Source organism: Mirounga angustirostris, unplaced genomic scaffold (genome assembly GCF_029215605.1).
Source record: "Mirounga angustirostris isolate CCGP_5_RB_7025 unplaced genomic scaffold, mMirAng1.0.hap1 SCAF_7, whole genome shotgun sequence".
Lineage (NCBI taxonomy): Eukaryota > Metazoa > Chordata > Mammalia > Carnivora > Phocidae > Mirounga > Mirounga angustirostris.
In genome coordinates, this window is record NW_026991715.1 from 72,465,263 (window position 1) to 72,753,620 (window position 288,358).

The 288,358-nt window shown below is 38.4% G+C and overlaps 2 protein-coding genes, 2 long non-coding RNA genes and 1 pseudogene across 19 annotated transcripts in view; 1 reads left to right on the forward strand and 4 right to left on the reverse strand.

The window, feature by feature from the left end:
• The window catches only part of LOC135365399 (uncharacterized), a 12,391-nt gene extending 1,298 nt beyond the window's left edge, over positions 1-11,093 (reverse strand). Inside the window, exons 1-3 of the long non-coding RNA XR_010413136.1 lie at positions 9,371-11,093; positions 2,726-2,850; positions 1-971 (exon numbers count right to left, since the gene is read on the reverse strand). The exon at positions 1-971 is cut by the window's left edge and continues 1,298 nt beyond it. This is a non-coding gene — a long non-coding RNA (uncharacterized LOC135365399). The remainder of the gene's footprint in view (positions 972-2,725; positions 2,851-9,370) is intronic.
• A 23,931-nt stretch (positions 11,094-35,024) lies between these two features.
• LOC123860012 (uncharacterized) lies at positions 35,025-199,124 on the reverse strand. Of its 12 annotated transcripts, XR_010413144.1 has the most exons (12): positions 195,447-196,161; positions 184,926-185,037; positions 177,187-177,239; positions 169,177-169,297; positions 168,093-168,195; positions 167,016-167,106; positions 121,908-121,975; positions 113,280-113,387; positions 108,250-108,359; positions 103,762-103,893; positions 44,892-47,525; positions 35,025-37,521 (listed from the first exon to the last, which is right to left on the reverse strand). It is a non-coding gene; the product is annotated as an uncharacterized LOC123860012 (long non-coding RNA). The 12 variants fall into 12 exon arrangements; XR_010413141.1 differs by lacking the exons at positions 108,250-108,359; positions 113,280-113,387; positions 167,016-167,106 and adding an exon at positions 198,670-199,124 and having other exon boundaries at positions 195,447-195,671; XR_010413138.1 differs by lacking the exons at positions 108,250-108,359; positions 113,280-113,387; positions 167,016-167,106 and adding an exon at positions 196,207-196,689 and having other exon boundaries at positions 195,447-195,671.
• LOC123835282 (ATP synthase subunit d, mitochondrial-like) lies at positions 157,955-159,861 on the reverse strand (annotated as a pseudogene).
• A 486-nt stretch (positions 199,125-199,610) lies between the features above and the next one.
• On the forward strand, positions 199,611-209,491 carry NR2F1 (nuclear receptor subfamily 2 group F member 1). The gene is made up of 3 exons (XM_045898572.3): positions 199,611-200,392; positions 202,818-203,345; positions 208,437-209,491. The coding sequence occupies exons 1-3, from the start codon at positions 199,930-199,932 to the stop codon at positions 208,715-208,717; spliced, it is 1,272 nt and encodes a 423-aa protein (XP_045754528.1). The 5' UTR covers positions 199,611-199,929; the 3' UTR covers positions 208,718-209,491.
• Positions 209,492-234,242: 24,751 nt separating this feature from the next.
• ARB2A (ARB2 cotranscriptional regulator A) overlaps positions 234,243-288,358 on the reverse strand; it is a 405,614-nt gene continuing 351,498 nt past the window's right edge. For 3 of the 5 annotated variants that reach the window (XM_054512892.2, XM_045898586.3, XM_064596382.1), the window contains one exon: positions 234,243-236,076. In XM_054512892.2, coding sequence (XP_054368867.1) covers positions 235,934-236,076 — 143 coding nt within the window. In that variant the 3' untranslated portion in view covers positions 234,243-235,933. Of the gene's footprint in view, positions 236,077-259,563; positions 274,231-288,358 lie in introns of those variants that run through there. The other 2 variants (XM_054512868.2, XM_054512880.2) reach the window with 2 other exon arrangements.

Here is a 288,358-nt window from a genome sequence, read left to right on the forward strand (position 1 = left end):
TGCAGACTCATTTTCCCAGCATTCTGTTGTTTCAGCTGAACCGTTCGTGCCACAATATTTTTATAGGCTCTGAGGCTGAAAAACATTCCCTTCCAGGCAGGATATATGAACCTCTTAGTTTTCTGACGCAAAAGTAGAATTTCAGATTATCCTCGTGCAAAAGAAAACCACTCTGCTTGTGCTGGCAGGTGAATGGGAGAGTGGAGACTCGAACGAGGGTATGAAATATAGGTAGTGCTTCTCTGGTGCCTTCTGTCACAGCATATGCACCACAGCTGCTGATATGCTCCGCTGAGATTAAGTCAGTGTTTCCCACCTGGGGGCGGGGGGGTTTCTACAAGAGACACAAGTCACAGACAGGAGCCGCGTGCCCCCATTTGGTGGCCCCCCTAATTGTAAGGACCATATTTCGCAGGAAGCATGGTGGATCAGAAGAGCTGGAGGTCTGCAACCAAAGACCCAGGCTTGAATCCCAGTTCTGCTGCCTGTGCGGCCATAGGCAAGCGACGTTGGCTCACGCAGCCATGGCCAAGTGTGCAGTCTCGGACTGGTTTCTTACCATCTCTGTGCCTCGATGCCCTGTCCTAGAGAGTGGGAGTATCAGAGGTCTTCTCTTACAGGCCAAGAGAGGTAGAGCACTTAGAACAGAGCCAGCACGGAAGACAGCTGTTTCAGATGGTTCAGAAAATGCAAGCTTGAGAAAGCCCTCCAGGAAAAGATGAAGAAGGGGGAAGGAAGAAACAAAGACCAGAACAAAGAGAGGAAAAAACGGGCAAACGCGGCTGCCCTTGCCTTTGAAAATGCTTGGCCGTACTGGCTTCTGTGGAGTCTGCTCTTAATGCCTCTGCTGCCGAACGGGAGCTGCCGGGCAGGGTGACAGGGGCCCCCAGGAACTGACACCTGCTGTGGCTACACAGTTGTTTCTTCAATCACTTCACCATACAATGACTTGAGAGCTTCCCAACAGAGAACTTTTTTGTAGACATCGATATGGAGAAAAGGCGGAAAGAGAATTGAGACTGAATGCTAACAAAAAATAATTTTTAAACATTTAAAATTAACCAGTGGCAACAGAAAGAGTGTCCTAATTTCCATTAGCTTCCAGAAAGTTCTCCTGTAAGAACAATCCAGGAACAAGTCCTTACACATAAATGCCGTATTAGTGTGTGACTGGAGGAGCTATCTATGCTCAGAGTCTGAAAGCTTCTCTTAAGTGGCTAAGATCTGTCTCGCTAGGGTTTGAAGGTAAGGGAGAACTGGGGAAAACCCAGAAAAATAACAAACTCACTAAGGCTCTCTGACCTCATCCTTGAGCTGGATACACACCACCTACAGCTGAGTCTGCCAAAGCAGTGGGCTTTCAGGGCAGTGGCCAAAGGCTGCTACAATCTAAAAAGGACCCTGGATCTCCCTGACGTTTGCAACAGTCTGAAAATATGGAGAGAAGGAGAAACGTGGGTACAGAACTCCTCCCATGAAGACTACCACATATAATTGGAGTACATTATTTGACAAACTTACGGCAGGGAATAGTTGATGTCTAATATCCAAGCTGAGAAGGCTGCAGCCTCTTAAAGTAGTCAGATGACTAGGTTTGGGCCAATGGGGTCTAAGCAGAGCCTCCAAATCATGCCCATAAAAAAGAAGAGAAGTGGCCTCTCCCTCCCCCGTCCCTTTTTCTCCTTCCCAATGGATGGAGCGTGGATATGGTAGGAAGCCATCCTGGACCATGAATATGAACATCCTGCCGTAGGAATGGCACAGCAACAAGCTAGAGGGAGTCTGAACCCCTAACACTGTGGGGATACCATACCAGCCCTGGACTGCTTACATGCTCAACTTTTATGTGGCAAACTTGTTACTTGCAGTCTCTGTGGCCCTAGCTTCATCTGTGTTCTAACTAAAACAGTTTCACTTGGTGTGGGAAGGTGGGGTAAGATCACAGGAGATGTCCATGAGTTATAATAACTGGGCATAAACTTCCTTCAAAGGAGGGAGGGTGCCAATAATGCAGGGTTTTGCTTTGCTTTTCCGAAGGAGAGTGAATTGCCACGAACAATAAGGAGGATGCTGAGCTTGTGCAACATCCTCTTTTTCAGTTCTTCCCACAGGCAGTGCCCAGCCTAGTCTTCATATAAATGTGACTAAATATTTACAAAATATTGATTTGAAGGCAGAGGCCCTCGGTGCACATCTCAGTCTCCTCTTGCCTTCCAGGCGAAGTTTTTTCGAGATGTGAGATGTTTGTGAAAGCACTTAGCAGAGTGCTCGCCAAGTATTTGGGGCTCAGTAAATGTTAGTTTCCTTTCTTCTTGACAGCTGCCTCCTTTTTTTCATAACATACATGGGGTTTCTAATAGGGGACCTCAGTCTGTACTCAAAAATGCCTCAGAAGTTTCCTACCTAAAATTACCTATCCTATGAAAGATATAAATGCAGCCCAAGCCACCTGTGAATTACTGAAAGGCCAAGTAAAAATGTTTGCTCCAATTTACAAAGTATGAATGAGGCTTTCTGAAAATTTTGTTTGAGAACCAGTGGGTGAAAGGTTAACCCCATGCCAGGAGATGAAATTATTAATTAAGGACTCCTAATTTAATTATTTTACATTATTCTCCCAAAGTTTCTCTCCTCCCTGTACTGAAAGGAATGGTCTGGGTCAATGAGCCCAAAAGCCCAAACTGTGAGAAAAAAAGAAAATATGACATAGGAAAGTGTCTCTCACCCATTTTGAAAACCGTCCTGCTGTAGCTTCATTGGTTCATCCCTCCATCTTCTAGTCACGGCTTCCACGATTCATCCACCAGACCTTCATGAACACTTCCTGGGAGCCAGGTCCTGTGCCAGGCTCTGAGGATACAAGACAAGGCCCTTGAAGAGCTACAAGCCACTGGGGGTTCAGACCAGGAGCAGGAACTGAGTACAGCACAGGTGGAATGGCAGACAGCGACTTCCGCCTCCACAGAGACGGGTTCACCATTCTGGCTGGGCCTGGAAGACTTAGAAGGACTTGGTGAAGGACAAAAACATTCTTGGCACTGACTGATTACAGACCAATTTAGAGCAGCACAGACATTGAAGAGGACTGGTGAGAGAGAGACAAGTTAGATTATTATAACCGAGTGGTCAAGAATAAAGGCCTCAGTTAAGGAGGCGGTAAAAAGGATGTCAAAGACACAGGATGTAATGACCATTAGATGTAAAAATAAAGAGCGAGGAGGTGACTCCACCATTCTTGGTGTGCTATGTTAGGTAGATGGGGTCCAAATAAAACAAGACAAGTAACAGAAGATATAAAACAAATTTAGAAGAGAAGACACCGAGTTCAGTTTTGAGATGGTAAGTTTGCAGTTCTGCAGGTCACATCCAGAAGGAGATGGCAGGGAAGCTGTTAGAAGGAAGAGTTCAGGCTGCAGGTTTGGATTGGGAGGTCTCCCCCACAGTCCGGCTGGCTGAGACAACGGGAGGAGATGAGAGATACAAGGAGAAGTTATGCAGAAATAAGAGGTAAGGACCAGAGACAGAACCATCAATATTCTAACATCGAACCAATGGAAAAGGAATGAAGAAAAGACTCAGGAAGAGAACACAAAAATGGGGAATCCAAAAAGTAGAGAGTAATCAGTGGTCTCACAAACTGCAAAGAGGTCCCTGAGAAGAAGAACTGAAAATGGGCCAGTAGACTTGGCCACTAGGAAGACCCTGGTGACCTATGAGAGCAGGTCTAGAGGAGCCATGGAAGGCAAACCCTGACTATAGGGGGAGGAGGAAGGAGTGGGCATGAAGCCAATTTGGCAAGACTGAATTACTCCTTCAAGAAATGTGGTGGTAACTTGAAGGAGGGAAATTGAGTAACAGCATGATATAAGGTTGTGTCAAAAGAAAATAAAATGAAAGAGGAAGATTTAAACAAGTCAGCAGGTGGACCAGAGCAGAATGAGGGGACGATGATGTGAGCAGAAAGGAACTGAAGGAAGGAGATCTGGAGCAGGCAAGAATGGAGGGGGTGTCAGGCCCTCATCTGACTTCTGTCTTTTAGCAGACATGAGCCTTGTGTTCCACAGCTCTTCTTTAGGCAGACTGCTATTTGTAACAATAATAACAAAAAACTAACGTAGGTTGGATCCTAGGTGCCCAGCATACCGGATTGCAAGGTACCACCTCATGAAATCTAGAAAGTCTAGTTGCCTTCTAACTCTAGGAGATTATGACTCTGACTTGAGAAGCCAACACCATTTCCCACCTATACCTATACCCATCTCTCCTTAGCATCATTTGTCACCTTGCCCCTCAGCTCACCCTCTACTCTTCACTCTGGTCTAGTAGGTCAAACACAGGCTCTGAGTTTAAATCCAGATTTCGCCACTTACTCCTTGTGTGATTATAGGCAAGTTATATAATGTCACCGTCCCTCAGATTCCTGATATGTAAAATAGAGATGTTGGCATGCCTCAAAGCTCGACCTTAGTTTTCATGGCAATTCACTAATAACTATAAAAACACCTTTATTTCCTAAACTCCTACAGGAGGAACAACCATGTTTTTGTGATTCAGGAATTCCTTACTTCTCCTATTGAAACGATTGTTTCTATACCATAAATTTTTGCAAAAGCAAAAAAATAGTCGGCTCCCTCTCTCAATACATGACTCTGGCCCATTTTTAGAAAAAGCTCAACAATTGTTGTGGTAGACTTAATAGGGGTTCGCCATATATTCAGATCCTATACCCTAGAACTTGGGAATATTATTTTATATGGCAAAAAGAGACTTTGGAGATGCCATTAAATTAAGGAGCTCAAGATAGTGATACTAGCCTGGATTATCCAGGTGGGCCCAGAACATAATCACAAGTGTTCTCATAAGAAGAAGGCAGTAGAGATCTGGTCACAGAAGACAGAAAGGCTGTGTAACAGAAGCAGAGGGAAGCTGAGTCGAGAAAAAAGATGCTAGCCAGTGTCTTGGAAGAAGGAGGAAGGGGCCATGAGCCAAGGAATGCAACTCCCAAGGGCTGGAAAAGGCAAGGAAACAGATTCTCCCAGAGAGCATGGCCCTGCTGCCATCCTGACTTTAATGCAATAAGACTAATTTTGGACTTCTGACCTCCAGAACTGTAAGAAAATAAATTTGTATTGTTTTAAGTCACCAAGTTTGTGGTCATTTGCTACAGCAACAACAGGAAACTCATACAACTGTTTTCTTCTTGCCGATACTTAGAAGGCAAGTTATCAAGCCCTCTGCTTTCAAAAGTAGAAGGCATCAGTCAAGTTACTGATCCTCTTTTATTTCTAGACCATGAAAATGGATCCTCTGAGAGAACCTACCAATAGTTTACCCCAATCAGAGCAGCCTCTCAGTCTCTGTGGTGGAGGACTGTCCATCCTCCTCTAAACAAGAACCGAAGAGGAGATTCATATGTGGTAGGGAGAACTGTTTTATGTTCTGATCAGGCGAAATTAAAATAATCAGTTCAAATTTTACCTACAATATAAAGGGAATCAGACTAAATTAAGATTCCACTTTTTATTTGCCCAAGAAGCAGGGAAATTCAAGTTTATTTTTAAGTACTAATAAAATCTGCAGTGTAAGGAAGTAGTTTCCAAACACAACCCATAAAATAAGGATGTATTTAAAATGCTGTTATTAGATACATGCCATCCCCACAAACTTCCCCTCATGCATCCTGGCAGCCAATCACACTCTGAAGCAAAAGAAAGAGATGGCTTTATGAACAGTTTTTTTCTTGTGACATTTTGGTGAACAATAAGATCAGGACACCAATAAAAACCTGCTCCGTGAAAGAAAAAAAAAAAAAAAGCATTTAATTTTTATCAGGTGGGCCTAAGAAAACTCATGAAAAATGTACTTCTTCCAGGAGGGTGTCTGGGTGCCTTAAAGATAGGGCCAGAACACAAAAGCCTGGAGATCTCTGTTTTTTACAGTTTACCTTCTTCTTGAGCGGTAAGGAAATGGCATTTTGTGGGTTGTCCTAAGGTGTGGTTCATGTGCCTGGATAAATGCCTATCTCTGTTTGTTCCTGATCTCACTTGGAAGAAAGATAAAACTTGGTTTTCCTGTATCGTCATTCAGCATCCCAGAGACTTTTAATGAAATTTCATTTTAAACATTACTCACATAATTCTCTCTAGCTGGAAATTTACCATGCAAATTTACCAAGGATATTTGACTCATAAGGAACATCTAGGTCTTATTCTCAATTTGATATATCAAACAAATTGAGCCCCTACTGTGTGCAAAAAAAATAAGCTAGATGTTGAAATTAGGAATGAAGCACAACAGTGAATAAGTCGCCTGTCCTGAGTGAGCTTAAAGCAACCTTTTCTATTTTTTTTTAAAGATTTTATTTATTTATTTGAGAGAGAGAATGAGAGAGAGAGAGAGCATGAGAGGGGCGAGGGTCAGAGGGAGAAGCAGACTCCCCGCTGAGCAGGGAGCCTGATGTGGGACTCAATCCTGGGACTCCAGGATCATGACCTGAGCCAAAGGCAGTCGCTTAACCAACTGAGCCACCCAGGTGCCCCAACCTTTTCTATTTTTTAAAAAAGATTTTATCCATTTACTTGAGAGAGAGCACACGAACAGTGGGGGAGGGGCAGAGGCAGAGGAAGGAAAGAGACTCCCTGCTGAGCCCGACTTGGGGCTCAACCCCAGGACCCCAAGATCACGACCTGAGCTGAAGGCAGACACAACCTTTTCTAAAATATAGAAGGAAGTGAGTAGTCAAGAATATTCGATTCAAACTTCAGTTTTCCATTGGTGCTTTATGGGTTGTACTGTGTGTCTGTTGTGTCACTTTGTTAGTCTCTACTCCCCATCCTTCTAGTAAGAGCTGTGATACCAATTTAGGAGATTCCATTTTTCAGGCTCTTCATACATCTGAAACTCCCAGGTATTCCATATTTCAATTGTTCCAGACCTACTCCACTCCAATACCATAAAGAATTGAGGGCTAGCTTATATTTTTGAAGTGTGTTGAAAAGGGGTTTTTAATTCTTTGAGATCACAGTTCAAGTTATATATATCAAAAATAGAAATCAAATATATACATGCTGGCCTCGAATGTAGTAAGAATTACCCTAGAACAAGTGTTTTTTTTAAAAAAAATACAAATAAAAATTATAAAGTAAACAGCCTTTTCCTGGGGGCACCAATAAACCAGACGAATCAAATTCTAGTAGCATTAGTCTGGCCCGGTGGTTAAGAGCCACATTCTCAATTCCAAAATCCAGCAACAATCCCATTGAGAGTCTTCATGAAAAGCTAGGCTATCCTTTCTGGACACTGACACACAGAAATACAGCTGGCTTTTCTTCTGTTTGCTTTAACTGGATTCCAGGTTTTCTTCAGTATTTCTTTCTCCTGGTGGGTCTGCATCAACTCTGCTTCAGTTTTTAGCGTTCTTGTGTAACTTGTTCTCCTTTTTTTCCTTATGTGCATCTCCCTAGCCTCACTAGAAGGCAGCCCTCTTTCTCCTTTCTCATTTGGCTTGTCCCTTTTGACTCACAGGTAGTCTGGGACAAAGCCAGGTCTGGATACTAGCTCTGGGCCTCCAGTACACCTGCTTGTCTGATAACCAAATAGATCTCCTGCCTTTAAAAAAGATTGCCAGTTCAGATGTCATCTTTCTTGGTTCTTTAAATTTAAATTTTATATTTTAATTAATTTACAGATAATATTGCTAAATTATCAGGCTTCTATGGTGGTAAAAGAACCAAGGTTAAGGTTTCTATTTTATTTTATTTCTCACCAATTGCTCCCAGCAAAAGAAGAGAAATATGTCAAGATTTTAAGACCTTATGAATTGCTGTGTGAACAATGTTGTGTACTATAAGAAAAAGAAAACTTTGTGAAAACATTTTTAAAACACCAAATGAAATTAAACTTAACAAAGAGAGGAAATAAAGCAAGGGTTAGTAAGTTTAGTCACCTATTATTCCTAAGGTTTTACATACTGATACACATTTTTGGAGTGGCATGACCAGGTATTATAAATCTAAATACATATAAAACAACCTTTGGTTAAGTTTAGTCCTAGGTATTTTATTTTTTGGTGCAACTGTAAATGGAATTGTTTCCTTAATTTCTCCTTCTGCTACTTCATTATTAGTACATAGGCACGCTACCATGTCTGGGTATTAATTTTGTATCCTGCAACTGTACTGAATTAATTTATTGCTTCTAATAGTTTTTTGATGGAGTCTTTAGGATTTTCTATGTATGTTATCATGTCATCTGCAAATAGCGACAGTTTATGGTAGCTACACTTGGGGTGAGCAGAGTATAATATAAACTTGTCGAATTTCTATGTTGTACACCTGAAACTAATATAACATTGCATGTCCACTATACATACATACATACATACATACATACATACATAAAACAACCCTTGGGAAAATTGCATTAAAGAGAAGCATTAAAGTGAAATTAGATTTAGTAAATTTTGTGACAAAGAAAAATATATATTTACTGGTCATTTTTTATACTCTTTTCAATAATTGAAGTTATATATAAATATTCTTTTTGGTAATAATTGAGAAGTTATAGGGGCTACTGGGTGGCTCAGTCAGTTAAGCGTCTGCCTTCAGCTCAGGTCATGATCCCAGGGTCCTGGGATCAAGTCCTGCATCGGGCTCCGTGCTCGATGCATGGCTTCTGCTCCTCCCTCTCCCTCTGCCGCTCCTACTCGTGCTCTCTCTGTCTCTCTGTCTCTCTCTGTCTCTCAAATAAATAAAATCTTTAAAAAAATAAAATAAATGAAATTATATATAAATATTATTTTTGGTAATAATTGAGGCAGGAGACCCCCAACATTGCTTTCATTTGACCAAATGAGAAGTCTAATTTGGATCTCTGTTTTAAGAAATAGGTATTATTTTTATTTGCCTATGGTCTCTGTAACTCCCTCTTTGTATATCCGGTCTTCTGAACATTTTATTCATCTCTAGAAAGAAAGCTGTGGAATGCTCAAGAGCTAAAAGAGAACACAAATTTGAGTGGGACATTAACCATGTACAGCATAGAAGGGGGTAGAGTACCAAGCCATGTGATGTTGTGTGTGGATTAGTACACCGCTTAATAAGCTTGATCATCTTTTAAAATCGTTTTGTCGGGGGCTCCACTAACTAGCACGAAAGGAGCTCTAGAAAATCTTTCGTATACAGGAGGCGTATGACTCAGTTTTAGAGCCTCCTAAATCACAGATATTAACACTGCAAAATAATAGAATTTAGGAAGCTAATGAGGCATCCTGGGATCGTGGCCTTCTGACAAATACCCAAAACATACTGGATCCAGAGAGATAAACAAGTGAGGTTGTAATTCTCACCCCACCCAGTGTATCCCACTCTACCTGAGTCAACAAAAAACGGAGAGATAACACGGATAGCACAGGGTAGGATATCTGTGTGCGTCGCTGCAGAATGCATTTCTTTCCTTTTCCTGTTGATGTTGTCAGTTATGAAATGCTGAGTTGGAATGTTCTTATGTTGAAGACCTGTTCAGCGTTTTCTCTTTTTCCTCACATTTCTGTTAGCCTTTTCCTTTAATTATCTCGCCTTTGTTATTCTTGGCAAGGCTGCCCTTTCCATAATGGTGTGTTTACCTTCCAAACAGTCCCTACTTCCTCCTTATCTTTGTGAGCGTATTAAAACTTCCAGCTCCAACGGCTCACTTCCCCTCTTCGGCATATCCTCACCTTCACAGCTCACTTCTCTTTCATTCTTTTCAACCCTTCTTTCAACTCCCACCCCAGCCCTCTCACCCCTTTGGAATAACAAGTTATTTCCTCTTTCATTTCCTCTTGCAGAAGATGTTTTTGGACCCATTCCCGAATGTCTTTGGCATGAAACCCATGCCGCTCTGTGTTTCCACTGGGCACATTTCCAGAGGTGTTTCATCGGCCTGGAGCCCTTGGCCTTCACACCAAGTTAGGCCCAGCTCTGTCAATCATGTCTGTCACCATCGGGCAGTCCCGGCCAGCCACCACGGTGGTTAACAGGACTGGCGGGTCTTGCTCCCACTGGCAACAGGCTCTTGTTTCCGCATCCTTTTCAAAAAGTCTGTTTGAGGTAGGAGACTCTGGACTTCTTTTCTTGCAGCAAGTGAAAAGGCAAAGAGGTGGAGGGAGGGAGTGCTAAGTCAGCAATCCTGGCAGAGCTGAGACATGCTTCGGAGTCTATGCAGCAAGTCTATTATCCACCTGCTTTTCAGTCTTTACAGGTCAACGCAGAGGTAAGCTTGACAGCAGCATCCAAGCTGGAGGAAAAACCTGTGAAACAAGAACTCTACCTAAAATTAAATGTTTTCCATTTTAAGGTGAAAAAAGTTGAGCAGAGGAGAGTCATACTAATTTGTCCCTTAATGGGGAATGGAGTGTTATTCCAAGTAATGAGGCTATTAAACAGCCTAGAAACTTTACTATTCATTTCTTGAGAGTGTATTGAAGTGAACAGTTTCGTAGCACATTTTGATGCTTGTTCTGAATACTTAGGTACCACTAATATGATAATTTAAGAGCTAGAGGACACTGTCTTGAGAAGGTTTTTCTCAGGCCCTGAGACAAAAGACAAGAAGCTGTGATGGTGTCCTGGGTCCTGTAACCCTAAGCAGTCTCCTCGACATTTGATACCTTGTGCTCTGGCAATCAAGTGAGTAAACACGTGTGAGAACACACTTTCGAACTAATGGCATTGGAATCTGGTACCCATAAACAGACGCACTGAAAGTGAGAAAATAAGTAATTCCCCTTGGTTCGAAGCATTCTAGATTCAAAATCCAAACCTGGTCTTTTTTATGAAGCTTGATTGGTTTGGTTTGGTTTGGTTTGGTTTGGTGCAAAGGGCCAAGGACAGAGACAGAATAGAAGAGTCTGTGAATTTTAATCTAACTTTTAAATGCTGTTTAGTAGGGCGCCTGGGTGGCTCAGATGGTTAAGCGTCTGCCTTCGGCTCAGGTCATGATCCCAGGATCCTGGGATCGAGTCCCACATCGGGCTCCGGGCTCAGTGGGGAGCCTGCTTCTCCCTCTGACCCTCTCCCCTCTCATGCTGTTTCTCTCTTGCTCGCTCTCTAAAAAATAAATAAAATCTTTAAAAAAAAAAATGCTGTTTAGTAAATAAGGCCATCAACTGGGCCAAGGTATAAACATTTTCTAAGTCACTCAAGTACAGTGTTGTTGGTACAATTAAAAATGCAAAGTCAAAGAGACTTCCAATCAAAACGGTATTTGCCAAGCTGTTCTATTACAGCATCTCCCTTCAATCTTAGGAATGTACTGATGAGGGCTCAGAAAAGATCACATTGCTTGTAAGGCCTGTGCTCAGGACACAAATAAATCTGCAGGAGAGGAAGGAGGAAGGGGGGATGTTTGTAGATCAGGAGGCACTAGTAAGTGCTTATTTCAAGGATGACTCAGTGTCCATTAAAATCCACCTCACAGCCCTGGAGCTGAAGAGGAGACCAGACCCCACACGTGGGACTGGAGAGCAAAGCCCAGAACAATCCACTTGCCCTCTCCACTAACAATGTCCAGTCTGCAGAGTTCACTCCTTGTGTGAGGATGAACAAAAAGGGGGTGGGGGGGGGGGGAAATACTGCTGAACAAAGGAAAAAGAGCAGCTTCCACAAGACCCAAAGAAAGAGCAAGCTGGGTTTGAGTTTATCACTTGCTGGCTGCCTGAACTTGGACAAGGTACTTAAAACTCTCTAATCTTCAGTTTTTATGAGAATTAAATAATGTATAAAAAGCAAAAAATGTTGCATCTAAGATATAGTAAGTACTCAATAAATGCTGATTAGTATAATGATTATGATGACCAGATATTAAGATGCACTATCAAGTTATCATTCACTCATTCAGCAGATATTACTGAATGCCTATTCTGTTCTGACACTGAAGCCATACCATGTTTCCTTTCTTATTATCATGCTACTTGCATTCTAGCATAATTAATGATTAAAATAGTTCTGCTCCAAGAATGATAAGCTAAGTGGAAAGCAATATGGTAATATTATCAATTGAGTATGGGAGAAAGGGTCATGGGAATCTCAAAATCAGAGTCAAAAATCAGAGTTTAACTACACAAACTGTATTACAAACTGGATTTAATATAAGCCTATGTAATTCAACTTTTACAGCCAATATTTAAGAACAAAATTACTATTGTATCTGCAAACATAAGTGCAACAGTCTCTGAACATAGACCCCACATCAATTGTTTAATGTGGAATTTGGGACATTGAAGGAAATTAATTCCTTAAGATTTGCTATTAAAAAAGTAGACCATCAATACAACAATATCAGTTCTAACTTACTAGCAATCCTGATGTTCTGTAAGTCACTATATCAGACATTATCTAATTTTACCCTGAGTGTCTTTGCCATTTCATTTAATGTTATCACATTAGTCCTTTTATAATAATTCAGCTAAAATTGATCTATATGGATTTTCTTAGAGAAAATCACAATATGAACATAATTTTAAGCTGACTTTTAGAATATGGCTTAAATTCATTGATCTCTTTTGTCCGTGTTGGGGCTGAAGAAGTAAGTTATCATACATTTGCCTCAAAGTAAACCCATTCTTCAAGTTGCTTAAAATGTTATGTTACCATTTCTGTTCCTTGCTAATTTAACAGATCTAGTTGAATTTTGTTCCAAAAAAAATCCTTGAAGATGTTTATTTTGTTCTATGTATACGGATTCCTCAAGCAGATCGCCATCCTAATAAAGTATGCTCGAATCTTGCAATCAAACTGTTCTTAAGGTAAGCCTGCTAAAACAATCTCAAGCTGTCATTCAGACTACTTCATCTGATAGGAAAAATTGGGGATTTTACCTAATTGTGAACATTGAACTTACATGATTTTGTGTGTCCCCTGAGAAGTTCTGACTACATAGGTATTCAATGAAACATAGCAGAGTATATAACAATTTCTAAGCCGTACGTTGCATCAGATACTAAAATAGAATCATCTTTTGTTTCTAAGATGATCTGTCTATCCTTATTTAGAGAAGCTAAAAAAGAAAAATAACTTTTTGCCCCATACTAAGTACCTTTAAAGTCATGAAATGCAAAGCCCCCTTGGACCATCTCCTATCTTTCTAGCTCTCTCTCTCTCTCTGCCAGTAAAGACTTTTAAAAAATGGAAAGGAATATCTTTATGTTCTTCCTAACTGTTCCCCACTGCCTCCTTCTTTTTGATGGGTAGGTTGGTGCTACCGTCAGCAGTCCAATTCTCTATCAGCACATTTTAAACTGCACTAAAAAAAAAAAAAGAAGAAGAAGAAGAAAAAGGAGAGAGTAGGTATATCAGAATCCAGAGAGCTGACCACACTGGCTTCAACTTTGCTAATTGAAACATGACTCCCTGGAGCCACCGGTCCACAACTTTTATCTCCATAATTGTGTCCGTAGAGTTTGAAGAAAGAAAAATAGCTGGAGAAGAAATACCAAATACTCAGATACAAGTAGCTGACCACAAAAGGTTTCTACAATGTTACCAGCCAGCATCTTACTCATGTATGGAGTAGTGGGCAAAAATAGTCTTTGGGAGGTGCCTGGGTGGCTCAGTTGCTTAAGGGTCCAATGCTTGATTTCAGCTCAGGTCATGATCTCATGGATTGTGGGATCGAGCCCCACGTCGGGTTCCAAGCTCAGCGAGGAGTCTGCTTGAAATTCTCTCTCTCTCCCTCTGCCCCTCCTCACCCCCACCTCTCTAAAATAAACAAATGAAATATTTTTTAAAAAGTAGTCTTTGGAAGCAAACAGTCCTGCGTTATAATCATGGCTCTGTACCTGGACAAGTTGCTTAGCTTCTCTGAGCCTGTCTCCTTATCCACAGAAAACAGATCATAATAACTCGCTATTTCTGTTGTTATATAAATGAAACTAAAATAAAATATGTGAAGTATTTAGAATGGTAACTGACCCCATAATAAGTACTCAGTAAGTATTAGCTTTTAGTATCAGTCCCATCATCATTATTTCTTTTAATAGTCTCTCTTGTGCATTCCTTGTTTCCCTCTATCATGTCAATCATTTCAATGAACATGTTTAAGTACATACCATGTGCCAGAGAAGCACTGTAGAGGGATTTGTGATACAAAGAATAACTGAAATGTGGAGATTCTGTACACAGGAGCTCACAATCCAGAAGATGGGACAGAGATGTAAACACATTAGCAGCCTACCGGCTAGTGAACTCATGACACTTTTCTGCCCTTTTTTCTGTGTATGTCTGCATTTGCTAACAAAATACATACCCCTCATCGTCAAGGCTCATGTCTTAGTCTTCTCAATAGCCCTAGCAGCTAATCTGGCCCATGATTACATCTTTGTTCAAAACATGTTTGCAGAACAAACAAATGAATAAATGAATGCCTTGCATTCAGAGCAAAGAGAGCTTACTTCACCTAGAGATGGGGTGGCCTCACCAAGGAGATCTCATTTGAGCTGGCTTTTAAAGAATAAACTGAAATTCAATATGTGAAAAGGGCTGACGTGTGAAAGAGCTTTCTGGGGGAAAAGGAACCATATAAAAATTCAATTATAAATTCTTTGAGGGTTAGAGTTCTAGTTTTAAATTCTCTTATAACAGTACACAAGACCTTGAAGAGTGCCTGAACAAGAAAAGTTATCCTTAGACATATCAGCAACAATTAATATTTGTTGCACACTTAAACATGCTGGTACTGTACTAAATGCCTTACAGTATTAACTCATTTCATCTGCAAAACACTCCTATGAAGTAGGTATTCATTCTACTTAGGAACAGAGAGGTTAAGTGAATTGCTCAAGGTCACACAGCCAGGGACTAGCAGAGCCAGCTTTCAAACCTGGACAGTCTGGATTGAGAGCTTAGAGTCTCTCTCACCTCTGTATTTGATTCACTCCATCATTCAATAAATACTGATCACTGATTTTGTGCCAGGCACTGTTCTGAGCACTAAAGCAGTGCTTACCATTGTGAAATTCGCATTCTAGTATGAGAAGAAAAACAATAAACTAAACAAGTAAATAATATAAAATACGAGATGATAGTGCTATGGAATAATATGAAGGAGAGAAGGGGAGTAAGGGGTGTCAGATAAGGAGAGGTGTTCAGTTTTAACTACAAAACTGGCCTGTTGTGGGATCACAGGCCAATGTGGCTGAAGCCGAACAAGCAAGGAAAGAAGAGGACAGAGCATGCAGAGTCTTCTAAGCACTGACTGATACTCAGTAGGGAAAACATTATTCAGTGGTTGATTTTGTTTGCATCACTACTCACCCAACCTTCTTCCCCAGCCTGAGCCAAGCAATGGAACAGAGTTTTACAACTGGCCACACCATCCATTCTGTTCTTTAGACCCAAGGAGAATGAGTCCACTTTGTGGTTCTTACAGACCTATCCCATCTTCTTTGGATCCCTTTCCGCATACAATAAAATAGAACCATGGACAGAATTATTACTGACATAGAAAAAGTCTCTGGACCCTTATATAAGATTGCTGAGTTTAATAGACCAGAAGATTAGGGGCAGAGTAGGAAAGGAATGCCTACTTTAAAATAGCTGCTCTGAACTTGTAACCATTTTTTGATGACAATTTTCATGACTTTATCTTACCTCCTACCCAGTGCTTGTGGGTAGTAAGGTTTATTTAGTTAAAACGGCTTTTTTTTTTTCAGATATTTTACAAATGTTTCAAATAAATACCAATTTTTTGGCTCCTAAAATTAGATTATTTTGTTTTATCTCAATTTCTAATTGGTAATTTGATACCAGAGTCCCATTTTGGGTGAAAATATTCTCCAAGGAAGAACCCCATTCACTGCTCAAACAAAACCACAAAGAGTAAATGTGACAGGGAAACTTCATAATAAGATAAAAGCAGATGTGAGTAATCAAGAAATTAATAATCTTAAAATCTATAATCTTAATAATTGTTATTTATAGGAAATCTGAAATCATTGATTCAATGAAATTTTTAATTATTTTTATTTAGGTAAAATTTACATACAATGAAATCCACAGACCTTAAGTGTGTCATTCAGTAAGTAAATGTAAACATTCACATAACCAACAACCTTTAAGTATAGATAAAGAAAATTTCCATCTTCCCATAAAGTTTCTCACATATCTTACTGATCAACCCCTCCAAACTCTAAGACAACCACTGTTTTAATTTCAAAATCTCACTATAGATTAGTTGTACCATTTCTTGACTTTCACACAGATGGAATCATACGGTATGAACTCATTTGAGTCTTGCTTCTTTCCTCAACATATTGAAATTCATTCATAGTGCTTACTAGCCTTAGCTCATCATGTTTATTGCAAAGTCATATTCCGTTGTATGAATATGCCACAGTCTGTTTACTCCTTCCCTTGTTGATGGACACTGGGTCATTTCCAACTTTTTTAAAGACTTATTTATTTGAGAGAGAGAGAGAGAGAGAAAGAGTGAGAGCACACACGTGGCGGGGAGGGGCAGAGGGAGAGAATCTCAAGCAGAGTCCCCGTTGAGCACAGAGCCCTACTCAGAGCTCCATCCGAGGACCCATGAGATCATAACCTAAGCCAAAACCAAGAGTCAGACACTCAACCAACTGAGCCACCCAGCGCCCCAAGGATCATTTCCAATATGAGGCTATGCTGAATAAAGCTGCTATGAACATTCTTGTAGAATTCTTTTGTGGACAAATGTTTTCATTTCTCTAGGCTAAAAACACTGGAATGTAATTGTGCAGTTATAGGAGTTATTTATGAACATTTCACTTCATAAAAAAGTACCAGACAGCTTCTGCAACTCATGCCATTTTCTACTCCCACCAGTAATGCATGGGAGATCTAATTTCTACATATTTTCGCCAATATTTGGTGTGTTGAGTTTTTTGGGTTTTTTTAAGAAAAGACATTCTGGTCATTCTGAAAGGCTACCTTATTGTGGTTTTAATTTGCATTTCCCTGATGAGAAATGATTCTGAGCTCATTTTCAGGTGCTTATTGGCCATTTGCCTGTCTTCTTTTTGAAGGGCCTGATCTAGCTAGTCTTTTGCCCATATTTATAGAATTGCTTGTCTTTTTTTATTGATATGAAAAAGTCCTTTACATCTTCTTGGTTAATTTGGCAGTATATTTTTAAAAATAATTTATTTCAGTCTGTCGCATGCCTTTTCTATTCTTAATGGTGTTTTCTGATTATCAAAAGTTTTTAATTTTGATGAAGTCTATTTTAATCATTTAAAATTTTTTTGTGTTTCATTCTTTTTGCATTCTCTCTAAGAAGTCTTTGCTTGTCCCAAGTTCACAGTGATATTCTAAGTTTTCTTCTAGAAATTTTATACTTCTATCCTTAAGTTTATACACCATCTCAAATTAATTTGTATGTAATATGATGAAGAGGTCAAGATTCATTTTTTCTCCATACTTTTATCCACTTGTTCCAGCACCATTTGTTGTAAGTATTTTCCATTTCCACACTGAACAGCAGTGGCATCTTGGTCAAAAATCAACTGACCATATATATGTGTACCTATTTCTAGACCTTTCTGTTGAAATACTTTTCTATCCTTATGCCATAATATATTGTCTTGATTACTGTAGTTTTATGGTAAGTGTTGAAATCAGGTAGTTTAATTCCTTTAACTTTGTTCTTTTTCAAAATTTTTCTGGCTCTTCTAGGCTCTTTTTACTTCCATACCAATTATAGAATTGGCTGCTTTCTCAAAAAAAGCTATTGTAACTTTGATTGGAATTGTGTTGACCCTATCTATAAATTTGGGCAGAAGTGACATTTCAACAATACTGAGTCTCCTTTCCATGAACAAGGCATAATTCTCCTTTATTTAGGTTTCCTTTAATTACTGTCAGCACTGTTTTGAAGTTTTCAGTATAGACATCTAGAACATCTTTTGCTAAATTTATGCCTATTCATGTTGTTTCCTTAAATTTTATTTTCAAATTTTTTGTTCCTATAATATAGAAATACAAATAATTGTATCTATTGGCCTTGTGTCCTATGACTTTACAACTGCACTTATTAGTTCTACTAGTTTTTCTATTAGTTTCTGAAGATTATCTATACAGATACAGATGCTATAATAGCATCTCCAGACAGAAAACAATTTGACTTTTTTCTTTTCAATATTTATGTCTTTCAATCCCTTTTATTTAATTCATTTTCATTTTATTTCTTTGCTTCTTTTTTAGTTTTATTGTAGTAGCTAAGACCTCCAACATAATGTTAAATGGAACTTGTAAAAGTGGACATCCAGAAGAGTGAACATTCTTGCCTTGATCCTCATCTCAGGGTAGACCTGTTCAGTTTCTCATCATTAAATGTTGATGTTAGCTGCAGGGTTTCCTTTTCTTTCTTTCTTCTTTCTTTCTTTCTTTTTTTCTTTCTTTTTTTCTTTCTTTTTCTTTCTTTCTTTCTTTCTTTCTTTCTTCTTTCTTTCTTCTTTCTTTCCTTCCTTTCTTTCTCTCTTTTTTCATTTTTTCTTTCTTTTGAAGGTACTGTTCATCACATTGAGGAAGTTTTCTTCCGTGCTTTCTGCATTTTTTCTAGTATGCATCTGTTGAAAATGAAGTCTCGCAAATTCCATTCATCTAAAAATGTCATTATTTCAGTACAATTTTCAAAGGATATTTTCCCTACATATTGAATTCAAGGCTGACAGGTTACTTTGTTTTCTGAACTTTAACAGTATTTCATTGTCTTCTGATCTCCATTCTTTCTGATGAGAAATCAGTCATCATTCCTATCATTGTTCCCCATCATGTAATGCTTTTTCTTCTTTCCTTCCCTCCTCCCTCTCTTCCTTCCTTTCTACCTTCCTTCCTTGTCTTCTTCCCTTCCTTCCTCCCTCCCCCTGATCACTCTCTCTTTATTTCCTCAATATTTTCTCTTTACCACTGGTTTACAGCAAGTTTATTATGCGTCTAAGTATAGTTTTGTTTTGTTTTGTTTTGTTTTTTTATCATGCTTGAATTGGATCTATAAATGGATGCTTTTCTCCTAGTTGAAAAATTTAGGACCATTATTTCTTCAAATGGCTTTTCTGCCCCATTCTCTTAAGTCATTCCCTTAATTCTCTTAGTTCAGTGTGTCTTATACTATTGGCTATTTTCCCACAGATCATTGAGGCTCCATTCTCCCCCTGCCCATCTTTTCTTCTTTGTATTCTTAAGCTGAAACAATTTCTATCGATTTTCCTTGAAGCTTACTGACTCTTCTACATTGTCCAATATACTGTTACACCCACTTAGTGAAGTTTTTTATTTCATATATTTTATTTTTCAGTGCTAAAATTTCATTTGGTTCTTTCTCATATTTTCATTTCATGTTGAGATTCCTTTTCTTTTTTTTTCCCCAAGATTTTATTTATTTGAGAGAGAGTGCACAAGCAAGGGGAGCGGCAGGCAAAGGGAAAAACAGGCTCCCCTCTGAGCAAGGAGCCCAATGCGGGACTCGATCATGACCCGAGCCAAAGGCAGACACCCAACTGACTGAGCCACCCAGGCCTCCCGAGATTCCTTTTCTGTCCATTCATTTGATCACCTTGTCCTTTAAATCCTTGAAAACATTTCTGATAGCTTTTATAAAATCTTTGTCATTAATTCCAACATCTTTACTATTTTAGGGTTTGTTTCTGTTGATTTTTATTGTGCATTATAGTTTATTGCTTTTTCACATATGTAATATTTTTATATGTTGGATATTTTGAATAATACATTGTAAGGAATTTGTCTCCCTTTAAAGTATGCGGAGTATAACTGTGGCAGTTAGATAATTTACTGGGAGATTCTCTTAGTCCAGTCAGACTTGATTTTAGGCTTTGTCAGTGTATTCTCTAATTGAGGATGTGGCCCTTAGTCTAAGCTCTGGTCCTAATCCCTAAAGCATGGCCTTTTGGAGGTTTTAACCGAATGTCAGACGACTTTGGCTAGGCTAGAACTTCAGTATCTTTTAGCACTGCACAAACTGTGGGAGCTCCATTCAGCCTTCTGACCCACTAGCCTCACTTTGCTAGGCCTTACAGATTCTTACCCCATACATGTATAGCCAAACTCTTGGCAAAGAACCTAAGGAGAATGTACCTACAGACTTCTGGGGCTCAACCCTTCCAACATCCTCCTCTCTGGGACCCTGGACTGCATATTCCAGCCACCTTAGCAGACATGAACTCTGATCTTTGCCTTCTTAGAGCAAGATTCATACTCTCCACTTGGGCTTCACCTCCCTGAACCACAGTCTGAAAGGGGCCACCAACCAGAAAGTTGGGTTCAACATGAAACTTACCTTTTATCTTTTCTTCCAAGGATCATAGCCTTGTGCTGCCTATTTCCAATGCCTGAAAAACTCTATCTTCATATAGTTTGTTCAGTTTCATAATTATTTACTGTAGGAGGTTAACTCTAATACCAGTTACTCTAATATATCCAGAAAAAGAAGTCTGATTTACTAATAATTCATCAATTTATTATCTTGTGCCAAAGTTAATTCCTTCAGCCTCAGTTTCATCATCTCATGAAATTATGGGTTGCCTCTAAGAAGTCTACCTCCTCTAAGATCCTAAGATTCAGTAAAGTCTTGCTTCACAAGTTAGAGAATATCTTGGGTCACAGCCTCATTTCTTACACATGTGCAAATGGATTTAATTAGTGCCAGCATTTGGACTGCCACTTTGACCTTTGCCAGTCAACACTGGTGTGGTGTGATTTTTTTCCAAAGGCTGAAAAAAAATAAACCATTTCCTTAGAGGCATTATAGTCAGCAACACTCTTACAAATCTCCGACATCATTGTGCTAGGGTAGAAATAAAAATTGTCCCAATTTTTCCCATTTAAAATGAAAAGTTGACACCAATTTAATAGAGAATTGTATAGGCTAATGACTAGAATATTGGGAATGTACCTGGAATTTCTTGAGTGAAAAGGCCCCAGAAATATAAAAGAAAATTTTCCATACTCGAGAACTATAATACTTCACATATGTGCCATGGGGTAGAATGAAGAGGAAAAAGTGGGAAATGGTTAATAATCTGGCATACTTTCAAATGTTCCAAGAAAACACACACACACACCTATTTTATATGCCTTTCATGAAATGATAGAATAAACTTACTATAAGCTACCCAACAAATATCCATTTCCCTAATTTCCCTTTTTTCTTTTCTTCCTTTCCTTACAGATACTGATAGTTACATATAAAAGTATATTTAAAGGGTTTTTAGGCAAAAATAATTTTGTACCTATAAAGCCCTTTATTTAAAAGCTTTAAACTTTCTTTTGTCTAAGAGCACTTGAAGGTTGTCTTGATAAACATTATATGTGGAAAACAATTTTTTTCTTGCATTAAGCATTTTTAATAAAATATTTTTAAACTTCATGTAGTCATTTCAGATGATCTAAAAGAACCCCAGGGACAATAAAAGAAGAGCACATCTGTTATCCTCTCTGTTAATATAAGTGTCTGATTGTTTCATGTCCCACAAGGCATATCCACACATAAAACATGACAGGGAGAATGAGTAGTAATGACTAGAGCGCAATGACTGGATTTGTGAACATCCCACACAATGACCATCAGTCCACTTATGAGATGATGTGCGAACAATACCAAAAATGAGCAATGGCAACCATTGTACCACACATGACTATTAAACAACAGAGAGGGATATGTGAACACTGAATACTTGTTGGATACAAGGCATTTACTAACTCTGCTCCTAGGACTCCCAAGGCCTCAGATCCCACTTTACAGCACATTTTTTCTCTTTCTCTGTCTACAGGATGAGAATACCAATTTCAGGGCAACTCTTGACCTTGGGAGAGAATTTTTAGGTGTGCAGTTTTTTGAGATGGTGATATTTTGAGATTGACTTTACATATACAGGTAAAGGAACATTTGCTCCATTCTGTATACAAACAGTGCTCACATTGCACAACAGTGGGGAACCATAAAAGTGCCCATGCAAACTGAAACCATGCAAATCATTTAAATAACCAATAGGGAAAATCATGATTGCTCTGTGACCTCTAAAAATTTTTGTCAAAACAAAAAATCATCTCTTACTATCAGCTATAAATATAGGGATAAATGAAAAACAATAGAAAAAATTAGTTTGTTTTATACATTCTAATATAAAACACTTCATTGAAAATTAAAGTTTTTATCTTTGTAAAAATCTTATCAAAAGTAGATTAAACAGTGCTTTCCCTCTTCTTATGGTATAACAGGATATGGAGCATATATCTTTTCTGTCTTATTGAATATCATACTCTTTCTTAAGATTGGGTCAGCTTTTAATATTTTGTTCCTTGTGATTTAAACATCATGTAATATCTTCAAGAGTACTTTAATGTGAGTTTTTCTGTTTTGGGGCTTGAGGCTTTTTGCCAATGTCACTTCCTCTAGGACACCTTCATCTTTTTCTTCATAACCAGTTTCCAATTTCACTTCCAGAGTCATTATTTTTTTGTTTCTTTGCTGCACTTTCATCTTTGTTGGCCAATTCCTGTTTCAATGATGTATACATGTAAAATGTCACATGGGTTCATCACTTAGGAGACAAGTTCACAACACCACTATGCACTTTGCTGTCTGTGCATAAACTGAATAATCGATGCACACTCACCAATCACCAACAGGCACTGAACAAGGTGATGTGATTGGTTACTGATCATGATGCGCATATGCTTTTAACGTCATGATTTTGGGACTGAATGGGTAGTGTTTCACCAAGTGGCAAAATTTAATATTATTCAATACAGAATTCCCTTTAAAGTACCTGTCTAGAGGGCACCTGGGTGGCCCAGTTGGTTGAGCGTCTGCCGTCAGCTCAGGTCATGATCCCAGAGTCCTGGGATCAGCCCAAAACAGGCTCCCTGCTCAGCAGGGAACCTGCTTCTCCTTCTCCCGCTCCCTCTGCTTGTGTGCTCTATCTCTCTCTCTCCCTCTCTATCAAATAAATAAATTAAAAATCTAAAGAAGATAAAATAAAATAAAAATAAAGTACCTGTCTGGAGCTTGTGTCTGAATTCAAGAGGCTTATATAATGCTAGAATGTGGTGGTATAGTAGAGTAAGTGAATTTCTGGTCTGAATTTCTGGAAAGCTTTTCTCAACAACACCATACAATAAGCTACCATCTTCCTGCCTGAAACTTGCTCTCATAGAGCCACAATGTCTTCACCTCCTCATCTTGACTACACAGATCTTCAGGTGCCCTGGTTCTTTGGGCACATCTAGCAGCTTTCTGTAATCTAGAAAAACATTCTGTGGATCTACAAGCTAGGCTAGGATGCTCAGGGTCTCTTCAGGAGTCTCAAATTCAGATATCCCATTCAAAAGATGTTCTGTTCTCTCACTATCAATGAAAAATCAAAACAAAACAGAGTCTTGTTCCCTTTCTGAACCCTGCCTGAAAGAGGACACAGGCTTCTTCGTGGCTTTCCAAACCAATCTGGGTATTCTTCCAATGCTCTCAACTCTGTACTGGGACTCAATCCAAGAATTCTCCTCTCAGGATTCACAAACATCCCTTTAGCTTCAGCCTGATTACCTTCTCTTTTATATATAGTCCCTCCCCTTCCAGCAAACATTACAAGAGTGGGTGGATTCTGACTACTATGTCTAGCACAAGGGGTTCTACTACAATGACCCCTTCTCAAGCAGCAGATGCTTCAAGAATGCAGCTTGAGTGGGAGAAGGGCCATGGGATAAAAAGAAATAGGGAAAAAATGAGCTAATGTACTCCTTAAATTTTATTCTATAGCAAAATAAAAAGAAACACAGTGTGGTATGGTAGTTATGAACTTAAGCAAAGGTCTGACTGCTCCCTGAGTCTAAAGCCAGGCTTTTCCCCATATATATTACTTTATTTCTTTGAGCCTCAGTTTCATCATCTGTAACACTGAGATAATAATAGTACAGACCTCGAGATTTTTGTGAAAATTAAACTTTGTCATAAAAAAGCATTTAGCATAGTGCCTGGCAGATAGCAACTGTTCAGTAAATGGTAGCTCTTGTTACTCAGGGAGACGGCCACCAGTGGATGATGGTAACTCACATTTTTGAGGCTACATATCCCCCCAAATACCCTTTAAATTATGCCAATTATATGCCACCTATGTGATTGCCACAGGTTTGCAAAAGACAGTTGTCCCACAATTCTGCTTTAAGCTAAAGAACTAAACTTTGTTTAGAATTTTCTTTACACAAAATTAAAGGAAGGGGATTTGCTGCTTTTCAAGAAGGATTCTGCAATTACACATTGCATGCATCCTGTGGTCTAGGATGGAGTAATAAATCATATGAATTTCAGTGAAAAGCATTTTCTTTATCATCAACAGAGTCAAACATTTAGAAGGCTGCCAACAGAGCGAATCATGCTAAGTCCTATTAGCTAATCTATGCCATTAATTCCTTTGAACTAATAGATTGAGAGTAAAGAGTCAAGAATCACCAAAATTCAGATTTTTCCCTCCTTTACTTTGATGATTATTATGTCTGTGGCCCTGAGAAACACTCATAACTGCCACTGCCTTCCATCGTTTCCATTTTGTGTCTGGAACTGCTTCCCAGAACTCTGTGTGTGTGTGTGTGTGTACATGGAAGGAGAAATAAATGGTTTTGAAATGATCGAATAGGATATAATTTATTGAAGCATGAAACAGGGTATCGACAGCTTTCCTTAGTTTTCCTTACAAGTGCCACACATCTGGATACAAAACAAAATCAAGAAAATAAATAAATGATCAGCATCTCCTCAGCAATTGCACCCACTGAGAAAAGTAACAACTGTTAAAGCTGAACACAGGGGTAACACAGTTAAAGAGGTACTAAGTAGGGACAAGCCCAGCAAATAAATCATAGACTCCAATCTATCCTGGGATGGGAAGAACCATCCTCTCAGCTCCTGCCTATTATTTCCAACTCTGTACATCTGTTTCTCTACCAGCTTGACCTCTCTGTCCCTTCTTATGGTAGCACCTCAATTTTGCCTTGGGGAACTACCACTCCCACAAGGCATGAAGCCTTGGGTGAAGAAAGCATCTCCCTCCATCGTTAGCTAAAAACACTCAGACTCTCTCTTCTGTAGGAATTCAATCTTGAGCAGGAGAGTGTCCCAGAGAGCTCCTCGCCCCCTCTGCCATGTGAGCACACAGCAAGAAAATGGCTGCCTATCAACCAAGAAACCGGCCCTCACCAGACACCAAATCTGCCAATCTTGGACTTCCCAGCCTCTAGAACTGTGAGAAATAAATGTTTGTTATTTAAACCAGGCAGTCTATGGTATTTTTGCTATAGCAGGCTGAAATGAAAATGCAGAAAGTTCTTAACCTAATATTACATTTCCTTGCCAAAAACACTTGGGTTTTTCTCCACATTAAAACAAACAAAAGTGTAGGCCAGTATTTAACTAACTTTTAAAACTACAACAGCTCCCCAACCCTGCTGAGTGAGAAGTGAGATGCCATACCAACATACTTTTTTCCTGACAGGCATAATGCTACCCCTTTTAATGCAGAGACCTCAGACCCTCATTCAGAATTGTCCCCTAGTGCAAATGACCATTCTTACATCAATCTGGAATTCAGCAATCAAATTCCATATTAGTTACCTCTATATACTTGCCATTATTTTAGGCACTCTGTTGCATATAATAATAATAGAAGGTAACGTTTGCTTGTAACATTGTAGTGATCCCACCAAATTTCAGGACTGGTATCTATTATTTTCCTGGGAAGACCACATCTTTCTCTTTCTCTGAGCTCAGAACCCCCTTGGATCACCAGCTTTTTCAGTGTCTTCCCATTCTTTGTCAAAGAAACAACAAGACATAGAAATGGCAAAGGCAAAAAAATAGTAATAATAATAGTGAATAACGAATCACAAAAGAAAGGAACCATGATGCAGAAGAACTGACTCGAACCCACTTGCTGTCCAAGGATATCTTGAATTATAGTGACCAATGTGTTTATTCTGAGACTCACATTTACCTATGTGATCACTTATTTCCTCATCCCTTTTGACTGACTTCAGGTAGTCCCCACTTTTTGGATACAGAAAACCCTGTATCTGAGATGGGTAAAAGTCACAAAAAGATAGGAAGTCCACAGTCTTGTTACTCAAAGTGGGTCCTGGACCAACAGCATTAGCATCACCTGAGATCTATTAGAAATGCAGAAACTCAGGCTCCATCTCAGACCTACTAAATCAAAATCTGCATTCCAACAAGATCCGCTGGCTAATTCCTCCACACATTAAAGCTTGAAAAGCTCTGGTCGATAGTGTTTGATCATTTGAAAGAGTTTTCAAAGCTACCTGGAGTTCCTGGTTGTAATTTCTAGAATATGAGAGAATTTATAATGCATGTGCACGTCTTCCTTGTGGTAGAGCACGACGCCCTTCTGATTTGTGACTGAAGTAAGAAGACATCTTATAAGATCTGTCTCTACTGATATGAATTGCCCCACAGTGAAATCTTTCAACTATATACGCATCCACTGAAAGAGAAGAATTTATGTGCATATCAAATTTAAAATAGTTACATTTATTTTAATAACACTTAACATGAACATGAATTATGCAACCACATTAAGGAAAGAATAAGAAAAATAAAACCAGTTCCTATAAAATAACTTTGTCCCCCAAATGTGCCCAAAGCAAAATCTTGGCCCAACATGACTTTTCTTTGTCTCTTTTCCAAAATATTCCATTAAACAGATTTAACTTTGTCTTTCAGGCAAACTGCCCTTGCCAAAGAATGATTCTGTGGTATACTTAAATCCATATGGCTCATTCCAATACAAAATGACCATGAAAAATGAAGGGAAAGAGCACAGATTTCTTCTAAAGAATTTATCTGAGATGCCAAAATAGACTACAGTGAGCCTATTGCAAGGGTTAAACTTACGTTCCATGTCCTCCCAAAAATCTAATGAAATTTGGGCCTTCTGGGAAGGATGGAGAAAATTTTATAGAAAATGAAGACTCTAAGGAAAACAATCTCCACAGGTAGTTCGAGACGAATGAGAACCTAGCTATAGCATTCAGGATTTAGGTTAAAAATATGGAAAAGTTTCCTGACAATTAAGATTATTAAATGCATAAATTATCATTATATGGGAAGCTAAGAGGACACAATCTTAATAGAGCTTGCCTCCTTGAAATCATGGAGTTGATTTATTCTCACTGAGGTTCTTCTAATAATGATAATAATTTGTTGTTGCTTTTATTACTATTACTATTATTATTACCATTATTATTATTACATCAGTGCCAATTGAGCAACAGCAACACAGCAGGCATGGTGCTTTGTATTTTGCATGCATTGTAGGTGCTATATTCTTTTTTGCTTTTATAAAATATTTTTTGAAGTATAATTGACATATAACATGTACCAGTTTCAGTCATACAACTGTAGGTGCTATTATTATACCCATTTTACAGCTGAAAAGAACTGAATGTTTCTGGTTAAATGCCTTACCCGAGGTCACAAAGGCAGTGTGTGGTAGGACCAGGGTTCCTACCCAGGCAGCTTCCCTCGCGAGTCAGCACCCTGACCCGCTCTACGATACCACTCTGCCTCCTAATACCCATACGTCATGACAAGTCAGACTGGGACCCCAAAGTTCGGTTAACTTGGTTTGCTCTGACAAATGGACTTAAAGGGAAACTGTAATCAATATTGGGAAAGGCACTAAGGAATAGTAAGATAACATCCAGTTAACCAGGTGGTTAAAGTAGCAAATTTGTTCCTTGTCTGTTCAATGTGTCATCATAATATAAATACAGTGGATGTAATGTTTCTAGTATCTACCTAGATCACATAAGATTACATATGGAAGGCCCAGCCTTTGAGCAGTACATCAGAGGTACTCGACAAATGTCAGTTCTTTCCTTTGCCCCCTCCTTAATCACATGGCTCTTACATATTTTATTTTACTTCTCAAATGGAGAGTGGAAAGGCATGGTCCCTTTAGAAAAAACCATGTGATAGCCCACTGTGAAGGAAACAGATTGGCGTTAGGAGTGACAGGGCAAGAATGGAGCTATTTATAAGGTGTCCCCATATTGTAAAAGGCAGCTCAATTCCACAAGAGAAAAGGAAGGTGAGCATATATCAAGACTTAATATAAGATAGCATAAAAGACCAGAGAGGTATGCAAAAATTTGACATCTATTATAAAACCACCTTGTGCAGGAAGAAATCATGAATTGTTTGAAAACACCAAATGCCTGAACTTTACTGAACTATTACCGAACTGACCAAAAGCAATGGAAATACCAAACTGACCAAAAGCCATGAAAATGACCCAAGTGTTCACAGGAAGGTCCAAATAGGCTGAGTAAAGACGGTTCAGATAACATTTTACTTTTGTCAGAAGGTACATTATTTGTCCTTAAAGGTTTCAAAATGGATTCCTTGGTTATAGGAGAAATTACCAATTTATGTACAAATTTTCAAATTATATTTTATCTTATACAAGTCTTACTGTAATAAGTGAGATGCCCTGTTTTTCTCACTGACCCATATTAGAAGCAAGTCTAATGTCTATGCCTCTATGCTCTAGTAAATCAGAAGGCAAACAATCTAAAAAGAACGAGAAGTTCTCTCTAGCAAGGTATCTTTCACATTTTTGAAACTCACGTCCTCTTTTGATCTGTATCAAAATCTCATGCCTTCTTTTAAGGTTCTTTAAAATTCACAACAAAATGAATATTGTTATTCTCATTGAGTCAAAGCAGTAGAACAAAGTGATGCTTTGTTTTCAAACCACATGGGCCCTGCCTCCAGTATGATATTGGAGGTGGCCGTGAAGGGGGGCAACATGCCCCTGCTCACTTCTGCTTGAAGATTCATTGCTCTCATCCTCATCTTCAAATACTGCTGGCTTTTACATCAGACAAATATTCTCACTGACCAAATCTCAAAGTTCCAATCTGGCTCACTTTCACTGAATACCCGTGGTCTTAAAAGAAGCCTAATTAAAGTGCTAAACGAAATACGTAAACTCTGAAATAATTAAATCTTAGCGACTGCATTTGCAACCTTTGCAAGGTTTCTGTTAATCATTCTAACTCTTGCGAAGCTTTTCTAACATCACTCATATTTTATACATATTGCTGGAACATTTTATAGGTCATCATTTCCTGTCACTATCTGGATTTAGGCCTTTCCCGCCCCCTCCCCGGGATCACACTCAACACATTCATGCCTCTTGTGGGTTACTATCATTTGTTTACCTGGAATGAGAAGGCAGTATGGAATGGGGGAAGGGTCCAAAGGCCTCTGACAGATACACGTACATTCAAATCCTGAATCTGCTGCTGACTATCCAGGTGATCTTGAGCATGTTCCTTAACATCTCTAAGCCTCAATTTTCACATCTGCAAAATGAGTTTAATAATTTCCATCTCTCAGGACTATTGTGAGAATTAAAGTATATATTTAAAGCTCCCTTGCACCGTACCCAGCACAGGGCAGGTACTTACTATATTTTTTTTAGTATCTATCAAGCTTATGGAAAAAAAAAATTTGTTATTAGCATTATGATTTTTAGTACTGAATGATATTGAATATTCCTTTAAGAAAAACAAATGAGTTTGGGTTTTTAAAATGAAAAGTACTATATGTCTAGATTTAATGAAACTTGATCTTTACTATCATAATAGTGATCATTTTGAATGAAATTGAAATATTGTTACCTAGGCAATACCCAAAAACTAATTCCCCAAGACAGAGTGAAAAGAGATGAAAAAATTGCTTCAATAATTACCAATTTGTTTCTAAATGCTAGTTTTCTTGTCACATTATATAAATTAACCATAGTGTGCCTGCCACCAGCATATCAAATTTTTGCATTTTCTAATACACCAACTAAAATTAATTTAAAATAGTTATCTATGATTATCAAGACACCACCAGCTTCATAAACTCGGACCTTTTTCACTATATCTCCTCTGCTCACGTGGTGTGGTCTCTCATTGGTAGTGGGGGAACCTAATTCTCCTAGCATGGATCCTTCCCTTCTTATCCTCACCCATAGGCAGTATGCTCTGCTCAAGAGCAAGGCAGGAAATGCCCACTGAAGGAGCAGGGCCCTGCAATTCCTGCTTACCACACCATAAGGTAGTGGAAACACACAAAGCATTACGAAGTAGAATCTAACTGTATATTATATATAAAATATAATCTGAGATCAAGAAGTTAAAGATGCAATGAAAAAAAAAATAATAAAGCAGAGAAAAGGCCTACAGAGTGATAGACAGTGGGGAGATGATCAAGGAAAGCCTTTCTGGGGAGGCAGAACTTGAATGGAGATGTGAAAGGCATGATGTAGTGAGAAAAATTTAAGTGACAATTTCTTATCAACCCAGATAAACTTTGTTTAAGTCTACGTTTACATACTGCCAAGTGTCCAGAAGAAAAATGACAAATTCAATCATCTTAATAGTTTACAAATAGGAAATTAACCATTGTATGGCCAAAAAAAATCATATACCTAAGAGATAATATCATATGGGTAAAGTATTCTAACATTTGATTAAATACAATGGGGAAATAAATATCAGCAGTTTCCCTTAGGAGTTAAATAAAGTTTGACATATGTGAAAGTTCCTGGCATAGTACCTACCCAATACAATTGCCTAATAGAAAATATTTGAATGCCAGCCCAAAATATCTTCAACCTGCTATTCTATGTCTAATGTATTAATTTATTTGATTAATCTTATAGCTACCTAATTTCTTTAATATTCTGGTAAGAACCTATCCATATTCTTCTGCTCTGAAAAGAAAAGAACTCTCAGTTTTCACATTTTAGTATAAGCCAGTAACAGATAGGCAATTTCTTATGAATGTTCATGGAACCAGAAATGTGCTGGATGCTTTGAACTCGATCTCAGCTCAGTGATGCATCCAAAATAAAAATCTAAGTATAAAATAATAATGGTAGCTTTTACTGTAGGTCTGGAGTTAGTAGCATAGTAGAATTGCATTGCATAATATGCAGCAGACCTACTTCTTTAAAAATCTTCTTAACATTCCCTAAAGTTACTCATAAAGGCAGCCTTTCCTTCTCTCCACCAATTCCCCCAAACTACTCCCCAGTCTTATCCCTGTGCTAATTCTCTTCACCTCTTTACTTTTCTCTCCCCTCTTTCACACGCTTTAGAAGAGAACAAAAAGGAAAAATTGCAGAACTGTACTGAGCTTCCTTGTCTGAAATCCTTGGGGCTTAGATACATTCTAAACTCAGAACTTTTCAGATTTTAAGGTTGGTATAATGCATATACTGCAATTTATATTAAGGGAATGGAGAAGTACCCTAAAATCAAACACATTAATATTTTAGCACTGATATACATGAATATTCATATTAAGTGGGATAAATAAATATCATACATAAGACTATTCAAGCTCAGGGCAAGTTTAGGACCAAATGGATTTGCCAGAAAAGAAGAGAGCTTTTTGTTTTCAGAGCTTTGGTGATTCCAAAATTGCACAAGAAATTACTAATCTATACTTCAAAACTACTATTTTTTTTTTCAAAAAAAATAATATTTTTCTTTTATTCCTAGCACATTTAATTTTATTAATAGTCAACTAAGGGTATTAAGAATGATGGAATTGTGTTGGCAGAGGATGGGTGATTCACTGAGCACCCACTCTGTGCTGAGCACTATTCTGGGCTCTGTACCTGCTGAACAAAGCAGATGAAAGTCCTGCTTTCATGCAGCTTGCTTATGTTTTGGGAAAGGCAGGGGGTAGGGACAGATAATAAACAAACAAGCAAAAGAAAATATAATCTGAGATCCAGAAGTTAAAGTTGCAATGAAAAAAAATAATAAAGCAGAGAAAAGGCCTACAAAGTGATATAGAGTGGGGATATGATCAAGGAAAGCCTTTCTGGGGAGGCAGAACTTGAATGGAGATGTGAAAGGCATCATGTAGTGAGCCTTGTGACTTTCTGGAAGAAGACTACTCCAGGCTGAGGGGATGATAAATACAAAATTAGGGGTCAGTCGGCGGGGGAGAGGGTAGGGTGCTTTTTGAGGAAGCCAGGGTGGTAGAATGACCTGAGGGATCAGGAGAGACAAAGGAAGTGAGGTCAGAAGGAAAAATAGTATTTAGGCATGGTTCTTAAAATTCAAGAATGAGGGGATGGGACAGGTGATTGGAACCATCATTGACAGCAGATGACAGGAGGAAGACAGCCAGACAAGGTTGGTGAGTGAGAGGTACGAGCCCAGCAGGGAAGATAATGAGGTGAGCAAGGGGCTGCCACACTGCCAAAAGGCTTTGCCAAGGCTCTAAGCAAGCATGGTGGGGCAATGCCAGAAGGCAGGGGAACAGGCAGCAGAGGGCAGAGCCCCTTTCTTGAGAAGAACAGTGGGAGAGAGGGAACAGACACACTCATGGAGTTGTCAATCAAGGGGAAGCCCTGGCTATAGGACAGGGAAGAATCCATTGCCCAAAGGGGAGATCTCAAGCAAAACAGTTCTGGCAGCCTGGGGTTAGCTGAGTTAGCTGAGTTAGCTGAATACTTACTGTCCTCCTAAACAGAGCTGGAATCAGCTCTGCTGGCTAGGGCAGGACCCAGGCAGGTGGGAAGTGGGATCATTACAAACCTCCCCTCCTGCTTCTGAATTCATGGGTAAAGTTTCTTAATATTTTCCTTTTCCATATACCTAAACAGTCCTAAAACAGTCTTAGATGCCTGGAAAGATCAGAAAAAGTGCTCTGCATTTACTTATGAACAATGGTACTGGTTACAAGGGAAGGAAACAGCTGTGGTTTAGCAGGAAGGATAGATCTTTGGAAAGAGTATGCTAGTCCATAATAGATGAAAATGGAGGAAAAAAGACTTGCCAGCCCAGAGGAAGAATGATGCCCCCATGACCATTGTTAGTCGTGATAGAAAGCAACCATGACAATGATCATCATTAACTTAGCACTTACTGAATTACCCCTATTTGCCAGGCACAGTGCTAGGCACTTTATATATGCCTTCCAAACCTCACAGCCATGGAAGTATTAGAAGAATGGATAGGTGGTGCTATTCTTGGTGTTTTTATTGGCTGCTGGCACCCTGGGTATAGATGTAATTAAGAAATAAGACCCAAAGATCACACCAATGTTGATTAAAATGTCCACTTTAATCCTGAAAAACAGAACTAGAAAACTTGACATGTATTTGCTGTCAAATGGGCTTCTTAATTTATCTTCCCAAAAGGAAGGCTTCCTCCTCAAGTGTAAGACCTATTTCTGTAAGCTTAGTCCAAAGCAGAAAAAGAAGAAATGGAAGAGACAGAGAGTGAGGTCATGCAAACACCCACTCAACAAAAGATTCTTTGTCCCAATGGGAAAAGTGAGAAAGGGAGAGGATGAAAGAGTTTCTCCCTTCTATCCTAAGAAGGGCAAATTACCTCCTTTGTATGGAAGAGTGAGGAATAATAATCATTTTGGTCTTATTATCCACACTTTACAGACTAGCCAACTACAGTTCTAAAGTGCAAGTAACTAGCCCAGGTCATAAAGCTAGGAGGTAAAAGAGAAGTCAGTATTTGAATTCAGGTTAGTCTGACTCAGAAGTGCTAACTCTTTATACTATGTCATCTAAGAAATTAACTTATAGAAAAAAAAAATCCTAAAATCTGTATGGAACCACAAAAGACCCCGAACAGCCAAAGTAATCCTGAGAAAGAACAAAGCTGGAGGCATCACATGTCCTGACTTCAAACTATATTACAAAGCTATAGTAATCAGAACAGTATGGTACTGGCATTAAAAACAGATACAGATCGATGGGATAGAATCAAGATCCCAGAAATAAATCCATACATATATGGTCAACTAATATTTGACTAGAGAGCCAAGAATATTAAATGGAGAAAAGAGTTTCTTCAATGATGGTGCTGGGAAAATTTGATATTCACATGTAAAAGGATGAAACTAGACCCCTATCTTATACCACTCACAAAGAACTTGAAATGGATTAAAGACTTAAATGCAAGACCCAAACCATAAAACTCCTAAAAAAAACAACATAGGAAAAAAGCTTCTTGACGTTGGTCTTGGCAATGATTTTTTGGATAGGACACCTACAACACAAGCAACAGAATCAAAAATAAGTAAGTTGGACTATATCAAACTAAATAGCTTCTGCAAAGCAAAAAAAAAAAAAAAAGAATCAACAAAATGAACTGGCAACCTACAGAATGGAAGAAGATATGTGCAAACCACACATCTGATAAGGGGCTTATATCTAAAATAATTAAGGAATTCATACAACTAAATAGAAACAAAACAAAACAAATAATCCAATTTAAAAATGAGCAGAGGATCTCATTAGACATCTTCCAAAGAAGATACGCAGATGTCAACAGGCACATGAAAAGATGCTCAACATCACTGTTAGGAAAATGCAGATCAAAACCACAATGAGATATTACCTTACACCTCTGAGAATGACTATCATCAAAAATATAAGAGATAATAAGTGTTAGTGAGGATTTTGAGAAAAGGGAACCCGTGTACACTGTTGGTGGGAATGTAAATTGGTGCAGCCACTGTGAAAAACAGTATGGACATTCCTCAAAAAATTAAAAACAGAACTACCATATGATCCAGCAATTCCACTTCTGGGTATGTAGTCAAAGGAAATGAAATCACTATCCCAAAGAAATATCTGTACCCTAACGTTCATAGCAGCTTTACTTACAGTAGCTAAGACATGGAAACAATCTAAGTGTCTATCAAGAGATGGATAAAGGAAATGCGTATATATATCATAACATTTATATATATATAAATATATATAATGAATATATATATATAATGAAATATCATTTGGCCATTTTAAAAAAGAGGAATATCTTGCCATTTAACAATGTGGATGGACCTTGAGGGCATTATTCCAAGTGAATTCAGTCAAAGACAAATACTCTTTGATCTCACTTATATATGGAATCCAAAAAAAAAAAAAAAAAGACTGAACTCTTGGAAACCAAGAACAGACTGGTGGTTGCCAGGGGTAGGGGATGAGGGGTGAGGGATTAGAGTATAGATGGTCAAAAGGCACAAACTTCCAGTTATAATATAAATAAATTCTGGGGATATAATGTATAGCATGGTGACATAGTTAACAATACTATACATTTGAAAGTTACTAAAAGTTCTCATCACAAGAAAAAAATTCTATTACTACATGAAGTGAAGGATTTTTTTTAAAGATTTTATTTATTTATTTGACAGAGAGAGACACAGCGAGAGAGGGAACAGAAGCAGGGGGAGTGGGAGAGGGAGAAGTAGGCTTTCCGCCAAGCAGGGAGCCCGATGTGGGACTCGATCCCAGGACCCTGGGACCATAACCTGAGCCGAAGGCAGACGCTTAATGACTGAGCCACCCAGGTGCCCTGAAGTGAAGGATGTAAACTAAACTTGTTGTGGTAACCATTTCGCAATATACACATAAATTAAATCATTATGTTGTACACCTTAAACTTACACAATGTTATTATTTGAGTATATCTCAATAAAACTGAGAAAAACACCAAATTTTAAAAGGAGACTCACTTATATTTTTAATTCTTACAAAGGTAATAAGGGATCACTGTACAGAATACATACAAATTAAGAAAAAGAAAATTAAGAACACCCATAATCACCCATAGCCTTTGTAAATATTTTGGTATAGAGCTTTCCTGCCTTTATATGAGATGTCCTATCTGAAATCAGGCTTGAACCAGGTTATTACCGGAAAATTTCTGAGGGAGTTGAAGGTCAAGAACTGTCAGGGAGACAAGGTTCAGGACTCAGAGAAAAAACCTAGTAAGTAGTTCCTGCAGACTCCTGAGACACACCAATCTTCAACAGCTGTCTACCAGAAGTCAGCTGTCGCTTCAGCAAAGCCAGAATCCGATTCCCTCCTGTGTTTGCTCCACCTGTGTATCTGACTGAGGTCCCCCCTTCCTTCTGGCACCTGAAGTCGGAAAGCTGCCTCATCTATCATAGTCCTTTTTGTTTCCAAGCTCTCATACCTGTGCTCTTGCTCTTTGGCCATTCTTCCTCAGCTCCCCAGGTGACTGGTTGCTGGCAATTGCCTAGTTTTGGACTACTTCCTCATTTGGACATCTGGAATTGGAGGCTCCCCTTGTCTTAATGTCTACCTGGCTTCCAGCTCACTGCTTGCTCTTATCCTCATTTTTTTTGGCACTCCCATGGATAGTTCTAATACCTGGCTTTCAGAACTAGGACATTCCCATTCCAGCCTGCTGATCTCTCAAAACCAGGTTTTACCCAGAGTCCAACCCATCCTTGCATCTACCATCAATCCAGACTTTTATCCAGATCTGGATTTCATAGTCCCAATGCCCATTCAACATCCACAATCAACAGCTATCAATGTCCCCAGATAGACACCAGTCTTTTCCATTTCTACCAATAGCCTGATTAGAAACAAAGGACTGAAGACATTTCCAAACCTATATACCTTGTACAATAATTTGTTCTTATTGAGAAGTGGCATCTGTTGCCTATCACCAAGAGGTGAAGTCAGACCATTGCTGCCCAGGGCATCTTAGTATTTGAGTTGCCAAGGAAAACACAATGCAGTCAGGTACCCGATGGAGCAACATTTTAGTCACACGAAGAAGAGACAGAGCAAGCTCAGCTTCATCGGTCCCTCATGGCCATGGTTATTGTGTCTATAAACATGTTGTCATTTCTCTTCAAATAACAGTATAAATATATCTCATTAAGTGTAACATTTTTATAAGATATGGATTTAAAGAATGCTTTTTTTCTGAATTCATTTTCAGCACCAACTCTGCATGACATAGATTCTCTTAAAGTTACCTGAAGCCATACCTTTCCCTCTTCCTGAAAATAAACCACCAACTTGGCTTAAGACCATAACTCGAGTGTTTTAGACTGTCATTTACAAGACAATAAACACCAAATGGAATAAATCTTAGCAAACAAATTAGAATGATCAGAAATAGAATGATTATATTAGAGTCAAATAAATCAATTAAATTAGAATTACTGATTTGGAAAATAAGCTATAAAAAAATGTTCAAACCAGTGCCTTCATTTAGAACTTGACTAAAATGTCTACAACTTTTCTAGAAAGAACTTAAAGAACCAGTCCCTAAGCCCACACCATGACTATGTTCAATGTGATTGTGAGGGCAATGAAGAACTCTTCTCTTGACAGGTAGCAGATAGGTAGCCAATGCACATATAAACTGCCCTCCTCCTTCTGAGACATGTTTCCATCCTGACAGCAAGGAAGATAAACATGGGTTTCAATCCAAGTGGAGGAGGGGATGAGTCTTGAATTCCCTCACTGTCCAAATGTTCAGATTCATGTGGCTTCGGGATGTGTACCAAAGTTTTTAAGAAACTTGGAAAAGATCATCAAACCACTGGAATGTACTTCATCTTAAATTCACCTTTTGAAATCACTTCTTGTAACTTCACTAAATAGGAACATCTTCAAACCTGCTAAATACAAGCACGTATAATTAGGTAAGCACCAGATTTGTTCAGAATGGAGCAGAATAAATGAATAGTATGATTTTACCGAGTTAGCACATTGCTTGTTAAAGCCTTCGTCCCTGAAACATCACCAGCAGTGTAACCATCTCCAGCATCAAAGTGTTAGTTAGCAAGAAGCTAAAAACACAAGTTTCTGAAACCACTGAAGAATCAAGGATTTTTGAAAACTAACAGATTAACTTGTCCTCAGGCACTATTGAACCAAGTTGAAGAAGGACCTCAAGGAATATGTTTATCACTACTGCAGTGTTCTTTTTAAGCCACACCCCCCTGACCCAAGAGACCGGCAAAGTGGGGCCCTAGAAAATCATATGGTCTTCCAGGCCAGGAAAGTGGTCCTTGTCCCATTATCTAACACCAAAAGCACCATATTCACCCACATAGTAGGGACTGATATACAAGAGTTTCTTTATGGGGCAAAGAGAGAGAGAGAGAGAAAGATTCATTTTTGTGGGTTTTTTTTCCACTTCAAATGTGTGGGATTTTATAGCACAGTGCTAGACCAGCTCAATACCTGATTGAAATAACCCAAGAGAAGGATACAGAGGGAAGGCTGAATTCAGAATGCTCTGTGAGAGTACATCTGTTTTATATGAGACACACAATCTGTCTCATTCCAACCTGCATTTCTGGGTCACTTGAGACATTTAAACTGCACTTATAATTAACAGCTATTTTTAAACAGTGAAAAAATAGAGCACTGGTAAGGTACAAAAGCATTAAAATTGCCCCAGTTTCGCTTTTGAATAGGACACACCACTGCAATATGCTTCAAGATCAAAGAGAGCTCAGAAAAAGAGAGAGCAAGAGAGAGAAAGAGAGAGACAGCCCGATCAGTGGGGATAAATTGTTCCCATTATGATGGCGTAAGAATAGGGTTCTTTCAATTGAAACAATTTAATAACCACATTCATTACATTGGTGTCCACTTGGTTTTATCTGAGCAGTTTTTGCATAACTGGGGAGCAAGTTCAATTGAGCTTATTCTCTAGAAATTAAGATGTGCAGGGTTTGACATTCAGAAATTAAGCACTAATAGCCGGCCAAGCAGTTGTCTTGAGATTCCCTCTGGATGTAGTGAGATCTGCCTACCACTAATTATGTCAAATGCAAATGCATTCTCTAAAAGCCTGCCCCAAATTTTCATTAGCTCATTTTAAAGCAGTTAAGGTTATATTAGGGTGATGATGGGATAGCAGAGTCTCTTCCTTGGAATATGTTTACAGAATCACTTTGTAAAGCATCACTTGCATAGTGTAAGTATAGCATTGCCATCTGTACACTTGCTTTTCCCTCAGCTATCAACAGAGGAAATCTTTCAGAGCACTTTTCTAATATTCTGTGAGATCAAGACAATCAAACAGAATCATGACAAACACTTGGAAGCGCTGATTTTGATGAACAAGGGGATCATTGATTTCGGAGGGAAAAAAAATGACTAATTTTCCAGGGTTCACTTCAACGGTGGATAGCTCTCTACTAGGAAAAGGGCTGGACTTTTTGCCAACTAGCTTTCCTGAGAATGGTTACATTTGCCAGTTCTCAACCGCACTATGGGGCATAACATGTCATTTGAAGCGTAGTTTATCCTAACGAGCTGTTTAAAAAGATATTAGGACTGGAACTGCAGAAAGGCATACAGAGGAAAACCCAAGGTTTACAGATTATGTATGAGATATACATAATCCATTCCTGTCTGCTACCCTCACTAGGAGCTAAATCGTGTACGGGAACATTTAAAAGACATCTCCCAGTGAACACTAAACCCTTCTTTGTTTTCTTGCTGCTGCCAAACAAGGGAGAGAAGAGAAGTGTTGAAACATACAATTGGGTGGCAACTTCATAATAGCTGCACTTCTTCTTTCCTTCTTTTTTCCAGAAGACAAAGTGTAAAAACTAAGAAGTTGCCCTTACCTCTACAAAAGCTTTTAAATAACGGCTTTTCCAGGAGCAACTGCACTTCTCTCACTAGACCATTTCCCCAGATGGGATGTGCAATATAAAACCACCATACATTGGCTTATTGAGGAAAGGAGATAGACTTGTACAAATCACTGGAAAGATAAATAAGCTATAGAGATCAATAAATAAAAGCCAGGCGGAAAAAAAATCAAACTCCGGCATTCCAGACCAATTAAGATGTTATTTACTGCCCATGTGATTGTAACTTCGATACTCTCCTTCCTTGTTTTCACACCATAGGCATTTGTTTTGCTGAGAGAAAGATATATAACTGATGTGTAAATAGAAAATGATATAGATAGATTTTATGTCCCATAAAACTGTTAATCTGTGCTCCACATTAAATATAAAGTACATGTTTTATTTAGACACTGCACTGGTATAATTAAAATAAAGTATGCTAGCTTTATTTTTTCTGTAAGTCACTTCCAACCATAGAGATCAAATAACAGTACAACAGCAGCATGAAATGTGGTTATAATAGCCTGAGACCACATTTCCTGAAACTAAAACATGGGAGATAATAGTGTGAAGGTACAAATTAAATGCAAATAAAACAGATTCCCTATAGTGGCTAATCCCTGTATTGGGTTTCAATGGGGAAATTTCACTCTATTGTTTAACTTCTTTGTACAGTAATCATTGACATGTTATCAGTTACATTTTGAGATGTCACTGATGGAAACTATCAGTGAAGGATTTAAGAAGACTACCTGCCCACCTTTCAAAAAGAGAATGGAAGTGCCTGGAAAAAATTAAACAAAAATATACTGCCCAGACTGCTTGTGGGACGCTTATGGCAGTTGGCAAACACTCACTGACTTGTTTCCTAATTGATGTACATTTTTGTGGCAACCTACTTTAATTTGCCAGCAGAAGTTCTTTTTGATTTCAGAGGTGTGTCAGCATATCTTAGCAAGATCCCTTTTTTTGAGGGTGACTGCTCTAAAAACATCTCACATTTTAACACAAGGGGACTTAACAGAGTCCCCTTGTGTCACAATTTCTGGTTTTCCTATGTTGTCATAGGCCCATATGGCATGGAGATCAAGAGTGGCTGGTGTGATATAGATGTTTTCAAAGTCGAAAACTATGATTTAAAATGAACTTAGCAGAATCACCCTTTCTCTCAGCTCAGTTTCACATGGACCCTGCCACTAGTGTTTAAAATGGTCATTGAGCAATTGGCTTCTTGGGATTTTCAACTGAACTGACATGAGTAGCTGTTTGACGAGATGCAGTCTTATTCTAGAGCTTTTGGTGAACAATCTCTTTCTAGTCTTTTATAAAATGGCATATGTCTTATAATTCTATAATTGACAGGTCTCAACTTTCAGGAAAGCTTTGGGTATGTTACATTCTACACTGTTATACTCTGTGACTCCTCACTTCCAAAAACTACCAGAGAATACCAAAAAGTCTCTGCAGTCCCTTCCTCACTTTGAAGACTTCTATTTCTGAAAGAATAAAGAGCCACATTGACACAAGTTAACCCAAACTTCATCCTTTCCTCCTTCTCCTCCAAAATTAGGGGCACACAGCCCTGGGGGCACACAAGATGATGCACTGAGGTGCAAAGAAACCATTAGAAGATTTGTTTTTATTTATTTATATACTAAAAAGAAATGAAGCTTTACTAATAGTATATATACTATTAATATAGATAATGGATGGTTTAGAAGGAAATGTACATATACTGGGGTACATAATTGAAATTTTCAAACTATTTTCATGCATGATTTTAAAAGTTTGGAGACTCCTAGGAATTGCAATTAACTCTCCAAATATTGGTACGGGAAAGAACTCTCAGAGACTCCATGTGGTAGGCAGATTAATGCCATCAACCCACACACCCCACTTAAAGATGTCCAAGTCCCATTCTCCAGAACCTGTAAATATTATACCTTGCATGGCAAAAGAGATTTTGAAGATGTGTTTTAGGATATGGACCTTGAGGTGGAGAGATTATCCTGGATTATCTAGGTGGGCCCAATCTAATCACATGATTCCTCAAAGGTACAGAACATTTTCCAGCTGCAGTCAGTGAAAGAGAAAGGTGGCAATGGAAAAGAGTCAGATTGTTGCCATGTGAGGAGGATTCGACTCACCACTGCTAGTTTTGAAGATGGAGGAAGAGGCCATGCGTCAAGGAAGGCAGGCAGTCTCTAGAAGTTGGAAAAGGCAAGGGAAAGGATACTCCCCTAGAGCCTCCAGAAGGAATGCAGCTTTGTCAACAAGTGACTTTAGCCCAGTGAGACCTCTGAACTACAGAACTGTATGCCAATAAACTTGTATTACTTCAAGCCACTAAAGTTGTGGTAATTTGTTATGGCAGCAACAGGAAACTTCTCTACTCCATCAGCCCTAACTAATTTTGAATGCTGGAGTATCAAGACAGATCTAAGTACTACATCAAACGGATTCAAGCTGCCATCATTTAAACATTTTGGGTCAACATCTCCTGAATTTGCCTCACTAGAGGAACAAATAACAGTGAAGTAAGTATGACATGAGAAGCTGATGAAATATTACTTGCAAAAATGGGAATAGAAGAGGAACAAGCTCTTTGGTCAAGAAGAGGTGAGAGTTTTCAGATATGATCTTTCCCATTATCTGAACATTATCTATAGTGCCATCAAATACCAAAAAAGAGTAAAAAAGCTGACCTTGGAATAAGTTGCATTTTCCCCCAAACCTAGGGCAGTTAGAGAATTTTAAAACTCATTCTTCAATATTTAAACTTCAAAAGGTAAAATTTCCAGGAATGACAGTATCGTGCTGGAAACATTAATGTGCCAGCATGAAATAATATCATTCTGTAGGAGGTAATAAAGGTATGAATTATGTCAAATTGTATTTGGCTCATAGATGTTACTGTGCTTCTTACGGGCAGATACAGCTAACAGGCACAAGAACACCTGCTTGTCTCCCTTAGAAAATTGAAGTCCATGTGCACAAACATCAGTCTATGAAATTAGGGGACCATTTGTTGCAAAATGAAAATGTGCCCTGTTACAGATACACCTCCTAGGAATGTGGAGTATCTCTTGTTACAGCAGAACATAATTTTTCTCCTGGTCTTGCTCACTATAGAAAGAACCATTAAACCATTTACATTACAAGTGGTGGCTTCTACTCCTGTTAGGTAATATAATATGCTGAATGAACTTGCTGCTATGCTATATAGTGCTCTATTATGGGCTCTCACCATTAATTGGTTTGGGGTCATTGGCTATCTCAGTTAATGTGAGGAATCTACTGTTCTTTAAGTAAAATGTTCAATAGCATCTCGTATTGAAATGGGCCAGATTCAAATGATATGCGTCATTATGCATGTGCCAATGTACAAGTATATATGGGTTTTCCTGCATTTGTATTTAGGGTAAGAAAACAGAGTCCATTTTTTAAAGTTTAAAGAAAGTATTTACAGGGGCCATTTTGTACCAGAGTTGTTGAAAAGTCTGAGGAAACGTGGCATGAGGAAAATACAAAATCTGTAGGCCTCATGATGATGTAACTCTTTTGGAGCTAACGCACTAAGGGGGGAAAGCTGCCTTTCTCTTCTTCGCCCCCGGCTGCAGATGCATATGGATAACACTGCAAACAGAACCATCACTTCTGCTACAACCTGGGTAATAATGTGCTCAGTTAATCTACACAACATAGAGTCATCCTCTCAAAAAGTAATTCACTTCTTTAAAAACTGGAAGGAAAATAAATATGGTGCAGTAAAATTGTTGAGTAGAGGAATCTATCTGGACATTTCACAAAACATTTCATTATGCTGACAATTCCCAGAAGTACTCTCAAGAGTGCTTTAAGCTGAGGATTACTGCACTGGAGCTGATGGACTTTTTTTGTAGCCCCTTTAAAAGGCAGTGAACCGTTTTTCTATTTTATTTAAATAATGCCCCTTAAAATGGATTTTTAGAGGTATAATAACTCCTTAAGAGTCAGTTATGCTAAACAGTTTCTCTTGATAGAAATGTTGTAAAACTCGTTAACTGCACAATTTCAGATGCCGGCTTGGTGAACACTAACTGACATGTGAATGACCAGAGTTTGTAAAATAAATTGCAATAGTTGTTGTATCACACAGCTAGCATTGCACAAGCTGGAGGCCACAAGGGGCTCCAACCTGACAGAAAATTACTTCAAGATGAATGAAAAGTGCTTGTTTCTCTTTATTAGTTTTTAGAGAACAATGAAAATGTTGAACTGTTTACAGAGGGCTGATTAAATGTGGTCAGTGGGGCCATGTCCCTACTGCTAACTGTTGGCCTCCTTCTCCCGTTGGCCCCCAAACTACACACACACCACCCACTCCAAGCACCCAACCCCCACCCTTAGCTCCCTGCCACATGCATCTTCTTAGAGGCTATTATGGCTGCACATCTGTGTGTGAAATGTGCTCATTCTGACATTCCACTGCTGCTCAGAGCTGCAGAGGCCTTTGTTAGGTAAAACACTATTGTCAAGTCTAACAAGTAGGTCATGCAATTTGCTGGACACTGCAGCAGAGAATAGCCCAGGATGAATTGCTTTGGCCTCAAATAATGCTCAGTTCCATATTGGAATACATATGTATTCTTTTCATTGGGCAGTACTATCAAAAGTCATAACATATTTTTAAGGCTTTGATTTAAATATATATATATATATATATATGTTGCTAGGGTTAGACAACCACAAAATAGCCTATTTGTTATATTTACTCAGGATAACTACTGTCTTATGGCTAAAGGCAAAAGGCATGAAGTGCTTTAATTGCTCATTTGTGGTTTAAATCCCATTTATGTTTTACCAGAAAGCACAGTGAGAGGAAAGGCACTAGCTACCATTTTAGCTGACTATTTGGTGTACTTAAAGTGGGTGGTCAAAAACCATGGCATTTAGGAGGATGTTGTGGAGAATGATTCTCACTTTATATTTCCTCAAAGTAAACAGCGCTTGATGGAAAGAAATATGAGAACTCATTAATAAGCATATGCCAAGCAGGAAGAGAAAAGTCCTTTTACCAGACCAAGCTAAATGAATCAGATCCAGAAGATGTTCTAGTAAACTAAAAAATTAAGGAAAAGCAAATCACTGTCACTCAGCTCAACAAACAGCCTTCCATGGCCCATCTCCTTCCTCACTCCTAACCTCACCCTTACACACGCACACACACACATGGGCACGCGCACGTTAGGGAAATAAGCAGTAATAGGAAGCAGTTCAAACGCTATTTGTGGCATTCTGACACAATACATTGCACACACCCCTAATGTGCAAGCAGGATTCTCTTTCCCTCTGTGCAGAATATGCATTCTGAGCCTATTATGTGTATAAACAATGGCATATGTAATTACCTTTCTAGGGTGGCAATTATTCCTCGGAATCAACAACGAGAGTTAAAGCATGTTCCCCCAAAAGACATTTGGGGATCAATTCTGGGTCAATTACGTCAGGCTTTGATTTATCACATGGTGTCAGGCCATGTTAAAAAAAGAAAGTTAAAAAAAAAAAGACATTATGAGATAAAGGCTAAAGGTTTGACTCAAATTGGTTTGTTTCCAACTTTGCTTTCTCCCAATTGCTCTTCCCTCCCCCTTTCTCAAAACAACTGTGATTTGCTGGGTTTTATCTGTTAGACAGTTTGCTGTTTGGGAATACTAAATGAAATGAATCTGGACTACATCCAGATTTGATCTGCCCCCATACCACCAGGCACTGGAAATTTCTCCTGGGATGCAGCAGAGGGGAGAGGTTAATAGTTCAGGCTTTAGAATCTAAGAGATCTGGATTTAGATCCCCATGACTTAAGCAAGATACATACATATCTCTACAGTAGATAATACCTACTTCAAATGGTTGCTGTGAGGTTTAAATGAGATAATTAAGTGAGAGGATATGTGTAAAACACTTAGCTCAGCGGCTGGCATGTCGTGAATACCCAGTGACTAGAGTGATTGCTCTTCTAGTGGTAGACAAGCCAGAGGAGGAGAAGCAGAACAGCCCCTCCAAGGGCCCACCCCTATGGAGCTGGCCAAGGGCCAGGGGAAGCAGAGTGGATGTTAGTACAAATCACAGGGCTAAACTGATGCATCCAAGACACCCATTAAGAAGCCCAGTGGACTAGACTGAATATAATAAATCCGGATAATGTGGACTTACTCTCACTAGATTGACTGTAAACTGATGAAGGTGCTACTCTGTTAGCAAGACCCCTCTGTCTTTTATAGAGCCTTAAGAACCACAGAAAAAAGCTACTTTACATGTTTTGAACACCAAGTGTTTACTCAACACATACCTACTATGCACCATAGTAGGTGCATAGTAGGTATGTGTTGAGTAAACTGTGCTAGGTCCAGGAACATAGAGATGGTCCCTCCAAAAAATTTCCCAGAACAGGAAATAAATGTCTACAATTTAGTACAATATAGTTTTGGAACTCAGATTAACGAATATCCAGTATCACCATCAGGAGTTTGGGGGCAGCACGATTCATCCTATTAAGGATGGATCATATAATTAAAGTCATTGGTCAAATTAGAACGATTCTTTACCAAGCAGCAAAATAAAGGTTTTTGGAAATTACGTAAAAACGGAAGGTATGAGAATTCTCATCAAATTCTTTAGGGAGCAATATAATGTCCCATTCAAAGAACACTTTAAATCCATTTTATATGGAGCAACATAAGAGGGAAACAGCACTTCACAACTCATTTCTCAAATGATGCACAGTGCTATTGGCAGTATTATTGGCAGCTTAATTAAGAAGTCTGTTGATGATATTTAAAAAAAAAAAAAGCTGGCACATTTTCCATTCAGATGGACACTACTCAAGACAAAGACGTGTCTATCGTTGCTTCATACATACTAAAATGTGTTACAAACACTACATAATATGTCTAGTATCTATAGTCATTTTAGTGTCTTAACACTGGAAAAATCATGACTTATACCCAGATCAGAAATAAGTTTTTTAAAAAAACCGTACAGTAATTTTGGAGCATAGAGGACAACACATGAATACTGAAATAGCCAAATTTTCCGACAGAGTCATTGCCTGGGTCCGTTTTGCTCCTATCTCTGCCCTATCTTGGCTTCATGAACAATATTCCCAAGTTTGATCCAAATCTTCCCCTTCCCCATGCTAATAACTCACACAGGATGTCAGGCTCACAAAAGGTAGAGGCCTATAGAGACAAAAGATGTAATTCACCTACCCACTCTGCAAGAAATGTACAAACACAATATGTTTTTTCAACAGACAATCTACACCTAGGAGGGAAAAAAGAATTTAATTCAATTAATTCCAACTCTAATGTGTTAATATCTCTAAAGTCTACCAAATATTTACAGAATCAATAAAATAAATCCTACCTATCGACATCCAAAAAAAATGGAATTAAGATGTCCTGAGTTGCCCACATTAGATTGTTTTGTTTTGTTTTATATTAAAGGGATTTAAAATACTTGCAGAATACACTTATGCATTCATTTGTTTTCTATCTTAGAAACACACTTAATTAAGAGCAGAAGAAAAAAAAGGGCCCTGAAACTAATTGTAAATCCATTGAAGGCAGGAAACACAACTTACTTGTCTCCCTCATTTTCCCTCCCCTATTTTGTGCAGTGATTCACCCATAGTAAGTACTCAATTAAGTTGAAAAGGCAATGCATGTTTCAATTCACATTAATGTGGAGGGGTTGCATAGGTTTAAGGAACAGCTGAGACAAAAGGGATAGGTTCAATCTTCCCTGATTTCTGGCTAGTGAGGCACACTGTCTTGAAAACTTTGCTGAAGCTTGTATAACACTGGCATCATTAACTGTCGGCCACTGTGGCATTCTTAATGTCTTGATTTGTTTGCCTTTTTGCTGATGATAAGATGATTCTCCAACGGTTGTCTTTCCAACAAGAAAATGTGAAAGGTGCTGTGAAGCAGGTATTCAGTGAAGCAGGTATTCAGTCTACCCCTGTCCTACAGACAGTACATCTGTGAACAAAATGGAAACAAATTATTAATCCAAGCCTTTCTAAGAACAACTTTTCAGAAGTACAACAGTTGGTCTCCCGCTGATCACTAAAATTATTTAGCTCAACCTTTCAATACAACCAGGATCTTTTATGGTAATAATGTTGGTTCAAGTTTTGTTTCCCTACCTTAAATAATGACTTTGAAATCCATGCCACCCCAGGTGCAGATCCAAGCCCAATAAAATCAGAAACACCACGTGTCTGTACATTTTGAAAACAAAGTTTCCCTATCCAGGTAAGGAATCTGTATTTTCTTTCCTCAGCTCCATAGACAGGAATAAAACCCCTCCCGAAGTTCCAAGCCCTAACCCTTCATAAAGAGTAAAGTCCATGCCTGTATCCCATCCTGGCGGCGCAAAGCTGCTGGCTGGGAATCACCAGCTGCAGACAGCCTCCTGTAGTGAAGCAATCTGGCCAGGCAGGAGCACTCTTCAGTCAGCAAAGGCTCTGAACTAACCAGGTGACTAAAAGAGGGACGCATAATCACTTCAAACATCACCTCCAGCAACTGAAGCCCGGTGAGAGCAACACAGACAGATACAGGTAGGCCCCACCTGAGGCTTTTCAGTCATACTCATGTACATGTACACTACTAATACTATCTTAGAACAGGAAAGAAAAGCATCTTGGCAAAAAACATTTCTATTCATTCACATGCTCAAGGGCTCTTTCTCTCTGAAATGTCTCACTGCAGACCCACGGCTGTTGAGATTTAAAGCCAACAAACTCACAAGTAAGCTTGGCCTTAACACACTTATTTACTAATTTACTTTATTTATTTGGGTTTTTAAAAAACAGGCCAAAAGTGTATGTGTTTAAAACGCCCTTCAGCTCTGAGTTCTCAGTGGCTTGGCCTACCTATTGCTGTGGGAATGGGGTTGGTTATTTAAGGAGAGGGAACTTTGTTCTCTGTGAGTGGGCAAGTTTCCTAGGCTCTCTCTTTTGCCACCCCACCCCCTCCTTGCCTGTCTCAGGGGATCAGGGATCCTCACCCTGCTGAGGCCCAGCTTGGAAAGAAAGAACGCAGGAGCTTCAACTAATCTTGAATCTTGAATCTTGTTTGCCCAGCCTCTTCTATCCCACCCATGTCTGTGAGCCCAGGTCTAGTGTGAGTGTTGGAAGATGCCTATAGCAGGGGACCCTGGAAGTGTACTGAACTGGAGTAGGACTTTTCCTTCCCATGGAGCACTGAGCAGTAGAGGTGGTGAGGGGTGAGGGAGCCATGCTGCTGAATTCTGGTTGGCATTCCCCCCTTGTGCAAGATGGGGAGGCTGCGGATGGGGCAGCCTCTGCTTGGTTTGGTTGTGAGATAAACCTGGAGAAGCGGCACAGTTATCCCATTGAATTATTTGAGCAAAACACTGCTGTAAGTAACTTTTGTTGTTGTCTTTTGTCAAAGACAATTGCTTTGGTTTAAAAAAAAATACAACACCCTTCAGCTCATGAACAAAAATGTCATACTACACAAGCATTTAAAATCGACCTGGAATCATTTTAGGTTCTTCCTTCTCTATGCATTATATTAAACTTGTCACCGATGCCTCTTCTTAATTTGAAATGTCTTTTGCAGCCCCCTTTTCTTCTGAATTCCTACTAAATCCTCCCCACCCCTTTGACAAGGCCTGTCCTCCTCAGCCTGGACTATGACAGGCTCCTAGCTATACCTACATCTCCTACGCTGTAGTCTCCAAGTGATGCTCCCTCCATAGGCCTCCACTTCAGCCATTCATGCCAAGATCTGTCTGAGGTAGGGCCCTTGAAGGATCGACTTAAGAGGCTCAGCACATCTGTGACCTTCAGTACATCTTCATCAGGCAGGCAAAAGAGAAGCAACCTCAGCCCACCACATACCAGGAATGGTATTCCTTTCTTGGCCACAAATGCACTGAATCACACTGAGTTTAATCTGCACAGCTTTATCATCATTCCTCCATTTCCCTACTAACTCCACACATGTTGGCCCAACCTCCGGAACTGGCTTTTGCCCTGACTAGGTTTCCTTTCTCCTTCAAGACCTTGTGCCTTGCCCTGAACTTCAATCTGCTTGACTAGGGCCCTGATACTACCCTTCCCCAGATTCTATTCCAGAACTCCAGCTGCCGGCTGGAATCCAGCTATGATGAGATTGCCCAACTTCCATGACACCACCATTCCTGACGCAATCTCACCTGCTATCTATATTCTAGTTAACCAGATCTCCTGATGAATTGGATCTCCTCAGATCCAACACCTCCTCTTGTTTACTAAGGACTAGACTGCTGGCTAACCCTAGTGCTGCCAGGCTCCCAGTCCCTAATAACACCTAGTCTTGACTTCTCTTGTTCCCTGGCAACCTATGTTGCTGAGATCCTATGTAGGAACCCCATATTCCCAGCCTAGACAAATTCTACTTAAGAGGCTAGTTTTTGTAATATCTACAATGTCTTTATAATATAACTTATTTATTCATTCATTCAATTAGTCAGCAATTTATTAATTTATCCTCCCTTCATTCCATAAAAATTTAAAGAGGTTAACATTAACTTAGTTAAAAAAAAAAAAAAAAATCTTACCTGACTACCTACAACTTAACCCCTGCCTGATTTTTGAAGTATCCCACTTTCCTATTCCACCTCATTCCCTAGTCTCCAAAAGGAAGTCTCTGCTTCTGGCACATAGGTTCACTGGTCTCTAAGCTCATTATGAATCTTTGTTCACCCCCTCTTTTCTGCCTTCTTAATTAGTTCCTTTAAACCTTTGGCACCTCACTTGTGACATGATCTAGAAAGCCTTCCCCAAGAAACAAATCCACAGTGACTTATCCCTTATCTGGATTCTTCTGGAATAATCAATAACACATAGTTCAAGTACTTCGGTTTTCACTAAATATTTCCTATACATTAGCTCCCCAGACAATTAGTTCTTTGAGAACTGGGATAAAGGCCATGTCCTGTATTTGTTATAGTGCCTTCTAGAGCAAAGTTCCACTTCTGCTTCTCCCCACCCTTACTCCACTCCCCAAACCCATGCTCATGAAGGAAAAGAGGAAAGGAGACTGAATCAAGTTACTGGAATCAACTAAACCTCTTAATAGGGGCTGGAGCGGGTGCCTGGGTGGCTCAGTTGGTTAAGCGACTGCCTCCGGCTCAGGTCATGATCTTGGAGTCCCGGGATCGAGTCCTGCATCGGGCTCCCTTCTCGGCAGGGAGTCTGCTTCTCCCTCTGACCCTCCTCCCTCTCATGCTCTCTGTCTCTCATTCTCTCTGTCTCAAATAAATAAATAAAATCTTTAAAAAAAAAATAGGGGCTGGAGCTTTGGGTGTATGGAGAAAAAAGGTTAAAGTTTTGACTTCTGTAGGCTGTGACCTCTTTGGAGTTCATCTCTTGGGATTCTCTCTCTTTAGATTGTTTCTCTCTACTTCCACGTGGCCAGTGAGGTAAAACAGGTCTAGAACTGCCTCCCACTTGGGAGATGCTTCCCAATAACCTTTCCCCAAGATAAGGCTTAGGGCGAACTAATTAGACCAGCTCCAACTTCAACTTTTTCTTTTTTTTGTTTTTCTCCTGCCTCAACCAGCCACTAGTAAAGTAGGACCTAAAGAGTTGGACCCAGGAAAAAGGACCAAGGACATCTATCTGTGTGCAAGACACAATATTTCCAAGCAGCTCCATGTGGACAGCTGAGTTCATCAGAGACTGCATTAGGGTTGGGGGTTGGGCAGCACCTAGGTAACAAGAGTATATGTATATGTACTTGAGGTCTATCCTGTGCTTATCTCCTCCTGTGGACCCAGAAGATACCGAAGTAAGGATCTGTGGGTCGTTCTCAAAAAATATTCCCAATCCTTGTTAATTAATTTTTCTATAGTAAATATCTAAACTTTATCAGTATAGACCAAGAAGGGGCATCTGGCTGGCTCAATCAGTAGGGCATGCATGATCTCAGGGTGGTGAGTTTGAGTCCCATGCTGGCCTGGAACCTACTTTAAAAGAATAAATTTTAAAAAATTAAAAATAAAAAAAAAGAATTGACCAAGAATTCTAAGAAACTCTGAAGTTCAGAGTCAGGATTGTTTATGATTTATGTATTGAGTACATGCTTCACTAACTTTAGAGTAATTTTATTTCTATAAAGCCATCTCTCTATGAACTCATCTCTTACAATATAGATCTCTTGAGTTTGAGATCTTTTTGAGTGAGGATGCAAGCAAGACAAATCCCAAGGGTTTTGCAAGGCTTTCTGCCAAAGATTAAAGCCAGCGGACCTCTTGTATTATGAAATTTTGAATTAGCACTTGTAGATGACCAGAGCCCACTGAAGAATCATGTAATAGTCATGATATCTCATAGATTATATTTAAATAATTGAAATATATCATACACATACTATATACATGTGTTTGTGTGTGTGTATATATATGTGTATATGTGTATTTGTGTGTGTGTATATCTATATGTGTATATACACACATATATATAACCTTGATATACTACTTGAAAAGAAATCTATAATGGATGTAGTTATATCCCAAAGTCATGAGATCATTCATCACTTGTCTAAGTCTGTGGTCAAAACTCCATTTTGAAACAATGTTGTTAATTAGCATGTGATGCAGAGACTGCCAACTGTCCCTAATATCTCATCCTCCTCTTTTTTCCTTTATTAATAGAACCCCTGAATTTTGAGAAGTACATGGCCACAAAAATATATTTTCAGACCTTCCTGGCAGATAGGTATAGCTAGGAGGATGTTTGAAGTGCAACATCTAGGAAATGCCTTTACAAAGAATGATTATAAGGGCCTCTGGGTGGCTCAGATGGTTAAGCAACTGCCTTCAGCTCAGATCATGATCCCAGGGTTTTGGGATTAAGCCCTGTGTCAGGCTCCCCACTCAGTGGGGAGTCGGCTTCTCCCTCTGCCCCTCCAAACTGCCCCTGCTTGTGCACACGCACGCGTTCTCTCTCTCTCAAATAAGTAAATAAAATCTTTTTTAAAAAGACAAGAATGGGGCGCCTGGGTGGCTCAGTTGGTTAAGCGACTGCCTTCGGCTCAGGTCATGATCCTGGAGTCCCTGGATCGAGTCCCGCATCGGGCTCCCTGCTCGGCAGGGAGTCTGCTTCTCCCTCTGACCCTCCTCCCTCTCATGCTCTCTGTCTCTCATTCTCTCTCTCTCAAATAAATAAATAAAAAATCTTTAAAAAAAAAAAAAAAAAAGACAAGAATGATTATGTACTTTGGACATGTGAACGAAGCCAACACCCAGGAAGAGCTGAGTAATAAGATAGAAGTTTATTTTTCCCTTACTCAACAGTATAAGCAAAAGCAGCCCGGGGTTGATATGGTATCTGCATGATGTCAGGGAGCTCCCCCTAGCTTGTTTGAGCCACTATATTTTGGAATCTCTTAACCAAAACATAAGCTAGGCTGCTGTGGCAAATATAGCACTGTAATTCTAGCTCTGCCACTTACTACCTATCAAAACTTGGACAAATTATTTAAACTCTATGAATTTGTTTCTGTCTATACCTACCTCATAGGTTGTTAGCAACATGAGACTGTCTTTTTTTTTTTTTTTTTTTTTTTTGCTACCCACTATATCCCCAGCTTCTAGCACAGTGTCTGCACATAGAAAGAATTCAATAAAAATTAATTATTATTTCTGTTCCTGTTGATATGCCAACTCTAGACACATAATGCCATACCTTAACAACTAACCATTAGGTACTTCCAATAAAGATCTGAATAATGCAACTAATCAACATGGTGTGCATTAGAGTGATCACATTTTCTGACCCAAATCTTGGAAAACCTAGTCTGACAAAAGGTTTTTTCTTACTTGTGAATTTACTTATATGAAAATTCTTATACGTTAAACCATTGGTTGTCAACTTAATAACTGACTTTACTTTTAAAAATTATCTGCTTAAGGGGCACCTGGGTGGCTCAATCGCTAGGCGTCTGCCTTCAGCTTGGGTCATGATCCCAGGGTCCTGGGATCGAGCCCCAAGTTGGGCTCCCTGCTCAGCAAGGGGTCTGCTTCTCCCTCTCCCACTCCCACTTCCTCTGCTTGTGTTCCTGCTCTTACTATCTCTCTCTCTGTCAAATAAATAAATAAATAAAATGTTTTTAAAAAATTATCTGCTTAAATTGGGCATCCCTGGAAAGTCAAAGGCACATAGCCCCAACATTAATGGTTCTGTTCCCTCTAGTTTTTATTACAAGGTTCCACTGTGCATGAATATGACGGGGGGTGGGGCAGAACAACCCTGATTTTTATAACACATTTAGGGTTGTGAATTTGTATTGCAGTATTTCAGAATCTCAAGAAAAATCATTCTTATGTTTTCCCAAAGGAAGATGGGCACTTCTTGCTTCTGCAAAAATAGCATGGATGGTACAGGTAAAATAAAGCTGTAAACAATACCTAATATTGCCCCCATTCCCACTTATAAAGAAAGAATAAACTCAGGGGGAAAAAATAGCATGGATGAGAGCGTTTTCAGTAAAACACATTTTTTTTCTATTGAAGAGCACTTAATAAACACACACACCTGGCTGCTTTCACTTCTCCACGAGTGCCACCCATTTGCCAGTCATCGGAGTAATTCAGTCTGATCTGTTAAGGTGATGGATTTTGACAAACTGTGTAAGCCTGTCATTAAGGGGAGGATAGATTACAGTCTCTACGCAGGACATTATAGTGCTTACATTTCTCATCCATACAGCCTATGAAACATACAGGGGAACGCAAGATGAAAATAAAATTGAACATGGGCATAACTGCTACTCTCTCCAGTGAATGATAAGAGCTGGTGACCAATCCACACTTTCTACCATATATATATATATATAGAGAGAGAGAGAGAGAGAGAGTTCTATTTCTTTCTGACTGATATAAAGACCTCTCACAAAGGACACAAAGATTATACACAAAACTGACTATTCAGTAATTTAAGTCTAACTTCAGGCCTGTGCTTCCACTTTTAAAATATTATTCTTTCCTCTTTCGCCTTACCTATATATTATCCTTTTGCATAATTTTTTACTCATGCACTTAAAATCCTCATCTAGAATGGGGATTATATCAATAGTGAAATTTGTTAGTTAGGTGAATTGAAGAAGACGAGTCTGAATTAATAAAAAGTGTAAAGTATGGGCTGTTGTCCAAAAGATCATGATAATAGCAACAGCTGATGTTTTGAGAGTTGACTACATGAAAATCAGGAGGCTGAACACTTTACATGTGTTATCTCATTGAGTCCTCATAAAAGCCCTAGAGCAGGTATTATCATCCCATTTTTACAAATGAGAAAATAAAACCTGAGAGATATTAAGTAATTTGCCTAAGTCCATGTAGCTAATGAGTTACAGAAATACTTTCAAATCTGAGTTTGCCAGACTTCAAAGCTCATGTTCTTTATCACCACATCAAACTGCTGGGTGTTTCCTTCAATCAATAATAATAATGATAAAGCAATATTTCAGATTAGCTTAACAAAACTAAAGTGTGGAAGAATACTGCTTTAGTGAAAAAATGAGAAGTGTTTGAAATTAGCTCACCAATTATTTTAGGAAGTTATTACCTGCCATTTATGGAGTATGTACTTCACACCAGACACTTTCTATACATTTAATCTAATCCTCACAGCAGCCCCAAGAATTAGGTAAACTATCTCCCTTTTACACATGATGGAAAAGATACTCAGAAAAGCCAAGTAATTTGCCCAAGGTCACATAGATAGAAAGTGGCACCGTCCTTGCACTATGCCTTTTCCCACACGACCTCATTACCTTTCTTGCAAGGCCTTTCTCTAGAGTGCTTGAAAAGCTCGCTTTATAAAACAATAGTGCCATCCCCCTTTAAGTGTACTTAATACTATTTATTAGCTCAGCAAAGCTTTAATTCAGAGACAATGCAAAAGTAAACTTTAACCCAGCCCTGCTCTCATTATCATAAACTCCAAATTTAGTGAGGTCCACATTAATGGGTTTTACTGTATATAGAAAAGAGTTTAATAGTCACTTAGCCCTCCTCTATCTCCATTAACAAAGGTAAAAGGCCACACAAAGGTAAAGGAAGGAAGAACAGGGACCTTAAAACTAAAACAGATAAGAAGTGTCTGTAATTTGTACTTCAGCAAAAAATCATAATACATATGTCAGTAAAACAATACAGTACATACATATGCCAACATGTAACAACAAATTCAACTCTACAATTTTAAGTGCCCTATTCATCAATTAAAGAAAATTAATCCTAATCAGATGTTCATATTAAGGAATATAGCCATAGCAAATCGGCAATAATAATTAAAAGTCCATTTCAAATCTCTTTGGTGAGCTGGGAAATGATCTAACATAGCCAGGCTGCCCTAGTCCTTTCTGCAGCATTGTATAAATGTGCACATTAAGTGAAAATTCCTGGATGTTTAATATGGTCATCTTTGCTACTCACACTACACTTGTTTCTAATGAAGATATGCTGCCATGTGCACCATGAATGGGGAAAATGTACAAGTTGTGACAGTTAAGCACATGTCTGCTCTGAGAGCCAAGTCCTTAATACACAGAATTTTCCCACCTAGGTCATCACAGTGTTAGAAAGATTCCAAACAAATCCTACCCGCTTTGGACAGAGCTACTTGAAGCAGGCAGGATCCCATAGCTCTCTCTGGTTGCATCATGTTTTGTTTTGTTTTGTTTTTTCTTTTCTTTAGGTCAGCTTGTAAACGAACTGTTACATGGCTCTCTCAAGGCAAAAGAAATAGCCTTGGGATAGAAGCAAAACAATCCAGAGGAGAGACAGCCCCCCTAGTCTTTCAGGCCCGATGCACTGTGAGGTGGGTGGTGGAACCCAATTTAAGATCATTGGTAGTTTGGTTAGACTCAGGAGGCCACGTGCTTCCTGGTGATAGTCAAGGGTAAAGGGGGTCAGTGTGCTGAGCCATTTTGAAGGATAGGTTTGCGTCTTGGACACCCAGAGTGAACTAATCTCCCATTGCTACACTACATGAAGTATAAAAGTATAAACTTTCTACCACAGGAATGGAAATTAACATAAATATCTGAGACTGCCATAATTCTGATAATCCTCTATCTTGCGTTGCTTGGTTGGTTCGCAAAACAGGCTCACCAAAGTATTACCTCAGGATTCAGTCTTTTACCTTCACTTTCAATTCTCCTGGCCAGAGCATTGTAACCATGATTATTTCTTTTACAATCTATTTCAATTTCAAGTCACTAGAAGGCATTACTGGAGAGAATATGGAGTCTCATTCTCTGAACTTTTCAAAGTCAGAGCAAGAAAACAACATCCTTCCTGGATAACTCTGAGCTCTCTCAAAATCCTCCCCATTCTGAGTCTCTGATCACTACTAATCAATTAAATCTTATGAGACAGCCAGCAATTCCAGTTCTAAGAATCTTTCCTATGGAAATATTAGCACAAGTTCACAAAAATAAAAACAGTACCATGTTCACTGCAACACTATTTATAATCTCAGAAGTGTGAAAGGATCTAAATGGCCAGCAGTTGAGGAATGGTTTATTAAAGACCACTTAAACTACAGAACACTGTGCAGCCATTAAAAATAATAATACAGGTTTCCATTTACTGCTATAAAAATGTGTTAGTGGAAAAAGGAAGGTATAGAACAAAATGTATAGTGTGTTACTATTTTTGGAAAAAAATACAACTGTGTATGTATACAAATAAATGTGTACAGAGAAAGACTATATGAAACAAAAACATCTGTTTTAGAGAGCTATAGGTATAAATATATAGCTATGTATATTTCTGTTACATGACATTCAGGTAAAAATATTTCTAGTATATACTTATACATACATTTGCATATGCATAGAAAAATCAGAAGAATTCATCAGCTTGGGCTGCTAATAACAAAATATCATAGACTGTGTGACTGAAACAACAGACATATATTTCTCACAGTTGTGGAAGCTGGGAAGTCCAAGATCAAGGTGCTGACAGATTGAGTTCTTAGTAAGCGCTGCTTCCTGGCTTATAGACAGCAACTTTTTTCCTGTCCTCAAAGGTACAGAAACAGAAAGAGAGAGGCCAAGCCTCTGGAAAATGAAATTGGGAAAGAAGACTAACTTTCTATTTGTACACTGTTTATTTATTTAGGTTTCCAAGCAATTCCCTTCAAATTGAGACTCTCTTCTTCTCCTGGGTTGTAATCAAATTAAGAAGTAATACAAAAATAAAACAAATGAGAGGCTAGAATATATCCATCATTACTGATTGAGACCAGGGTAGAGGGGGTAAAAGCCAAACAAGCCTACCTGTCCTCACTACAGAATTAGTCCATCTCCACAGTGCTGGGCTGGGGTGGGCTCCCAGCCTCAGGTAGAATGTAGGCTCCTGGTAGGGAGGCCCTTCTCCAAATAGAAGGAAGGTGGCAGTAGGCTAAGCTGGACCACTTATTTCAAATTTATCAATTAGGTAAGTCACTCTCTCCTTCTAGGGCAGAATGAAGAGTACAGTCTTTGAGAAAGTAGTACCTATGGTGGCTAAACCTAGACTACAACAGGTTAAAGAGTGAAAGAGTGAATGGTGAGAAAGCAAAGAGAAGAAAGAAGTCAACAAGAAAGAAAGAAAATAGAGTAGGGAATACAGGGAAGGATTTTTCTTTCTTTTTTTTTAAGGAAGAGGCCAACAAAATGTCAAATGTAGAAAGTGGAAGAGGCAAAATCATTTACAGCAAGAGTCTAAGCACAGTGACAGTATTATGGACACAAGCGAGGTGAATTCTTACTGAGACGTGAATAAAAGGGAAGGAACAGGAAAAGTCACAGTGATTTGAGGCAGAGATAAAGGAAGGGAAGTTGAGTTCACAGCATGGTACCAGTTTTGTGAAAGGGTAAAAAGAATCTAGGGCTAACGCCAGGCAACAAAACTTAAACTTGCAAGGTGCCACAGGGCCTGGTTGTGCTAAAGTACTGACAAAACTTAGCAGAACCAAGACCCACTTGTAAATGTTCTATCATACTGTGAAACTTCTGAGAAATTGTGATTTATTATTTATAAGACATTGCTATCTAAGCAATATATAAATATAGATAGATACTCTCTATATCATTCAACATTGTTCATCATAACATTAGTTGATTCACATGCTCCCTTGTCTCTGGGAACCCTAAGGAATAAAGTTTTTCCTAAATAACTGGTTTTAAGCTTGACTGGCCCTGTGCAATTTTTCATCGCAATTCTGGCTACCATTACAACCATATTTTCCAAATCCCAATGCAGTATAAAGTAAAATCAAACAGAAAGAAGAAGAAATTGGTGGAAAATTCATAATCTAGAAGTCTGGCTCCATACTTTTGACTGATAGAAACTAAAAGCTCTGTACTGGAGATGCTTCTATATTCCCACTGATCTGTTTTCATGCCATGGTATCAATGGCCATAGAAGTTCTGGCAAACTGATTCTTCTGGTAAACTGATTTCTGTGAGCTAATAAAAGAAGGAAAGCTGTGTATCTTTCAAACAGTCCCCAAAGTTATTTTTTTTTTAATCAGGGTTTAAAGCTATGTTCCGAGTCTCCATTCCTCTGTGTGATTTAGCTTTACAACAAGTGCCCCCTCTTAACAGTTTTTGAGGTCATTCGGGTTTTGCCAAATGTGTGCTGCAGCCCCCCGCGTGGGCTCCTCTACTGCTATTAAAGTCATACTGCATGGGGTTCAGTGTGGGAGCTGCCGCCAGAAAGGATCCCCAAGGCTGATTATCAGGCAAATCAGCGTCAAGTCCAGTATCTCCACAGAGGGCTTCCAGTTCTGCTTCTGCAGTGTCGCTTCCCTGTCCCCAGGATAAAGTGAGCCATCTTCACTGCTGACACTAGACGCAACTGAGATTGGATCTTCTGACAGAGATTAGTGGGCAGCAGTGAATCTTTCACTTGGGGTAGAAATAGGATTTTATCTAAGAAAATAACCATACATAATTGGGCTTCTGTCACCTTAAATTTTAATGGTGAAAGTAATATGGAGGCTTCTGGGACTTTAAATTATGGCTTTCAGAAGCTTCACACTGAATCTTCCAATTATTCTCTATAAGTACTTTCTCAAAGCATGTGCCACCATGACATTGATATCACAACTCAAATCTAAATTCAAAACTGACTGCAAGGCTATGAGCTATGTGCTGGTGTGCCGGCGGCCTCATTTTCTCTTTGAACATCTGACAAGGTGAATCAGCAGGCACTCTCCCAGAGCCCAGCCAGCTGTTTGCCAAATAGTCAAATACCCTGGCATGCAGAAGATGTCCCCATATCACAATTAGTGAAGACCCCCTATATTTCCCATTAGTTTCCGGCTCACCTACATCCTTTCACACAGGCCCAACTGACTCACTCAGCAAAGTGTCCACTCTTGCTCGCTTGCTCACCTCTCGGGTTCTGCCACTCCAGCAACTGGATCCAGTGTGTGTTGCAGAATGGCAGCCAGTTCAAACAAAACCATGGGGGAGAGTTTTCAAGCCTGTGCTTCCTTGCAGCGGATCTGAAATAGGGGCTGAGCTGATATTTGTGGTGGTAGGCAGATAAAAAGCAAAGAGGTGCACGTATTTTTACTTAAAATGCATTCCATTTGGCTGAAGTAAAAATGGGACTGGGAAGACAATAAGGGAAAAGTGAAAAGGCTTTCCTCTTTTATACTAATGTCTTAACTTCCTTGTTATATACCTATTTTGATCATTTTAATATTTTTATCTTCATATGAAAAGAAGTGGAAATGAATATTTAATTATTTGTAGGTTTAGCTTTAGACTCCTTCAATTAGTTTTAAATGAGTCCCCTATCTCAGCAAAGGCAAAGTCGAATTTACAACTGTAAATAACTAAATCCAGCTGCACTAATGAATCCACAATGAAAGACAACCCTTATTTCATATTTTAAAGGTCCTGAAGCAATCTTCCTCAGCTGGATGACTTAGAACAAAGGCCATGGACAGCACATGGGAGTTCAGAAGCAGAAAGGGACAAAGATGCCACAAGACAAGAGCCCTACCCAAATGGCTAGTCAAATTTCCTGAAGCTGGACACCAAACCCCAGGATTCCAGCTGGGTAAGGGGATCCTGGTTCCTTCCAGAAAAGTTGGGTCTTTATTCGTTCATTTCCTGTGATGTGTTTACACTTGGACAGAAGGGGCACAGCAGGGATGCTTTCAGGGCACATTTGCAGGGAAGCCAATCTCACAGGAATCCTGACTGCCAGATGTCAAACCAGTGTGTGCTGCTGAGCATGTTCTAAGCAGGATGCACAGGCACCAAATCATGGTCTGAGGAAACTGCTAGCCCAATCTAGGGCCTTTCCTGAGATGCAGGGAAAGCCTGGTAGAAACTTATGTCATTTAAAAAGTAGTAATAATTTTAAAAGCTGATACGACAGTAAAAATTACCTAAGAACAAGACAGGCTGATGAAATCCAGTTCTTCCAGTCACAGATACTCATTCCATCAACCCAAATCATCATAAGGTAAATCATAGCAAAACACTCCAAAACTCTGAGAACCATGGGTGGCAAAGGTGAGGAGGCCCACGTGTGAAGTGACCATAACAAAGATGGTGACTCTCATCTCCTGAAAACAAGCTTGGACGCCTGGGTGGCTCAGTCGGTTAAGCACCTGCCTTCGGCTCAGGTCATGATCCCAGGGTCTTGGGATCTGGCCCCAAAGTCAGCTTCCTGCTCAGTGGGGAGTCTGCTTCTCCCTCTGCCCCTTCCCCTGCTTGTACTCTTTCTCTCTCTCTCAAATAAATAAAATCTCAAAAGAAAGAAAGAGAGGGAGAGAGAGACAAAGAAAGAAAGAAAGAAAGAAAGAAAGAAAGAAAGAAAGAAAGAAAGAAAGAAAGAAAGAAAGAAAGAAAGAAAGGAAGGAAGGAAGGAAGGAAGGAAGAAAGAAAGAAAAAGGAAGAAAAAGGAAGAAAGAAAGAAAAAAAGAAAAACAAGCTCAAACATTGCTTTGCACTATGATCAGGACTATGATGCCCAAGTGAGAACTCTTCTAAGACAATGACCATAGACAGAAAAACAAAATATTTTCAAATCCACATTAATTTTAAAGTCCAAAACAGTGCAATTACAAATCTTGTCTGACTTGAATATTCAAGGCTCATGGAATGTTTCAAACATAAAACAGTTCTTCATAAATGATTCACCCAAACATTTACTGTGCTCCTGTTATATGCCAATACTACAGTTTTGATTAAAGAATAATCCTCATACTATTGGATTTCTCTGAAGAATTTAGTATCATGGCTCACCCCTTCATCTTAAAGTTCCTTCACTTCTGTAAAAGTTCTCTCCCTCTTAAAGATGTAGATCTCGGGGTGCCTGGGTGGCTCAGTCCATTAAGCGGCTGCCTTCAGCTCAGTCATAATCCTGGGGTCTTGGGATTGAGCCCCACATCCGGCTCCCTGCTCAGCGGAGAGCCTGTTTCTCCCTCTTCCTCTGCCTGCCACTCTGCCTACTTGTGCTCTCTCTCTCCCTCTCTGTGTCAAATAAATAAATAAAATCTTAAAAATAAATAAATAAATAAATAAAGACGTAGATCTCTCAGGCCACTGTCCCTTTTTTCTAATTCCTCTTCCTCAGCACTGTCCTCATTTCACTCTAAATCAACAAGGGGTGAAGGGTAGTATATCAAAGTCACCTGGGAGACATTTTTCGTTTTCTCAAGTTATATGATGCTTTCTACCCCCATTTGAGAATCTTCACCTATAGGAACCTATTCACTGTTTCTAGCTGGGATAAATCACATGTCTTAAGAGTTTGGGGATAAAAAAAAGGCTGAAGATCTCTGTACTAAACACTTTCTAAACACATCCTCTTGATCTTACCTACTTCTGTGACTTCAACTACCTATCACCTATATGTTGATGATTTCAAAAATAACATTTTAAGTTCAGACCCACATATACAAATGCTTAATGGACTTCTGTTTCCAAATGATCTGCTAACTCAAACTCAGCGCAACATATTATCTTTTTTTCTCTTACCTTTCTTAATAGTATCCATTCAGCGGAACTTCACACTCCCTATTCGCACCCCACATACATCAAATCTGTCACCAGGTCCTTTCTCTTCCAGAACACATCTTAAATCTGTCTACCACGTGCCATGTCCCACCTGGCCCTCTGCAGCAGCCTCCTCACTCCTCCCAGCTGCAGCCTCTCTAGTTCAAATTATTCTCCACATACTCCTGGTTCATACTTATTAAAGTAGGTAATCCTGGAATGCAGCACTCATGATATACCAGATGATTTTTGATAGCACACAATGTTTTAAGTATTTATAAATTTTAAGTTTTAGAAAAGTAAAAGTAACACATCAAACTGGGGTTCTAATATTAAGTTTGCTTTTAAAATTAATTCTGGTATAAAAATCAGACAATTTAAATAAAAATCTAGTTCAGGGAGTATGCAGGTATTTTTAAAGAGATAAAAGTGGTACATTAATCAATGAAGTTTGGGAAGTCAGGTCCTACAAAATAGATCTGAACTTCTCAACATGATGTTGCAAATGCTGTATGTCCTCTTCGTCTTCAGCCACTGCCTCTTCCCACATTCCCTGCACTATTCAGACCCTCTGTATATCAGCTTTGCTGCATAGCAAAACACTCCAAACCTAGTGGCTAAAACAGCATTTTATTTAGTTCATAATTATACAAATAAGCTGGGTCATTCTGTCTGGGCTGACGACAGATTTCCCGTGGATTCTCCCATGTGTCTGTGGTCAAATGATGAATCAGCTAGATGGTCCAAGATGAACTCACTCACATCTCTAGTGGTTAGGAGATGTCAGCCAGAGCCTCCATTTCCTGCAGGTGGCCACTTTATCCTCCAGCAAGATAACCTGGACTCAATCACAATATGGTCTCAGGCTTCCAAGCACAGAATCCCTAGCGCACAAGCACTTTTCAAGTCTCTACTGGTTTCACATTTGCTAATGTCCATCAGCCAAAGTAAGTCATGTGGTCAACCAAATGCAATGATGGGGAAACAGACTTCAGATCTTAATGGAAGAAACTTCAATATCACATTGCCAGGAGTTGGATGCAGAAAAGGGAAGAATTCGTGACCATTGTTACCATCTACCACTCTTGTCATATCCCAAACATGCCAGGCATATTCACACATGTGCTCATGTATTCCCATCACCTGAAATGAACTATCAACCTCCTGCTGTCTTTCTGGCAAATTTTTATTTCTTGTCCTTCAAGGTTCTGCCCAAATACAGCATTTACTGACATCTTTCCTCAAATTAATTATTCCCTCCTATGCTCCCGTGATCCCTTGCATATGTCTCTATTATAGCATTCAGTGAATTGTGTTATCATGTTATAATGTCTCCCTAAATTGACAGTCTTTGTACCACTAGCACAGTGACTGGCAAAGAATAGGCATTCAATAAGTGTTCACTAAATTGAATTTAACTGAATAAATTCAAAACAAAAATTAAAATCTCCTTCAAATAAGCCTACATTTAAACAACTTAAGGTGCAACTATACAAAAATGGCCTTATGAGTTGGTAGGACTAATTAGATCCACCTCATCTAATTTGAAGGGCACCAGGGCAATGCTCCCAGTCAGAAGTATTCTTGTTGTGCAACTGGCACAAAGCCTGACCTTTCAGCATAGATTATTCTAGGTCTTAAAATGTTGTGCTATAGTGCAAACAACGTAGGCTTTGGAGTCTGAAACACTAGGACTCAAAACCTAGCTACTTGTGTGATCCTGACAATTTACTTATTACATTTCTCTGCACCACTCTTTTATATCCAGTGTTGCAATAAATTATGTAAAGCACCTAGCACAGTGCCTACCATATACCCAACACACATCAAACCCTAGGGTCTCCTATAAGAAAAGTAAATCACCTGGGAGGAGGTAAGCTCAAGCCTCTTTCATTAACATCTGAGGAGAGTGGGAGAGAGAGAAAAAGAGTGTGAAAGTAAGTAAGGGGTAGTCAATAATTTCACAGTGTTACTGAAAGCCAGAACTGTGGCTAGTATTAGACAGTTATATCACTTTTCAAGGACCCAATCAAGGACTAACAGTTTCCCACTCCCCAAGTTATATAATGACTATCTCTGGTGATACAGGAATATGCAATCAACATTTATACATCTACTTAGGCAAGATTACTGGGGGGAAAAGCTAAGGAAGAAAAGAGGTTTCTCAAAATGATGCTACCCTAGTCTTTTAATGGATAGTCTCTCACTCTTTTCGTTATTACATTTAAAAGGAGTAGTTACAGTAAACAAGTTTTTTTCTCCCTAAGGATATAATTTTTTAAGTGAAAAAAATGAAAAGCACATGACAAACACACAATTCTAAGCTTCAAATTGTATCACTTCTGAAGGAAATGTTACCACTGAAACCAATATAAAGTGAGTTTTAGACACACTGAAGTCGTTTCAAAGTAAAGCCAAATTTAACACATTTTAATAAAATCTTTAAACTTCCAAAATCCACGTAGGAACTTGACTCCTATAAGATGTCTCCACAGTTACCCTTCCTGAGGATGTTCTCATATCTCAGGGGCAGCTCTGAAACACTTACATACTTACTATTCACTAAATCAATCTACATTTGTTGATACCTAGCCCTGTAAATGAATCTCCATCATTTCCCCTGCAATCTTTCATTACTAGCTACACTGCAAACTTCCTGATACCCATGATTCTACTTTCTGTATTTTCCTAATCCACTTCTCCCCACTCCCAGCACCCTGATTGTACTCAACAAATGTTAATTTATGACTGACAAGAAAATGTACAAGCATTTGCTGATAGTAAATTCGTTGGTCATTCAAGTTCAGATCAAGACCTCTAGAGACCTTAAAGACTAAAAAATTATGGTACCCCCCATCCACCTGGAAATCAAAATGGAAATAATACTAAACCATAAAGCACAAAATTTACATATAATGTGCAAAATTACATATATGTTCAAATTAAAATAGCTTCTGCTGGCAATATTTTAGGTAAGCTCATCAAAGGTTGAACAACTCTCTCATTCTCCCTCCCCTCCCCACTATGAGGGGAGCCTATGTGTGGGAGGGAGGATGATATGGGGGCGGGGGGGACAAACAGGAGCAAGCTTGTATCTCTAATTTCCTCGTGCTTGGTCTCCTGTAGAATACTCCAATTCTTGGTGCAATTCATAAAACTATATCAGAACATTAATTATGGTAAATATGCTACAGAATGTAGAAAGAGGAATCAAATGTTGGCCTAAATTCATATGCATATTCACTGTTCTCTTGTAAGTGCCCAAAGTCTATTGCAGGTGTGTAGCAGGACAACTTAACATAATATGAATAGAAACAACCTAACATATTGCCTTGCCTGCTGTTACGACTGTATTGTGGTTGTGTATAGAAAAGAAGGTACGATAAATGATTGTCAGCACAGCTCTCAGAAGCATAAGTTTTTGCATTTTATTTCATTAGACTTCAACATTTGATAAAAGCAACAAGCACCAAATTATATTTGGATAAACCTTCCATAAATAATGTTTTCACAGCAGTCACAGAGTCTAGAATGCAGATGCTAATTACAGAGCCAAATCAAAACTACCATAGTTGCAATTAAAACTAAAATATTTTCACTTATGATTCTCATATTCATAGTAACAGATATTGGTTAATATTTCCATTAAATTTGAATACTCTATGCTTAGATATAATTATTTCAACTAATCTGTTTCCACTTTTATATTTTAAAAATCTTAGTGTATTCTGTATGGGTTGAATATGTAATTTGATTATTTTAATGTACCCAGGTAGACCTTCTGCCTTTTGATGAAAAATGTTTGGATACCTAAGAACATGGTATAGAGAAATAAGGAAATTCTTGTAATTATAAAGGTCCTTTACATACAGGTACTTTAAAACACTAAGTTTTTAAGACCTATGCTGATAATGAAGTATAAGAATGTACATTTAGGAAAGCAACTGGATAATTCAGTTAATTGTTATGTGATCAGATCTCATTGGTTCTAAGATGTAGTCCAATTAAAAAAAAAAATGTCCCTTGGTGACTTTGACCTAGGAGTAGAAAGTGTATTACATCCATTAAATAGGAAGCCAAGGATTACTTGAACAAATAATATTACAGGTCTGTAGAATGACTGATGGTCTTTGCAAAGGTCCAGACTGGTTTCATCTTTCTTGAGATTTTATCACTGATTTGTTCCTAGTCATGTGCAGTTACTAAGGCCAGCAGAGGTAACAAGTGTTTGACATATGATAGTTGGGCCACTTTTGTCAGACTGCATTTATTTTAAGCTATACTCATACTTGGTACTCTTATGTGTATATGTTCTTGGGCTTCAGTTTTTTCTTTTTTCCAGCAATGGGTCAAACAAATATTATAACACTACCCTCTAAAGCTCTGCAAAAATAATGTATCTGCTTCCTTGCAAGGGATGCCTTTACATTGCAGATAAAATAAGTGACTATAGAGCAAGCAGCTAATGTAAAGACTTACTCTTTGTTCATTGCCTTATTTGCACAGCTTACAACATATCCCTTACCTTTTAGCATATATTATCCATCTCAATTCAATCCATCCTTTACAACTGCAGCAAGCCATGGAAGTTCTCGGTTAGTTGAAAGGAAATTTCAAGGGAGGAGGGGTGTGGAAAAACACATTTAATTTATGCTACTGAAAAGGGACTGTTCTAAATGGTTTCTGCGCACTTTTGCATCTTCTTACACACTACAAATCAGCTCAGATATCTTAATCAGTGGCTAGAAACATATCCTTATCAGTAACATATTCATGAAAGATGGTATGTGAGCTGCAAAATGTTTGGCAGAGAATGAGGAATAAAAAAGAAAGAAAGAATATGGTAAATAGTTGATGGGATAGCTTTGTGTTTCAACCCTATTCATTTTGGAAATTTTCTATCATCTGTTTGTTCTATTTAGAAGGATAATAGACAAACCAAAAGAATGTCAGCTTTCTATGGATTTGATTTCACCTATACATCAATACACTTACTGTACAATGATCCAGATGGAAGCATATCTACACACAGTGGTGAATATAAGAATATAGATACATTTTCGTGTCTCCTAAATTTCCTATTCATGATATTACCTTATGCAAAGTTCAGCACTTTTCTGTTTTGACAATCTAAGCACTGTCTAAACATTATTTCACAAAAGCAAGAGTAGTTCTTGACAATTAATTTCTGCAGTCAATGGTCTTCACAAACCGGGCAACTCCCCTTGGAACTTAGGAGCCACAACAGCAGACTGCGTGCGTGAAAGAGCAAGACAATTCATTAGCCGATTCTGCAGCAACTCAAAGTGGCGGGGGATGTCAGCCCCTGCTCTGGCGCTTCAATACTAATGAGAGTCATTGCATATTCATAACCCCAAATACAGTCAGCTTCTTGTAAAAACTTTTGTCACCCAGGCTTCATGGCAAGAGCAAAGCACTGCACAATTCGTGTCACGGCACTTCCGCCAAGTGAGTGCAAGAGCAAGATTGATTGTTTTGCAACGTAGCCTGACGGCGAACTAAAAGATGCTGCCCCAAGGGTCCTAAAATTCTGCTTAGTTTGATTGCAAAGCCCCAAATAATCAAAGAAACAAAAAGGAAGCAGTGGTGGTGAATGTATATGTCTATATATACAAATACCCACATATACACCATACACAAAAAATATATAAAAGAATACTTCAAACAAGAAATTTGGCTTATTGAGTGTTCAGAGTAATTATCTGTTAGGAATGTAAAACCACTCCCATCAAGTCCTACCATGTTGAAAGAAGAATGGTGTGCCCCAGTAAACTTGTTCTTGAGTTGCAGAAACACCATGGCATATCTTAATAGAAACAGATTTCTAAAACTATCTGAAGTTTCCCGTCATTATCGATACCAAAGCTTAGTGAACTGAACCTGTCAGCTCTGCCAAATGTAGAGCAACCTGGAATCCAATTCCTCAGGCAGCTTTTTAAGTTGTTGTCAGTGCCTCCCTTGTTTTATCATCATCATCATTATGATTAGTTCCCAGAAGTGAGCCATTCAGTGTGCTTGCCAGGAAATCCTAAGGGGCCAGCACAACACCATTTGACCCCAAAATACCTGTCTGTTTGGGGTAGCTACCAGCATCCCCTGGAGTCAGAGAAAGGAAATGTATATTTCAGCACCCGCTTTGAAAAAGCCTTGAGCATTTTTTTTCACTTGTAATGATGTCTTCAGCCAGAATGCCAGCACACTTCCACATTTTTTCTGACAGGAATGCAGTCTATAAACTACACATAAAAATTAAATAAAACAGGCCAGTGAAAGAAAAGTTTCTAAATTTGATCACACTTGAGTTGTTAAAAGTTATTTCCAGATGCATCCTGTGTATAAATATCTGCATAGCTAAAGACAAATCAGGAATATTGGGAAAATGGTAGGGGATAGATGATGAGGTGTTGTGGGGGAAGGGGCTCACCCAACTGGTTTACATCTCAGGCACAGACACACAAGCTTCGAAAATAGAAGGATTTGTGTTTATGATTGATTAGGTAACTGATTATCCACAGATATTTTAAGTGTTGAGACATTAAATTGTCAGCTCTATCAGTTTGATTGCAGTAAAACATGAAAACATTGACTTTTGTCTAGTTAGAGAAATTTATTTTTCCCAGAATGACAATCCTTTAAGTAGAAGCCAGGCAGCTTGCCAGCTTTCCATGTCATACACTGAAGTTTGCAAATGCAACCCATATTTTCAAGTGTTTTTCAAGGTTCAATGAATGGTGCATTGGTCTTTTGCAAATAGTCTTGTAATAAACAGATTCCTGCAGTATGCTTCACTCTTTAAGCTTGAGAAAAGTATTTATTCATTTTGAAATAAAAAAAAAAAAAACTGTAGCTTTGCATTCATGTTACCAGTGCTCTTCAGATATTCAAAGTATCTCTCAAAAATAAAATAAACCTCTTTGGACCACCATGCTGTGAACAAGTTTGATTAATATGTTTTATAAGCCTGAAATAAATGCTCATCATAACTGTCAGTTAGCTGACAGCCTTCAAAAGTCTTTGTTCCCAGAATGAGTAATTTGTCTGATCTTTAAGATACCATATTCCAGCTGAAAAGGAAGATATAACAATCAAGTAAATTCTACTAAAATTTGATTGCTCTTAAATCAGCCTTATATTCTGGGTCCTTGCATGTACTATATGTGTGCATACTATTTTACAAAATAAAAATACATCTTATTTGTTATTATTACTTGTCAGAATACCTGTGCTTTTTCATTGGGCAGAATTTTGTGTCCAGTGTTTAAAATCTAGTCCATTATAAGAATCGAAAATGTCAGATACAGTCAATCCTTTTGTTTTTTTAATTTTTCATTAAAATTCAACTTAGTTAATAGTGTATTATTAGTTTCAGAGTAGAATTTAGTGATTCATCAGTTGCATATAACACCCAGTGCTCATTACATCAAGTGCCCTCCTTAATGCCCATCACCCAATTACCCCAACCCCTACCCACCTCCCCTCCAGCAACCCTCAGTTTGTTTCCCATAGTTAAGAGTCTCTTGGGGTGCCTGGGTGGCCCAGGCAGTTAAGCGGCTGCCGTCAGCTCGGGTCATGATCCCAGGGTCCTGGGATCAAGCTCCACATCGGGCTCCCTGCTCAGCGGGGAGCCTGCTTCTCCCTCTCCCTTTCCTGCCACTCCCCCTGCTTGTGCACATTCTCTCTCTGTCAAATAAATAAATAAATAAAATCTTTAAAAAAAAAAAAAAAAGAATCTCTTATGGTTTGCTTCCCTTTTTTTTTTTTTTTTTTTTTAAGATTTTTTATTTATTTGACAGAGAGACACAGCGAGAGAGGAAACACAAGCAGGGGGAGTGGGGGAGGGAGAAGCAGGCTTCCTGTGGAGCAGGGAGCCCGATGCGGGGCTTGATCCCAGGACCCTGGGATCATGACCTGAGCCGAAGGCAGATGCTTAACAGCTGAGCCACCCAGGCGCCCCGTCCCTCTCTGTTTTTATCTTATTTTTCCTTTCCTTCCCCTATGTTCATCTGTTGTTTCTTAAATTCCACAAATGAGTGGAATCATATGGTATTTGTCTTTCTCTGACTGATTTCACTTAGCATAATACCCTCTAGTTCTAACCATGTCATTGCAAATGGCAGGATTTCATTCTTTTTGATGACTGGGTAATATTCCATTGTATATATAGACCACATCTTTTTTATCCACTCATCTGTTGATGGATATCTGGCCTTTTTACACATTTTGGCTATTGTGGACATTGCTGCTATAGACATTGGGGTGCATATGCCCCTTTGAATCACTATTTTTGTATCCTTTGGGTAAATACCTAGTAGTGCAATTGCTGAATTGTACGATAGTTCTATTTTCAACTTTTTGAGGAACCTCCATACTGTTTTCCAGAGTGCCTGCATCAGTTTGCATTCTCACCAACAGTGCGAGACGGTTCCCATTTCTCTGCATCCTTACCAACATCTGTTGTTTCCTGAGTTGTTCATTTTAGCCATTTTGACTGGTGTGAGGTGGTATCTCATTGTGGTTTTGATCTGTATTTCCCTGATGCTAAGGGATATTGAGCATTTTTTTCATGTGTCCGTTAGCCATTTGTATGTCTTCTTTGGAGAAATGTCTGTTCATGTCTTCTGCCCATTCCTTGACAGTCAATCCTTTTAATAAAATATGTGACTGGGAAATCAATACTAGGCATGATGATTTAAATGGAAACACCAATCAAAAGACAGATGCAGCCATTAATTCTACTGAAATACCAACATTTCTATATTTGTTGCATATTTTCTAAGGATTACAATGATTATTAAAATACAGAATGTTCTAAAGGCCAGCAGACCATTGGCCCCTCCATGTTTGAATTCTGCAGACAGCAATAGATAATATCTGGAACAGAGGGTACCTGCGCAGCTATCCAAGTCTACACCAATTAGATTAACACTTCTTCCTGACTCTTAGCCAACCACCTCATGTTCTGGAGCACTAGATTTGACTGCTCTCCTTATCATATCTTAGAGAGTAATAACTATTCTAAGTGGTCATTAAATTATCTCTTCTCCTCCTTTATTCCAACCACCACTGATGTTTCACTCCTTTTCTGTGACAGAACTTCAGGAAGCACCCTGTTTATACACTGCCTACATAGTTCCTGTTGTCAACATGCTTTCCTCCTTGATTTAATCGTACCTACTTTCATACCGTGCCCACAAAGATTAAAACTACAGACCATTTTACATTTAGCATCTTTTTTTAATTTTTCCTAATCTCTAAGAAAGGATCATTTTTATAACAATTGTGCTTTTACTCCTCTATCACCTTTGTCCATAAGAAGTCGTTTTTCATTTTGTTATTTTCCGAATTGCCCAAAAGCCACAGGTTCTGTACTTATTATGATCGGGATAAGCATTATTACTCTTCTTAATTTTGATATATCCATTATTAAACTTTTAATGAAGTTTATTTTCATTCTTTATCTGCTCTCTATGCCATAGCTACCCCTTATAATTTCTAATATACTACGGAAGTTTTGAAACTTTGATCTTTCTGGCTTACATAAAAATTTCCTCACTTTTGTTATATCTCATAATTATTTTATTATTTATTGGTTGCCAGGAACATTTATTCTGATGAAGAGGATGTTCAGGCTATAAGCAAATATTGCCTTCCTGTGACTAAGCTTGGGATGGGTGACTGGTCTTACATCTATCTTTTCTTTTTGATTTCATGACACTCAATAAAGAGGCCTCTTCTTTTAAATGCCTGATGTTCACACTTAATTCAGGTAAATTAAGATGATTGGGCTGGAGAAAATTCAGATGAGCTTCATCCTGGCTTTTTGTCTGGTTTAACTCCTTTTCTTCATGACTTAGCTGAGATTTTATCTCTCCCAGGAAGCCTTCTCAAACTCCCAAAGTAGGGTTAGATGTCTCCCCTGTTTGCTCACTCATGTTTTATCATTTAATACACAGTATTTAAATTATCTATATATTTATTTATCTCTCCAACTAGACGGCAATCTCCTTGAAGATGTTGTGTAAGACTCATTGTATCCTCAATGGTGGCCTCATGCCTGGCACATGGTAAGTACTAAATAATTTGTTTAGCATAAATTAATAAATAATCAGATCAGGCTTTTAAAAATCAGAAAGAGAACTGTAGTCTTTAAAAAAAAAAAGGAGGAGAGGAATTTAGATTGTAGAGCTTTTCTCATCTGCTACCACATACTCATACACACTGACATGCCGGATCACTGATGTTTTGTATAATTTCAACTGCCCTCCCACTCTTAGGTTTACATTTTCAGGGCTATCAGAAACTTTGATGAGAAAAGAGAACGTGCATTTTTTTCCCAAAGATCTGTTCATGTAAGGCAGAGTTTAGTATAATCTCTTACATAAATCAATTTTGCTTCCAGGCCATGGAGCACTAAGACGATGAAGGTAAGATGACAGCTCAACTGGACAATTTCTTCATTAACTTTTTAGGATCAAATATCCTCATCTTTGCCATTATCCTCTCCAAAGAACTGAGATATTTCTGGCCTCTGGTCTGAATTTTAAGAAAAGAAACTTAGAATGCTGCTAAGCTTTCTTTCAAGACCTTACCCAGACAGAACAGCCAATGTAGCCCTCCAACAAAGTGAAAAAGGAGAGACCTTTAAGGCAACTGGTACACCATGGCAGATTTCAAGAATGCCTATGATCCCAGCAGTATGAATACCTGAGAGAGAAACTGGTGTCGTGGAAATTGGTTATAACAATTTAAATTTTCAGCATTTTCTTAGCCAATATCTGAACCATCAGCTATAAAATGATTTCCAATAAGATCACGGCTGCTGAACTTTATATTTTAAACAACCTGGTTCTTTTAGAATATAGAAAGCAAAATTGTTAAACTCACAAAGCATTTTCTTTTATATAAAGAATAGCATCACACTTGGAGATAAATCTGGGTTCCAGTAATGACAATGCAACTTGCTATGTGACCTTGGAGTAATAATTTAAAACCTTCTGAGCCTCAGCTTCCTCTGTTGTGAGGATTAAATAAATAACAATGCAGTGTGCTTTAACATTGCCCACCATGCTGTTAGTGCTCAATAAACAGTAGTGATAGTTTTTGTAAGGTTCTTCATAACAGGGGTTAGCAAACTAGAGCCTGCAGGACAAATCTGCTCACCACCTGTTTTTATAAATAAAGTTTTATTGGAACACAGCCACAATCCTATGCTTATATATTGCCTATAAGTACTTCTGCACTATAATGACAAGAGTTAAGTACAAGAAGATTAATGACAGAGTTACAGCAGAAACCATATATCCCACAAAACCTAAAATATTTACTATCTGGCCCTTTACAGAAAAAGTTTGCTGGCCCCTACCTATAACAGAGATTTCACTACTACTTCTAAAATAAAACATCATCTCCTTGATACTAATAAACCAAATAAGCCTCCTTGGCTTTCTGTTCATAGAGTCCAAAATCACCCGACAAGATAGACCAAAATTGTTTTCATAGGGTGAAAAAAATTTTAAGAGCATTTTAAGGGTTTTCAGTATACTTAAAACTGTTATTAAATGCAGTATATTCAGTTTCACAAAGAAAATGACTAATCTCATTGCACTTCCTCTTCATCTATCCTCAATAGTGATGTGCCATGGCTAAAAATAATAATAGAGACAGCTAAGCAAAATAATATGCGCCTGGGTGATTCAGTTGGTTAACGTCCAACTCCTGATTTTGGCTCAGGTCATGATCTCAGAGTCATGAGATCAAGCCCCCTGTCTGGCTCCATGCTGGGGTGGAGCCTGCTTAAGATTCTCTCTCTCCCTCTCCTTCTATCCCTTCCCCCAGCTCTCACAAAATTCAACTCTTTATAACAACCTGCTAGCTTAAGTATACTACTTGCATAGCTCAATTCTAGGCTTACTCAAATAGACAGGAAGGCAGATATATTAGTCTGGGATCTCCAGAAAAATAGAACCACTAAATGAGAGAGAAAAAAGATTTAAAATAATGAATTGGCTCATGTGATTATAGAGGCTGAAAGGTGCCAAGATCTGCAGTCAGCAAGCTGTAGACTCAGGACAGTCAACAGTGTAGTTCCAGTCCAAGTCCAAAGGCCTAAGAACCAGAAGGGCCAATGGTATAAGTTCTAGTCTGAAAACCAGCAGGTTTGAGACCCAAAAAGACAGAGCCTATTTCTCAGATCCAGTCTCAAAAGGAAAAGATCTATGTGCCAGCTTAAGCATTCAGGCAGAAGGAGCTCCTTCTTACACACTTTTTTGTTCTATTCATATCTTCAACTGATTACATGAGGCCCACCTAAATTAGGGAGAGCAATCGTTTTTTCTTATTCAGGTATAATTACCATACAGTATTACACTAATTTCAGGTGTACACTATAGTGATTCAACAATTCTATACATTATTCAATGCTCATCAAGATAAGTGTGCTCTTAATCCTCTTTTTCTACCTCACCCATACCTCCACCCACCTCCCCTCTGACAAACACATGTGTTCTATGTATTTTGGAGTCTGTTTTGTCTTTTTTTTCTTTGTTTATTCCTTTTTGTTTCTTAAATTCCACATGAGTGAAATCATATGGTGTTTGTCTTTCTCTGACTTATTTAGTTATACCCTCTAGATCCATTCATGTTGCTACAAATGGCAAGATTTAACTTTATGGCTAATATTCCATCATATATACACATATCATGTCTTCTTTATACATTCATCTGTCGATGAATACGGAGTTGCTGCTCTATATTGGTTATTGTAAACACTGCTGCAATAAACATAGGGTGCATGTATCTTTTCAAATTAGTGTTTTAATATTCTTTGGGTAAATACCTGGTAGTGGGATTACTGGATCATATGGTAATCTTATTTTTAATTTTTTGAGGAACCTCCATACTGTTTTCCACAATATTTGTACCAGCTTGCATTCCCACCAACAGTGCATGAGGGTTCCTTTTTCTCCACAACTTCACCAACACTTGTTCTTTCTTGTTTCTGATTTTAGCCTTTTTTTTTTTTTGACAGAGAGAGAGAGCACAAGCAGGGGGAGCAACAGAAGGACAGAGAGAAGCAGGCCCCCCGCTAAGCAGGGAGCCTGATGCAAGGCTAGATCCTAGGACCCTGGGATCATGACCTGAGCCAAAGACAGACGCTTAACTGACTGAGCCACCTGGTTTTGACTTGCATTTCCCTGATGATTAGTGATGTTGAGCATCTTTTCACACATCTGTTGGCCATCTGTATGTCTTCTTTGGAGAAACATCTGTTCATATGTTCTGCCCTGTTTTTTGTTTTTTTTTTTATGATCTATTTATTTGAGAGAGACAGGACAAATGGGGAGAGGAGCAAAGGGAGAGGAAGAGAGAATCTCAAGCTGACTCCCCACTGAGAGCGCGAAGCCCGACTCAAGCCTCAATCCCATGACCCTGAGATCATGACCTGAGCCAAAATCAAGAGTCAGCTGCTTAAATGACTGAGCCCCAAGGCACCTTCTGCCCATTTTTAATTGGATTATTTGGTTTTGGGGTGTTACGTTATATAAGTTCTTTAAATATTTTAGATACTAACCCTTTATTTGATATGACATTTATAAATATCTTCCCCCATTCAGTAGGTTCTCTTTTAGTTTGGTTGTTTCCTTTGTTCTGCCAAAGCTTATTATTTCGATGTGGTCCCAACAGTTTATTTTTGTTTTTTCCTCTTGCATCAGGAGACGTAACTAGAAAAGTGTTGCCGCAGCCAATGTCAGAGAAATTACTGCCTGGCTCTCTTCTAGGATTTTACAGTTTCAGGTCTTATACTTAGGTCTTTAATTCATTTTGAGTTTATTTTTTGTGTATGGTGTAAGAAAGTGGTCCAGTTTCATTCTTTTGTGTGTAGCTGTCCAGTTTTCTCAATACCATTTGTTGAAGAGACTTTTTCCCATTGCATATTCTTGCCTCCTTTGTCATAGATTGATTATATAACCATGGGTTTGTCTCTGGACTATTCTGTTCCATTGATCTAGGTAGGTGTCTATTTTTGTGCCGGTACCACACTGGGTTTTTTTTAAGATTTTATTTATTTGAGAGAGTGCGTGCATGTGTACAAGCAGGGGGCAGGGGCAGAAGGAGAGGGAGAAGCAGACTCCCCACTGAGTGGGGAGCCTGACAAGATACTTGATCCCAGGACCCCGAGATCATGACCTGAGCCAAAGGCAGATGCTTAACTGACTGAACCACCCCGGTGCCCCACCATACTGTTTTGATTACTGCAGCTGTCTAGTATATCTTGAAATCTGGAATTGTGGTCCCTCCAACTTTGTTTCTCTTTCTCAAGATTGCTTTGGCTATTCAGGGTCTTTTGTGGTTCCATACAAATTTTAGAATTATTTGGTCTAGTTCTGTGAAAAAATGTTGGTATTTTGATAGAGATTGCATTAACTCTGTAGATTGCTTTGGGTAGCATGGACATTTTCACAATATTGGTTCTTCCAATCCCTGAGAATGGAATATCTTTCCATTTGTTTGTGTCATCTTCAATTTCTTTCATCAATATTTTATAGTTTTCAGAGTTGAGATGTTTCACCTCCTCAGTTAAATTTATTCCTAGGTATTTTATCATTTTTGGTGCAATTGTAACTGGGATTGTTTTCTTAATTTCTCTTTCTGCTAATTCATTATTAGTGTATAGAAATGGAAAAGATTTATATGTACTAATTTGTATTCTACTACTTTACTGAGTTCATTTATCATTTCTAGGAGTTTTTTGGTGGAGTCTTTAGGGTTTTCTATAATAGTATCATGTCATCTGCAAATAGTGACAGTTTTACTTCTTCCTTACCAATCTACATGCCTTTTATTACTTTTTTCTTTTCTGATTGCTGTGGCTAGGACTTCCAGTTGACTGTGTTGAATAAAAGTGGTGCAAGTAGATATCCTTGTCCTGTTCCTGACCTTAGAGGAAAGCTCTTTATTCACCACTGAGTATAATGTTAGTTGTGAGTTTTCATATATGGCCTTTATTATGTTGACATATGTTCCCTCCAAACCTACTTTGTTGGGAGCTTTTATCATGAAGGATGTTGTACTTTGTCAAGTGCTTTTTCTGCTCCTATTGATATGATCATAAGGTTTCTATCCTTTCTTTTATTGATGTAATGTATCACATTGATTGATTTGTGAATACTGAATTATGCCTTTATTTCTGGAATAAATCCCACTTGATTGCAGTGAATGATTTTTTAATGCATTGTTGCATTTTGTTTGCTCATATTTTGATTTTTGCATCCATGTTCATCAGAGATACTAGCCTGAGTTTTGTTTTGTTTTGCAGTGTCTATCTGGTTTTGGTATCACGGTAACGCTGGCCTCACAGAAGAAATTTGGAAGCTTTCCTTCCTCTTTCACTGTTGGTAATAGTTTGAGAAGGACAGGCATTAACTCTCCTTTAAATGTTTGAATGAGGGGGCGCCTGGGTGGCTCAGTCATTAAGCGTCTGCCTTTGGTTCAGGTCATGATCCCAGGGTTCTGGGATCAAGCCCCACATCGGATCGGGCTCCCTGCTCAGCGGGAAGCCTGCTTCTCCCTCTCCCACTCCCCCTGCTTGTGTTCCCTCTCTCACTGTCTAGTCCTGTCAAATAAATAAAATCTTTAAAAAAAAAAAAATGTTTGAATGAATTCACCCACGTAGCCATCTGATCCTGGACTTTTATTTGCTGAGAGTTTTTTGATTACTGATTCAATTCCACTGCTAATAATCGGTGTGTTCAAATTTTCTATTTTTTCCTGATTCAGTTTTGGAAGGTAGTATTACTAGGAATTCATCCTTTTCTTCTAGGTTGTCCAATTTGTTGGCATATAATTATTCTTAACATTCTCTTATAATCCTTTTTATTTTTTGTGGCGTCAGTTGTTATTTGTCCTCCTTCACTTCTGATATTATTTACTTGAGTCCTCTCTTTTTTGATGAGTCTGGCTAACAGTTCATCAATTTTGTTATTCTTTAAAAACAAAAAAACAAAAAACAACAATCTTCTTTACCCAGCCTAACAATTCAAATGTTAATGTTAATCTCATCCAAAATAACCTTCACAGACACACCCAGAATAATGTTTGACAAAATATCTGGGTACCTTGTGACCCACTCAAGTTGACACATAAAATTAACCATCGCAGCAGGCAGGCAGCTGAGAACAAACACTTCTATCAAGTAGAAAATATAGGAATGATTCTCATATACACAAATATATTCTGTAAAAACTTTTTTATTGCTGCTACATAAATGGATACAAAAATTAGGATTTAAAAAGCTACTTATATAAAATATCTAAGGGAGCAATTCTACACACTAGAAAACTAGGATTCAATATAAGAATTAGTACTTCCTGAAACTACAATATGTAAACAAGCATATTCATGACAAGACAGTAAAATTTACCCAGGGCTTCTTGAAAATAATGGGTTATTGTAAAACTAGATAACCCTCATTTCTTGTAAGCATCATAAAATAAACCACACCAAAAGCTCTCATTAAATCTGAACAGAGTCTATATTTAACAAAATATTCTCTTTCTTTCACCTAACACTCCAAATATGTGGTATAATTGTTAAGACCTAGTTACAGCCACAACATAGATCACCTTACCTTTCTCCTTTGTTACTTAACTCAGTAGGAAATGTGTTTTAACCTTATAAAATACTAACACCAAACCATTCATTAACTATCTTTTCCTAATGGTCACATCCTAATGTGTTTATTAAACCTAACATTTCTTCACTTTTACTTGAGAGATAATAAAAAGGTACTATGATTATTGAAATTAATCAATTACAGACAATTTATTATAAATCTCACCACTTTATAACAATTTTATTGTAAATCTTACACAAGAGCAAGTGTTTCTACAGAATTACAGTATTTTCTGCTCTACTGTTTTGAATCCAGCAGAGTAAACACAACCTAAGGAATTCTATTTCGAGAGGCCTGCTGGCATTACTGGTTATTGTTTTGCATAAACAAAGAGATACCTATTGGAGCTGTGTACTAAGACCAAACATCAAATTGCTGGAGTGGGAGGCACCTAAAGGAAACAACTTTTTAAAGACCCTTCTCTGTTCATCAACAAAAATAAATAAAAGACAAAATATCATGTCTGTATTTCTGGGAGATTAGTGGTCCAACCTGGAATTTCAGCAGATAGTTCTGATAAACCATTAAAAGTGTCTTGAGTAGACTAGTAACCTCAAAAAACTTGCTTTGCAACATATCAAGATCTGTGAAGTTGGAGCACCTGGGTGGCTCAGTCAGTTGAGTGTCTGACTCTTGGTTTCAGTTCAGGTCATGATCTCAGGGTCATGAGATCCAGGCCTGTATCAGGCTCCATGCTCAGCAGGGAGTCTGCTTGAGTTTCTCTTTCCCTCTTCCTGTGTCCCTCCCCCGCCTCTCTCTAAAATAAATAAATAAAATCTTTTTTTTTTAATTTTATTATGTTATGTTTGTCACCATACAATACATCATTGGTTTTTGATGTGGTGATCCATGATCCATTGTTTTCGTATAATACCCAGTGCTCCATGCAGTACGTGCCCTCCTTAATACCCATCACCGGGCTAACCAATCCCTCCTTCCCCCTACCCTCTAAAACCCTGTTTGTTTCTCAGAGTCCATAGTCTCTCATGGTTCATCTCTCCCTCCAATTCCCCCTCCCCATTTTTCCCTTCCTTCTCCTAATGTCCTCCATGCTATTCCTTATGTTCCACAAATAAGTGAAACCATATGATAATTGACTTTCTCTGCTTGACTTATTTTACTTAGCATAATCTCCTCCAGCTCCATCCATGTTGATGTAAAAGTTGGGTATTCATCTTTTCTGATGGCTGAGTAATATTCCATTGTATATATGGACCACATCTTCTTTATCCATTCATCTGTTAAAGGGCATCTCGGCTCTTTCCACAGTTTGGCTATTGCGGACATTGCTGCTATGAACATTGGGGTGCATATGGCCCTTCTTTTCACTACATCTGTGTCTTTGGGGTAAATACCCAGGAGTGCAATTGCTGGGTCATAGGGTAGCTCTATTTTTAAATTTTTGAGGCACCTCCACACTGTTTTCCAAAGTGGCTGTACCAACTTGCATTCCCACCAACAGTGTAAGAGGGTTCCCCTTTCTCCACAACCTCTCCAACATTTGTTGTTTCTTTCCCTGTCCATTTTTGCCATTCTAACTGGTGTAAGGTGGTATCTCAATGTGGTTTTTATTTGGATTTCCCTGATGGCTAATGATGATGAACATTTTTTCATGTGTCTGTTAGCCAAATAAATAAAATATTTTAAACACATTCTAAACATAAATGCTCATTTTATATAACTCTTGTCTGGAATTTTAAGTTAGGAATGGAGGAACATACACATCCTAAACTTTTTAATTTCTGAATTTAGCAAAACCCAAAACACATTTGGTTAAAGTTTATTTTAATCCATTTCTCAAAATTTATATGCTCCAGGTATACTTCAAAAGCAATTTATTTCATGTGTTTCTCATTTACACTTTGCTCATCAAAAGTTTATTTTTTGTAAGAGCTGGTTCTTCTTCTCTAAGATGCCTTATGAGGTTTAGTTTTATAACACTTCAAACCACTCTTATTTTGAAGAGAGAAAGTTGCTCGGAAACCCTGTACTTCAAAATTACTAATTTGGCTCAAACAAAGTCTTCAGCTGGCAAAATATTTCCAAACTCTCGACAAACTTTTAACATTTTTTATAACTCCACAGCTCCAGATATAGCTACAATGTAACTGAATGGGATATATCACCACCATCTATGCAGCATTTCCAAAATTGTGTTCTCAAGAGGTGTAAAGAGGTGTTCATGGATAGAAAATGGTTAGGAATGTTAGTCAAATAACTGTTGGAAATGTTGAGTTAAACAAAATCAAACAGGTTTCTTTACTAAGATTTTCCAGAACCTTTATGTACATAATGAATATTTAAGAGAGAAATATAGGAAGCAATGTTTCCCAAATTTATTTAACAATGGAACTCTTTTAACAAACCTCTTAACATACTGTAGGACATTAATGTTCTGTAAAACAATTTGTAAAGCTCATCTTTGAGATTTCTAACACTAGGGAAGTGACTGCAATTACGATATTCTACCTGTATCTGTCACTAGTGAATGTAATAATCTAGCAAATATTTTCAGGAAGATGATAGTCCAGTTATTTAAAAAATACTCCTAGTTGGACAACAACACATGAAAAGATGCTCATCATCACTTATCAGGGAAATGCAAGTCAAAACCACAATGAGATACCACCACCCACCTGTCAGAATGGCTAAAATCAACAACATAAGAAACAACAGGTGTTGGCAAGGATATGGAGAAAGAGGAACACCCATGCACTGTTGGTAGGAATGCAATCTGGGGCAGCCACTGTGGAAAACAGTATGAAAGTTTCTCAAGAAGCTGCAAACATAACTACCTTATGATCCAGCAACTGCACTACTGGGTATTTACCCAAAGAATACAAGAACACGAACTCAAATGGATAAATGCACCCCTGTGTTTATAGCAGCATTATTTACAATATGAAAGAAGCCCAACTGTCCATCAATTGATGAATGGACAAAGAAGATATGGTATATACATATACAATGGAGTATTATTCAGCCATAAAGAATGCAATCTTGACATTTGCAATGACATGAATGGAGCTAGAAAATATAATGCTAAGCAAAATAGGTCAGTCAGAGAAAGATAAATGCCATATGATTTCACTCATATGTGGAATTTAAGAAACAAAACAAACAAGCAAAGGGAAAAAAATGAGAGCGAGGAATCAAGAAACAGACTCTTAATTATAGAAAACTGATGGTTACCAGAGGGGAGGTGGGTGGAAGGATAGGTAGTTGATGTACTTGTCCTGATAAGCACAGGATGATGTCTGGAAGTATTGAATCATGATATTATATACACCTGAAACTAATATAAAACTATATATTAACTACCTGGAATTAAAATAAAATAGTAACTTAAAATAATTAAAATAAAAACTTAAAATTAAAAAAATACAAATACAAACAAGAAAAAAAATACTCCTAGTTAAGACAGAATCACCAATTACTCCATTTTAACAAAATAGGAACAAATTGGAAATCTGAGTTGATTAACATAATGATGACAACCTGGCAACCTTATTAAAAAGACTACCTTAAATTTAATTCACAGAAGTTTTTTAGATATTTGAAGAAAACTGACAGCATAGAATTCTTGGTGAATTAAAAGTGTAATATATAGTTATTTATGATTATGACTACAACAAATTTTACTTCTAAATTGGCTTCTCCCTACAATGAGATGTCACCTCCAATGAGGAATACAAACATTTCAGAATCATACTTCCCTTTTCCCTTCCAAGCACACGGGATTATGCTCAGCCAATACAAAGTAATTTAAATATTAACTTAATCAATACATAATTTTGACATGATTAAGCACACTTGAGGGCTTATGGCTGAAGTTTCTGAAGGGGAAGACTTTATTGACATGTATTTACACAATTGAAAGGTTATTTTACTGTGTCTCAAAAATCACATAATGCATTCCAAAGATCCCTGGAAATTAATTTAAAATTACCTAGTGTTTTATATAATGCATACCACTTCTTGTCTTCAATTATAAAGATAACTAAAAACTGTTTCTATTAAAAAATATACTGCTTTAAAGCAATTAATTATACTACAGTGTGGAATACATTAAAACTTTATTAATATTCATAGATATTTTTATCAAAAGTACAAAAAAAGATAATAACATAGTTACTTTTGAAGAACATTAACAAAACAGTTTGACAAGGACTTTGACTTCCACCCATGAAGGAAAACTGCTATGGAAATTGCCCTATAATTGTAAATATTAGAAAACTGAATAAAATATATAAAACAAGTTTTCAGACAGTGGGTAACACATAGCATAGAACTACAATTACTGAGAGAAGGAAAACAAACTAGTTGAGCCTTCCAGTTGCCCTTACTACCTGGAAGCATTTTCCAGGCTTAAGAGCAAAGACAGGGAATACAAACAGGGCCTTAAGCAATTAGCTTAAGAGATAGACAGAAAGGCATCTGGGTAATCTGACATAGCTAGAATCTGTGGGGCAGGAGGTAGCTAAACAGAAAGAGAGCTCTGAAGATGTGTAGAGGATCTCCCCAAATCTTTGCCTGAATACTGATCTGCATAGGCATAAAGTCGAACACCCCAAGGCAAAGGAAAGAAACACCAAAAAACAACACATCAAACAATTCCTACAGTCATACTTAGCTAAGAATAGTTCATAAAGGCCAGAGTGGAGATACAACTTAACACATGAAGTATCAGTAGAGTCTGCATTGAGACTAACTTAGCAAATTCAAGTTAGTGAGACTAACAGCTAGCCTAAAGGCTTCTCTAGAAACTGTAACAAAGTTCAAAAGCAAACTACTAAAGTATAAAACTGATCCCAAGTAATTTAATTGCATGCCAGAATAAAATCCAACATTCTTTAAAGAATATAACAAAATCCAGCACCCAGCATCATAAAATACATTATGTCTGGTATCTGATCAATAAGATTAAAGAAGTAGGAAAATATGGCCCATAACCAGATAAAAAGTAATCCATAGAAACATAAAGAAGAAAAAAAAATCAACAGAATGACAGAGATGGTGGCATTAGCAGAAAGGTAGATTAAAACAACTATCGTATGTTCCTTAAGTTCAAGAAGGTAGTGAAAAACATGAACATATCAAAGAAAGATAGAAGGTATTTTTAAAAAGACTCAAATTCTAGAAATGAAAGATAGAATCTGAAATGAAAATTATACTGGGTGGGATAAATCACCAAATAAAGATCACCGAAAAACAAAAACAAAACAACAAAAAAAAACCCGTGAACTTGAAGACAGCAAACCATCCCAAATGAAGCACAAACAGAAAAAGACCTCACAAAATGCATGGAGATTCAGTTACCTGTAGGAAAATATCATGTAGACTAATATACATGTAACTGTAGTCCCAGGGGGAATTAAGATAAGAGAAAAATATTTTTTTAATAATCACCATAAATTTTCTAAATTTGGTGAAAAATATAAATCCATAGATAAAGAAAACTCATGAAATCCTGAGTAGAATAAACCTAAAGAAAACCACAAGTGACATCACAAACCACAACATAATCAGGCTGTCAGAAACAAGAAATAAAGAGAGAGTCTGTAAAGCAGCCAGAGAGAGAGAGAGAGAGAGAAAAGACATTTTGTGCAGGAGAATAAAGGTAAGAATGATGGAGAACTTCTCATCAAAAACTAAGCAAGCCACAAGACAATGGAGTGACAACTTTAAAGTACTGAAAATAAAAACAAACCCAAAAATGAATTCTGTACCCAGAAGAAATATCTTCAAAAAATGAGGGCAAAATAAAGACCCTTTGTAGACAGGTAAATACTGCCTGAAATCAATGCTAGCAAACTGGCACTATAAGAAATGCTAAAGGGGCGCCTGGGTGGCTCAGTTGGTTAAGCAACTGCCTTCGGCTCAGGTCATGATCCTGGAGTCCCTGGATCGAGTCCCGCATCGGGCTCCCTGCTCGGCAGGGAGTCTGCTTCTCCCTCTGATCCTCCCCCATCTCATGCTCTCTCTCTCTGTCTCATTCTCTCTCAAATAAATAAATAAAATCTTAAAAAAAAAAAAAAAGAAATGCTAAAGTAAGCCTTTCATCCTGAAGAAATGATACCAGAGGGAAATGTAATTTTACAAAAAGGGATTGGAAGTATCAGAAATGTAAATGTGTAAGTAAAAATAATAGACAGTTTTTCACATTTTTTAATCTCCTTCAAAGATAACTGATATTTAAGTCAAAACAATTACAATGTATAATAGGATTTATAAAATATGAATAAGTTAAATATATGACAATAGCACTGTTGTAAAGTTCTTACCCAAATGTGAAGTGGTATAATATTACTTATGGGTGGACTCTGATGCGTGAAAGAGATATATTTTAAACCCACAGTAATCACTAGAATTTTAAAGCAAAGAGGTAGATAGCTAATAAATAAACAAAACAGAGGATGAGATAAATAGAAAAAAATATTGAGATGATATACTTACAACCACATCAATAATTAAATTAGAGGTTGCCAGACTGGGTTTAAATTAAGGAAGAAAAAAAAATAGAAAATCTACTTGAAATACAAAGACACACATAGTTCAAAAGTAAAAAGTGCAATAGATATACCATATAAGCACTAGCCAAAAGAAAGCTGGAGAGTCTGTATTGATATCAAATAGGGTAGACCTCAGATCAAGGCATATGACCAAGGATAAAAGTAAACATTTCATAATGATAAAGGATTCCTGCATCAAGAACACAAAACAATATTAAAGATGTACATACCTAATAACTGGGCACGTAAATACATGAAGCAAAATTAATAGACTTGAAAAAATTAGACAACTTTGCAATTATAGCTAGAGATTTTAATGCCCCTCTCACAGTAAGTGGATAGAATACACAGAAAATCACTAAGGCTATCAATACTATCAACCAACTTGACTTAATTGACATGTATAGAACCAACAACACTACAACTAACAATAGCAAAATATACACTCTTTTGAAGTAATTATGAAATACTCACCAAAACATCTCATAAACTGGGCCATAAAAAAGGTTTCAATAAATTTAAAATAATTAATATGCAAAGTAAGTTCTCCGCACTCAACAGAATTAAAATTACAAATCGATAACAATAAAATATTTGGAACACCTTCCACTTTAAGAAAAAGAAAAATAAAGAGCAAATTAAATTGAAAATTAGCAGAAGGAAGAAAATAATAAAGAGTAGAAAGCAGTAAAATAGAAGAAGTTCTAACAATAAAGAAAACCTGATAAAATAAAAAGCTGGGTCTTCAAAAGATTGATAAAAATGATAAACTAGTTAGACTAGTCAAGGAAAAAAGAGAAGATACAAATTACCAATAACAGAAATAGAAAAGGGTTAATCACCATGGATATTATAGACATTAAAATAGTAAGAAAAAATCATAAATTATTTTATGCCACTAAGTTTGACAAATCAGATGAAACGGACAGATTCCCTGAAAGATACAAATTACCAAAACTTAGTACTCCTACATCTTTTAAAACCTTGCCAAAAAGAATATCCCAGGTCCATGTGGCCTCAATGATGAGTTCTATCAAACATTTAACATAGAAATGTTATCAACTCTCCACAAACTCTTCCAGAAAATGGAAGCAAAGGCAACACTTCCCAACTCATTCTAAAAATCCAAGCAATGATATTGCAAGAAAACCAAAAACCAATATCCATCATGAATAAGAAATGCAAAACTCCTGGGCGCCTGGGTGGCTCAGTTGGTTAAGCGACTGCCTTCGGCTCAGGTCATGATCCTGGAGTCCTGGGATCGAGTCCCGCATCGGGCTCCCTGCTCAGCAGGGAGTCTGCTTCTCCCTCTGACCCTCCTCCCTGTCATGCTCTCTGTCTCTCATTCTATCTCTCTCAAATAAATAAATAAAATCTTAAAAAAAAAAAAAGAAATGCAAAACTCCTTAACAGAATTTTAGCAGAGTGAATCCCACAATATATAAAAAGGATAATACCTAATGATCAAATGGAATTTGTCTGAAAAAGCAAGGTTGGTTTAACATTCAAAATCAGTCAATGTAATTCATCAATCATATTAACTAAAAAAAAAACACATAGGAAAAAAAGAGAATCTCAAAAAATATAGAAAAAGCATGTTTCAGAAATGTAAAATTTAACTTTTGAAAAATCAATGTAATTCACCATATGACAATATACATGTGATCATCTCAAAAGATGAAAAAAGAGGGCCGCCTGGGTGGCTCAGTTGGTTAAGCGACTGCCTTCGGCTCAGGTCATGATCCTGGAGTCCCTGGATCGAGTCCCGCATCGGGCTCCCTGCTCGGCAGGGAGCCTGCTTCTGCCTCTGACCCTCCCCCCTCTCATGTGCTCTCTCTCTCTCATTCTCTCTGTCTCAAATAAATAAATAAAATCTTAAAAAAAAAAAAAAGATGAAAAAAGAAACATTTGACAAAATACAATACCCATTTATAATAAGTTCTCAGCAAACTAGAAATAAAAAGGAACTTCCTCAACTGGTAACAGACATCTAGAAAAAAATCTACTACTAAAGTCATACATATGAGAAAAAGACTGGGATTCAAAGTCAATATGCAAAAATCAACTTTATTTCTACATACCACAAACAATTGGTGACTGAAATTCAAAAAGCAATACCGCTTAACAGCAGCAACAAAACAGGTGCCTGGGTGGCTCAGCTGGTTAAAGTTAAGCGTCTGCCTTCGGCTCAGTTCATAATCCCAGGGTCCTGGGATCAAGTCCTGTGTCAGGCTCCTTGCTCAGTGGGGAGTCTGCTTCTCTCTCTCTCTCTCTCTCTCTCTCTCTCTGCCTCCCCCCACTTGTGCTCACGCTCTCTCTTTCTTGCGCTCTCTCTCTCAAATAAATAAAATCTTAAAAAAAAAACTGGAAATAATTGGGAATAAATGTAACAAAATGTGTGCAAGATCTGTACAGTGAAAACCATAAAACACTCTTGATAAAAATTAAAGATCTACACATATGAAGAGATATACCATGTTTATGAAGAAGATCCAATTCTCCCCAAACTAATCTATAGATTTGATACAATTCTACTGAAAATCCAAGTAAGCCTTTTTATAATAACTGGCATGCTTATTCTAAAATGTATATGAAAAGAGGCGCCTGGCTGACTCAGTCAGTAGAGCATGCGACTCTTGATCTCCGGGTTGTGGGCTGAAGGTAGAGATTATTTTGTTTTTTCTTTGTTGTTGTTGCTGTTTGAGATTACTTTTTAAAAATTTTTTTAATTAAAATTTATATGAAAATACAGAACACCTACTACAGCTAAAAGAATCTTGAAAAAAGAAAAAAAGAAAAAAGAAAAATCAGAGGACTTAGACTATCTTACTTCAAGACTTACATTTAAGCTGTCATAACCAAGATGGTCTAATACTGACTAAAAGAAAGATCAATGGTACAGAATATAAGTTAGAATATATCTATGATCAGCCAATTTTCAACAAATGCATCAAATTAATGCAATGAGGAAAGAGTGGTCTCTTTAACAAAGACAGCTGAAACAACTACATATTCACATGTAAAAAAGATGTAACTCTACCCTTACACCTCACACTTTATATAAAAATTAATCCAAAATGGATTGCAGACATAAATGTTAAGAGCAAAAACTATAAAATTTCTTAAAGAAAACATATGAGAAAATCTTTGTGACCCTCGGTTAAATTCTTGTGATAAGACACAAAAGATATGAACTATAAAAAAAGAAAATCAGCAAATTGGCTTTTATCAGAAGTAAAAATTAAAAAAAAAGTAAAAACTTTTGCTTTTCAAAATACCGTTAAGAAAATGGGACAAAATATTTGCAAAAGATTAATCTGATAAAGGATTTTAATCCATAATACTTAAGAGCTCTTATAATTTGGGGCGCCTGGGTGGCTCAGTCGTTAAGTGTCTGCCTTTGGCTCAGGTCATGATCTCAGGATTCTGAGATCGAGCCCCGCATAGAGCCCCGCATCGGGCTCCCTGCTCAGCAGCGAAGCCTGCTTCTCCCTCTCCCAATCCCCCTGCTTGTGTTCCCTCTCTCGCTGTGTCTCTCTCTTTCAAATAAATAAATAAAATCTTTAAAAAAAAAATTCAAAAATAAGGTAAGAACTCAATTTTCTAAAATAGACCAAAGATTTTAAAGACCCTTCTCAATATATACAAATGGAAAAAAAGCACATGAAAAGATGCTCAACATCCTTAATAATTAGGAAAATGCAAATTAAAGCCACAATGAGATGTAACTAGATACAACATATCCACTAGAGTGACTAGAATTAAAACACTGATAACACTAAATGATAACAAGACTGTTAGGTGAACTTTCATACATCGTTAGTGGGAATGTAAAATGATACAATCACTTTGGAAAACAGTTTGAATTACATCTTTAAAATTGGTGAACTTTATATAATTTATACCTCAATAAAGTTGAATTTTAAAAATCAACTCGACAAAATATTTTTAAATAAGTAAAATAAAATTCTGATAATATCTTGTAGTTTAATAGTTTTTAAATACTAGCTAATTTTTTCCCCTATTTTTAGATTCTTCCTCCATTCAAGTAGTAGCTAGGCTCACCTTGCCTCAAGAAAAGCAGTGACAGCAGAAAGTAGAGATAAGGAGCCTTTTTGAATTTCAAAATCCTGGGCCTTGAGAATAAGTAGGAAGGATTCAAAACATACGCTTACCAAGTCAGGCAGGTGAGTAATACAAAACGAAAAAGGGAATGTGGGGATTGGAATGAGCAAACCCTGTTAAGGAGCCACTATACAGCTCCAACTGATTTTTACCATATAGAAATGTGGGTCCAGTGTTGCCAGATCATTCTTTCCACCCCACCCCCCAAAAATCTGGAAATTCAGATTTTTATGTGAATTTGCCCAATTTTTGAAATACTTCCTAAGTAAAATGCACTTCTGTGGGTCAAATTCAGCCCATGTATTTGTAATATCTGGCACAGAAAACAGATTTAGAGCACTCTAAAAACAAAGAAAAATAAGACTTCCTCACCCTCTAGACTTGATGCAAATTCCCTAAATGGGGAAAAGAAAAGTCAAAGGAACGATGGATTTAGACAATTGCTCTTACAAGAGAACAGAGGCAATCTGTGGCCTACTTCCTAGGTACAGACTCAGGAAGGTAGGAAGATCCCACAGAACTGAAAGGGATAATGTAACAGGCAAACAAGATACTATCCTCAGAATTTCCCAGACCCCACTCAGGCCCAGCAAAGATTAGACAAGGAGCAGTCTCACAGAATTCTCCGTATCTTAGTGGAGTTTGGGGATCACAGAAAGATTACAATGTTATCAGTAGCATGGAAATTCTAAGAAGAGTTGCTTTACCAGCTAATACCTTGTGGATGAGAATGAGGAATGAGCAGCAACCTATGATGACCCATAACTTCAGAAATAAAATGAAAGGATGAGCATTTCTACAAATGCCACCACTGTGAAAAGATGAAGATGTCTAGTAGGACCCACCACTCCCATCCAAGAATTAGGAGAGGTAAGAGAAATAGAAAAAGTAAGAGACCCCTAATTAAGAATAAAATTTTAGGGCGCCTGGGTGGCTCAGATGGTTAAGCGTCTGCCTTCGGCTCAGGTCATGATCCTAGGGTCCTGGGATCGAGTCCCGCATAGGGCTCCCTGCTCCTTGGGAGGCTGCTTCTCTCTCTCTCTCTCTCTCTTTCTCTCTCTCTCTCTCTGCCTCTCATGAATAAATAAATAAAATCTTTAAAAAAATAAAAAAAAAGAATAAAATTTTAGTCACCTGAACAGAAGTTCAAAATAGAAACTGAGTTTCCAAAAAAATAACAAAAAGTATATCCCTTGAACATCTGACATTGTAGACAGATGTACTTCTACCCTCTGTTGTAAGCAGGAAGGTTATCAAGGGAAGGGGGAAGCATTTTCTTTTCTTTCTTTGGAAGAATTACACCAAATAAATATTGGATTTGGTAATATGCCCTAAAGACAGGCTATCAGAGCATAAGACTTCAAATCACTTATTACTCAAGAGACTACAGAACTAAGCTCTTCAGATGACCTCTGGAACAATTTCACTAGATAGACTGAATTATCAAACACATTTATTAACTTTCCCAAACTCGTTTTGCAAATAATACACTATCTTAGGGCAAGTGTAAATGATTGGTAACACTAAACAAAATGAGTAAAATGTACTCATTCTCCAACTATTTAACTAAATACAATAATAGTACCTCCAGAATCCATTTTTTACACTGGGAAAAGTGTTTATCTGAGGGAGGCATTAACAAGGCGGAAGCAGAGAGGCTGTCAATGTGTGAGTGTGTGTTTAAAAAATTGTATTTCTAATTTTTCTAAAATGACCACATACACAGTCCTTTAATTTCCAGAAAATAATTAGAAAGTATGTGTTTTAAAATATAAGACAAGGCTTTTAATTACCTCTTCAATATCTTGTTTAGAAATTTAACAGCAGATTGTCTGATTAAACATGATTAATACCCAGATCTACACTGTTGCAATTAATCCTAGCAATTCAGGCAAAGAGCCTATTTTAGTGTGAATATTCAGATAGCCAAGTAGTTATGGCAGCTGTGGCACAACAGAACCTCTGAGCTTCAATATTCTTCTCTATAAAATGGGGACAAATACCTGCACAGCCTAACATTTGCAACAGCATCCAGCACGGTGTCCAGTATTTAGTAAGCCCACAAAAATATTTGCTCAATTAGCTACCACTGACTTCACTTCTACTGGCCTCTAGAAGAACAAATCAATGAAATCTTTCTAGGAAAATAGTCATCTATCCCATCATGGTACTGTAGTACTCTTCCAAAGGTAAAACAGACCTTCAGTAATGTCACTCAGTGTAAGCTGTCCCTGAACAATCACCTCCATGTTTACTGTAGTGTTTATATTAATAAATGCAACTGGGTAAGTGCCTAAGAATTCTCCTGATACCCTGCAGCTCTGCTCTCATTTGAAAAAATATTCCTGGCATGAAGTGAGTTGACCTTGCCTCCCTGATCTCAACCCTCTAAGTGTGATGAAGTCATCACTCCTAGAATAAAATTCACAAATTTTTCTGTGGTCTATAAGCCTTTTCATTATTTGCCTCTGCCTAACTCTTAACCTCATTTCCTACCACTCTCCTCATCCATGCACTGCACTTCTTGCTGACCCTTGAAGACACCAAACCTAAGTCTATGCACTTGTCTCATCCTACTACCAGGTGCATACTGCCGTAAAACTCATATAGCTTGTTCCCTCACATCATTCAGATTTCTGTTTAAATATCACCTCCAGAAAGAAAATTTCCTTAATAACCCTTTCCAAAGTAGAATAGTCCATTATTCTCTATCCCCTTAACTTGCTTTTTTTTCCTCCCCACAGCAAATCAAAAATATACTTATCTGTTTTAATGTAAGCTTGATAAGAATTGAGACTTCATCTCATTAACTGTTACACATCAAGAGCCTAGAACATGCCTGGCATAAAGTGACACTGAATTATCATGGACAGTGAATCTGTTTAGTTAACTAAGTGGGAATATTTGAATATTCAAGAAAGGTTTCAAATAAATAACAATGGAATGAGGAATACAAAGACCAGTAATGGTTATGGTGGCCATGTGAACCTAGAATACCTGTGGAAAGAAAAGGTAAAAGTCTGGAGGAACTGGATTAGCACCGGAATTAGAGAGTTTTTTAGTAGCTTGAGGATGATCGGCAGGATGGATGCAAAAGGAAGCCAAGCTGCAGTTGGTTGAGGCCTGAGCTGAAAGGAGAAAAATATATATTTTTTTTAATCTCGCCTATTCTCCCTCATCTTCCTTCTCTAATGTTTATTCTCTTTACCTCCTCTTTTGCTTTCTTTGTCATGAACTGTTTTTTCACTTGTAGATTATACTCAAAGAGTTTTTTCCTGTGAATCAGTAGTCTCAGCAGAAGAAAATCTCTCTAATGAGAAACTATTAAGAATATATTTGATATTCCTTTAAATGCCAAGGAGAACACCAACATCATTATCAGCAGTATCACACTCATCATGAAGGCAATAGACTGAAACAGAGAATCATAAAGCCATTCCCTTTAACAAAGTCTTACATCAAGAATTGAATGCTTTATGTCTTCATCTGTTTAATTTTCTTCTCTTCCTTCTCCAGAATATATCTTTAAAATACAATCAACATGCATTGCTTATTAACTTTATTCAGGTATAATTGATATATAAAAAATTGCACATATTTAATGTATGCACTGTGATGGGTTTGGACATATGCATGCACCCCTAATACCATCGCCACTATCAAGGTACTATAAACATATCTATTATCTGCAAAACTTTCCTAGTATTTCTCTTGTGTCTTTGATTTTGTTCTGTCCTAAGAACACTTAACATGAGATCCATCCTCTTAACATATTTTAAAGTTCAACTATCATATTGTTAACTATAGGCACCATGCTTTATAAAAAACAATCAACATCTTTGACTTTTATCCTCACACTCCATTAAAAAACTCATGACCTATCCACTAAAGTATATTTGCTAAAATCCTAAGCCTGACATTACCTTTTTTTAAGTTGATCCTGGTGCCTATTAATGGAAACAGAAAGAAGAAGAAAGAAGAAAGAAAGAAGGAAGAAGGAAGAAGAAGAAGAAGAAGAAAAAGAAGAGAGAGAGAGAGAGAGAGAGAAAGAAAGAAAGAAAGAGAAGAAAAGAAGAAAAGAAAAGAAAAGAAAATTGACAAAACAGTACCAGCAGGCCTATAAATGATTGTATATCCCCACCCCTCACCAAATGACACTGGCATTCAACTGGACTTTTTGAAGAATAAACTCTAACACCTTAGCAGCAGCCAACATAATAACATCTATTAATTTTAAAGACCTCTCAAAATTTCTTATCCCAGAAGGTCAACTTACTCATTTGGAAACCTCCCATAAGTGGTTACAGGTAGAACATGATCTCTGTAATTCAAACTGAGTCTTAAGAAAGTAAACTGTACATTGGGGAGGGTATGTGTTATGGTGAGCACTGTGAATTGTGTAAGACTGTTGAATCACAGACCTGTACCTCTGAAACAAATAATACATTATATGTTTGAAAATAAAAAAGACAGTAGGAAGGGAAAAATGAAGGGGGGGAAATCGGAGGGGGAGACAAACCATGAGAGACTATGGACTCTGAGAAACAAACTGAGGGTTCTCCGGTGGGAGAGGGGGGTGGGAGGATGGGTTAGCCTGGTGATGGGTATTAAAGAGGGCATGTATTGAATGGAGCACTGGGTATCATACGCAAACAACGAATCATGGAACACTACATCAAAAACTAATGATGTAATGTATGGTGATTAACATAACATAATAAAATAAAATTTAAAAAAAAGAAAGTAAACTGTAAATCAAAATTTTAGGAGAAATTCATAATGAAGTTCATGCTTTGCCCATTAATCCTAGAGAGCAAAGAAAAATCCAAGCAAGGAGAAATGGGCTTATTTCTCTTAATATCAGGAATATTCACAAATGACAAAGCATTAAGATTTATAAACTACATGATGACCTACTTACAGCTAATCAATATATTCAATAACAAACAAGATGTCAAGTCATAAATGATTTATTTCATTATTTTGGTAACTATGCTTAAATTAACTTCAATTATAACCGTAATTTCAAGACTTAAGAGAAAAAAAAGTTAATTCTACAAATTAAAAATCAAATGCCTAGAGTATTACTCTCCTCTACATCTTTCCCTATTTCATCTTTCCAACTCCCCACACCCACACACCCTGTCTCTGTCACTGTACATTCAAGTCTAGAATACTATTAAATCTGATAGAGTTTGTATAAAATATGTGTAGCTAGCAGTGTGGCTTTATTAATTGCTTTTGTGAGTTTCAAGACTGAAGGATGTTATTACCAATGCAAAAGGGTGACCATTTCTGTATATGTCTCTCCCCAGCCCTTACCAAAGCTGTGCCTTCACTGACATGTATTCAGTAGAGAAAATGACAAGTGCAGAATATGACAACCGTTTGTATTTGTCTGTATTAATACCACAACATATTTACCAACCATGAAGGGAAAGGTCCAAATTTACTTTATTTAGCAGCCTAATCTAGCTTAAAACAAAATACATGTCCTTAAAGCATTTCTATTCTGAAATAACTCATTACTATAAAAGGTAAGTATTTACAGGACAGAAATCTAGAACAATAGTAAGAGCAGCAAATATTCATTTTCATTTTCACTAAGTTGGTGTTACTGAAATGCAAAAATGCTATCGGTGTAGTAAAATAAACATGAAAAGGTGCTCAACGTACAAAGAAAACATGAAAATTCCCACTGACAACAATGAAAACAAAAATTGTATTTTCTCTTTTCCTTTCACATGCCCTTTTTGTTAGCTTGAGAGCTTATGATGTTATCTGTACACTGTCATAAAAATAATATTGGTTGCAGTGTGCCTAGATAGAGGTTTAAAAAATAACTAAGAAAATTATATTTCTTTGTGTCCCATAAAAGATACATCATACAGGACCCAGTTCTCGTTTCCCTATGTTACAAGCTGTGGTAAATGCAGCTAAACAAGAGAAAAATACCTAAATAACCCTCAGAAGTAGCATACACAGCAGACATTATATCTTTGTTGAAATCTCAAATCTTACATTATCTAAAGATTTAAAACTGAATTTAGTAAAATTCTAAACTCATATTGTGCTTATGCTTTTTGTAAGTGGCTATATATTCCTAGTAACATATTTGTATCTGATGTTACCCATATAAGTAAAAACAGAGAGTCATTTTAGGGATTAATAGAAAAACAGACATCTGCGTGGAACATTTCCCTCATTAGATATTATCATGTTAGCATATTTTTCCTATTTCTGATTTTACTACAAAATAAAATGAGCTGATTTTTACCCTTAAGATTCTCTCTGTATATTGCCAATAATGCAAATACTTTAATTGCACAATAGAAGAATCTCATTTTCCTCTAAAAATTGCTATAGAAATTAGCCCCAAAGAGACTTTATAACATATAAAAATCAAAAAATGACTAAGTCAAATTGGCATGCCAGCTACCACTTACACCAAATGTTACTTTAAACATTACTTTTAAATTAAAAGCTATCTTCAGGAAATCCCCGGCGAGATCACATGGGTCATTAAAATGTTATCTGGCCTCTTCCTAAATTAGTGCCAAACTGAATCAATTAGGCAAAAATCAATTAGCGAAAAACTATACATTAATCAACTGACTTAACAACTAGCCAAACTGTATATTCAAAAAGCAATTCACTCTTTTGTCAGAGGTTATATTTGGGGATAGTGGGAGTATAAATTGACACTTTTCTAGAAAGCAACTTAGGTTAATATATATCAAATGTTAATGTTAATTTTCTTTGACCAATAATTCTACTTCTAAGAATTATCCTAAAGAAATAATAAGAAATGCATATAAAGTTTATATATATAAAGATGTACATTCTAAATTTACTTATTGGTAGGCGCCCGGCTAGCTCAGTCAGTAGAGCATGAGACTCTTAAATTTACTTACTGGAGCAGGAAAAAAATGCAAACTTCAAAAAGAACTTAGTTAAAAAAATGAATACTGTGCAGCCATTTAAATCACAATTGTGAATAAAATGTAATGACCTAATAAAATTCTCAGCACATACATAGAAAGTACACCAAAATATTTACAGTGATTTCTTCTAGCTGGTACAATTATAGGCTATTTTTATATATCCTTTTTACATTTTTAGAAGCTAATATTGCTATTCAGGAATATTTGGGAGTGCAGTCAGTAAAGCATGCAACTCTTGATCTTGGGATCATGAGTTCAAGCCCCACATCAGGCATACAACTTACTGAAGAAAAAAAAAAGAATATTTGAATATTCTACATTGAACTATTATAAACAAATGGTTTTTGTTAAAAGCCACTTCACTGAGTGACAGTCATAAAATATTTCACGTAAATGGTGAAGAAAGGACTCCTGGTCCTAAGTAGATGATTGTCATAGCTGGTTTCACTGGAAGCACTAAGGACAGAGATACCCTTCCCCTGTTAATATCTATTAACTATCAAAATAGTAGAGCATTCATGCTAACAATTTGTATTTCCATCTAGGGGTAAATTTATTTAACAACAAATTTCTCAGTACAGGTAATTAATACAACAAAACACTGCATTTCTCAGTAGAGGCAGTTAGTACAACAAAACTGAGAAAGGGATAGGAACCAGATTTATTGAGTATGTAAAAGACAAGAAGCTAAACCCTTTACATATTCCATTTAATCCATATGACATTATAAAGTAGGTATTATTATCCCCGTTTTCAAAGGAGGGAACTGAACCTAAGAAGTTAGGCAATTTATCTAAGTTTACAAAGCTACTTACTGATACTGGAACTTGAACCCAGCTTTTCCATATGCCAGAACCCCTAATGATATCAGCAAAAGAAATGAAATAACTGTAATGATGGGATTGTTCATCTTGCATAAGATAATAGTCTTGAAAATATTTCAACTATAAGGCACTAAATAATTTTGGAAAAGGCAACTGCTAATTTACTGAAAATTACTAGTTTTTAACAGATTCTACACAGTCAAGAGAAAGGCACATAAACATTTTAACTAGTGTTCAACAAGATAATACCTAATATTAACTGTTTCTGAAAATAAGAGATGTTTAATAAATATTTGAGGTACTGAACCAAACTAACCTGAGAATGGCTGACTATATATATTATATATATAATATTTCCCTGTCACTTTCCAAAAGATACATGAACACACTCTCACTCAAGATATAAAAAATAAAGCTTACTAAATTATAATATTACATATAATTAATATGTTAGACAACTGTTAATCATTAGGTAGAAAAGATGTGTGTATGTCAGAGGTTGCAGGGGTGGGGATAGTTACATATACATGGAGAAAGAAATCCCACATACAGGATGGTAGTCCCTAGTAAAATCAACACCATATTGATTAAGGATCTAGAAGTGGATGAAATAATTAAGAAAATTTCCATTTAACTCTTAAAATCCAACAATTAAAAATTTTAATCTGAAAGCTACTTTCCTTTACATAAAGCATTCCAGTGATTTCTGTAATTTTCCTATTTAGATAAAGCTATTTGAAATAATAGCTCCTGGGGCACCTGGGTGGCTCAGTCTTTAAGCGTCTGCCTTTGGCTCAGGTCATGATCCCAGGGTCCTGGGATCGAGCCCCGCATCGGGCTCCCTGCTCCATGGGAAGTCTGCTTCTCCCTCTCCCACTCCCCCTGCTTGTGTTCCCTCTTTCACTGTCAAATAAATAAATAAAATCTTAAAAAAAATAAAATAATAGCTCCTAATAATTTAAATAATCTGTTAAAATGCTGCTAACCAAGTCAGAGTTAAATGGCTATGGTTTTGATTCACAAACATATGCTCTGAATAATTTTTGCCTATTCTTACCAATATATAAAATCTACACCATCTATACCATTAAGATCACTAAACCAAGTTAAGGCTCATGTATCCTGTAAATTTCCAAAGGTCAAACTTTTTGTTGCTGATGAATGCACCGAAGGTCAACTTTACATATGCATTTGAAATAGACAAAGCAATTTAAACTGCTACAGACAATCAAGGAGCAAAGTGGGACTAAAGCACACCAACTATGTATACTTTATATACATATATGTTCAACAGCGCTACAGTAGACTCTTAAAGATTGAATGTGTGTGCACACACACACCCCAAAAATTACCCCTCTGAAGATACAAAGGAATTAAGGGTATCTAGTAGAAGAACAGATTCTGAATGTGTTGATATTTCTCAAAACTGTGTTCAAATTTAAACCCTGGCACAGCATGGATAAGTGACTCATGGATAATCAAGAAATTAATTAGCACCACACCCAAGATTATATGCTTTATGTCTTCTTCATAATCATAAATTATACAATTTAAGTGAATAAACAGAAAAATATGGACCAAAATTGTAGTATTAATTAATATCACCTAAGATTATTAACCAAGATAGAATTATAATTAAGATGGAAATGATTAATAAAATCTGTTGAATTAAACTTTTAAAATTAGCCTCATCTACTGTTTTCATAATTATATTTTTCAGGCAATTTTTATGTAAAATTGTCAATCTTGTCATATTTAAAACTTGTATAAGATTGTGCTCACTTCGGCAGCACGTATACTAAAACTTGTATAAGATTTGTAAATATATGTCAATTTTTAACCAGTTCAGAAAGAAAAAAAGGTTGAAAAAAAAAAAAGAATCACATAGTAATTTCTGAAAATGTTTAAATAATTTGTCGCAGTTAGTCAGGTGTTAAGGTAACTCATCTTACATTCAGACCAAGCAGAGTGCCTGTGACACTACAAGTAGTCAGTTACAACTGAGGTTTCATCCTTCAGCAAGCTGTATCAAATTATTTTTTATTAAGATTTACCACCCTGAACATTGAGTGCATGTATGCCTAGGCCCATTTTTCTGGTAAGAGGACTAATATCTTTTTTTTTTTTTTAAGATTTATTTATTTGACAGAGACACAGCGAGAGAGGGAACACAAGCAGGGGGAGCGGGAGAGGGAGAAGCAGGCTTCCCGCCAGAGCAGGGACCCTGATGCGGGGCTCGATCCTAGGACCCTGAGATCATGACCTGAGCCGAAGGCAGACGCTTAACGACTGAGCCACCCAGGTGCCCCGAGGACTAATATCTTTAATCACAGACTCAAGTGACTATATGGCACCAAAAAAAGTTAAAAGCTACAGATTGAAACAAAATAGGGAATTGTTAAATGTAAGCTGTGTCTCTCAAACACACAGTAGAGAGCTGAGGTACCTCTAAGAACAGTTCAGAAGAAAGAGGTCAACTCTGGAAGAAAAGGGGGGTTTTTTGGTTGCATTTTATTTGTCTTGTTTACTGCTTTTGTTGTTTTGCCTGTTAACCAAAAGTAGATTACTACAATTCTTCATCTAATTCAACTGCCACAAATGCAGCTACTGGTAGGTATACTACAGCACACCTTAGAAAGGAACACTATGGTTATCATTAAGTTAAATGTACCTACCATAAGTGAACAAATATGGGGGTACATACTAGATAATTCTCTTTGGAATCCAGACATTAGCTTATTAAATACTCTGTTTTATTAATTCCTGTAATCCTTGCTTACTCTCTAACTCAGTAAAATAGTGGCTAAATCTTATGTGATAAAGTAAGCTAGATTTCACATTAATTTTCCTTTATACACCACTTAAAATCTTCTTTTGGGGAGCCTAGGTGGCTCAGTCGGTTAATCAACTCTTGGTTTCAGCTCAAGTCATAATCTCATGGGTTGTGAGATCAAGCCCTGTGTTGGGCTCTGCACTCAACAAGGAGTCTGCTTGAAGTCTCTCCCTCTGCCCCTCCCCCACTCTCTCTCTCTCTCTCTCTCTCTCTCTCTCTCAAATAAATAAATCTTGGGGCACTTGGGTGGCTCAGTTGTTAAGCATCTGCCTTCGGCTCATGTCATGATCCCAGGGTCCTGGAATCGAGCCCCACATCGGGCTCCCTGCTCAGCGGGAAGTCTGCTTCTCCCTCTCCCACTCCCCCTGCTTGTGTTCCCTCTCTGACTGTGTCTCTCTCTGTTAAATAAATAAATAAAATCTTTAAAAAATAAAAAAATAATAAAATAAATAAATCTTTTTTAAAAAATCTTCTAATATTGAGTATACCTATTTTATAGGTAAACACCACACAGCCCTGCCCCACCAAGCTCACTGTACATGCTCATCCTCATGTGAAATGTAACTTAGACGCTCCAATTCCATAATGTTACATTAAGAAAAAGCCAAGTTTCAGATTTTACACTGCCTGATTACTAAGACCACATTAGCTCACTACTAGTGGATTACTCACCGTATCAACTATTCATATTAAATCTTTGGATGCAATGAAATTTAACAATGCTATTTTTATGTTGTGCAAAAAAAAAAATCATTCAGTCTGTTTTCCCTTTTTGATTACAGTTCATTTAAGGAAAAAATGTTGCTGTATGGCTTGACAATGTTTTATGTGTCTTCGGCTGATAGAACACACAAAACGTTTGAATAGGCCCATTTATTTGAGCAGACGTATTAAATAATACTTTAAATGTGAACATGCATGTCATAAATTTTGTAGTCTCTTTAAAGTAGGATAAATCTGGTATTTAAAATAGTCTTTGTTCAAAGCCATTTTTTTTCTAACAGTCATAAAGGGACTCTGATTTGTGCTGCATGAACAATGCCAGCATCATCATTTTAATGTTATCCATATGGGCTTCTAATAATAGATAAGAGTCTACATTTGTATTATATGTCTTAGAGACATTTAAAATCTAGATAAGGAAAGGCTGATTTCATTGGCCCCATAGTTAAAGGAAAGCAGACCCTAATTAAAAGAATTCTGTTCTGAATTAACTAGTTTGACATGTGCTAATTGACAGTTCCTGTGAAATGGTTCTAATTAAAGTCAATATGTCTTTTTCAATTAAAAGGAAATTAAGAATATACTAATATACATTAACAACTTAATCTGCCTTCAATATCCCATACATCAGCTGCTTTTTCCCCCCTAACGTTATTGAAGAACCATCTGACATGAATCATCTACTGTTTGCTTATGGTATCTCATTATTACTTCACACGAGCACAGCAGTAGTATATGTCCCCTTGAGGAAGAGAGTAACCTGCACATGCTTTAATTTTCAGAGCTCCCAACTTTTAATTCATTAAAAATAAACCCAACTTTTTAGAATTTAGAAAATGGACATTCTTATTAAGAATTTTTGCTAACTAAAAACAAAGACAAGTGTTCTCAATTAGTTGGTCTTTTTACTATAGGCCTTAAAGGTAATTGCATTCTGCTGGAAAGAAGGCTGGACTATGTTTTCATCATTTGGCTTGATTCAAAGCAAAGCTTGATTTGAGCAACATATAGAAAACATCCTTCAAATTTGTTCTGTTTCCCAAGTGAAATTTTGGGGAAATCTCAGGTGGGAATAGTTTTCATTGTATATACAAAAAGAAAATAGAAAGCAAGATTGTTTAAATGCCAGCACTAACAGAAGGCCCATCATAGTCACTGAAAATATAACATTAGCAAAGCTGTTTATAGCAACATAATTAAATATTCAAATATGCATTACAAAGTTATGGTGTTAACAATTTTAATGCTAGCAAAAGTAATATTAAACTCAAGCACCAATACTAATGTACACAGCATTAAAATCACATGGAAAACTATGCAAAAGATTAAAACTATTTTCTTTTGTAGATGATTATAATTTATACATTTTAATTATAATTAAAAATATTCTAAAGTTTTAATACTATCAAGATACTATATGCAGTCCTTTCATATGATACAGCTGATGTTCTGATGGGAGTTCCATCACAACCCCCTTTTAAACCCCCAGTTTAAAACTGAACCATAAAATGTGGCTACTTAGAGAAATAGGAAATTATTTTACTTAATTTCACTAACACTAATTTATGTATTTTTAATACAAAACAAAAAAAGGTAAACAAGTCATTTTCACTTTTCCACTTTTATTCACTTATATTTTAAAAACATTAAATTTGCTATCACTTGTAGCATTCTGAGTATGTGTGGGAGTGATGGAGACACAGTCAGCCCGCCAGTCAATGCAAGATCTCTCATTGAAAGCATTTTTCCCAAATGTACTCTATTATTCTTTTCCAAGTAGTACCAAAAACTTTAATGGGGACTCTAAAATCAGGTGAAGTCTCATAAATTTCCAGAATGAGTAAATGCATATTAACCCATGTTCAAAAAAGCACCTCTATGTGATTATAAATATATTCAGACTCAATAGTCAAAACACAGTGGTCTTTATCACCATTTGGAGCCCCTAGTTTGATTTTCAATCCCAGGATCTTGCTCCTCGAGCTGGCATTGACAAAATGCTGCAGTAACAGCATGTACTCAGCTTTCTGAAATGGGAGGGAAGCCAATGCAGCAAGTTTTCTGCCCAACTAAAGAGCATTGTCTATAGCAGGCCTACACAACATAAGGCCTACAGGCTACACACAGCCATGAAGCAATTGTTCATGACCCACCTACAGATTTGAGAAGGGGATCAAGTAGAAAGACAGAAAATATGGCAGCCATGTCCGGAACAAGACATACAGCTGTTCCACAGATCCCACCTCTTAGTTTACATGTTATAATACCCTGTATATAAACCCATGATAAAAATCAATGTGACTGGTCAACGCTAACAACAAAGGCATTCACCGTACCCATGCTAGACTAATATAAAAACTTCCTAACAGGCAGAAACTATATAGAACTAAAACTAGGAAAAACCTGTAGCATTCATCTGACAGCTTATTTTCTTTTAGTCAATAAATATTTATTGATGATCCTCATAGTTCATACTTTCTATAAGAACTTCTTTTCATCTCTTTCTCTTGTTCTTGTCATTTACTTACCCATGGGTGACCATAAAACTTAATGTGTGAACTGGAACACTTTTAAAAATGAACACAGCGGGGAGTAGTATCATGGATGATGACAGAGTAGGAAGCTCTAGAATCAGTCCCTCCACCAAAACAACTATCGAGCTGGTAAAAACAAAAACAAAAACAAAAAACAAAAACCTGTTAGAAACAACTATTTCAGAACTCTGGAGTCTAGTTGAACATTGTAGCATCCAGGGGAGTACTTGATGAAGAAAGAGACTAAGTTCTAGTGAATTTCAGCATTACACATAGCGGCTACAATCCACAAGCCCTGCCAAAAGTAACCATGGGGACAACAACCTAAATTCCTGATGCAGCTTTCCAACATTAGGGCAGACACTAGAGACCTTCTCCTCTAAAAACTAAAGTTCTGTGTTTTGATCTACATGGCAGTTCACTGTGGGGCCAAGACAGAGGCCTGGCCACTGGTTCAACCCAGCAGGTTGCTTTGCTTGCACCACTGAAGGAAGTCACAGAGACATAATACCCTTTTAAATTTTTTTACCCTCACTGGATCCAGGTATATAAGGAAATCTCTGTCAGGTCACTGGCTGACCACAGAGGTAACAGAATATAGACTTCAGTGACCACACATGACAAGAAATACAGTCTGCAAACACAACACAAACAATAAACAAATGAATGACTGCAGCCTTCATCAAGTAACAATAGCAAACCTTGGTGTAGAGGGAAGAATTTGATTTCGAGAATTACATTACAATATTCAAAATGTCCAGATATCAAGAAAATTATAAAGCACATAAGTGGAAAAATATTACTCATTCATAGGGAAAAAAAACTGACAGAAACCATCCTAAAAAAGCCCAGACACTGAACTTAGTAGGCAAATACTTTAATTTACTACCTTAAATATGCTCAATGAGCTGAAGAAAGCCATGGACAAAGAACCAAAGTAAATTAGGAAAAGTATGCACAAACAAATAAGGAATATCAACAAAGAGAAATCATTAAAAAATCAAAGTAGAAATTATGGGGCTAAAAAGTACAAAAGATAAAACAAAAATTTCAATGAGAGGCATTCAACAGCAAATATAAACAAGCAAAAGAGAGAATCTTCACATCTGAAAACAGAGCAATTATAATTGCCCAGTCTGGGGAGAAAAATAAAAACAAAGCAAAATGAACAGGGCCTAAGATGGGACACCATCAACATACCAATATATGCATTATGGGAGTCCCAGGAGAAGAGAAAGAAAAAGAAGCAGAAAAAAATTTTTTGAAGAAATATTATCCAAAAGCATCCCAAATTTGATGAAAGATATGAATATACACATCCAAGAAGGTCAACAAACTCTAAGGAGGACAAAGAAATCTACACCACATTATTATCAAATTGTGGAAGGACAAAGAATCGTGAAAGCAACAAGAGAAAAGCAATTCATCATATACAAGGCATCCTCAAGAAAGATTAATGCCCTATTTCTTATCAGAAACAATGAAGGCCAAATGATAGGAGGACAATATATTTAAAGAACTGAAAGGAAAAAAATGCAACCAAGAATTCTGTATTCAGCAAAACAATGCTTCAAAAATGAAAAAAAATTACATTCCCAGATAAACAAAAGCTAAAGGAATTCAATACTAGTAGATGTTCTCTATAAGTAATGCTAATGGAAGTACTTCAAGCTGAAATGAAAGGATATTAGACAGTAACTCAAAGCCATACAAAGAAATAAAGATCACTGATAAAGTTAACCACATAGGTAAATATAAAACCTAGTATTATTGCATTTTTGGTAAATAACTCTTTTTATTTCCTTATCATTTAAAAGACATGCACAAAATAATAATTATAAATCTATGTTAATGGGCACACAATGCATAAAGATGCAACTGTGACAATAACAACATAAAGGAGAGGATAAAGCTAGAAATACATGCAACTGAAGTTAAGCTGGTATCAATTCAAACGAAATTTTTATAAATTTAGGATGCTAATTATAATCCCCATGGTAGCCACTAAGAAAATAACTAAAAATATACATAAAAAGAAATGAATACACCTGAAGCCAATGTAACACTGTGTGTCAACTATACTCAAATAAAAAAAAAGTTAATGAAGAGGGAATCAAAATGGTATACTAGAAAAAAAAAATAAAACACAAAAGGCAGCAGTGAGGAATTGAGGAACAAAAAAAAGGACATGACACATAGAAAACAAACAGCACAATGGCAGAAATGTCTTTTATATCGAATAATCACTATAAAAGTAAATGGGCTAAACTCATCAATTAAAAGACAGCTATTCAGCATTATCAACAATAGCCAAACTATGTAAAGAGCCCAAATGTCCATCAATTGATGAATGGATAAAGAAGATGTGGTATATATACACAATGGAATATTACTCAGCCATCAAAGAGAGTGAGATCTTGCCATTCACAACAACATGTATAGAACTAGAGTGTATTATGCTAAGCGAAATAAGTCAGAGAAAAAGAAATACCATATGATTTCACTCATATGTGGAATTTAAGAAACAAAATAGATGAACATATGGGAGGGGGGATAAAGAAAAAAGAGAGGAGACAAACCATAAGAGACCCTTAAAGATAGAAAACAAACAGGGGTGATGGAGGGAGGTGGGGGGATGGGCTAGATGGGCACTTGATATGATGAGCACTGGGTGTTTCATATAAGTGATGAATAACTGAATTCTACTCCTGAAACCAACACTGCACTATATGTTAACTAGAATTTAAATGAAAATTTGAAAAAATAAAATAAAAGACAACTATTGGTAGAATGAATTAAAAAAAAATGATACAACTATAAACTGCGTATAAGAGACTCATTTTACACCCAAAAACACAAGTTGAAACTGAAAGGAAGGAAAAAGGTATTACATGCAAATAGTAACAAAAAGGGAGCCCAGTTCACAATATTAATATGAGCAAATGGATTTTACATCAAAAACTGTTACAAGAGACAAAGATATTTTAGAGTGATAAAGAATAACTCATCACAAAGATATAACAATTATAAACATCTATGGTGAAGATGTGGAGGAAAAAAAACCCTCGTGCACTGTTCATGGAAATGCAAACTGGTGCAGCGACTATGGAAAACAGTTTGGAGATTCCTCAATAAATTAAAATTAAAGAATTGAAGGGAGAAAGACAGTATATAATAATAGTTGGAAACTTCAACAGCCTACTTCAATAATGGATAGAACACATAGACAGAAAATTAATAAGGAAAGAGAGGACCTGAATAATACTATAAACCCAACTAGACTTTACAGACATGTGCAAAACACTCTATCCAACAATGGCAGAATATCTATTCTTCTCAACTGCACTGGAACATTCTCTAGAATAAACCATATGTTATGCCATAAGACAATTCAAATTTAAAAAAATATTAAAATCATTCAAAGTATCTTCTCTGACCACAATGGAATGAAGCTAGAAATCAATACCAGAAGGAAAACTGGAAAACTCAAACACCTGGAAACTAAGCAACATACTCTTAAGCAACCAGTAGATCAAGTAAGGAATCACTAGGAGACACAAAAAATACTTTGAGATAAATGAAAATAAAAATACAACATACCAAAACATATAGGGAGCAGCAAAAGAAGTGTTCTGTGGGAAATTTATGGCTGTAAACACCTCCATTTAAAAAAGATCTCATGTCCACAACCCAACTTCACACCTTAAGGAACTAGAAAAAGAACAACAAATGAAACCCTAACTGAGAGGAGGAAAGAAATAATAAAACTCATAGCCAAGAGAAACAAAATAGAGAAGAGAAAAGCAACAGAGAGAATCATTAAACCAAAGGTCAGCTTTTTGGGAAAAAAAAAAAAAAAATCAACAAAAATGAGAAACCTTTAGCTATACTAAGAAAAAAAATGCAAATAACTGAAATAAGAGATGAAAGCAGGGACATACATTTACTTTTTCAATATTGTTTTGGCTACTGGAAGTCTCTTGCAGTTTCATACATATTTGAGGAACTGTAGATCAATTTTGTAGAAATTTAAAGGACTATAAGAAAATACTATGAACAATTTTACACCAACAAATTAGACAATCTAGATGAAATGGATGAATTCCTAGGAAAACACAAATTACCAAGACTAACTCAAGAAGTAAAAAATCTTAACAGACCAATAACAAGAGATTAAATCAGTTAATAAAAATAGCCTACCAAAAGAGAAGTCAGAACCATCTGGTTCAGTAGAATTCAACTGAATTCTATCAATCCCTAAAAGAAGAATTAACAACATTCCTTCTTAGACTCTTCCAAAAAAACAAAGAAACTCTAATACTTTTCATAAGGTCTGCATTAACCTGACACCAAAGCCAGACAAAGATACCATAAGAAAACTATAGACCAATATCTCTTATGAATATTTACAAAATTCCTCAACAAAATACTAGCAAACAAGCTCTGAGAGTACATTTTAAAAATTATACACCATCGGAGTACCTGGTTGGCTCAGTCAGTTAAGCGTCCAACTCTTGATCTCAGTACAGGTCTTGATATTGGGGTCATGAGTTCAAGCCCCATGTTGGGCTCCATGCTGCGCATGAAGCCTACTTAAAAAAAAAAAAACAAAAAACAAACCTTACCATCACCAAGCAGGATATAAATCAGGAATGCAATGGCAGTTCAACATATGAAAATCAATGTAATGCATACCACACTAACAGAATTTAAAAAAACAAACTACATAATCATTCAATACATGCCCAAAAAAGCATCTGAGAAAATTCTAAATGCTCTCATGATAAAAATGCCCAAAAACTAGGATAAAAGGGAATTTCTTCAACACAGTAAGGGGAATTTATGAAAAACCCATAGTTAATATCATACTTTCTAATGAAAGAATGAAAGCTTTCCCCCTAAGATCAAGATACAGGACAAAAATGCATGCTTTGACCTATTCAACATTGTATTGGACATTCTAGCCACAGCAATTAGTCAAGAAAAAGAAATAAGATGCATCCAAATTGATAAAGCCTTTTAGAGGTAGAACGAAGTAAAACTATTTCTACTTGCAAATGGCATGATTCTATATATACAAAATCCCACAGAATCTACACACACACACACACACACACATACACAAACCTACTAGAGCTAATAAATGAATTCAGTAAAGTTGCAGGGTACAAGACCAACACAATTAGTTGTGTTTCTACATGGCAGCAATGAACAATCTGGAAATTAAGAAAACAATTTCATTTACAATAGCATTCAAAAGAATAAAATACTGGGGAATAAAGCATTGCTGAAAGAAATTAAAGAAGCCCTAAATAAATGGAAATACATCCCATGTTCATGAACTGGAAGACTCAATATGGTTAAGATAACAATACTCCACAAAGAGAACTAAATTCCTCAAATTTATATGGAACTACAAGGGATTCTGAGTAGCCAAAACAATATTCAAAAAGTAAAATGCAGCTGAAAAACTCACATTTCCCAATTTCAAAATGTACCACAAAGCTACCCTAACCAAAAGAGTGTGGTATTGACCTAAGGATAGAAATAGAGACCAACAGAATAGAACTGAGAATCTAGAAATAAACTCAATCATCCATAACCAATTGATTTTTGACAAGACCATTCAACAGGGAAATAACAGTTTTCAACAAATGATGCAGGGATAAATGGATAACCACAAACAAATAATGAAGTTGGACCCATACCTCACTTCTTATACAAAAATTAACTCAAATAAATGGCCTAAATATAAGAGCTAAAACTATAAAATTACCAGAAGAAAAAAACAGAGGTAATATTCATAACCTGAGATTTGGCAATAGATTCATAGATTTGACACCAAAAGCATGAGCAGTAAAAGTGAAAGACAAGTTGGCTTTCATAAAAATTATAATCTTCTTTTGTTCATTAAAGAAAATTATCAAGAATGCCAAGGAACAATCTAAAGAATGGAAAAAAATTCTGCAAATCATTTATCTCATAAAGGATTAATAATGAGAATATATAAAGAACCCTTATAATTCAACACATAAACAAACCCAAATAAAAAATGGGCAAGAGACCTGCATAGTTTCTCCAAAGAAGATATAAAAACAGCCAATAAGCACATGAAAAGATTTTCAGTATCTCTAGTCATTGAATACATGATGAAAAAACACTTCATATCCACTTAAGATAGCTTCAAAGACTAAATTAATAAAAATAACAACTGTTGGCAAGGATGTAGAGAAATAGGACTCCTTGTACATTATTGGTAGGAATGCAAAATGGTTCAGCTGCTATGGAAAACAAGTTGGCTATTCCTCAAAAAATTAAACACAGAATAATCATATGATTTAGAAATTCTGCTCCTAAGTATATACCTAAAAAAAATGAAAACATATGTCCACACAGAAACTTGTACACGAAGGTTTATAGTAGCATTATTCACTATAGCCAAAGGATTAAAATAGCCCACATGCCAATCAGTGGATAAATGGATAAACAAATTGGGGTATGTATGCATTGTGTGTATATATACTCAGCCATTATAAGGAACAAAGAACTGACACATTCTACAACTTGGATGAACCTCAAAAACATTACACTAAGTGAAAGAAAGCAGACACAAAAGGTCATATATTGTATGGTCTACTTAAATAACTTCTTATAAGTTTTGGTGTAGTTTTCTTTGATCCTTTCAAACACCATGCATTTTTCAAGTAGTGATACTGTAATCTACAGTCTCCACAGGGTTTCATATAGGAGGCTTTTCTCAGTACTTTAGTCTCTTCTATTTCAATCTCTTTTCTAATGCTTCATTTTTGTCTTATTAAGAAAAAGAAAAGTACAATTATACATCCAAACCTAGCATTAAACTACAATTATTTTAAAGTGAGAAAATAAAGCCAAGTGCATAAGGAAAATGCAAACAGGGTGAGAACCTCTCCAAAATTCTAAGATGGGATCCTTAAAAGTACACAGTTTCTGTAATGAAATGTAAATGTTTATAGACTTTTCATCAAGAGACAGGAGAACTTAGGCTTGGTCAAGACCATTTAAGATAAGAGACGTTAAGAATCCTAATACTTACTTTTCATTCTATTTGGGAGAAAAAAATGTATTCCCAAAGTTTTTAATCTTTAATATATAAATATTTGTACCATATAAAATTTTGTAATAAGGTATAATTGCATGTATAAATATGGCTATTGCTGGACATCTAATTTTTAAGAGAACATAAATTTATTTCAAAATGGGCGCCTGGGTGGCTCAGTCGTTAAGCGTCTGCCTTCGGCTCAGGTCATGATCCCAGGGTCCTGGGATCGAGTCCCACATCGGGCTCCCTGCTCTGCGGGAAGCCTGCTCCTCCCTCTCCCACTCCCCCTGCTTGTGTTCCTGCTCTCGCTGTGTCTCTCTCTGTCAAAAAAATAAATAAAATCTTTAAAAAAAAAAAAAAAAAAAAAAATTTATTTCAAAATGTTATTTACTCAACTAGTTATGAATTACTTTGGAAATGCTCTCCTCAAACAAATTTTCTGAATTTATTTTACAACTTTAAAACCAAGTAAATAATTACAATAAGATATCACCTCACACCTGTCAGAATGGCTAAAAAAAAAAAAAAAAACACAAATAACAACAGTTATTGGCGAGGATGTGGAGAAAAAGGAACCCTCTTGCACTGTTGGTGGGAATGCAAACTAGTGCAGCCACTCTGGAAAACAATATGGAGGTTCCTCAAAAAATTAAAAACAGAACTACCCTATGATCCAGCAATACTACTAGGTATTTACCCAAAGGATACAAACATACTAATTCAAAGGGATACATGCACCCTGATGTTTAGAGCAGCATTATCTACAATAGCCAAATTATCAAAACAGCCCAATCAATGAATGGATAAAGAAGATACGGTGTATACACACACACACACACACACACACACACTAGAATATTACTCAGCCACAATAAAGAATGAAATCTTGCCATTTGCAACATGGATGGAGCCAGAGAGTATTATGGTAAGTGAAATAAGTCAGTTACAGAAAGACAAATACCGTATGATTTCACAATGATTTCACGGAATTTAAGAAACAAAACAAACAAGCAAAAGAGGGAAAAAAAGAGTGAGAAAAAGGCAAACCAAGAAACAAACTCAACTGTAGAGCATTGATGGTTACCAAAAGGGAGGTGGGTGAGGGAATGGGTTAAATTGGTGATGGGGATTAAGGAGTGCACTTGTTGTGATGAGCACCAGGTGATATATAGAAGTATTGAATCACTATATTGTACACCTGAAACTACGATACACTGTATGCTAACTAACTGAAATTTAAATAAAAACGTTAAAAAAAAAGTAAAGAATGTTTTGGGATACTATAAACCAAATACAGCATACATTTCTCAAAATTGTTACAGAAGATTAATAATATTATTGCTAACAACATGACTATGATCTGAACATAAAGAAATTCAGTATCCTCATGCTGGAAAAAATTATTTCTCCTAGACTAAATATCTCTTTTCTAAATATCATTATTAGGTATCTTGAAAGTTAATAAAATCAAAGTGAAACACACAAAAAGAAACTCTGAATTCCTTTATTCATTTATAGACAGTAATATGAAATAAACACAAAACCCACATTTCATTTTGTGTTTATGTAAATAATTAGCAAAGCATTCTGTTTATGTCTTACTGTGATCAAGCAGGCTTGTCTGTGAAAAAAAAGAAACTGCTGTGTTGTCAATGCTAGCTAAACCCACCCTATAAATTCTAGAGTCCAGGAAAATATACTTTTGCAAGAAGTCTATTCAATCAGAAATCAGAACTGGGAATATGGAATGTCTTGGCCCTTATAGGAAAAAGTCCCATTTTTGTAAAAATTGTTGTTATTCAAGCACTTCTGCTACTATTCCCTTCTTTCTCTGCTATGTCTCCCTACCTTGACTATATAGAAGTAGTAAGGCATCCTCTTAATATATGCATTATGTTTAAAAGATAAACATGTTGGGGCACCTGGGTGGCTCACTGGGTTAAACGTGTGCCTTCAGCTCAGGTCATGATCCCAGAATCCTGGGACAGAGCCCTGCGTCAGGGTCTCTGCTCAGTGGGGAGTCTGCTTCTCCCTCTGCCTCTGACCCTTCCCCTCCCCCTAAATAAAATCTTTAAAAAATAATAAAATAAAACAAAAGATAAACATGTTTGCTACATTCATTTGTTCATGAATTGAAAACAGAAATATAAGGTTTTTATTTTTTATTTTTTTAAAGATTTTTATTTATTTAAGAGAGAGAGAGAGAGCAGACATAAGCAGGGGGAGTGGCAGAGGGAGAGGGAGAAGCAGGCTCCGCACTGAGCAGGGAGCCTGATGTGGGGCTCGATCCTAGGACCCTGGGAACATGACCTGAGCTGAAGGCAGATGCTTAACCCACTGAGCCACCTAGGCACCCTTATAAGGTTTTTTTAATGTCCTTCTGGTTTTGCCATATAAAATAATTGCTCCCACGCACTCTTAATTTACATACCATGACTTTTGTGATACTTTTCTTTTTGTATTGAGTATTCATCTTAGGCATCTCAAAGCACAGCAACTTTTCTCCTGATTCTGATCCCTTTATAAGGATTCAAGATCCCTAGATGCATGATAAAGAGACAGTCAATTCCCTGCCAGAAAAAGGATATGCAATATGCATGTACATAGGTCACTTTCTAAGTGTTTGCTTTAGTTAGCTTCCTCTTTACTGTAAATACACATAGCTTCATTAAATGGTGCCAATTTTCAGTAAGGCAGCTTACATACAGAAAAAATTACGAGAAGAAACCCAATGACTGAAATATTCTGTCCAAATTAGTGTACTTCTAAAATGTAGCCCTTTCCTAAATTTTTGTAATACATTCAGTACTTTTTTTAAAGATAAAATCCTTCCACATGCCTCAGTGATTCATAGTAGTCATTACCACAGACTGTGATAGATACCAAGTAACTCAAAACCCAGTTTTCTGGTTGAGTTTCTATTAATGCGATGTGTAGGACATATATGAAAAATGCTGAAGCAGGAAACAACATGGATAGCAATGGAGATATTATGCTATCTGTTTAGGTTGCTGTGTGAAACCTTCCCATTCTCATCACCAGAGCTGTAGTTAAAACTCTGGCTGCCTGAAACGAAATATAAGGTTGTGTCCTCTTCACAGAGCTGTCAGTTTTTCAACTAGCCAGTTTATAGGTTCTGAGAAAAGACATGCTCCTGTTTTAAACATGTGAATGAAAGAAACTGCTTTGGCAAATTTAATTAGATGGAAAATGGAGCTTTTTTTTTTCTTAATTCCACACCACTGTGGGAGAGTGACAACTACAGGACCTTGGATAAAAACTTGTTTCGTATTTGTGAATTGATGTGTGTTTTATTGTCACCACATACAAATTCATATACAAATGTATATACTATACTCAAGTACATTTAATATAATACATATTTATAAATCTAAGTTGATAAAACTTTGACACAGATGATATCATAAATGTGTGAAGAAAATGAAAGCAAATGCCATAGACTGAGATTTAAAAAAAAGTTAAAATTCTTATTAGCTCTCTCACATTCCTCATGTTTTCACTAAACATGTTAGTAAATGTATACACTGTATGATTTCATATAATTTGAATCAAGGGTCAGTTAGAAAACATTGCACTTTTAAATTTGCTGATCAATGCACAGGTTTATATACTGTGTGCCATTTTTCCACTGGATTTTCTAAGTGTTCTCTTAAAAAAGAACTGAAAAAGTATTATGATTCAAAGTTTCTTTACAAGTAAGTCTTATAACAAAAAAGAAAACCGTAATGATAATATCCTTTAGGATACCCTGAAAGTTAACTTTCCTTGGAACCACTTAAAGTAGTCTAAAGAAAGATTTAATAGTCTTTCTTGCATTATTTTTCACTCTGGTTAAAACATTATAAATAATATGAGTTAAAAGCTAACAAAAACAAGTAGGAATGAAATTACTATTATTTTTATCACTTAAGGAACTCAAAAATAGTTGAAACAATTTTTCCAATACTTTTGCAAAATTCTTACCTCTAGTCAAAGTTCTAAGTAAATATGTCATCCCCAAAGGAGAATTTGAAAGCTACAAACCTCTTTAAGCGATCTGAAGATTTAACTATGACTTGTACATTTCTAAGCTGTTTACTGGTATTAATATTGCTTCTATATTTTAATTTGCAAAAATGAACAGCAAAAGACCTAGGTGAAATGTATGAACTAGAAAAGTTCCTCTTTGGCATGCCAATATCTGATACAGTTTTAATGAAACACCTGCACCGCAAATAAAGGAATATAAAAGAAAGCAACAGGGAGGACACAAGTTAGAGGGCAGCACAAGTGAAACAAAGACATAAAATCAAACAGGAATGAATGTCATTGGATAAAGGCTCTTCAACAACTTAAAAAATACCCTGAACCAAGAATCTGCACTTGAGTACAAATTATACTTAGGTATTTTTTTCTATTTTATTAGAAAGAATTTATATTCACCATAATGTTGTGTAAAAAGCCTCATGACTGTATTTATTGCCCTTTTGAAAAAAGCACTAAGATTAGTTGACCTGGATTCTCAACACAGATTTTTCTTTGATTTAGAGGAAGATGAAAAAAGAGGAAAACAGTAAGAGAGAGAAGAGAAAAAGAGAATGTACTAAAAAACACCTATAATAACTATTACAGAAGATTAATAATCTTTTCAAGCGAGAGAAAGGGGGGGGAACAGTTTGGTAGGAAATGCCATAATTTCAGTCACAAAGTATGTCTTAAAAACTTGTTTCTTATTTGTGAATGTGTGCGTATATTCCTTCAGCCAGTTAGTTACAAAAAAGGGATGACAGACAGGAGTGATAGGAAATAAATGCTGTCAATCTACTTCTGGGAACATGACAAAGTGAATTTCTCCTGCTCCAAACACAAAGACATGGTGGAAAAAATACAACCAAAAAAATGAATACATAGCTTAGAAATATCCAGGCTCCCAAAACAGAGAGAACTCAAAGCCAGAGTTACAAGAGTCAAAGCTGAGAGCATGACAACTTAGAGAAGTACAGAGTTGAAATGGTGTAAGAGCCAGTAGCTGAGGTGTTAAGGTCCATATGTAGGGACAGAATACATAGTTTGGGGCCCACATAAGTAAGGGAGAATGAAATAACTGGGATACCCGAGTAAAAAGTTTAGATAATCAAAAGACTGCTTACGCTATAAAAAAAGAGTGTTAAAAACAAAAACAAAATCTCTGCTCACAAGCCCAGAAGAGAAGCAAGGAAGCTGTCTCTCTGCCAAAAGCTCTATGTAGGAAAAAAGTTTCCCATGAAAGAGCAAAACCTGAAGAGAGGTTTAAGGTCTGAATTTACATTACATGCATGGTATGGTAATCCCATGCCAGATAAAAAAAAACAGATCCTAATAAAGATTTTTTACATACTATTATGGTATGATCTCCAGGAAATATTAAATGAAAAAAGCTGGGTGCTGAATAGTGTGAATAGTATGCATGTATTTATCTAAGAGGGGAAATAGAAATACCTAGACACACACATTTGGTTCCATTTTTTTTAAAAAGATAGATATCAATCAAAAGATCCCTAAATTATTCGTCTGTGGAAAAGAAAAAAAGAAGGTGAAGGAAGGATAGAAGCCAGACTTATCCAAATTTATCTTATTTTCTAGATTTTTAATATGAAATTGTAAATATCTGACATAATTATAAAACAAAATTGAATCAAGAATTTTAAAAGTGCAACTATAGACCTGAGAAACAAACAGGGTTTTAGAGGGGAGGGGGGAGGGGGGATTGGTTAGCCCGGTGATGGGTATTAAAGAGGGCACATACTGCATGGAGCACTGGGTGTTATACGAAGACAATGGATCGTGGATCACTACATCAAAAACTAATGATGTATTGTATGGTGACTTACATAACATAATAAAATTTAAAAAAAAAAAAGAATTTTAAAAGTGCTCCCAAAAGTTTGAAAATAAAATCAAACTAATCCATGTATCAAGTCGATGGGTTTAACAAACACACAGAAAACAATTATTTCAAGTGACTTAAAAACAGAGTAATTTGATTACAAATCATCAGTGAGATATACAACAAGGACCAAAAGAACTGCAAAGAAGTTGTAAACTATTTCAGTAACCATATTATTAGTAATGGCATTGGTGTTGGTATACTGATATTAATATACAAAGAGCAATTAATTATATTAAGGTCATGAGGAACCAACATTTTCAGCATAAAAGAAAAAAACCACAAATACAAAACCAAGAAAAGTTAAAAACCCTTGTAATCCCAAATTTGAAATGGAAATATCAGGATATACTCATGAAGTATTTTCCTTTAAAAAAGTTTGTATTTCCTACCTGTTCATATTTCCACTAAAAAGGCCTAGAAACATGACAAGTCCAGGCCACTGAGCACCCACCCCATCATCTAAACTGTGGTCTCTAAATATAATTTTTGCACTAAAAGAAAATAGGGTAGAAACTGATCCCAGTTCTAGGGTACAAAACAGACAATATGAACCAAAAATACTTTACTGTACCAGAAAACAAGAAAGTTATCAAAAGCTGATGGTGGTGTGTCAAAAGGGCTCAGAAGCTAACTTAGAGATGGCAAAAGATGGGACAATTTTAGGAAAAAGATAGTATCAGCGGGTTAAAATATTAAATGTGTTAAAAATCCGTACGTTCATAGCAATAAATAAAAATGAATGTTCATAATTGCCTTTGCAGGATGCCAGAGAACCAACTTAGTATTCTGAAAACTACTAAATAAAAGGAAAAAAACGATGCATTTTTCCTGTCTTTTCTTTATTAATTGTACCTCAGAAAAACTAAATAGTTGATGAGGGCAATTATATATGAAAAAGAAAGTTAGGTTTTACAACTCTGAATGGCACGATGAATCTGGGCAATGATCATCAACAGGTGCTAAAATCATTAGACAGGGGGTAATTTAACAATGTACAGACCAGGCTGACAATACCTGAAACTACTGATCAATCTTAACATTCACACACAAAAAGAGCAACCACATGTTATATGCCTCCTGGTGTGATACAAAAGAAAGTATACAATACCACCTATGAAATATTCTTGCCAAAAAAAAAAAAAAAAAATCAAGCCTGTGTAAGCCTCTAGATCTAAGTACTGGTTTATAGGGAATTGACACAGAGTAACACATTTAATAACACGTCAGATGCAATTAGCAAAATCCTGAAGGTAGGTGTACAAAAAGGAGTTAATAGAGCAAGATTCAAACTGCTATCCTTTGAAAAGTCTGTTTGCAAGACTGGCCTTTGGCTGGTGTCTGGAATTTTTATTTCAGCAGGGTTCCCACCAATCCCAGAACAGATAAGACTGCTCAATGTGCCTAACCTGTTTGTACAGTGGACAATGTGGTTTATACTTGACATCTGCTCTCCTTCTACAAGTCTAGAATTTTGGTACATGCCAGGCAGAAGATGCCTACATAACCAGCCTCCAGTAAAAAGCCCGGGCACTGAGTGTCTAATGAGCTTTCCTTTTAAATATTTCACATAGTTGTCACAACTCATTCCTGAGGGAATTAAGTACAACCTGTGTAACTGAACTAGGAAAAGACTCATGCCTGGTTTCCTTCCTCCAGACTTTGCCCCATTTGCCTTTCCCCTTTACTGATACTGCTCTGTATCCTTTTGCTATAATAAATCACAGCATAGAGTACAACTACATGCTGAATCCTATGAGCCTAGTAGTGAATCAATGAGCCTGGGGGTGGTCTTCAAAATCCCCAACACAAGGGGAAAATTTACAGATTAATAACCTGATTTGTTCAATAAAGTGCACAAGAAAAAAAAAGTGTAAAAATCTATTAAGAAATTTAATAATAAATGTTTAATTACAGTATTTTGTTTCAGTTCTTGTGACTAAAGATGGAAAACACTAACTGAAAATTTTAATTTATGATTCAAAAAACATAAAACTTAAAAAGAAATTTAAATTAACTTCCAAATAATTATACAAGTCTATGGTATTTATACCCTTTAAGTCATTCAAATTTAAAACTGCACTAAGACTTTTGGGACACTCTGTATAAATAACCAAAATCTGACTCAAGAAGAATATTGAAAACCTGGATATATTCATAAACATCAAAAAATTAAATCGGTAAATATCTATCCACAAGAAAGCATCAGGCTAAGTCTGTTGTTTATAGACAAGTATAACCAAATCTTAAAAAAACAGATAACCCTTATATTAAATAAGATATTCCAGGGGCGCCCAGGTAGCTCAGTCGTTAAGCATCTGCCTTCAGCTCAGGTCATGATCCCAGGGTCCTGGGATCGAGCCCCGCATCGGGCTCCCTGCTCTGCGGGAGGCCTGCTTCTCCCTCTCCCACTCCCCCTGCTTGTGTTCCCTCTCTTGCTGTGTCTCTCTCTGTCATATAAATAAATAAAACCTTAAAAAAATAAAAATAAATAAGATATTCCAGAGAATAGAAAAAATAGAGAAAGTTCTTTTTATAAAGAGCTCATTTTATAAAGTGAGTATAATCTTATGCTCAAAATCACAAAAACTGTATAATAAAACACAATAGGACATTCAAATATACTAACATCAATAAAAGAAATTCTACACAAAATATTAGCAAATTTAATCAATTTAATAATGCTGTGTGTCTATATATATCATCTACAGATCTACGTATGTACACACAAATACTTACATGTATCTACACAAACTACATCATGATCAAGTAAGGCTTATCCCAAGAACTCAATGATCAATTAATGTAATTTGCCACATCAACATATAAAAGAAAACTCATATGATCTTTTAGAAAGATACAGGAAAAAAATTCAATGTCTATTCATCACCTTTTATAAGAATCTCTTAGCAAGTTAAGAGTACAAGGAAATTTCCCTCACCTGATATTTAATGGGATAATTTTAAAAGCATTTACTTTAAAGTTAGAAACAAGGTAAGAATGTTTGTTACTACATACTGCTTATATTCAACCTTTCCTAAGTATAGGAAATGCTAACCAACTTTAAAAGTATTAAAAGAATAAGGACTGAAAAAAAAATAGTCATTATTTTCAGATAACATTATTATGTAAAAGATCTCAGGGATTCTACAAATTGCCAAAACTAATAAAGATAGTTCAACAGGGTTATTGGATACAAGATCAAAATCTAAATATTTAATACCATTCCTATGTACAAACAATAACCAAGTAGAAATGTAATAGAAGATCTCATTAGCAACAGAAACAAAATCATAATGTACCTAAGAGTATGTCTAACAAAATCAGAGTAAGACCCCTATAAAGGAAATTATAAAACTTTATTGTCAGGCATAAATGGAAACACAAATGAATGAGAATATACTATGCTGGTAGACAGGAAGACTAAGTTTCATGAAAATGTCTATTTGCACTAAATTAACTTTATTAATTCAATTCCAAAAGAAATCCCATGAGGGTTGTTAACAGTACTTGACAATAGGACCCTATAATTCACATGTGAGAGAAGATACTGAAAATAGAACAATTTTCAAGAAGATGGACAAGGTGGCAAGACTTACCTGAAACAGCCTTCATCATATTATAAAGCTCTTACAATTCAGATGATATAAGATAAACAAGGATAAACAAATCAACCACACAGAATAGAGAACCCAGAAACAGATGAAATATATATGGCTATCTGATGAATGAAAAAGCTGACAATACAAATCACTGGGAAAAGGAAAAACTATTTTAAAAAATGATCCTGAGAAAATTAGTTACACATATGGGGAAAAATCAGATCACTGGCTCACAAAATAAATCCCAGATGATTTTAAAAACTTAAATCTAGAAAGCAAAATTATAACACTTTTAGGGAAAAAAATACGAAATTAGTCATATGGCATCAACTAAGGAAAAGCTTGTTTAGACAAGACACAAAAAAAGTACAAGCATTAAGGTGAAAGGCTGAAACTTTTTACACAGTGAGTTTTAAAACTTCTATATATCAAGACCACATAACAAAGTAAAAAGATAAGATACAAAATGGGACAAATTTATAATGCATACAACCAAAAATGAATTATTATAAAGAACTTCTAAATCAAAAGGAAAACAACAACAAAAAGGAAATAAAAATAGGCAATTCACAGAAAAGAAATTCCAAATGGCCAATAAACATATGAAAGGTTGCTCATCCTCACTAAATGTTAGGTAAATGCAAATTAAAACAAAATAACATTTGATACTATAGTCTATATAGTCTGTAGTCTAAGTATCAGCAAGTATGTAAAGATAAGGAAATCTTACATACTGCTGGTTGAGGCATAAACTGATATAGGTACTTTAGGGAATGATTTAGCCACACAGTGTAAAGTTGATAATGATTGCAACCAAGAAATGCATACCCTAAAAAAACTTTCACACGTATTTGTAAAGAAACATGCATAAAAGTGATCATTGCAGCATTATTTTAACAATTAAAAACTGGAAATGGTCTAAATGTCCATAAATCCGTGTGTCACTATAGACAAATCTCAAAAACATAATAGTGAAAAAAATAAGCTCCCTCGGGACGCCTGGGTGGCTCAGTCAGCTGAGCATCTGCCTCTGGCTGAGGTCATGATCATGATCCCTGGGTCCTGGGATCTAGTCCCGCACAGGGCTCCTTGCTCAGCGGGAAGCCTGCTTCTCCCTCAGCCTGCCGCTCCCCCTGCTTGTGCTCTGACAAATAAATAAATAAAAATCTTTTTAAAAAATAAATAAATAAGCTCCAGAATATGAATAGTATAATATCATTCGTATGAAGTTTAAAACATGCAAACAATGGTTTATATGAAAACTTTTCACAATGATAAAGATGTTCTGTATCTGCACCATCCAATACAGTAGCCTGAGCTACATATGGATATTAAACAGTTGTAATGTGGCTAGTGTTCCTAAGGAACTGAGTGTATTTTATTTTAATTAATTTAAATTTAAGACTCAAATGTGGTTGGTGGCTACCATATTGGCAGAGCAGGTCTATATGATTTATGGATACATACATACATAGAAATATAAAAACTTAGAGGAAGAATACACACCAACTTCAGGATAATGGTTACTTACTTCTGGAGAAGTAAGGTGGGTGGGAATGGAATGTGAAGGGATTCAACAGTCTCTGGGATCTTTCATTTCTTTAAAACAAAAAAAACATATAAATCAAATATGTCAAAACACTTTGTTAAAATTGACTAATACTTTTTCTAATATTTCCTATTTCAAATGTTTCATTTTCATTTCTTTGAAGTATTTATTAAATTTTTAAATAACTTTTTGAAAGTAAACAGTGTTTAAATCTTTATCATTCCTATAGACCTAAACCCAGGTGATCAACTCTCATACAAATAGTCTCAATGAATATATATATATATACACATATATATGTATATAAACATTGAGAAAAGCAGACAACACAGCAAAAACTGTGACACAATATACTTGCATAGTTTCTAACTTGATTTTTACAAGCAATTTTCAAAGGTCCAAATGAAATTTCAAAAATGTGTTATTTTATTTAGATTCTAAATATACCAAATGGAAATGACCATGTGTTTATCGTACAGATTAATTAGAAGTATTAAAAGTATATTAAATAAAATAGTGAAAATAGCACTGGACCAGGGTCCAGGCAATTCATATTAACTTTCTAATACCAGTTTGTATTAACTTTCTGTGTTCTATTCACCAAGTTTGCTCATTTGTACAGGATGACCCATAGAATCTCTGCATTCACTGTCAATTTTTTTAAGATGGGAACTTTTCAAGTTTCATTTATTCTTTTACATACATACTTAATAAGTTGTTTAGAATAATCACTCCTTTGTATCAAAGTGTCAAAAACCTGCACACCTGAAATCCAAATTCCCTTAATTGCTGTCTCATTGTCCATCAGATAGACAGAAAAATAGAGGATTAAATATATGATCAGCTAGTCAGTGGTGCATGGCTCTCAAAAAACCTCATTTTTGAAAGCTGAAAGCTCTTCTAATAGGTTGTTAATTTTCTTGTGGATAATACAAGATCCTGAACAGAATATGTGATTCACTATATAAACTGCATCTTTGCTCACATAAATGTTTTTAATTCACAAAAATGTAAAACTTATGCGTAGTTCTAGTGAATATTTATGCCTCCTTTTACAAAAATACTGAGCATCCTTAGAAAGAAAGGCAAATACAACTACTCACATGTGTAACATTAACCTGAGATCCCAATTTGTCCAGTGATCTACCCATGTTATCATGCATCCAAGGAATGTGGAAGAATTGGGTCTCCTTTGCTATTCACGCACACAACTTTTAGTTACATCACAAAGTGTGTTACAGAAACACCCAGAGCAAAGAAGAGAAGTTTAACTGTTTACGATCTGTTCTGACTAAGCAGCATGACTATTATTAAATGGTGAGGCTTTGAGGTTAAGTTATTTTGGCTGGTGGTACAAAAGGCAAGAAATGGTGGTAATTATCTCTTACTTTTTAATTTATTTTGTGGCAAAATTATTAAGACATTTCTTAGTTCTATTACCTTTCATAAAATACGTACAGAACTTAACAAATACTCCTGAAATTAACTTCCCAACCTTGCTGGGGGGTGGGCAGTATTCTTACTGAACATTAAGTGAATGGTTTGGCCACACTGTGTAAAGTTGATAATGATTACAACCAAGAAATGTACACCCTAAAAATAGCATAGGGGAAAATTCAAGCTTGGAGTACAAGGACTGGACATTAGGGAACAGAATGCCCCCTACTCAAAGAGGGGGGAAAAAAGCATTTTATGGTTCTTTAATCCTAACTATAATAGTTAACCCTCATGGAGACCACCATAAACCCGGAGTTAATAGATAAGATTATGGTGTATTTGAATATAAAATTACAATGTAGTTTGAAACACTCAACTTCCTTTCATATTCTATTATATATTCAAAGCAAGGATAACACTGCTGGTTGTTAAATACAGGGCTACTTAAAGGAACACTTTTTTTAAGTCCAAGGATTGAAAGAGAAGAGAGAAAACGTATTTTCAGCTTGATATTTCTAGTAACATCTAATACTAAATATTCTATACCAAGTACTGAACATGAAAAAATTTGTTACTTTTTGATAACTCTAAATTAAAAATTGCCAAACAAGATGGGAGAAAAATGAACAGAAGGGCACTATCTTCATATTTAAAATATAGAACTCAAAGACATACATTTTTCTTCTCCCAGCTTGCAACCTACCAAGTAATTTTTACCTCTGGTACCCATTAAAAAATGAAATTTATTTGGGAGTTCTAGGAGTAATGAAGTGAGAGGTATTGTCATAAAGTCTGGCCAATTTGCCTGCAAATTTAGGAAACACTGATAGCATATAAACTTGAAATTATTTGTAAATTACCTGCCACTCACTCATCAGTAAGAACTTAAATGTTATTAAAATACCTCTTTTATTCCATTTAAGCTCAAGAAATATTTTAGTTGGAGCTTCTTGCGACTGACATATTGAATTAAACATGGAAGCAGATCTACTAACATTATGCAACAGTATAACTAACAATCAAAAATGCTAAATAATTAATTTTAAGGAATCTTAAGCTTGGATTTAAGCTGTGATTAAAAAAATAAATATTTTATAAAACTAAAAATCTTTTTTAATTTTTTAAATTTCTTATAAGTTCTGAATTCAAACAACAGTATGATTAGCTCATGTAACAAAGCAAAACTGACAAATTTAAAGTAAAACTAATGGGTTCTCTTTATAAAGTTAAATTTCAAAAAGTAAAAACATTAATGAAAAAATAATATAAATTCTTTTTTTTTTTTATTATGTTATGTTAGTCACCATACAATACCATCATTAGTTTTTGATGTGGTGATCCACGATCCATTGTTTTCGTATAACACCCACTGCTCCATGTAATACGTGCCCTCCTTAATACCCATCACCGGGCTAACCCATTCCCCCACCCCCCTCCCCTCTAAAACCCTGTTTGTTTCTCAGAGTCCATAGTCTCTCATGGTTCATCCCTCCTTCCGATTCCGCCCCCCCTCATTTTTCCATTCCTTCTCCTCATGTACTCAATAATATAAATTCTTAATGCTTGCATTAATATCTTAGAAAAAGAATTTTTGGCTATCTTTCCAAAGTTGTATTTTCTTACATTTCAAGACAAAGAAACACTGTGTACAAGAAAGTGACATGTGTAAAGAGAGAATAATTTAGCATATGGATTTATTCCACCAACTGCAAGCATATGAAACCATGGGGTTTTACTCTTATGGTCCAATTTTTATATTTAACATAACTTTTAAAAACTATTTTATACGTCTGCCTTCAGCTCAGGTCATGATCCCAGGTCCTGGGATCGAGCCCCACATCGGGCTCCCCGCTCCGCAGGAAGCCTGCTTCTCCCTCTCACATTCCCCTTGCTTGTGTTCCCTCTCTCACTGCCTCTCTCTCTGTCAAATAAATAAATAAAATCTTTAAAAAAAAAACTATTTTATATAATTCCTTATTACATCAAAATTGTTTATACCTTGCCAGTGGAAAATTACTTCCATCTATAATTTTATCAAAGTCTGTGCTATGTAAGATAAATGTAATAATGTTATTGATTACATAGGGTAATTTCCCACTTCTTTTTATCACTCAAATATAAATTTATTACTTTCTCTATTTCTCTCAACTGTTGTCTCTTCTCACAAAACTACATACCTCTCCTTAGTACTTACAAGTATTTTAATTTAATTCTGAAATTATTTGGTTAATGTTCATGTTCTCCACTAGAATTTACTCCTGATTTATTCTCAGCATCTACCATACTGTCTGACTTAGGGCAAGCGATCAATAAATATGTCTTAATAAATGAACAGTAGTAAGAACAAAATACTGATTGTTTCTTTCACTTTTAGAAAATCTCTCCTGTTTTCTATTGGTCCTCAAAAAATTGGTGACTGACTGTATACATCACACCAGAAGACAGTCCTCAAATTGCAGCTGTACATCTAAGAAATACACCATTTTTATCTCTTTTGTATACCAATTTGTCTCTTTAATGTATAAATTTAAGGTAATAAACTGAAAACAGAATGCATCCTTAATAATACCTACATCCAGGGAAGATTTTGAGGATTTGTTGAAATGGTTCATAATGTGAATAGAAACCAATAGTTATGCAAACAACAAACTGACAGCCAACTTTTCATAATGCATTCAAATATTGGAGCCAGGACAATTAACTTGTACCTGGCACAGAAAAACAACACAAAAATGAATGAATGAGTAAAGTTTTCTCCCTAAAAGGAATTATCACTTCACATGCCTGTTGCAGTACTTTGGTTCATGAAGACACTACATATACATATATATATATGCATTACATGTAAATATACTGCACACAACTACATAGACACTCAAATTATCTTCATACATGGTATACAGATAAACAAAAAGATTAAAAAGTAGGATTACAAGACTCTAGAGCTGAAATCAATTTCAAATATAAGAATATATATGACCTAAAATCTATGTCCTATATTAAACTTCCCTCTAATCCTGTACAGACAACAGACAAAGTAGTATGCCTTTCTGGAGTATCCCACCCTACCTAATAAGTATTATGATTATTATCTCTCATATGAATGTAGTAAACAGAAATAACAATTTAATTTTTCCTTTTTCCTTTTTTTTTTTAAAGATTTTCTATTTATTTATTTGACAGAGAGACTGAGACAGCATAAGCAGGGGAGCAGTAGAAGGAGAGGGAGAAGCAGACTCCCCCCGAGCAGGGAGCCCGATGTGGGGCTCGATCCCGGGACCCTGGGATCATGACCTGAGCTGAAGGCAGACACTGAACCATCTGAGCCACCCACACGCCTCTCCTTTTTCCTTTATAACCCTTCTCATTCTATATCTAACAGCACTTTACAATTTAAAGGCATTTTCACATAAATTCTCACTTAAGCTAGATAGTAACCCTCTAAGTTATATGGGTAAGTAGTATTCGCCCTATTTTACACATGAGGACACTGAGGGCAAAAGAAGTTAAATGAATTGTCACAGACACAAAACTAGTAAGTAGAAAAACCAGGACCATAGCCCAGATGTTCTGACTCCATCTTTCCACTGCACCACAAACAGTAATATAAAGTTAGAGACACTTGACACGCATAGCCACAATACTAAGTATTAAACCAGCAGTATCCCTCTGTGAAGTTTAGAAACTAGAACAGAATAATCTGAGCACGTCACATCATCAAAGAGATCTCACCATTTTATTCAGAATTATTTCACTATACAATGCACTAGTTAACAAAAAACTCACTAGAATAGCACCTATCTACCAAACTAGAAAAAGAAACCATCATATCATTTGTTTATAAAACAACAGGAATGTTTTCCTGAATCTCTCACTGATAGAATGCAATCTTTTCAATTAATTTACATTATCATTTTATATTTTTTTCCATGAAGTGTATTTAGACTGTCTTATTTTTCTTCTCCCTAAAACTCTATAGACTTTTTTTAAAAAACGTCTAAAGGTCTAAGATGGAATAAGTAATTGCTTGATACATTCTTGCTAACTCTTTAAAGTGTTGTACAGCTGCTAATGTATGTTTGCGCTGGCATTGCAGAGTGGAGCCTGGGGAATACAAAATCTGATTTCAGAGAAACCAGAGCTTACTTCAAAGAAAACAGCAACTCTCCAGCTGATAAGATTTTTCCTGAAAGAAAACAACCACCAAGTAAGAAACACACTAGTGCTATCTCCTGTTAGTCTTCTACAATCTTTCTCAAGCCTCTTTTTCCCATTTATTTGATTACACACTTCCATTTCACATTTTCTCTTGTGATGGTTTAATTTTTGTTAGCTTATTTGTTTAATGTAGGTTTCAGAGTATAATCTCCATTGTTTCAAAGTACACTGAATTAGATATTTAAGACAAAAAAAAAAAAAAAGAGCTAAGTAACTCCAGAATATCCTCAAAAATCACATCAGAAAGGGAAACAAATTTAAGAAATATGAAGTAGGTATTTTTCTTATAGATTTAGAATGTTACTGGGCAAAAATAATTAGATAATTTGTTTCATATACTCATGCCATAAAACTTACATGTCATAACTAATCAAGTTTATATTCTTCTTTTTAGAAGAGATGAATGAAATAAACAAACTGGTAACCAAGACTATTCCATATTCTGGGAAACACCAGATTAAACCAGGAAGAATTAAACCATGTGAGTAACCTATTACATAACTGTTTCTGTAGTTTACATACCCAAATAAATTTGAATTAGGGGAAAAAAAAGAAAAGAAACATTCATTCAAAGGACTTCTACAATGTATTACAGGCATAAAGTGATCTCTAAAATTTGGGCTCATGGTAACAAGAGTTCTGCAAAATTGCATTTATGAAAATATTAGTAATGTGATGCCAAACTAGTAATAAATAGACCTAGTGTCTCCAGACCTGAGGTTGCGTGGAAACAGAAGAAAGAGCACTGACCTGTTCCTTTCCAATATATTACTAAACTAATGGCTTTACAATTAGTAATATAGAATACTATAATCCTGGCTTTGTATTTGTATGAAAACTTACAGTTCAAAACATTTTCACCAGGATGATTTCATTCAACCCTCCCAATAACCCTCAAAACCCCATTTTACAGATGAGAAGAAAAGAGACTAAAAAGACAAGGATTTTCCAAAGATCATGTAATGATGAGGGGCGCACAACCCAGGACGCTGCAGTTTATACCAGCACAGACAGAAACGGAGATAGTGTGGCCTAGAGAGCTCACTAAAGAACAGACTGCACTCTCTCTGTTCTGCGGCAGAGGGTTGGAAATGGTCTCTTCTGCTCTGACTCTCGGAAGAGACGCAGAAAGCTGCCAAGGAAAGCCACCAGAGAACAAAAGCCCCCAAAAAACTGGTTTTCACTGAACCCATCCCCCCCCGACAGGGGGCAGGGCAACTCCGCCCAAACAGGGTTGCCTGAGTAACAGCGGCAGGCCCCTCCCCCAGAAGACAGGCTGGGAGAACAAGAGGCAGACAACCCTAAGGTCCCTATAAAACAGGTGCATCTTGCTTGGGTTGTGGTCAATAATTTAGACTCTGTACACTCCCTCAACCATCCCTCAACAAAATGACTAGGAGGAGGTACCCCCAAAACAGGGAAGACTCAGAGACTGTGACTTCTGCCACAGATTTACAAATGGATACAGATATAACCAAGATGTCGTAAATGGACTTCAGGGTAACAGTTATGAAGATGATAGCTAGAATGGAGAGATCAATTAATGGCAACATAGATGCTCTAAGGGCAGAAAAGAAAGCTGAACTGGCAGAACTTAAAAATGCTATCAATGAGATCCAATCTAATCTAGATACCCTAACAGCTAGGGTAAATGAGGCAGAAGAATGAATTAGTGATCTAGAAGACCAATTGATAGAAAAGAAGGAAAAAGAGGAGGCCTGGGAGAGACTGCTCAGAATGGATGAAAACAGAATTAGAGAACTAAGTGACGCCATGAAAGGTCCAATGTCAGAATTATTGGGATCCCTGGGGGGAGGGGGGAGAGAGGGGTCTAGAAGATATATTTTAGGAAATCGTAGCTGAGAACTTCCCTAATCTGGGGAATGAAACAAACATTCGTGTCCTAGAGGCAGAGAGGACCCCTCCCAAGATAAAGGAAAACAGACCAATGCCCCAGCATGTAATAGTAAAACTCGCAAATCTTAGAACCAAGGAAACCATTTTAAGGGCAGTAGGGGAATAGGTTCCTTACGTACAGAGGGAGAAACATCAGAATAACATCAGACCTATCTACAGAGACCTGGCAAGCCAGGAAGGACTAGCAAGACATATTCAGCGTACAAAATGAGAAGAACATGCAGCCAAGAATACTTTATCTGGCAAGGCTGCCATTTAGAATGGATGGAGAGATGCAGAGTTTCCAAGACAGGCAGAAACTAAAAGAATATGTGACCACTAAGCCAGCCCTGCAAGAAATATTAGGGGGGGGGGGTCTATAAAAAGAGAAAGACCCCAAGAGTGATATAGAACAGAAATGTACAGAGACAATCTATAGAAACAAGGACTTCACAGGCAACATGATGACAATAAATTCATATCTTTCAATAATCACTCTCAACGTGAATGGCCTAAATGCTCCCATAAAACAGCACAGGGTTGCAGATTGGATAAAAAGATAGGACCTATCCGTATGCTGTCCACAAGACACTCATTTTGAACCTAAAGATACATCCAGACTGAAAGTGAAGGGATGGAGATCCATCTTCCATGTCAACGGACATCAAAAGAAAGCTGGGGTAGCAATTCTTATATCAGACAATTTAGATTTTAAGCTAAAGACTGTAGTTAGAGACACAGAAGGACACTATATCATTCTTAAAGGGTATATCCAACAAGAAGATATAACAGTTGTAAATATCTATGCCCCCAACATGGGAGCAGCCATCTACATTAGCCAACTGTTAAGCAAAATAAAGAGACATATTGATAACAATACGTTAATTGTAGGAGACCTCAATACTCCACTCTCAGCAATGGACAGATCATCTAAGCAGAAAATCAACAAAGAAACAAGAGCTTTGAATGACAAACTGGACCAGATGGACCTCATAGATATATACAGAACATTCCACCCTAAAACAACAGAATACTCATTCTTCTCGAGCGCACATGGAACTTTCTCCAGAATAGACCACATACTGGGTCACAAATCAGGTCTCAACCAATACCAAAAGATTGAGATTATTCCCTGCATATTCTCAGACCATAATGCTTTAAAACTGGAACTCAATCACAAGAAAAAATGTGGAAGAAATTCAAACACTTGCAAGCTAAAGACCACTCTGCTCAAGAATGTTTGGGACAACCAAGAATCAAAGAAGAACTTAAACAATTCATGGAAACCAATGAGAATGAAAACACATCAGTCCAAAACCTATGGGATACTGCAAAGGTGGTCCTAAGGGGGAAATATGTACCCATCCAAACCTCACTCAAAAAAAAACAGAAAAATCCCAAATTCACCAACTAACTTTACACCTTAAAGAACTAGAGAAAAAGCAACAAATGATGCCTGAGCCACGCATTAGAAGAGAAATAATTAAGATTAGAGCAGAGATCAATGAATTAGAAACCAGAAACACAGTAGATCAGATCAACAAAACTAGAAGCTGGTTCTTTGAAAGAATTAATAAGATTGATAAACCACTGGCCAGACTTATCAAGAAGAAAAGAGAAAGGACCCAAATTAATAAAATTATAAATGAAAGGGGAGAGATCACGACTAACACCAAGGAAATAGAAACAATTAGAAATTATTATCAACAACTATATGACAATAAATTAAGTAACCTGGAAGAAATGGATGCCTTCCTAGAAACCTATGAACTGCCAAGACTGAAACAGGAAGAAACTGACAACCTGAATAGGCCAATAACCAGTAACGAGATTGAAGCAGTGATCAAAAACCTCCCAAAAAAGGAGAGTCCAGGGCCTTATGGATTGATTCCCTAGGGAATTCTACCAAACATTCAAAGAAGAAATAATACCTATTCTCATGAAGCTGTTTCAGAAAATAGAAACAGAAGGAAAGCTTCCAGACTCATTCCATGAGGCCAGCATTACCTTAATCCCCAAATCAGGCAAAGGCCCCATCAAAAAGAAGAATTTATGACAGATATCCCTGAAGAATATGGATTCCAAAATTCTCAACAAAATCCTACCTAATAGGATCCAACAATACATTAAAAGGATGATCCACCACAACCAAGTGGGATTTATCCCCGGGATGCAAGGGTGGTTCAACATTTGCAAATCAATCAATGTGACAGAACACATTAATAAGAGGAGAGAGAAGAACCATATGGTCCTCTCATGTGATGCAGAAAAAGCATTTGACAAAATACAGCATCTTTTCTGATTAAAACTCTTCAGAGTATAGGGATAGAGGGAACATTCCTCAATTTCATAAAATCCATCTGTGAAAAACCCACAGCGAATATCATCCTCAATGGGGAAAAGACAAGAGCCTTTCTCTTAAGATCAGGAACATGACAAGGATGCCCGCCCACTCTTGCCACTATTGTTCAACATAGTACTAGAAGTCCTAGCAACAGCAATCAGACAACATGAAGAAATAAAAGGTATTCAAATTGGCAAAGAAGAAGTCAAACTCTCTTTCTTCGCAGATGACATGATACTTTATGTGGAAAATCCAAAAGACTCCACCCCCAAATTACTAGAACTCATACAGCAATTCAGTAATGTGGCAGGATATAAAGTCAATGCACAGAAATCAGTTTTTTTCTTATACAATAACAATGCAACTGTAGAAAGAAAAATTAGAGAATCATTTCCATTTACAATAGCACCAAAAACCATATGATAACTCGGAATAAATCTAATCAAGGAAGTAAAGGATCTATACTCTAGGAACTACAGAACACTCATGAAAGAAATTGAAGAAGACACAAAAAGATGGAAAAACATTCTATGCTCATGGATCGGAATAAACATTGTTAAAATGTCTATGCTGACCAGAGCAATCTATACCTTAAACACCATCCCGATCAAAATTCCAATGACATTTTTCAACGTGCTGGAACAAACAACCCTAAAATTTGTATGGAATCAGAAAAGACCCCGAATTGCCAAGGAAATGTTGAAAAAGAAGTACAAAGCTGGGGGCACCACGTTGCCTGATTTCAAGCTATATTACAAAGCAGTGATCACCAAGACAGCATGGTACTGGCACAAAAACAGACGTATAGACCAATGGAACAGAATAGAGAGCCCAGATATGGACCCTCAACTCTATGGTCAAATAATCAACAAAGCAGGAAAAAATATGCAGTGGCAAAAAGACAGTCTCTTCAATAAATGGTGCTGGGAAAATTGGACAGCTAAATACAGAAGAATGAAACTTGACCATTCTCTAACACCATACACAAAGATAAACTCAAAATGGATGAAAGACCTCAATGTGAGACAGGAATCCATCAAAATCCTAGAGGAGAACATAGGCAGTAACCTCTTCCATATTGGCCATAGCAACTTCTTTCAAGATACATCTCCAAAGGCAAGTGAAACAAAAGCAAAAATGAACTTTTGGGACTTCATCAAGATAAAAAGCTTCTGCACAGCAAAGGAAACAGTCAACAAAACAAAGAGGCAACCCACGGAATGGGAGAAGATATTTGCAAATGACACTACAGACAAAGGGCTGATATCTAAGATCTATAAAGAATTTCTCAAACTCAACACCCAAAAAACAAATAATCAAATCAAAAAATGGGCAAAAGAAATGAACAGACACTTCTCCAAAGAAGACATACAAATGGCTAACAGACACATGAAAAAATGTTCATCATCATTAGCCAACAGGGAAATTCAAATCAAAACCACCTTGAGATACCACCTTACACCAGTTAGAATGGCAAAAATGGACAGGGAAAGAAACAACAAATGTTGGAGAGGTTGTGGAGAAAGGGGAACCCTCTTACACTGTTGGTGGGAATGCAAGTTGGTACAGCCACTTTGGAAAACAGTGTGGAGGTGCCTCAAAAATTTAAAAATAGAGCTACCCTATGACCCAGCAATTGCACTACTGGGTATTTACCCCAAAGACACAGATATAGTGAAAAGAAGGGCCATATGCACCCCAGTGTTCATAGCAGCAATGTCTACGATAGCCAAACTGTGGAAAGAGCTGAGATGCCCTTCAACAAATGAATGGATAAAGAAGATGTGGTCCATATATACAATGAAATATTACTCAGCCATCAGAAAGGATGAATACCCAACTTTTACATCAACATGGATGAGACTGGAGGACATTATGCTAAGTGAAATAACTCAAGCAGAGAAAGTCAATTATCATATGGTTTCACTAATTATTTGTGGAACATAAGGAATAGCATGGAGGACATTAGGAGAAGGAAGGGAAAAATGAAGGGCAGGGGGAATTGGAAGGAGAGATGAACTATGAGAGACTATGGACTCTGAGAAACAAACACGGTTTTAGAGGGGAAGGGGGTGGGGGGATGGGTTAGCCCAGTAATGGGTATTAAGGAGGGCAAGTATTGCATGGATCACTGGGTGTTATACAAAAACAATGAATCATGGAACACTACATCAAAAACTAATGATGTACTGTATGGTGACCAACATAACATTATAAAATTAAATTGAATTTAAAAAAATAAATAAAATGGGAACCATTATATCTATAACACAGTTTTTCATATACACTTCAAATATTTAGTATCAATTACATGACAGGCAAAATTAAATGGTATGTATGTTATAAGTACTTGGGACACTATATAAAAAGGAAAACAAAACATCCACACAAAAATATAGGGTACTACTAGCAATAAAGAAACTAGTCTGGACCTAAAGGGGATCAATGTCAAAGCTGACAATTTATCCCTCAATATTATGCTTCTTTGGGCCTCCCACAAGATACATCTGAGAAATCACTATACAGGCTGGTGCAGGAATCTATTAAAGTAGATTTAAAGTAGATTAAAACAGTTTAGCAGACTATTAAAAACTGTAAATTAAACAAACAAACAAAAAAACACTAGTTAAATGACCTTTTTCTCAGGGATAAAGATCTAAAGTCAACACATAAAAATCTGCATACAGTCAAAATCCTTTTGCACAATGCACACTGAAGACCAACCTACTTCCTGTCCCAGCCAGTTATCTTTTTTCTTTAGTTGAATACCAGATGAATTAGTTGGTTTGCATTTCGTATTATATTAAAATACATATATATGTATATACACATGTATACATATATGTTTATGTGTATGTATATATAAAGATATATATATATCCCTAAATCCTAGAAACACCCTCAGCCTAGCGTCCCTAAACCCTAGAAACACCCTCGGCCTAGCACCTATGAAGGAGCTGAAACCAACAGGAACTTCTAGAAGATTTACATCTCACATTCACTCCCAGCACAGATTCATTGAATGGAATAATTTAATTTATTTCTTTGGCCAAATCTCAAGGTAAATGTATAATGTGAGTCTGCTATGTAAGTCATTACAATGGAAAATTTGAAGATACATATCCGCACTAACATTCACACATGTGGAAATAAAGATATACTCAAAAAACTGCCCACGCTTTATGATGCTGAGAGGACACTTAATTTCTATTTTGACACTGTATATTTTAGTAATAACTTACTTGTTAGTCTATTTATCATACCCATTAAAGAATATGAAAGTAGGGGCCCCTGGGTGGCTCAGTCGGTTAAGCATCTGCCTTTGGCTCAGGTCATGATCCCCAGGTCCTGGGATCAGGCCCCACATTGGGCTCCCTGCTCAGTGGGGAGTCTACTTCTGCCTCTTGCCCTACCCCCACTCATGCTTGTGTGCTCTCTCTCTCTGAAATGAATAAAATCTTTTTAAAAAATAATATGAAAGTATACATAAGTGTGTATTAAAATTTTCAAAGGAAGACCCTCTGAAACAATGCTTTCTGTGTAGATATGCAACTTAGAACCCCATTTCTGTTGCTATTGCCCAATAATTCTTAATGATTGACATAAAGGAAAATATCCAACTTGACTACAAGAAATGTGTGGTCTTTTACAAAAAAAAGGATTCTACAACTGCTACTAAATACTTTGTTCAACAGAACACTTAAAATACAATATAGTATTTGAAAAATTAGACTAAAATAACATTTAGGAAGTCAGGGCACCTGGGTGGCTTAGTTGGTTAAGCATCTGCCTTCAACTCAGGTCATGATCCTGGGGTCCTGGGATCGAGCCCCTCATCAGGCTCCCTGATCAGCGGGGAGTATGCCTCTCCCTCTCCCTTTGCCCCTCCCCCCCCACTTGTACTCTCTCATTCTCTCTCTCTCAAATAAATAAAATCTTTAAATTAACATTTAAGAAGTCTAAACTAACAATTTCTAGAATATTACTCATGAGAGATGACTATGTATAAGTTGACATTTCTCCTAGAAGAGGTTTTAAAAACCCTCTCTATTTATAGAAAGACAAATTGAGCATTACTGTATCTAAAGTCTCAATGTTAAGAATCATAGGGTTTTTAAGAGACAAATTCACATTCACTATTATTTATAGTCATATATAGATCCTATTAAACTCGTGAATCACATAGAAAAGATGTGGTCTCCCTATTTAAAAACTGAACTGTATATATAAATATTATTATAACAGTTTATACATGCTCAAAAACTACAGGTTGTTTAGAAAGAAATAAAATTTCCTCGGGGCACCTGGGTGGCTCAGCTGGTTAAGCGACTGCCTTCGGCTCAGGTCATGATCCTGGAGTCCCGGGATCAAGTCCCACATCGGGCTCCCCGCTCAGCAGGGAGTCTGCTTCTCCCTCTGACCCTCCCCCCTCTCATGCTCTCTGTCTCCCATTCTCTCTCTCAGATAAATAAATAAAACCTTTAAAAAAAAAAAAAGAAAGAAAGAAAGAAAGAAAGAAAATTTCCTAAAGCAATCCTATATTGAAGGGAGGAGGCTCACCAAAGTTACTGGTAACTACAGTGATGCTGATAGGGGCCAAATGCCAACACATATATGCTAAAAGAAAGATGAAGACATCAAGAAGTCTAAAAAAGATTAACACTTAGAACTGACTCAGTAACACTTAGATTATAGAAAAAGTGAAGAATTTGGCAATTATCTTAACTGACACCGAGACTGCACCAAAAAAACTTAAAATCCTCTTTTTTTCCCCTTAATAATTAATTCACTTCTAAGTACCTACAACTGTCTACTTCTCTTTTCCTGGTGAGTCAAGGCCAAAGTGATCATAGGTGAATTATTTAATCAAATGATGACTCATTTTCAATAAGAAATTAATTCATGTTATAGAGATTTTGAGGATACAGGAATCCTAGCTCTGAATTTAGAAACACTTTGTTAAAACTCTAACTTCACTTTTATTTATGTAGATATGTTAATATAAAATATAAAAAGTAGGAGCACCTGGGTGGCTCAGTTGGTTAAGTGTCTGCCTTCAGCTCAGGTCATGATCCCAGGGTCCTGGGTTCGAGTCTCACATCAGGCTCCCTACTCAGTGGGGAGTCTGCTTCTCCCTCTCCCTCTGCCCCCTCTGCTTGTGCTCTCTCTCTCAAATAAATAAAATCTTGAATATATATATATATATATATATATATATATATATATATATATATATATATAAAATAAATTGTGATTTTGTAGAAAGAAGGGAAAAATTATTTTCCTTCCTTATTTTGTACAAATATTCACAACTTTCATACTTAGCCAAATCAGTAGGTAAGCTTTATAGTAGGCTCTGAAGTTTACAAAGTGCTTTCACATAAACTGGCTCATTATGTCCTTACATTAGCCTTATATCCACTTCACAAATTAAAAACTGAGACTCAAATCATTGATTTGGCCAAAAATAAATCACAGAACTCATAACCGCCAGAATGAAATCCAGATTCCAATATCTTTACCTTTTTTTAAGTGTTACCAACTATGCTCACTATGTTTTCCATTAGATCTTAGGCATTATACATCTTATAGCTGAAAGTTTGGGCCCTTTTACAAACTTCTATTTCCCCACCTCCAAGCCTCTGGCACTCTCAGTTTCTAGGAGTTTGAAGTTTGGGTTGTTTTTTTTTTAATTCCATGTGTAAGTTTAATTCCATGCACTGTCTTTCTTTGTCCAGCTTATTTCAGATAGCATAATGCCTTGAAGTTCCATGTCACAAATCGAAGGATTTCCTTATTTCTTATGATTGAATAATATTCCATTGTATGTATGTCCACTGATGGACACCAAAAAATAATAATTAAAAAATTAAAAAGCTGTGCTAAAGAAGAAATGGCCTGGACAGAGTCAAAAGCAAGGGGGGATGCCAGCTGTGTATCATGTAGATAATATCCTTACTCTAAATTCTGTATCAAAACTTGCTTCTGGTCCAAAATGGCAACATAAGTGGACCCTGAACTCATCAACTCCCAAGGACTCAGCTAATCTCCAGCTATACATAAGGCAACTCACTCTGAAAGATAGCCAAAAACTAGCTGAAAAGTACAGAGTTAGCAAGCAAGAAAATACCCACATGGAAATGGGTCTTGGCACACCCCAACTATTTGGAACAACAAAGAACAAATAAGGTGGATTAGACAATCAGAAAGATTTGAGAAACCAAGAGCTTGAGCCGAATGGTAAGGTTCCTTTCTTACACAAGACCAGTCTGTCAAGACTGGGAGAGGGGGTTGTTTTATTAAATGCTGCAATCCAATAAAGAAAATCAAGGAAACTGAAGAAAAAGGACTATGTTCCATTCAAGCAAACAAAAAAATAAGATAAAACTCAGAAAAAAAGAGGTTAATGAAACAGAGATAAGTTATCCACCCAAGAAAGATTTCAAAATAATGGTCATAAAGATCCTCACCAAGGTCCTGAAAATAATGCATGAACAAAATGAGAATTTCAACAAAGAGATAGAAAATATAAGAAAGTATTCAATCAATGTGATACACCACATTAACAAAAGAAAGGATAAGAACAATATGATCCTCTCAATAGATGCAGAAAAGACATCTGTCAAAATACAGCATCCTTTCTTGATAAAAACCCTCAAGAAAGTAGGGATAGAAGGAACATACCTCAACATCATAAAGGCCATATACAAAAGACCCACAGCTAATATCATAGGGAAAAATTGAGAGCTTTCCCCTAAGGTCAGTAACAAGATAGGGATGTCCCTCTCACCACTCTTGTTCAACATAGTACTAGAAGTCCTAGCCTCAGCAGTCAGCAAACAGAAAGAAAAAAAAGGTATCAATCAGCAAGGAAGAAGTCAAACTTTAACTCCTTGCAGATGACATGATACTTTACATAGAAAACTTGAAAGATGGGGCACCTGGGTGGCTCAGTTTAGCGTCCAACTCTGGATTTCGGTTCAGGTCATTATCTCAGGGTCATGAGATTGAACCCTGCATCGGGCTCCATGCTGGGCGTGAAGCCTGCTTGGGATTCTCTCTCTCCTTCTCCCTCTACCACTCCCCCATTCTCTTGAAAGAAAGAAAGAAAGAAAGAAAGAACAAAAGAAAGAAAGAAAGAAAAAACAAAACAAAACCTGAAAGACTGCACCAAAAATCTGCTAGAACTGATACATGAATTCAGCAAAGTCACAGGATATAAAATCAATGTATAAAAATCTGCTGCAGGGCGCCTGGGTGGCTCAGTTGGTTAAGCGACTGCCTTCGGCTCAGGTCATGATCCTGGAGTCCCTGGATCGAGTCCCACATCGGGCTCCCTGCTCGGCAGGGAGTCTGCTTCTCCCTCTGGCCCTCCCCCCTCTCATGTGCTCTCTCTCATTCTCTCGGTCTCAAATAAATAAATAAAATCTTTAAAAAAAAAATCTGCTGCATTCCTATACACCAATAATGAAGCAGCAGAAAGAGAAATCAAGGAATCAATCCCATTTGCAATTACACCAAAACTAAAAGGCAGCCTATGAAATGGGAAAAGATAATGGCAAATGACATATCTGATAAAGAGTTAGTGGGGTGCCTGGGTGGCTCAGTTGGTTAAGTGACTGCCTTTGGCTCAGGTTATGATCCTGGAGTCCCGGGATCGAGTCCCGCATCGGGCTCCCTGCTCGGCGGGGAGTCTGCTTCTTCCTCTACCCTCCCCCCTCTCATGCTCTCTCTCTCTCTCATTCTCTCTCTAATAAATAAATAAAACCTTAAAAAAAAAAAGAGTTAGTATCCAAAATCTATAAAGAATTTATCAAACTCAAGACCCAAAAAAACAAACAATCCAGTTAAGAAATGGGCAGAAGACATGAATAGACATTTTTCCAAAGATGACATCCAGATGGCCAATAGAACATGAAAAAATGCTCAACATCACTCATTATCAGGGAAATACAAATCAAAACCACCTCACACGGGTCAGAATGGTTAAAATGAAGAATACAAGAAACAACAGGTGTTGGTGAGGATGCTGAGAAAGGGGAAACATCTTGCACTGTTGGTAGTAATGCAAACTGGTGCAGACACTCTGGAAAACAGTATGGAGGTTCTTCAAAAAGTTAAAAAGAGAACTACCCTATGACCCAACAATTCCACTACTAGGTATTTACCCAAAGGATACAAAAAATACAGATTTGAAGGGGTATATGCACCCCAATATTTATAGCAGCATTATCAACAAGAGCCAAACTATGGAAAGAGCCCAAGTGTCCCTCGACTGATGAATGGATAAAGAAGATGTTGTATATATATATATATATACAATGCAGTATTACTAGCCATCAAAAAGAATTAAATCTTGCCATTTGCAACAATGTGACTGGAACTAGAGGATATTATGCTAAGTGAAATAAGTCAGTCAGAGAAAGACGAATACCATATATTCCACTAATACGTGGAATTTAAGAAACAAAACAGATGAACACAGGGGAAGAGAAGGAAAAATAAGATAAAAACAGAGAGAGAGGCAAACCATAAGAGACTCTTAACTATGGAGAACAAACTGAGGGTTGCTGGAGGGGAGGTAGTGGGAGGATGGGCAAAATAGGTGACGGGCATAAAGGAGGACACTTGTGATGAGCACTGGATGTTATATGTAAGTGATGAATCACTAAATTCTACTCCTGAAACCAAGACTACACTATATATTAAATAACATAAATTAAAATAAAAACTTGAGAAAAAAAAGAAGATATAAGAAAGTATTAAACAGATTATCACAAAGCTGAAAAATACAATAACTAAACTGAAAAATTCAATACAGGAGTTCAACATCAAACTAGATAAAGTAGAAGAAAGAATCCATGAACTCAAGGATGGGGTATTCACATTCATCCAATTAGAGGAGCAAAAGGGAAAAAATGAAAAACAGTAAGAAAGCTTAAGGGACTTGACGCCATGAAGTAGACCAAATACACAAACTAACTTTACACCTCAAGGAACGAGGAAAAGAACAAACTAAGTCCAAGGTTAGTAGGAGAAAGAAATAACAAAGATCAGACGGGAAATAAATGAAAGAGGGACTAAAAAGAAAATAGAAAAGATCAGTGAAACCAAGAGCTAATTTCTTGAAAAGATATACAAAATAGACAGATCTTTAGCTAGATTTACCAAGAAAAAAGAGGGCTCAAACAAATAAAATTAGAAAGAGAAGACATTACAACTCATTCCACACAAATACAAAAGATCCTAAGAGACTACTATATATAATTATATGCTAACAAATTGAAAAACCTAGAAGAGATGAATAAACTCCTAGAAACATACAGCTGACCAAGAACGAATCACAAAGGAACAGAAAATCTGAAGAGACCAATTACTAGTAAGGGGATTGATTCAGTCATCAAAAACAACAACAAATAAAGTCCAGAACCAGATACCTTCACTGGCAAATTCTAAGTAGGGCACTGGATGTCATACGCAACTGATGAATCACTAAATTCTACCTCTGAAATTAATAATACACCATATGTTAATTAACTTGAATTTAAATAAATTTTTTTTAAAAAAAGATAAATGGCTTTGTTTCACTGTTCTACAAGGAAAAAATAAATCAGACTTTATGACACACACTGTAAAGTCCCATTTTTCCCATGCCTATTGCTCCGTAGTACAATAAAATAATGAAAGCCTGGGTATCACTGTTTATGATCCAAACTGCATGCATTAATCCAGCATCTTTAGTTTCCACTAGGAGTTACTCTAAATTTCCTAATAAAATGTTTTTGCTTTTCCATTTATCTAGGTGATTTCTTTATAACTGCTACTATCACACAAAAGTTCATTCATAGTTAAAATGGTCTATGGCTTATACTTTGTGTTTGGGAATGATTATTTTGTCATTGTTTCACTGTCCCTTGCTCCACTTTTTTTCTACCTTAAGAAAATCCAGTGGTGAGGCACACCTGGCAGGCTCAGTCAGAAGAGCATGTGACTCTTGATGTCTGGTTCATGAGTTCAAACCCCACAGTGGGTGTAGAGATTACTTAAAACAAATAAATAAAATTTTAAAAATATGTATCCAGTGCCTACATCTTTATTAACAAACCCAAGAATGAAAATATATCAAAATCGACCAAAACAGAACTTGTAGCCCTGAAGTAGTATACAAACATGAGAAAACAAACTAGTAATGCAGATAAGTATGATAGCCAAAAAACTGAAGAAGGCTCTTCAAGCTAAGCTTTAATGCCAGAGAAAGTAAATCTAACATTCACTTTGGTTTTTGTATTCCTGGAATGCATTCCTACTCTGAGGAAGAATAAAAACAGTGATAAATCTAAAGCAAAGCAAAAAGTTTTGAAGAAGATGAATTATATCTTTTTTCTTCATAATACAGAGCAAATACCACTCAACAGCATAACATATAACAGAAAAAGATCTCATTAATTAAAATATCTCACTAGTATTTAAAGACTGCTCTGGTGGTTTAGGTGGAACAGATATACAGTGCCTTTTTAAAAAGCCTACAATTGCCCCAAGTTTTTCTGCCAGTGTTTTTCATCGTCTTTGTTAGTCTGATATACTTACTCTTTTTCTAAAATGTAATTTGCAATTGATTTTGCAAGTATTTATCATAATATATTCAATTTGTGGACCTCTGTCCCTAAAAAGAAAATTCTAAATTTATTTTATATAAAATATGAAATGATTTGGTTGTTTCATTTATATACTTAGCTTCAATAAAATTCCTTGTATTTTCATAAACTTCAGACAGCAGGACACACACAGAAGAGTGTGAAAAAGAGAACAGGATTTTGTAATAGAATCCTGCCTGACCAACTCTCAGTAGTCTTTTGGCAAAAGGCCTCGTGCGAACTATTTCCAAGACCTCAGACGAAGGCAGCCAAAGGTTCCACACAAGAATAGGCCCAAAGTGGTTATAACCTTTCACATTTGACCTTTTATCCAGGTGCCTCACACTTTGTGAACTTAAAATCTTATGAGAGAATGCTTAGTCGTCCTGTTTACAAACAGCCTATTTATTCTACAGGAACAGTTTGGCAGGACATATCCAGGTCAACTGACCTTGAGTTGTCACAGAAACCATGGGTCTCACACTCCTTAATTAAGCCAAACAGCAACATTGTGACAGGATGAAAACAGTGCTGAACTGTGTAGCAATCATCAATTATTTAACTCACTTTTATGTTGTACACTTCAAAGTAGTAACATACAAAATGTGAAAACAATCATACATAAACTACAAGAGGTATAAATCATGCCTACATGGAAGAGAGAAAAAGCATACATTTTCAACCTGAATGTTAAGTTATTCTCAACTATTACACTGCAAAATTTGTAAGTACACAACAAAAATCACACAATCTTTTAGTTATTTATGTGTTTTCAAAACTCCAGTCTGTCTTAGTCAGGCTTTACCTTTATATTAGGCATTTGCCTAAAGAAATTACTTGGTTAGGGGCACCTGGGTGGCTCAATCGGTTAAGCATCTGACTCTTGATTTGGGCTCAGGTCATGATCTCAGGGTCATGAGATCAAGCTCTGCAATGGGCTCCATGCTCAGCGCAGTCTGGTTGAGATTCTCTCCCTCTCCCTTTACCCCTCCCCCAGCCACAGCTCGTGCTCTCTTTAAATAAATAAAATCTTAAAAAAAAAAAATTACTTGATTAATTTTCTCCACAGGCAGTCCAAGATGGTAGCAAAGAAAGATCCTGAACTCACCTCCTCCCACAGACAGACCAAATTTACAGCTACATTTGGAACAATTCCCTCTGAAAAGGACTTGAAAAGTAGTTTAACAGCTCCTTCACAACAAATGGTAAAAGAGCCACATAGAATTGGCTAAAAAGGTAAAGACACAGTCTCACCAAACCCCTCCTCCACCAAGCTGGTGACCCACAGTCAGGAGAGATCTCACAAATCCTGAGCTTCTCCCTGAGGAGTAAGGGGTTCATCACTCTCCATATAAGGCACCCCAACCTTGAGACCTACAAGAGAGGGATAAGCCTCCAAAATGTCTGCCTTTGAAAACCAATAGGGCTCACATCCAGGAGACCCAAAGAGCCAGCCAAATCTCAGGGAACTGAGATTCTGCTCTAAAAGGGCTTATGGACAGACCTACTCCCCATGGGGACCAGTAAAAAGCAGCAATTTGAAAAGTGTCTAGACTCTATGTGAAGGAGATTCATTTGCTAATCTTAAAGTGTCTGTCAGAGGAGGAGAGGCCCATTGGGACTATCTCCAGGGACAAAGGTGCTGCAAGTTAGACGGAGAGCACAAAAATGGTAATTCTAACTTGCTAATGCCAGTGAGTACATCCCAGTCCAGTGCTTCCTGCTGCCCTGCAAAAGCCAGTGGGTGCATGCTGGCCCTACGTTCTCCCAATGCCTTGCTAAAGCCAGCAGACATATGCAGTACACACAGGGGACACTCCATGATCACCTGGCTCTGGTGGCCAGGATGGGTTACATTTCTGGGCTCCATGGGACTGAAATAGAGACAGTTTTGGCATGCTACCACCCCCAGGACACTGCACAGACAGAATGAAACACACCCCAGTCCTCATGTGAAAAAGGCCTATTTACCTTTCCTGGGGCTTCAGCCTGAGGGGCAGACTTCAGGTTTGCCACATATTTAGAGGCTACCAAGCAGCTTAGGGAACATACGCAGGGGGATGCCATCCTCACACTCTCCTTCAGCCTTGATATAGCTCCAAAGTACCTCCTGAAAAGGAGCTTACATATTCGTCTGAAGTCCCAATTTTTGCAACGGTCACCCAGAGGTCACCTCCAGATCACCTTATCTGGAAGCCAGCAAGGTTTAACTTCCACAGAACAGTATATATTTGCATACTTTAAAAGCTGCTGCCTGAGGGTCTGGTTTCCAGTCAGCCTGAAAACAGGTGCTGACTGAGATCCCTCCCTTTGGAACACTGACAGGTCTTGGCACACCTTGACCTATCAAGTAAAAATCAAGCTGCTTAGATAATCACAAAGGTCTAAAAGACAACCAGAGCTACAGCAAGGTTAAAAGATAAGGTTTATCTCCAACACGAGGCCACTCCTTCCAGACTAGAAGAGATAGCTGTTTTGCCTAATACACAGAAACAAATCCAGAGTGTTTCCCAGAGGAAACAGAGGATTATCTATCAAATGAAAGAACACGATAAAACCTCAGGGAAAAACCTTAATGAAACAGAGATAAGTAATATATATGATAAAGAATTCAAAGTAATAATCACAAAGATGCTCAACTAAAGGGAAATAGATGAACAGGGTGAGAACATCCACAAAGAAATACAAAATATAAGAAAGTACCAAAAAGAAGTCACAGAGCTGCAGAATATAATAAATGAACCAAAAAATGTAACAGCAGACTAGATCAGAGCAGAAATGATCACTGAGCTTGAAGACAGGCAGTGGAACTCACCCATACAAAGCAACAGAAAGATGATTTTTAAAAGTAAAGGTAGTTTAAAGGACCAATAGGACAATATCACATGTAATAACATTAACTTTATAGGAGTCCCAGAAGGGAAGGAGAGAGAGAAAAAGGCAGAAAATTTATTTGAAGAAATAATGGCTGAAAATTTCCCTGTGCCAGGGGAAGGAAACCAATATTCAGATCCAGGAAGCCCAGAAAGTTCCAAATGACAGGAACCAAAAAATATCCACACCGAAATGTCATAAAACTGTCAATAATTAAAGAGAGAGAATCTTAAAAGCAGCACAAGAAAACAACTTGTCACATACAAGGGAATCCTCATAAGACTATCAGCAGGTTTTTGAGAGAAATTTTGCAGGCCAGAGGGAGTGACATGATATATTCAAAGTACTAAAAGGAAAAAAAAACTTGCAACCAAGAATACTTTACCCAGCAAGCCTTTCATTCAGAATAGAAAAAGAGATAAAGAGTATTCTAGATGAAAAAAAGCTAAAAACTTCATCACCACTAGACCAGCCTTACAAGAAATACTTCTTTAAGCCAGAAAGAAAGGGCATTAATCCAGTATTAAGACTATGAAAGTATAAACCTCACTGGTAAGTAAATATATAGTAAAGGTAGTAGATTACTTACTTATAAAGCTAGTATCAAGGTTAAAAAATGAAAATAATAAAAATAAGTGTAACTACAATTATCAGTTAAAGGTGGGTGGGAGATAAGTAACTGGGTGATGGGCATAAGGAGGGCACTTGATGTAATGAGCACTGGGTGTTATATGTAACTGATGAATCACTAAATTCTACCCCTGAAACCAATAATACCCTATTTGTTAACTAAACTGGATTTAAAATTTTTTTAAAAATAAAGATATAAAATGTGACATTGAAAACATAAAATGGGGGGGGGGTGGTAAATATAGACTTTTAAAATGCATTCAAACCTAAGCTGCCATCGGGGTGCCTGGGTGGCTCAGTTGGTTAAATCCAACTCCATCTCAACTCAGGTCTTGATTTCATGGTCATGAGATCAAGCCCTGCACTGGGCTCCTTGCTAGGCATGCAGCCAACTTTAAAAACAAAAACAAAACAAAGCAAAACAAAATAAAACAAAAACCTAAGCTGCTATCAATTTAAAGTGTGTTGTGCTGTTATATATATATAAGCTGTTATATGTGAGCCTCATGGTAACCAAAAATCAAAAGTATATATACAAAAGATAGTCAGAAAGGAATCTAAACAAAACACTAAAGTAAGTCATCAAACCACAAGGAAAGACTGCAAAAGAATAAGAAAGGAAAATTAAAAATAACCAAAAAACAATTAACAAACTGGCAATAAGTACATACCTATAAATAATTATTTTAAATGTAAATGAACTAAATTCTCATATCAAAAGACAGAGTGGTTGAATGAATAAAAAACAAGACCAATCTATACACTGCCTACAAAAGACTCACTTCAGATGTAAGGACACACACAGACTGTAAGTGAAGGAATGAAAAAAGAAGTTCCACACAAACAGAAATGAAAAAAAAAGCTGGAGTAGCTATATCAGATAAAATAGACTTTAAAACAAAGACTATAGAAAAGGAAATATAAGGGCATTACATAATGATAAAGGGGTTAATCCCACAAGAGGATATAATATTTGTAAATATGCACCTAAAAAAGGAGCACCTAAATATACAAAGCAAAAATTAACAGACCTAAAGGGACATAATAACAGCAATACAATAATAGTAGGGGACTTTAATACCCCACTTACATGAATAGATTGCTCATTAAAACAGAAAATTAGTAAGGAATATCAACACATTAGATCAGATGGACTTAATATATATATAATATTCCATGCAAAAACAGCAGAATACACATTCTTCTCAAATGCACATAAATAATCTCCAGGATAGATCATATGATCTCATATAAACAATCTAACTTTACACCTATAGGAACTAGAAAAATCTCATACAAACAATCTAACTTTATACCTAAAAGAACTAGAAAAAGAATGAATGAAGCCCAAAGTTGGAAGAAAACAAACAACAAGCATCCAAAATGAAATAAATGAAATAGAGACTGAAAAGACAATGGAAAAGACCAGTGAAATTAAGAGCTGCTTCTTCAAAATGATAAACAAAATGACAAACCTTTAGCAGATTCACCAAGAAAAAAAAAAGAGAAATGGCTCAATAAAATCAGACATGAAAGAGAAATTACAATGATACCACAGAAATACAAAAGATCATAAGAAAACTACTATGAACAGTTATATGCAAACAAACTGTACAACTGAAAAGAAATGTATAGGGGTGCCTGGGTGGCTCAGTCATTAAGCATCTGCCTTCGGCTCAGGTTATGATCCCAGAGTCCTGGGATCGAGCTCCACAGGGAATCTGCTTCTCCCTCTGCCTGCCGCTTCCTCTTGCTTGTGTTTCCTGTCTTGCTGTCCCTTTCTCTGTCAAATAAATAAATAAAATCTTTAAAAAAAATAAAAATTTTAAAATTTTAAAAAAGAAATGTATAAATTTCAAGAAACATACACTCTTCCAAGATTTATGATTTAGAAATAAAAATGTAAATAGACCAATCACTACTAAGCATACTGAATAAATAATCAAAACTTCCCAAAAAATAAAAGTCCAGGACCAGACAGCTTCACTGGTAAATTCTAGGAAACACGTAAAGAAGATTTAATACCTATCCTTTTAAAACTCTTCCAAAAAATTAAAGAGGAGGGAACATTTCCAAACTCATTTCACAAGGCCAGCATTACCCTGATAACAAAACCAGACAAGGACACCACAAAAAAATATTGCAGGCTAATATCCCTGATCAATACAGATGCAAAAATCTTAAACAAAATATTAACAAACCAAGTTGAAAAATACATTAAAAGAATGATACACCATGATCAACTGGAATTTTTTCCAAGGATGCAAGGATATATCAACATCTGCAAATCAATCAGTATGATACACCACATTAACAAATTGAAGGATAAAAATCACATGATAATCTCAAGAGATGCAGAAAAAAAAATTTGACAAAATTCAACATCCATTTATGATTTAAAAAAAAAAACTCTCAACAAAGTGAGTATAGAGTAAATGTACCTCAACATAATAAAGGCCATATATTTAAAGTCCACAGCTAACATTATATACTTTTTCTCTAACATCAAGAACAAGACAAGGATACCCACTCTCTCCACTTTTATTCAAGATAATATTAGAAATCCTAGCCACAGCAATAAGGCAAGAAAAACAAATAAGAAGCATCCAAATTAAAAAGGAAGAAGTAAAACTGTCACTATTCACAGAAAACATGACTTTAAATATATAAAAACTGTTGGAACTAATCAGCAAATTCAGTAAAGCTACAGGGGACAAAATCAACATACAAATATCTGCTGCATACACTAATAACAAACTCTCAGAAAGAGAAATTAAGAAAACAATTACTTTACAATTACATTAAAAAGAATAATACCTGGGAATAAATTTAACCAAGGAAGTGAAAGCCCTATACACTGAAAACTCCAAAACACTGATGAAAGAAATTAAAGAAGACACAAATAAGTGGAAAGATATTCATGCTCATGGACTGAAAGAGTTAATACTGTTAAAATGTCCATATTACCCCAAAACAATCTACAGATTCAATGCAATTCCTATCAAAATCCCAATGGTAAATAATCAATCAACAAACAATCCTAAAATTTGTAGTGAACCAACCAGAAAAGACCGTGAATCCCAATAGCAATCAATCAATGAACAATGCTAAAATTTATATGAAACCCCAAAACACCCCAAAAAACCAAAGCAATCTTAAGAAAGAACAAAGCTGCAGGCATCACAAGCCCTGATTCCAAACTATATTACAAAGTTATAGAAATCAGAACAGTATGGTAATGGCATAAAAACAGACACATAGGGATGCCTAGGTGGCTCAGTCGGTTAAGTGTCTGCCTTCGGCTCGGGTCATGATCCCAGGGCCCTGGGATGGAGTCCAACATCAGGTTCCTTGCTCAGCAGGGAGCCTGTTTCTCCCTCTGCCTGCCACTCCCCTTGATTGTGCTTGCTCTCTCTCTGACAAATAAATAAAATAAAATCTTAAAAAAAAACAGACACATAGATGAACAGAACAAAGAACCCAGAAATAAACCCACATATACATGGTCAATGGTCAATTAATCTTCAACAAAGGAACCAAGAATATACAAAGGGTAAAAGATAGACTCTTCAGTAAATGGTGCTGGGAAAATTGGACAGCCACGTGCAAAAATATAAAAATAGACTACTATCTTACATCACTCACAAAAATTAACTTGAAATGGATTAAAGACTTAAATGTAAGGCCTGAAACCATAAAACTCCCAGCCTACCAATACTGAAAATCTTTGGCCATAGGCTGGCCTTTATGGGGATTTGCTGACCAGGTGTTCATTACCTTGAATGACGAGAACAACTCAAGCTGTGATTTTGGTTGAAATGGTCCTAGGTTCTTTGGTAAAAGTAAATGCAAATCCTTTCTATAGAAAGGTAGCTTTATGGGTGCCTGGGTGGCTCAGTTGGTTAAGCGACTGCCTTCGGCTCAGGTCATGATCCTGGAGTCCCTGGATCGAGTCCCGCATCGGGCTCCCTGCTCGGCAGGGAGTCTGCTTCTCCCTCTGACCCTCCCCCCTCTCATGTGCTCTCTCTCTCATTCTCTCTCTCAAATAAATAAATAAATAAACCTTTAAAAAAAAAAAAAAGAAAAGAAAGGTAGCTTTACTCTAAGCCACCAGGACTGTCCAAATAATTTTGCAAGGGCAATGAGAAAGATAACCAAGAAAACAAGGGAAACAAAGCACCAGGGGACAAAAGCCTACATAAATGAAAAACAACAGCAAGAGACCATTAAGACTTTAAATATTAGAATTACTAGATACAAATTATAAAACTATGCTTACTACATTTCAAAGTAAATGAATGGCATGCTTAAAAATATTTGCAGGTATAGGAAACTACAAGAAGGGAAAAAGCAGATTAGGAAAAGAACCAAATGGAATTTCTAAAAAGGAAAATGAGTGTTTAAAATTCAATATTCACAAATCATATATCTGATGAGATTATCATCAAAAAAATAAGTAAATAATACACAGCATAAAAACAAATAACCTGGTTTAAAAATGGGCAAAGGATTTAAATAGACATTTTTCCAAATGGCTAACAGGTATATAAAAATACTCATCATCACTAACTGGAAAAAGCAAATCCAAACCATAAAGAAATATCATCTCATACCTGTCAAGATGGCTATTATCAAAAAGATGACAAATAAGTTTTGGCAAGGGTATGGAGAAAAGAGAATATATATTGAAAAATAAATTGATACAGGTATTATGGAAAAAGTATGGAGGTTCCTCAAGAATCAAAAACAGAACTACCACCTGTGGGGTGCCTGACTAGCTTAGATGGTAGAGCATATAACTCCTATTAGGGGTAAAGTTCACTTAAAAAAAAAAAAAAAAAGAACTAGCATTGATCCAACAATCCTACATCTGGGTATATACCCAAAGGAAATAAAATCATTATCTCAAAGAGATATCTGGACCCCCATCTTCACTGCAGCATTATTCACAAAAGCCAAGATATAGAAACAACCTAAGTGTCCATCACAGATAAATGGATTAAAAAGTGTGGTATGTATATACCAGGGAATATTATTTAGCCATCAAAAAGGAAGGAAACTCTGTCATTTGCAACAATATGGATAAACCTGAAGGACACTGTGCTAAGTAAAACAAGTCAGACAGAGAAAGACAAATAAGTCAGACAGAGAAAGACAAATACAATATAATCTCATTGTTACATGGAATCTAAAAAAGTCCAACTCATAGACTAGAGAGTAGAACTGTGGTTGCCAGGGGTGGGGGGTAGGAGAAATGGAGAGCTGTTGATCATGGGATATGAACTTTCAGTTATAAGATTAATAAATTCTGGAAATCTAATGTACACTATTAGAGTTAATGATACTGTATTGTATGTCCACAATAGCCAACCTGTGGAAGGAGCCAAGATGTCCTTCAACAGATGAATGAATAAAGAAGATGTGGTTCATATATACAATGGAATATTACTCAGCCATCAGAAAGGATGAATACCTACCATTTACATTGACATGGATGGAACTGGAGGGTATTATGCTAACTGAAATAAGTCAATTTGAGAAAGATAATTATCATATGGTTTCACTCATATGTGGAATATAAGAAATAGTGCAGAGGATCATAGGGGAAGGGAGGGAAACTGAATGGGAAGAAATCAGAGAGGGAAACAAACCATGAGAGACTCTTGATTCCAGGAAACAAACTGAGGGTTGCAGAAGGGGAGGTGGGTGGGGGGATGAGGTAACTGGGTGATGGGCATTAAGGGAGCATGTGATGTGTTGAGTACTGGGTGTTATATGCAACTAATGAATCATTGAACACTACATCAAAAACTAATGATGTACTATATGTTGGCTAGTTGAATTGAAATAAATAAATATAAAAAATAATATACAATACATATAACACAATATATAATATATATAATAAATATAACAGAAAATATCACAGATATTATAATACATATAATACCTATAATATATATTATATATACTATATATACTATATATAATATATAATACAATATATGTAATATATAATATACAATACATATACAATATACAAATAATACAATAATAACAATATTGTATACACGAGATCTGCTATGCTAAGAAAGTAGAGTATTTTTTAAAGATTTTATTTATTTGTCAGAAAGAGCACAAGCAGGGGAAGCTGCAGGCAGAGGGAAGAGCAGGCTCCCCACAGAGCAAGCAGCCTGATGTGGGGCTTGATCCCAGGACCTTAGGATCATGACCTGAGCCAAAGGCAGATGCTTAACTGACTGAGCCACTCAGGATCCTGCTAAGAGAGTAGATCTTAAGTGTTCTCAACTACAAAAGAAAACTACCTAGGGTGATGGATATCTTAATTAACTTGGCTGTGGTAATCATTTCACAATGTAGGAGTATATTAAATCTTCATGTTGTATTCTTTAAAAAGTAAATTTTAAGCACTACATCAAAAACTAATCATGTACTATACAGTGGCTACTGGACATAAAAAAAAAAAAAACAAAAAAAACCCTCTGCCTTTGGCTCAGGTCATGATCCCAGGGTGCTGGGATGGAGCCCCACATCGGGCTCCCTGCTCAGCAGGGAGTCTGCTTCTCCCTCTCCTTCTGCCCCTCCCCCTGCTCATGCTCTCTAAATAAATAAATAAATAAGTAAAATCTTTTAAAAAATAAAATAATAAAATAAAAAAGTAAATTTTTTAAAACTATGATTTTCCCAGGTTTCAGTATCAAAAAACAAAACAAAAGAAAAACTATGATTTGCCATTAAGAAATTATTGCAATGGAGGGGTTCCTGGGTGGCTCAGTCAGTTGAGCCCCCAACTCTTGATTTATGCTCAGGTCATGATGTCAGGGTCATGAGATCAATCCCTGCATCAGGCTCCCTGCTCAGCGGTGAGTCTGCTTGAGATTCTCTCTTTCCCTATCCCTCCGCCCCTCCCCCCTACTCTCACTCTCTCTTTCTCTCTCAAATAAATCTTAAAAAAATTATTGTGATGTATAATACACTTCAGAAAAATTGTTTAGAAGCTAATGTGTATACACAGACATACAATCTGACCCTGGTGAAACAAATATTCATAACTGAAACAATGGCCATAAATGAGTAATCATTATATTCTTCTGCTATGGGCTAAATACTTGGGTCCCTTCAAAGTTCATATGTTTAAATCCTAATCTTAATTTGATGGTATTTAGAGGTAGAGCCTTTGGGAGGTAATTAAGTCTCGGGGGTGAAACTCATGAATGGGATTAGTGTCCTTACTAGAAAAGACATGACAGAAATGATCTCTCTCCCCACCATGTGAGGATATAGCAAGAAGGTAACCAACTGCAAATCAGGAACAAGATCCTCACCAGACAACTGAATCTGTCAGCACCTTCATCTAGGTCTTCCCAGACTTTAGAACTGTGAAATGTTTGTCATTTAAGTCACCCAGTTTATAGGATTCTGTTATAGCAGTCAGAACTGACCTGAACATCTTGAAAAAGCTAATTACTTACAGGAAGTAAGATACAAATACATGAAATTGTGCTATGCTTTCTTACAGAGATATAGGTAAAAAATCTATGCACAAACAAAGCAAATGAAGAAATGTTTGCCAAATCCTTTGGGAAAATGACAAATTTCTAAGCAACGAGGGTATGACCAATTCATACATCACATAATACTATTATTATTTTAAGATTTATTTATTTAAGAGAGAGAGAGGGGTGCGTGGGGTGGATCAAGCAAGGATCGAGCCCCGCATCAGGCTCCTTGCTCGGCAGGGAGCCTACTTCTCCCTCTCCCTTGCCACGCCCCCTAGCTTGTGCTCCCTCTCTTGCTCTCCCTCTGTCAAATAAATAAATCTTGAAAAAAAGAGAGTGAAATCTGGGGGAGGGGCAAAGGGAGAGGGAGAGAATCTCAGACTCCCTGCTGAGCGCAGAACATGACATGGGGCTCCATCTCACCACCCCGAGACCCAACCTGAGCTGAAACCAAGAGTCAGATGCTTAAATGACTGAGCCACCCAGGTGCCCCCACATAATACTACTATTAAGGCATTAGTAACATTTTGTTCTCTTTTGGTGGTGCATAAATGGTGCATGTTTCAATTGATGGTATTTTAGATTTATAAAAACGGTACTTGAAGAGATCAACAAAATTTCCAGAACTGATCAAAAACACCAATTCACATAATCAAGAAGCCAAAAATTCCCAAGCAGTATAAATAAAAAGAAATCCACATTTAAAGACATCACATGATTACTTAAATCTAAAAGGAAAAAGTAAGACCTTAAAAGCAACCACAGTGGAAGGGGAAAAAAAGGAGGTTACCTTCAAAAGAAGGTCAGATGCCAGGTTTGTGAAGTAGAAAGCTCAAGAGTGTTGCAATGGCAACTCTCCCCGGATTGATTCATATATTCAACACAAACCCTACCAAAACTTCAGCAGCCTTTTGACAGAAATTGGTAAGATAATCCTAAAATTTATACAGAATTGCAAATTACATAAAATTGCAAAATTTGTATAGAATTCATAGAGAGGGACGCCTGGATGTCTCAGTTGGTCTGTCCCTCTGCCTGCTTCTCCCTCTGCCTCTGCCTGCCACCCTGCCTGCTTGTGCTCCCTCTCTCTCAAATAACTAAATAAAATCTCAGAAAAAAAATAAAAGTTTTAGCTCTAACATTTAGCTCTATTTTTTTTAAAGATTTTATTTATTCATTTAAGAGAGATACAGAGACAGAGACAGAGAGAGCACAGCAGGAGGAGGAGTAGAGGGAGAGGGAGAAGCAGACTCCCCACTGAGCTGGGAGCCCAACATGGGGCTCAATCCCAGGACCTGGAGATCATGACCTGAGCAGAAAGCAGACACCCAACCATCTGAGCCACCCAGGCACCCTGCCCCGTGCTCTGATCTATTTTCTGTTAATTTTTGTATATAGTATGAGATAAAGGTCTAACTTCATCTTTTGGCATATGGATATCTAGTTTTCCTAGTACCACTCATTAAAAAGGCTATCCTTTCCCTCTGAATTTCCTTTACACCTTTGTTGAAAATCAGTTCACCATAAGTATAAACATTTATTTCTGTACTCTCACTTCTATTCTAGTGATCTACATGTCTATCCTTTGCCAGCACCATATCATGTTGATAAAAACTGAAGTAGTTTTATATTAAATTTTGAAACTGGAAAGTATAAGTTGTCCAGCTTTGCTTTTTTTTTGTCAAAATTGCTTTGGTATTCTCTATGAATTCTTTTTTTTTTAAAGATTTTATTTATTTATTTGTCAGAAAGAGAGAGGACACACAAGCAGGGGGAGCAGCAGGCTCCCTGCTGAGCAAGAAGCCCGATGTGTGGCTCAATCCCAGGACCCTGGGATCATGACTTGAGCCAAAGGCAGACACTCAACTGAGGCCACACAGGCGCCCCTTAGAGCTAAAACTTTTAAAGGAAAACACAGTTGATTACCTTCAAGATGCTAGGTTAGGCAAAAATTTCTTAGATATAACACCAAAAAAAATCTGATAAACCAGACTTCACCAAAATTCAAGTCTTTTGTACTTCAAAAGACACCATTAAGAAAATTAAAAGACAAGCAACAGAGTGGGAGAAAATACTGCAAAATTTTATAAGGGACCTATATACAAAATAGTCAAAGAATCCTTTATATATGAGGAAACAAATAATCCAATCTCAAAAATGGGTAAAATTTTCAAAAATAAATTCCCATCAAAGAATATATATGAATGGCTAATAAGTATATAGAAAGATGTTCAATATCACTGGTTTAGGAAATGCAAATTAAAACTACAATAAGAAGCAATTTCACACCCACTAGGTGTCTATGATAATTTTTTTTTAATAGATGATAATAGGGATGTCTGGCTGGCTCAGTCAGTAGAGATGCTCTTGATCTTGGGGTAATGAGTTTGAGCCCTGTGCTGAGTAGAGATTACTTAAAAAAAAGAAAAAAGAAAAAGAAAATAGATGATAACAAATGTTGGCTAGGATGTGGAGAAACAGGCATCCTCACACTACTGGTAGGAATATAAAATGATGCAAACACTTTGGACAAAAGTCTAGAAGTCTCCTGTAAAAAGTTAAAAATAAATTTGCCAAATGACTGGGCAATTCTACTCTTAGGTATCTACCCAAAAGAAATGAAAACATACGCAAAGATTTACACATGAATTCTTTTAGCAGCATTATTCATATTCATAGTCAAAACCTGAAAAAAACTAAATGTCCAACAACTGATGAATGGAGAGACAAAATGTGGTATATCCATATAGTGGAATACTATTCATCAACAGAAAGAATAAATTACTAGTACATGCTTCAACATACATGAACCTCAAAAATATTTTGCTAAGTGAAAGAATGCCTCCACAAGAAATCACATATTCTATGACTGATTTATATGAAATTTCCAGAAAAGGAAAATCTACGGAGACAGAAAAAATAGATTAATGTTGTCCGGGATAAGGGGGGCAGAATGAGGATTAACAGTTAATGGACATGAGGTTTCTTATTAGGGTGACAGAAATGTTCTAAAACTAATCAGTGGTGATGGCTACACAAAACTAAATTTACTAAAAAAAAATCACCAAATTATATACTTGAAATGGACGAATTACATGATAAACAAAGTATGCCTCAAAGCTATAGATATACATACATATATATACACATACATACATATATATGAAAGTCAAATCAATAAATAACATCACAAAAACAACAGTGAAAACCAGAAAACAGTGGAATGAGATCTTAAACATAATGACCAAAATTACTGCTAATCCTGAATTTTATACCCAGCAAAATATGGTTAAAGAATTAACAAAATAAAACAACTTTGTCAAAACAATAAAACAGAGTGTGTCATCAACAGTCTCTAGACGAAATGGTCAAGAATAAACTACTAGGAGCAGGAATGTATTCCAGATATAAGATCTAACATGGAAGAAGCAACAGCAAATACACTGCCAAATAGGTATTTGTACACAAATATAAAATATAAAAAATAGTAACATTAAAGTCTCAGGGATTAAAAAGTATACAAAGCACAATAACAATGTGTCAGGAGGGGAAGAAATGGGGTTAAAAAGTTGTGAAATCTTTATATTATCCAAAAGGAGGTTAAAGGTACTGATTAATTTTAGGCTATGATCATTATGTTTATTATTATTTCTAGAATCAATAAATGAACAGAAACAGACTGTAGAACTTCTAAATTAGAGGAAAAATTGAAAAATTTTAAATTATCAATTGTATTACTCAGGAACATCCAGAGAAACAGAACTAAAACCAACAGAATGGATGTATATGTTGATTCATGAAATTATGGAGGCTGACAAGTCTCAAGAGCTGCAGTCAGTAAACTGCAGACCCAGGAGAGAGCTGATGGTGTAGTCCCAATCCAAGCCCACAGGCCTGAGAACCAGAAAAGCCAAGTCTATTTCTTGTCTGAAAGCCAGCCAGCTTAAGACCCAGGAAAAGCTAAATGTTTCAGTTCTATGCAGATCTTCAACAGGTTAGATGAGGCTCACCCATATTGGGAGGGCAATCTGTTTTACTCAGTCTACCAATTCATCCAGAAACACCCTCATGGACATACTCAGAATGTTTGACCAAAGAATGTTTGACCAAGTAGCTGGGTACCCTTCCAGCCCAGTGAAGTAGACACATAAAATTAATCATGATATCAATCCAAAGAAAGCAAGAAGGGAGAGTAAAATGGAAAACACATGTCAAATAGAAGATGTAAAGTAAAATAGCAAAGTCTACCATGTCAGTAAATACATTAAGTGTAAATAAATTTAAATTCCACTTGGAATCAGCTAGATGTCTAGGAGAAATAGATTAATTCAATCCACTCATTCACTAATATCTACTCTGTGTTATCTACTGTTTTAGGTACTTGGACATATCAATGAACAAAACAATCAGATTATAAAATAATAAATATTTTAAATTCATTTTTGTCTATCTAGAATCTTTAAAAGACTGTGGTGATTTATAATTTAAAATATTGTTATACAACAGGTTAATTTAAAACTAAGGGAAGAACTTAGCAACTAAATGAACAAACACAGGACATAATTACATGAGGAACCACAGATGAGAAAATTACTAAAAGTGAGTATTAATATTAACCATGAGCTTATGGGCAACCAAGACAAAAAGGGAAATGATATATTTTAATCATTTGGCAAAAGTTACATACACTATGAAAGACAGAAACCTTTATTAAATAAGCCCTAAATTACAATGAAAACATGGATCCTTATATATTAAGGAATATATAATTATATAGGTTGTCCCAAAAGATCCAGTAGCCTTGCTAAGTTTCATACAAAGACAAGCTGAGTAGGGTAAGAAAAAACTACTGGCTTCAGATTCAAACAGCATCTGAATAAAGTCTGAATCCTGTTCCATCACTTACTGCTTGTATAACCATGGGAAAGTCACTCTCTGAACAAGGGTTTCCTGATCTCTGAACATGGGTTTCCGGATCTCTAAAACAGAACTATGATTGAAGGAATTAGACGTTTCATAAAGTATCTAGCATAAGTAAGTTCTTAACTTTAAAAGAACTTTTATTTATTATAATGACACATAATCAATAAACAAAAGGTCAATGTAAATTACGTAAACAATGACAGACTAGAGTTTCTACTTCTAGATTAAAGGACATGGTGCTTTATTTTTTTTTATTACCATATAATTATTTTTAATGTCCAACGTTTGTAATACAAGGCCAGAGCTTTCTCTCCAACTCAAGTTTATAGATTTTTGATTGGCTTGTGAGGCCAATAGGGATATTTCTTCTTGTTTAATTTGGTTTCTGGGAAGATTTCATTCAGGTCCTCAATGATCAAATGGAATTATGTTCTTCATCTTCTCCAGCTCGTTCTTCATATTCCTCAATGCTGGCCTTTGAGACAGAAACTCAACACAACTTTTCACATCATCTTTTTGTTCAGCATGTACCTGAACAGTATATTTATCCTCTGGTACAGGAAACTTCCGGGCATTAAACTTTTTCTCAAAGTCATCTACCAAGCCAGGCTTCACCACACTGGCTTTGTAGTAAGTCCAGTCAGTAACAGGTAGATTCTCAAGGAGAGCAGCCAATATAGAGGTTAGGGTCTCATTATGGGATTTCAGGGAGTTAGGAAGGCCCTTCTGGTTGTGGGGTATGATCTCCCCAAAAGCTACCCAATCAATGGCCTTTAGAGCAAGTTTTCGCCCAGCTATCTTGAGATCCTTCACCAACCCTGGTGGCCCAGCAGGACATGGTGCCTTAAAAATAGTCAATTCCACAGTACCAATGAACTAAAACATGAAAAATTTCCAAAACTGTTCTTGGAAATCTCTAAAGAACAGTATCAAAGTAATATGAATTATTTAATTAAAGAGAAAGTTGACAATTTTAGACCTTGAGATAGAAGGTTTATGTAATAAAAGTTTACATAAGGCAAGCCAGTAAAATTGGGCTCTTATTAAATGGGTTTGTCTTTGGGTTAAAAACCACTTTTTGTCTCTTTCCTAAGCATTAACAATAATCAGTATACATGAAAGTAGAGTCCATTTGTAGTTTTGCATGCTGTTCTTTTCCAATACTAGCACTTAAAGAACATTTAATTAATAATTCTTAATAAGCAAATGGCTATCAGCTACTATCTCTGGAATTGAAAGTTTTCACTTCAAGGAAGTTGCCCAATATGTTCTGTGGCAACAGTCTGATAGCTTGACCCCAGGCATTTTTGTGACTTATGACATAAATATTTTTTAAAAAGGCCAATTGTGATGTTTAATTTTATATGTCAACTTGGTTATACTTTATATAGTACCCAGTTATTTAACAAAACACTAATCCAGGTGTTGTTATGAAAGTATTCGGTAGATGTTGCTACCATCTACCATCAGTTGACTTTAAAGAACAGACATTATCCTCAAAAATATGGGTGTGCCTCATCTCATAATTTGAAGGCTTTAAGAGCAAAACCTGATGGTTGTGGACAAGAAGATATTCTGCCTCCAGCCTGTAGCATTATCTCCTAGGTTTCCAGCCTGCCCTGCAGAATTTAGACTTGCCAGTCCACACAAGTGGGTGAGTCACTTTCTTAAAATAGATCATAAATATACATGTGTATATGTATATGGTATATGTATCTTATTGGTTCTGTTTCTCTGGGGAACCCTGACTGATCCGCCAACAAAAGTGAATGATGTTTTTTGAGGCTTTAAAGTACTAAGAAGACATCAAAAGTAGAACACACCAAATGATACTATATATTGCTTTCAACCTTTAGTTTCAACTAGAACAAAATGCTTTTTCTTTGATATCAATCCTAGATTACAGATCCCAACCAACATATATCACATTTAACATTCATGTCCTTTGAGCCTTTTTGCATAATAACATAGAGATTTCTCAGAATCAAAACTATGTATCATTAAATCCAATTAAAAAGAGATTCTAAAACAGAATTCTTTAAAGATTATCCATAACATCAACAACATAGACAACTGAAATCTTATAGAATGTACTTATGCCATATTAGTAATAAAAACTAAGATAGCATAATTGTGTACTCCATACCTATAAATCTGTAGTTCCACCTGTTAGCATATGCCTAAGGAAGAGAAATAGCTTATCAAATCCAGTCAAATGAAGGATTTAACCAAAAATACCCAATACTTTTTACTTATTTATTTATCTTTAAAGATTTTATTTTTAAGTAATCTCTACACCCAACACGGGGCTTGAACTCACAATCCCGAGATCAAGAGTTGCATGCTCTATCAACTGAGCCAGCCAGGTGCACCTCCAATACTATTTAAAAACTCACTTCATATCACCAAAATAGAAAATATCATTTTTAGCATAAAAACTAGAAATAGGTACACCAATGTAATGTTGATATTGAGAAATGCAGTATATTTATGTAACCTGAGACACGTGGACCACGTTACAAAAGTGCTCATTTTATTGTCATGTGTATTTTGCGGGGTAAGGGAGGGAGAATAAATATCAAGTGTTAAAAGTATAAACTGTGGAACACAAGCCTTTGGCTGATTTTATTTATCCTGGACATTTTAACCCCTTTATACACTTACTGAGAAAGACAAATACCAGAAATTCCTTCTTGAATATTTTCCTTCAGTTTCTCCATAATTTCCAGATACTCCCATTCCCTCTCACAATGATTACCCTAATGCTAAACTGTTCAAAGGAAGCAATTAAAGGAAGCAATCAGGTTGTACATCGCAAAATGGAGACAATCTAGCAGCTTCTTTTATTTAAACATAAAAAAATGATCAAAAAAATTCAGTACATTTCTGTGGCCTGAAAGCCTATTTTTGTCTCCTCCTTTCTACCCTTGTCTTCTTCTATTCCCAAGTCCTATTGCCTGGTCACAGCAACAAAAACCCATTTTATCATATATTACCACCTCAATCCATGTGAGGAAATAATGCCGCTCCAAACGCACAGCTATGTCGAAGAAGTAAAAAGCATCAAGCCAGCCTGGAAAATGGCAGCATTTTATGACCCCAGTTTAGTTATGGTCATTTCACAAAATCTACTGAAGTTATAAAAGACTTAAAGTTTTTTCTGTAATTAATAAATTGATCCTCTGTCTCTCCATTTCTAATTCCTTAATTCCAATTCTACCAGGATGGTTTATATTGCTAAAAACATCTATGGAGGATTAATATTTTGGTCATAATTTTTAAATGGATGTAATAATTGATTATATATATAATTCATTGCCTAATCAGAAATAAAATTTTAATCCCATAAAAGATGTTTAATAGCCATGTTATAGTTAAAATAATTAATGGTTAGGGGATTAAAAATTAAATTTTAAGGTGGCTAACGCATAAATTCAAAAACTTTAGACAATTTTAAAGAGAACAAAACATTAAAAAGCTTATAATCGTGTTTCTAAAATTATGTGTAATTACACATTGCTATTCTACATTTTCATATAAATTAATATAGTAGATCGATATCATTCAAAAAAATTTTTGTAAAACATTTTTAAAGACAATGTAAGGGCAATAAAACAATTTTTACAACTGAATAGCCATAAAACAATTTTTAGTTATAATATAAAGAAATCTTGCTCATAAAAGAAAACAAAGAAAGTAAGTTAAAGCCACTGGAATGCTGAAATACTAAGTACTCTCCTTTTACATAGGGAAAAAGTATGGCAGTACAATTCTGTGACTGTTAATATATGTAAAGCTTCCACTAACTTTGATGATTTTGTCTTCATAAGAAACAAAGAATTGCTTTTACCTATGTAAAAAAGTACATATGTAATTTTTTTTTTTTTAGTAAGAGGACCTCATAACACTGTTAAACAAATGGCTCTACATTCCCATGCCTGACAATTTTCAACGAAGGAACCTCACTTTTGCTAAGGCAATGACTGAATTCTGCACAGGATTCTCAAATTTTGAATATATCACATTAAGAAACACCCATTTTATTTTCAATTGCTTGAGTGGATGGGATTAAAGCAAATGCAGTTGTGCTACAGGAATTTTCTGCCACTCAACTGCTAGTGAAGTAATGCATATAGGATTATTATTAAGTCAAAAGAGAAGAGAATGCATTTGAAAGCAGAATTTACCCCCCTGATTAAGTTTTACAAATGGAAAGATCAAGATTCAGGTCACTATGGACCCTTTTCCCAACTCAAAAAGAGACCCTCTTTATTAATAACCATTAAAATGTTCCACATTTTAAAGTATGCAACATCATGGCCTCATTACAAATTAGGTATTTAGGAAAAACTACATTCCCTTCAAAGAAAAATGTTAAAAATATACAATTCCTTCATCACTCGTTTTTAAATACTAAGGAAAGATATGCAACTGTTTTTGTAACCTAGGCTCAAGCAACTGCCCAAGAAGCCTACAGAACTGATATCAATAGGAGTTTTATGCCTAACGGAAAATCAGTCTACAGATTTATCTTAATCTGAAAAATAACATCATCACTGTGAATTCCACCTTGAGATACAAAAGTAGGGATTACATTGTGTTGTTAAAATGTTAGCAACTGCATTTCATTTTTTGAAAAGACAGTATAGTTTTCTTAAAATAAAGAGTTGATTATATCTCTTATCACTGTTATAAGAATTTGATATATCACAAAGCATAAGAGTTACAGCATGTGCCAACTATCAACCAGAAAAAAATGAACCTGATTCATAATTCACTTTGAGAATGTCTAGTTAGTCAATCAAGTGATTTGTAATCATGAAGAATGCCAGAAATGTAGTGAATAATGAGCTAGTGTAAAATCCCTGGATTTTTTTAGTATTCTTATTTCATTATGTGACTTTTATTGCCATTTTTGATCACTGTTTCTCAGCAGCACACATATTTACTTACAAGTTTCTATTAAATAGGCTTAAAGGATATACAACTTGAATGACCAGAGTATTTAATGTCTTCCTACAAAATTAAAAGTCTTACTGTTTAGAGCTTGAGCAAAGAAATTTAATTCTGTTCAAACCCTTTGACACTCCCCTAATAATATAAATTATTTAGTGACTATGCTATTTCAACATAGCAAATTTTAATTCAGTATATTTTCTTAAGTTGTTTCTATATAGCCTAAAACAAAGAAACTCACTTAACAGAATATAGATAATATCAGAAGCCTTAAGCTTCCTTTTACTATCTTCATAGTATAATATTTCCTTAGTTAAAACTAATGTAAGCTGATGGCCAAAGAACATTTAACCTCAAATAAACAAAATATAAACGAACTTGAAGTTTGGCATATTACTAAAGGAGTAATATGATACATGAGTGTTTTTCTTTGTTTTTCTTTTTTTAAGATTTTATTTATTTATTTGTCAGAGAGAGAGCACAAGCAGGGGGAGTGGCAGGCAGAGCAGGGCAACGGAAGAAGCAGCCTCCCTCCCGACCAAGGAGCCCGACACAGGACCTAATCCCAGGACCCTGGGATCATGACCCGAGCCGAAGGTAGACGCTTAATAGACTGAGCCACCCAGGCGTCCCCATTAGTGTTTTTCTAAATGTAAAACCACTAACCTATGTTAGAATTTGTCATTCTGATAATACTGGCCATTATAACCTTTTTAATCAGGATTCCATAACATAAGAGTTACAGTTGCAAAGCAAATGGAACTTTAAGTGTAATAACAAGTAGGTTCATTCCTTGATGTATTTTTCATTATTTTTCAAGCAGAAGGGTCCTTTTCCAACTTTAGACTGATTGTAACACCAAAGCACATGTGGATCTCCTTAAAGGAAGTGATAGAGTCTTTAAGTCAAGACCTATATTATTAAAATATATTATTCATGAAAAAATTCAACCATTGAAATTTTGTGGGTAAATTTTCAATAATAAATGGTTAGTTGTTCAAGACAACAAAACTCCAGACATACACTATACTGACTGTAAGAAGCTAGTATGACTACCATCAGACCTCAGGAAAGATACTGTTTTTAACACTGAATTTTCCCTGATAAGTGTAGTAGCACTCCACATTGGAAGGCACATTATCACCATTATCATACCAACTGTGAGGATAATCTTTTCTTTCCTTTATAATTTAACCATTTGTTTATTCATCCATTTAACAAGTGCTTATTAAGCATCTATATGTACCAGGTATTATGCTAAAAACTGGGGACATAAAAATGAATTAAACACATAGCCTTTATACTTGCCATTAAGAAATCTACAGTCTATCTACAGTCTAGTTAGAAAAAGACATATAAATACATAAGTGCAATAAAATATAAAGGTATATAAATATAAAATATAAGGTTCTAGAATAGAAGTATACACTAGAAAGGCTCAAAGAAGATAAGGTTCAATGTCAGTAGTTAGGAAAGGTCAGTAGTTAGGAAAGCCTTAAAGAGAAACAAACCTGAATCTTGAATGAAAAGTTGGTACTCAACAGGGAACAGAGAAAAGATCATAATGGTAAGAAGAAAAGTATTAATGAAGACAAAAGTGCTGAATACCTAATCATGATAGGATAACTACAAGGTATTCAGGGGTTTTTGGGGGGGAGGGGAATAAGATTTAATTATTTATTTAAGAGAGAGAGCAAGCATGAGAGCATGAGGGGGTGTGGGAGAGGGAGAGAGAGAATCTCAAGCAGACTCCCTGCTGAGTGTGGAATACCAGCCCCCATCTCACAACCCTGAGATCATGACCTGAGCCAAAATCAAGAGTCAGCCCCTTAAACAACTGAGCTATCCAAGCACCCCCAAGCTATTCATTTTAACTGAGGTAGACATGTAAGGAGTACACAAGACACTGGTTGGTAAGGAAGAGGACTGCTGGAGGTAAGCCTGAAGCAATATGCAATGGCCCACTAACAAAAGACCTTGCATGTATGCTAAAGACAACACAATCTGCATCCTAAAGTCCTTCAATGGTTTCTGTCTGTAAAAAAAAAAAAAAGAAAAGAAAAGAAAAGAAAAAAAAATCCATAATGTCTACACAATTTAGGCATTTAGCTTTCCGCAACAACTGTCAAACTAACATTTCACAATTTATTACACATCTGTGAGAGAACTAATATCATTTTAGCCTATCTGTTTTATATGCATATGTAAATAATCCCCCAGAACAAGGGTCTCAGCCTCTAGCAAACTTATATATTAAACAGCAATTCTACCACCTAAAGAGTGGGGCAGACACTAAAGATTCACCAAGTTTTCCCAAGGAAGCATCATGCAGCATACACACACAACATTAAGTATACGTAATATACTGACAGATTGTCAAAAGTTAGGTCCACATAGGGGCGCCTGGGTGGCACAGTGGGATGAGCACCCGACTCTTGGTTTCAGCTCAGATTGTGATCTCAGGGTTGTGAGATCAAGCCCCATGTGGAGCTCTACCTTTAGCACGGAGTCGGCCTGAGACTATCTCTGCCCCTCCCCTGCCCTGCCCCAGCAAGCACGTGCTCTAACATAAATCAATAAATCTTTTTTTAAAATGTTATGTTCACATAAAGTCACAAAAGCAAATGTTTCAGTCAGATACATTTTGGTGTACCTCAGTCAGTAGTACAAAATCACTGTGAACTAGGCTGACTGCCTCAAAAGTGAAGCAGCCCATTCTCAAGTTGCACATGTAAACCTTTCATTCAGCTTAACACCACACTTATAAACAGGAGCTTTGAACAGAAGCTCTGAGGTCACATAGTTGAAATCCTGGGTCAGTCACTGGTCAGTGCAAATTATTGAACTCTTGAGTCTTAGTTTCCTTGTCTATAAACCTGGGATAATCATTCCTACTCCACATAACTGTTACAAAGACATAACGATATAAAAAGCACTCAGAATAGAGCTGAGTAAATTATTAATTTTAACTAATTTTACTAATTTAATTAATAACAATTATATATAATTATAATTATTAAATATTTAACAAGTAGTATTTATAATAACTACAATATAAATTATTCTAGTTAAGACAAACTCAAGTTTAGACACTAAATAACTTTGACTTGCACTATAATGTTAAATTTCCAGTCTAATCCAACTGAAAATGTTTGAGGTAGGCTTAATGTGAAAATAATAATACTGAGACAAATCATCTTAAAATAATGTTTTCAAGAAACAAGATTTTTAAAAACACACTGAGTTATGGGGTGCTTGGGTGGATCAGTTGGTTAAGCGTCTGCCTTCAGCTCAGGTCATGATCCCAGAATCCCAGGATCAAGCCCCGCATTGGGCTCACCGCTCAGTGGGGAGTCTGCTTCTCCCTCTGTCCCTCCCTCTGCTTGTGCTCTCTCACTCTCTCTCTCTCAAATAAATAAAATCCTTAAAAAAAAAAAAAACCCACACTGAGTTATACTTAATAATTACTTATAAGGCATGGGAAGGGAAAGCCCAATCTTACTACAGAAATATTTGAGCCTTTTTGAGGAAAAAAAAAAATTGTACAATCAAACTTTTTCATTGAATATAGTGCCATCTTATTCCTTTTTTTTATTTCATGGCCTCTTACAAGCCATTTAGTATAGATGGTAAAGCTGGTTATAATGGAACATCATACCTGTAAAGATCCTCTCCCTACAGTTAGACCTTTCTTTTGAAGTCAGTGAGCATCAGCCCCACCAGTCTTTGACCTTGGGATTTGTTTATGCCTCAAAAGAAGAAAAATTAAAAGATAATGATAACATTTAAAAAAGAGGGTTACTAGTAAAGCAAGACTGTAAAAGAAAATGGACTTTGACAACCTGACAATGGAGATAATTCAAATGAAAACAACTTGAATAAAGAGGGCCAAAGCAACATCAGCTACTGTATCAAGTTACTTATATATAATGTTATACAAACACACACACATATATATACACATATTTCATGGTTAGGTAGGGCTGGGTCAAGTCACAAATGTAATGAGTAAAGTAAAATGAAGTGATGATTAATAAATATGCACTAAATGATATTGAACTGAACTACGGATTGCTATTAGATACCCTACTACTTCTTGTAATAATATTAAACATGTATAGTCATCCACTATATCTCTGGGACAGCAAGCCTGTGGCAAGCATTAACATTGGCTACCATTTCAAAGACCAAATAATGTATTTGAAAACAGAAGAGTATCTTTACATTGACACTGCAGTTATATGAAATTTCCTGAAATTCGTAATATATTTTAAAATAAATATGTAACATGTGATTCTGATCTAGCCAATATTCAAATAAAAGTCATGAATTATAACTTAGCTAGCATGTATTATATGGAAATAACAGAGGTGAGAAAGAATAACTAAATTGGGGTGTGTGGCTGGCTCACTTGGGAGAGCATGTGACTCTTGACCTCAGGGTCATGAGTTCGAGCCCCACATTGGGTGTAGTGATTACTTAAAAATAAACATTTAAAAGAAAGGAAGGGAGAGACCCAAACTACTTTTACGTATATTCAGAAACACCAAATTATTACTTCCATTTCTTTTCATTGTCAGGTTGATTTCTGTGTGAATCTTTACACTCAAATAATAAAGCATGACAGCTCAACATCCCATAAAACAAAGTTCAAACCAAACTGTTGTTTGATAACCCTGAAAACATCAAATAACACTAGCATGATCTTCCCTGTGTGAAGATGACACTAACTCACCTTCAACAGAGATGAGCTTCAAGTTGTTTTTCCACAATGGAGATGAACTTGTTCATCTGGCCAACTCTCTTGCCAAAGCTCCCTGGTGAACAACACCTTACATCTGCAAGATGAGTGTTACCAGTGGTCACAGAAAATAAAAAATAAAATAATTAATATACAAATGAAACCTATGCCTTGGTCCCAAATCACTGTTTTAATGAACTAAAAATAAGGTCAAGAAATATATAAATGTTATAATACTTACATACAAAACTGTACATGTATTTACTCTGATATATCACTATATTCTATATATCACTGACCTAAAAATACAAATAGAGCCTGACCTCTATCCCTAAGTAAAAATGTTCTCAGCTATCTTACCTAAAACAAAGATTGCTTCTGACATATAAAATCAAAAGTGTATACTGAAAATGCTCAAAACATGAAAGCATGCCAACTTTACATCCCTCATCAACAGTAGCAATAACTGAGGAAATTAAGGAATATTTTTGTTAATGTTAGCAACATTCTCAATAACATTAATGCAGCATGACTACAGCCAAAATTACTTTGACATTTCCCAGAATTCTGAAAAATACTTCTATTTTTTATGAAAAAATACTTTTGTTACTAGCTACAGTGTTTATTCATGTTAATACAGACAGAGGTTTGTGCTTAAATATTCCTGATATGGAATTTTATCGATTGCCAGTTGAATCTGGTTAAACATTACCTGAAGATACAGTTTTTAAGTAGAAGTAAAGTTGATGTTATATGCTTCTTTATCATTTAAGGAAATAAAAATTAGATTAATATCTATTAAAAATCAGTAAGGAACTATTTACAACTAGATACAACTCAAACGAAATCACAAAGCTAAGTATCTATGATAAGTAAGGCACTCACTATTCAGGGGTTCTGTGAGCAGGTATAAGAATAACAAGGCATTATCAACAATCTCAAAGAAATCACAATATCAGTTTAATTGAAACATTCCACTTCCAGTTCTACATAATTGTTTACTCTAAGAAACAGTTAAATTCTAACCTAGACCTCTGCTAGAACAGGAAGGATGAAGTAGAAAAGCATAGCATCATACCAGAGCATGGTAGCTACCACAGGATGAGGCTCTGGGGCTCCTCTTTCAAGGGAATATAAAGAAGTTCCAACAGAAATGTTGAGAACATCTGCTACAACCCATGATGTAGGCCCACTGCCACCTGTAAACAAATAAACTTTGTTAATTTAAAGGCACTATACAAATGTTTCCAGTCACAATTCTGTTTTAATGGGTTATTCTTCTTAACAACTCTTCACTATATTTCTTACCATAATTCCCTAACAACTCGCCAAAATTGGAAGTCCTCCATTAGGCTGCAAACTCTTAAAGGTCCTCTTCATTTTAGTTTCCCAATTCCACAATGCCCAGCAGAATAACTTACAAATTGTAAATGCTTAGTAACTGTTTGATAAGTTGAAAGGAACTAGTCAACTTACTCCCTTACCTGTCACTCCAAAAATTATCACTTATTCTAGCTATATTCACTATTACTGGCAGAATAGTATTAGATGAAAAGACAAGATTATTTATTCAGCAAACATTTTCCTCAAACATCGACTAGGTACCATGCTAAGTGCTACAGATACTAGTATAAATAACACATGATCCTTGCCCATTCATAACTCAGTCTATTAAGAAAGATAAAGATGCTGGAATATGACTATACATTAGAAAAAATTAGGAATTATTAATTTTTTAAGTGTGCTCATGGTATTGTGATTATGTAAGAGAACATAAGATTATGTTCTTATTGGGAGATGTGTGTTACAATATTTATGGATGAAGTAGCACAAGATCTGTACCTTACTTTCCAAGTGGATCAAACTAAATCTCTGTGTGTGTATATATATGTAAATATACATATACATATATATTTATAACTGTTGACTCTAAATGGTGGAAATATGGGTGTTCATGTTACTTTTTCTGGTATTTAAAATTTTTCACAATAAAACTGTAGACAAATGAAAAAAAAAGAAAGATAAAGACGGTGTACTCTGAAAACTATAAAACACTGATGAAAGTAATTGAAGATGACACAAAGAAATGGAAAGACATTCTATGCTCATGGATTGAAAGAACAAATATTGCTAAATGTCTGTATTACTCAAAGGAATCTACACATTTAATGCAATCCCTATCAAAATACCACCAGCATTTTTCACTGAGCTCGAACAAACATTCCTAAAATTTGTACAGAACCACAAAAGACCCCAGATAGCCAAAGCAATCTTGAAAAAGAAAAGCAAAGTTGGAGCCATCACAATTCAAGTTATATTACAAAGCTGTAGTGATCAAGACACTTTGGTACTGGCACAAAAACAGACACATTGATCAATGGATCAGAATAGAGAACCCAGAAATGGACCCTCAACTCTATGGTCAACTAATCTTCAACAAAGCAGAAAAGAATATCCAATGGGAAAAAGTCTCTTCAACAAATGGTTGGACAGCAACATGCAGAAGAATGAAACTGGACCACTTTCATACACCATACACAAAAATAAATTCAAAATGGATTAAAGACCTAAATGTGAGACAGGAAACCATCAAAATCCTATAGAACACAGGCAGCAACCTCTTTGACATTGGGTGTAGCAACTTCTTACTAGATACATCTTCTGAGGCAAGGGAAACCAAAGCAAAAGTGAACTACTGGGACTTCATTAAGATAAAAAAAAACTTCTGCACAGTGAAGAAAACAACCAACAGAACCAAAAGGCAACCTTTGGAATGGGAGAAGATATTTGCAAATGACATATCTGATAAAGGATTAGTAAACAAAATCTATAAAGAACTTATCAAACTCGGGGCGCCTGGGTGGCTCAGTTGGTTAAGCATCTGCCTTCGGCTCACGTCATGATCTCAGGATCTTGGGATCAAGCCCCGCTTCGGGCTCCCTGCTCAGAGCGGGGAGTCTGCTTCTCCCTCCGCCTGCCACAGGCCCTGCTTGTGTGCTCTTTCTCTGTCAAATAAATAAATAAAATCTTCAAAGAAAAAAAAAAAAAGAACTTACCAAATTCAATACCCAAAGAACAAATAATCCAGTTAAGAAATGGGTAGAAGACATGAACAGACATTTCTCCAAAGAAGACATACAGATGGCTAACAGACACATGAAAGGATGTTCAACATCACTCATCATCAGGGAAATACAAATCAAAACTACAAAGAGATACCACCTCACACCAGTCAGAATGGCTAAAATTAACAACATAGGAAACAACAGACACTGGCGAGATGCAGAAAGGGGAACTGTCTTACACTGTTGGTGGGAATACAAACTGGTGCAGCCACTCTGGAAAACAGTATGGAGGTTCCTCAAAAAGTTAAAAATAGAACTATCCTACAACCCAACAATTGCATTACTAGGTATTTACCCAAAGGATATAAAAATACTGATTTGAAGAAACAAATCTACCCCAATGTTTACAGCAGCATTATCAACAGCAGCCAGATTATGGAAAGAGCCCAACTGTCCACTGACTGATAAATGGATAAAAAAGTTGTGGCATATGTATACAATGGAGTATTACTCAGCCATCAAAAAGAATGAAATCTTACCATTTGCAACAATGTGGATGGAACTAGAATGTATTATGCTAAGTAAAATAAGTCAGAGAAAGACAAATACAATATGATTTTACTCATGTGGAATTTAATAAATGAAACAGATGGAGATTAAGGGGGGGAAAAGAGAGGCAAACCATAAAACAGACTCTTAACCATAAAGAATAAACAGAGTTGCTGGAGGGAAGGTGGGTAGGGGATGAGTTAAATGGGTGATGGGTATTAAGGAGGGTACTCGTTGTGGTAAGTGCTGGGTGTTATAGGTAAGTGATGAATCACTAAATTCTACTCCTGAAACTAATATTACACTCTATGTTAACAACTAAAATTTAAATAAAAACTTAAAAAAAAAAAAACAAGAAAGATAAAGATAGAAATTAGTCACTAGGATTCCCTGTAATCAATTTATAGCAAGTTTTCCAGAAAGTGCTACAGGTAGTAAAAGAAAGGGAAAACTGGCTTAGAATAAAGGCTTTAGAGAGGAAATGTCATGTGAAATAAATTAGCAGCTGCTGGACAGACAGACAAAAAGAAAAAAGGCATTCTTAATGGAGGGGAGAGGTAAAAATTATAGAGGTTCAAAAGGGTACACAATATTCTGAGAACTTCAGGAAGCTTTTTGGAGAGTAGCAAATGAGAAGAAAGAGGCATGAGAAAGTTCACAAAGATGCCTATTATGCTAAAAAGCTGGACCTCTGTCTGACTGAAGGAGGTAAGCCAGGAGAGTGATGTAATCATTAAAAAGATCCTGGCAGTAGTGTGAAAGACGGGAGGAAGGACAAGACTAAGGCAAAGGACCTAAATCGCATGAAGACAAAACTGTCTTGATCTAATGGTTTATGGAATTATGGTGACCCGATTCATCATCAATGATCATTAGGTCTATTACTCCATGGGTCTCAAATTCGGATAGATATTTAGAGACTCCAGGTGCTGATTTATTTTAGAAAACTGTTTATATGGTATAATCTCAATCAAAAATCATGGCAGGAATTTCATAAGAATTATATCAAGATGTCAAAATATTAATAACAAGTAGCTCTGGGTAGTGGGGATATAGGTCATATTTTTCTTCTTGTTAATTATATATTTCAAGTTTTCTACAGGGTAAAATTAAAAATAAATCCTACAGCAATTCCTTGAAACTTAAAAGTTAAAACTGGCATTAACCCTACAGGGCCAGAGATTCCTTCACAACATAACTGACCCAAAGCCTCCCTTCACCACCATGGCCCACTATACATAAAATACTCATTCCTACATCAGAACCTAAACCTATGTCTTCTGTTTCTGTAGCATCCTCTTGTTCTGAACGTCTATCTAAATCCCAACTTCATACCACAAGATATACTGATTTTATATATTATCAAAAGCTCATTATCTGCCCCATACATTGTGACACTCGATCGTATCATTTATTGAAAGCCTTTCTAAATAGTTCTCCAGTCTGTTCTTCCAACAGTTTTTTTACAAGAATATTAGAGCAAAATCAGTCCTATTCCAAAACAAATATTCAGACATTACTCATTTATGGGTATCTGTGCATGCAATTACACCAATGAATTGATCAACTGCAAATTTATGTATATAACCACTACCAGAGTTTTCAAATCTATCATCTCAGAAAAAAACTGCCTACTGTTAATGAGTTGAATTGTGTCCCCTCAAAAATATACCAAAGTCCTAACTTTCAGTACCTGCAAATGTGACCTTACTTGGAAAGAGGGTCATTGCAGATGTTCAAGTTAAGATGAGGTCATTAGGGGGGCGCCTGGGTGGCTCAGTCGTTAAGCGTCTGCCTTCGGCTCAGGTCATGATCCCAGGGTCCTGGGATCGAGCCCCGCATCGGGCTCCCTGCTCAGCGGGAGGCCTGCTTCTCCCTCTCCCTCTCCCCCTGCTTGTGTTCCCTCTCTCGCTGTATCTCTCTCTGTCAAGTAAATAAATAAAATCTTTAAAAAAAAAAAAAAAGATGAGGTCATTAGGGTAGGCTCTAATCCAATATGACTGGTGTGTTTATAAAGGAAAATTTGGACATAGAGAGGTCAGCACACACAGAGGGAGGTCACCACATGAAGATGAAGGCAGGGATCAGAATGATGCATCTATAAGCCAAGGTACACCAAAGATTCCAATAAACCACCATAAACTAAGAGAGAGGCATGTAATAGATTATATTCCTCACAGCCACTGGAAGGAACCAACCATGACGACACCTTGATCTTGGACTTCCAGCCTCAGAACTAGGCAACAATAAATGTCTGTTGCTTAAGCTACCCCTTTTGTAGTACTTTGGTACAGCAGCCCTAGCAAAATAACACACCTACTAAGGGAAACCATGATTTTTTTCCCCCCTGGAAGTCACTAAAGACAAAAACATTCTGAAGAAAGACTGCAAATCAGAAATAATAAACTTTCTTGCTATTCACTTTTCAATCTGCTAGCAAAGGTGGTATTTTTTTTTTAAGATTTTATTTATTTGAGAGAGAGAGAATGAGAGAGAGCACATGAGAGGGGGGAGGGTCAGAGGGAGCAGCAGACTCCCCGCCGAGCAGGGAGCCCGATGCGGGACTCGATCCCGGGACTCCAGGATCATGACCTGAGCCGAAGGCAGTCGCTTAACCAACTGAGCCACCCAGGCGCCCGCAAAGGTGGTATTTAATAGCTAAGCCAACCTAGTGCCAAAAAATTCTAAGGATAGAGTTTCATCTAGATAGTACCATTTACACATAGAACAGCACATAATCAAACAGAGAGAATATTATCCTATAGCTACTGGGACATGAAAATAACATGAAATTATATAGATTTCCTTTGTTTTGTATAAGAGTTGCTCTATGCTTTTTTACGTGCCTGTGAGAATACAATTTGACCCTATAACCAAAAGGTAATATAATCAGTTACTTGGTAAGAAGCAGTGAAATCAGCATAGATCAGGAGTGGGCTCTGGAGTGACACATACTTCATGTCAAATCCTTGCTGTGTTACTCACCTTCTATGTGACTTGACTGAGCAAGTTACTTGACCACATTTAAGCCTCAAATTCTTCACCAGTAAAATGAGAATTTTATATCCTATATAAACTGATTAAATAATATATGAAATATGCTTAGCATATAATAAGAAGGTTTTACTATTTATATAAAAAGTAAAATTCATAAATTAAGGATTTTTTACACTTCTCTTGGGTAGGATAACTATTAGGCAAGTTTATATAAGAACAAAACTCTCCATCATACACACTATATATAAAAATATAGCCTTTGGCTAGTTCCTTACTATAAAATGCAGGACCTTTTGGAATTTTAAAACTATTTGTCAAAATTCAAAACACAGGGACGCCTGGGTGGCTCAGTCAGTTAAGCATCTGACCAGCTCAGGTCATGATCCCAGGGTCTTGGGATTGAGTCCCGCATCAGGCTCCTTGCTCAGCAGGGAGCCTGCTTCTCTCTCTCGCATTCCCCCTGCTTGTGCTTGCACGCTCTCTCTCTCTCTCTCTCTGACAAATAAATAAATAAAATCTTTAAAAAAATAAAAAATTCAAAACACATCTAAATTTATTAAAATTGGAACTAAAATATAAATAGGATCTTGGTGACTTTTGGCTCTGTCACAGACATCAGGCAGTATGTTGCTTTCAAAGCTCTATAATACCACTCCCTTATTCTAGTTCTAGCCAGTCCAAAACAACTACCTTTACAACTTAGACTGACATGAGACTGAGTCTAATAGTATAGCATAATACAATGTAATCCTCTACCAGATATTACTGATATGTTTTTGTCTTTTTTTAAATATAAATCTTATAAAATACACATCTCAAAAATGTAACTAAACAAAAAAAAATGTAACTAAACAAAAAGGGACTTATTTTGGAATTTGTATATTTGTTTTGAGAAATGTATAAATAATGCAAAACCCAATCAATCCCCCAAATTCAAAAGGACCTTGTTATCTCATGAGAACACTCTACACAAAATACAAATTATACTTTGACTGTTTATTGCAATACTTATAAACTGAAACTTATACCTATATAAAGAGATAGAAGAAACTACATAATTAAGTCCAAAAAGATTGTAACTATTATACGGAGAATAGGAGTATTTTTGTTAACCTTTTTATCAAAAACCGCTATCTACATTGGTCAAATTTGTTAGCAAATATATCAACAACCCACTTCTTGTGTGACAGGCAAATGGTAATTATTTTCAGCATCTTTTAATAAACTTTGGTGAGCTATAAAAACATGTTCATGTGTAATGCTATAAAAACAGGTTCAATGCTAAAATTCAATGATAATTACCATCAAAGCTAATGGGGAGTCAAGACCAAACACAGGTATTTTTCTAAATATTTATGAAAACATGTTTTGCCTTCATACTTAGTGTAATTCCTAATTTTAACTTAAATGTACTTTGTTAGTTCAGTTTTTAAAAAATGAACCTGCTTCTTGCTAAAAAGCAGCACAAAGACTGCTTTTCAGAAACACTGTTACACAATTATTTTTTATTTACAGAGAGGTAATTAGATTGGCATACTTAAACAAGATAGAGTACTAGGAAAAATTCTTACATCTTATATTCTTTTTTTTAAGAAACTGATTAAGGGGCATGTGGGTGGCTCAATCCATTAAGCGTCTGCCTTCGGCTCAGGTCATGATCCCAGGGTCCTGGGATCAAGCCCAACATTGGGCTCCTTGCTCAGTGGAGAGTCTGCTTCACCCTCTCCTACTGCCCCTCCCCCCACACCTCTTGCTCTCTCTCTCTCTCTCACTTCCTCTCTCTCAAATAAATAAATCTTTTAAAAAAAACTGATTTAAAGTTAGTAAATGCCACATCCTATTTATTCAAGATGCTACATTAATATCATTTTGGCTGATCCTAAATTATAATTTTTTAAAGATTTTATTTATTTGTTTGAGAGAGTGTGAGAATGAAAGAGCACAAGCAAGGGGAGCATCAGATGGAGTGGCAGAGGGAGTGGGAGAGGGAGCAGGGAACCTGACACGGGGCTCTATGCCAGGACCCTGGGATCATGACCTAAGCCAAAGGCAGACACTTAACTGACTGAGCCACCCAGGCACCCCAAGCCCAAGTTATAATTCTAAGAAGTTTTTCAAAAGGTAAATAACTGCAATGGAAAACTAAATATATTTTCTTTTTCTCTTGAAGTCTTCATGTAGGAATATTTTAAAAATCATAAATATATTAGGAAAATATAATCTGTTAAATTATTGGCAAAAGACCATATCAGTAATTATCCCATAGCAATGACTATGCTTTTATCTATCTCATATGCAGTAAGCATGACAAGAACTCAGTAAGTGTTAACTATACGTCAAGAACAATATGCACAACAGTAACAAAATTCTCATAAGAATCAAATAATGAGAAAATCGTAAACAGCTGGGATTTCAAAACAGGCCATGAACAAAATTTTACAACATGCAAATCTAACATTAGTAGAAGAAAATCCTACCCTTTTACACACAGAAAAATTCCGAGATCACATCAGGAAATTATGTATCGGCTCTGTCAATAGAAAATACATAGCCAACGTTAGTTTTGAAATAATCTCAACATGGTCTAAAGTGAAGTCATTAAGGACTGAGTAGAAACAGTGCAGATATTTAAGCACCTATAATCCTGGTAAAATATATGGCAAAAATACACTATATACATATATACATACACACAAACACACACCTTTTTTTTTTTAACCATATTCAGATGTTTCTGTAAACAACACATCACCTTTCTTCAAAGAGCTATATAACTAAGAGAGTAAAATAATATACATGGGCTATAGATTGTTGTGTCTCACTGGGGTCTCTCTGGTTTTAGCATTGCTGGTCTGGTGGTTAAGATTCCATATTCTCACCACTACTGCCCAGATTCATATTATGACCAGGGAGAAAATAAGTTAGCCAGGGGCTAGTTTCCCCTACCCACACCTTTTCTGTTGAGTTCCACCTACCTGCTAGAGCAACAAGGGGAAATTTAACCAGTGTAGAAAATTCCTTATATTACACATTACAGATGTTCACCAGAACCTTCAACTAGACAAGAAATGCCTTTGAAATATTTACAAAGGCAGGCAGGCAGGCAGACAGACACACAGACACACACACAGCTTTCTCTCCAGACAGAAATGCTACAGAAATGAAAGAAATCATATTTAGTGAGTGTGAGCAAATAAAGCAATGCTAAATAAAAGGTGTACTGAATGTTGATATCTGATCACACTGGGTCTCTCCTCCCCAAACTAATATGCTAGGGGAAAATTCCTACTAGAAGCTGCTGAATACATAAGATAATTGACCTAAAATAGAGAAAAATGTGTTACCTGGTTTGCTTGTTAAAACACAACTACCTTGAGAATATTTATAGCACTGACAAAGCTACTATTAGCAGCTTCATCTTTCCTTAAAAAAATGATTACTACTATCACAAGTTTCTTAGTATGTATTTATAGAAGGAAGCAAATAATTTATTAAACAAAGTTTTTGGTCTTGAGGCAACACATTTGGGAAAAGATAGTTTTACAATAGGATACATTAACTCCATCTCTAGTTATATTGGTATTTTTTCATAGGAGAGGCATGGCACTGTGTGAATATTATGACTCAAGCTTACTCATCTCAACTAAGAATGAATTAAATTTGTTAGAGTAAAAACCTGAAAGAGAACGTACATGCATGTAATTCTAGGTTGCCATTTTTAGAATAGGGTTTTTCTCCAAAGAGATTTTAAAAACATGTTTCCACATTATTCTATTTGTGCTATTCTCACTTTAGTGTTCTGGTAAGTTGGTTGCTAAATAGAAACAAGAAACAAACTCATTTTCAAATACAAAATTATTTGTGATTTGACCATAGTATAAGCTAAAAAAAAAAAAAAAAAGAAGCAATTTGTCAAAATCCTGACTGCCAAAATATATTGAAAAATAGATACACGTACATGTAAAGAGACACTTAAATTTATGCCCATCCCTATTGTCCTGATCCAGTTATCATGAGAGATCAGAAAACTGACTACATGGTAAGAAATCTATAGAAAGCTTCATTGTACCCAAACTATCATTTTTTCCAGGAAAGTCCAGAAAATAAAGAAGAAAACTACAGGCTCTGCAGGAAACATAGTCTCCTCATTCTATAAGTAGCTTTCAGGCTGATAAGGCTTCAATGTTTTTCCCTACAGAAAAAAAAAAAAAAAAAAAATTCTAAAAGTCTCTCCTGCACACAACAATCACAAAGTTAAACAAGCCTGTAAATGGTCTTTAATCACAGGCTACCAAAGTGGTCAGTCAGCCAGTACCCAAAGATGACAATGTGTACTGAAGAAAAGAGTGCTTTGAATCGAAGTCAGAACTGAGCTTTATTCCTGGCTCTGGATTTACTATATGGTCTTGGGTAAGTTACTTAAACTTCTGAGCCTTTGTCTTTTGTTATATTTTATCTCATATGGAAAATAAGAGGTAATCAAAAAACTTTAATTATGGCTAGATGGACATCAAAGAACATGTGGATCTATATACAACTTACAGATGAGGACAGTAAATCAGAGAAACATGACCATTCACAGGTGATTAGACTAAAAAGGTTCCAACAGCCTTCATAGGTCCAACATTTTAAATTTATTTAAAAGGACAAATCACTACATCAAGTTTTTTGACATGTTAAAGAAAATACGTAAAAGAAAAACATACAAAAAAGATAATCATCAAATTTAGGATGCTGATCATCTCTTCAAGAAGCCTTAAGGGAGGGTGCCTGGGCAGCTCAATCGGTTAAGCGTCTGCCTTCGGCTCAGGTCATGATCCCGAGGGCCTGGAATCGAGCCCCATGTCAAGCCCCACGTCGGGCTCCCTGCTCAGTGGGGAGCCTGCTTCTCCCTCTCCTCTGCCATGCCTCCCACCCCACTTGTGCTCTGTGGCTCTGTCTCTCTGTCAAATAAATAAATAAAATCTTAAAAAAAAAAAAGAAGTCTTAAGGGAATATGATCACAGGAAGAGGTTCAATTGCACTGGTAACATTTTTTTTTTCTTTTAAAGATTTTATTTATTTATTTGAGAGAGAGAGAATGAGAGAGAGCACATGAGAGGGGGGAGGGTCAGAGGGAGAAGCAGACTCCCTGCCGAGCAGGGAGCCCGATGCGGGACTCGATCCCGGGACTCCAGGATCATGACCTGAGCCGAAGGCAGTCGCTTAACCAACTGAGCCACCCAGGCGCCCTGCACTGGTAACATTTTATTTCTCAAATTGAGTCTGGAGTACAGGGCTGTTTATTTTTCTTTATATACCACATTTTGTCTGAAATACTTTCTAATCATTTTTTTAAGTAACCACTAAAACATCTTTAACCAAAAACTGAAATAAATGAAAACATTTCTCTGGAATATTAAAGGTCAATGGAAATAGTGCATGGGTTTCAAACATTCTCCTGCTGAGCTTAAAAGGTAAATATGACTATGCTCCCCTAATATACACACACACAAAAAAAGCACTAGGCTGTAAATATATTTATATATGTGTGAGTATACACACACACACACACACACACATATAAAACTATTCCCAATTTCCGGCTTAGTAAAATATTAAAAGTACACAAACAGCACAAAACACAAAATGAACTCTGTTATTAGTAGCATGATTAAGCCACTTAAGAATATTGAGGTACCTAATAATTTGTACTCTAAACATCTGCCTAAGAAAAACACTTTCAAGAGTCACATCTGATAGCCTAGAGTTTAATCTTCAGGGTTCTTTGTTTGTTTATACTGAAACTACAGTGATTTACCTAAAGTAACCAAAGGCCTTTCTAAACTTCTACATGGAACCTACCTGTAAAAACTAAGTGCCTCTGAAATCTCTGAAATTTTCCAACAAGAAAGTATAGGTCATTCAGCAAAATATATTTACTGTATACTACCATAAAAGCTATTTAATTGTTATCATTATGATGCAGATATATAATGGAAACAGATGTTCCTTTTTCCTTTCAGCAAAGCACAGGAAGAGCATAAACTTGCTGATACTGCATGGACTACTATCATAGCACAATAGAGGAAAAAAAGACATTAGCACATGACAATATTAGTTTTTACTACACAACTAATTGCATAAAAAGTATAACTTGAGATCATTAAATCAATATAATTTTCAGCACTACAGAAGGGAAACAAATAGATTTGTATAACCAGCCTATTTCACATCTGCAGTTGAGAAAATACTTCTGAGAGACTAAGTATATGTAAAATGCTGCCACTACTTTCAGAAGACAAGGAAAGAGTGTTGTTCTGTTTTCTTTGCTTGTGTAACATAAATGAGAATGCTGCTGCCTCTACAGAGACATTTTTTAAACAGTACCAGTATAAACTGGAAAAACCTTTCTGGAAAACAATCTGGCAATTGATATCAAGAACCTTAAAAAAACAGTCTATACCCTCATCCAAGCAAATTCTTTTGTAATAATGTATTTTAAGGAAATAACCACAGGGATGAGTAAGATTTATTTAAAATGTCATTCATCATAACTTTATTTACAATAATGGAAAGTTAGAAATCTAACTCTCCAATAGAACAATGATTAATTAAAGTATACATGTTAAAACATTAAACAGTCAATATAAATGACTTTAATAATAATTTCAATTATACAGGAAATTTTTCACTGTATAATGCCAACTGAAAAAGCAGGATACAAAGTGGTATCTATCTATATATGTATAAATAAAACATGTAAATGCTTGGAGGAAAAAGGCTTAGAGAAAATGTACAAAATGTCATTTTTAATTTTGGAAATTATTATGAGCAAATACCAGTCCTTTAGTCACAAAGTTATATTTTCTTCAAACAATTAAACAATTCTCTTTCTATCCTCTAATACTCTATGTCCTTGTCCAAAGTTTCTAAAAATTCTTTGCATCAAATAATCCTATAAATATTTATAAGTAAATTGACTTAAAGTTATGTTGCCATATTATTTGATCCTAAAATCTGGCATATAAAGAAGTGTTTGTCAATCACATAAACAACACATTTTTTCCTGAGTTAAATATTTAAGATACTTACAAATTTGAGAAAATGTTTATGGTACAAATATTATAAATGCTTACTTAGGAACTATTAATATGATATGTTTTAAGTCACCAAGCCAAAGAAATTTTTCAATTCAAACTACTTCTAAACCAGATAAAGTAGCCTATTAATTGCTCTTCCCAATATGCCAATAAAAAGTTTGCCAAAGCTCTTATTAGGATTCCTGGTTTCATGATTCTGTTTTTACAAAAAAGGAGCTGATTTGTCTTAGGCTATTACTGTCTATTACTTCTAGAAGTCTTGAGGAAAGGTGGGAAGCAGCAAATTCTGGCAATCTGCCTAAAGAGAAATCAATGAAACAAATTAATCCTTCGCAGGCTGCAATGACACAGTAATCCATCATTCAGAGCTGCTTTTATATACCAAATCAGAGAGCAGAGGAAAGAGCCCTAGGGGACATCACAGACAACAACTTACACCAACACTGGGAAAATACTGAAGAATCAGTTTATTTAAAGAGGATAGATTTCAGTTGATTGCCTATTTCATCAAATAAAGATTTTTTCTTTCACAGTGTAGTGAACCCAAGGCCCAATGACTTTATATTCAGAATTCAGTACCACAAATATGCTAGCTGACATCAAAAGGGGATGAATGTTTTTAAATAATTAGCATCATTAATCAGTATAAACAAATACCTGGCTAGAGTAATATTACTTTTTCCATTGAAATTCCAGCTCTTAAACACATTGCTTGTTTTCAGTAGGGACTAACTTTAAAATTCAGCCACTAATCTACAACTTAACTGACCAATTCCTGGTAAACCGCATATAAACTATTTTTTTCACACATAAAATGTAACCATTCACAATATGCGTAACTTTCTAAGTAGTCTGTTAGGTTTAAAGACTTGAAAATTTTAATTTCATCTCTAGCCACATAAGTTTCAACAGCAAATCAGATTATAAATAACTTGTTTTGAAATAATAAACAGTTCTTTAGCTTTTAATTATCATCGGCAATGCTGAAAGATAAAATCAAAAGTGGTTTCTTTTTAAAAAATAAATGTATATCAATGTACAGCAATACAGTCACACTGAGTATATTTATTTACACATACAAAAGAACATCTAAATTTATTCATGCCAAGTAGAAACTTATGCACCTGAGTATGTCTTATTAGAGTAATGTATCCTGAGTGGAATTATACTTCCTAGATGAAAACTAAGGACAAGAAAAATAAAGCCACAGTATATTACTATTGTTAAACATGTATCATTTTTGTGGTTAAACGTGAGATGTGAAACTGATATGAGGAATTCTTAATCTCAGGAAACAAACTGAGGGTTGCTGGAGTGATGGGGGGGTGGGAGGGATTGGGTGGCTGGGTGATAGACATCGGGGTGGGTATGTGCTATGGAGAGCGCTGTGAATTGTGCAAGACTGTTGAATCACAGACCTGTACCTCTGAAACAAATAATACATTATATAGTTAAAAAAAAAAAAAAGAGGAAGATAGCAGGAGGGGAAGAATGAAGGGGGGGGATTCAGAAGGGGAAACGAACCATGAGAGACTATGGACTCTGAGAAACAAACTGAGGGTTTTAGAGGGGAGGTGCGTGGGGGGAGAGGTTAGCCTGGTGATGGGTATTAAAGAGGGCACGTATTGAATGGAGCACTGGGTGTTATACGCAAACAATGAATCATGGAACACTACATCAAAAACTAATGATGTAATGTATGGTGATTAACATAACATAATAAAAAAAATGTGAGAGGTGAAAGAAAAGAATTTCCAAGAAATAAACAAAACAAAACAAAAAACCTGTCACAATGGTCCCTGAAATGTTAAAACCCAGAATATCTAATCACAGACGCAAAATAGAAAAAGGTTAAATAAATGCTACCTTGTCAATTTTTGAGTGGCATCTTTGATTCTGCAGTCCACAGCCATATAATTACAATTCCTGGCCATGCTGATACATTTTTAATTCAATACATGGATCTAGTATTTATTGATTTAATAAGGTTAGGATATTACATTGTTGCTGGTACTGATGAACTGTCAGCAATTCAATCTAGTAAAATCTTACAGAGGAATATATATTTTAGGGGAGAGAGAGAGACAATGGCTATGTAAATGTAATCCCTTCACTACATATGATAGTGCAAAGAGCAAAGCCCCTTCTTTCCCAGACTGCTTTGAGCTCCAGACATTTGCTTTTACTAAAGATGTTGGCCACCAACTGATTGAGGTTTCAGTGAAGAGACTGCAGCAAAGCCTTGCAGGTACACCTTCAAAATTAAGGAAAGCAATGATGTATCTCCCAATTTCCAACCTCTGGCCTCTCCTCATAGGTTCTGAGGCATGTACCCATGCAAAAACATACACATGCACACACACACACAGCCCCAAAGACCTGAGCCCTTAACAGACTTTAAAAGAGCCTTCAGTGATTTCCTTCTCTGGACCCTAACACTGTCCACAGCTTCATTAGCATGCAGGTGTACATAAAAGAAGGGAGAGAACTCAAAAGCAACTCTGCCAAAACACAACCAAAGGAGACAGGCTTTAAAGGCTATGTGAAAGTAAGGAGGTATTATAGGATCCAGAATCAGAAAAGGGGAGAAAAATCCACCAAAGTTGCTGAAACACTTGGGGACTATTAGAAAGCTTTTTGCACAGCTGTGCTACCCTGTTTGTGGGCTTACTTTTCCCCCCGGTAGACACCTGGGAAGCATGTTGTCCTCCAGCTTTTTTTCCCTGACTTTGAAGAAATGGATAATCTAAGGAGTGGTGCTGCTGCTGGGGTCAGTAGAAGTATGCTAATTGGTGAACCTAATTGCTTCAAGCAGTCCTGCCTCTAAACAGGGAGAGCAGAGTTGATGGAGTCAGTCTGTTCCTAATAAAATGAAGAAGCACCGAATTAGATTCCCGAGGAAGGCACTATAAAAGTTTCCACAGTGTAACCAAATGACTTCACCTATGCTATTACCCCTAAGATGACATCTTTGAAAGAAAGCAGAGCCCAGTCAGGCTCTGCATTCATAAATTGGCTGAGCTTAGGCCAGTGAATCTGGATTGATTTAAAAAGGCTTTTTCACCCTTCCAATCAAATGAAGTCACTGTTAATTAGATACTTTCTGTTAACAATGTCACTCTTCTCCATATTACCTGCTCACACTCGCAGCGCCTCTAGTGCAACATCTGGAGCACCAGTTCCCCTGCAATCAGTCCTCACAAGTTTGGCTGGAGGGTGGTGGTATTTCCGTTTCTCAATCCCTGTCTGAAGGAACATACTATTCAGTGTACTGATGGCAAGATGCATACCAACTCTCTAATTTGCGAGATTATAAAACAATCTCTGGGAAAGCTCTCCAGATACGGTCCCCCCAAAAATTTTTTTAAGAACTACACAACGGTTTTTCTGTGTAGTTCCCGCCTTGTAGATAGATGTTTTCAAAAATGCCGCAGGCCTCAAAGTTAACTCCCACTGACTTTTCAGCTTCTTAAGAACGAGCTCCTCCTTAAACCAGAAAACCGGGTTTGAGGTTTCCTAGCCTCACCCCAAGCCTTGCTCCTTACCCCCTCTCGGCCCAACACCTGAAGAGGACTAGGTGCCCAAGGGAGGGCCAGCTGTCAGCCCCGGAGCACGGGAACACCGCAAAGGCTCAGAGGGCTCTAGCCAGGGAGGGCAAAAAGCGTAATGGGGACGACGGCCAAGGCGGTCTCTTTCGACCGTGAGTCTCCGAACTTTACGAAGTTGGGCCAAAAGCCGGCTCACACTCCCTCTTGGCCCATACCGAGGAAGTTTGCTGCACCGACCCTGGGACGCCAACTGCCAGCGCCGACCGAGGCCGTGGGCCTAGGGTTCCGCCGCGTGCGCCACTCGCCGGTCTTGCCTGGTTTCCTTCTTAAGTCTTACCCCGCACCGGCCCAGGACTCTGTCACTCCGGCCAGCTCTCGGGGTAGGGACCTTCAGCACCGGCGAGGGCGCGATCCCCGGCCCGGGACCCTCGCCGCGCGAAGCGACTCACTCGCGTCGAGCGCCCGGAAGCCAACCCTGCGAGCGAGGCTTCGGGCCCGGATGTGGGCCTCGCTTCCGGGAACTGCTCCCGCCGCGGCCGTTGTCAGGGCTAGGGATCCCCGACTTCGAGGGAAGTAGTGGGAGGGACCCCGGGGCCCTCCAGGGAGCCTGGTTCGCAGAGCGCAGGATTCGTTCGCAAGGGAGCGCCCTTGTGGGGAGAGAAATGTGAGGAGACACACGGGTGTAAAGGCCCTTGACTGGGACGCGGACGGCGCGGACTTGGGCCAAATGCCTCCTGGCCGCCCTCAGGGCCCACACCGCTCAGGGCCCACGCTGATCCGAGGGCTTGGGCGGACAAGAGGCCGCCTCAGGCAGTTCAGGACCCTGGCAGTCCTGAGGCAGCAGGCCTTCAGGAAAGCCTCGGGGACCTGCCGCCAGGTCACAGACTTCATCCTGGGCAGGGCGTGAACCTGCACCTGGGACCCTGTCCCTGACTCCGAAACGCCCAAGGATCTTGGAGACCACGGCCTTGGAGTACTCCCCTGCTAAGGAAGACGGAGGGGCAAGGGTGGGGGGTCGACGGCCAAGTGACAGTGAGCCTTGATTTCCTCGACATCACAGAGGGCAGAACCACACTAGATGAGGTTAGACAGTCACAGTGGAAGGGCAGAACCATACCGAGACAGGCACACTCTGGGAGTTGGGACTCTTAATTACACTTCTTCAAATCTTTGACCTCAAAGCTTCGCCCGTGACAACGTATGCCTTCTCCGCAAGAGGGTTTGGGGAAATTAACTTTCCTGGGACTCTTTCATCCCTGGGATGTGGGCTCAGGGAGGAAGGCAGACAATAGCAGCCGCCGAAACACCTGCGATCTCTCAATATAATGAAATCTGGACAAGGATTGGAGTTCTTTCTCCTTCCGATTCCAGAGGGAGCTCAAACCTGAAGCATCAAGGTTATCCTTCTCCAAAGAGTACAACGGGATACTCGCAAAATCTGCTAGGGACACAACCGCCCGCACCTGAAGGGCGTTCCCCCTCGCAAACGGAAAAGGCGATCTGGATTTTTTGTTTTTTCATTTTAGTGCCTGAGGGAACCTAAGTTGGGGGCTTGCTCAGTGTAATACAATCTTGACCCTCTGGAGACTAAACCAGAACTGAGCAAAGAGAAAACAGGCGAGAGAAGGTGTTGGGGAGAAAGTGGTGGTCAGAAGTCTGGGAAAGGTGGTGCGCAAGAGCTGCCCTGACCCGGCGGCGGGACCCAGGGCTGCTAAATCACCGGGACGCCCGGCTCCAGGACTCTGGGCAAACCCGGCAAAATATGACCACGTGCTTTGGCGCTGCGGTTTGGGGCGACACACACACAGCGGCACTTGTCTTTCTTTCCTGGTCCCGGGGTCCCTCTGAGGTTCTTCAGACAGCTGAACCCCGCGAGTTCCCGCCGAGCTCGGCCACTTGACCACTTCGCTCATGCTGGACGAGGGGTAACTCTAAAGAGCGCAGAACAAACTGCTTGCCGTATGGGGACCCAGTCCCGCGCAGAGGAAGGGCTGATAGAGTGACAGAGCCCAGGGAATAGCGGCCAAGGCTCCCCAACCCCAACCCCAACCCCCCCTTCGATCTGGTCACTTGTCATCCCGAGCTCTCCCGGGTCCTTGTCACGCTCCGCTCTCCGGGGCCACACGACAACCCCTTGACAGCCCGAGCTGCGCGCCCTGGTGGCTCCCAGGTGCCCCAGCCCTGAGAGCCAGGGCTCAGCCCTTACTGAAGCCTCTAAATACAAACGGCACAAGCGCCGCTTTTCTTGCATCCAGATCTGCGTCTTCTACTCCCACCTAGCAATGTCTCGCCGACGTTTGGGGTGGTGGTTGTTCTTTTTAAAGTATGTTAAAGGATCGTTGGCGTCTCCCCGTCAAGTGATTGAGCCTTTATCCCCATCAATTAACCACACCTCCGACGGCTGCTTTTAAGAACTAAGTTGAGCTGCAAAAATAGGTATACACTTTCAGGCAGATGTTGTCATCTCCCGCAGAGATAAACGGCCGGCGGGGCCAGCCCCGCAGCTTCAGCAGCTGCCCGTGCAGCGCTGGACCAGGCTAAGCACTTGCAGCTACGGGACTGAAAGGGAGGTCCCCAGCCTACGTTGCGCTAGTGCGCCTGGAGCCTGGAAGAGCCGGGAGGGCCCTAGCTCTCGGACCTCAAGCGTTGTGCACGTCAGGGGGAAGTGTGTCCAGAGTTGTGCCAGGGAAAACGCCCAAAAACCGAGCCATGCGTTTTTGCGCAGAGAAGTAGAGTGGAGAATGTTCGCAAAGCCCGAGCTCCCCGCCAGAAGAGGGGCGTGGAAGACAAGGGGACAGAATAATAAGTTTGGCTGGCAGCCCTCCTCCGGCAAACCTCACCTCCTCTTCCCGCCACTGTAGCCTCCTTCCTCCTTGTTGTAGCAGACCCCCGGAATCCCAGACCCCCTTGTGGAGGAAAGCGCAGTGTTGTATAGGGATGCTGGATACGGAACTAGGGAATCCGGGACAGAAACGTCGCATTTAGGACAAAGGGGTTCACTAGGGACCGCCGCGGGCTTCCGCAAGACGCGTCTTTCCACTCTTTCTCACCCCCAATCACTCCCTAGGACTTGGGGCAAGGCTGTCCCACGCAGCTGGGAGGCCCCGAGGGCTGAAGTTAGGAGGGAATAGGGGACGTGGCCCTCACTGCAGTTACAGGGCTTTCCTCCCGACAGTGACCACAATAAGTTTAGCCAAGGCTAAAGGAGATTAATTTCCTAGCATAATCCAATTAAAAGATTTCTAAAGTAATCTTTTGCGAAAATGAAAAAAAGAAGTGCGCAGCGAAAGAGGGGACTGGTTTTGATGACAGTGATTTATAACCTCGGCACAACTGCGCTGGTCCCTCGCTCTCATGCACGCGATTTGACCAGAGCATTCAGTCGGTGCCTCCATTCCAAAACCCTAGCCTTTCTGAAAGACAGCCATCCATCACCCCAACCTGGGCTGGGGTTGCTTACAAGCACCATAGACTTTTTTAAGTGCTATTAGATTTATGGTCTCTTTTTCAATGCCCATCCAGAGTAATTAGCACATATGTTCTAAATAGATGATAGTTTTGTGAGCAATAAAGCAATTACCCATCGTTGGAACTGACAGTTCCTCCAACTAAACTCCAACCAGCAGCTAATTGGAAAAGTCATTTCAGCTCTATTGTCTGCAATTAGTCCTGCTAAACTACTACACCCCAACTAGCTGGTTTGAGGTTAATTTATTCAGTGTTGTATTTGCAGGAACGAGGCATTGGCACGAAGGGACTTGCCTTTTGCCCCCCCCCCCAGACTGCACCCTGGAACTAGAGAAGCAGGTGGGAGTGAGAGGCCAACATTTTGGGGCCGGAATGATTCCCAGGGGAGGGAGTGCCTGGCTGCCTCAGCTTCAAGGTCAGTGTCCACCTCGCTGAATGCGGCAGACAGAAAAAGCCAGTGTTTCTCCTACTGGGCAGTAACTGAAAGAAATTGCTCAGTGTGTGCTACCAAAACCTTGGTTCAAAGTAAGCATAGAAGAGGTGACTAGGTCCTGAGCTCACCTTTCCTCCCGCATGCCCAGTCCTCACCCTAAGCCACCAAACTGTCCCTAACGGATAAATGTGGACTCAAACCCACCAAAATAGCAAAATTCTGAGCCCTCACTGCGGAGAGGGAGCCTCCAATTCTTGGAGGAGTTCGGAGAAAGAAAAGACCAGAAAAGTCAGGAAGCCCTGCTTCTGCTTTCAGCCTCTCTGAACACAAAGTCACTTCACCCTTGATACTGCGGTTTCTCCTTGACTTTTTCCTTTCTTTCTTTTTTTTCTTTTCTTTTCTTTCCTTCTTATTTTTTTTCTTCTTTCCTTTCTAAAGTTAAGCCCAATGAATCCAATACTTGTGCACAGTGAGTGGAAAAAATGTGTTAAACGTCGGTTTGACGCCCCACCGGAGCTTCCAAATATCCAGCGGCTGGGATTCTTCTACTTAATTTAATCTTTATTAGACAGGGCGGCTCCTACCCTCCTATTCACCAGGAAACACCAGGAAACACCAGGAAACGGATCCGTTGGGGTTCAGAACTGAGAAGAGGAGTTAAAGAGGGATTAATCCTCTCCCTCCCAACCTCAAACTTTGGAACATCGATCTCCTGTAGGCTGGGGTAGAGAGGAGGGGTTCAAGGTCCTGGCCCTGACAGCCAAGGGTCTCTGCAGTCTGGAGCAGGGGGCAGGGAGGCTGGCAGGTTGAGATGGGAACTTGTAGCCCCGGTAACCATGTATTCCTCTACGGGAATTTACAGCAAAGTGACCCAGGCTCTAAGAGAGATGCGAATCTTACTTAAAAGAACGTGGGGGGGGGGGGGAGTGCGGAGAGCTTCTTAGGAGGTAAAGCCCAGTGCTTTCAGTCCTGGAAATCAAATGTTCTTTTCTGGATAGCCATTTATACTTTAGCTGTGGACTGTTTCTCCTTTTTAAAATAACTGTAATGCTTAAGGAAGACAACTTAAGTGGTATTTTAGTTAGCATATGAAACTTAACTAGAATAATTCTAATTTCAAAACAAATTGTAATCAGTTGCTCAGCTTCAAAGGTTTGGAGGTATGTATCTATAGCAAGAAAACCTTTTAAGTTGCCTAATGTCAGGCTCTTGTTTTCCACTTATTTATTGTATTTTAACCAATTTAATTCCAAGAAAGACCGAAAAGAAAAAATACTGGGGAGAAATTGAAAGTAATGATCTCGCTTTACCCCATCACCTCTCACCTGTCACACAACCTTTACCCTCTGAAAAGAAATCCTCCTGTTAGTGTGACTTCCAGTTGAAAGCAGAAAGGAAATAAGATGTTTGCACTAAAAAGCTGTCCATCGTGCTCTCAATTATTTGCTTTCTTTGGGGGGACTTAAATATGACATCTCAGAGAGCAAGGGCAAGAAAAAGCTGAAGGAAGAGTCAGCTGAAAGTATCACCAGGACCTGGTAGGGAATCCTCAAGTGGATGTGTGTGTGTGAAGGCAAAATAACCCACCCAAACCCTGCCCCCAGAGTGTAGAAGAAACTTTTATGTATATATCCATGCACTCTGAAAAATCTTTAAGCACACGAGTGCAGAAATGTAGTCCTACGCAAGCTCAGCTAGCTATCCACACACATGTATTCACTTCTGGAGTAAAGGCATTTCATTGCTCCCACAGTTTCTTTCCATTAAGAGCGATTAGATGATGTCTATTCAAAGTTGCTGATCCAGAGAGAAAATAAGAGCAGATAAAAGGAGATTTCAAGTGACCTCCTCGTCCCTTTCACACCAACCTGAGCCCTAGAATAGCCAAGGATCAACTAACACAAAAGCCCTTTCCTTTTTCTTTTCAGCTTCAGAAGATTTCCTGCAAAGGGTTAACAATAAAACAGAACTATCCTCAAGTTTTGTTAGATCATGCTTTTGGAATACTTTATTAACTCCTCCCATAGTTGGGCTAGGTTTATCATTCACCTCTGAAACAGGTAAATAAAATATACATAGTGTAACAGAGGGCATAATTATTTACTACTCCATGTAGTTTGTATCAGTGGTGTGTACTATGCTCATACTTTTTCATTTAAACTTTACCTAATCGCCTCCCCCCCCACTGATGGAGGACACTGTAATAAACATATCTTTCCACTGACAATTTAAAAGGAAATGTTAGCTTTATTATTTAGATCAACCTTCTGATAGGTAAATACTATTGTAATATGACCATAGTTACCAACAGATCTGCTGGCTTTGTGAGTCAATACTTTTTCACTAATTTATTTTATAGGCTGTTAAGAAAGTGACATTAAAGAATTAAACATATTTGAGCAGACTTTAATCAGTAATGTCCAACTCAGATCTACTCTGATGGGCTAATCCTGCAGTAAAAGAAATTGGTGCCCTGACAGGTAACTATTACGAGAAATTATTATATGGTTTGGTGATTGTATTGTCAGGGAACTTTAACAAGCTTCAAAGTCATTTCAGAATTCCAACTTTTCATCCAAACCCAACCCATTTTCCCCCAGGAAAAAGAACCACACAGTTATTCTTCATTCTAGTCCAGCATTTAAAATAAAGAAGTACTCTGCAGTATAAAAGTCTCCAGTTCTTTCCTTCTTTTGCATAAATGCATTTAGATAGCTAAGGTTTGATTTTTACAAAAAGTAAATATTTGGCCTTGGCTTCTCTAGTGTGCTAGGAATGATTGTCACTTTTCCTCCGATAAAAGGCTTGGATTTGCATCCAAAGGTCAGCACTTGCTCTCCTGCCATCCTCCCGTGGCTACTCGGGGCCCTCTAACTAGAGGCCCAAGCAGAATGAGGAACTGCTGCCCTTATCTCTCGTTCCAAAACACATGCTTTGAATGGCTGATTTGTGATAGAAAACTAAACCGCTTTCTAAGGTAAAGCACTTATCTCTGGGCGTTTTGACCCAAAGGTGACAAAGAAAAAATGCCTACTAGAGTGATAGTGAATATGGAAGCCTACTGATCTGTGGTTCAACTCCATGGGCAGGCTAAAAGCAGGCAGTCCAGCAGAGGCCCAGCTCCCAATTTGGCCTTTCCATCCTTGTTTTCATTTTAACAAAGGCAGAACTTTTCACAACTGGGCAGCCACAATACAGACTGAGTTCAGTCTTGTGAGGAGGGATTTCTGACATAGGCAGAGTCTTTTGTTTGTTTGTTTGGGTTTTCATTTTGACTTCTTAATAATCATGAAACACTGGGCAGGCATTTCTGTGCCTCTCTCCGTCCTCTTCTTCAAAGTATCATTCTAAAGACCATTTTCAACATACTTCTTCTTCAACTGTGTTCTTCCTGGCCTTAATCTCATGCCAAGGGAGACTAATTGATTCGGCACCTTTAAAACAAGCTATTTGGGAAAGGTCTGCAGTAAGAGCATAAGAACTGACCTTTCTCCCAATGATTGCAGGCATGTTCATCTCTCCAGATGGGCGTGATAAAACAGGGTTATTTCTGTTCTCTGTTCTCTCTAAACAGAAAAATATCACTTTTAACAATTTAGGGGGTAGGGAAAAGGTATAGGAGATAACTTTCTACACATACCCTACACATGGTCATTTGTAGGGTCTCATCACCCTTGAACTAGATGTAGAAAATGTTTTCACAAGGTCACCTTTGTTTAGTGTGATTTACCAAAACGCCAAAATGAATGATCTGGTGAGTTTTGAAGAGCAAAATACCAACATCGAAAAGGTAATAGGATTAATGAAGACTGATTGGGCCTTCTGGAAAGAAAGATTTGGGGTAGGAGGATGTTAATCAACTAGAAAGTCTGCTTAGATCTGGACTCTGGGGCCAGGAATGCGAGTCAATGCAGTATATGCAGCCACCAATCTCTGCTTCTCTCCTTTTCCCACTAAGTCATAACTGTTTACTGGCTCTCCAGTTAGGAGAGATCAAGTGTTGTGTGGAAGATCTTTCAAAAAGTAATTAAGGCTGAGCCATGATGCTAACAAACCACAGAGGAAAGTAAGCCTACAGCCCGATTCCTCTTTCCCAAGCAGAGGGGTAAATTCCCATCATCCCTTAGGAGAACCACACTGGAGACTGTTTGCACTGAATGGGGCTATGGGGACCAGACTGTCAGAGGAAGACTTCAGAAAGGAAGTTGGGGAGTCCAGACCCTGGTGAGCATTTTCCCATCCCTGGATGGGCCTCACCAGGAGAGAGAGAGACCTTGGAGAGGACCCAGTATATATGGTTACTGGGCTGGCAGTCTCAAGTAGGGTATTGAGGCAAGGGCCGCAGTGGGTCTAGGTCCAAGAGCCACATGCACACGCTTGGACCTAAAGGCAACCGAGGTAAAGGGCTGGCGTGAGAAAGGAGGGAAAGACATCTGGAGAAGAGGGGTGAAATAAAGGTGGATATTGCAACTGTGTTTTCTTCTCCTGCAGCTGAGTGTGCCTGGACACTTGGGTGGAATGTAAGTTGGGGGACCTACATGCTCCCACAAAATATGATCATTTTTCTGTTCTACCCAATAAAAACAGGTATCTTATGTCAGGCTTGAGTGTGGGGTGCATAAGGCCCCAGGACCAGTGTGCCAAGTTGAACCAGTAACAAAGAACAGCCTCACAGAGAGAAAGCAGAGCTGCCCAGGACCTGAGCTGACCCCCCCCCCCCCCAGTCGCTCCATGGAAGCCATTTTGCTAGGGCTGAGGCTGCGAGCACAAGTGGAGGCACACCCACAGAGTGTGCAAACGCGGTAGGGAACACAAGGTCCGTAAGAACAGAGCCCTGAGTGCCGCTTGGGCTAGACGAGTCCCGGAGGAGGACAGCACTCTTCCTCGAAAAACCTCGGTTTCCACCTGCCTGCCCGCTCTTGAGACAGAAATGTAGCACACAGGACCGGCGGAAGGGCGATCTGTCCCCTGCTCCGAAAAGCCGCGAGTTTCCACTGCTACGGGCACCACCACCAACAGCCCCCATCTTCGGGCCTAGGGCCGGGTACTGAACCCCTTCTTCCCTTCCTCTGGAGGAGCGGGTGGCATCGCCTGAAGCCTCGAGGGCCCCAATTGTCCCCACCCCCAGGGTCTCTTTCAAATTTGGAAGCTCAGGGTAGGGGCTAGCGGAAAGAGCCCACAGTGAGGGCGAATAGGTTCCGCCGCTCCCGGGAAGTCTCGGCTCGTCCTCGCGCCCTGCGTTCCCTCTTGCCTGCGTGGCGGGACCGAGGCCAACCCTGCCCGGCCGGCTGAATCTCGAGACCATCTAGCCCCGGGGCGCGGCCCCCGGCGTCGACTACCCCCGCCCCCTGCGCCAGCCCTGCGCGCCCTCTGACGCAAACGCGCGCCCCTGCCCAACGCAGAGGAAAGCGCTCTTGTAGGTTTTAATTGAGGCTCTTCCTTTCACACACACCCCCTCCGTCCCCACCCCTGGGAGATGACCCCTCCCCGCCCCAGCCCTCGTGCTGCGGCGCGAGGAGTATGGCTGGGCTGCGGAGCTGGGGATCTGATGTTCTGTCCCCGCCGCCGCCGCCGCGGGTTCTCCACTGGGGAGAGCGGCTTGGTGTCCCTTTTAATCCGCTGACACTATCGCCCATATCAAAGAGGCAGCCATCGATCGTGTTACATTAGGGGATCCGTTACACATGGCGCCCGCAGGTGGGCGGCAGGAGCCGAGCTCGTCAGGCTCTGGCCGGAGCCAGGCAGGGCGCGGGCAACAGGGCCAGCCTGGCGAGACTCGGCAGCCGGTTCCACCGCGGTTCCCGCTCTGCACCAGCGGGACGGCGGCGCGGGTGTTAAACGCCGCCCTCCTCCTCTGCCACAGGGCTGGAGGCCCGGCATCCGTCGCCCACTGGTTGCGGGGAGGGCGGGGGTAGGGGGTAGAGGATGGGGGTGGGGAGACCTGTTTCGAATTCGGACTGACGCTTGGCTGGCATGATCCTCAGCTCCAGGAGGGGGGCGGCCGCGGTCCCTGCCTCTGCGCCGTGGCGGGACAGAGGCCGGGTGAGGGTAGCTCCTGAGCAGGCCCCGCGGAAAGTTCTCCTCATCCCGCCCTGGTTGCCTGGACTCCGGCCCTGGCCTGCAGAGGCCAAGAGAGTCAACCTCCCGACCTGTCCGCATTGCCAGCCCCGAGTTCAAAAGAAACGATAATCAATTGCGTTACTTGCCTGGTGGGGAAGGACTTGGCCAAGTCTCGCTTCTGGTGCCCACGACTCACGGTCCAGGGTCCAAGGGTGGCTGGACCCGCAGACTCGGTGTCCAGCGGGCCTCCGGTTCCCTGGCGCTCGCTTTTGCCTCCTCTTCCACTCGCTCCGTCTCTCCGCGTTCTCTTTCCTTCTCCTTGTCTCCCTCTCTCTGCCTGCTTCCTCTGCCCTCGACTGCCTGCCTCTGTACTATATGGGGAGTAAAATTTCGAATTTATATATAGAAAGCTTGTTCTCTTTTTTCTTTCTCTTTTTAATCTTTTCTTCTCTTTTTTCTTTCTTTCTTTCTTTCTTTTTTTTTTTTTTTTTGTCTTTTAATCGTGTTCCTTTCCCCTTTTAATTGACCAGGAGACGTGAGAGCGTTTATTTGGGGAGGGGGCCGAGGGCAAGGAGCCCCTGCCTGCCCCAGTCGCCTCCTCTCCGTCAGCTGCGTACAATGGGCCGCCGCTTGCAGAGTGCATTGACTGTCTCTCCATTACTCGAGCTGGAGGGGCTGTGGGGCAGGCACGGAAAAGGCTTTATTCTGCTCTTTAAAGTCGTCCCTAGTCACTAAGCGGTCGTTGACTCCCGACTTGTAGGCTGGAGAGACCGGGAAGCGCAAAACGCACCCCAAACACGCAGCGCTTCCCAAACCCCTCCCTGGTGAAATTTAAAGTGAGAACGAGTATTAAAAAACAAACCCTACCTCTGTCAATACAGCGTGGCCATTTACACCCACCTTTACCTGAGGGCGTGTTGAGGATCGGATGCTGGAGCTGAGACAAACTTTTACGCTCTCCCGAGTCGAGGGGCGGGCGGGCGAGCGCGGCTCCCACCCCCAGCGGCTGCCGCGGCGGCTTTGTCACTTCGCAGAGCTCCGCACCCGCCTGAGCCTGCCTAGGGAGCGATCTCAAAACGAGGGGGGTGCGAGTGTGCTATTGGAGAATATGTAACTAATAGAAGTATCATTTTCCCCAGTACGATCTTTCAAGGAAAAAAATCCATTGAAAGAATTTTCAAAGTGCTGTCTCCGTTTGGAGAAAAGGCGCAGGCTGCCTGCAGGGAGGGGAGGAGAGACCCGGCTGTGCGCCTCCCGGGCGCGGCTCCCGTCCGCTAGGTGGCAGCCGGAGCCAGCGATTCCTGCAGGCCCGGCGGCGGGACCGCTCCTCCTGCCCGCCCCTCCTCCCACGACCAATCGCCTTCGGGAATCGGGGTCTCTCTCGCTCTCTCTCCTCTCGCTCTCTCTCTCTCTCTCTCTCCCCCCTCTCCCTCTCCCCTTCTCCCCCTCTCCCCCCTCTCTCTCTCCCCCTCCCTCCCTCCTTTTCTCCCTCCCTCTCTCTCCCTCTTTCCCCCCTCCCTCTCTCTCTCCCTCCCCACTCTCCCTCTTTCTCCCTGGCCCTCACTCTCTCTCCCTCTCTCCTCCCTCTTTCTCTCAATCTCTCCCTCTTCTTCGCCTTCTTTATCTCTTTCCCTCTCTTTTTCTTTCCCTCTGCCTCCCTACCTCCCTCTCTCCCGCTCTCCTCCCTCTCCCCTGCCTCTCTCCCCCACCCTCCTCTCCCTACTCCCCTCTTCCCACCTCTCCCCATCTCCCATTTTCCCTTGTCAGTCGCTCGCCCCTTTCCTCTTTTCCTGGGACTCCGACTTGACCGCACTAACTTGACCCCCCCCATGAGGACTTACTACTGTTTTATTAATAATTATTTAAGCGTTGTTTGAAGTTTGGAACAGCCTGAGAATACCAAAGAGGAAAAAAGAAAGAAGGAAAAATCGGATTGATTGTAAAGTTTATTTTTAAAATCATCATGGGATGAATAGGAGCCCTGGATTCAGATTGATTTTGTGGCAATAGCTGCATATTCCAGGAGTGTGTTTTGTCATAATTAAACCTTTAAAACCAATGTATACTTTGGGCCAAAAAATAAGGAGTCCCTACCTTGTTTCTTAAAAGGATCTAAAAAGAGCAGAATCCACACTTGGATTATGCTTATATGTGAACGAAGAAAACAATTCAAACCCAGCATATTTCATGAATCATTAAAATGGTGAGAGTTTAATTCTCATTAAAAATTTTCCTAACATTTTCAACGACACTCTGTTCACGTTCATAAAACCTAATTTTAAAAACTTTTCAGAAGAAATCAAAATAATTTCCTTCTAATTCTCTTTTAACCATTACAAGGCATTCTCCCCCTCGCCATCCCTTCCCCCTCTAGTGTTCGTGTGCGTGTGTGTGTGTGTGTGTGTGTGTGTGACCACAGACGACCCATACTAATCAGGTCTCAGAGTAAATAGCAGCGCAGGGCGATCTCAATGTAAATTGCGCTTGTCAGAAGCACACCCCCCTCCCTCACTTTCCCTCCTCCTCCCCTCACCATCCCCGTCAGTAGGTAGCTAAGGCGGGGGGGGGGGGGGGAGAAAGAAAGAAAAAGAGGAGGGGGGAGGGGCTCTCCAACCAATGGCGTGCTGGAGGCTTGGCTAACCTTAGACTCCCATTTTCTCTCCCCCCCGATTCAGGGCTCTGACCAGTCAGTCGCCTTTGATTATCAGTTGCCAGCAGCCCTTCTCTTGGCTCCTTGACACGAGCTCCATATAAGGCAGCGATCTCCATAGAAACGTGTCAGTTTCAATAGTAGTGTCAAAGTTCACTATATACAGACATTCGCGCAGATCCCCCTTTCGGAAACATTGCTCTGCGAGTCCTCCCGTTTAAACGCATTCAATTTTGGGGTCTCTCTCTCTCTCTCTCTCTTCTCTCTCTCTTCTCTCTCTCTCTTCTCCTCCGCCTCTCTCTCTCTCAATCTCTCAATCTCTTTCTCTCTCTTCTCTTCCCTTCTCTCCTCTCTCCGTTTTCTTTTCTTACATATTCTATTAGTTGTTTCCCTTGTATTCCTCTTCTTTCTCTTTTTCTCCCTCCTCCTTGTCTTTTACTCCATTCCTGCAGAAGAGAGAGGGCTAAACTTAAAAAAAAAAAAAAAGGAGGAGGAGGCACCCCCTTCGTATTCTTCTTATCGTTATTTTATACATATATGATTTTTTTTTGGAGGGAGGGTGTTGGTTCCCGGCTGAAGAGCACTTATTTAAAATACTAAAAAAAGAACATTTTTGGGCGATCTCCAGGGTTTTTTTAACTAGCTCTGTGTGTTATAGCAGAAGAAGCAGAAGAAGGAGCAAGAAAGAGGAAAAGAAGAGGATTATTTATTCGACCTACTTTGGATGTCTCTCGCTTTTTTTTTAATTGCAATTCTTTTTCTTCTGATTTTTTATTTTTTCGATTTCGCTGTGAATTCGTCGCCGGCGTGAATTATCTCGTATTTTTCTCCCTCTCCGTCACCTCCCGAAAGAAGAAGGCAGCGAGAGCCCGGCGCCACCGGCACAACAAAAAGAGCAAAGTGTGTGATCCTCCTCGCCGGCTGCCTCCCTCTCTCCAGCGCTGCCTTCCTGAATGGCTGGCTGCGTCCAGCCCTGGACCTGGCCCCCCGACACCAACGCGCCCTGATCACCGCCGGCAGCCTCGCCCCGCGCCCTGCTCGGCTCACCGCGCTCCCCTCAATCCCGAGCCCAGCGAGGGCTCCCGCCGGGACAGCGGCGGCGGCGCGGGCGGCCCCGACCCGGGCTCGCGCTCCGGCTGCAGCCCCGACTCCAGCTCGGACTCCCGCCCGGGCCCCGGCTCCTCCAGCGGCGCTCGCCGCTGCAGCTGAGGCGGCGACTCCAGCGGCGCCTGCAGCCGCGACCTCCTCCTCCTCCTCCTCCGCCTCCTCCGCCTCCGCCGCCGCCGCCGCCCTCGCCGGCTTCCTCTATGTCGGCTCAGCCGGCGCGCAGCGTGTAGCCGGAGCGGCCGGCGGGCGGGCGGGCGCCCGGCGCGGGTGAGCGAGTGTGTGTGAGAGTGTGTGTGTGCGCGGGGGTGCGGGCGAGGCGGAGGGCGACTGTGTGCGCGCGCCGTGGCCCATGCCCGCCGCCCCCAGCGCTGCGCCCCGCGCCGCTCCCGGCTGCCGCCTGTGCCATTTCTGATTTTGCAACTTGGGAAGAAGAAAAAAGCGAGAGAAGGGAGCTTGCTCGGTGGGGGGGGGTGGGGAGGGGGGGAAGGAGAGCGTGGCCCCCCCAGGATCGGAGCGCGGGGGGAGCGGGCGAGGGGAGCAGGGGTGTTGGGGGGGGGAGCCAGAGAGCCTGGGGGGGCTGCAAAAAGAGAGAAAGAAAACAGCAGGAACCACAACAAAACGCCAGCAGGGCGGGCGGGCGCGCAGCAGCAGCGGGGCGGCCGAGGCAGTAGCGGCGGCGGCGGCGGCGGCGGCGGAGGCAGCGGCCGGTGCCCGGCTCGGGCTCGGCTCCCGCGACCCCGGGGCGCCCGGCGGGCCCCCCGCCCCCTCCCCCTCCCCCCTTCCCCTTCCCCTTCCCCTCCCAGCGCGCCCGCGCGCCCCGCGGCCCTCGGCGAGCAGCTCGGCTCCCCCCAGCGCTCCCCGGGCCCAAAGATATGGCAATGGTAGTTAGCAGCTGGCGAGATCCGCAGGACGACGTGGCCGGGGGCAACCCCGGCGGCCCCAACCCCGCAGCGCAAGCGGCCCGCGGCGGCGGCGGCGGCGGCGGCGAGCAGCAGCAGCAGGCGGGCTCGGGCGCGCCGCACACGCCGCAGACCCCGGGCCAGCCCGGAGCGCCCGCCACCCCCGGCACGGCAGGGGACAAGGGCCAGGGCCCGCCCGGCTCGGGCCAGAGCCAGCAGCACATCGAGTGCGTGGTGTGCGGGGACAAGTCGAGCGGCAAGCACTACGGCCAATTCACCTGCGAGGGCTGCAAAAGTTTCTTCAAGAGGAGCGTCCGCAGGAACTTAACTTACACATGCCGTGCCAACAGGAACTGTCCCATCGACCAGCACCACCGCAACCAGTGCCAATACTGCCGCCTCAAGAAGTGCCTCAAAGTGGGCATGAGGCGGGAAGGTGAATATTTCTTCTCTGCTTCTTTCCCTGAGCTTCGCCCGCCTCCCCGGCCCTCTTTCTTTCTCTCGCGGGGGTGGCTGCTGTATGGGGCTGGAGCTCCTGCGGTCCCGGCCCTGTCCCAGCTTCCCCTGTCCCCGCTGCCTTCCTCCCCCGGCGTCACCCCCCTCCCCAACCAAGCTCGCTGCCGCTGCCTCCCCCTCCCGGCCTGCGCTCCTCTCCCTGGCTCCTCCACCCCTCCTGCTGCCTGCTCAGGATTGTGTCCCTGGGATCGTGAGCTGTGGCTTAAAATCCCTCACTTCCTCTGTCTTGGATGTGCTCGGTGTGTGTCTCTTTCTCGCGTGTGCGTGAGGATGCTTGGGGGCTGTGCTCGCATGAACTTGGGGAGGGGTGCTGATTTCCCCCAGAAAACTCTTCTGTGTTTTTCATTCCACTTTCCCCTCCACCTCTTCATACCCTTTATTTAAAATTGGGGCGGGCTGGGGACTGGAGTATCCTGAACCATAGATTCATTGCTGCATCACCCTTTTGGAAGCTTAGCTTGGAAAAAGAGGAGTGAGATTTATTGCACTTGTAGGTCTAATTAAGGGGGAAGGGGGGCTTCTGGCCTGTTCACTGGTTCCCTCTCCTCTTCACCGAGCTGGGGCCGCCTCCTCCAGAGCTGTGGCCTTGTTTTCACCCCTCTACTTTGAAAGGAAAGTTTGTGACTGAACCGTCCTTTCATAGTTGTGTCATTTTTTTAAAAGCATGATACTCGTTTTATTTCTTCATCAAACTCCACCCTCTGCTTAAATACTGCATACAAATTACAATTTACAACGGCATTTACCGATCCTTCTGATTTGGCTATAATGCATAGACTGCAGCTGGCATGAGCTTCCACTTCATTTAATCCCTGTGTTGTATGGGTTTGGTTTCTTTTAACACAACTTTTGATGTTGTATTTAGATATGCTTCATGTTCATGTGGCAAGAGATGCAGCACTTTTCTTATAAATATATTTAGCCGTTTACAGTTAAAGTTTATCTCCTGACAATCATTAAAGATGTCTTATAGTCAAATTAGCGAACCAGTCAATTTTGCAGAATGCAGATTACTCCTTCTTGTAATTGACTTTAAAATTATATTTTATATGCCACAAGAAAAGAAATTGAATTCCTTCAGATCTCAAGGAGCAGGCAAATATGACGACTTCATTTCTAGCTCCAGGGAGATTTTGTAGGCATCTGAAAAAAAAAAAAAATCTGAATTGTGCTCTCATTTAATTGAAAAATAACTGCCAAGTTCAAAACTATAATTAGAAAAAAGTATTCTAGCTGTTATGTTTCAAGAGCTTAAATTGCATTGGGGTTTGCATTAAAATTAGAATCAAAGCAAACTTAAGAAAATAGTGCACAACCTGAAATAAGACAGCTATGTGTACATGGACATATCTATATTAATTTGTTGGGGGGAGAGTTCAGTAGCCCTAACTTTTCCTAAAGTTGTCTTTGTTTACATGGCAATTTAAAACGCTGGCACTGTTGAAGTAAAACATACACATTAAAAAAAAAAAAAAAAAAAACTTTGGTCAGCTTTAAGAACTCAAAGCATGCTTACGTTTTGCATTCAGATGGTTAATGAATCCAGTGTTTTTGCAGTTGCAAGCTCGTGCATTCACTGGGCAAAAGCTGGCTGCAGGTTGCAGTGGCACCTCACAGGACAGACATTAATTATATTTCCCACTTTTTTCAATAATGTTTGGCTACTGTAAGTTCAACTTTTTCTTGAAATTTTTCAATTTTCTGTTGCTTTTAACAGTGAACTTTGTGTGGGGCGAAGGGGAGGAGGGGTTAGGGGAGGGGTGCAGAATACTTGTTTTCTATTCAAAAGTTGTAAGTGGTTATGTAACTTGTATCTATTTTAAGGATAATTCTATAGCATTTTGAGAGAATATGGAAACATTTTGCGCAAAACACTGCTTGCCTGCAAATGAAGAGGCGGCTAGGCATTTGCCTAGAACCACAACCTTCCTCTGGTTTCGCCTGTTCTTTTTTGTTTGTTTTGTTTTACTCTGCTTTGTTTCATTCTGGAGGGGTGAGTGGGATTTCATTAACCTGTGTATCACACCTTAGTGGTGGAGGGGGTTGGGTGGCACTTTCTTGACCATGCGGGGCTGGGGGCCCTGAGATCAGGCCTAGTTCTGGCAGGGCTAAGGTGGCCAGGGGCGCAGGCGATGTCTGGGCATGCGGAACCGCGGAGCTGGAGGCTCTCACCCCAGATTTCCTCCCGGTGTGGGCTGTGAGTGAGAGCGAGCGCGAGAGAAGATGCGCCGGGCGCGTGTGGCTGTGGGAAGAGCCTCCGCATTGTGTCGGGTGCGCTGCGGCGCGCCGATGTTCGCAAGCCCCCTGGATGCACATTGCCTCTTTTCTCTCTTTCTTTTTGTCAGCGGTTCAGCGAGGAAGAATGCCTCCAACCCAACCCAATCCAGGCCAGTACGCACTCACCAACGGGGACCCCCTCAACGGCCACTGCTACCTGTCCGGCTACATCTCGCTGCTGCTGCGCGCGGAACCCTACCCCACGTCGCGCTACGGCAGCCAATGCATGCAGCCCAACAACATCATGGGCATCGAGAACATCTGCGAGCTGGCCGCGCGCCTGCTCTTCAGCGCCGTCGAGTGGGCCCGAAACATCCCCTTCTTCCCGGATCTGCAGATCACCGACCAAGTGTCCCTGCTGCGCCTCACCTGGAGCGAGCTGTTCGTGCTCAACGCGGCCCAGTGCTCCATGCCGCTGCACGTGGCGCCGCTGCTGGCCGCCGCGGGCCTGCACGCCTCGCCCATGTCCGCCGACCGCGTCGTGGCCTTCATGGACCACATCCGCATCTTCCAGGAGCAGGTGGAGAAGCTCAAGGCGCTGCACGTCGACTCGGCCGAGTACAGCTGCCTCAAAGCCATCGTGCTGTTCACGTCAGGTGAGGCTGTGGTGGCCGGGAGGGCAGGCCGCGCCGGGGACGACAGCAGGCCGCGCTCCGCCCGGCGCGGCCTCCTACGCCGCGTCGCCGCGCCGGCCTGGCCGGCCGAGCCCGACCTTGGGCCTGGCAGGGACTTGCGGCCCCAGCGCCCGGACGCGGCCCGCGGCGCCGCTGCCATCTTGGGAGCGCGGCGGTCCGGGAGCTGAGGCGGCTGCGAGGCGGGCGGGAGGCGGCCCGGCCCGGGGGCCTGGAGCCCCACGCGGGGCCGCGGCGGCGGCGGGCGCGCGTCCTGTGTGTGTGTGTGTGTGTGTGTGTGTGTGTGTGTGCAAGGGGTGGGGGGCGTTGGAACTGTCTGGCTGCGCGCGTGTGCGGTGTGTATGTGTGTGCGTGTGTGTGCGCCAGCGCTTAGTGTTTCTGGGGGAGGAGAGCGAAGGAAGAGAACGTGGGAATGTGGCTTCCTCCTCTGTGTGGCACGCTCCCTGGATGAGTTTCCCGACACAGAGAGACACACACAGAGGTGGAAAGAGAAGAATACGCGCAAACAATCATAAATAATCCCGCTTTATTGCTGCCTGATTTTCCCTTATCGGAAACCATTCATGTTTGCAGTTGCTGAGGTTATTGAGGGTCGTAAAAAACGGATTCAATCTAAACAAGAAAGATAAAAAACAAAAGGAATACTGTAGAACCCGCAAGTATGGGAGGATTCCCGCCCCGGAGATAAATCTCACAGCCGTGCAGAACACACGAACACTGGAAATTTAACAGAGTGCCTTAAAAATATCAAATTAAATGTAGGTGGTGGTAACATGCATGTTAACAATTTCTCTTATGATAGATGGTTCAAATTAACTTCCAGGAAAGTGCATTAACGTTGCCTTTGAAGGCTCTAGTCAGAGCCTCTGAGAACACTGCCCGCTTTTTATTATTGTAACCTGCAAGAGGGAAACATATAAACACCCGGGACAGCAGGTAATGGGGGGAAATATAAACAAAGCCAGAAAGGAGGCTGGTGGGGAACAGAGCTGCTCAGATTGGGTCCGGGGCCCTGCCCACTGTGAGTAGGGTTAGCTGCAGTTTTACTCCCATTATTGGCACTATTGTTTTTAATTCCTCCATTCAGAGAACAAATAAACCATCCTAATAAATCTATCCTAGAGCCAGGACCTCCAAAGGCCAAATTAAAACCATTCCTGAGCAGAGATGGCAAAACCCCTTTCCCAAGGCCTTGTTGAACAGTAAGCAATGGTATAATCTATCAATATTTCCTGGCTTTCATGCGTGAAGAATCGTATTTACATTGTATTAAAATGCCTCTTAAATTTGCACAATATTGTAATGTAGCAAATGTAGTATTAATATCGATCTGAGCAGCAGATAATTTATTTAGGCAAGAACATCTCATTTGTATGCAGGGTGGCCAGAGCCGTGGACTTGGACTGCCCCCCTTTTACTTTCAGTGCAAATGCAGGTCTGCTAGTGGGAGAGGGAGTTATTCTTTGCAAGAGGATAAAGTGCAAACCTTAAAACAAATGGAAGATTTATTGAATAGCCTCCTCAGTGTTTGAATGCATTTTATCTTAATAAGTCTTCTTGATGGAAACGTGTTTTTCAAAAGTGACAAAGAGCCTGGGAAGCAGCGACGGGGCTGCTTTAGCTCTGGCAGGCCTGGGGCCTGGCTGGCTCTCTACTCCCCAGCTCTTTAGCCAAATTAATCAGGAAGCAAGCCAGTGTCGGGGAAGCTGGGGTTTTAAAATCTCATCCAGTGAGGTGTCTTGAAGCAGAAATGTGACTTGGAGCTGGACAGAGGTCTTCTCAGGAAAGGTCTTTGCTCCCTTTTCCTTGTCCCCTACTAAGGTTCTTTGAACTCCCTTGACTTTTCTGATCTCCTGCCCTTTCCCAGAGAGAGGCGAGGACTGTGCTGGCCGTGGGGAAGATTGTGGAATTATTCATGCTTTTCTTTCAACTTTCCATCCTAAAACATCCCCGTGAAAATTGTTCCTTTTTAAAAAGTTTTCCCGAAGAAGTTTCAGAACCACGTCTTCAAGGTGCAGGGGAGGCTGAGAAGTGAACACTAACATTATTTTGTTGGAAAATTGCAAACAGAATATCTGAACATGGAAATGGAGCTGTCAGTAGTAAATTCACCCCCCTCCTCCCTACAACACATTTCCACTTTTGACTAAACGTGTTTTGATTGCTAGCCAGAAGGGAATTCATGGGAAGCCTTCTCAAAGTCATCCAACTTTTAAGCAAACTTTGAATGATGGAAAAGACAGTTTTAGACATATTGTCCAACGAGGTTTGCTCCGGCTAAGTATTTGAAGCTGACACGGGGGTTCCCCGTGGTGGTTTTCACGTTTGGCCTCCGGATGGTATGCTTAATCCTTAATATTCTGGACAGCATCCAAGGACTAGGTCATGACCTGAACTTACTTTTTTTTAAAAGTTCATTAATTCATACACCTAAATATTCCCTCAAATAAATGGGACCTCCTCTGAAAGGAGCCATCTAGTTAACATAAATACAATAAATCCATTTCCAGCACAATAATAACTTTGATTTCTAGTTATGGCAGCTGATTACATCTATATTTCCTGAACACTAAACTCTTTTGAATGCACACCATGAAATACATTCTCTGCACTACAAAGGCTAAGCCGGGAGGGCCTGAGCAGTAATGGTTATTTATTTACATAATTTCTTTTCCATATACTATGGAAGAAATATTGAGGGTTCCCACACTGACACTACCACATAAAAAGTGAGGCATGGATTCTGTATATTCTACCTCCTTGTCTGACCTCGGGTCTATCCCATGGAATGTAAATATGTACTGCATTACACCCCCTGCTCACCTCGCCTTGCTTCCACAGCCACCTAATCGATCTGAGAGCTCATGCTGTCTGTCCACAGTTGGGAGACTCCTGTGGCAGGAATATCCAGAGTGGGGATGAATATCTAGAGTGGGAATCCAGGCCTGAAGTGGGACTCCTGCTGGAGGGAGGCCACGGAGCTGGCCGGCTGGCACCTGGCAGCCAAGCCCCGCTACAGGCATTCTGCCTTCAAAGGAGGAAAGAAATCCAAGCAGCCAGCACAGGGCCCAAGCAAGCCCTTCCCGGGCTTCTCTCCCTTGGAGTGGCCTGGCTGGGAGAAGGGTAGTGTCCTTGCACTCTGGGGGCCCTAAATGTAAATATCAGATAAATATTTTACGGACCTGAGGGGATGCCATATGGGTCTTTAAAAAAATCTGCTGGTGTATCGGTGGGTCCTTTTCATACTGCGTTGTCTGACGCTGAAAGGGATCCTGTGGCATAATGGGCAGATAATGCATGTAAAGCAAGATATATGTAAATATGAGTCTGCATGGTGGCCACTCAGCAGGGCCAGGTTAGCAAGCAAGGCCAAGGGCAGACCTCAGAGCCCCCCTCTCTAAGCAGTGAAGCTCCAGAGTGCTCCTGCCCTCGCCCTGCTAGCCTCTCGCTGGCTTCCCAGGTCAGGACAGTGTGGATGCACCCGAGTGGCTGGCAGGAGTAATTAGACATCTGAGAGGAACCCATTCTGGATCCAGGGTCAAAGGAGACCTGCCTTAGAAGTTCTTGAATTAGCACTAGTTTTATTTGTATTTTTGCTCAAGGCTATTGCCTTGTAGATGAAGGTGTCAGATGCTTTGTAAATCCCAGTTCTTGAAATATAAAGACATAAATCTCAGAAACACAGCAGACACGGGTTTCACTTTGAATCGTTTGGTGTGACTTCTTAGGGTCACACTTACCCATTCACAATTATATAACGTCCTTCTGGGGGCATTGCCATGCACGAATTTCTTCCCAGATCTATATATTAGCAAACTCTGCCTTTGATCTCTAGTCAACCTCCTGACTGGCTAAGGGCTCCTCTGTGATCTTCCTGTTTTTTAAATATTTATTATTAATATATAATAAAGAAATAACATGGGCGTTTGAACTAAGAGAGGAAGCTTTCACTTCATTCCTCTGGATTCCACCTTCTTTTCCATTTCTTTGCCTTTAGTTAGTTGATAGAGTATAAACTGCTGTCTTGAAATATTTTTAGGAGACCGTGAGGAGCCTTGGTTGATACGAGATAAACACACAGGTTTTAAGATGCTGTCATTGTGTGTAAGTGCCTTTTTCCCCTTGGTCCTGCAACAGGAAGCCTATCTCCCCAAATCCCCCCCCACCTTCGACTCCCCAACTTCCAGTTTGGAAGCAGCAACAGCAGCTGTCTCCAGCCCAGCTTTGTGTCTGATTGTTGAAGATGTCTCCTTTCCTCAGCCTGGAGTAACTGAGCCATATTCCTTCTGATTATTATACAGCTTACAGAGATGTGACCAGTTTTCAATTACTTGATCTAAAGCACAGATTAGAAGTATACACCCTCACCGAGGATTTGCTGCAGAGTTCTTGCTTGCATAGATCGTGGGTCTCAAATCCTGTATTGCTGAAGCTTGGGCTCGATCTGAGTCCACGCACTGCCAGCCCACGATTCCTTACCCCTCCCAGGTGTTTGTTCATCAGACAGTCTAGGTTCTCCTTGAGGATTTTGGCTGGGGTCATTTAGGTTTGAGAGAGAGGATTCCAAGAAGCCTGCAAGAACTGCCCCCAGGCTACGTATTTCTTCAGGGCTTCTGAACACCCCGAAATCAGGGGGAAAAGTCCTCCCTTTAATGAGCACAGCGGAAAGATGCTCCCCTGCAGGCGGAGGACAGGTTGCTTCGCACAGCAAACATGGCTCCAGCATCGTACATTATTTAATCCAAAGGTGAAAGAGGAAAAACAAAGGGACTAGAGAGGTTGCTGCCTCTGCATGTGTGTGCTTCCGTCTCCAGCTCCCCTAGGCTTGGTGGGGGTGTGATTTATTTTTATTTGTGTTGGGGGCTGAGGGGAGGGAATGGTGAAGAAGGATTAGGGAGGAATGGAGAGGAGGATTTTTTTTCCCTTTTCCCTTCTATTTCCTTTTCCCCCTCTTATCAACTTAAGCACATTTCTCATGGCTTGTTCGTGCCTTTGCTGTTCACTAACCTGTGCGTCCCCTCCCCTTTTCTGTCCTTCCTGTGGCCGCACGGGCAGATGCGTGCGGCCTGTCGGATGCCGCCCACATCGAGAGCCTGCAGGAGAAGTCCCAGTGCGCACTGGAGGAGTATGTGAGGAGCCAGTACCCTAACCAGCCCAGCCGCTTCGGCAAACTCCTACTGCGACTGCCCTCCCTGCGTACCGTGTCCTCCTCGGTCATCGAGCAGCTCTTCTTCGTCCGTTTGGTAGGTAAAACCCCCATCGAAACTCTCATCCGGGATATGTTACTGTCTGGGAGCAGCTTCAACTGGCCTTACATGTCCATCCAGTGCTCCTAGACCTTGGGCGCTTCCTACCTGCCCCCACCCCCCTAGAGACTCAGAGGACCGGCGGGGGCCATGGACTCCAAAGCTGCGGGGACATCAGGCGACTGTTGTGGGGTGCAGCCGGGCAGGGGGGAGGTGGGCCGGGCCGACAGGAGCAGCCCACCCTGCAGAAATGCAACCCGAGCTGCAAACCAGGAGAAAAAGAGACTCTCTTTAGGATCAGATCTGTGAACATGTTGGAAAGGAAAGAAAAAGGACCTTGTGTCTGGTGAGAAAAGGAAAAAAAAAATTTGGAAGAGAGGACCATGAGAATTTTAATAAAACAGAAGGAGACTAATGGACCTTCCAGGATTTATTGTGGACGGATGTGGATATATTCTGTACAGAAAACAACACACATGGAAGTGGACTGAATTCTATGTAGAAACATACACACACACACACACACACACCCCAAACATTGTTATTCATTTTGTAAAATACTAGTCTTTATTTTCATTTTTTTGTAAAATTTAAACATCGTATGCACATAAAAAAGGAAACAAGAATTAGGGGAAAATAACATTTTCCAAATAATTATAAAAAAAATTGTCCTGTGTCTATGTATCTATATCTGTTTTGTATTTTTTTCTGGTTCCAAACCAGATTTCCTGTGATTCTATACTAATAATTTTTGATATAACCCTTTGCTTCTTATAATGAGTGCGATATATGTTGTCGAGGCTGTTCTTCAAGAATTAAAATTGAAGTGAAAATTTAAACAAAAAATAAAAGAATTTAGCAAAACCCACGTGTCTGGTTACTTGACAGATGTCATAAGTGCAAGAGAACCCTCCAGTTAATTTCCACTCCAATTATTATTAGAATGGGGAGGTGAGGGTGGAAACTTTTAAGGTCCATTACTAGGTTGTCTAGACGTAATTCCCAAAACCAAGCCACGGCCTTGGTTTTGTAAATGCAGAGGGTCAGGCTCTGTGTGGGCTGGGGTGGGCAGGGAGAGGGCAGCACAGCTTGGTTGCTCCCAGCAGCTCTTATGACCTTGTGGATGGTTGGTGCCCTGCATGGACTTAAGCAGGAGGCTGGGGTGGGCTTGGTTGTAAGTGGGGGTCGAGTCTGGGGACCACCTGCTTCAGTGACTGCAGGTGGGAACTTGCCTGGCTGGAGAGGCTGCAGAGAGGCATGGAGAGCTGATGTGGGGGTCGAGGGCAGGGGAGGGCTGCTCAGAAGCCTCTTGTGCCTCTAACTGGACGATGGGCCTCTCCCCAACTCTGGGAGAGAATTAGGGCCTCAACACTGCCAAACCTACCTTTACTCCCCCTTATGGTCCGCTGCAGAGCTGGCTAGGGTTTGCCCTTCACTTCTGACCCTGTGACAGGGGTTCCCTGGAGGGCTCTCAAGCTCAGCTGGGTGAAGGACCAGCCCCCCCCCCCCAACCCACACTTATGGGCATGGACCTGGAACTTGGGAGTTGGTGAGCTAGGCTAGAGCAGGTTCTTTCCAGAAGCACCGTTTGGGCTCTAGTGGCCCTTCCAGGGCAGAAACCTGCTGCTGAGGCCTCTCTTTGGGTGTGCGTGGGGGGCTGCTCTCTTGCAGCTTTTGGAGCATGAATGTTTTATAGGGTTCTAGTCGGCACTGTGAGAACACATGCTACCAAGGGAGCTTTTTTCCAAACGTATTAATAAAGCCAGATCTTTTGAAATAACACCTCTTACTTCCTCCTCCACCCCTCACCCCCAAACAGGCCTTGGATGGGGCAAGAGCTTCCTTTTCACAAGTCATTGACAAAGTTCTGCTTTCATTTGCTGTCTAGAAATCTCCAGGTTCCCCCACTCCTTTAAAAATGTATTAACAAACTCCAAGCCACCTGAGGTTTTAATATTCTAGGTGCAGGGCAGCAGGGGTTGGGCAATGCCACACTCTCTGTGGAGAAACCCCCACAGGTCCACCTGCCACCCGGCCTGAGCCTTAGGGAGGCAGGGCGGGTACAGTGTGTGGTGCCTTCCTGCCCTCACATGGGCCCCATCCCACCCTGGGCCTCATCCTTTGCACTATACCCAGGGGCAATGTCTTTGGGCCCAGGTGGCCTTCCCTGCAGAGTGAGCACCCAAGGCCAGATGGGCAAGGAAAGAGATCATATTTAACTCCTGACCGCCTCCCAGAAAGTCTCGGAGAGCCCTCTAGGGCTGCCGGATCAGGGAACGTGGGGCTTGGGGTGGGGTAGGCGGCAGCCCAGCGCCGAGGGGGAGGGGAGACGAGCTGGCTCCAAGCGCTCACCGATCTTTGCTGCCTTTCTTGAAATGACATGTAAATATATTCATTACAGTGTGATCCCTCTGATGAAAATAGATAAACATTTTTGTAGGTCGGAAACGTATTTTTCAATTAATTTCAATATGGAGACCCGAGCACGAGGTGCCCAGTGTGGGGACCCTTCCGGAAGCCACGGCCTGGGATGTCTGAGGCACTTGCTCCTGGGTCCAGAGGTGACAGTGGTAACTTGTCTCTTGCGGGACTAGGCTGGGAGCATTGATTGCCCAGGGCCTGAGGAATCCTGCGACCTTTCTAAGCCTGGGCCTAAGCCCAGAGCCGAGCAGCCCAGCGTGGGAAGAAGAGCAGGCCTTCCTCTTTATGGCTTCACGGACTCCCTTGCAGGCTCCGTGAGGGAACCAGGAGGCAGAGGTGCTGAGCGGAACAGAGAAGGAAAAGGTGGTCTGCTCCCATGCTCAGCGGACCTGGCTGGGGGTGGCAGGCAGTGGGTTTCTCCTGTGCTGTCTCCTTGGTAGCATTACACTCATCTTCAGAGGTCTCTATGTGTCTCAAGCAGAGAGACAGAGCCTCCCCAGAGACTCAGCGGCTCTGTGGGTGCTCCCTCGGGCGCGAGACAGTTGGTGGCTTTTCATTCTCAGAGCGCGAGGTGGGACCCACACATCTGCTCATGCTAACGGAAGGTTGAGGAGCCGAGACTGCACTATTTAAGCCACGGGTTAAGCCTTCCAACAGCCAGGAAGCGCCCTCTCTGCTCCCTGAGCATTCTCAAGGCTCCCCAGCCGGACTGCCCGGTGTCCGCGGCCCAACAGCTAAGGGCCCCCGAGCCATCGCACGGCCTCCTTGCTGTGCAGAAGGGCAGCCCCAGTAGTGGTCGGGCTGCCCCTGCTCAGTGCCCTGCACGCTCTCGGACCCTGGAAGCCACTGGACAGAAGGCGACATGGAGCGGGTGGGAGTCTCGCCTGCCTGGGTGGCCGCCCAGAGGCCCCTGAGCAATGAGCCGGCTTTCGAGCCAAGCGCCAGGGGGAGCCGTGGAACTTGGGTGTGAGGCCGAAGGCAGGTGTAGGCTGGATGGTCACCTTGGGGTGCGCACCCCGCCTTGGCCTGCGGAGGCGTAGCAGCCCTAAGGAGTCGGGAGAATAGGATTGGGCTAACTGGGCGGGATAGAACTGACAGGGTCTCCAAGGCTGGAGGAAATACATCATAACTGTTGGAGAGCGGCCCACACAAGGTGACTTCCCTCTCAAAATTACCTGTGACATATGAAAGCCAACGCTCCCCTTTCTAACCCAAACACTTGCTGGGCGACTGAGAACTTTAGGGGCTTTGAAGTCAGTTTAAACTACTTTAGCCACAAGCTTTTCTGAAAACATCAAAAAAGCCATCTTAGGACGTGCTCTCCTCTGGGAATTTCTAGGGCAGGAGGCTGCGCCTCATCCGCAGCCAGGGGACAAAGAGTGGCCTAAGGGAGTTAAAATGTGGCCTCTGCCCCCACAGGCACACCCCAAACCGTGACCAGGCCTGGGGGGAAGCCCCAGGGCTGGCGATGGGCGTGCCTTTGGGACGCCAGAACAACCCTGGGCTTCCGGGACTCTGCCCCTTACGTTGGTTCAGCCTCGCGGTCTCTGGCTGCCGCAAAGGGTCTGGGTGGGCTCCCCGAGGCCCCATGGCCAAGCTTTGAGGTCAGGGGCACTAGGGCTATGGAGCCTCTTCGATCCAAGCCCACCTGAGCTCGTCTGCTTAGAGAGTGCAAAAAGTTTATTTTTAAAAAATCCTCCTCCTCCGCTCATAGGCAGTCCTTATATCTCCTCCAGTGCCAGAATCACCTCCGGTAAGCTACTCGATTCTCCAGAACAAATCACCTGAATGTCTCTGCAAATGGAAAACCATGAAGGAGACTGGGGAGGGTAGGCAGGGAGACGCAAGTGGAAACTAATAAAACTCTTGTTAGAGGGCCTGCTCAGGATCCGTGGCGTCACTGGGCCTTTTACTTGGAAAGCCAAAGAGTTGTATTCCTAAATGAGTTAAAGACCCATTTACCTCTGTCGTGTTCTATTCATCAAGCCACAAGTTGAGAGTTCCTAACATGAAACTATTTGTTTGCTTACACAACCAGCTGGGCGCAATTTCACGTCTGAGATATCTATCTGAAAGCGCCTCTCATTTATTATCTCTCCTTGTCAGCGAATCCATTTTCCAGCTCCCCCTCCCCCCTTTGGAGTTTATTTATTTATTTTTGGTGGGACTTCTTTGCCTGGGAGGACCTGGGTCTAGAACGCTCCCCAGGGAGCAGCCGGTCCCTGCGGGGCTTTCTGCTGTGCCCAGGGCGCATGGACCAGGGGGCAGCAGAGGCGCTCTCGGGGCCACCGCTGACCCCCCGCGGGCGGCCCGACAGGGCCAGGGTGAGGGGCGGGCAGCGGGTGGGCCTGGCGGGACACTGCGAGGCTGCCTTTCTCCCGGGATGTCCTCCCTGCTAGCTCTCCCAGAGGAAGCCGCAACCACCTGTGTGAGGAGGGGGTGGGAGGAGGCCCGGGAGGGGAGTCCAGGAGCCTCTCTCCCAGATGGGGGCCCGAGATACGGATTTGAGAGATGCTTTTACAAAGCCTCACCCAATCCCATGGGGCCAATTTCTTCTCCCAGGCTGGGCCGGAGCGCAGAGTGAGTAACCAAGATGTAAATAGTTGTGTGATGGGTTGGGGGAGGGGGCAGCGCATTTATTGTGTGTGCGGAGGGAAGAAGGCTGCACGTGGTTTCCATTTTGAAGCACAAAGAAATAACAGGCAATGCAGAAAATAGGTTTATGAATGTAATTGAGAGGAAAGAAAACAATTAACACGGTGGAAGGTTGCACACTCGATTCTCCACCCCTCGCCTTCTCTTCTACCCCAATTTTGAGAAATCCGGGTCATGTGAATAGAGTGGGTCTAGGCAGTTGGATCCGGCTGACAAGGGAACCCCTGATGGAGATCACAGTGATGGGTGGATAATGGTGTCTATCCATCTCCTAGTCTGCTAAGGCCTCCTCCAATCAAGCTGAAAGCAAGGGATCAAATCCCCAAGTCCATTGTATAAAATATCAGTAGTTGTAAAGGTGGAAAGGAGAAGGGGTGTCTGTAAGGAAGGGGAGAGGGAGAACGAGAAAGAGAGATAGCCAGGGATTTCTTTAAGACAGACCAGGCTGGGCTCTGCAAGCTATCCTATTGTGTTGATTTAGGAGGACATTTGCTGTATATAACGTTTAAGGCTGATAATATCATTGCGCAGCCAGATAAATAAAGCGTTGGCCCAACAGTGGGGTCAGCGATCGATCTCCGGGCTCAGAGGAAAAAGGAGAGAGACAGGATGGAGCACGAGGCTCTGTGTGCTTGTCAGTCGGCATGCAGGAGCCCGAGTGTGTGTGAGCGTCAGGGTGTGCGAGAGAGAACCAAGTCTTGAGCTGGCCAAGCGGCTCATTAGCATTCCTAACCCATGGACCTGCGCTGACAACTAACAGAGATATCCCGCTCGCCACCAGGCCTCCTCTCCTTTTGTCTTCAGATCTGGAGGAGAAAAAGATTTCTCGGTGGAAGCTGGAGCCTGAACTTCCATGTGGTGGATGGAGAGTCAGGGTATATAAAGAGACGTTTCAGGATCTTGCCTGATCTTTCACTCTGCTTTTAAAAACTTCCCTCCTAAAGAAGGAAGTGTTTTGTTTTGCCTTTTTTTTTTTTTTTTTTGCTTTTCTCTCTTAAAGTGTAATATGTTTGTTGAAACTCCAAGCTTAAATAAGAGAGAAAATTCTCTGAAAATATTTTGCCATTTCTCCTTGTTGACATGCAGAGAGGTGGATGTTTATATGTTTGGCTCACATACACATGTAAAGCTGGTACTTTTAAAGATTTCTAGAACATAGCAAGCAGGGGTTGTCTGAGATTTTTGTTTCTCTTCTTCTGCTTGGTTTTGTTTTTGTTATGATAAAATTCATTTGATTTTCTATAATAAATGTTCTGCTTATTACTTTATCAGTCCGTTGTTTGAAGTACAGTACATCTCTAAAAATGAAATAGGGTCTAATTTTTTTATGAACTATCAGAAATGAGCAATTTTAGAGGCCTCCACTATTCTAAGAAACATACTATAATTTAAGATTATACTCATTCGTGCAGCTTTAATCACCTTACACCTATTTTGGGAAAAGTGTCTTAGTTAACTATCTCATAGGGATAAATACTTATCTACTGCTCTCCTAGATCCTCCGCCTTGAACGCCATCAAATGAGGCAGATAGTTTTACATCGGAGTGTACAAATTATCCCATGTTGACAGATGTTTGTCACTTAGTAACTTCTTTCCAAGTTTCCCCCCCCCTCCCCTAAGCCTTCTTTCTTCCTTGCTTTGTTGTTTTAAAATATGCATGTCTCTCACTGGAATGCCAGTCACGAGTGCAAACTTTGTGTCCAACCTCCCACATGAAATGATCCTTTTAGAGGGAACTCGATATGTCTCAATCTGCACTTCACTCAAAGCCTGTGGGTACGGGCCACTCACTCACTGGTCCTGGCTCCAAAATAACTCAGCAGAAACGAGTTTCCAACTAAAAATCCCCTCGAATGTCTCCCAGGGAAGAAATATAGCTCCTATAATTAAAGGAGGCAACGGCCAGAGGGGGAATGCAGCCGGCAGCCAAAAAAAAAAAAGTAAGAGTTTTATTTATTTGCTGATTGAACTTGGGTTGTCACGACCAGCAGGTTTATGCACACTGGAAGTGCTGGTGGTTTGTACTGTGTGTGCACCAGAGGGTGAGGTGGGCAGGAAAGAAGGGGAAGGGGAGGATGACACGGAACAGGGAGAATGAAAGAGGTGAGGACAAATTTGGAAGACAGAGAATGATCTCTGTGGGACAATGTGAGGCAATTTCCTAGCACTGGATTTGCGTAAAAACTTGTAGTTGACGGACAGAGGTGGGGGGACCTCAGAGGAGAGGAGGGGGTAATTATAGTAAACTCTTAAATGTGGGGTATCGTCAGGAAAAGGAGGACTCTGATTTCCCTAGAAAAGTAATGTGACAGCAGGAAAATTATTAGCTGTGCTGTGTGTGGCGGTTTCTGTATGCGGGGGGTGGAATTATGAAGAGAGGAACCTGAGAGTAGGGAAGAAGTTCCAGGACTCAAAGCAGAAGTGTCAGGGAGCCAGAAGCCCTCCACCCTCCTTGGCAAAAGTTGCCTAGTAGGTGTGGATGTGAAGTCTCTAGAAGACATCATCTTTACATCTTATTTTAATTAGTTTCATCTATTTGAACTGATTCTGGCATTAGAACCACTTATAGGATGATTCAGCTCCCAGGATGAAGAACACCTCCCCATCTCTTTGACCACCCCCCCCCAAAAGCTTCAAAACAGAAGGAGTACTCAGGCTGGGCAGCTCATTTCTATTAAAAAGACAAAACTTTAGCACTGATGAAAAACAGATGAATTTTTTCTCCCTCTCTCTGAAACAGTTACTCTCTTTTACTGATGTGAAGTGACGTCAGCAAAGCCTGTCCTATCCCCTTGGAGAGAAGGGAGGGAGGAGGAGGGGATGGAAGGAGGGAGCTGGGAGAAAGAGCTAGAGAAAAAGAGAAAGAGCGAGCTGAGAGAAGAGGGAAAGGGAGGGGCTGGGAAGGAGAAATTGAGAATGAATATTCTCCACGTTTTGACCGAAATCCCACCAAGAGTGGGCAAAACAATGCTTTAGAAGCCCATAATTGATAGGACACCTTTCTCTGCACTCACCCCATCTACATAGGCTAACATATGGAAAGCTTACAGGCCCTGTGCACTCATAGAAGCCGATAATGCATTAGCTCTCAGCAATATTTACAGCACCACTTTTAATACACACCAGATGGCTCGCGACTGTGCTGCCTCAGCCAGCTCACTCCTCGATTTTACTCGGCGGCACTTTGTTGCAATTACGCTCCATGCTGAGACCAATTTTATTGGTGACCTATTTTTCCTATTTGCAGCATTTTATGTTAAAAACCTCCTCTCTGGCCTTTCTGTGAAGGGCAGCGCTCAGGAAGGGAGAGCTTAGGAGGACGGTGGGGCTGTCTAGGTGGATATTAATATTTATCATGATGTTACATACCTCAGGTTTAAGTGAGGAAACCGGACAGACATAAATACTCTGGTCACTACGTTTGTCCACTCACCTCCTGTTTGTCAGACCCCACGGACTGTCTACACGGCGCGCTTGCCTCAGAGTCAATACATCGGACCATAAATATTGTATTCCATTAATTATCACGCCACTGGCTTATCCTGGGCGCCGGCGTCCTCGAGCGACGCAGGGCAAATGAGGACGCTTCCCGAGCATATTTCTAGGCTGGGAACCCCGCTGAAATTTCCGCCGTGCCTGGGAATTCCTGGAGCCTGAGCGCCTGGCTCAACCCGGGCTGGGCCTGGGGCTGGCTTGCGGGGGAGGGGGTGCGGCGGGCAAAGGCCCGACGCGGCCCGGAGCGCTTAGTACCTGTTATCTTGCGGCGCAGAAGGCCACAGGGAGAATCCCATTTGGCACGCCAGGACAGGCTTTCAACTTTATCTCCCGCCACGTAAATATCCCCGAGTGCCCGACTCAGGGACTTTGTTTTGCTCCGAACAATATAAATATCCTATTTGCTACAACGCAGGTGTGCTCTTCCTACCCAAACTCTTTTTTCCCCCATCGTTTATAGTAACTCTTTATACCCCCTTCCCCTGGTTTAAAAAAAAAAAAAATCACAGATGTTTACTTTATTGATATAACCTATACCATGGTTAGGCTGAGAATAATATGCCTCAACTAACAGTCATTTAGCAAATAAGAGAGGCGTTCTGGATGCTTTCCAACGTTACACATGTACTTGGTCATAAAAGGATACGTGAAAAAATTAACATCTGCTTTCCTAAAATAAAGTGTGCCAAGTAGCTTTTTATGAATGCTTCCCTCATTTTAAAAAGAAATATGGAGAGATAAACTGGCACCCAGATGTATAGCATATTTATAATGGTTTTAGGATTTAAAGGTAGCTATTCATTGCACAAACCATTTGAAAACTGACGGTTTAAAAGCTACTTAACCCCAGACATCTTCGAATCCTGAAGAGTCTTCCAAATTTTATTATTTAAAGAGGAATTTACTGTAATTTAATTGTGTATCAAAGCAGAACTATGTGCAAGTCGGGGCACTGCAGCCTGAGCTCAACAGAAATTCCAGCCCGCCTTTTATTTACCTAATTTCTCAGCAAGGTTCCCAGGCCCTTAAGAAAGCAGAGCTGGAAAGTTTAGTTGGGCTCTTTTTTGTTGTTGTTTAATTCCACTATTAGGAAATGAGGCCTACCTTTGAATTATTTCATTAGGATTTGGCCTTTTGGGGGAAGGGGTGGGAACCATAATCATTAGTGGCTTTTTATTATTTCTACAATAAATGGCTAGATTCTTTGTTGAATAAGCTGCTTGAATGTTTTGCAGATGTTCCACTTAGACCAAATCTGACCCCCTATTTCCTCCCAAATAAGTCGCTTAAACTCTCCCACCAGTGCATTTACTTGAGAGCGCATACTCCCCCATCCTGGCAAGTTTATAAGTGTAGAACATATTCTTATGAAATTTCCACCTAACTGCACACACGCACACACACACATTTACACACACACACACTCCCACCCACCGAGCCTCTGAGCGTGGCAGAGGATAAGGGAAAAAAAGAGGAGAAACTGGTGAGGCGGAATGGAAAGGAGGAGGGAAGTCAGCCCAGTGGTTACTCCCCTGCGCCGAGGCGCGCCCTCCTTGGGCCTCTCGCCCCCCTTTGCGCCTTTGGTTTGAAACATAGGGGGTGGCCCGGATCCGTTTCCCCCGAAGGGCTGGGAATCTCGATTTGCCAAGCGCTCGGGCGCCTCCGCCCAAGGTGCTTGGGGGCTGTGCGCGCGAGCGGAGGCCGAGCCGGGCCGGCCCCGCGGTCAGCTCGGAGCCTCGGGCGGGCGGCACCGCCCAGCCGCCGCGGCCGCGCGTGGCCCCGCGGGGCTAACAAAGGGCGCCGTGGGGCGCGGGGCGCGGGGCGCGGGCACGTGACGGCTCGAGCGCCGCGCCGCGGGCCGGCCGCGGGGAGGGGCGGTCAGCCCGGGGTGCCCGGCGGCTTCTTGACCGAAAAAGCCCTGGGCGCCTCGGGCTGGCTGCGCCGGGCCGCGCTCTGCGGCGAAGAGAAGTACTTGTGGGGCTCTGCGGTGGAGAAGCCGCACCTCTCATCTCCAGCTCTCGCTTGAGAAGCCCTTGGGAAGAAACTGTGTGCGGGGAGGGCCGCGGGGTGGGCCGGGGCCAGGCTGGGAGGCTGAGGGGGGCCGGCTTGTGGGTGGATGGGGAGGAGGTTGAAGAAACAGCTCCTTTCTGAGTGACAGGACTCCTTTTCAAAGGGCAAACAAGGAAGGGGGGGAACCTCCTAATATGAATAGGAGAATTTTCAGGGTTTCGCAGTTACTCCCACTCCTCCCCTTTTTAAGACAGAGATCTTTCTTTCTTTCTTTCTTTCTTTCTTTCTTTCTTTCTTTCTTTCTTTCTTTCTTTCTCTTTTTCTTCCCTTTTCCTTTTCTTTCTTTCTCTTTTTAGGTAGGAAGTGCGTGTGCAAACGGGTCTTGATGCGTTTCAGGAGAAAGAATGATCTGTTAACTTTTAAACATCTTTTGGGGTTGGTAAAAATTGCTGAAACATTTTAACATGTTTTGGGGGACTCCCTGACCAGACTGGATGAGGCAGCAGAGTCACCCTCTCAGACCGAGGTCTTCAGTTAAAGATGGTGGGTTTGTGAGGGAAAGCAAGGGAATACCTTACACAGTTCTCCCTCACCCCAGTAACAAAACCTGTCACATCTCTACTTCTTACTAGAAAAGGGATAGTGTCCTTATTTGTACACCTCTAAGGTGATTATTAGATGCCTCTGTGAAAAAATCAGGTTGGGAGAGGACAGCTCATCTCTCACACACACGGATTTTTAAAGCCTGCCTGTATCTATAGTTTAATCTTAGAAACACTTCTATTATGTCCATTCTCAACCCTAGCTATTTTTTTTAATTGTTGAAGGGCCATGCCTTAGAGAGGAGAAAACTTTCTTTTTAAAAAGATTTAAACCCACAGTACCAGTTGTTTGTTGTTGTTATCATGATTATGATGGTTATTATGTCATCCCTCCTTTTTGCACTTGATCTGATGAGAGAACTTTTTAAAAGAGTGTGAAATGAAGGACACAAAGACAGTATATCAATGAAAAGAAGAAAGTGGCCCTTTTAATGAGAACTAAAGAAAACCCAAATGTAGATGAAGTGTACCGTAAAAGCTGCCTCAAAGTCCATCTTAATTCCCTTGGGCTCAGTCATCACGAACCTGTGGTAATTGGGAGTTCTTCACGGAGGTAAGGCGGCCATGGGTGGGAAGTCATGCAGATGCACCTCCCTGCCCTGTAATTCCAAATACATTTTAACCAAGAACTTGGACATTTTACAGAACTCACGTTTGGCTACTTCACTTTCAAATGCTACCTGCCCATTAAAGGGATTTGTTTTCTGCCTGAGTAATCGTCCTCACTAAGGAAGCTTCATCTTCCTGCTCCCCGCAACCCCCAGCAGGTTGGTATATGCTGGGCCATATTCTAGGTTTTGACTATTATTTTGTGATCAACTCTGTTTAATTTTCTATTTATTTTTGGACCTCAGCCTTTCTGGAGCACAAAAGTCCCCACAAGCAACACAGCAATAAATCCAAGCAAAAATAAGACAGATTTCCTCATCGATGTGTAATAAAGTTAAAGGACATTGTTTTGTCAGACAAGCGCTAAGTAGAAAATAAATCTCAGAGTCTGGGGAAACAAAACGGAGCGCTGCTGGCGTGTGTGTAAATTTACTTTTAAAAGCAATAAATCAATGTTAAATTAAACAGCTGGGTACCCTGTCTAGGAGAAGGTTCAGTGTTTAAGAAGACCTTGATGGGAGAAATGTGCTATTTAACAAGACACCAAAAAAAAAAAAAATAAAAGTTGAATTTTTATTGTGAGCTGAGGCAAGACTGGCCTGGGAACTTCTCCGGACTTCATAGAGGAAGAAGAGGCAGTGTGAATTGTATCCACTTGCCATCCTGAGATCTTTACATATGTTTTCAGGCATCAGGAGGCAACGAGGTTTCATGGAAATGTTTTAGATGTTTTGGATATTGTCGATTAAGCTCTCAGATCCTCCCTTTATTGGCTTAGGTTTGTTGGAGGAGGGGTTATGATTTTTGTGTGATTTTTTTTTCTGTAAATACTATAACCTGTGGAGATATTTTAATGAGCACATTGAACATATTCTTATCAAATGGTTCCTTTATTCTCAAAGTGGCTGCTTTGCACAGTAAATAGCATAGTAGAAAAAATAAAGAGATCTGTTATTTCATATCTAGTATGCTTGTTTTAATTGAGAAGTAAACCTGGGAGTGGAGTAGCATTTAAAACTCAACTGGAATATTGTGATAGTCCTTTTCTAAGGTTTCTTTCTTTCTTCCTTTCTTTCTTTCTTCCTTTCTTTCTTCTTTCTTTCTTTCCTTTGTAGTTGGTTGTTGGTGGTGGTGGTTGTTTTTTTACAAAACACTTCACTGGGAAAAATTGCATGTGTGGGGTTGGGGCAGGGGCCAGAACAATAGAAAACCTAAGCTCTGGCTCTGTATTCTAAGAACAGTGCGAATCAATGAGTTATTACAAAGGCAATCATCAATAGCAGGAAATTAGGAGAGTTTAAGGCTAGCATATATGTACATTGGATTTCTGTCCCTCCACTCCCAATCTTAAAGTAAAATTCTGGAAGGGCTCAACAGAAGTACTTTAGAAAGCAGACTTATTACTGAGATGAGCCCTCTTGGTTTTTTGAATTCAGATCAACTGGCTTAAAAGAAAAATATGGGGTTCTTGCCTATACAGAAACCAGTAGTTTATTCTTTATTCTTTACTTTCTTCATATCACAATCTCAGAAGCTTTGTTTTGTTAGCCCAGTTCCACAGAATACTCATATAATTAGGTAACATCATTTAAACCTTAAAAAAATGGAAAAAGTGGCTGTCTTTCCCCTCAAGCTACAAAGGAACAGGCGTGTTTGGCAGCATCCTAACTACCTATGACTTTTCTTCAGCCAAAGGAACTATCAAAGACCCGGTTGCCTAGAGAAGACTGAAGTTATACTATTTATATTTAGAAGGCAGCATTCAGTTTCCATGACCATCCGTGGCATGTAAAGTAAATCTGTGTCTTATGCCACTCAGAGATAGCTCGGATTGCCCGTCAGGAGGCGTCTGGGCAAGCCTTGTAAACTCAGAATGACTTCTCAAATCCTGCTAGGTTTTCCCAGCGATGTGCTTTCCTGTGCGCTGAAGCCCTGGGAGTCATGTCAGCCCAAGGTGAGCCTTTCAGGCGCTGCTCTTTGTCCCCATCTAGATAGGAAGGTGCAGAATTAGGCACTGGACTGGTTGGGGGGTGGGGGGCTTGAGTGGGAATGGAAAGGCCGCTTGTTCTAATTAAAGACAATAAGCAACCCTGTGAGGAGCTGTCCTTTAGCCTTAGCTTGAGGCAGAAAGGGTCCTGTCTCACCTCAGTAGTAAGTCTGTTTGAACTGGCTGGTGGGGCGAAGAGTCGAAGACAGCAGGTAGAGCTGGGCTCAGGTGACACCGGGCCGGTGTTTAAGTCGCAGCAAGTACATCTCCAAGTCCCTCTTTGCCTCCCAGTTCCCTGGTCTCTGTGCTCTGTGCTTGACTCAGGCGCACTTTGATTCTAACTTTGCTTGCTAGATGGCGCTCGGCGTCTCAGGACATTCCATTTCAGAATTAAAGCGGCTTTTTAGCACCGTTGTTCTCAACTAGTTGTGGGTATTCGATTAGCACAGTGCTAGCAGTGTTATTATTGCCCTTGTTTTTGACATCCTTGTTCACTTTTTTATTAAAGTGACGTTCAGGTGGGAGTTACCCATCCTAATCTGTGTAATAATACAATTCAGTGAAACTGCACCTGAATTAAGGGCATATTTATGGCTCAATTACTCTTTGTGATGCATTTCAGAAAGCACTTGAGTAACTTTTCCTCCAGTAATCTGATTGAGGTTTTCAGGAAGAAGATAAATCAGCAGGTCCAGATGGATACTTACAATCCTTGAGGTTTACCACCAGAGTCCACCTCCCACTTTACCATTACTACCCATTCCCATTTCAAGATGAATTAAGCTGATCTCAGGGAACTTATTACTTTCATTTATCACTTGTGGTATACCATTAATTGATTTTAAAAGTGTCATAATTTGTTTAAAACCCAAATACTGAAACCCATACCCACAGAAGATGTTTTAATATTGGTAATAAAAGCCTACACAAAGCTTGTTTCACAGGAAGGGTGATTTATGGATTCTAATGTATATTTATTTCAAACACTAGTGACTCTTCTCAGATATTCAAAACACTTTTTAAAACTCCTTTGTGTTGAAGCACAAAGAGACAGAAAATCAATAGCTCTAATTTTCTGATGGAAAAAAATTAAGATGAGCCAGAAAGAATTGTATATTGTTTTGTCGAATGAAGATGTCATTCTTACAGCACGCGCTGCTCTCACACTAGTGTTGTGTCCCTTAAAGCCAAGGATGCAGGTGAGGAAGGCAAATGGAACAAAAAAAAAACCCCACCCAATCCTCTATATAGATATCTTACAAACACTTTAACAAGAGACAGTTTAACTTGTTACTTGCTTTTGGGATTTAGAGAACTAACTTGTATGGAAATGTTCCACCTTTGGGAAAATCAATAACACTCAGAGCTGTGTGGTTTGGAAACCTTTTATCAAACCTTGGCTGCTTTGGTGAAGAACCCCGCAAAGTCTCTCTCTAGGTGTTAGGCTGAAACTAGCAGGCGCTGAAAACCTAAAGCGGAAAATTTACAACTTGATCAGCCCCAGCCACACACCAAAAACCTGCTACTGCTGCAAACATATGTTCCAGATTAAGTTAAGCAAATGGCTCTTGTTTCTCAGGGTTGAAAGTTGATCATGAAAATTCAAATTTGAGTGAGTTGTGCTTCCAATGGATCACCGGATCCTCAAATGCTTATAAATCCCTCCCAACTGTTTACTCAAGAGATTTCATATACTTTCTTATCTTCTTGGGAGCTTAATTTAGAATCTCCTGGAAATTTAATCCAATCAGGTATTATTTTCCGGGAACACATGTAGTTTTAAAAGTTGGCTAAGTTGAAAACGAGGTGTATTCTTCCTTCTAATGTTAAAATGCTAGATAGCTAACGTGTAACTCAGTTGTTTTAATGCTCTATTTCCTCGCATACATACTAACTTTAAAAAGCAGAAATTAAACTGCCGATTTATTTTCAAGTTCCTTGAAAGTTTCATTCTCCAGAGGAGTAGGTGATTTTTTTTTTTTCACAGCATGAGACAAAATAAAGGAGTGTTATCAGAGCCTTTAATTATGTCAGGAAAGACTAAATCATGGTGTTTCTTTTACTGGGGGTAACTGTCTTTTGCAACCTCCCTGTGGTCATCCAGCCATCTCCCAGCTAAATTATTTGAAGACCAGTCTGGCTACTAAGGTGTCTTGTAAGGAAATTTAGAATTAACGCCCGACTCTTCAAAGTGTCTGGCTCCTTGGGTAAGTTGCAGAGGATGGAGGCAGGCATCAGGCACCTTGGGTACCTTCCTATGTAATCGCGGGAGTCCGAAGTCCTTCCCTATCACCTCCCCGCATTCAAATGCTCATCCTGCAGATTTTAACCGATATTGTCATGTTGAAGTTTGGTAGTTATTGTTTACATTTCTCCCTTCCCCAAGGGGTCTTGGCAAGTGTTTAAGAGATTATTGATTTCCAAGAAACCAAATAAGGAAGGCTGTTCTTTTATAACATATGAAATACACACTTTTCTTTAACTAAATAGGCAGTGTATATTTGACATTGACAAATGGACAGGAGACAAGAAAACTTATTTTAAAAGATTCTGAAAGGGAAAAAATGGACAAGACAGCAGCAGTCCTACAGAAGAGGAGGATTGGAATTAAGGGAAAAGCTTGGAGAAAAGTGGGGGGATGGCTATCTGTGCTGTAAGATGGTTTAAAGTTTCATCGGACACATACAGGTGGTAAGCAAACATCGTTGAAGAAGCTTCTTTTAGGGGGACCTAATCATAGCAGTTTTTATTTATTTATTGTTAAAATGAGCTTCCTCTACTTCTTTTCTCCACATTTTTCTCTGGCATTGTGGTACTGAAATATCCACCCAGGTTTGGGAGTTTCTGATTTACTTAGAATCAGTACCCAGAAAAGCCATTCTGAAACTGTGTCAAGAATACATTAAAAAAAAAAAAAAGTAATAAATACCTGATAGAGATCTTAACTATCCCTTCCCCCAAGTCAAAAGGGAAATACCCAGTGAAGGAAGGAAATTTCCAAAAACCCAGATTGAGAGAACAAATGGTAGGCACCCCGGAGTTCAGTGTTATATATCCTACCCCAGATCTCCACAACTTCCCTGCACCAACAAAGGAAAGTCCCATGTCCTTCCCTGCACCTGATCTCTTTTCTTGCTCCTGAACATTAGGAAGGTGAGAATGAAATATTTCATTTATCCAAAGATGGAAGCTCAGTTTATGGAATGAGCTCCCCCAAAATATACCAGACAAAGACACGCAAACATTATGGAGATATTTCGCTTGAGGGTTCAGATCTAGAATCTGCAAGTCTCCGGGTCACTATTATTCAACAAGTCCCCTTTGTTAGTTACCCTGCACACTTCAGCTGGGAAACTTTGTCAACCCAACTTCTCCCCAGTTTTGTAGGAGGGTGGCACCGCAGTTTAAATAGCTCACAGCATGGCCAAGTTTCTCTAGTAGCACAGACTTATCTTAGTATGTGGGTAAAACGACTCTTGAGACCCCAAGAAAGACCAAACTATAAGGGAAAATTATCTTTGGAGAGAACTCAGCAGTGATTTTGCACACTAAAAAAAGGGGAGAAAACTTTGTGTAAGCAGCGCTGTGTGAGAAAACAGTCTAAATTGTTAACCTGTGAAATATTTAATAAAATATTTGTATGTTTTAAGGGATAGAAAAATAGAGTGTTTTGAAGCTAAATTGCTACTATACTGAGGGATTCAAGGAAATTTTTCACTGTAATAGGATGCCAAATAGAGAATAATTTTATCTTGGAATGTATTGTAATCCGTGTTACTCTGCAAAAGCAATTTTGAAAGCGGTTTATAGAGGCTACTTTATGGGGGGGGGACCACTTAAAATACAAGGGTTCTCTCCTTTTTTCTTTGTTGGCCCTTTCTGGTAAAGTATGGATTAAGTTGGTTTGAAAGTATATTTGTACAATCAATATTTAATAGAAGTTTGCTTTTGACCATCTCACCTGCTTTAACCCTATTATTTTCCTCCTCAAAGTCGGTTCAAAAGAGTAGATGACTAGAATGGGGTTCCAGTGGGAAGGAAGAGATTTTACTCACAGCCCAACAAGTGTGGCGAGTTTCAATAAAACAAGGTGCAATTTGAAATCTTTAAAAACTAGTTTTGTCTTAGGAGTGGTGACTTAAGTGTTGCTAGGGAGATCATGCAAGGAAAAAGACGCCACACGGAAGTGATTTTCAGTTCTTGTACTTTGCTTAACGCGACAGTAAAAAAAAAAAAAAAAGCAAGCAAGCAAGCAAGCCAAACAGGTTGACACGCGGACATTTGGAGCTTGGAGTTGAGGTCCGCAAGTAGGAGAAGAGGTAGTGGTGGGTACTGAGCCAGACGCGCCCCCTTTTTAGTGCTGTCAAATAAGTTGCTGTCAGGCTCTTTAGCGCGCCGAGGGCCGGGCGCCCCGCTGCACAGCCACCTCCCCCGGGGCGGTAATTAACCAGTACCTGGGCGCACACGACCGATCCGACAGCATCAGCCACAGGCAGAGCCGTGGGGACCAAGGGCCCCGTGGGTCTGATGTACATTTCTTGGAACACAGATCTCTCGTGTCTGAGATCACCAGCCCCGGGAGAATGTGCTCATAGTACAGAGCTCTTAAACTGGAGCCTGTATGGAGCTGGCCCGCTAAAAGGTGGTGGTGAAAAGTTAGGCAAAGAATAGTTGTGGGGGTGAGACTTCTACCACCAAAATGACTGAGAGTGGCGCTGCTTTCATCATAAAGTAGATGCAAATTCGGGGAGCAGGGAAATGGTGTGTCAACTCTGGGGCACTCTGATTAACACTGGGCATGGAGCAAGCAAGATTCTCCACCCACAAACTGTATACTTTTTAAACTCATTGTCGCTTTGGGCTCAGATCCTAAGATTTCAAGAGCGAGTTTCCTACGGTGAGGGAGTGGTCGGAGAGAGGAATCAGGCGAGGGCCGGAACTTCGGGGTTCTGGCGGAGGGGAGAGGGAAGGGGGCGGGGGGGGGGGGTGAGGTGGGGGAGAAAGGGGGCCGGGCGCTGTCCATGGTGCTAGGAAGAAAACAGCTTCTCTTCGCTGTACCCAAACCAAGATCAGGTGTAAAAAGGGGAAGATAAACCAACAACTCATGCGGCAGGGGATTTTTTAATTTCCGCGAATGTGAAAAATACGCATGTGGCTGTATAATTTAAACAGTACTCTAGGAGTGCTCTGCTCTATCTCCTAGTCTGTACTGTTTAGTCAGATAGCAGCGTTAACTGGTCATTATAGGATGGTATTCTCCTTAAAATGTTCCATATTTCAAAGTACTGTAATCATCAATTTTTGACATACAAAGTAAAGAAGAAGGCGGGAAGAGAAAGGGTGGTTTGAGACTTTAAACGTATCCAAAGACACTTAGCTATTTTCAGATTTGATAGGATATAGAAGCAGAGCATGACTTAGCTTGTTAGATAACATGGATGTATTAAGAAAGTATTAACACTATATTGATCCAATTTCATTTTAATAATTCTCCCAATTCTACGCTGGCCAAATGCTGCAGTTATATTTTCGTTAGCAAGAATAACAAGAGCGATTTACCTATTGTGGGGTGTGTGTGTGTGTGTGTAAATTCGAAATGGTTAAGATTTCATTCTAAGTTCTAAAATGGTACTCTAACAACTGCATGCTCTTAAAACAAATTTGATTTCTTAAAAGACAGGTGGCCAGGAAGAAAGTAGGATGCAGATAGAAATTATTTCAAAATGGGGATAAAGAACTAAATGGAAACATAACCTACCTAGTAGGTGAATCACACTTTTGTAAAACACACACACACACAACTTTAAAAATATATACTGTTACACCGGTGTATAAAAGACTTTTTTTTTTAAACAAAAGTGTGTATATCTATATATCTACAAATATATGAAATTATGTAACAAAATTTCAGGTAAACTATTACCTATGCTTGGCCAAATCAGAAATATGAAAAACAGGAAAAAATTTATCTTAATTGTGTTAATCATGAAAATCTTACTTAGCCTCGGCAACTTGAATCCATGTGACAATGAAGAAGGAAAAGGACAAAAATTCAAACAGCTGACACAATGATCAGCAGCAACTGACAGCATCTCATTTGATATTTGATATCAAGCACTAGATCAATATTTGTGAGATCAATGCAATTTTAATGGTTTTTCTTTCGAAACTGTATGAAAGCCAAATCGTGACACTCTGTGCTAGGGTTATTTTTAGAGCTAGTTATTCCAGGGGATGATACTAAGTAATTTACTGAGGCAAGGAAAAGAAAAACAACAACAACAACAACAACTAAAAACCAAAAAACAAGACCACCACAACAAACCATCAATATTTCTCCAGCTGATAAATCCTGGTTATCTAAGTACCTAGAGAAGGTGTGAACATTTATTGGAAAAAAGCCATTTATTTAATTATGGTTAAGAAAAACAAAGAAGAAAATAAGCCTTTGGAAAATTATTGGAGGTACATGAAGATGAACTGGATCAGAAATACCTTTTTCACTCACAATGGGATTAGGTGGTAACTTGAGCAAAAATAAATGAAAATGATAAAAAGAAAAAATCTAGGCCTTTCAGCTACACAATCCCTGCATGTGTGGAATTCAGTGGGAACTAACAGATTTTTCTGTGTCCCAGGCAGAGTAGAAAACTGAGAGCCCTATCTGAAACTCATACACAGCAAGGTTCCTACAAAGGTCAAAAAGAGGAGGGGGGGAAGTAATTAGGTATATGATATTGTCTTTTATTTTCCTTTGAAGAGTTTATACCTTAAAAAATAAAATGCAAATTAATCTAACTCAGAGGCATGTAGGTCCTTAATCTATAAATCTTTAAACAGTAATCTAGGAGGGTTCTACGCTTTATTTTTCAGTCTCTACTTGCTTAGACAGCAGCGTTAACCCATGTGCCTACCAACTCATTTTGTTTGATAAAAATGCTAAACTTTATTTATTTGTTTTCACAGATTCAATTTTGAGGCATTTTCACCTAGAGGAATCCAAGACCTTCACCAAACAGCAATTTCTGGGGAGGCAGATGATGGGGGTGGTGCAGAGGAAGTATAAGCAGGTGAACATTTCAGTAAGACAGTAAGAAGGTGAGATGTGGTGATTGTGGATAGTGTTCCTGATAAGCAGATGTTTAAATTTTCAGACTAAAAGAGAAAGAAAATGTCATTCATTTGTAATTCAACTTTGATTAAAAACTTGGGAGAAGTTAGTTTTTCACTTGAAATAATAGGAATATTTTAAGAAATTTCTAATGCCTGACCTAAAGATCTCTCATCTTTGTTCAAGATAAAGAATAAAATACTTAACTATGCAATTCTTAAACTTTTTTCCTCAATGTCTCTTTTTTCCTAATGTTTTTCTTGATGGCAGTAAATTGCCTAATAATGAAACTGTTAATATATTATTACAAAGAGATCACTTCAAATAAAAGGTACTGCATTATATGCTTTTAATAGTGAAATTCATACCTAAGTCCTTTTTCAGGAGGATTAAATAATGCACGGGGCATATTCCTTAAGTGCCTAGGTAAAGACATATTTTCCAGGATTTTAATAACTCCGTAACAGTCACTGTCTGTATGTGTCTCTATGCTCTATTGTATTTCAAGTCTGGCAGATTGCCTACAAACTAGACACCAACAGTTTAAATCAATTTTTCTTTAATGAAATAAAGCCAACCTTATAAATACACATTACATACAAACAGAATTTACAGACGCAAATGACCTTGAGGCATTTAAAAATATTACAGTGCCTTGAAGAATTTGAACATAAATTTATTTAGAATAAAATAAGTTTACAAACAATCCTGGTGACCAACATATATTGAGTCCCTACAATGTAACAGGCACTGCAAAGACATACACATACTATATATAAGGTTTATTTCTGGTGGGATGGGTATATGTACCCCATGGATGGGTGTGTATATGTACATGTGTGTATGTGTAAACACACACATATATGCATATATACATATTTTTCTATTAGGTCTTTAAAAAAAACCCCTGAGTTATCTCAAAGAAGGAAATCAACTTTATGGTCAATTGTAGTTAATTCAGACTTCATTTTGACTCATCATAATTTGACCAATAATTTTTTTCCTCATAGCATGGACAGTACTTAGAATTTAAAAGTTTAGTGTTCCAAAAATGCTGCTCTTCTTAAGCCACTTTGAAGTAATGCTAGTGAGTCTAAGATCCAGATCTACATGTTAATCTCTAGTTTTGCCTTCAAACAGAATTCAGTTACAAAGAACTTGGAAAGATTTTGAATCTATTCAGAAGAGGAAAACTCTTTAATTTTCTGAGGAGTAAAAACTCCCCAAGAAACTTCATATAGCTTCTTAGATTTTGCTTAGCATACGTGATAAAACATTGATTGTTGCAGTTTGGTGACCCATGAAATTTGGGGGTTAGTTTTCTCTTCAGACCAGAGCATATAATTATGCAAATAAAGAGCTGTCACTGATCTAGTGAAATACTCACAAACACATGCACTCTGAAATTGGACAGAAAAGTGAAAATGGTTGGTGATGTGATGGTGCCATGGTTTGTTTTCCTGCCAAGTTTCTATCCAAGTTCATTATTCAAATTGTAAACTTTAAAAAGAGACATATCATTCTTGGGGTGTTGGTTGTCTTTTCATTTCAGATTCTTTGTATTGGTACTGCAGGCTGGTTACAAAGTACAGTTCAACATTACCTTACCTATGACAGTCTCCCATATTACCCTATGTAATGGCCAAGGAAGAAAAACTGAATAATCTAGAAAGAAAGATGCAGGGCCTCCCTGGATTTCTTTCTAGAAACATGTTTCATCTCTGTTTCAAATAGAACTCAACCCAACAATACAAAGAATATAGCGAAATGTTGTTCACAAATCTCAAGGCAAAGGGCCGGGAAAGGTTGCCTGGAAGGCCTCATAGATTAAGTCAAATTTCCATTTTCAAGTTTTTACATTGAAGGGGAAAATACTGGTCTCTGCATGGTATCCACTTAATGGTCAAACTTTCAGGACGACTTTCTCCTATCTAGCAATTAAAGCCCACTATATAATATTTGGTGACTTTAACCTTTATGGTTCATTTACAATTACCACTCTCTAAAACCCTTGTGCTAAGAATTAACAAGAGTTCTTCAATCTAGCCATGCTCTTTGGCATCGAGGTCTCCCAATTCCAAAGTTACCACTGCACAGGCTGTTGCATAATTTTAGATGTCATGGAGAGTCCCACTGATGAAATCTGAGAAGGCTCATGTCAGACCACTGACTGCTAAAGACATCACTACATGAAAGATCAGTGGTGTGAAACTTTAAAAACATTGATCCAAATGAATCAATTAAATCAACATTCATCCCTCCTAAGTGTGAGGTTTAAAACTATCATTGTTGCTTTTTTTTTTTTTTTTACTCTACATAGATTTTGAGATAAACGTTGGAATGCTTTGATGGCTACTTCTATTCTCGAATCTCCGTTAATCGACTTTGTGCTATTTCCTTCTTTTCAACATCTTCCACTTGGTGTACATTCTTTACTTTTAGTACAGTGCATGACAGTTGCAATGCTTTAAATCTAAAACCTCCTAACAAAGCTGACGCTTTAGGTAGGGTAGCTTTAAGCTCTGTGAAGTGTTGATTAAAAACCCTTTCCCAGACTCAAACTGATCTTTTTGGAGATTAATAGAATATTAGATAAAAGGAAGACGAACAATTCAAGAGACTCCCACTCAGTCACTCTATACAAGGAAGGAAGGAAGGAAAGTATTCAATTTTTGAAAGGGAGTACCTCCTGGAGTCTTTTATTTTATATTATTACAGCTCCTAATAAGTAATCATAAAATAACCACCACTATTATCCTTTTTTTTTTTTTTGCCACCCATATTTCAAAGATGAGAATGTCTCACATTTATTTAAAGACATTTTCCCCTATAGAGGTATGGGGAAAGTTTTTGAGAAATTTTTAGACTTTCTGTAATAGTAATCTTTCTTAAATGAATCAGGATCACAGGAACCTGTCAGTTTACAGTTATAAACTATGATTGTAACAGGAGACACACATGTGTTTGGATTGGGACTCCAGATAATCCAGAGAAACATGTGAAAAAATTTAACTTATTAGCCCTGATAATATAGTTAACATATTTTGTCACCCAAACTCTCTCAAAGGAGTTACAGGTTTTAAAGGAGGAAAAGCAGTAAAATAAATGCAAACAGGATATTTTCAGATTAGATGTAAACATCAAGGACCTATATAGGGACTTGGGAGCAATGTAATGTCACCAGATTCCTTCTGGAAAACACATTTCTTTACAGTATATTAAAGTGTACTTTATAAAATCATAGCTTAACAATGGGTTCAAATTTCTTTGTAGCTAAGGATATTTTAGATATTAAAAACAAAACACCTTAAAAAAATACTGGCTTTGTGAAAGGTCCAAGCCACATAGTAAGTAATCAAGTGAAGTTAGGGTGTTACCTTACAGCAACAGTAATAGTAATAAAAGCAGCTATACGGTTTAAAATATTGATGAATGCTGTTCCATCATTCAAGTTTCTGCTTTTATTAACCTCTGTACACGAATAAATGAACTTCTGAGCAAGAATAATACACCGCTGCTTGTTGGGAAAATTGTTTTTATTTTAAAATGATAAACAGAAATATATATGAAACTCCTGTGCTTTACCTTTTTTTTCTTTTTGTATAAACAATAATGCAATCCAGGTTGAAGCACAAGGCAGAAACTTAAGAAAACAATTATTACAAATAGATTTTCTCCCCCCTTCAAATATCCATGAAAACTTTTAACGGCTGCATGGTTAGATACCTTTATAAAGTTCTAGAGCCAGTATCTCGCTTTTAAGTTTTAACAGGACTATTTTGAATCTCAGATTTATCAACTCCTTCCTTCCCATTCCATTGGCTCTAAGAACTGAGTATATAATTTTTTAAAAAGTCTACATCCTAACTTTAAGCCACTACTCTCCTAAAAACCTGTCTAAAGAAACCAAAATGGGAAGAAGATCAGAGCAGAAATACTGTTAACACTTGTCACCTCCAAGCAGGCGGGTTACTACCAACTGATTGTTGTTACTCCAGGAAAATTGAGGTGGATGATATTACTACATTTATACCAACAGACACATAATCAACAGGTTAAAAAAAAAATCCTACATTACAAGGAATCTTATCACTTATCAGTTGGAGGTCTCGGATGGTTTGCCTAGCTCTCTCCGGGTTGCTGCAGCTCAGATCCACAAGTAGAAATTACATTTGCACAACTTAAGTTTGCAAATAGCTCTCTATAGATGGTTAAACAAGGCTAACAACCCAGTAGTTTTAAAGTATTAAAGGCAATTAAACAGTGATTCACTCTAGTTGCAAGTAAAGGTTTTCAAAAAGAGAAGTGAGAAAAACGAAGAGAAGGAATAGGAGTGATTTGGTGTCTAAGCTGAGCACATTTACTTTGCTCTAATTCAGGTGCATAAGCTTCAGAAATTTAGCACTGCACAAGTGCTGATTAAAAAAAAAACACATAAAATTAGTTTTCCTGTGAATACTTTCATATAGTCAAAACACCAAACAATTTATAACACTCTAAAAAATATATTCAATCCACATCAATTTTCAGATCCTCTCAAAGGAAGGTCCCATTATTGCATACAGTTCACCATTACTTCTAAAACAGAAAAGATTGCAGACCAACATGCTTGACATTGTTGGGGTTACACATATTAAGTTATCCAGGCGTGGATAAAATGACGTTTTGATTTTTTTTCCTGTGTTGTTTCTGCTAAGATAATATCAAAAGATACGTACATATGACCACTGAAAAAAGATCACTTTAATTTGCCATCATTAAAACTATAAGAACGAATTATTGTACTTACATACCAAACACAGATATTATCAGTTTTAAAACTTGCTGAAATCGGTTCATAATATAAAAACATCTCATCCATGAGGTGGTTATTTTAAGTTATTTTTCTGAGGAGTCAGACAGTTCTAAGTCATTTTGGGTACATTTTATCACGTCCTCAAATAAGGCAGGCATGTTGTTGCATATACTTTAAAAAAGGATGAAAAAATATTAAATTCAGACCATCATCTGCTACAAACAGAACTTTACTAGGTAATTAAATTCAAGTAATTAAAAATTGATAATGTTAAGATTTAATATTTGAATTTAAAAGTCAGCAAAATCTTAACTTATTTTACCTCTTATATTTCACAGTGTTGGCCAGATATTAGCTGGATTAAAGTAATTGTTGAAACCGTAGGGCAAAACCCTACAGAGGAAGTGGACTACTAAAAATTATGCCATTGTACTGAGAGGAGAAAATCTTTCACACCAGGTCTTTCTTTCCCTTTCTTGCGGAACAGAAACCTAGAAGAATCATTTTAGCTCCACTTAAGCCTTTCAGAAGGAAAAGGTAGAACAGCACACAGGTTCATTTTCCTAATGACAATAAATACTATCCCTAACAAGGTCTAACTCCATGAAAGCTCAGAATAGATCATGCTAGTTAGGATTATCAACAACAACAACTACAAACTCTCTGCACATTAGGATTTTAAAAGCAAAACAAGTGTGTGATCTAAATTACAATGCCACTCAATACACATTATACATTTAAAAAGTAAAGTCAATTCTAATGATAAAGCTGGAAATTCCATTGAAAACGGGACCTTTCACAACTTAAAAGATTTGCTCATCATTACGTTTTGGTTTAAACAATCTTCTGAAATTCGAGACTTGTGTGAAATCTCGTATTCAAAATGGCAAGGATTTTCAGCGGTAATGTGTCATCGGTACTTCGTAGATTTTCACGCAAAGTTTCTCTTCTGGTCTCGAATCGAAAATAGATTGTTAGAGAACAATTTGCACTCCCAAGACGACATAGCGCATCACGGCATTCACGTTCTGAATTTAAAAATTTGGCTTTTCTGGGGAGGTGGGGGGGGAACTTCCTTTAAAAAAAAGTGCGTAAGAGGCTCTTAGAGGAAAACCTACCTAAAATGGAAGTTTGGAACCTAGAATAAAAGTTTGCTTCTGTTCGGAGAAAAAGCCTGGACATGATTGAGGGGGGCCGGGGGCGGGGGCCGGGGGCGGCGGCGGCGGCGCGGCAGCGGGCGGTAGGACCGCGCAGACGCCGCTCGCCCCGCAGCGCCGGCGCGGGCTCCGTCAGGGCAATTAGAGGCGCGCCGGCCGCGCCGGGCAGGGCGCCGTCAGCCTTAATCTGCGCGCTGACGGGCAGCGCGAAGCCCGAGCTCAGCCCGAGCTCAGCCCGCAGGAAGCACGACCAGTGAACCCATATTGCTTTGACAGTTGCACTCATCTAGAAATAATGCAAAACGCTATTTAGATGTATATATCACGACCCTGTGCTCTGGGAAGAAAACAATCTAATGAGGGGCTGGGAGTCTGCTCGCCGACAAGCAGTTAGGAGACGTGTGGATGCATGCGCGAGTGTGGTGCCTTGGCTTCCCCTCCCCCGTCTCGCTCGTCCTCCTCTTACAGCTCTTCGTGCTTTATTCTGTGGGAGCGCCGCGTCAGAGCCGGCTTGAGGGAACTGGTCTTTGCCTCAGAGGCTTCGGTAAAGAATTTGAAAATGGACGGGAAGCTCTTCCAGGAAGTTAGCTCGTGACGGTCGGTGCCTGCAAAAAAACACAGATTCGGTTACGAGGTGGCCTCGCTCGGTGCCAGGGCAGGCCGCCCGTCTTCCGCCCCCGGAGCCCGAGCCCCGCCCTCGGAGCCCGCGTCCTCCGCGTTCGGCCCGCGCTCGGGCGCCCGCTCCCCCGCCCCCCCGCGCCCCCGCCGGCGCGCGTCTCCAGACCCCGGGCGCGGCCTCTCCAGGCCACACCTGTGCGCGAGGGTTCACTCTGCTCCCAGGGCCGAGGGCCGTGCACGTCCGCTCCCCGCGCATCTCTGCCGGCGGCGCCCGGGGCGGCCGTCCGGAGACCTCCGCCGCCTCCCGCCCGAGCTCCCTTCCCGCCCCTGACGCGAGGACGCGGCTGGGACGCCCCCCGCGGCTTGCCCGAGGCGCGGCCAGGCGGCCCCGGGGCCTCAGCCCCTCCGGGCCAATCGAGGCGCTCGGAGGGAAGGGCCCCTCCCTCTCCCGCCTCGAAACCACCCACTTCCCCCGGCTCCGCGCGCGCGCGGGGATTGGCTTCCCCTGCGCGCGGAATCCGGCTGCTTCACCCACCCCGGAGCACCCACGTTTCTCGCTTCCCAAGAGCATAAAACAAATCGGATTTTCTTGCCTCTCTCGGAAGCTGTGCTGTTAGACATCATTTGTCTCAGCGAGGTCACCGCGACCAAATTATATGGGATGCTTCATGAAGGTTCAGATTAAAAAGGAGACTGTGCCCAGAAGTGTCCTAGGAGGCTACATTTTTAAAGATTTTAGGGGACAGTTTTAGAAAAGCTAAAAAAAGTGTTTCAAAGCAGTGACTACAAAAAGAGCATTTAGGCCTCTTATTTTGTCAGGAGGAATTGAACTTTAGAAAATACAGGTTTAGTTTGTCACTTTACAGGGTTATTTTATTTTACTACAGCTTCTTTCTGTGGCTAAATTTGATACTGATGTACAGTGTTTTTCAAGTCAAACCTCCCTTCAGTTTAACACAGGCAAAAAAAATAACAGTGATGTAGTCATAAGAACAGATGAGGATATTAATCGCTTTCGACTCCTTGTGATAACATACTATTTTACCAGTCTCTTCATAACAATTTTTTAATTAAAAAATAAAAATAATAACGAAGACTCTGCCATAGAAATAATGAGTGAATAGCTTTGAAACAGATGAAATCTTTTCCTAGATCACTCAATTATGCAGAGAGATACTGCCTGGAAGTCTTGGGATTCAGGGCCTCTGTCTGATACTTTAACATTGTTAATGATAATTCTTTAGTCTGTAATAGTAGGTCATTGCTATGGTTACTCTACAATGGTGCAACACTTTGCTTTCCCCTTCAGCTATTCGCTGAGACCTGGTAACCACATTTGTTGCCTAGCAACAGTTTTGTGACAGTATCACAATCTGGGAGTTACAACAATAAGGATGCTATGGCTGCAGTCGACCAGAGAGCAGAAAGCTACAGTCTGTGCATGGACTTAGATGTGGGAGCTGGCCCTACTAGAGAACCCCTCTCTTTACAGGTGCCCTCACAAGGATGCTCTCTATCCTCTTCTCTGCAATTTGGCCTTACGAACCTGCATTGGAAACTATGATCCAGTACTGAAGTCATATCCTTGAGAAATATCCTCCAACACTACCATATTCAGATTAAAAAATGAGGTCATTTCTTTATCAGCTTACTCATTTTGGGCAAATTTCAATGTTACTCAATGGGAGAGAGAGAGGAGTGTAGTTTTATCCTGGCAAATTCTAAAGTGCCTTGCCTTGATTTTGAGGTCTTCTTAGAATTCTGGGGAATAAAAAAATTACATGCCTGCCCGCATCAATAGGTGTGCAAACTTTCAAGTTCTTTAAAATATATGTAACATCCAGGTATTTGTTATTATTTTTCCACTGATTTATTCATATGACAATCTTAAAGAATTCTTTTGAATTTGGAGGCATTTATATTCTCCAAACCCAAGTAAGCGGTTCTAGATAGGCTCAGACAAACCTACTTTGGGTATATTTGAAAGGGACCCAGTTTCTGGATAGGTTTATGAAATTCCTGTTCCTATTTCTATGGTGCTTACAAATCTAGTTTCATTTCAATAATAACTAACTGCACTTATGGTAAGATACTTTAAATTTTTTTTAAAAGATTTTATTTACTTAATAGAGAGCGAGGAAGAGAGAAACAGCGTGAGAGGGGAGAGGGTCAGAGGGAGAAGCAGGCTCCCCGCTGAGCCAGGAGCCCGATGTGGGGCTCGATGTGGGGCTCGATCCCAGGACTCCAGAATCATGACCCGAGCCGAAGGCAGTCGCTTAACCAACTAAGCCACCCAGGTGCCCCATGATAAGATACTTTAAAATCAATTGTATTTCTTCTTTTTGAAAGACTATTCTCAGATGCATACTACATGGCAACACCCATCCCCAAAAACAATAAGAAAAGAAAGAAAGAAAAAAAAAAAAAGGTGTTAATTGTCTTCTTTTCCTTCTCATTTCCCATGCTTCCAGACTCATTTGGCATTTCCTCCATAGTGATCACACTTACACTTACTAGTGTTACCAAGGCTATGATCAATTTGTAAGCTTTCTCAGGGAATTCTTCTCATAATTCCTCCCACCTCTTGAAAACCAATTCAATCTAGGAATCTAGGGGGACCTAAGGAGTCAATGGTCTGAAGCAATTTTAACTCCTTTATTTTTTCTTTCCTGGTGACAATCTTTCTGAAGGATGAACAAATTTCCCTGGTGATAAAATCACTACAAAGGCTTTTTAGTTTTAGCTTATGATTACTCTCTGCTTGATTAGTCCCGGGCTGAAAAGACCAAAGTCCCTGAGATAACTGAGTACCTGCACTGGCTCTCAACATTTACCCCTGCAATTTAAGAGTATAAATAATGAGAATGTGTGCTCTGTCAGAGGAAGGGAAACTGCTGGGAGTAAAGGTAATAAGCAAAGTGGGTTAGAAACTGAACTACAGAGAACTGAGTGGGGGTGGGAGAATTCTCCCTAAACTAAGGAGTAGTAAAGTGAATATTTTATACAAAAATCGCTTTCTTTCCAAAAATTTTCAAAGTAGGTTTTTAATAATTTTATTAAAATAGCAGTTGGAAGTTAGGTAATTGCATATCCACCTGGGGCTGCATATATACATTTCAAGAACATGTCTGGAGACCATTTTTGAAAAGTCAGAGCCAAAGTTCAATGAAAAAATTTACAAATTAATATGAATATCTACCCATAGCAAAGCTTAGAGAATGGAAACTTTTGAGAGCAGTTTTCTAGTAGTTAAAAAATACACCACTTAAGGAAAAATTATTCCATCAGGACAGAAACACTAGACCATTACACTATCAATTCATAAAATGATATAAAAGTGGAAAATATAGGCCAATAAAAAAAGCAGCCATATATTGAGAAACTGTAATGTGTAGGTATATGGAAAATCATTTCAAAATAACATAACCATGTTATTTGAAGGATATAAACATGATTCCTAGTTTTTCCTCTAGCACAACTTTACCCAAATCAAAAGCTCCTCTTTTTAGGGACTATGAACTTGTTTCCACTTTTCAGACCCCTAATCTAGAGAGGTTCCCACAGTATAGGAAGTAAAGGGTTTCCCATATTAAATACCTGCCATGTTCACAGGGAAAGATTTTTGTATCTTCTTGGATTGGCAGGTTTGTTCTTTCTGGATAATTCACCTTTGGGGCAAATTCAGTTTCCTACTCCATAGAATCAATTCAGTATCAAAATAAAAAGTACAGGGTCTCAGTGCTTCATTATAAAAAAGTGTCTTTGTTCAGTCTCAATAAGTGATTCTAAACGGGCATGGTAGTGGCCCCTGGGGCATTCTGGAAATTTGTAGGGATATTTTTGGTGGTCAAGATGATTGGTAAGAACTATTGGCATTTAGAGGAAGAAGGCCAGGGAAGCTGGAAATCCTGCAATTTGCAGGGCAGTAGAGCACAATGAAGAATTGTTTTGCATCCCATATGGTTTTCTTTCTTTCCTTCTTTTTCTTTCCTTTCTTTCTTTCTTTTTCTTTTTTCTTTTTCTTTCTTTCCTTCCTTCCTTCCTTCCAAGATTTTATTTATTTGAGAGCACATGAACATGGTAGGGAGGGCAGAAGGAGAGAGAGAAGCTGACTCCCCACTGAACAGGGAGCTCCACACGGGGCTCGATCCCAGGACCCTGGAATCATGACCTGAGCCAAAGGAAGATGCTTAACTGACTGAGGCATGTAGCCCCCCTCCCCCACACCCCGCCATGGTTTTCAAATGTTCCACCAGCTATTCATGTCGTTGAAAACCCTGTTTATAATTATATGGGCTTAGAATGTAGATGTGTTTAACTAATACTCTCAAAGTACTTTTGGCATCATTTTAACATATACAGAATTTTCTAGGAATCCGACACCATGTAAATTGATGGGATTTTGTACTTTATGTTGTTCCAAATATTAATAAGCAACAGTGGTTTATATAATTTCCAAGAGTGATTTACCATATGAGAAAAATCTCATCACTGATGGCATCACTGCCCATGAAACTTGAGTCACTGTTAAGCACACCCACATTACCCTGCATTTGTAGCTGTTGAATCCACGGTAATTTTATGTACAGAACTAAGTATCTGACTACTGTATTATGCCTTCTTATGTAGATTTTCTAGAGCACTTATAATATTGATATGCATATTATTTTTTATTATGAGCTACTTTTATTCCTTCTATGTGTTAACTAGAGCATTATAATAATTTAGCTATCTTAAAGTAGGTGGACCATGTTATCTTTAGAATTCATTTCAAGATAGTAAAAGCACTACATAATATTTGTTTTAGGGGAGATATTTAGATGATCCAAGTGTCAGCTTAAATAAAAATGAATAGTTAATTCTTTTTTTTATTATATTAGAGATTAATTTTCCCTATAATCTGAACCCGACTCTATCTCTTTTATCCTATGCAGAGTAGAAAATGCCTTTTATTTCTCTTAATGTTTCTTCCATAAATATTGTTTGTCAATGATGTTATTCACTGTGAAATAACCAAAAGGCAGGGGACAGGGGATCCTCCATAAAATACTACACTGAATATTTATCCTTTACCTATTCTTGTTTTAAAAAAATGAATTGTAGCAAATTTCAAAGTGGTAGAGAGAGCACAAATGGTCAAAAGGATTAGAAACTTAAAGTATGAAGTATGACACTGTAAATCATATATGAGAATGATCAAATTGCTAAAATGTGTCATTTGTTTTCCCCAAAGACTATATATTTTTAAAAAGTGTCTTGTAATGGAACTGAGAAAGAGGGAGGCTACACTTATATAATAGCATTTAGAAATTAAACAAAAATGGTTGGAAATAGCCCTGAGAGTGGAACGCTCAAAGAATAGGGTAAGAGAGAAGAAAACATTGCTGTATCTTCTGTCTTGTCTATTTCCTTTACTTCTTCCTGTGATGACTTCAATCCAAGTGTTTCTTACAAGTCTGCCTTGTCCACACTCCTCTTCACTTGATCTTAGTGCTTACATTTTTTTGGGCAAAAACTATGCCAAAATATGCTAGTGAGTTAGCAGCCAAAATCCTGATGTTTACTTTGGCAGATGTAGACTAGTCTGAAGCTGTACCTCATTTTATGCAGTAGATGTCTTAAAAACTTATATGTAAATAGAATTTCTGTAAATAGAATTTCTTTAAAGGAAGGAGTGGGTTATTTACCTCTTCAATGAATCTTTTAATAAAGTGAAGGAATGTCTGGGAAAGCAAATAATCATTCTTCAAGTGATATTGCACACACACACGTATACATGTGCGGACACACACACCACACACACATCAAATTTGCCAGAGATGAGGTTTACTAGTATAATGATGGGCAGTCTTAAGTTCTCACCAAAGAGATAATTTAGAAGAATTTCTTGGTCAGCTATTTGCTATTCTAATTATTGCTAGTCACCTTATTTTACATGGTCCTAGACCAAAAGGTCATGGAATAATTTCAACAATCTATGCATAATTTACATTTTACAGTTTGGTTTAGAATAGGGAATATAACTGTTGACAGAGTCACTTTTGAATACAAAATATAATTTTTATGTCTTTGTTTTGGGGCCTGGGAAACTAGCAAGTGCCCCTACTCTCTCACTGACATTCCCCAATCCCTCCCCCACCAAAAAGGGTTGTTTTTTTTTTTTTTTTAAAGCAAGAGGTAATGAATAAATTTTGTTTCCTAAGATAAAGGGGGAAAGAAAAAAAAACCTAGAAAGATATGAAACATTAATATTAACAAGATAACATGTCTATGATACCTTCAAAATGACAAGGTTTGATTTAAAAAATTGATCTTTAACAAGAAAAAGAAATATGGGCAATTAGGAAGTAATGAAGACCCTGTCAATATAGCTATGTTGATAATAACAGGTAAGGGAATTCTTGAGAAAATCTAATTTATAAAAATCAAGAGGTCTGTAATATGCATTATTGAGTCCCACTGGGATTAACTAATGAATTTATGAGCTCACCAGCAGTTATTTTTAGAGAGTTATAAAGAATTAGAGAAATACCAGAGCACTGAAAAATAATGTGCCTTCTAAAAAGAAATAAAATGTAACTACTAAAATTCATTTTAAAATGAATTCTAGAGCTTCTAAGAAGAACATCATTAACCACCCGCCCCCCACAACTTACCAATATTTGAACAGAGAAGAGCTCCTAATGGAGACTCTCCCAAGTTAGAAGGCGAAAGTGTGAGACTCAGCCACTGCTGGGAGTAGTAAGTGGAGTGGAGTGAGCTGTTCATTGGGACCGTGTGAGGGAAATGCCAAGAGCAGCTTAGTAAACATGTTGCATTGCCTTGTTAAATTGTGTAAGAAGTAGGCAAATCTCTTTGCATTGCATGGAAAATGCAATACGGTTAAAGCTGAAATTGTGTTGAGACCTGAAGGCAAGTTGTCAAGCTTAACCAGAAATAAGAGACAGGCTGAAACAAAGACATAAACTCAGTGTTAGAAACTTTTGGGTCACATGCAGCTTCTGGGCATCCTGTCCTTTCCTTCACCTTCTTTTCTAGATTTCTCATCTATGGAAGGGGAGTTGGGGGTGAGGTGGGGGCTGGGTACGGCACAGGGCATCTCAAGACCCAGGAAACAACTCTAGGCAGCAAACTTACTCTTAGGCAGAGTAGACAGCCTGCAGTAGCTGTGGGTCTCTGATATAAAACCTAGAAGACCTCTCTCTCTAATCAACCGCTTAACCAATAAAAAATGGATACATTTTTATTGCTTCAATTGCCTATCAAACCCAGACAGCCGGTGTAGAAGTGCTTTCTTTGGTTTTAATTCTTGTCTCATGTAACACTCCTACTGTTGCCACAAGGCCTGACCTCCAGGGATACTGTTTCCCTTTAAAATTTGAACCTAGGTTTGGGCAAACGCTCCCTTTTTCCAGTTTCTCTTTGTCATTTTCCAAAGGAATTTTACTAAGGAATTGTAAGAGGATAGAGCCCTGAACAAGGGAATGCAAAGAACCAAAAATATAGTCATTTCCATAAGTACAGATTCCTAATTCTATTATTCCCAACACAATCATCAGCAAAGAGCTTTACTGGACTCCATTTTAAAACAGTGCTCTGCCCAACAGGACTGGTACAACCTGACAGGTATCTTGTCAGGCTTTCCTTTCTCCTGGCTTCTCTGTCTGTTACTAGATAGATATCAATGACTTAGGGCTGCTAGTTTGACTCTGCTTGTATCAGGGGAAGGTGAGGAGCTGGGGAGTGGGGAGGGAGGGAGGGAGAGAGAGAATGAACTGCAAAATACTTTCCTTACTTCAAAACCAAACTAAACCAAACCAAACCATTTACTAGTTCAAATATCCAAATCTTTTGTGGTCCTCCTTTCTCAAACGTGGAGTCTACTCTAAATGATATATTTTGTGGGCAGATAGTTTTTCCAGAGGTTCTGTGACTGATTAATTCATACATTCATACATGTATTTATTATATGCCAGGCACTATTTCTTGGGGCTGAGGATGCAGCGGTGAGCAAGATAAATAAATGCACCACTCTTGTAGCATATTGCTAGTGCAGATGACAGACAATAAACAAGTAAACCAGCGAACATGATAATTTCGGAGAGTCAGAACACTGTGAAGAAAACACAGCAAGGGGATGTGAAGAGAAAGAGGAAAGAAGATGTGGTGGGACGGGGAGAGACGGTCATCAATGCAGACGAGGTGAAGACTTCTGACCTGAGACCTGAAGGGCAAGGCAGACAAAGGTCTGGGGGCAGAGTGCAGTCGGCAGAGTTCTGGAGGAGCAGGAGCAGAGGCTCTGAGGAGGAAAAGAGCTTGTCACAGTTGAGGAACTGAAACGCCAAAGTGACTGGAGCACCGTGGGTCAGGAGAAGTGGTAGAAGATGATTCAGAGGTGGGCAGCCTCCAAGCCACAGGAGGTATCGGAGGCCATAGTGAAAGGTTTGGCTATTATTCCAAGTGCAGTGAAAGAGCTGTTTGCAGAGTTCTGAGCAGAGGAGAATTAAATGTGGCTTGTGTTTTAAAAAAGAAGACAGGTTGGTATGTGAATGGTGGATGGATTATGGGGAGTTAGAATGAAGGACTACATTTATCCTGATTGCATTTATCGACTCCACCCACCTCTAGAGCATTCTCTGGGGCACACTCTTTGGAATATAGAATCCACTTACTGATAGTTCACATAAATAAATTAATGATATAGTAATAGTAATATGCAGTAAGAGTTGAAAGAGACTAATAAAATAGTATTTCCAAGAACTGAATACAAAATGGAGTTGAACTAGGAAAAACGGTTTCCTAACAATTTTGCTCCTGTGATTTATGCTGATAACCCTGCTTTCTTAGCCCTTAGAAGCACTGTTGTGTGTGGTGGGAAGGTACTGGGAAGGCGAATATGCTGTCACATGTCACAGCATTCCATTTCTGCAAGCAGTCCAGAGGAGACTGCTGGGCTTACTCTCCACACAGGCATTTCCACAGAGTTCTTCATTTCTATGAATGGACACAACATTCTCTTAACTACTGCAGCTCAAAGCCTCTCAGCCATCTTTGATTTTTCTCCTCCCTTGTTTGTGGTCTCCTGATGCAGTTACCAAATCCCAACAATTACACCTTAGCAAAGTTTTTCCAATCTCCTTCTCCTTTTCTAATCCCTCTGTTATCACTCTAGATTTAATGACCTATCATTTAGAATCTTGAAACTTCCGCCTAACTCATTTCATTGCTTTCAACCTCTCCTCCTCTATTTTGTACCTCACTTGCTACCAGATGAAAAATTCTAAAGTATCATTTGTGTCATATGCCTCTTTCTCTGTTCAAAAATATCCAATAGCTCTCCATAATCTATTAAATCAAGTAGAAATTCCTTAATATGGTTTAAAGCTCTTCATTCTCTGGTTCCAGACTTCTTTTCTGAGTTTATTTCTCAATTCTTCTGTAAGTATCCCCTATCCTCCCAGGACCTGCTCAACTGACATTTTTAAAACCTTTTCAAAATCTCAGGTACTGGACATCTGTGATTCTGAAGTTCAGCCAGAGAAGAAATTATCATTTCTGGTTCTGAAGTTTTGAAGAGGCAGGGGTCAAACTTTATTCATTTTGAATGCAGATTGATAAATACACCTTACATTGAAGTGTATGTTAGCTTTTGGAGTTAAGAAATAAATTTGTCTAAAATTGGAATATAATGACAGTTGGATACGCTATAACTAAAAGCTGAGGGAAGTAGAATGTTTTTCTTGCTCTCTTCAAAAAACTGACGAGGTGATGATCCGCAGTCCATTAGCCACTAGTTGATAAGCACTGACAAATACTCAAAGTATCTTCCAGATCTCTTTAGATAAAATGTTGTGCTTATCTAGTAAATACAATTTGCTAGCATCAAAAGAGGTTTAGATAAGTGTCAGAACTGAGAACTCTAGAAAACTTTAACTGTAATTGTTCGAGAGCTTGTATTCCCAAGATGTAGTTGGCTTGGTCTAAATTTAGATGCAGATAGAAACATACCAAATATAAAAGAGTAAAGATGTGGAAAGGACCTTGGGTAAAATTTTATTCAACAGTTTCATTTCCAGGTAAGAAATCTAAAGTTAAGAGAGGTTGTGATAGGCCAGAGGCACACAGACATTTTGCCCTAATATAGTCAATATTTACAAATCAGTAAAACACTGGAATAGTAAAAAATTTCAGAAGATGTATGTCTGATTGCTTTAAGATCCAGTTCAATATTTACTTCCTCTAATAAGCTGTCTTTGGTTAGCTTTACCCCATAGTAGCTACCCCCTTTCTTTATGTTTCAGTATTTTGTATATAGTGTATACTCTACTGTCACATACCTGTTTTGCTTAACTAGTTATTTCATGTATGAAAAATACCTTGCTTTATCTCCAAATCCTTTGGTGGGGGGTAATGCTTCAAAACATTTTATTCCAGAAATCATGGTTGAGGATTAATAGATGTTTGTTATATAAACAACTGGCTGGAACAGAATTCACCAGAAAACTGATGCTTATTAAATGCTATTAAAATATAATAAAGCATGGAATCATAAGCCTTTTCTGTGGTTTTTGCATTATTTTAATGATAATTCCCATTTTGAAATTAGGGAAAAGGAGGCATACAGAAGATCATGGCAGTAAAAACTTGTGAATTTAGAAAGCAAAGTGCTACTGGTATTCTGAATACGTAGATAAACTACTATATGAATTTTTGTAACCACACCATCATTTGTATTGCTTTGTCAGGCTTTCAAAAGCAGACATGTTTGTCTCGCAGCCAACAAAAGGAGCAAGAAAGCAGAGAGTCAGGAGGAGATAGTAAAGTAGTCATAATAGATTGCCCAAGTTACTTAAATTATTTTGAATTATTCTAAAGCCTATAGGCCAATTTGGGGAGAACTGATATATTTACAATACCGAGTGTTCCAATCAATGAACATTACATATTTTGTCACTTATTTAGATCATCTTTAATGCTTCTTAATAAGGCTTTATCATTTTCTCCATAGAGAATTTGAACTTCATTTTTAATTAAGCTAATAAGTACACTTTTTATTTTGAGATAATTGTAGATTCATAAGGACTTATAAGAAATAACAGATTCATCCTGTGTCCCTTTTATACTTTTCCTCAATAGTAGTATCTTGTAAAACCATATTATAATACAACAGTGCTCTAAGATACAGAACATTGCCATCACCATAAATATAACTCATGTACCCTTTTATAGCCATGCTCACTTCTCTTCCAGCCCCTCCCTCACCCCGGCAACCACTAATCTGTTCTCCATTTCTATAATTTTGTCATTTCAAGGAAGTTATATAAATGGAATTATACAGTATGTAACACCTTGGCATTGGCTTTTTTATTCATCTTAGTTCTTTGGAGATTTATCCAGATTGTTTTGCATCAATAGCTTGTTCCTTTTTATTGCTGAGTAGTATTCCATGGTATGGATGTACTACAGTTTGTTTAACCATTCACCTGTTGAAGGACATCTGGGTTGTTTCCAGTTTTTTGGCTATTATGAATAAAGCTGCTAAAAACATTCATGTACAAATTTTTGTGTGAGATAATCTTCATTTTTCTGGGATAAATGCCCAAGAGTGCAACTGCTGGCTAAATATTAGTTACATGCTTAGTTTTTAAAGAAACTGCCACGCTATTTTCCAGAGTCATTGTACCACCAGATGGTCAACCATGTCAATGTAACTGAGTTCCAGGAAAAACTTGGACACCAAGGTTTAGGTGAGCTTCCCTGATTTGCAATACTCCATGTATATTCTCACACATTGTTGCTGAAAGAAGACAGCACTGTTTGTGACTTGACTTGAAGAGGACCACTGGAAACTCATCCTTGGAACTTTCCTACACTGTGCCTTACATGTCTCTTCCTCGACCGATTTTAATTTTACCCTTTTGCTATACCAGACTGTCGCTGTGACTCTAGCAGCTTTCAGTGACTTCTGTGAGTACTTCTGGCAAACGCTCAAACCTGAAGGCAGTCTCAGGGACACGCGCTTACATTGGTATCAGAAGTGACAGTGGTCTTGGGGACTCTAGAAGTTTGTATCTACGAAAACATCTTGCTGGGCTTTTGACAGGAATTATGTTAAACCTGCACAGCAATTTGGAGAGAAAGAACATCTTTACTATGTTGAGTGAAACTTCGAACATGACGTATTTCTTAGCTTTATTTTTTAGTACGGCATATTTGGTGACACTACTATAAATGGATCTTTAACTACTTGTCATTGGAATATAGAAAGACAATTGACTTTTTTATTTTATTTTTTTAAAGTTTTTTTTTTAAGATTTTATTTATTTTTGTTGACAGAGAGATAGAGAGCACAAGTAGGCAGATAGGAAGGCAGAGGGAAAGGGAGAAGCAGGCTCCCCGCTGAGCAGGGAGCCCGACGTTGGGCTCGATCCCAGGACCCTGGGATCACGACCTGAGCCGAAGTTAGATGCTTAACAACTGAGCCACCCAGGCGTCCCACTAAATTATACATTTCATCCAAAAGATTTATCTACAGACTTTGAATTTTCTACATAAATAATCATGTGTGGAAAAACTTCAGTTTTTTTTCTAATTCTTATAGCTTTTATTTCCTCCAGTTATAAATTAAGGAAAACTTTTAAAAAATAGCCTCAAATGTATTTACACCACTAATTATTGAGAAGAATATGATATCACATGAAGCTAATTATTATAAATAAAATAAAACTGGCATGAAATGACCACATTTTTTATTTTGATTGATTTCTTGATGTTAGACTTACAAAAGACCTAGCTCTGTCAGGTAATGTCATCTAGTTGCTGACTGTTGGTCATGAAAGTTTTCTGTAACCTTATAACAGACACTGACAGCTTCTGGAGTGTCAGTTATGCTCCTAACAATGTGGTTTCTTTTCATCCTCGTTAGTAATGTAGAAATAGACTATTTTTGTTACCTTCAGCCTCCAAGTCTAGAGTTGCCTTCACGCTGTCTGGTAATACTTTAATTTCCTTACCAGTTCTCTTCCCCAAAGATTTCCTCTCTGAATATCTTAAGGAAAAAAAAAAAAATCCGAGGATGCAACTGCCTTGTACATGGCAAGAATCTTTAAAGGATCCTGAACTTACTGACACAACAGCATTAATACATAAAGAATAACATCTTCCATTAAGATAAAGATGCACTCATTTTTAATTAAATACATGTATTCACAAATATGTAAACATAGCAAATTCCTACTTATGGACTAGTTTAGAAAATGACATGGAAACATATTACACAGGACTGAATACTAAATACCACATGATATTTCAGATTATCAGGATAGGGAAAATTCATGAGCACTCAAATTAAGTTCCCCTAGGGACTGATTTACAATAAAGATTGAACAGAACCAGATATGGCTAAACAATTACTAGAAAGAGTTATGAAAATTATTTAGAATTGTAATCCTTATTGCATTTATACTGAACTTTATCCTAAAAAAATTTCAAAACTCTAATTGGGCTTCCCATATAGGTTTCTGTGCAACTGTCCAGAAGACTTCTAGACTGAAATCTTTCATTATTGTTCAAGGAACTTCTTCTCAGGAATTAAATTTACTTCTGGGTTTGTAAGAACTCTCTTTTTCAAACTTTCCTTTCTTTTTCTTTCTTCCTTCCTTCCTTCCTTCCTTCCTTCCTTCCTTCCTTCCTTCCTTCCTTCCTTCCTTCCTTCCTTTCGTTCTTTCTCTTTCTCTCTTTCTTTCTCTCTTATTCTTTCTCTCTCTCTTTCTCTTTCAGAGAAAGAGAGAGAGGAGGGGGAGAAGGAGAGAGAGAATCTTAAGCAGGCTCCACACCCAGCGCAGAGCCCGACTTGGGACTTGATCTTGACCCTGAGATCATGACCTGAGCTGAAATCAAGAGTTGGACACTTAAGTGAATGAGCCACCCAGTCGCCCCTAGGTTTGTAAAAACTTTTAATTGAGGTTTGAGATGCTGTAATGGATGGAAAGTATATTTTACATGTGTTACAGAATTTGGCAAATACGTATTATTCCCCCTTCTTTGTTTTGTATTCTGGCTCTAAATAACATTACAAATTTAATTTTAATTTAATCATAAATATAATTAAAAAGTCCTCCCCCAAGTATTTTATTATTTAAATATTTTATTTATTATTTTATATAGAGAGAGTCTGAGTAGGGGGAAGGGCAGAGAGAGCAGAAGAGAGAGAATCCTAAGCAGACTCCACACTGAGCCAATATGGGGCTCGATTCTAGGACCTTGAGATCATGTCCTGAGCCAAAATCAAGAGTTGGGCACTTAATCGACTGAGTCAGCTAGGCACCCCATCCCCCAAGTATTTTAAAATCAGGGTGAGAATTATTACTTGGATCTTGTTAAAGTAGCAATGGATAGGCATTATTTCCCAAAGAATCTCAAATATATCCTTTGGGTATCACTACTAGGTGGATAGAATCTATTATTTTATTTCTATTCCACAGACAAAATTTAAAAAGTCATACTGATGGGAAAGCCCATGAATCCACTCACAAGGTTAGTTAAGGTGGAGGATTAATCTGCACAGTAAAAAAGAAAGATGTTGATTATTGAAAATAAGATGTCTTGGGGCGCCTGGGCGGCTCAGTCGTTAAGCGTCTGCCTTCGGCTCAGGTCATGATCCCAGGGTCCTGGGATCGAGCCCCATAAAGGGCTCCCTGCTCAGCGGGAAGCCTGCTTCTCCCTCTCCCACTCCCTCTGCTTGTGTTCCCTCTCTCGCTGTGTCTCCCTCTGTCAAATAAATAAAATCTTTAAAAAAAATGAAAATAAGATGTCTTCTTCAGTTAGTCAGATTTCAATGCTTCTGGGTCAACAATTTATATCCATTAGAAGAAAAATGAAGACTGTGGTAAACTTGCCTAAAAGAAGTTGCAAATGAAGGAAAACCTACATTATCAAGACAAAAGTACCTTAGGATTCCCATTAATAAAGAATGCTATAACCCATTTACTAGAAAAATATATTTACAAATTGTAAAAAGGGGGGCTAAAAGTTATACACCTTTACAATGATTTAACAGTGAAAAATTTTAATAATATCATTATGTAAGAAAATAGTAGCAGAGTTACTTTTGCTGTTTAAGAGTTACTTATCCATATCTGTTATTGAAAAAAGCATCTGAGATGACTTATATATATATATATTATAGTAGGATAGTAGAAAAAGGAGTGAAGAATAAAAGGAGTTAGAGAAATAGGATAAAGGCAGGGATAAGGTGAGATTAATACATAATGCTGATTAATACAAAGACCTGTACAATTGATGGATGATGACCAAAATTTGACTGCACTTCTTATTAACCAGTACAAAGAAGGTTATACAACTGATCATGATGCACTGTACCTAGGTAATAAAAGCAAACCAGGTGTGAAGAACAGCTGTTTTTTATACTTGTGTCCTTAGTGCAGACTTATGCTATGACACTACAGAGCAACTTGGGAGAAGTCACTCAGAGGACATCCAAATAATGTGTTTCAGGTGACCTGATAGTCTGTAATACTCTGGCTTGTTCAAGAGAAAAATTAATCATGTCTAAAGGAATGGATGGACAGTATCTCCTTTATATAACTCTATTATTTTTTAGATAATTATATTATTTGTATTTTTGCCCAATAAGATTTGAGCAACAGAATTGTTGCTGAGGTTACATTCTCTGGCTGAACTTGGATGACATTATTTTTGTTATTTTGGGGTCATCAATATGCTTTAATATCTACTCCAGAGGTTATAAAGCCTAACTAGGATATGTGCCCGAATAGATGATTCCTCTATAAGAAAATGGGGGCTAAGGGAGTGCTTGTGGGGAGGAAGGGCCAAGAGTTGCTCAAAAAAAAAAAATTCTGACTGCATTTCAATAGATGAATAAGTAATTATAAAGGTCCTGTATTGGATAGCATGTCTGTAAAAACTTTCAGCTTAGGTATTACTGCAGCCACAAATCATCGCTAATAAATAGCCCATAGAGGGGTGCCCTGGCTGGCTCAGTTGGTGGAATATGCCAGTCTTGATCTCAGGGTCATGAGTTCAAGCCCCATGCTGGGCCTAGTACTTAAAAAAAAATAGCCCATAGAATGTGGAGAATTTTTAAAAATTCAATTTTAAGCTAGTAGGTTTAAAGTTAAGCTAGTATGGTTGTAATACGTATTCCTAGTAATTATCATCATCATTAAGAAATAAAAGTTAAGGAGCGCCTGGGCGGCGCAGTCGGTTAAGCATCCGACTCTTGGTTTCGGCTCAGGTCATGATCTCCTGGTTGTGGCATCGAGACCCACCTCTGGCTCTGAGCTCAGCAATGGAGTCTGCTTCAGATTCGCTCTCCCTCTCCCCCCTGCTCACTGTCTCTCAAATACATAAATAAAATCTTAAAAAAAAAAAAAGAAGTAAAAATTCAAACTGAGTATTTCCTGTGTTCCTGGCATGGTGCTAAGCACTTTATCATACTAATTCATGTAAACCTGAGAATAATTTTTACAAAGCAGGTGGTGTTGCCCTCATTTTGCTGATGAAAAAACTGAAGTCTGAAGAGGTTATGGAGCTTGCTAAAGGTCTCAATGCTAGTAAATAAGAACTAGGGACTTTGTTTTGTTCACCCTTTATTCGATTGCCTAGGGCCATGCCTGACACCTAAAAGCTTCTGCATAAATATTTGTTGAAAGAGTGGAGTCCAAATGCCAGACTATTAAACTACAATACAGGGCTACTAAGGTATAAGCCAATACATGGTTTCAGTTTAAGGCAGCTGATCCCTTACTTCTTTCTTAAAGTAATGAGCCCTACTATGTTGACTTCTTGTTTTGGTAAGTTAAGTGGGAAAATGATCACTATCTTTGATATGCCAATGTAGACTTTTAGAAGACATTTTGGTGTGTTCAAGATTTTTTTTTCCATATTCATATTCTTTTCCTGAGCTAGTAAGCTCAACTAGATCAAAGAATGGGTTTGAATACTAAATGATTCACCTAACTTCACAGAATAAATATCCTCTATATATCACATACAGACTGAATCCTGTAAAGGGTTCAGGAACATTCACAATTACTCTCTGTTGACCAGAGGGAGATAAAACTGGAACCTATGGATGCTTCAGCAAAAGAATAGCCCAAACTGGAAAACAGTTTTCTTACCAGTAGGTAACCAATATACCACAGGCAAAAAAGAATGCAAACATTTAATGCATTTTTCTATTTAATTTCCGTCAACTCTCTTCTCCTTTCCTCATTACCTCATGAATTTAATCGTTTAAAGCCAGATGAAAACCTGCTGTAAGCTCTGTTTTGCTGGTTAGATTTTAAAAAGGTGGGTGTTAAACAGAGAAGTTAGCATAGGAGCCATGTCACCAAATGAAATGATGACCCACGCCAAAGTGCTATGGTATGGAAACAGGTAGGTCAGTATGGGTTGTAGGTCAGCCCAGGACTTTGAAGAAATCTGTGTATCTGTTCTTTCTTTATATCCATATCATTATCTTTTTTGCTAAAAAAGCACCTTGAATGTGTCTTGACTGAGGGAAGATGAGCATTTGCTCCCAGATGACTACGGATAGCAATCTTTCATAAACCATAAATGCAAACCTATTGGAGAAAAAGCCTCAAGGTCAGTTCTTCTAACTTTAGACAACCAATCAATAGGTCATTTCCTAAACATGAGGTTTCTATGCAACCACTCCAGAGCAGTATTTTTAACAAGAATAATTTTTTCCAACATAGTGCAAAAAGCTTGTTGTAGACTTACAACATTTTCAGAATGTTGTGAAAGAAATTTGTAACAGAAAGCAACATTTTCACTCTTATATAACTCACATCTCTTCCTCACAGGAAAGAGCCCCCAAAAAGATGAAGGGCAATATGGCCTCAGTGAAATACGCTGAATTGTAAAAATCTAGATTCTCATCTTTAAAGGTGAAATAATGAAAATGTTAAGAATCTGGGATGATACAATGCACAAGACACTGAAATGTAGTATCTACAATAATTAGTAGAGAACATTTTTTGAAATTTTGGGAATGATTTTTGCTTAAAATTTAAACTTGTATTTTACATATGAAAGTCAAAACACTGTACTGACTTTATAACTGATAATACTTCCTGCTTTATTTCAGATTTACACTGGACCTAAATATAACAGTTCAAGTTTTATGACCACAGAGAAAATATCCAACTTATTCAGAAAAGTGACTATCTTACAAATTAAAGTTATAATTAAAGAAAGCAGTTCTAGAAAAAATAATTTCATTAAAAGTGAGTGTTAATATTCCTAACTCTGGACTTAAAAAATTCTCTTCTCATAGTTCAGACAGCATCGTGGACAGTCATATTAGCTCATAATTACATATTTAAAAAGAATATTATGTACTTAAAAATTATCAAATTATAAAATAAGACAAATAAGATGTATCATTATGAAGTACTGGTAACTCTTCACTTTGAAAAATTTCTCCTAAAAGTGACTGGAATAATCTTACAAGGCAAATTAAAACTTGTGGATTAAAACTATTTTAGATTTTCACAAGGGGAAAAAATAAGAATCTTTATATTTCTTAATCTATATAGTGACAGTCATTCTTGTATTATTCAATAGCCTATCAAAAAAAAAATCTTGCTTTTTAATGAAGTCTCTGGTTAAACCACTTAAGTAGTGAAGTTTTAGGCCCCAGAACAAGACTATACAAATTTAAAACCACTAGAAATGTTGACAGATGCTTAATTACAGTGTTACATATGGAGGAAAACATACACAATTTGAGTGGATATTTTTATGAACAATTATCATTTAAAACAACTTTGGGAATAAAATTCATTTGTAACTATGTCATTCTTAATAAAAATTATTCTGTTCAGTCAGTATTTTTTCTTTATTTCTACTTACCTAAGTTCATCACAATTTTTGCAAGTAAATTCAAACATGAAGATATTCTTTTGGTCAGCATTTCAAGTTCCAAATTTTCTTTTATTAAAAAACATAAAATTTGGGCGCCTGGGTGGCTCAGATGGTTAAGCGTCTGCCTTCGGCTCAGGTCATGATCCCAGGGTCCTGGGATCGAGTCCCACATCGGGCTCCCTGCTCCTTGGGAGCCTGCTTCTCCCTCTGCCTCTCTCTCTCTCTCTCTGTCTCTCATGAATAAATAAATAAAATCTTTAAAAAACATAAAATTTAGTGATAAATTGTGTATAGTGATGTGATTCTGATGCTTTATATTGAGAAATGAAAAGCACTGATGTGAAAGTATTCCTAGAACTCAGAATTATTAAATTTAAAAATAAATTTTATTTTAAAAATAACTTCAGACTCACAAAAAAGTCACAAAATAATAATATAGTTGACTTCTAAATATCTTCAACCCAGATTTTCAGTTTTTAAAAACAATTTGTCATATTTGTTTTATTATTTACTCTTTCACTTTGTGTACATACATACATATGCGTATACACAAATATTTTTTTCTGAACTATTTGAGAGTAGGTTGCAAATATCATGCCCTTTAGTATGTATTTCCTACCAACAATGAAATTCTGCTATGTAACTACAGCTATAAAATTCAGATTTTACATTGATAGGATACTTTTTTAAAAACTCTACCATTTGTTTGCCAATTTTGCCAGTTGTCCATACAGTGTTTTTACTGTCTAGTACAGAATCTAGTCCAGGATCACAGAATGAAAACTATGAGGTTTAATAATTATTTCCTTTTATTTCCATCCATTTTTATAGATGTTTAAAAAGATAGTTTCATTTGGTTTCAATTTGAAACTTCAGAATGACAACACTAAATCTATCACTAAGATCTATGATAGTTTTAGTCAATTATCTGCATAAAAACATACGAATATGATTAAAATATTCCTGTTGAAGGTTATATATCTATCAGTGAGTAACAAATATCCATTTGACTCTATTTTATAAAGAAGCTTGCAATTCAGAAAGAAGAAAATTCCTATTTCAAGGCATGCCTTCCTGGGATTTTCTTGTTAGCTCTTGGAAGGTTATCTGAATTAAAATTTAAAAATCAATCAAGTATTCTATTTGCTAGGAATTAGAGTAAAATATTTATTCGATGAAGGGAAGACTGAAATCAGTGACTAAAGTCAAGTTTCTAAAATATTTGAGGCTTATATTCAACTATGACAATTTTCTTCCATACCCACTAGAAAATACAGAATTAACTGCATACATTGTTGCTAATGGCCTAGAAATAGTTTACACAGCTGAACTGAGGGACTTAAAATTTAAGATCTATTTCTGGCTACTCTATCAATATGCATGAAATTCTAGATAAGCCATTTAACTTTGATTTGTCCTAATTTCTCTATTTTTAAAAGCAGAAAAAGAAATGTTTGCCATACAGATATACTGCTAGGATTTTAGACACTTAATCTAGTGAAATCATAATATTAAATGTATCAAAGATCATAAATAATCATGATAAATATTATAAAGAGTAATGATAAATAAACCATTTGCTTAGGAGAGCAAGAAAGGATTTTACTGTTTAACCGATGTTTGTTGTAATAAAAAGTAGAAAACACAAATGAGTAAAAAGAAAAAAAAAAAAAAGAAAAATGGAAATCACCAGTAATCCTACCAACCAGAAACAACAAACTGGAATATATTATTTCAGACATTTTTTTCTATACATAAGCATACATATTTGTTTACAAAATGCATTACTTTAAGAATATAAAATTAATCATATTTCAAAATAAATACATTAAAATGTATTATACTGAGTGTTCTTGTTCTAGTTATCAGTTAACCACTGGTAACAATGATAAACTCTGGACAGTATATAACATACAGCTATTTGATGGCACTGAAGAATAACCTAAAGCAGATAGAAACTGAAGGAGATTAAACCTTTCAAATAGTTGGGTAGCCCTTCACCCAAAAGAATTCTTTCTGTAAGGTATAGGGTGGTTAGAATCCAAGCAAAAGGCTGCAGTCATTGGCTTGAAGTGTCCAAAGATGGTGTTGGGGGATACCAGAACAGCCGGAAACTAGGAAGGGAAATTCCTGGGGGGTAAAAAGAAGGAGCCAACCAGAGGGGGAAATTTGAAATCTGGGTACAAACTGCTTTCAGGTTTTTAGTTGAATTCTGAACTGTGTTGCAGGAGAAGATTCCAAGGAGCTGGTAGAAGGGCTACAACTGGAAAGTTAAATAAGCTGTTGCACACCATGAAAGAGAAAGTTTAGAGTTTTAAGTTGTTGCACATCATGAAAGAGAAAGTTTAGAGTTTGAGTCTTGTCAAATTAGAGAGGCTGGATTAACACCTTGGTCTTTCCACTATGAAACCCAGAAAGAGTAAAGATAATGTGCCAGGTCTAAGGGTTTATTCTAAAACCAAATGAAAAACTCACCATAACAAAGTACAAAACACATCTGAAGAAATTCAAGGTCATTGACAGAATCCAAAAACTCAACAACTCGCCACCATAATGTCCATATAATAAAAACTTACTCGATATGCAAGAAAAAAAAAAAGAGTAAACTGTGATCTGAAGTGAAGGGATGGGGGTGGTGGGACAAAACAATAGAAATGGATTTAAAGATGACCCAGACATTGGAATTAGCAAACCAAAACTTCAAAGCAACTATTATAAATATGTTCAAGAACTTAAAGAAGTGGCTCTAATAAGTGAAAGATATTTTAACAGACAAATCAAAACCTTAAAGCAAAAGCCAAGTGAAAATACTAGAACTGTAAAGTATAATATCTGAAAGGAAAATTCACTGGATGGACGAATACCCAACTGGAGAAAGCAGAAGAAAGCTTCAGTGAACTTGAAAACTCATCAACAGGAATCATCCAAGCCAAAGAACAGAAAGAAAAAAGATTGCTGGAAAAAAAAAAAAAAAGAAACAAAGCCTGAGTGACCTGTGAGACAACATAAAGCCACTTAATTTTTGTGTAACTGGAGTCCCAGAGGAGAAGGAAAAAGGGACTAGGGAAGGAAAAACATTTGAATTAATACCCATGAATTCCAAATTAGGTAAAAAAAATTAACTTATGAATCAAAGAAGTCCAACAAATAATGAATAGGATGAATAAAAATAAAACCACATGGACACATCATAGTAAGACTACTACAACTCAAAGATAAAAAAACCTTGAAAGTAGCAGGGGTAAAAAAGACATAATACATACAGCAGAATAATGATACAGAGGACTGTTGATTTCTCATCACTAACAATGGAGGTCAGAAGGCAATGAAATGACAACTTAAAAAAATTGAAAAACAAAAAACAAACAAAAACAACAACAAAAAACCCCTCATCAACCCAGAACTCTATTTCCAAACAGGAAAATACCTCTTAATTAAGTGATCAAGCAGAGAAAGACAATTATCATATGGTTTCACTCGTTTGTGGAACATAAGGAATAGCACGGAGGACCACAGGGGAATGGAGGGAAAACTGAAGTGGGAGAAATCAGAGAGGGAGTTGAACCATGAGAGACTATGGACTCCAGGAAACAAACTGAAGGTTTCAGAGGGGAGGGGGGTGGGGGATAGGTTAATGATGGGTATTAAGGAGGGCACACGTGGTGATGAGCACTGGGTGTTATATGCAACTAATGATTCATTGAACGCTACATCAAAAACTAATGATGTACTATACAGTGGCTAACTGAATATAATAAAAAAAAATAAAACCTTTCACAACTATTAAAAAAATTAAAGTGAAATAATGTTAACTATGCTGGAATTAAAATATTAAAAAAGGCAAAATAAAGACATTTTCAGGTAAGTGATCAAAAGGGAGAATTTGTGGTCAGCAGACCTGCACTAGAAGACATACATGCCAGAGGAAATTCTTTAGGCTGGAGGGAAATAATACCAGATAAAACTTCAATCTACAAGATATGCCCAGTAATGGAAATGGTAAACATAAGGGCAAAAATAAATACCATTTTTTCTTCCATTAATTTAGAAGAATACATTAGAATATTTATTTACTTATTTATTTATTTATTTATTTTTATGACAGAATCTTTAATGCAAAAATTATAACAATGTATTTTGTGGTTTTAGGGTACATGGATATAAAATATATGCCAACAGGGGCACGTGACTCTTGATCTCAGGGTCGTGAGTTTGAACCCCGCATTTGGTGTAGAGATTACTTAAATAAATAAAACTTTAAAGTAAAATAAAATATATGACAACAATAATAAAAGGATAGAAGGATAAATGGAAATACAATGTTGTAAGCTCCTTACATTTTATATGAAAATGTACAATATTAAATCTAAGTAGACTATGGTAAGGATGCACAGATCAACCCTTAATCTCTAGAGCAACCATTAAAAAATAACACAAAAATGCATACTAAAATGACTTTTAGAACAATTAAAATACAAAAAAAAAAAGAACAAGAAAACCTGGACAAATGGGGGAGACATAAACAATATATTAATAACTACATGAAATTTAAATGGGCTAGTTACTCCAATTCAAATTCAAATTAAAAAGGCTACAACACAAATGTTGGTGAGGATGTGCAGCAACTCAATTAGAACTCTAATAGGAGTATAACATGGTACAATCACTTCGGTAAAAATATTTGGCAGATTTTAATAAAATGTATATATATCTACATCATGACTTAGCTATTAGCTATTGGTCCAAAAGATAAGAAATAGATAAGAAAACAAACAGATAAGAAAACAAATGTCTACAAAAAGGCATGTAAGAAAATGTTCATAGAAGCTTTATTCATAATAGCCAAAAATCAGACAGAGTCCAGCTGTCCATCAATAGGAAATGGATATAAAAATTGTAATATATTCATAAAATGGATACTACTTAGTAATTAAAAAGAATGACCTAGTGATACATATAACAATTTGGATGAATCTCAGGTAAAAGAAGCCAAACACAAAAAAAGTATATGCTCTAAATGGCATTTATGTAAAGTTTAAGAACAGGTAAAAAAATCTATGGAGATAGATTATAGCTCATTAGTCTACACCAGTCTTTCCTCTTCTTCCACAGTCTGCAATGATTTAAAATTTAGCAAAAGAATATGTCTATATTAATTGGATGGTGTTGGGTAACTCTACCTCAAAAAGATGAACTCATCTACTAAATTGCAGAGAACAGTCTAAAATTACTGCTAATAAGATTACAAAATCACCTTATTTGCTTATAAGATGGTGACATTCTAATCATGTATTCTTGGTGACTCTCCAAGTAAGGAACTTGTCAGATCAACATGGTGTTATGTTCAACATTTACAGGTAATAGACAGTTCTGGTTCTTAACAACTTGTCAATGATAAAGACAGTACTGTAAGAGCACTTTATCACTAAAGGATTTGCAAAGCTTCCAGAGAATGTTAAAAATTATAGTCCCAAAAGGACAGTTCAGTAAAAATTCACCAACCCTTTTTATTAAATAGACTGCTAATATGAGTCATTACATCCCAAGGCAGCAGAACTAATGGGCATATAATAATAATTTAAACTCTGACATTTTAACAAAATATACGACAATGAAGTAACAAAAATAGGCAATGTACCTAATGTTTTCTAAGAATAAAGGAAGAAAATGTAGTATTTTTTATTTGAGTTGATTCAAAAAGTATTTGAAGTTCAAATATAGTCTGGGACCAAAGTAGCCTCACTCAAAAGAATTTTTAAATAACTCTTAAGTAATTGGAGAATCCTAGTCTGATAGGACTAAATGAATTAATGTTCTTCATTTTTCTCCTGGTTTTAGAGGAGGAAATGGAAAGAAGCAGTTTTGACTATCATTGGCCTCTCCTCCAAGTAGAAATGTTTATTACATTGGTTTAAAATTACCAATTTAAACTAATATTTAATAATCAGGATAATTTTCAGTACCAAAAAATACATTCAATCATTTATGTTTTACAGTACAGTTTTTTACATGAAAAAATGACCTGAATTTCTGTCATCTTTTGTTACAATATCAGTTGCTGTCAGAGTTAGGAAAAAATTATTTTGAAGAATCTCTAGGAAGTTGGTTGAACATATTTAGGAATATTATCAGATTGTATATTTCCAATAATTTTACATATATTTTATGGAGAGGATTGTGTTCCATGTCTATTGGCACAATGGCATAATGATTGGCATAATGATTACTGCATTTACTGTTTAGCTTATTCAACATTTAACTTTTCTTAAAGTTTATTCTGTGGACCTCTGGCTTTGTGGGATACTAACAGCTGTTGATTCAAGGTTATGTTCAAAGGAAAGCTCCTTATTGTAGCCTTTCTTGGAGGTATCAGTGTGCTAATGTGCACTGTGACACAAGGAAGGGAGGATTTCTTTTTCTTTTTTGTTATTTTTTTAAAGATTTTATTTTTAAGTAATCTGTACACCCAACCTGGGGCTTGAACTCACATCCCAAGTTCAAGAGTTGCACGCTTCACTGACTGAGCCAGCCAGGCACCCCACAAGGGAGGATTTCAATGTGCACTATCTCCCAAACATATTTGGCCAATGAGTTTTCTTGGGACAGTTTTCTGGACTTCTATTTAACAAAACACACTTTGGAAAATTCTGGTCTAGAGGAAATACAGGTATCAGCGAGAGTTGTAGCAGGTTGGAAAAAAAAAGGAGAGAAAAGAAAGAGCAAATACTATTTTAAGTCACTTGTTTCTCAGTGCTTATTTCCTTAACTGTAAAATGCTATTTACTAGCTGTAACCCTGGGCAAGTTCTGTAATCTTTCTTTCTCTCTTTCATCTGTATGAATGGGACTACCAGCAATAATGCCTACTTCTCGATTTGTGATGAGCACTGAAGATGACATACATAAAGTGCAAGCGTAGTACCTGCCACATGGTCCTGCTTGAAAAATGAGGGTGACTGGTATTGGAATATTTTGGTACAACCTATATGAACTGGGGGCTTTCTTTTATATAGAAAAAAAGACATTCATTCCCATTTTAGCCTGTTCTCCTACTTTCACAATACTAACTTCTAAGTGAAAGATATTGAGAAGACCTGCTCATAAGAAGCCTGCTTACCTTTCTGGAACCCAACATTTAGGTTTGACCAAGAAACCTGCTGACCACCCGGGCATTTTGGCACTATTGTTTCCACAGAAAAAGACATTTTTTTGTATAGCATGTGGTAACTTCTGGTTTATCTTCACATGTACTCTCAGATTCTATACTTCTAATAAACGAATGGGGTTAGTAGGACAGAAACTGTTCTCTCTAAATCATGGACCTGGAAACTAAGGCTTGGAGAGGTTACCATTGTGAACTGCCCAAAGTCACCGAATTGGCAAGTGGCAGTGTCTAGACTCAAACTTAGGTTTTTGGCTTTGGTTGAGTATCTGAATGAATGAGTGATTCAGACAGGGTCCCCTGATTTTGCATTTTAGAATACTTTAGTTGAGTTCAATAAACATTTACTGAGTTGCTCCTATATGCTAAGCACTGTGCTAGGTGTGAATGAGACATTTATTTTTGTTCTTGAAAAGCGTATAATCTAGTGGTACTCAGAAAATTAGAAAACAGAAAAAAAAAAAAAAGAAAACTAATGCTTTGGAATAGTTTTCTATGGTAGTGACCTCCTTGAAATGCTTTTTGGCATTAGTTCCCCAGAGGTCCACCAGAAGAGAGTTTATGGTGACCACAGCAAGGGCCTAGTGTAAGAGCGCAAATCTGAAGATCTCCTCCTGTGGTGAAGCCTGTTGTTTTTTCTGTGTTCATTCAGTCACTAATAATACGCCAGCCAGTAACGGCGAGTGCTGGGGAAGCATTTGCTGTGGTGCCTGTAATTCTTCGCTTGAAATACCTTCCTTTCTTTGTGTCCATCTTTCCTTTCCCAAGAGAGCACAGAAATGTACTTTCTACTTTAGAAATGCCCAGTTGTTGGAACATCTCATGAGAAATGTATTTTTCCTTTCTTTGTTATCATTATATTTCTATTGTATTTTCCTCATTCCTTTTAGCATCCTCATGTTTCCCCAAATTTATTACTTATCTTTACTACCTATTGAACTGCTAATGCCTATTTGTTCACAGAATTACTTGAACATGCTCTTGGCATGAGAACCAAAAGAAAAAAATCTGTCCCTCCTTGATAACTGCAAAACTTTTATCATAGCCACTTTGCTGTTTAGAAACTTTGCTTTTAAAAATCATTGATTAGTTTTCTGACTGAATCTGAGATCCATTTTTCTGTTCTTATCCCTGCAGCCTTCTGTTGTTAAAAAAGACACTGTTGATTACTTCTCACGGATGTGTTAGCCACAGCATCAGAATCACAATCCTACCAATTTCTGACTATTTTTTGTGTCTGCTTCCTCTTGAAAGTATCTACTTGTAGCTGGAGTGTACTGGAAAGCACAGCAGCCTCAGAGACATAACTCCTGGGCACCTAGTTCTAACACTTCCTGGCTTTATGGTTCTGTGCTAATCGCCAGGCTGAGCCTCAGTTCCTTCACATAGAAGATAATATATGAAGCTAATAAGAGTACCTATTTCACATCATTGTTCCTGAGGACTCCATGAGATGAATATGTGAAAGTATTTTATACATCCTAAAGCACCCTCCAAACGGAAATAATAATTTCCACTAATATTAATACTGAATGGAAATACTAATCTGAAAAACTAAGATTCAGATATGAAGTTGTTTTTTTTTTTTAAGATTTTATTTATTTATTTGACAGAGAGAGACACAGCAAGAGAGGGAACACAAGCAGGGGGAGTGGGAGAGGGAGAAGCAGGCTTCCCGCCGAGCAAGGAGCCCGATGCGGAGCTCGATCCCAGGACCCTGAGATCATGACCTGAGCCGAAGGCAGACGCTTAACTGCTGAGCCCCACCCAGGCACCCCCAGATATGAAGGTTTTAAAAAAGTTTGTATTTTAATTCCAGTTAGTTAACATGCAGTGTAATATTAGTTTCAGGCGCATGATATAGTGATTCATCACTTCCATACATCACCCGATGCTCATCACGACAAGTGCTCTCCTTAATCCCCATCACCTGTTTCACCCATCCCCCTACCCACCTCCCCTCTGGTAACCATCAGTTTGTTCTCTGTAATTAAGAGTCTGTTTCTTACTTTGTCTCTCTCATTTCTTTTTTCCTTGCTTGTTTGCTTTATTTTTTATTTTTTTTGAGAGAGAGAGAGAGAGTGAGAGTGAGAGAGCATGAGCTGGGGAGGGGAGAGGCAGAGGGAGAGGGAGAGGGAGAAAAAGAATCCCAAGCAGGCTCCATGTCTGCAGAGCCCGACATGGGACAATCTCAGGACCCTGAGATCATGACCTGAGCCAAAATCAAGAGTCAGATGCTTAACTGACTGAGTCACCCAGGCGCCCTGTTTTGTTTCTTAAATCCCACATGAGTGAAATCATATGGTATTTGTCTTTCTCTGACTGACTTATTTTGCTTAGCATTATACTCTCCAGCTCCATCCATGTCGTGTAAATGGCAAGATTTCATTCCTTTTTATAGCTGAAAAATATTCCATTGTATATATATGCCACATCTTCTTTATCCATTCATCAGTCAATGGACACTTGGGTTGCTTTCATATCCTGATTATTGTAAATAATGCTGCTATAAATATAGGGCTGCATGTATCCCTCTGAAGTAGTGTTCTTGTATTTTTTGGGTAAATACCCAGTAGTGCCATTGCTGGATCATAAGGTAGTTCTATTTCTAACCTTTGAGGAACCTCCGTACCAGATATATTAGATTTTTATGTTCTTTACTCTCTAGATATATTCCAAGAGCTTGTTTTTTAGTTAATATCATTTTCATATAAGTGATTATATGTATATATTATATACATCTATATATGTAGGTATATACATGTATAAAAATATACAGTAGAAACTGACTTGAACCAAATTACAGGACAGATTTACAGTTATAATCTACTGGCAATGGAAAACTTAATGCTTTCTCTTTTATCCATTTAAACATGAACAGGTGGGAAGTTTCATCTTTTACATCCAGTGAGCAATAAGGGAAGGGGCAAGAAATGTGGTTGGACTAGTGTATTTCCACTCACTTCTCCTAGAGAAAATGACTCTGTCGGTGATGTTATATTGCTCTGCGGTACAAAGAAAGCATGCTGTTTTCAAGTAGTTCAATGATGGGCAGTAGTGGTAACAGGACCAAGCAGCCTCAAAGGGGGAAAACGATTAGCTCAAGGAGAGTCACACTGCTCTCTCACTTCCTGCCCAGTCAACTCTTCAACCCACTGTCATCTTAAATGTTTGTCATAACACAACACTTAACTAGCAACTGAAATCATTTATTTGTTTATTTACTAGGTTTTTTTTTTTTTTGGCTTGCTTGTTAATTGTCCATAAGCTCTGACTAAAATGTAATCTCCTTCAGGTCGGGAACTCTGCTGTGTCTGCTGCTGTGTCCCATCACAGTGCCTAGAACAGTGTCTGGCACATACCAGGTGTGTACTAAACATTTGTTGACTGACTGACCGACTGACTGGTAAAGTCTTCTGAAATAGTTGAGAGCTCAGTAAATGCTGAATTGAATTAAAAATGAAATACATTTTTCTGAGATGAGTACTTAACTTCAAATGTTGTCTTCTCCAGAGAAAAGAATATACTATTATGAAAAAAATTTAAGAAAATTCAAAAATTCTTTCAATGTTTTTCAAAAAAATATAGGTGCTAGGTTCCAAATACTAAAATGACAAGATAAAGCAAGTTTTTCTTCTAATCTGCTGATAGGTCTACTATTCTCAGGAACCCAATCCTTTGAGTAAAATGATCATAAAAAATATGATTGTTAAAAGCTTCTGGAAATACAAGAAACGTAATTTTAACTGTGTATTTGGTTAAAAATGGAATTTGCTGCTTCTTTATGGCTTTGATATTAATAGGACTCTCACTAAAAGGAGCTATTTCTATTCCACAGAAATAATTTTAAGGAGTCATGTACTATTCACATTTATTTTGGAAAAATATGGTAAAAAGAAGAAATAAGACACTGTTCATTATTTTCATCTTTAACATATTTTCACATTTAAAAAGATTTTAAAAGAAACAAAACACAAATGCAACAGCCTACACATTTTTCTTTTGTTTCCCCCCCCAAAAGAAAACCCAACACTACCCACAACACTATGGCAGATTTTTTGAAATTTGTTCAGGCATGCAGCTTTAAGCCCTTTAATAATCACTTACATGGTAAAACAAAACAGAAACAAAAACAAAACAAAAACTGATACCATCGTTTAGTCCAAACATTTTCTAAGTGCCTATATGCCAGACATTGATGGGTAGTAGGGATATAAAGGAAAACAAGACACAGGGCCCATCCTTGAGATTATGGTACCAATGCCCCCTTGGAGGGAATCCAAGACATACCTGTCTTATTCCAAGTTGTACTTCATGGTAAATGGCATTAAAATGAAATTTCAATGTTATATGAGAAGTTATATTTGGATGCATAAATTCTGCTTATAATGAAAATGACATTGCATTACAAACCTTCTAATTAAGTTGAGAGACTATTTGTACTATACTGTACCTTCAGCTAAGTCAACTAATATAGAGACCCTTCTGCTAAAAACAACAGTAACATTTTCTATACAACGTGTACTGTTTTCTTTAAAATGATGCTTCTTAATTCTTCATAGATTTTTAGTAAATAAATGGCTATTATCTACATTAGATAAACATGAAGATCCATATAACTTTTTCTCTGTGAAGGGTGAATGGCCATCTTCGATTATAGTAAGTTATAGTAAGTTATGGTAAAAATTAATGCAGTCTTCTATATGAGCCTCATCACTGAATCATGTCTTAATGTTATCTTACAGGCATTTATTTTATTGTATTTTATTTTTTTCTCCATTCTCTCCTCCTGGGCTTTTATTGGTCATCAGTAAAAAAGTTAACAGTATCAGGAAGAGAAATTAAGGAAATAATCCTATTTTTAATCACATCAAAAATACTTAGTAGTAAATTTAACCAAGGAGGTAAAAGAACTATACACTGAAAATAAGACATTGATGAAAGAAATTGAAGACACAAGTAAATGGAAAGATATTCCATGCTCGAGAATTTGAAGAATTAATATTGTTAAACTGTTCACACTTTTCAAACAATCTACAGATTGAATGCAATTCCTATCAAAATTCCCATGGCATTTTTCACAGAACTAGAACAATCCTAAAATTTGTATGGAACCATAAAAGATTCCGAACAGCCACAGCAACCTTGAGAAAGATGAACAAAGCTGGAGGTATCACACTTCCTGATTTCAAACTGTATTACAAACTTAAAGTAGTCAAAACAGTATGGTATTGGCATAGTAACAGATACATAGATCATTAGAATAGAACAGAGAACCCAGAAATAAATCCATGCATATTTAGTTGAAAATTTTCGACAAAGGAACCAAGAATATACAGTGGGGAAAAGACAGTCTCTTCAATAAATGGTGTTGGGGAAACGACAGCTACATGCAAAAGAATGAAATTGGACCCCTATCTTATACCAAACCCAAAAATCAACTTAAAATGGATTAAAGACTTGAACATAAGACCTGAAGCTGTAAAACTTCCGGAAGAAAACATAGGGGGTAAACTCCTTGACATCAGTCTTGGCAAATGATTTTTTGCCTTACCAAAGCAAAGGTATCAAAAGCAAAAATAAAAAAGTGCAACCATATCAAATTGAAAACATGTGCACAGCAAAAAAAACAGAAACAAAAACAAAAAACAAGACCAAGCAGACAAGCCACCAATAAAATGAAAAGGCAACCTACGAAATGAGAGAAAATATTTGCAGATTACATATGTGGATAATTAGGGGTTATGAAAAAGTGCTCAACAGGGAAATGCAAATCAAAACCACAATGAGATAATACATTGCACCTATTAGAATGACTATCATCAAAAAGACAATGGATAAAAGTGTTGGCCAGGATGTGGGAAAAAGGGAACCGTTGTGTATTGTTGGGAGGAATGTAAATTGGTACAGTCACTATGGAAAACTGTATGGAAGGTCCTCAAGAAATTAAAAATAGAACTACAAAGTGATCCAGCAATCCCAATTCTAAGTATCTATCCAAGGGAAATGAAAACAGGATATCGAAGAGATATCTGCACTCCCATGATCACTGCAACACTGTTCACAATAGCCAAGATATGGAAATAACCTAGGTGTCCATCAATGGATGAATAGATAAAGATATATAAATATACACACAGGGGAATATCATTCAGCCATGAGAAAGAAGGAAATCTGGCCATTAGCAACAACATGAACGGACTCTGAGGGCATTACGATAAGTGAAATAAGGCAGACAGAGAAAGACAAATACTGCCTGGTATCACTTATATGTGGAATCTAAAAAAAAAAAAGTCAAACTCCTAGAAATAGAGAGGAAAAACGTGGTTGCCAGGGGCTGGGGTTGGGGGAAATAGGGAGAGGTTGGTAAAAGGATACAAACTTTCAACTATAGGATAAATAAGGTCTGAGGATCTAAAACATGGTAACTATAGTTAATAAGAATGCATTACGTAAATGAAATTTGTTGAAAGTAGAACTTAAATATTCTCACACACAAAAAAAGATAAATATTCAAGGTGATGGGTATGTTAATTAGATGGGAGGAATCCTTTTCAATATGTATATTAGATCATCATGACGTACACTTTAAGTGTCTTAGAATTTTGTCAACTCTACCTCAAAAAAGTGAAAAAAATGAAAATAAAATATTTTAAAAAATCAACAGTATAAGGAATGCTAACTGGACTTCCTATAAATACATTCATGGAAGATATGGCCCATTATGTTAGTTAGTCTTTCTTGGATAAGAATCCCCGTGATTTCATTTCATTTCAATTTCAACCAACAATTTTTTCTAGGAGTTGGAGTCATGGGGATTAACAAGACACATGTGCTCACTGACTTCAGGGAGTTTACAATCTGATCGGGGAAGGAGACACTAAAATAATTCCATAAATAATTGCTCGTTTACAAGTAAATATGTGATGATTTCTTTGTTATTTATTGCAAGGAAACAATCTTTTCAGAAGAGTGTATATGCTTTAGCTTTTCTAGTGAAGAAGATATTGTCGGTTATTATTTCCTTTTCCTTGACTGTAGGAAGCTAGAGATAAATTTTATGCTAAATTAATATAACTATCATACCATAGGGTGGTGGACAATTATCTTTACCTCTAAGTAATTTTTTATATTATAAAATCCTCACTTTAATCATTATATCTTGTATAAGTCTTATTGCCTGTATAAGGCTGACCAAGGAAGTAAAGAGGGACAGGGTTTGGGGAGGGGACTAAACTGTACAGCATAAATAAAAACAACTATGTTTTCTTGAAGTTTTATTTCACAGTTACATTTGAAAACCAGAATTGTTCTATCTATCCACTGTTGTATAAAAACAGTATATAATTATTTTAGTAGTTTCAACTCAAGAGTTGTCTCTAAACCTGTAATGGTACAAAAACTGGGGGCTATTAATCGCTTTTAGCCCCATGACAGAAACAAGGGACTCATTAAAATTTCATGGAAGTACCATAGAACATATTATGTTAAAAAATCAGAATTTCATAATCTTTTGAAGCTCTGCAATACTTTAATGGTACTTCTAATAGTGCCTAACACTTGGAAGGGTTCCACAGTTTGGCTCCTATAAAGTAGTTTTTGACAGCAAATGTGCAGGAACCAGAATCTATACTGAAACTTGAATCTGAGCCACTTAGACATCATGATGTTGCCCAAATGTGAAGTGGTTTCCATTGGCAATACCATAATATCTTCTCACTGAAGCACGAAACTGAGTTTGGGGGATATTTAGCTACCAAAAGAAGCAGACATTATCTAAGCCTTGATCAGACAGAAAAAAATTGAAAATGACTTCCTGGCATTCATTCAGTGGAAAATGAAGACAAGAAGAAGCCAAATAAAGTTAACAGCTCTAAAAAGAGGCTAGAAATTGTGGTGCTCTAGAGTCTTCATCATCACTGCCATGCTCTTTGATGCCAATAAACATTTATTGAGTTCTCACCATGTGCAAAGCACAATGCTAGGGGCTTTAGTTATAATGGTCTTGAAGGTCATGGACTTCTAATTTTTTAATTTAATTCCAGTGTAGTTAACATGTCATGGACTTTATGTTATACCTCCCTGTAAATTCCCTGTGCCTGGCACAGGGTTTTGAGGATAGCAAATATCAGTAAGGATGTATGGATTATGTGAATGTGACTGCAAGGGGGGGCTTGGAGTCTAATTGGGAGTTAGGAGAGAAGTGACTTCCTTGCTAGCAGAGGTTGTTATCTTAACCCCTTTATACTATTTTTATCTAGGACAGTGTCTAGCATATAACAGGTACCTAAAAATAGCCAGTTAATCAATAATGAGCAAATAATTTTGTAAAAAAACATTTATTGAACATTCACTATGCTTTAGATGATTTACTATGTTGAACTCTCACAACAGGAAAGTGCTGTTATCCCCATTTTAGAGATGACATAGCTCAAGTTTATAGGGGTTGGGCAACTTGCTCAGTTTACCCAGACGTTAACTTGTGGAGGCAGGATTTGAACCCAGGCAGTCTGATTGCAGTTCACACTCCTCACTATCATACTGTACATATAAAAAAACCCCCAATATTGTCAGGTAGCCTATGGTAAAGGTCAGCTGAATGGCAGAGATAGTAAGTCCTTTAACTTTAGAATAAGAAGTGATTACTGAGGACTTTTGGGCAATAGGAACAACCTTCTGAAGAAAGTAGAACTTGAGGTGGGTTTTGAAAGAATAAGAGTAATAGTTAAGTCCTGCGGAAGGAAGAAGAGAAGCAGACAAGGGTGGATGGAGATGCTCAGATGCAGAGAAGAGGTAGACTCATTTGGATAGAATGAAAGAGTTCAGGTAGGACAGTAGTAGAAAACCTAATTAGAGATTTAGCAAGAACAAGAGAGCGAAGGACTTAAGAATTTGGATTTCATTCTTTAGGCAGAAGCGGAGCCAACAAAGTTTTTCTCACAGAGAAAGAGGTGTCAAAAGCTGCTTTTTAGGAAGCTATGTAGGATATATAGAGGGTGAGAACTTAGAGCCCAGGAGACCAGGTAGGTGGAGGTGAAGAAGACCTGGACTGAGATAGCTGGCAACGGCAATGGAGAAAAAATTACAGAGGAAAGAGAAAGAAAGAACCAAGAAAACTTGACTGCCTTGATGATGAAGAGAGGGATGAATCAATACCTGTGTGACAAATACTGATATTGTCACTGTCAGAAATGGGGGACATTTAGGAAGAAGAGTTGGTTTTTGGATGATTACTAAACTTCTAATTTAAACCTCTTGATTCCTAGAGACTTAAGGCATTTATTAATCAAATAACTTAAACATTTGGATACTGTTATAAACCAGGAACTGGGCCAGATACAGGTGACAGAATGGTGAGCAGGAAAGATATGGTTCCTCTTTTCACAGACTTAGAGTTTGTGAGAGGAGAGAGGCATTAAGTAATTATAATAATAGTGATGAGTTTTATGATGGTGATGAAATACAGAGTATTATGGGACCATATGGTAGGAGCATACAGGGAGTGTAGCCTGAGACTTCCTTGAGGAGTGACATTTAAGCAATGGATCATGTTAATAGTTTGGTTAACAGTTAATAGTTTGGCTCATAGTCCCCATATCAGGGAGTTAACCTGTGTGCTATATAGCACATGTTATATATATATATATATACATGTATATATATGTATATAGACATATATATACACACACACTCACATATACTAGAGGTGTCAGTGATGGTATCTGCTCACCAACCACCCCTTGTAGTAAAACTAAATTGATTACAGACCTGTTTCAAAGGACAGCAGAAGGGGTGTCTTTTTTTACCATATAACCCTGCACCTTCCATCCACAGCTGACTGAGCCTGGGATGGATACTGATCTAAGTGCAGCCAATCGATAGGACCATCATCTATGATCTGAAGCAAAGAGATGCAAAAAAAAAAAATATAATAATTTCCTTAAGAATTGAATGGAAGAAACCAAGGTATTGGGGGGGGCCTGCAGCTGAAGTAAAGTCAGAACTGGAGAGACCCAAAGGCTATTCATTTGCCAAAGTTCTGAGTGGGCAGAAAGAATAAGCAAGAGGAAAAAGCTGGTCCATATATAGTGACTAGAGGCATGACAGAGAGAAACAGATTCCTCTAGAGAGATACATGTCTCATGAGAGACAAGTGGCAGGAGTAGAAGCTTTGAACAGCAGTATTAATTGTCAATGACTTTCCAATGACAAGACAATGAGTACCTTCACAATAACTCTTATTCTGTTCCTTTCACTTTAGAACAACATTAAAAAGTCCAAATGGCTTAAATTACAATTTCAGTACAGAGTTCAGTTCTTTTTTTTTTTTTTTTTTATTTGAGAGAGAGAGAATGAGAGACAGAGAGCATGAGAGGGAGGAGGGTCAGAGGGAGAAGCAGACTCCCTGCTGAGCAGGGAGCCCGATGCGGGACTCGATCCCGGGACTCCAGGATCACGACCTGAGCCGAAGGCAGTCGCTTAACCAACTGAGCCACCCAGGCGCCCCCAGAGTTCAGTTCTTATATTCTCTGTACGAACCTTCTTCAGGAGACAAACTATAAATTCAATCCAAGGTAGCTGAGTGGATCTCTATTGCTTATAGACAAGAGGGCTTAATTAAACACATTATCCCCTCACGGATAAAAGTAAGCTAAAAAGGAGATACTGTGTTGAGTTCAGCTACCAGGGTAAATAAATTATTATATATAAAAACAAATCTGTTTGCTACCTTTAAATGTCTTTAATTGTCATAATTATAGCATGCCTATCTCAACACAGATGCATACGATATATTCTTAGGAAAATTGTCACAACTGTTCATACTTACACTCAAGTGTTATATTTGTATGCAGTATACCATACACATATACATGAAATGTATTTATACACACCTAACTAAATATCTGTGGTAAGACATCAATTATACAAACGACAAACAAAATTATATGACTTCCTTATAACTCTGTGTGCATGCCAGGAACACCGAGATGATAATGCTCTTGATATAATCACTGTCTCTTTTCGCACAGCCTCATAGTGTATCATGGGGGAGAGATGAGATTCAGCAAGGCTATGCACCATGACGTCATCTTTTGAGTTTTACCCCTATCCTCTTATTCTGTCAGCCACTCTCCTCTATTTTCCTCAACTGTGCTTTCTCCATTCTCTCTCCTGGTTAAAACAAAACTATAAACACTGTCGTCAAACAAGTGATAAGACAATTAGGGTATCTGTGCCAAACAGTTTTTATATGCTAAAAATATGCACTTTTCTATAAAGTTACCATTTGGGACAAGGGTAAGGGAGCTGAACCAGTGGTTCTCCTTCCCCTGAAAGGAAAGCTCTTGGCTTTTCATTTTCAATTAAGCCTAAACTCAGTGAATTACTTCAGCTTAGAAGGAGATGAGAAAGAAAATTCGGAGAGAACAAGAAGTGATTTTTAACTGGTCAAGGGGGAGGGATAAGTAGGCTTAACATACACCCATCTCTCCCCTGTTCCATGCACGGGAGGCTGTGGGACAGACTGAGCCAGGAAAAACTTGTCCAAGAGCATTTATAACAATGGAGCGGGACTGTCCTCCTTCCATAGCTCAGCTGGGCTTTGGTCACGGAAAGTGGAACAGAAAGTGAAAGGAGAAGGAAGGAGAGAGATCACCCGGCTGTTCAGGCCTTGGTGACAAGGAACTAAAGGTAATTTACCTCTGGTTAATTATCTGCGTTCTCAAAACTGTGGGTTGTTTCCCTAATGGAATAGCAGAAGTTGCAATGAAAAATTATACCTTTTTGTCCAAGTACAAGGAATTTGGTTCCAGATATAATTTCTTCAACAGTGAAGATAACTTTTTGAAAAAAATGAAGGCAGTATTTTATAATGCTAACTGCATTATTTAAAACTCATTTAGGGGCGCCTGGGTGGCTCAGCCGTTGAGCGTCTGCCTTTGGCTCAGGTCATGGTCCCGGGGTCCTGGGATCGGGCCCCGCATCGGGATCCCTGCTCCGTGGGAGGCCTGCTTTTCCCTCTTCCACTCCCCCTGCTTGTGTTCCCTCTCTCGCTGTGTCTCTCTCTGTCAAATAAATAAACAAAAAATCTTTTAAAAAAAATAAAAAATAAAACTCATTTAATTTTACTGTAATAGAGGAAAGCTTACCAAAGGGGCTATGAATCAATAATGTTCTGATAAACATCAATTTAGTAAGGTAGGTGTTATAAAATATATTCTCTTGGTTTCTAACATGCTTTAAAAAATCACATGGATCATAACATGACAACATATATACATAATATGAATTACACAAATAAATAAAAGCTGCAGAAACAGATGTTCAGCTCTACCCTTCTGACACATATTATAAGACGTACATAATAAGAGTAGACTGAAGGCATCATATCATTTTGGGATTTATTAATGCATTTCTTAGTGTTTTTTATACACACACAAACGCACACACACAAAGGGATTTACCTTATGAATTCACTTTAGCTGTACATCTAGAGGGTTGACACGTGGTTAAAAAAAAAAAAAGCAGCCCTAAACCTTTGTTTGCCTCCTTTAATAATGAAGATAATAATGAGTGCATGGTAAGCAATTTTATTTTAAAGGAAATCAACTGAGTCACAGAGAACAGATTTTGCAGTTTCTGCAACTATCCAGTTTCTGCATAGTGCCTAGAAGTGGCTAGACGTACCCCAACAGCATTTTACATCTACCTGGATTAATAGGATGTGTTACTAAGATACTATCCATGCTTCCCAACAACCTGGACAACATTCAAGTTTGAAGAAAGGAAAACATGAGGTAGAAGGAAAAGGAGATAGACTGGAGCCAGAAACATAAAGATCTCAGTTCCAACTTCAAGAAAACACAAACCAGTTTTTTTTATTTAGGATGTGAGCTAACAGAACAAACGGGGGACAGGGGTACATGGTGTTCTATTACTATAGACGCGTCTTCCGCGTCAGAGTTTATTTTACACAGAAAACTGCAAATAAATAATGATAAGACATCATAGCGTGTCTGATAATCTGTGACAACAATTCTAACGCTGTCACTGGAGCCACTGGAGAAACCTGCACATACTGAGCCCTGACCCACCGAACCTTTTATCTGCATGTGTACTCTCCACAGGCCAAGCAAATAAAGGCCAAATGATAATTTACACATGAATCAACTTTCTTTGCAGCATGGGCACCAGAGACGTTTCTTTTCTCTGTTACTGAGAGAAAGGCAGCCAGGTCTAAGCTTGTCTCACTAGAAATCATACAAGGGAAACAGAGATTTGCAGGAAGATGGCAGATCGGCAAAGGGAAGCTGTTCTAAAAGTGTGATAAAAATGGCAGCCACAAAGGACTAGATGAATATTTAGTTTGAAAACAGACCTGACAGTAACTATGAGTCTTTATCCTATTCAAAACAGGTAGTGTCACACAAACTGAAATGGAGATACAATCCTGATAGAAGATTACATAAGATACCTGGGTGGATAGCTTTAAAGACTTCCACCTTCGTTTGAATAAATGTACACTCACGGGTCTTTTGCATCTAGATCTTATTCAGAGTACATATAGTTATTTCATGTGAATGACATATAGATGGTATGTTGCCCACTTTGATAATGAGAAATAAATCAGTCAGGATGATTAAAAAGAAGGCTTGTTCATTAAAAACAGGGTACACATTTTATACCATGGAACTTGTAAAGGGAAAAAAAAAAAGTATTTTTCTTCAACCCAGACCCCTTGGTGCTTAGGTCAACTTTTACAAATTCATTAAACTATCAAAGTATTCCTATAGCCTTTCTTACAGGAACATAATAATGAACAAAACTTGTCCTGGCTCATTTAACAGGGGAATGGAGATTTACTATTAAATTTGTGTTAATAGGCCATTCCAAAGATGATTATATGATCTCCTAGCAAATGACAGGTACTAACTAAATCAATACAATTCATTTTTATTCCCTTATTACTACTTCTCCAGCTTTGTGTTTGCCACAATCTACCCGTGCCCAGGAATGCTTTCCTACTCAAAAATGTATATCCCTGATTTTCTTCAAATTTGGTTTACAACTCATGTTCAGGAACCTTTAGCTTAAAGTTCCAGTTTTAGTGTGGTACTTACATGTAGACTATCAGTAAATGCTGCGATGTACATGGACTCTCAACATACAGTGATAGGCCAAAATCTTAAAAATAAATTTTACTCATGAGTTGTAAATACAGGAAATGTGGTATACTTTGTGGTTCATAAAATGAAATTTTGAATTTTTATTCCTGTCGAGTGCAGAAATGGATCTGTAAACTCCATGCCACAATCCATGCTCTAAGACAATGCCAAAATTACTAAGTGTTAGGGGATTAAGTCATATCAGTTCTTGGCGATGAGTTGCATATGTCAAAAATCCTGGCAGTGAGCAGGTCTTTTATATTACTTAATTGTTTCTCTCTACCATTTATGAGTTGTTTTTTTTTAATAGTATGAGGTGTTTTTTTTTAAAAAATCCTTTCAACTGCTTCTCTTACCTCTTTTCTCCTTGAGGTTGAAACCCTCTTTTGACCCACCTCTCTTCTCAATTGCCTATTCATTTCCCTACATTCTGGCTGTCTAGTAGTTTTTAAAGTCAAAATTAGCACTTTCCTTAAAATGAAAGCTCCATTACTACCATTTTTACGTATCCACAACCTCTTATAGTGTCTAAGATAGTGTTAGCCATCAGAATATTTTTGAGAACTCTCAACAAAATAGATTTGGAGGGAATGTTCTCCAACATAACAAAGGTCATATAGGACAAGCCCTCAGCTATTATACTCAATGGTGATATGCTGAAACCTTTTTCTGTAAGATCAGGGACATCTTAAGATGCCCATTCTTGTGACTTTAGTCAACATAGTACTGGAAGCACCAGATTAATTAGTCAAGAAAAAAAGACATAAAAGTCATCCAAACTGCAAAGTAAATATGTTTCAATTTTCAGATGACATGATAGGATACATAGAAAACCCTAAAGACTCCACCAAAACACCACTGAACTAAAAATACTGAATTCAGTAAAGTTGCAGGATACAAAATCAATATACAAAAAATGAGTTGTGTTTCTATACATTAACAACAAACTATCAGGAAGAGAAATTAAAAAAAAATCTCATTTACAATAGCATCAAAAGGAATAAAATATTTAGGAATAAATTTAACCAGGAAGGTGAAAGATCTATATAGTAAAAACTATGAGACACTGATGAAAGAAACTGAAAAAGACATAAATAAAAAAAAAATACTGTGTTCATGAATTAGAAGAATTTCTATTGTAAAAATGTCCACACTATCCAAAGCAATCCATAGATTTAATACAATTCCTATCAAAATTTCAATGGCATTTTCCACAGAAATAGAAAAAACAATCCTAAATGCTATATAGAACCAAAAAGACTGAATAGCCCATGCAAACTTGAAAAAGAACAAAGCTGGAGGCATCACATTTCTTGATTTCAAAGTATATTACAAACCTATCATAATCAAAACAGTATGGTACTGGCACACAAAAGAAGACACATAGATCAGTAGAACAGAATAGAAAGCCCACAAATAAGCTCATGCATATATGTCAACTGATTTTTGACAAAAGAGCCATGAATATACAATGGTGAAGGGACAGTCTCTTCAATAAATGGTGGTGGGAAGACTGGAAACCATTATCTTGAAAAGTTATCTGTACTCCCATATTCATTGCAACATTATTCACAATAGCCAAGGCATAGAGACAACTTAAGTGTTGTTACTTCACAACAAGAAAATGTGGTCATATATATACAATGCAAAAGTATTTAGCTTTAGAAAAGAAGGAAATCATGTCACTTGTGACAACATGGATGAACCTGGAGGGTATTACGTGAAATGAAATACGCCAGTTGGAGAAAGACAAACTGCATGGTATCACTTATATGTGGAGTCTTAAAAAAAAAAGAAAAGTGGTTGAGTTGCCTGGAGCTGGGAGTGGGGATGGGGTAGGAAATAGGGGGAGGGGTTGATAAAAGAGTACTTCATAAAAAACAACAAAAAACCTCTTGAGAGATGCCTACTGTTGAGGACACCTCAGGATATATTTTTGAAAGTCAAGTCACAATTTACCTAGTGATAATCATTCTTATATTAAACTAATGAAAGGGTAAATTCATAAGACAGTTCTTACACACTTCAAGATGAATTTCATGACCACCAGACACAACAGCCTGAAATGTCACTTTTAGTGACCTCAAAGACATAAAGTTTGGGTGGTAAAGGAGGAGCAAAAAAGACTAAATTAGAATGCCCATGATTGTATACTTAAATTTATGAAATCTTTGATGAATAACGTCGGTTACTAAATTTCTCTTTATATTGCTTTCTCACAAGTAGATTTACTTTTGCTTTTTTTTGTTTTTGGTTAAGAAAAATTTACTCTAATTTGAAAAGTGATATAAAAACATTGTGTTGACTTGTTATTTTATTTGTAAGGCATAAAGGACTATGAACTGCAAATGCAAAACAGGTGCCTCTCCCCATATGTAAGGATAACAAAAGAACAGGGATAGATTTTGGCTGACAGAAACTTTTTTTTTCTGGGTTTAGAATTTATTTTTTTTAATTAACATATAATGTATTATTTGTTTCAGGGGTACAGATCTGTAATTTATCAGTCTTATATAATACCTACTGCTCATTACAACACATACCCTCCCCAATGTCCATCACCCAGTTACCCCATCCCCCCACCCCACCCCCCTCAAGCAACCCTCAGTTTGCTGCAGAAACTTTTAAAAAGCAACATGGGGGAAGAAAGCAGGAGCTTCCCAAAGTACAAAACAAAGCCAGACAGAAAAGAAAGTGTAAATTTGAATCAATTTAATTCAATGCATTTAAGGTGCTATTTAAGTTTGTGTTTTTTTGTTGTTTGTTTGTTTGAGTTTTAGAAACAGGGGTTGGCATGTGTATATAAACCTAGAGATATTCCCCAACTTCATTTCATTATGTATTTTGTTCTTCAGCATCATTACATTTGGTAAGACCACCTTCTTATCAAAGTCTTCCCTCTTTGTCTTATCATTCATCCTGTTCCCTCCTTATTGATCATCAGATGATGAAAGAGACAATGGTTAGCTTTACTAGCGTCAATATATAATGCAGACATCGCATCCACTTAATCTACCAGGTCTGTCGATCTGCCATGGGGGAAACTGGACTGGTCTATAATTTGATGTTCACACAAGCAAGCTGATAATTGCAGAGAAATTTGTGATCCTCAAATGTTTCAGTAATGATTTTGAATAATACTGGTACTTTCTGAAGTATCTAAATTAACTTGATGGGACTATAACTCTAAAAGTCATCCTAATTTGCATCTTTGAAGTAAAGCACCAAATCTGTCCTTTCTCAATTCTGGTTTTATTACTGCTATGGTATCAACATAAAAAATGAAACTAAGAACCACTCTGCCACAGCAAATAACCTTGCTCCTTAGAGTTGTGAATACATGAACAATATACCCAGTACACACAAAAAGTTACCTTTTAGAGAGGTGATAAAACTCAAGAATTGAAGGATATGATTTCCACACAATTACACCATAACACTAAAATGGTAAAACTATGGTCATGGAAGTGGGAAGAACTAGTAAGAATCTGGGAACATCTATCTCTTCTTTATACCTGACTGCCAAAAGGTATGAGAAGCTCTCTTTTCCAAGTCTGAATGGGGCTGACTAGGAAAAAAAACTCCTGTTTTTGCAAAGGTTACTTAGTGACTGGGAAGAGAAGGTATAAAACAGAGTTTCTACATTTATAAGGCAACATTAAGCTGTGAATTCTTAATAAAATGTTATTAAAATTCTCTAACAGAGAAATCAAAGGAAAAAGAACTTGCTTTCAAATTATGCGTTCATCGTTGGGGCTACTGAAAACCTGCCCATCACAGCAGCAAACAGTCGATCTGCATCCTTTGCGTGAAATCTGCATTGGTTAGAAGTGGCGAAGTTGGAGGGTGTACACAGCCTACAGTAGTCAATGATGAGTTTTATAGATCCTAATATTCTAGTCAAATAACTTCTAGTTTATGTTACAAGTCTCATGTGCTGGTGAAAGGAAAATTTTAAAGTCATGCATTTGCTGTTTTTCTTTCTTGCCATGAAACCTCTCTCTGATCTCTAGAATGTTTCCTTAAATAAGTGTTTAAAGATAAAAACAGAGCACGGTTCAATGTCAAAATTTTACTTGCAATTTTCCTTCCCAAACCTATTCTTCTCCTAGCACTTCCTCCTCTCAGTAAATGACACTGCCCAGATGTTCAAGCCCAAAATCTAGGAATCATCCTTCATCTTCCAATCCCCTCACTTCCCGTGTCTGAAGGACTAAGGCATGTTGGGCTCTTCTTCCTATCTCTACTGCTACCATCATTCAAGCCACCATAATCTTCTGCCTAGGCTATACCGGAACAGCTTCCAAAGTAAGCAGCTGCTTACAGTCCTGCTACCCTACCAATCCATTTTCTCTCTATGAATTAGATCCAACACTCTCCAACTCGAGAACCTCCAATGGCATCCTGCTGTACTTAGAATAAAAACGAAATTCAGACTCTAAGTCTACAGATTCCTGAATAAATCTGGCCCTTGCCTTTGTCCCCTCCTTGCTCTATGTGCTGCAGCAACATGTGCCTTCTTTCTGTCCCTTTCTGTTTCCTTGGTCTGTGTAGAGTAAATCTGTGGATCTTCATGGCTGATGTAAATCCAGCAGCCTTTATGAGGGTCCAGGAAAAATACTTAGCATAATTCAGGGCCACACACCGTATGTGTTAGTTGCACTTAGAAATGCTCTTAATGTCATTAAGTATAGGAAAAACCCTAGATTATTTTAAATCCCACAAAATGAATATCCACATAGGAACAATTTAAAGTACCATTTCATTATTTATTTGTTGTATTTAGTTATGTATAATGAGTGATGTAAGATTATAAACATAATATGTCTTACATATATTTCTAAATGTGTAAAAATTATGAGTTTCGGAAGGGACAGACTTTCTCAAGGACAATAGGCTTCCGTTTATATATAAGAATCAAACTGTGAAGATGTCAATGCTGCCTAGAGCAATCTACACATTCAATGCAATCCCCATCAAAATACCATCCACTTTTTTCAAAGAAATGGAACAAATCATCCTAAAATTTGTATGGAACCAGAAAAGACCCCGCATAGCCAGAGGAATGTTGAAAAAGAAAAGCAAAGCCGGCGGCATCACAATTCCAGACTTCCAGCTCTATTACAAAGCTGTCATCATCAAGACAGCATGGTACTGGCACAAAAACAGACACATAGATCAATGGAACAGAACAGAGAGCCCAGAAATGGACCCTCAACTCTATGGTCAACTCATCTTTGACAAAGCAGGAAAGAATGTCCAATGGAACAAAGACAGTCTCTTCAACAAATGGTGTTGGGAAAATTGGATAGCCACATGCAGAAGAATGAAACTGGACCATTTCCTTACACCACACACAAAAATAGACTCCAAATGGTTGAAAGACCTCAATGTGAGACAGGAGTCCATCAAAATCCTAAAGGAGAACACAGGCAGCAACCTCTTTGACCTCAGCCGAAGCAACTTCTTCCTAGAAACATCGCCAAAGGCAAGGGAAGCAAGGGCAAAAATGAACTATTGGGACTTCATCAAGATAAAAAGCTTTTGCAAAGCAAAGGAAACAGTCAACAAAACCAAAAGACAACCGACAGAATGGGAGAAGATATTTGCAAATGACATATCAGATAAAGGGCTAGTATCCAAAATCTATAAAGAATTCATCAAACTCAACACCCAAAGAACAAAGAATCCAATCAAGAAATGGGCAGAAGACATGAACAGACATTTTTCCAAAGAAGACATCCAAATGGCCAACAGACACATGAAAAAGTGCTCAATATCGCTCGGCATCAGGGAAATCCAAATCAAAACCTCAATGAGATACCACCTCACACCAGTCAGAATGGCTAAAATTAACAAGTCAGGAAACAACAGATACTGGCGGGGATGCGGAGAAAGGGGAACCCTCCTACACTGTTGGTGGGAATGCAAGCTGGTGCAGCCACTCTGGACAACTGTATGGAGGTTCCTCAAAAAGTTGAAAATAGAGCTACCATATGATCCAGCAATTGCACTACTGGGTATTTACCCCAAAGATACAAAAGTAGGGATCTGAAGGGCTACGTGCACCCCGATGTTTATAGCAGCAATGTCCTCAATAGCCAAACTGTGGAAAGAGCCAAGATGTCCATTGACAGATGAATGGATAAAGAAGATGTGGTATATATACACAATGGAATATTATGCAGCCATCAAAAGGAATGAGATCTTGCCATTTGCAACGACGTGGATGGAACTGGAGGGTATTATGCTGCGTGAAATAAGTCAAACAGAGAAAGACATGTATCATATGATCTCACTGATATGAGGAATTCTTAATTGCAGGAAACAAACTGAGGGTTGCTGGAGTGGGGGGTGGTGTGGGAGGTATGGGGTGACTGGGTGATAGACACTGGGGAGGGTATGTGCTCTGGTAAGCGCTGTGAATTGTGCAAGACTGTTGAATCTCAGATCTGTACCTCTGAAACAAATAATACAATATATGTTAAAAAAAAAAAAGAAGAAGATTGCAGGAGGGGAAGAATGGAGGGGGGGAAATCGGAGGGGGAGACGAACCATGAGAGACGATGGACTCTGAAAAACAAACTGAGGGTTCTAGAGGGGAGGGGGGTGGGAGGATGGGTTAGCCTGGTGATGGGTATTAAAGAGGGCACGTTCTGCATGGAGCAGTGGGTGTTATGCACAAACAATGAATCATGGAACACTTCATCTAAAACTAATGATGTAATGTATGGGGATTAACATAAGAATAAAAAAAATAGAACCTTAAAAAAAAAAAAGAATCAAACTGTGATTGTACACTTCATAATGCTGAAAAGTTCCACATTACTTTCATTTACTGTCGTAGTATTTAAAATAATTGTACTAATGTTTTTTCTTACTTGGGGTTTTATAAAAATGCTTTATAAGAGGAAAGTGATTTTCTTTTGGCTCCTCATAGGAGCATCCTGAATGCCACTGTTTGAAGACTTTCACTGTGATACACAAAATGCTGACACTGATTATACATTTGAAAATGATGAATTGTTTTACTTGTTAGTATGGGAAGCATTATAAACCCTTAAAAACAAGACATTTTGCACAGATTTTATATGACAGGACACTGGTAATTTTAAATCCTCCAGAATGTCGAAGAAGCCTAATTAGTCTAAGAAAATAAATATGGATTGTCATCATTACTGTAATGTCAATTGTTACTGGGTAATAATTGTCACTAATGATTTTACTATTAGTTTTGTAGTCAACTAAGAAGTATAGAACATAAAGAATCATAATAGAGAAATAGAAACCCTAGCATTAATTTTTTTGTTAAGTAAAGAAGACAAAAATTGAAATGTAAAAAATAATTTTGAATGATAAAGTAAACTAAAGTAGAATTACAATGTTGAGAATCTGTTCTGAATGGCAAATAATATGAGCTCATCTCCTTAAAAGGACTCATCTCCTTAAAAATCTTTATGTGTGGGGCGCCTGGGTGGCTCAGTCGTTGGGAGTCTGCCTTCGGCTCAGGTCATGATCCCAGGGTCCTGGGATCGAGCCCCGCGTCGGGCTCCCTACTCAATGGGAGGCTTACTTCTCCCTCTCCCACTCCCCCTGCTTGTGTTCCCTTTCTTGCTGTGTCTCTCTCTATCAAATAAATAAAATATTAAAAAAAAATCTTTATGTGTAATTGAAGCCATCCCCAAATTTGATTAATAAAAAGTAGGATTTACAACTCTAATCAGAAACTGAAAATACAATCAGACTTTGTATAGTATTGAAAAATAAAGCAAAATTTAGTTTACAGAAACAATTTTTGGAAATGTAGCAGGTGTTTCTTTCCAAAAGTTTTCAGGTGACTTTGCAATTTTTCAAACAAGCTTATACTGAATAAGAGATTAAAGCTGAGGAAAATATTCTTTATTAATTTTGAAAAGATTTATTTATTTATTTTAGAGAGAGAGAGAACATGAGCAGGAGGGGCAGAGGAAGAGGGAGAGGGAATCTCAAGCAGACTCCACGCTCAGTGTGAAGTTGGATGTGGGGCTCGATCTCACAACCCCAAGATCATGACCTGAGCCAAAACTAAGAATTGGATGCTTAATCGACTGAGCCACTCAGGCACCCCCCCCCCCCCACTGCCAAAATACCTTTTTAATGTATGGACTCTTTTTAAATTTTTAGACTTACTTTTGATAGCTGAAATCAACGATCATTTAAACTTCAATTTTAAATGTGAGGAAAGAAAAGAACTATCTTGGAAAAGAATTGAGGTCTAAGGTAGTATGAAGAAAAATAGAAATGCTAGAGATATAATAAAGCTCATGGTTTCAATGGACAGACGTGGTAAGTACACAGGCACAGGAGCAAACAATGGCTAAGGAGACAGTAATTCTGAAGAAGAGTCAAGTGAGTCTTGCTCAGCATCAGTTTTTTTTACTGTCCCCTTCTACAGGCGGGTCTAGAGTACATCTAAATCTTAAATAAATATTTTATTATGTCATTATCAATTATTGGTCTTCTAAATAGCACAATATGCTTACATATGAAAAATCAAACTGTTCCATGTCTCTTCCTGGTTCTGGCTTGGGCATGACAACATTCACGATTTTTAAAATGATGTGATGAGCACTGGGTGTTATACACAACTGATAAATTATTGAACACTACATCTGAAACTAATGATTTACTATATGTTGGCTAACTGAATTTAAATTAAAAAAAAATGATGGGACAAAGAACAATAGGAATGAAAGGGTCAACTGCATTTTTAGGCAGTGGTTTCAGAAAAAGGAGTGACAAAAACATTGTACACATCACTGATATTCTAGGGCATAGAAAGCATTTCTTAAGATAATGAGGAAAAGAAGAAAAAACAAGGATGATGGGTAAGGAATACTTTAAAGAACAATGACCACAAAATTTAGTACAGAACTAAACTGTGCTCAAATTTGAAGAAAAGAGAATTAAAAAATCTCCTATTTATACTTAAACTAGGATTTGCAAGTACAATCTGGACATTAGCTATTATTAATCTTTAAATAATTAAGAAAACTATAGAAAATCACAATCTGATTTGACTCTTTTAATTACATTATCAGAAGCTTAATGTTTGACTATGGAAGTTACCCTTAGTCTTTTTCATTTCTACTAGGTCTGTCATGTTACCAACTGCAGAAACCAAACCAAATCAAAACAAAATTCATTTTGTTCACTAATATCAAAACACATGAAACATATTTGTCTCTAGATACTGAAATGTAACACTTTTCTAGTATTACCTGATAAAGAAAAGGTTTCCAAAATTAAAAGGTAACTTTCATTTCCTCCAATGCCATTAAGTTTTTCTACTTTACAATCCGGGTATACATAGCCAGTAGAACTACACTTCAAGTGTGAGGGAATTTTAAAGAAAATACTTTAAAATGGAATGTTTTTAAGTAGCACTATTCTCTGACACTGATGGTTTTGTTTTGGGATACAGAATAGAAAACCATTTCCTCAAGATATTTTGTGTTCAGCATAAAATATTTAAAATGTCTCATTTCCAAGAGATCTGGTGGGAGTTCATGACAGATGTGTTATTTCTTTCTTTCTTTTTTTTTTTTTTAACAGCATTATTTTGTCTAATTAGCACTGATGATTTACCCATGGCAGTATGAACTTATTGAGAGGAAAGAAAAGTAGACCAGCTTTTTTGGAGAAAAGAACAGACTGGGTAAGATGGAAGAAAGGCACTTTTTTTTTTAAAGGTATTTTGCAGCAAATGCTCACAAACAACCCACAGAGAGTTCATTTATTTATGCATCACCATATGATCAATCCGATTGCCTTTAGTCTCAAACAGAGAAAGCCCCAGTACAAAGCATTCTCCAGGTGTTAGTTTAGGTTTGTCATTATTTCCTATTTATAGACTCTGTCTAGTAAAAGAAGACAAATTACTGTAAGTGGGGGTAAATGTGATTAAATGAGTCCTCTGAAGATAAGAGGGTACATGGACAAGGGTCATTAACACAAGTGACCTCCCTTTGCCCAGACCATATTTTTATTTTGTGGATTTGAAGGAAAAAAAAAAAAAACCAACAAAGAGCAAGAATAATTTCTACTACATATATCCAAAGAAAAATATATCCTTTTATCCTAATAAGCATTTTAATGCTTTTGCAGTATTTGAATAACACACTGATTGATAGTGCCAAAATAGTCTCAGAATACACGAAGAACAATATTGGAGAAATTGTTCATCCTAAGGTGACTGATCAGAAATACTGAAGAAACATAGTTATGATCAGACAAGATACAAAGGCTAGAAATGTAAATTAGTGGATACCAGGATCTTCTGATAGAATGAAAAGTTTACATTTGTAAAGTTTCAATTAAAACATCTACACTCTTTCTTCCACCTGATTGTAGCCCCATATGGCAAGGTCAGCCCTTTCAGTGAACAAACAGCTCAGTCGCCTCCAGTGTAGCTGTTATCTTCCTCAACAAGGGGAGACATTTGGCACAGCCTAAAGCTGGGGCATGAACCCTGGCTAAGCTTAAGACATTTATCTGACAGCATCAGCTGACACTCCACAAACACATTTGCTCTCCATGACCTCAGAGCATTCGTGATTAATCAAAAATGTATCTTGGATCTTGAGAACAAGCTACAACCAGGCACACACAAAAAAGAATATGCTCTCGATCTCGCTTATCGACTGAAGAGGTATATTGAATTTAGAAATAGCAAATAGAATAAAATGATCAATATGTTCTCACTTGTCCATGGAAGAGCAAACTTTATCCCTCAAGCAAAAGACATTGATCATGTAAATGTTTCAGAACTGCTTTCAAACTAAAGAATGTGAAATGTACATGGCTTATTGGGGGTGGGGAAGGAGGCCTACCAAAGAGGAGCTCTTGCTTAAACTTAAAAAAAAAAAAATCTATAGCTTAAAGACATAAAGTATATGTTTGTATGTAGTGTGTTTTACTTTTAAAAACCTGTGTGTTCCACTTAAAACCTTTTTTGGTAACATGTTGCCAAATGTTCTTAACAAAACATTATAAAAGAGACTTTAAAACTTAATGAAGGAACATTATTTGTGCAGAGAAAACTCCCTGTCTCAATTTAAATGAAACACAGTTCTAACATATCCCCTATGCACTATTTGCAATTTATAATTTATGTCTCTTGGTTCAAACTCACTATTTTCTGCAGTCATCTGCTAAGTGATATGATTAGCATATGAATATTGTAATATTCTGCTTCCTGACACAGTATAAATTAGTATATTTTTATTTTTCTTTGTATTTTCCACTTTCAATAATGATACTGAACTCTAATTAAAGCAAAGGGAAACAGAAGTCATATGCCCCACACTTGATAATATGAAAATGATTATTAAAAAAAAATCTCTACAATTGAACTTATTAAATCCCATTCTTGCCTGGTTACCCACTGGTTAGGTTACAGTTGTTCACGATCCTACAGCAAATCGTTCCACTGAAGAAAAACTACATGTCCTGGTCCCTGTTGGCATGGCGAACCAACTTTCATAGCATGTGCTCACTCTATAAAATGGTGGTACTAATTAGAAGATATAAACTCATGCTGAGACATGATATGAATCGGCTTTATGTATCTAGTAAGCTCACAGCAGTACTAGATTTATACTGTTGTTGCCTTAAACTAACACTAAACAGAAAATTCAACTTCTAAATTTGTACCATAAGAAAGCAAAAGTGATTGAGTTGAAAAAACAAAACCTCAGCCCCTCAATTTAGGTTTCACTTCGAAAATGTTTCCTGTGCACTTAGAGGTTGCCCAGCACTTTCTCCCATATGTTTACCTAACTTAAATTCTTCAAACATGAATTGCAAGTACCAGATAGCACAGCTGTATGTTTTGACATCCATGGTGAAAATGAGCAGAAAATCTAACTGTTCCATATCAAGAAGTATTTTTACTAGTGCTAATGTGCCTTAAATACCTTGTTCCACAGATGAGTGGCCTGGCACCTGCTGCATGAGAAATAGCCAATTACTGTTCAGTGTCTCTAAT

Excerpts from the sequence above, each read along its gene's own strand:
- NR2F1 (XM_045898572.3), top strand. The coding sequence starts at position 199,930 with ATGGCAATGGTAGTTAGCAGCTGGCGAGATCCGCAGGACGACGTGGCC. Across the intron at positions 200,393-202,817 it reads AGTGGGCATGAGGCGGGAAG|CGGTTCAGCGAGGAAGAATG; the intron begins GTGAATATTTCT and ends TCTTTTTGTCAG. Across the intron at positions 203,346-208,436 it reads CATCGTGCTGTTCACGTCAG|ATGCGTGCGGCCTGTCGGAT; the intron begins GTGAGGCTGTGG and ends CCGCACGGGCAG.